We start from the raw sequence: 233989 nt of genomic DNA, 5'->3' as shown, positions 1-233989 counted from the left end.
TCTCTCTCTCTCTCTTCAATCCTGACGCCTCGTAGAGAGTGGAATGGGCATCGTGATGTCGTGTATGGTATGACTAAGAAACTGGAAATTCCAATGTTCGTTTTATTTCAATACTTCAGTCTTCAATATTACCGATAGTGACTATAGATTAAGGGTCGGCAACTAATTTTGGGTAAGGACAGGACAAAATTGGCGAAACTTCGTTATACGCCTCCATCGAGTGAATCAAACTAGCGCGTTAAATTTGATTCACTCGACGGAGGCGTATCACGAAGTTTTCTTTGTGAAAACAATGTTTCACAAAAAAATGTGGAACCAAACATAGTACATGTTTGTTCAAAATTCTTAGGTGGGTGCAGTTTTATGCATTTGCAACAAAATGTCTTCTTGCAAGTCTGCATTCTCCATTTGGAGCAAAGGCTTTGAAATGAGAAACGAATTCGCAGCAACATCTCTCAATTCTCCTGCTGGAGGAACTTCAAAGTCGCTTTTAAGAATGCCGACAACTTTTTTACTCTACAAAGTCTTCAAATCTTCCTGCGAATTCCTTTTAAAGACTTTCAATGAAATCTTAAAATATTTCTGATTGAATAGAATGGGGAAAGAATCATGACCGTCAAAACTAAAAAGTTGGAATATCTAGGACATGTAATGAGAAATCAAGAACGTTACGGCATTCTCCAGCTGATTCTCCAAGGGAAAGTAAATGGTAAGCGAGGACCGGGAAGAAGACGCTTTTCCTGGCTTCAAAATTTACGAAAGTGGTATAACACGACTACCACTGAACTGTTCCGCGCTGCAATAAATAAAGTAAATATAGCCGTGATGATCGCCAACATCCGGAACGGATAGGCACTTTAAGAAGAAGAAGATTTCTGATCTAGAATTATTCTTGTATTTTGTAATTTTTGAAAAAAAAATTAGTTCTTGACTTGCAATATCTTTTTCAAAAATATCGAGCTTGCAACGGAACGAGGACACACTTTTTATCAGATCACATATTAATATCTCATTTTCTTGTAGTTCGGTATTGCGCACATTTAAGTATTGCAAAATGTCTTTCAGGTAAGCCACAACCAACATACTTCTTTTGCTTGCCAGGAACTCCAAATGCTTTATTGCTTCTCAGGTATTCAAGTTTTCTAATGAGGTAGTTATTTCTTGTTTTATTTGCCAAAAACGTTCATTCACTTGACCTTAAAAAACTTTGAACTGTCTGTGCTGAGGAGCAGAACGACACCTCATAAAATTAATCAACTTCATCAAGTTGTTTATTACCTCTTTTAGAGTGTCACTAAGTTTCCCACATAGGGCTGCTTGGTGAAATATGCATTGATAAGATAGTAGCCCAGCATTATGTTCTTTAATTTGCTTTACAAGCTCCCTTTTAATACGCTCCATTTTATCGTAACCAATGTTTGATTTTGTCATGAAATGATCAAATGTCTAAAATAAATATTCTCCGCGAATATGGCCTTTAAACGGCAAGACTGCAAGCAATTTTTTTTTAAATATTTTATTTTCAATATTATAAAATCTTACGAAAATAGAGATTTTTTCGTCTTCAACAATATCACATGATTTATCAAGTACTATGGCGTACAAGGTGTCTTTGGCAGAAGTTCGAGCAACCCCCTTTTATTGTCTGCAGCCAATATTTCGGTTCTTCTTGTATTGATTTATGCTGACAATGGAATACCTAGAATTGCGACAACAACAGTTTTATCTTAAAAAAAAGTGCTGCGTATGCTGATTTTTTTGCTCGCTCATACTTCGAAGTAGTCTGGATGTGCTTTTGTTGTAAGAAAGTAGATATGTCTTGAGCTTTTCTTCACGAGGTTCAGTTCCCAGAGTAATCTTTTGATAAAATTGTTAATGGGTCGTTTCATAATGTCTCTTTAAATAAGTACTTTTTAGGAATCAGCAAGCGTAAAATAATACTGTTCAGTCCATTCAGTCAAAAACTTTCTATTTTCACTATCAACTTTATGCTTTACGATCCATATCGATAAAAAATAAAAATCACAACGATCGACAATAGCAAATTAACCAAACGAACAACATAAAAGACAAACGGCGACAGTTACAAAGGCCTTTAAAAATTATATTTAAAATTTATGTGATTGAAATAAAATTTAAAATTTTTTTGGCGTGCCAGTTTCCGACCGTTGCTATAGAATATAGATACTACCTAATATTCTTGGTATTTTTGTAGCAGGTAACCGATTATAATCCCGTAATAAAAAGGTATTTCAAAAGTTTACTGCGTGGGTTATGAATAAAATTGCCTTTTGCAAATCAAAAGTGGAAATGAAAACTTAAGCAACGTCAGTCGAGCTTGTTTAATTTCTTAACTATTTTGATTTTAAAGTGCCTAAAATAACTAGTGTCGCTACTTGGATTAAACCTTACAAAGATTAAACCTATCTATGGATATGGTCAAAGTTTATTGTTCAGTTTGTGGCAAAATTGTAAGTACTAAATATTTAATACTTTTCTATATTTGATATGTTATTTAAAATATTTTAATGATTGCGTAACTTAACGTTAATAAAACGGGAATAATATAACTCAATTTTAATATAATACCAAAACCTATTTATATATATATATATATATATATATATATATATATATATATATATATATATATATATATATATATATATATATTTTATTATAAAATAAATATTTTAACTATGGTCGAAATATCACTGACTGCCATGCAATAATCATACAGTTAATTGAATGTAATTTCTTATATTGATGCCTTTAGTTTAAGATTATCAAGGAATCGGTTCTAACTGTAGTTATTTATATTAAAAAATCTATTCCAAATTGCATGCGAAAATAAATTTCAGATAGATTAATATGTCAGAACTACGTCACATTTAGCCAAAAAAAAACAAAACTAAATCTGGAGAAAATTACCAAGCTTCGGTCTCTAAGTCTTTTCGGTCAAGTTCGAAAGAAGGAAACAAACAAGATACTTTTAATGAAGACTTGTGCCGTGCATTACTCTCTTCAAATATACCGCTTTCAAAATTCTTAATGAAAATTTAACCTCGGCCACTTGATGCGGAACGAAGAAAAATATCGAATTCTTCAACTCGTTATGCAGGGTAAAGTATTTGGCAGAAGAGGACCGGGACGCCGTCGTATCTCGTGGTTGAAAAATCTCCGACAATGGTTTGGGATGACCTCAGCGGAGCTGTTTCGCAGAGCAGTCAACAAAACCATGATAGCCTTGATGATCGCCAACATCCGGACCGGATAAGGCACTGAAGAAGAAGAAGAAAATTTAACTTCTTTTTTAAAAAATATTGTAAATTGAATATTCCAAGTGAAAGGACTCTAGAGAGAAACCGTGTCAACTGTCAACCGTGTCAATTGTCAATAATAAATAATATAGCGATCAGATTTTACCAAAATCCTATTTAATTTTATTCAAGCAGTTAGAAAAAAGACCAACTCTGCAACAATACCACGTTTGGTACAAGAAGAAATATCAAAATTTTTACTTTCTGCAGCTGTTCCTGTATACAGTGTGTAAAAGCCAAATGGAATAAATTTATTATTTAGGTTACTGTACATATTTATAAAAAATCCTGACATATGTCAAATTTAAATTATAACTTGACATTCTTTAAAGTGAAGATGCAACCCCTACCCTCAACCCCCTTAGAATGACAGGTACAACCCCCAATTTTTAAAATAGGAAGTATAGGCTTGTGAAATATCGTTTCAAAGGTCTTTTCATTCTTCATTCAAAAATGTTGTCGCTTTCAAGTTTATTAAGCTTAATTAAGATAAAATAAATTAAAATCATGTGGTTACCGAAATTCGCTACAATACAATCAAAATCTAAACGTAATAAAATGTAGAACACGAAAAAGATCTATGAATGTTAATGAAGTAGATGTTCACCGCGAACGTCTTGGCAACATCCTAATCTCAAATAAAACTGTCTTCTAACATTATTTAACATAACAAGCGTGATCGACCTAATCGCAAGCGTTATTCGTTATTTTAAGTCATTTAAATCAGAAGGTTTAGTTTTGTACACATGGCTCTTCACATATCCCCATAAAAAAATCTAATAATGTAAGATCAGGTGATCGCGCTGGCCATTCAATCGATCCTCGCCTCCCTATCCACCGATTGGGAAATATTGTATCGAGGTACTGCCGGACATTAAGTTGGTAATGTGGTGGTGCTCCATCCTGCTGAAGCCATATCGTATTCGCTAGAACTTGAGGGTTTCCTGGATCAGGATATAAATTTGCCAACGTTGGAATGACATCATTTTGAAGTAGTGCCAAATAATTGTTGCCATTCAAGTTACTCTCAATGAAAAAGGGACTAATGATATTGTTTCCTACAATCCCTGCCCAAACATTAACCTTTTGAGGGTATTGAGTGTGTTCTTCTCTCATCCAGTGAGGATTTTCCGTGGCCCAGTAGCGGCAATTTTGCCGATTAGCATGACCGTTAAGTGAAAAAGTACACTTAACATAACGTCTTCTAATTGGATAATATTGTTATCCAACATGTCCATCATTTGCTCACAAAAAAAAGTTCTCCTACCAAAATCGTCTTCCATGAGCTCCTGAGTAGGTATCATCTTATAGGGATGCAATTTATTTTCTTTTAATATGTTTACTCTCGATGTATGGCTAGCATTGAATGTAGTGGATGCCTGTCTACTCGATGTATGTGGATTTTCCTTAAACTCAAGCAACACATCTAATTTGAGTTCATCACTCAGTGCATTGGTAGCTGCTTTTTTTATCTGCCTTACATGACCAAACTCGCTAAACTGCTTCTCTATTTTACTTATTGTTCTTTGGGATATAGGCTGTAAATTAGGAAATTTCTTATGAAATAGGCGAGTTACTTTCTGTTGTATTCGGGTGTTATCTCCGTAACCAATCATTTGTAAAACTGTTATTTTATGCATTTCCGTTAATCTAACCATTTTTCAGAATTGAATTGAACGAACTTTTTACTTAAATTAAAATACTGACAACTTAAATAAAACAATTTACTAATGCGTGTTAAAATAACGTTGCCACGGAAATTCTTTAAAGTTTTTTAATGGTTACCATCTAAAAACCACATTGCTATGGTTTTTGTTCACTTTCTCATTATCAAGACCTAAACGGGAAATAAGTTTTGAGTATATTTTAGCGAATTTCGGTAACCATATGATTTTAATTTATTTTATCTTAATTAATCTTAATAAACTTGAAAGCGACAACATTTTTGAATGGAGAATGAAAAGACATTTCAAACGATATATCACAAGCCTATACTTCCTATTTTAAAAATTGGGGGTTGTACCTGCCATTCTAAGGGGGTTGAAGGTAGGGGTTGCATTTTCACTTTAAAAAATGTCAAGTTATAATTTAAATTTGACGTGTTTCGGGATTTTTTATAAATATGTACAGTAACCTAAATAATAAATTTATTCCATTTGGCTTTTACACACTGTATACGATCAAGGCAGGACAGAATTTAAAAATATTTTATACAACTTAATACACGTTACTTGTTTAGCACCTGTAATGAACAGAGTTGCGCAAGAAATTTAAAAAAGTTTCCTTTTGAAAACTCCGTAATATCAAGCATAACAAAAGTATACCTCAAAACTCTTATAAGAATTCAACTTTATAAAGAAATGCTTCCAAATATTCCACTTCTACCAAAACCCGTTCTAAGACCATGGGGAACATGGTTGGAAGTCGCTTTTTTCTTTTCAGACTATTTCATAGATTTTTAAAAAATATATAATTGACACTTTAACGGATAAAAGTTCCCAATCTCTGCTAGATGCTAAACAATTTTTTTAAAAACAACGTTATTCAGCAGCAACTTTTATTCATTAAATCAAATTTTAGTTTGCTTCAAAAAACTATTACTCAATTAGAATCATCAAAGTTGTCCTTTGTAGAAATCATAGCCTTAATGAAATTAGATCAGCTTGTCAAAATGTTGAAGGTGACACTGGAAAAGATATTTTTCTAAAATTTGAAACAACAATTTAAAAAAAAAACAATGGTTTTCAGAAACTTACTGAGGTCTGACGTTCTTGTTAGTAATTTTTGCGAAGAAATAGATTTAGAACCAAATATTTTTGTGAATTTAAAATATGCTGCCATTACATCCGTTGATGTGGAAAGCAGTTTTCCAATTTACAAATATATGTACACATGTACACAGATAGAAAATTTTGAAAAACCTTTGATCATTTATTGTTTCCATAATTCTAAGGAATATTATTTTACTTTTTTACTACTTTCATTACAATTAATTAGTACATTACAATTACCCACTTACTTTTTAAATTATAAATATATAATTATTAAATGTATGTTTCTATTAACAGTATACATATTTATTAAACTAATGCATATTTTCTAAAAGAAATGCATATTTTTGGGTAAATTAGTGCACAATTATGAGCATATTTTTCACTTTTATTTGTATATTTGCCTAAGTCTAATCATGATCTTTGTCTTTGATATGTTTAGCTGCAGACCAAAGATTTTATTTTCGTTATCGACCAGTCGTATAAGATCATTTAACTCTTCTTGACTATTTACAAGAAGGGCTGTGTCTGCAAAACGTAGGCTGTTTATATTTCGGCCATTTATTGAGATGTCCTTTTTCCATCGTTCAAGCTCTCTTCTCATAATATGCTTCCCATATATATTAAATAATTGTGGAGACAGTATACAACCTTGTCTGGCACCTTGTTCTGGATGAAATTCGTTTGAGAATTTATCAAGCACTTTCATTGTTCCAGTAGTGTGTTCGTATAGTTCAGTTATAAGCGAAATTAAGTGTTGTGGTACGCCTACTTCTTTTAGTATCTGCCATAAGTGTTGCCATTTGACCATGTCGAACGCTTTGCGATAATCTATAAAACAAATGTATAGTCGGATATTCCATTCCCTAGATTTTTCTTATGTTCGGAGGATGTTCTCGAGTACCTCTACCTTTGGTAAATTTAGTTTGCTCTTGGGGTATTTCTCTTTGTAGGAAAGTGCTAGCATGTGAAATAATAGAGATGATTCTATCTTTTTCTTTTGGTGTCTATCCTCTGTGGATGTTGGCAATCACGTTGGTCCATACAACTTTGTTGATAGCTGCTCTAAATAGATGTATGGTAGTCATTCCTGCCCACTGTCTGATCTTCTTCAACCACGATGTCCTTCTGCGCCCTTGAGATCTTTTGCCTTCTATATTGCCTTGTAAAATTAGTTGAATTAATTGATACTTCTCATTGCGCATCGCATGCCCTAAGTATATAATCTTTCTGATTTTCACGATACGCATAATTTCCAGATCTTTATTCATACGTTGGATCACGGTGTTTTTTGTAACATGATGGATATAGGAAATTCTGAGCATGCGGCAGTAGCACCACATTTCGAAGGCTTCTAATCGTTTGGATGTTGCCTCCGTCAAGGTCCCGGCTTCGACTCCATATAAAAGGTTAGAAAATACATAGCATCTCAAGACTCGTGTTCTTATACCAATGTTCAGTTGCATATTACATAAAATCTTCCTGAGGCGATTGAAGACAGCTCTCGCCTTTTCTATAAGACATTCTATTTCCTGTGAGTGGTCCCATTCCTTATTTAGGCTGCATTCAAGGTATGTAATTTTGTCGATCATTTTCAAGGGTTCATTATTAGCTGTGGATTGGTGCTGTATTACGTCGTTTTTACTTACTACAAGAATTTTGGTCTTCTTACAGTTTAATTTCATGCCGTCTGTCACAGGCTTGCACTACACGGTCTATTAATATTTGCAGATCCTCCGCATTATCAGCAGTCAAAACCGTATCGTCCGCATATCTTAAATTGTTTATGATTTCACCATTGATTTTTATACCTTCTCTTAAACCATCAATAGCTTCCCTGAACAGCATTTCCGAGTAAGTATTGAACAACGTCGGTGATAAAATGCAGCCTTAACGTACTTCCCGTTTTATCGTGAATTCTTGTTTCGTTGTCTACTCGTACAGTTGCCCTTTGCTGTAAGTATAAATTTTTAATTAGACGTAAATCTTTGTCATCAATACTAGATTCTTTCAGTATCTGAAATAATTTTTGATGTTGCACCTTGTCAAATGCTTTTTCAGAGTCTATAAAGCATGCGTAGACTTCGCAATTTACGTCTTGAGCTCTTTGTATCAATACTTGTATGGAAAATAGGGCCTCTCCCGTTCCCAGTCCCCTTCTAAACCCAAACTGAACACTGCTAATATTTTCTTCAAGTTTTATATATACGAGAGTGAATAACAGAAAGAAGGATTTTGAGTACATGGCTAATTAAGCTTATAATTCTGTAATCAGAGCATCTGGTGGCATTTGCGTTTTTGGGGAGAGGGATAAAGGTGGAAACTAGCCAATCTGTAGGAAATTCTGCAGTTTCATAGATTTTGTTCAGTAGACTCGTTAGGAGTTTGAGTTGGTTGTTTTCAAATAGTTTCAATATTTCAGCTTGTATGTTATCAGGTCTAGGTGCTTTGTTGGTTTTTAGTCTTTTTATTGCATATGTTTCTTCACTAAGCGTTATTTCTGGTCCTGAACATCCAGAAACACTGACTTCTGTCTCTTGCTCTTCCTTGAATAATGATAATTCTTTAGTTGTCGCATTTATGAAAGCTGCCTTTTTTATGTATTCAAGCAGAGAAGTAAACCCAAGCCTTCAGCTAGCCCAGAGATGACAATGTTATACCTTGCCAGCTCTCTTTCAATAATTGAAAGCTTACCTGTGATTACCTTTAACTCATGTACGTTCCATATACCGACATTTGATGTCCACCTGCATACTTGCATGGAACACCTGCATGAAATGGCGCTGTTTCATGGAGATTTAAGCTATGAAACATTCAACCAATTTTTTCATAACTGAGAGACACTAGATTGCAGGCGGCAATCAGTAACAAGTTTTCTAGAGCATCAAGTGACTCCAGAAACGTATGATATCCATCTTCTACAATTGTAAAAGTGGTATAGTGTTCCAGAATTATGTAAGGGGACATGAATGAATGGAAGAAACAATAAGCCAACTGGCTGTAGTACGATCGGTGTTATGGTAGGCGGCTTCCATAAGTATATGAATAAATATTAAATAAATTTATATATATATATATATATATATATATATATATATATATATATATAGGATGATTCATTAAGAATGTCCAATCTCTGTTGTAGATTCTAGAACTCAAAATGTGATGATTCTGCCCAATATGGCTTATACAATATTGCTAGTTTCCAATGGAGTGTTTAAAGTTTATATATGTATTTTAATTTTCACAATACTTTTGTATGTTTTCACAATTTCCATTTAGAAATTAAGGATTTTACGTTTTTTGGCAAGAGGATTGCTAATTTAGGCTCTAATATAATATTGCTAATAGAGGACGCTAGTTACACTTGGTTGTGTTTAGTAAATCAAAGCAATTTTTTTTTTCGGATGAACTATGGTTAAAAACATAAAAAGAAAACAGGAAAAAGCATTAAATTGTACAAAAAGAGTTACTGTTGTTTGATTTACGTAATTCAATCGGTTTTCGAGCAATTTCCTTCTAAAAAGTGCAAAAATAAAAAACTTTAAAGTAAATATGCAAAATGTCCACCATTTACTTCAATAAGTACTTATTTTAAGGGTAATAAGTCCATTTAAATAATTTTTGTAACTTTTATTTTAAAAAGGGTTGTAGTTGAAGGAACTTAAGCCAGTAACCAATCACGAGAGTATGCAAACTTTGAACAACAATATCTTAACTATTTTTTCTCTTACAACAAAAAAATCAGAATATTCAGAAAAGCAAAACCTACATTTTTATACTCTTTGATTTTTCGTATCACTAACTATTTTTCAGTTATTTTGGAAAAAAATTTATTTTTTCAAAATTTCGATTTTCACGATACTTTTACCAAAAAAAAGGGGACCAAATTTATTTTGATCTTAACTCGCTTAGTTTTGATGCTAGAAACTTTTATAAAAAAAAAACAAAAACAAATCTGGTTTTTAAACACTTTCAAAAAGTATTGATGAGTTTTCTCCGAAAACTGCTTTATTTTTTGATTATTTCATGCTGAAATGTTCGATTTGGAATTTGACAATAATTAAGAACATACTTTTCCTGAGCTACAACTCCGTTTCTACTGGGTCTACAGACTTCATAAGTGGACTATTTTTTTGTTTTTTTTATTATAAGCTTCATTTTTGCTAACAATATTTTTTTCCATAAATACTTACTTCTTGAGTTATTTGTAAAAAACCGTCTGAAAACGTGGTTTTTATTTTGAAAAATGAACATTTTCACTCTCAAATAACTCAAAAAGTATTGACTTTTAAAAGTCTAGAGTAAAAACGACGCTTATAATTAATTAATTTATCCATCTTCTTTTTTGAACGTGTTTTTTCACCCCCGAGAAGGTGTGGCTTTCAACCCCCAAAGAAAAGCAACCCTGGCACAGCAAATTATTTAGAGCCTGGGCTCAGACCCAAAAGTGAAGTAGAGGGCAAAAGGAATCTAAGTATAAATTTTCAAGCAAATCCGTCGTAATGAGGAAAATTAATTAGCTCCAAACGGTCATTTACTGGAGTACTGGGAGATTAGTGCAAGTTCTGGTTCATCTTTACCGCGTACAATAGCAGCAAAGTATCCATAACAGTCAATAAAATGGACCGTATGCCTTTGTTGAAGAGGAACTTAATTTTTTTTCTTCAACGCTATTCGTATTCCGATTAAAATTATTATAATTTAATAAACAAAATAGATATTTAAAAATTGGTTGCAAGTTTTATCGAAGAGAGTCATCTGAACGGGTTTCTTAAAATTAATTATTTACAAAACCTTCTTAGTTCCAGTAATCTGTAACGTTCATACAGATTTCTAAAATTGTAGGGAGAAAGGGAATTGATACTCATTCAAAATGGTATTTACTGTCATCAAAATCGCATGCTTTAAATTAAGAAAAAAATTGTAGGAGTAATTTAATAAATAATATCAATTTTATAAATATCTGAGAGCAATAGTACTAGCAATGCCATCTGATGACTACAAGTCTACACTATATGTCGTCGTAAATGTATGTATATATCACCTAAACACTTCGCTCGCCTGGCCACATACGTTTCAATAATATAAAACCGTTACAATATGGTGTGGGAAAGGTAAAGTTGTATTCTTGAATATATAATACTCTGCTGCAGGCTACAACGGTCAACGTTAATTTCAGCTGAAGAAATGCCATGGGCTATACTGATCTTGTTTAACATTATCGGCAACTTTTTTATGTGCTCAAGGTAAACGCGAAACCCTTTATCTCTATGAAAATCAATAGAAATTAATAATAAATCGAGAGTCTATGGTTAGAGCAACTAACTCTCTCACCCTATTTTTTCCTTCTTTCCTACTACTGCTCCTTCCGCAAACTTGATGCTCAGATTCAGTCTGATACCGAATGAAAAAATAGAGCAAGCGACAAAGGGCAAAATCGATGAAGAATGACACTTTTTAAGGCATAGATTATGCATAGACGGCATTTAAACTCTCGAAAAACTGTTAAAAAAGATACAAGTGAAACACAAGGATAACTATGTTAGGTATATGTGGACATAAAGAAGGCTACGACTTATTATAAAATCAGAACTCTGGGAAGCAATGCACAACTTGGGAATACATCAATAATTAATAGAGGCTACAAAAATATACAGGGTGCGGATGAAGTATGTAGCCAACTAATGATCTTTAAAACAAAAGTACTTAGAACTTAAATAACTTTAAAAGACCCTATTCATGAAACTTTGTATGTAAGTACAATAACACATAACACATCTTATGACACATTTTTTTACTACTCTACTTCCGGTATCACCGGAATTACACTCAACTTATTTAATTTAAAGGGGACACCCTGTATATTTTTGCAGATTTTAAAAGAACTTGTTATTCCAAATCCATATAATCCAAGTTTGGCAGAAAAAAATTGTTAAAACGAGAAATAAATTACTTTACAGTTAAAGAATAGGTAAATTTGCTTACTAAGACCAATCAGAATATTAATTTAAAAAATGCGTTCGAATGTTCAAAATACTGGCGGTTCATCTTCTGACAATGTGCAAGCCTATTATTAAATTCGTGGGTCACTCTTTCCAAGACTTCTCTACGTATTAGTTCACATTCATCAATTATTCTTTGCTTCAAATCCTGCAAACATATTGATCGCCTAATGTAAATACTTGATTTTGGATGACCCCAAAGAAAAAAAATCTAACGGATTAAGATCCAGAGAACGAGCAGGCCACTCTATAAATCCTCTAGGTCCAATCTATCGATTTCGAAAATTTTGAAACAAAAAATTTTGTGGTAACTGGTTATTCTGTTGAATTGCAGGAATAATTTGGTTATTTAGTCAATGTAAATGGGTCTATAAGCCTATTTTGGAAAATTTAGAGTCTATTTCAATACGATCTTTTTCACTTAAATGAACCATTTTTATTCTACAACTTATAACTGTTAATTGGTTTGTCGCTTATGAAACGCACCTGGCTGATCATAAGGGTCTTCACATTTTATTCTTTTTCAGCTTGTCTTTAATCTTTTCTATCAGTCTCTCTTGGCTAATTCTTCTTTCTTCTGACCCCGAATGGCTATTGGGTTTCCGAGGGTAGACGGGTTACTATATTTCCTTCTACTACACACTCAAAAACTCGTCAACAAGCTTGGCCAGCGCGGCGTGTGAAGGCCAACTTTCCCCTCATGATGGATACATTAAGTGTACGGCCCTCAGTCTCCAGCGGTTCCAATTTCCCTGACAAAGGTGGTGGTCAGAACAGAATTGAAGAACTAAAACAGATCAAATGGGGGTATACTTAAATGATACTTAAGTCTGGAAATATGTTCCATTTCAGAGGAAACGAAGAGTCATCTGTCGGAGGAGTTGGTTTTTTAATCCATAAAAATGGGCATAAAAATAGAGAATATTAGCATCAATTAAATGGACAATATTATTCAAACATTGAAAGAAGCTGAAAAGAAATACTGCTCTCGTACTGAAAACAAAAAATTAAGCCACAGCACAAAACATTTTTTAGATGCAAGAAGAAAACCTAGAGAAAATCAGGATCATAACAAAAATAAACTAAGAATCTTGAATGAGAAAATTAAAAATGAGGTTAGAAAGGATCTGAGACGATACAATACAATGGAAATAACTAGAGTAGTAGAAGAAAACAAAAACTTGAAAGTACTCAGACCGAACATGTCCATTAGAAAGAAAACATTCACAAATTAAGAAATGAACAGGGGCAAATCATTAAGGATCGAGATCAAATTATCAACACTATGGAGACTTTTTATAGCAATTATACAAAGAACAGCAATGTATCCGAAGTGGATCATTACCAAAGATAATTAATCAGGGATCTGCAGTTTTACTGGCTATAACACGCAATACAGTTCGAAGGCCAATGCAAGAAATGGAAAACAATAAGTCCCCCGTAGGCGATGAAATAGTGGCAGATGGCTTGATAGTGACTGGAAAAAAATTATTTATTAGATGACTACAGGAAGCAGTAACACCAACTCAGGCATAACGCATAAATTATCCTACTTCTTCATAATGCGATGCTACCGAAAGGCCCATAAGTTTATAAGTTTACTTTCCCATATTTATAAACTATTTACAAAAATAATTACAAAACGATTACAAAATAAATTTGAATTTTATCAGCCCATACAACAGGCGGGTTTTGGAAAAGGCTACGACACAAACGATCACCTACTAGCAAAAAAAATCATATAGAAAAATGTACTGACTACAATAAACCACTAGATTAAATATTTGTGGATGATGATTAGGCAAAAGGATTATTTGCGGATGATATTGTGCTAATAACTGATAGGATAGATGAAGCTAAAGAACTTTTAAATCACCTCTACCCATCCTCGCTAGAAGGGGGATTGTAAATAAATATAAAAATGATGAAAAATCTTATAGTCGGTGAAGATATATGCGTAGGAACAAGATCCATAGACCAGGTAATGTCCTATAAATACCTAGGTCACGAGAATCGCATAGAAAAGATAACCAAACGGTTGAGCTTCTCCGTCATATAAGACTGACGTAAGTAGCCTTAAGCAAGTTGAACCACATTTTCAAATCGTCGGACATACCGGTTTTCCAGTGTTAACATACGGATCGGAAACGTTGACTATGACAAGAAAAACAGTAAAAAAGATCCGTGTGGCTCAAAGGGCGATGGAGCGTGCTGTGTGATTTTGGGTTTTTCACTGCGAGACAAAATCCCAAACCGCCAGCTGCGACGAAGATCAGAAGTCGCTGATGCTGTAACGAGAATGGCAACTCTGAAGTGGAACTGGGAGGGTCATATAGTTCGAATGATAGATAACAGATGGACAAAGCGGATACTGGTATGGAGACCAAGAGAGGATGCCTACTGAAGCAGAGTTCGTCCTCCAAGACGTTGGACAGACGATCTAAAACTTTGCCATGGGAATTGGATCCAAGAGGCACAAGATCGAAATATATGGAAAATTATGAGAGGATCTATGTCCAGCAGTGGACAAGCAAAGATTGAATGATGAATTGGTTTGTCAGCAGTTACCTACCAGATAGTACTCGGTTATGTCTTACTACATTGTTTTAATATTATACCTTTCTTCTTCTTTACGTACCATATCATAATTATCCGACGTTGACGATCACCATTTCTAAAACTTCTAGATGTTTTGCCACATGGAATAATTTTCCTGCATTTGATACCTAAATCCGTTTACAAACTTTTTAACCAAGAAAAAATTTTTTTCTTCCTACACCACTATGGCCTCCTATTTTGCCTTTAGGGATCAGTTGTAGTATTCTATATCGATTTCCCCTCACTATTTATGTCCCAGATAAGAGATTTTTCGGTGTTTAACAGTCTTTGGCAATTCTCTATCTTTATAGACCCTCCTTAGTAGTTCCTCATTAGTTTTTTTGCTGTCCAAGGTATCTTCAGCATCCGTCGATGAATCCACATTTCCAATGTTTCAGTTCTGTTCATGCTTGATACTTTTAGTGTACAACTTCTGCTCTATAAAAAAGTACAGACTAAAGAGAGCACTTAACCATTGTTTTGTCTTAGTTAACTGAGATTTTTATTGCAAATAAATGTCTTCATTTTCATAAAAGCAGTTTTAGTCATTGCTATTCTGCATTTTATCTCTATATCCGGATCAAGTTTTGGTGTGTTATGACAGTTCACAAATATGTAATTTTGTGAACTTTTTCACTCCATTTAATTAACTCTGTAATGTGGATGTGGGTTACGAGTAAAACCTAAAAATTTGGTTTTGTTTGAGTTTATTTTAATGCCCATTTCGTCTAATACTTTGTGAATACGATTAAGCAGAATTTGGAGATCTTCAATTATTTCTGACCCAATTACTGTATCGTCCGAGTATCTAATCGCTTTAAGTAGCTAGGTAGTTCCCCTTGATTTTTATTCCATATCTCTCAAGTGCCTTTTTAAATAATTTGTCCGAGTAAATATTGAACAATCTTGGGGACAAAACTTTGCCTGACTCCTCGTTGTATGGAGATTTCGTCGGTGTAGTTGTTTCCAATTACATAGTAGTTTAATTCCAGAATACAGATTTTTAATGACACGAATATCTTTATCATCTATTCTTAGATTTTTTAGCATTTGCATTAATTTTACATGCTGAACTTTATCGAATGCCTTTTCGAAGTCTACGAAGCATGTAAATACATCTTTTCTTTGATCACGGCCATTATACCCTTAATACTATCTTATTAGACTACTAAATAAATTAATAGGCTTATACATTGTGAGGATGTGAACTGTTGCTAGCATTTTTAACATTTGAAGTGATTTTTTTCAATTATTATTCTCATTAGTCTTAGAAAACCAATGTACCTATTCATTAACTGTAACGTGATTTGTTTCTCGTTTTAATAAATTTGTTTTACCAAATCTTTTGAATTAAAAAAGTGTAGGGTATTTGCGGTGAAGCCGGAAGTAGAGTAGTAACAAAAATATGGTATTAGATGCGTTGCGTGTCATGGTACTCCCGTGCAAAGTTTCATGAATATCGTCTTTCTTTTTCGTTTCAAAGATATTATACCGTGGTTTTCTTGAAACACGTGGATCACGAACTCAAACTGTATTAAAAATTTATAAAATACTGAACTAACTGATATTGAGAAATTAATTAATTTGACAAACCACCTCGACCCTCAACTGTCCTCGCGTACATTCTATATAAAAATGTCATCCATGGCACTTCTGGTTTAAAGGTGAAACCACTGATGGTTTAGGGTAACAATATTGACTTTTACTATACTTAATCCCAACCCTGTATACAAAGAAGACAAAAAATTGATAAAAATGAGATCGAGAATCACAGAAAACTTCAATACAAGAAAAGTTTTTTTTGCAAATACTGTACACACATCAAAATAATCTGGAGGACAAAAACAAAATGCGAGATTACAGAAGGATTTCAAATAATTTATTTCAAAAATTTGTAATAAAAAGCTTTAAACAAGTGTCCAGAATATAAAATAAATGTTTTTTTCTTGGAATTATTGCAATAGCTCTTAAGAAAATTAAAACTCCATAAGTCAAAAAATGGTAACAAAAAAAACTAATTTGTTGCCCCTCAACTCCCAACAAAGTAGTCTTTAGAATAAGTTAGTATAGTGTATGACCTCCACGGTTGTTGATTTCTATCCTACATCTGTAAGACAAACTCATGATCAGATGGTCAACGCCTTGCTACGGTAATCTGTTCCACTCCATTGGAAGGCCCTTAAACAGTTGCTGTCTTATATTGAAAACAAAATTTTGTTGTAAAATGCGTCTGCTTAATATGTATTATACATGCTCAATTTTGTTTACATCTGGCGATTGTGCAGGCCGTGGTAAAACCTCTATTTTATTATCTTCGAAGAATGTTCGCACGACTCTGGCAGTATGCGGACGCGCATTGTCGTGCATTAATTGAAATTGGGGACCAGCTTACAATAGGTTCGAGAATAATGTCGCGATAGTCTGTTGCATTTAGAAACTGTTCCAGACAAACGAGATTAATTCTTCCACCAAGATTGATGCCATCCCATAACATTATACTGCTGTCTTGCTGTCCTGCACGGTGGCCAATCGTTCCACATTGCCAGATTGTCTTCAAATTTTTGTCTGTCTTGTATCTGGTGCAAATTGCTGCAAATCCGAATCGAGAATCATCTGTGAATAAATTAGAGGCCCATTCACGCCTAACCCAATTTACGTGTTCCTGTGTCTACTGAAATCCATGAATGCGATTTCCTATGGAAAACACAGGCACTCTCACAGGAATTCGAGCATTTAATCCTACTTCTTGCAGTCTATTTCTAATAGTTTTTCCACTTACAAACAGCTGGTGGGTCTCTTGAAGCCTCATTTGTAATTGTGATGCAGTTACAGTAACAGTTACAACCTTAAAACGGTCTTCAATATGGCTGGTTATCCTTGAACGGCCTGTATCACGTTCAGAAATAGCACCATTTTCTTGACACCTTTACCACAAACGATTAATGAAACTTATATTCGTGTGGAGCAACGTCTCTTTGACTTCTGCCAGCTTGAAGCATCCCGATAACACGCCACTGCGTTTCGCGGTTTAAATAATGTCTTTCCATTATTGGCAATTACAAATCTAAAGAAAAATCTACATGGACATAGATAATTAAGTACCAATAAATAAAAATTACTTCTTATCTTAAAGACAAAAAACGCATATTGTAGTTTTGTTAAATTTTTTATAGCTATTCTTATCAGCATTACAGTTCAAGTTGGTACAACAATCGACAAAACAACAAAAAGATTAAAAACATGAATTTATTTTTGTATTTGCAGTTAGCATTGATTTAAAGCTATTAATATAGGTGTCTCCTAGATTAATTTGATGTGTGTATGTGCAACATCTCCAGTACTATTTAAAATATATTTAGTTATTTCATAGGACCTAGTGAGAAATGAATACCTATGAATATCTGAGTTAAACGAAATTAAACAAAGATTATAAAAGCAAAGAAAGCAATTAATCGGCTAAATACCGTGTCGGTTTGAGAATATGACTCTGAGCTCTTCAGCATCCTGCGCAGAACAGACTGAGTGATAAAGTTCTCATCCCCGACACCGCGTGTCCCAATCGCTAATAATATGGATAAATAGGACAACGGAACAGATGTGACATAGATATAATCAAATAAATACCCGCGGATCTACTCAGAACATGACATAGAAGCTGAAGCTATATAATTAAATAAATGGAAGATGTACAATAAGGCAATTGGCTGAAGTAAAATGAAAGTAGACAAAGCCATGTTAAAACTGGGTATGAGAGACAAAGAATAAAGTTATCATTATCTGAGAAAATGGAAGAAGTTTAACAGCGAACTAGTAAAACCAGTAGCGGCAGTAACAGTAATCGTGTCGAAATTACGAATAATAATAAACAAGTTTTTAAAGCAGTACACTACATAAATACATATAAAACACTTAGAGCAGATGTTATACCTTAAAAATATGAAAAATGTTAGAGAAAACAAAAAGTATGTTAAATAATGAAATAGCGAACGTTTTGCTTGATCTTGAGCAAGGGTTAAATCATAAGAGTTAAGTTTTGAACACGGAGAGTATATAAAAATATTAAAAATTAAACATAATACAGAAAGTCTAGGTCTTGCAACAGTTGATGTTAAAATGGAAAAGAAATGATAATAATCACCCAATATAAAGAATGCTTAGGTTCCTGAAAGGAGTAACAGAGGCTAAAGAAGACATAAGACACAGACAAGACTGTGAACTAAATGAATATTCTTGTAATCAAGAAAAAAACGAAACATAAGAGAATCATGATCATAAAAGCAAACCCCCATAAGGATAACGATAAAGAGAATGATGATGATAGCTAAATAAAATTTTCTTCTTCTTTTTATAGTGGGCCTTAGATCTGTTCCTCTCCGATCTTAAAACTGTATTCATATGTGTGACGATAGTGTATTTACATTTGTGAAATTCAGGGCTGAAGTGTCAGCCAATAAGGTTATGACCTCAGTATTCTGAGACACACAAGGTGTATTGTTGATTAATTACTTAAAAAAATGAGATACGATAACAGGCTCCTACTATGCGCAACTAATAAAAAAATTGTGTGTAGCGATAGCAGAAATGAGATGGGAAAATTAGAAAGGTGTGCTCGTCTATTATTACAACGCGTCAGTACATAACTCCTTCCATCCATCCTATGCCTGTACAGCTTAATTCAAGCCCGGGCCTTACTCAGCAAACCTCTCCATTAGTTAGGGTGTGTAGCCATTCTACTCCACGATCTACTGCTGAGATATCTTGCGTCCTCATCCACATCATCCTCCCATCGCTTTCTCGCTCTTCCAATAGGTCTCTTCTCCTGCATTCTGGCATTCAACAATTGTTTTTGGAACCCTGTTTTTTCCATCCTAAATACATAGACTGGCCATTGCAGATGCTGTATGCGGACATACTGAGATAAAGGTGGTTCTTTATATATATTATATATTTTATTATTGTATCTGATTCTCGACCCGCTGTTCTCATTTATAGGGCTTAGTATTCATCTCATTACCTTTCTTTCAAAGATGTCTATGCGGTTCACAGATTTTTGAGTCAATACCCAATTTTCTCCTTCGTAGTTCACTATCGGTCGGAATATGGTCTTGTATATAGATTCGTATCTTAGTTTGTGTATACTCAATATTCTGTGTATGACCTCATATAATATCCTTTTCGTTATTTCCCTTCCTCCCAATTTAAACAATTCTGCGGTTATTCTCAGCACATCCCGGGGCTATGTTATTTTTCTGCAGTTTGATTGCCCTTTTAACCTCTTCTATCGTTGGCGGTTTTGTTATCTCATTCTTTTCATTTTCTACCTCTTCCAACAGCTCATTTTCTGTATGCTCTACATCATCATTGTGGGAATTTTCGGTCAGCAGTTTTTCAAAATATGTTTTCCAAGTTTCTTTAGTGGTGCTGGTTATTTCGCCGTTTTAATTTCGGCACGGATTAGTTATTTGTTTATATCCTTGTTTTATTTGTTTGATAAATTTATATGCATTTTGTGTTTTTCTTCTCTTAAGTTTAATTCCATCTTTATTAATTGTTTGTTTATGTGTTTCCTTTTTTTGTCTACACTGTTTATCAGCTATTCGCTTTTTGTTTTCAAATACCATTTTTCTTTCTCTAGTTTGTCTAGTCAAATCAAACCATTGGTCAATTTTTTTTCTTTAGTTTCTAGCATCAATTTTACTGCCCTTAATGTGGTTTTACTTATTAGGTTCCACTTGTTTTCTAATGATCTCTCTTCAGTCTTTTCTTTATATTCAGTCAGTTTCCTTTTTATTTCATCAAATTTCTTCTAAGTTTCGTGTTGTTTCAGTTTTCCCAGATCTAGAATTTTGTTTCTTGTTTGATTCTCGTTTAACTCTTCACTGATCCTACATCTGAAGTGTAGCTGAACTTATAGGTGGTCTGGGCCGCAGCATGTACCTCGTCTACTATTTACGTCCATAATGCTTGTTGCTGATCGCCTTTCTATCTAGACGTGTTCTATTTGGTTCACAACATCTCCTTCGGGGAATATCAAGTTGCCTTTGTGTATGCTTTGTGCAGAAATATGGTAGAACTGAGAATCATGTTTTTACCAGCTGCTAAGTCAATAAGATATTGGCCGTTTTCATTCGTGTCTTTATCTAGGCTATATCTCCCAATTATTCTGCCAAGACAATAAATGCCACCCTAAATTCCTTATTTCCTGTTTCTAAGCCACTTGACAAGATGGTAAGTATTTTTGTGTCCCGGGTGCCCTTCCCTAGCCATCTTGTTTGCCTAGTTGCCGCCAAACCAATCAAACTCAATTCACTGAGCAGGGCGTTTTTTGCTCTGGGTATATTCAAGGTTCTAACGTACTAACTCGCAAAAGATAAATCCATGTTCGGTTGCCAATATCGTTGCCTTAATATCCGTCCATTACGAGGCTTGTTTGAGTGTTTAGTAGTAATGGTTTTTTCCGGGAGTAGGTTACTAGCCTGTCGGCCAACCCTCGTCCTTTATCCGGGCTTGAGACCAGCACCGGTATTTATTGAATTGCTTAATGCACCCAGCACTTGACAGAGGCGGAGTTCAAAGAAGACATTTGGAGAAAAAAAATTCGACCAATGATGAAGTAATGTTTGCCGTAAATGGGTGGTTTGATACTATCGAAGCTACCGAAATATTGGTGCGCCGATAGGAAAATGTGTTGATCTGAGGAAAAAACTATATTGGAAAAAAAAGCATCAAAATTTTCTTGTATTATTTCTAGGTCAATACCGATCAGACACCAGAAATTTTTCAATTTCTAATTTAACTGAGCCGCCACCCTGCTTCAGAGGGCACGTAAAGCTGTCTGTCCCGGCTAGGTGGATCGAGTAGTTTAACAGCAGGACAGTCGGTCCTAAACCCGCATAAAAGAGGAGGGTTCAAAGGTTGGGCCAGAAACCTGTCCCGGAAAAAATGAAACACGCTCATAGAACTGATTACTATATATATATACAAAAATGGACTAAACAACTAGAAAATAATTAAAATATGCTGGCAATAATTTTAACAACAAAAAATCTAACAAAAACTATAACTTAAATTGCTGTTGAATTAAGTTTATTTAATAAGTATTAATACATCGATTTCTACCAATAGAATTGACATGCGTGTATTACGTTACTGAAATAGTAACTGGACTAACAACAGATTAATTTTACTGGCTTTTCGACTGAGTTTTATAGTATGTAATTTGTTTCATAAAAGATTATCGATAATTACTTTAAATAATCAATGAATGAAATCTTTTAAATAAATGAACTGCACTGCGTAGGTGTGTTGAGGATGAGCTGCAGAAACGCAAGAAATGCGGGGGGTCGATGACCATCATGTCAAGGCCAGGGCCTCGATGTGGATGAATCAAGATAACCGTGCAGTACCAGTGCGGGTACCAGCAAAACTGACACTGGTGCTGGTACTCCTACACATATTCTGTTAGTAAGTATTATTAACAACAAGAAGCAATTACTTGAAAAGTTTGAAAGCAACGGTAAATTCCGGAAGTAAATTCCGTATTGCACCTCAGTTAATTAGTTGTGCAATGGAGTAGTGTGAACAATGAGCGTTTGTTGATAGTGTAGATAGTGTGTCATTCGGTCGTTTATACAAAAATGTTGTATAGGACCCGGGGAATTCTCATTCTCGTTTTCTTCCTAGGGGTTCATGCCCAAGATGACTCGCTGGCGGGAAGTTTTCTTTCTGGTAAGATAAATATATTTATTTTTCATTTAACTCCACTTTAGTTTGTGCCCAATCTGATTTTAAATCGCGTACGGTGACCAACGGTGCTCTATTATTTACTGTTATATGGCATGACGACTTTCTTTCAACAAGTTTTCGTTCATAAAATGGTTTATTGGAGTATTATTTTAACTAGATAATTATTTGATTTTACGTTTTTTTGTACTTTGTTAGTTCATCATTATTTTAAAAACGGTTTTAACGAACTATTAAATGGGAAAGTTAAAGTAGGTGAAGCTGTGTTCTGAATAAATTATTTTTGCAATAATTATTTGCTTCAATTCAATCATTCTTAATATATTTTGTTCTCATTGAGTTGCACATTTTTTCTAATGATCTAATTAATCGATGTATTATAATAATTAGAGGAAAACTGAAAACCTGTATTGGGTATACGTACTACATACAAATGAATGCAAATTTTATAAAAAGGAATCAGTTGTAATATTTTCTTCCATGTACTTCCCTAAGGGAAAAAGTATCTATTGCGTCTCTTTTTGCCATGATGTATTACTAATAATAAAGTGTGATTAAAGTTATCTGCTACCTCTAACTTCTCAAGCAAATTATTTATTCTTCTTCAATTTTTTAAGTTTTTATTCTCCGTCTTTATCTGGGAAATCAATTAAATCGATTAGAACTAATTTCTTTGTTTTTTACTCTTGTTATCATTTTGGTGTTTATTCTGTCAAATAAGGTTCGTTAACATTATTGATTTTAATTTTTTTTTTATAATTCGGGGTTGTTTTTAGTCAACTTCACCGCAAAAGTTTTGCACCACCAAAAATTATGCTCATTTCAATAGTCGATTTTTTCGCAAACGGATTCCCCTAATTTTTTTTATTATTTTAGTCTTCTCTTTTGGACTTATACCGGGTGGAAAAAAATGTTTTTCTTATGTTAAGTTTAAGACAACCTGTAGAGATAACAAGGTACAAGGGTGAGTTTGCAATGAAACCATGTTGTAGTCTCATACTTTTTGAACATTTCTTTTTAATTTCTCTGATATCTGTAGAAGCAAAGAAAATAAACGGTTTTATTTTTTAACATGTGTTTTAACTTAAACAATACTTAATTAACAATAAAAAATAATATCACGTGTTTCTCCCTCTACTTCTAATAACGGTTCTGGTCAACCAGGTGAGCGGTATGCACTGGCAACATAAGAGAGACGAGATTGATTAATGGAGGCTCTGATGTTTTGGGTTGGAATTTCTTTGGCAGCAAGAAAGAATTTGGTGTCTTAACGTGGAGGTTCTTTAAAGATTGAAAGGTACATTACAGAAATTTCGTTTTTTTGAACACATTGTTCCTTTCGCACCTTACATAGGAAATAATTTCATCTTAACGCATGATAACGCAAGGCCTCACGTATCGCGTGTCGTTACTGAATATTTAAGTGAGGTGAATAAATTCAGTCATTGAACTGGCCCTCTTACAGTCCCGACATGAATCCTATTGAACACTTATGGAATATTGTCGGTAGAAAATTGAGACTTAGTCAGCCACGTCCTGCTTCCCTGCAAAATATATAAACTATGGTTATCAATATCTGAAAATCCATAAACTAAAATCAATACAAAATCAAATAGCACGCTTGATATCCAGCATGCCTAGGCGATGTGAAGCTGTTTTTAAAAGCAAAGGGGAAAACACGCGATATTAATTTAGGTTGTTTCTTTCCGCTTTTAAAGTTTTGTTAACTGTTGTTATTTTTTACTGATAATTTAGTATGGTAATCGTAGTTATTGTTAAAACTCATGTTAAAGAATAAAACCGTATATTTTCTTTATTTTTAAAGGTATTAGGGAAATTATAAAAACATGAGACAATGTTTCTAAAGAACAAGTATAAAATAATAAAAAAAATTAACGGAATCCGTTTATCCGTTGACGAGAAAATCAACTATCAAAATAAGCATAATTTTTAGTAGTGCAAAACTTTTGCGCTTAAGTTTATATTTATTTAAGATACTAGTTAATTTTTTTGAAAATCTATTTTTTTTTCTTAACTTGATTTTGTTGGGCGTTGTAAAATTTTATTAAGGATTTATTCACCATTATATGATCATCATATTTTTATTTATTTTTATCTCTTACAAGGTGTGATTCCCTAATTATCACATTGTTTCTATCTTAGGTTATACCAGTAATAATTTCCTTCTTAAATTGTCTTTTATTCAATCTTGAATTTTGTAATAGAAGTTAATATGGGGACTTTCAACTTGAGGGGATCAATATATGCACAGTTAGCCAAGCCGTCATGGGGATTTTCAGGAGCCCTGACTTTAGGCTAGTGGAGGAGAAGAACTCGTAGGCATGGATAATTTGTCAGAAGAGGATCAGCTACAAAACTTCCGTATGCTGCCGGAAAAAGCTCAGCTCAGAATCTATTGAAAACGAATGAACTGTTTCATGGAGACTTAAGCTGCAGACTCTGTAGAGAGAACATGAAACAGTCAACTATTTTACAGGGCAGCCAGGAATCGCAGGCGATAAATACTTTTGGAGACTGGCAAGGGACTTCAAAAACTGATGTTACTCATCTACTACAACTATAGGAACTGGTACAGGGTTACATAATTCTAAAATGGGTATCATATCGCAGGCAGCTTCCGAGAAAAAAATGTCTTTCACATTGTATTCCTTCTAGAAATTTGACAATCCGCGATTTTTCGGAGAGCTTGATATTTATGTTTACTTTGAACGTAAACAAACCAACTGTTTTTGTTACTCAACTCTATCGAAGGATTCGTATTTCGTGTTATTTTATTTGATAAAAAAGTTGATGATTTTAGTCCATAAATAACTATGTTGGCCAAAAAGATGACATGATGATCAGGTACAAACTGTGAACCCCGAAACCGTGCCTCCATTTTACAACAATAAATAAATAATTTGGATTTGCATTCGATTCGGGAAAGTGCCAGAAAAGTTTCTGAACAAAATTGCATTACAATACCATAGTGGTACAATAAAAATTGCATTTTGTGTATAAGAAAAATGCATTTCCAAAGTGCATAGAAAATGAAAAATTTGCAACTAAGAAAATATTGACAGAAATGAGTTTAATTTTGTTAGTCGGGGATTTTCGAGGTCGCTGAATACAAATATGATAACAACAATGGTCAATTAGCTATCTGGTGCCCATATTGGAACTTGTCTCCTAGACTTTTATGTTATTTTTATTCCAAATCAGTCGAAAGGCATTACTTGGTGGGTTTTCGAGGTCGCTGAACACGAATATTATGACGGTGATGGTCCTCGAACTTCCTAGTGCCCAGGGTGAATTTCGTTTACTAAAGTTTTATGTTAGTTTTAATCAAAATCAGGTAAAACTCTTATTACTCGGGAGTTTTCGAGGTCGATGGATACGAATATTATGACAGCTATGATCCTCGAGCTCCCTGATGCCTAGGGTGCCGTCTCCTAGGGTTTTATGAAATTTTTATTCGAAATCAGCCAAATTCTTTACTCGGAGGTTTTCGAGGTCGAGAATACGAATATTATAACAGCTATGTTCGTCGAGCTACCTGGTGCACAGGGTGCACCTCGTCTCCTGGTTCTTTTCATTCCAAATCAGTCGAAAGTCATTACTTAGGTGGCTTTCGAGGCAGCTGAATACGAATATTATAACAGTGATGATCTTCGATCTATCTAGTGCCCAGGGTGAAACTCGTTTTCTAAAGTTTTATGATAGTTTAGTTCAAAATCAGTTAAAAGTCATTACTCGGGGGTTTTAGAGGTCGATGACTACGAATATTATGACAACTATGATCCTTGAGCTACCTGGAACCTAATGTGGAACTCGTTTTCTGCGGTTTTATGATATTGTTATTCGAAATCAGCCAAAAGTCATTACTCGGGGGTTTTTGAGATTTGTGAACACGAAAATTACGACGAAAATAATCTCCAAGGTATCTGGTGGCCAACGTAGACCTCATCCCGTAAGGTTTTTTGTTAATTTGTTATTTAAGGTTTTTATTAACACGAAACTCAAGAAGATATGGTCACCCTGGACAACAACTCCGTCGTAATATTCGTGTTTACTGACCCCAAAAACCCTCGAGTAATGACTTTTGACTGATTTCGAATAAAATAACAAAAAACTCCAGGAGACGAGGTTCTCCCTTCACCTGGTAGCTCGAGAACTATCGCCGTCATATTATTCGTATTCAGCAACATCGAAAACCACCCTAGTAATGACTTTCGACTGATTTTGAAGAAAATTACATAAACCTCCTGGGGAAGAGGTCCACACTGGGCACCAGGTAGCTCGAAAAATATCGCCGTTATCATATTCATGTTAAGTGACCTCGAAATTCCCCGAGTAATGACTGTCCACTAATTTAGAATGAAATTAACATACTCCAGGAGTCGAGGTATATCCTGGGCACCAGGTAACTCTAGGACCATCGTCGGTATCATATTCGTATTCAGCGACCTTGAAAACGCCCGAGTAACAAAATTGAACTCATTCCTGTCGATATTTTCTGAGTCGCAAAGTTTTTATTTTCTATGCATTTTGGAAATGCATTTTCCTTATGCACAAAATGCAATTTTTATTTTACCACCATGAATTTTGTTAACAAACTTTCCCGACACTTTTCCAAATCGAATGCAAAACTTGCACAGCGATTCATCTTGCTGCGGGAAATTGGTAGGTTTAATTCTTTTAAATGCTTCATTTCCTCGCCTATTACTCTTTGCTAACGTAGTTTATTCTTTTACTTTTTTTTCTATCAAAATGTTCAAAGTTCGGTACTACTATACATAATTGATGCTCTTACGATGATCTTAGAATTTATTAAATTTCATTAGAATTTTTCTGTCACACAATACACCACTAGCTTTCTTCTCTTTTATCCAACCTCATCTAATTCTACTACACATATTTATGAAAAGTTAAGTTTTAAAAATCGTTTTTTACATTTATTAAAATATTTTAATATATATTAAATCAAACTCTTATTTTAGGACTTTTGGATACAATAACTAGTACTGCAGATTCAAAAGATTGTCCTGGTGTGTGCGTTCATGCTTTAGCGACAATAATTTGTTACGGCGTCTTACATGATGTATCATGTCCTTCACCGTCGATGAAATGTTGTATAGATTCTCCAATGCCAAATGCTACAACTATAGAATCAGTAACGAAGTCCGAAACTACATCTCTAATGACAACAATCACTACATCGACACCTACAACTCTACTACCAGCGACTACCTCTACTATGGTAATATATGTGCAAAAATGTGTACTGTTCGACTAGAAAGTTTGAAAATTGGTTAATAATGAAATATAATGAACATTTCTACAAAGTGCATGTCAGCTGCAAATACTCACATCTATTCAAGTTCTGGTCGAACAGTACACGTTAAAATACTTTCTTTCCTTAAACATGAGGATATTTTATTTATTCTCTTTTGTTTTAATAAATTTATACCTTTTCAGATAAGCGTAGAGAAAAAACATAATATCACAGAGATTAATGAGCCAGGTAAGTTTGAAAAAACTAAATGCGTTTTAGATTTAGGTACTATACTTGTTGATTTGACAGAATGATTTGGAAATGCATGTTAGAATATTTCAACACGCCTTCAGTAAAGGCCTGACGAGCATTTGTAACTTTTTTATCGTGCCAAACTTTTCTTACAAAATGTCTTTCCATGTTTCTTTCATTAATCCATGTTCCTTGCAGATAAAAAATATGTCTTCTTTTTTCAATTTTCGAATTTCTCTTAAATATCGCTTCCTACTTCCTCCTAAAGTTTTCTTTCTGTTGACGTTTTCGATGTTTCTATAATAGTTCCTTGCTTTCAACGTTTGAAAAGTCTATTAATGGTTGCTTCTCCAACTCCGGTTATGTTTGAACACTTACAAACTGTACGAGTACTCCGAACAGTCATGTACATTTAACACTGCAAGAATAAAATTAGCACAAGTTCACTTAATATTGCTTTTTAGCGATACTAGTAAAAATAACAATTCACGTTACGTTTAAAGTTCTAAACAGACAGAAATGTAAATGTTAACTGAAATAACACTGTGTTTATATGGGATTATGCCATAATTGACTAATGAAAATTATATTTTTAACTAAAAATTTGACGTTTCGATTTCCACTCCGGAAATCCTTAAAAAAAAGGAATATTTAGGAATTGTATTAAAAAGGGTGTACATATAATGGCCAAAGTTGTTGAAGAGGTTATGTCTTTTCAAAATTGAAAGTTCACTTACTTGGTCGCGGTGTATTATGAACCTTCAAATTCTGATTATTCTGTGTGTTTCTGTATTATTTTTATGTGCTTTATGTGTTTGTGTGGGGTGTGTGTGTGTGTGTGTGTGTGTGTGTGTGTGTGTGTGTGTGTGTGTGTGTGTGTGTGTGTGTGTGTGTGTGTGTGTGTGTGTGTGTGTGTGTGTGTATGTGTGTGTGTGTGTGTGTATGTGTGTGTGTTCGTGTGTGTAAACGTACATTAGGTTTGTGTACTGTGTGTTGCATATGTATTGTGTATGATTGTAGACAATGTATTTCAGACTTTATTAATCCGCTTTTGTTGGTATATTCTTTTTATTGACTTCTTTAATATTGCCAATTAAAGCCTGCTACATTCTGGTGATGGATTTGCTACACATTTTTCTTGATTAAGTAGGATATGAGCTGCTGATATTATAATTAGAATGAAAAATATAGCTGCGGTTCCATCTTATAAGCTCGCCAATATACTAATGTATAAATCGATAGGCGATACTTCTCTACTCAACTAAATCTTGATTACTTGGGAGAGGATTGGTAAATATATATTAACTTATCTTATTTATCTTATTTATTCGCTACTATTTACAACATGATAACTTATAGTGGATGACATTATTTATTTAATTAATTACTTGTTTACATCTTAAATTACTAATACCGACTACGAATGAATTACGATGATTAAGCGCACTGATTGCTCTTTGTTTATCTTTTTATAATATCAGGATTCTTCTAATATTTTTGGATCGCTGTATTTATCTCAATATTTTTAAGATGCGTCTTTTATACTAATGTTAATACTACACCACCGATTTTAAAAGTAAAAATTTCTCTTGAGTTATTGTATTATCTCTCTCTCCGTTTCTGACAAGAAAAATTTTTCATCCCTAATTAAGTATCCTCATCTGTACTTACAATACTTACATCGTCTTAATCTTAATCGTAATAATATTTATCACTTTTACGCCTATCTATATAAGTTTATTTACACCACTGTTCACTCGCGATATTGTTTGGTCTTTGACTCACTGATTGTCTTTATATTTACTTATTATTTATTACTTCTTGCTTATACGCTTATAATTATCACTTATCTTATAATTATTACTTATTTATATAAATGAATGTATTATATTTTTATGCAAAAATTCTTAATTTTTTTTTTGCTCAAATTTTGATCTGTATTTACAATGACACTTACTTTGAATAATTATTTAGTTTATAGGTCTCAATTTGACGTTTTCCATCTACAGTTTACTTTAATAATTGACTTATACAAGCTATACTTTACTACTTACGTTATTTCAAAGATTTAATATTATTAAAACTGTGATTCTTAAGTTTATTTTAATGATTACTCTCTGACTACTTTGTCACTTCATGTTTATGCTCTTTGTTCGACATTCATGACAATTTTAATGTATATTCTTACATTGTTCCATATTCTTTCTCCTAAATTTGCTTCTAGCTTTTCCTCATCTGTCATTATCTTAAGTACTGTACATAATTCTTCATTTTCTTTTATACTTTAGTACTTTCTTCCACAGTGTACTTACTAAGCATAATTCATATTCATATTGCAAATATCCTCATCATTTATTTTTTATATCATATTCATATTTCATATATCTTCATCATTTATCATTTATATATCATCATCTTCATCATTTTTATCATCATTTATATATGTATCTTGTTTATTCACTGCTATTTACAGCGAGATAACTTATAGTGGATGACGTTACTTATTTAATCAATTACGCGTTTACATCCTAAATTACAAACACCGACTACGAATGAATTAAGATTATTAAGTGACCCCGATTGCTCTCTCTTTACCTTTTTATAACATCAGGATTCTATTACAAATCGACTCGTTATTAAGCCAAATATGTTTATTATGCTGAATCTACAAGGTTAAACTTGAAGTGTAGCGAAAGTATATTAAAACAAGACACGCAAGTTATCCAATATGTGTACCCTAGTTTTCTGTTAAAAAAAAACAACTATTTATTGCAATAGAATATTTTTGATACTTCTAATATTCTTGTCTACCATAATATGTCTACGAAAGGTTCCAATAAAGTTTTTTAAAATTTTTCTTAAAAACGAAGATATATAACCCTGTCTCTTTCGACATTTTTCAATAATTGCCCTGTATCTTGCCCTGTGGGAAGCTATTGATGGTTTGATTGGGCAATCGTTACTATAACGAAAAATAAGTCATGACTACTTTTTTTCTATCTTATCTAGTTTTCGGTATACCCTGCCAAACATAGCACTTTGGGACACCCGGAACAATGAAAAGATCCATCAATAAACATGAAAGAAATAGACAACAAAAAGAGAAAAATCAAAGTAGCAGCCCTCATCCTACTCAAAGAAGAAAAATGTGTAGCAAACCCATCAGCAGAATGTAGCAGGCTTTGATTGCCAATACTAAAAGAAGAAATCAACAAAAAGAATATACCAACAATAGCGGATTAAGAAAGTATGAAACACATAAAGTACATACAAAAAATGCAGATACACACAGAAGATTCAGAATTTGAAGTTCCATAGGGCAAAAAATCCACCCTCATATCTTTTCAGCCTAAGCATGGATGTTGCCTACCACACCGCGGCCCAGCACGTCAACTTTTAATTTTGGAGAGACGTAACCTCTTCTACATTGGCGGTTATACACCCTTTTTAACACAATTTCTAAATAATCCTTTTTTTGAAAACAATTTCCGCAGTGGAAATCGAAACAACTTTAGTTAAAAATGTAATTTTCATTACAAGTATTTTGGCTTATTCCCATATAAACACAATTTTTAATAGACATGCTACAAGAAAACAGTTTCAGAATCTTGTTAACTGAAATAATTGATAATGAGAAATTTTAATTCATTATAAGAAACTTTAGTAAATTTAAACAATAATTTTCAAACGGATTGTAGACCTATACACACAAAATTATATATCGGGTAAAAGATTTTTAGTACTTTAATTGTTGTGTTTATGTTTTTAGGATCCTGCAACAGTAGTGAATTTAAAGGAGTCTGTGTAGCGGAAAATATTGCGAACTACTGCGAAGCTATTCTGAACACAAATGACCTCTGCACACCAGGGTTAAGATGCTGCGTATCAAGTGTCACCTTTGGTGATAAACTACCTTCCAACTTAATCTACCCAAACAAAACAAAAACCAACTATACAAAAATTGAAACAAGGACAACCCCTAGACCATACAGTTCTACAACTTACCCAGTGAAGAAAACAACAATCTCGCAACCAGTAACTTTAAAAGAGTGTAATGGAGAATGCGTCAGCGGATTATTTGCACTGTTTTGTGATGATATTGACTCTGAAGCAGACTGTGAAAATGGAGCTAGTTGTTGTATTACTGAACCAGTGGTAATATAATTATTTTAAATTTGTTAAGAACTAACTTTACTAACTTTTTACGGCATTTATATATCTATTGTGAATGTGTTCTCTTTGGCTTAAGGCTACTCTAGAGTTTCATCACTCTTACATTCATTAAGCCTTGTCCATTAATTATTGTCCTCTTTTCGATGAATTCTAAGATATACTCTACATTAAGGTCTACTTTAATTTGAAAACTTTTTAATAGGTCTTTTTGTCACAGCTCGAAATCGCCTCGGAGACTTCATTTCTAAATCCAAATCTTGTTTTTCTGCCTCTGGGATAATGATCATGTCTCGAATCCGTAAGTGATTTTTGGGTGGTATTTTGCTTTATGTACGTTGATCTTCGTTATCTTTGAGATTTCTGTTTTATTTATACAGTTATTGTTCATTAAGTTGATATGATCCGTGAGTCGAAGGCACCACAAACATTTTCTTGTCCTTTAGCCGCATTGTACTAGGAACTCAGAATGTATCACCTCAAAACCAGGCGCCTTGCCAGTTTTCATGTCTCGGCGGGCTGATGGGCGGAATTCGTGGAGAGTTTTGAATTATGTTTGGCGTGTTTGGCGTAAATTATTGAGTTCCTTTTTTTATATATTTTGTGTGTTATTTATCACGTGTAGCCCTAGATAGGGTCAATATTCTGCTAGCTATTTGGTCGGGAGATAGGTAGTAGGGTTTTCTAACGGGCAGAGCACTTCCCCTAGTTTTCTAAATAGGCTTCAAGATTGTCTGCTCGACCGTTTAAAGTCCATTTTTCCATTGTTTTTATCAATTTACCTTTCCGAGCTTCATTTAACGTTTTTAATAGGTCATTAGCTACGTCTGGGTCACCATTCTCTTTATACTCATTGTAAAGTTCTTCACGTTCATTATTCCAGCTCGGGATATACCCTTTGCAGTAACCTCTTGAGTTTTTTGCAGCTGATATTACCGCACCTTATTACGGGCAGGACCCATTTTATAACTCTATCAAGTTCAGTAGAGAATTTTAGTCTTCTAATGTGGGAATGGATCGGATTATCGGAATCTGGATATCAATTTCATATATTACTGGTCGATGTTGGCTGTTACTGTTTTTACTGTTACTTTTCTTGTTATATGGACAGGTTGACTTTCAAAGTTTTGGGTTGAAATACAGAGGTCTAAGTTATATACTGTGTATAGTATGGATCCCAAAACAGAATCTTGTGGCACTGATGCTTTTTACAAGAAATTTTCAAAAATGCCCTGATCGGCCCCTGGGCGAGAAGAGTGTATTCCTTGTATTGTATCTGTTGTATCTGTGTGGGTATTTACCCTAAAGCTAATAAAAAAAACCTTGTGGCACTCCTGCTGTAAAAGTGAAGGGTGTTTATAGTTGACTTCTGACTTTACCGTGATGATGCGATCTGGGACATACGAGTGGATTAATCTAACAAAAGAACTTTTGTTGTTCGTTTGTCGAACTTTTGGGTAATATGAGTTACGATTTCAGTCAACTCGATTCTGGTAGAATGACCTCCTCTAAAGCCGAATTGGACTGAAGGGATTATGTTATTTTATGTGGTCTAGAAGTCTATGAGTCTTGAGGTGGAGTAGTCTCTCGAAGACTTTAGTCAGAACATTTAGTAGAGAAATCGGCTTGTAAGAGTTAGGATTGATCCTGGGTTTGCTCTTTTTAGAGCGCAAAACTGTATTCGCTACTTTCTAAGAGGTTGGAAAGTAGCAGAGTTAAGTAAGGCTCCGACTATTTCCATAAAATAGTGGGTAACGCTCGGTAAAAGTTGTTTCATATAGTTCCAGGGAAATTTGTCAGATCTTGGAGAATTGGAGTTGCCTATTTGGTAGTAGTTCTCCAATGTTTGTTGATCCACAGAGGCCATGAGTGCGTGCTTATGGAGTATCTGTGAGTCGAAAGAGGTTCGAGCTATCATTGTGTATATCTCTCAGTGATCACACGAAAGACCTGGTCAAATCTGGGATCGTTTAGTGTGGTGAATATGTTTTGAAGATGTATTTTGAAAGCCTCAAAATACATCTTCAACAAAGTCGGGCATTTGTAGTGTTTTACGGAACACTCCGAATTGGTGTTTATTCCGACAACACTCTTTGGGCGTAGGTGGGACGGGGTTGGCATTGTAAGAGGGAGTTCGACATGGAGCCTAAGCTCGTCTAGGAAACACGTTGTGTTAGCATCTCGGTGAACTTAAGTTCGCTCGATGTGATGACAAAGGAGGTTGTGGTGTTGAATTTGGATATTATCCACCATAGTTGAACTATGGGGATATCCATCTACTGAAGGACTGTTTCAAGGTCGTTGTCGGAGTAGTTCTGGGCTTCTCTTTTCAAGGTGACCATAAAGGTAGGTGTTGAGGAACAGAGTGTAGAGGGTTGGTTTTTTTTGTGATTAGGGTTGATTGTGAATCGAGAATCTCCCAAAGTATCACGGAGCTTCTTTTGGAACTCAGTATGATTTATGGAGTGTAAGGTTTTCAGGTAGACGCTTTGGATAGGAAGGACTTTAATAGATTCCTCCGTAATGTAGTTTTGTCTATTGTTTATTTTATCGTATATATTGTAAATATATTATCTTGCGTGCTTCTGCCTTTGTGGAAGCCACATCGTTAGTCGGGCAGCTATCTTTTTGCCAAGTATTTCAGTTTATTATCTATAATTTGCTCATATAGTTTAACTCCTGTACTTAGAGCGATTCCACAATAATTTTTATTGTCGTTCTAGTCTTTCTTTTTAAAACTTGGAAGTATCATTCTCATCTTCCAGTCTTTTGTTACCATTTCTTCATTCCAAGCTTTGTTGCAATTGTATAAAAACAATTCTTCCCTGTTTTACCCATATACTAAAACATTTCGCCAGTGATTTAATCATATCCTGCTCTTTCTCAACCCAACTTAAAATTATCAAAGTACGGTTCTGTTCTTTCTTGTCGTCTGATGTTGAATTAATTTCCTTATCACACTGCGTAAAAAACCTTCGGCCAGTCGAGCCGTAGGACCTTGGGCTATTATCTGTAGATTTGGAACTGAGACTATTAAACTGATTTTATTCGATTAATTTATTAATTAGAATTATTTATTTAACTGCTCTTGGAGGCTTTATAATCTTTTTGCACTTGCTACTCACTTTTATGTAATAATTACTGTCCAGTTTCGTTTATTTTGTTTGATCGTAATTCCGCAGAAAATTATGGTTTATTACGGAGCAGAAATCACACGTTTTATGACGATAAATGCAGGACCGGATCAATGCTCTATTAAATTAAATAATATTAAATCTTGTTACTAACTGTTCATTTATGTATGAATATATTTCAAGAAAGTATATATTTATGTTAATGTTGATGATTATTTTTAGTCAAACAACGAATCTGAGCCTGAGAAGTCGGTATCTCCTACAATGAGGCCACCATTGCCAGTTACAACTACCAGGCCGATTATACGTGATCCAGGACCGATCTGCCCAGGATTTTGTCTGCTCAATATAATGGCAGCTTTTTGTGAGAGACCGTCAGTTTTAATTCCTCATACATCAAACTGCAAAAGAGGATCTGTGTGTTGCGATAACACCAGAGCAATGACTTCTGCTCCTAAGCCAAAACCGAAACCTCACTATTCAGTTTCGACCACGACAACCACTGTGGATCCCAGACCAGAGTGTCCAGGTTCTTGTATAGTCTCATACTTGAGCTTCACTTGTTTTAGTATGTATAGTTTTATATACAAGACGTAAACTATTACATATCACTTGACTTTAAATTTTATTAAACTAATACGTCATATATTATTTTTAGGAAATGCCGAAATGACAGAAATATTTAGATGCAAAAAAGCTGGAACTAAATGTTGTGCACCGAAATCGCTAATTAAAGATGCTTTAGGCCAGAAAGATGACTTACCTTTCGAGGAAAGTACTATACAATCCTTAAGCATGTCTTATACAACAATATCATCGGCAAACCCTACTCATTTTGCAAGTATGTATTCTTTTTTTAATGATTATATTGTTAATATTTTTATAGAACAAAGTTACTGATTTTCGTTTTATCTATTCGTGGATAACTGTTGTGTTTTAAAACTGTTTAGGATAAATGTTATTAATAAATACTTTTAAACTCATTTTAGCAACTGAAATGACCAGATTGCAATCTACAACTTCCAAATCTCCAGTATACAGCAAATATGTTTGCGGCGTAAAAGGTACTGCTCGTGTCGGAAGAGTGGTAGGTGGCGAAGACGGAGAACAAGGCGAATGGTGTTGGCAAGTAGCATTAATAAACTCCTTGAATCAGTACTTATGCGGAGCTGCATTGATTGGAACTCAGTGGGTTTTAACAGCCGCCCATTGTGTCACAAAGTAATACAAATACAACCAGTATATTCCATTTCTGTTATTAATTGTTTTATTTCTAGCATTGTTCGCTCGGGTGATGCAATATATGTGCGAGTGGGTGATCACGATCTAACCAGAAAATACGGTAATTCTGAGGCGCAAACCTTACGAGTGGCAACAACATACATTCACCATAATCATAATAGCCAAACTTTAGACAACGATATAGCCCTGTTGAAGCTTCATGGACAAGCCGAGTTAAAAGAAGGCGTATGTTTGGTATGCTTACCAGCTAGAGGAGTAAGCCATGCTGCTGGAAAAAGATGCACAGTTACGGGATATGGCTATATGGGAGAAGGTAAGTAATTTCCCATCCTTTTCAAACAAAAAACCGGATGTGTCACTCCGGGAAGCGACCGAGAAGGGGAAGCATAGCTTTCTTATCGTCTACGCATATAGTGATGGTCTTAAATTTAATTTATTTTATTTATTTTATTAAGAAACTCACATAGGACTGCGTTTACTGCTCCGTATAGTGTGTGGTCGCGCCTTCTGTCGTTGCATTGCGTTTCTGTTGTTTTTATTTTTTCGCATTTCTGCGCGATCCATTGCACCGATCAATGTTTATAACACACGATAAGAAAGCTATGCTTCTAAAAATAGTCAGTTGTTGATATTTCTTTTATTTGTTATTCGTTTCCTCACCATTTAGCATTATATTGTAGCGTTTTTAAATAATACGACCGGTTCGAATTTATATAAATATATTTATTTATAAGTTTACAGTTCGGTACTCTCTTATCAACTAAACTAACTCATAACATCGTTACATATATATACCAAAAGTATTATTCTAGAATAATCCAAAGTAGTCCCACCTCTAATTCGCCTACGTGACCGGTTGTTCTCTCTCGCACTCGATACATCGCGAAGGTTCTCGATGAGTTTTCGAGATGCAACCGTTACAAGGGCCATGCCGAAAGCATGTTCGTAACAATATTCTACTTTTCTCAAGACTTTTAATGTTCAGTCACTTTATTTATAATCATTTCATTTAAAAATATCTGATTCTTTCACGCACCAATTTCGTTTTTAATTCTTTATTTCCTTTTAGCTGGTCCAATTCCACTGAAAGTGAGAGAAGCAGAGATACCAATCGTCAGCGATGCAGAATGCATAAGGAAGATAAATGCTGTAACAGAGAAAATTTTTATTCTCCCGGCAAGTAGTTTTTGCGCGGGTGGTGAAGAGGGAAATGACGCGTGTCAAGGTGATGGTGGGGGCCCGTTAGTGTGTCAAGACGACGGGTTCTATGAATTAGCAGGACTCGTTTCATGGGGATTTGGTTGTGGCAGACTCGATGTTCCAGGTGTATATGTTAAAGTTTCTTCATTTATTGGTTGGGTTAATCAAATCATTAGTGTTAATAATTTATAATTGTTATTAATAGAAACTGAACCAAAAATATTCATTGAGATATATTTTGTTTTAGATATATTTCACTCGCACAGTTTGACTGACAGTATCCCTTGAAAAATATTTTCTTTGTAATTTTGAACTAATTGTGTAATTGATAAGGTCTAGTTTAAAAAAGGGGTGATGTTTGTGTATGTCACAATGCATACGATATTAAAAATATATCGAAACGAGTGGAATATTACTTGTAAATAGTAACTATAAAATTTAAAATTAATTTTAGAAATTGTTACCAAATAAGTATTGTTATAATAAATTTTTGTATGGCAATAATATATTAATTTCTTAATAATTATGATTTTTCCCTTTTCTCATATAGAGTCTCATAGACTCGAACGCTATCTAAATCAGGGCCAATATAAATAAAACCGAAAGCATTTTAAGATCAGCCGAGACGAAGCCTTTGAGCAAAATAAAGGACACGACTCTTACGGCAGGTTTAACAATATAATACCTTGTGGTTAGGAGATGAGTGGTAAAACTTAAATATACGTTTCACAATATAAGATCAACATTCAATATGATAGTCAACCTACAAAAATAGTAACCTGAAGTTGAGGTGCTGGTTTTAACCTTGATCAAGACCGTCATTATTATCAATGGCTGATAAGCAACAGCTCGTTGAGCAAAAGCCTTCTTTCCTCCCTGCCTAGTCTAACTCTTCTCCATCCTTTAATTCAGATAAATTTTATGTGATCCAGGTACCTAAGGCCCTCCTCTGCTTCGTCGTCCCACCGGTTCTCTTCGATCAAAAACATTTCTGACTGTTGCATCTTCTTTTCGCCCAATTAAAGTCAGTTTTATTTTACTGTGTAGTTTTGAAGCTATCAACACTGTATTTATAATAACATTTATTTATTTGAATTACTTGTCATTGTAGTTTCTCTATCTGTAAATCTAATGTATCAACATTTATTTGTCGTTGTCACAATATTTTAATTATCCTGCTATTTTTAATAATAAATCAAACAATTCCATATTTTACAAATATGTATTATTCAAAAGGACTAAAAACGGACACTTTGAACCTCTGTAATTCAGAAACAATTAATTTCTGACTCTTTACGTACAGATAACTTTTGATCAGCATGACCAAAACTACCTCTCTGCAAAGTTTTAGCCAATTTAACTGAAACGGCTTTTATATAATTAAAGTGCCGATGAATTTGTCTGTTTATTGTGTCATATACTTGTCGAAAATCAATAAATAAGGTGTTTATTGACAGATTGAATTCATATGAGCTAGCCAGGATCTGTTCCTGGCGGTGTAAAAATTCGCTGTATTCCTGATCTTCTCTAAACCAAGCTTGGTATTCACCCAGGTGATCTTCACTTTTGGCATTAATTCTATTTCTGATCGATATAGTTACAATTTTATACGTTATGTCTTGTAATGTTGTACCCCTGTAGTTTATACATTCCGTAACATTTCCTTTTTTGTGTCTTGGGCATAGCAAAGCTTCTTTACACTTTTGGTATTTGCTCTTTGGTCCATACTTCACGTAGCAACTCTGTGATTTCTTCCTGTAGGTTTTGACCACCTTCCTTTAGGAACTCTGCTATGATGCTATTTTCGCCGGGTGCTTTATTATTTTTAAACTCTTTATGTCTATTATTTCTCCTTTTGTTGGTATTTCGTCATTGTTATTAGGTTTATTGTTTTTTCTAGTAACTGCTGTATTTGAAGGTATTGTTCTTCATCGGTTTTTAATATACTTAAAATATCTGGCTCATCTGTCCAGTTTTTCATATATTTCTCCTACTAAATCGTTATATTTCGATGGGATTTATATTGACTTTTTTATTTCTCGATAGAAGTTCCTGACTTTGTTATTTACAAAATCTTTAATATTATTTAATACAGCCTTTTCTTTGATCTGCATATTTTATTTGCCCCCTTCTCTTTTCAGTATATTCTTTATTGTTCAAATTATTCTTCTTTGTGCTACTGATTATGGCTCTATTTCTCTCGTCCATCGCTCTATTACAATCATTATCATACCAATCTCTTTGTCTTGTTTGCGAGGGTTTTGGTAGTGCTAACTCGGCTGCTTGTGGAATCGTTTCTGATTTGTTGCCGCCTACTGCCTATGTCTTGCGTTACTTCCTGTCCCGATAGTTTTCCCTCTAGTTCTTGGAACTTTTTCCTAATCTCTTCGTTCTGCAATAGTATACCACGATATCGTTTCACCTGATGGCCATTCCTCCTAGTATGTGTGGACATCATTGGTTCCATTTTTACTTTTACCAGGAAGTGGTCTGAATTTGCATCCGCTCCTCTATAATTTCTACTGTCTTTTATGGCCTTCTTTTAATATATGGTGTATTAGATTAATTGTTTGACCCTTTGGTGATATCCAAGTACCTTTATGAATCTCCTTATGGTCAAAATATCTATTCATAATACGCTATTATTTTCAAAACCAAATTCAATCAATCTTCTGCCTTTTAGATTGCTCTCTCTGTATCTCTCCCTACCAACTTTTGCGTTAAAATCTCCTACAATTATTTTCATATCATACGATGGTATTTTATGCAACAGTTTTTCGAGTTGTTCATAAGTAGTTTTTAATATTCTCATTCTTATCTTCTGTTGGGACATGTGCGTTTATAAATATTGTTTTTCTGTACTTTCCCCTCATTCTTAACTGGCATAATCTGCTTGTTACTGGCTCAAAGTTCACCACTAGTTCTGCAATTTTCTTTTTAACAAAAAATCCTACCATAAATAGTCTTTCATTGTCTCCACTTTTGAAGAATATGTAGTTCTTAATCTCTTTGCAGAAAATTTTCTTTTGTTTGGTTTCTTGGGTATCTGCAATATCTATATCGTACTTCTCTAGGGTATCTGCTAAGTTTTTCAAATGTTCCTCTAACATTCCATTGCCCAATCAAAATCCTATTTTTCTTGTACTGTTTCATTTTTTTCTAGCTTTTCAATAACCGGATTCCATTTCCACCATTCGTTATTTACTCATAGTTTTTGGTATACCACGTCTCTTCTCTTTCCTCTCTAGCCAAATCCCTTAACTCCTGTATTTTGGCGCTCTATGAAATATTGCCTTAATTATTTATTTTTATTCTCATAATAAGTTGTTTATCCTTAATAGTATCTATTTTCACTACTGCTATTGGTGGTTTTCAATTCATTACCTTAATTTTCTGAACGTCATTAATTTTTTTCACGTTCAGCTTATCTTCATCTTCCTTAAATTCGAGCCCTTTGATTATAACATTCTGTTTTCTGATTTGCTTTTCCATTTTCTCAATCTTGTTTTCCAGAAAGTTTACTTTGTGCTCGAGTTCTAAATTTTCTTTTTTTAAATTACAAATTTCTTGAAAGTTTTGTCTCTTTTGTTATTGCTTTCATCATGTTAAGATCCATCATCATTTCTTTTAATTCTTGGTTTTCATACTTCTTCTTAATTGGACACTTTCTTACTTTTCGTAAAAGGATCCCCACCTTCGTCTTCATTTGTCCACCTTTTTCTTTTACCATATTCAGTGGATGATTCTTCAATTTCATATAGCGTTAGATTTTTCTCGTAGCCTTGCCAATTTTTTATTCTAATAATTAATTTAGACAATAAATCACGTAGTAAACTTATAAAGGAATCTTGTTTGTAATTGTTTCCTAGCGATTAATTTCATTAATTTTAAATATTTCGTTATTACTGGACAATGAATAGCTTTTAAAACACAACACGTTGGGGCAAAACAACTCAATTTTACCCCAATTTTCAAGCTAAATATTGGAGCCAATTTACACAGGTATATCTGGTTTGCAGATTGATAGCGAACCTCCTCCCCATTGGGCTTGTAATATTTTTTTAGTAGTTATCAAAACATAATTAATTTCTGACGAAACGTCAGAAAGAGATAATTCCAGACAATGACCTATAATCCTGAAGAATAATGTATTTACTCGCAGATTTTTTTGTTGATTATTAAACTTGAGGTCCAGATGTTTGCAGAGCATCACTAGTTTAACTATGATATCGATGCCCTACAATGGATTAGTGTCCATCGTATCCCTAAAACGCTTGATGGAATTTGAGAAGAGTGTGAATCTTCAATAAAACGAGATATTTTTGAACCCATTATGTATTTAACAATAAAATATTACAAAATATATATGATGAACAAATAAACAGTAACAGTAATTAAAATCGAAATTGTTGAACACTGTGTTCCTAAATAACTTTACCTCAGTTCAACAAAAATACACATTTCTAAGATTACAAGAAAATTGAAGAGGAGGCTTAGGAGCACCCTTTTCCCTCTGTATATTAATCGTAAACATAGGTCTACTTTCAATAAAAAAAACCACCGTGAACGTTGCAATTTATGAAGGGTTTCATTACTTAACCATCTATAGTACAATTCCAATGGTAATTTAACAGTTGAAAGTGAATCCAAGCCTTATCTTTTCAATTGCATAAGTTTCTTGTAGTACAAAGTGATAATAAATCCAAGTTCTCAGAACCAATTATAAAATTATAAAAATCTATTCTTTCCGAAAAACTACACCACATTTTAGGTCATATACAATTGCTTAAAATGTTTGTATATACATGTCATGAATATAAAATGCATTTAAAAGGTATCTACTGACAAACAACTTCCTTTCAGTACAGCACATATCTGTACAAAAATGCTGTATCTGAAATCAAAATGAAGTTGTCACGTTAGCAGATACCTTTTTTATGTCGCTGGTTAACTGGTAGGTTATACAAACGATCACTCGCAATAATATTTGTATCCGAAAAGTTTTGATTTGAAAACAAACTCGAAAAACAAAAAAAAAGAATTAAAAAACTAAAAAGGCTAAAAAACTAAAATGCCATCAATGGTGGAAAACATATATATATATATATATATATATATATATATATATATATATATATATATATATATACAATTAAAGAAGAATCACAGAAAGATATAATTAACACCAAATATAAATAATAGACCATTGAGATCTCCAGATTTAAACCCACGTGGTTTTTATGTTGTCATTTTGGTCTCAAAATTGAAAATGGAATCTGTAAGTCACTTTTACAAATCTATTTTGTGAGTGTCGAAATTAATGTTAATGAAAATTTATTAAAACCAAATATTACCATAAAGCTGTTAAAACGTCAATATAACATATTTCAATATTCTTAAAAAAAAAATTAAATCAAATAATTCTCCAACTGTTGCTGAATAACAAATATCTTACAAGTGAAAGTTATAATTCGGGAGAAGTCTGAGTAAATATTGCGAAGATTACATAAAAAAATGCAAAAAAACCCATATCGATGTTGATTACATGTGTGTTCTCTATATAAATGCATGTCAAATAAAGGAATGTAAAAAATAAAACATACAGTCGGTTTCAGCGAAATAAATGCACCGATAAGCGTACAACTTATTGTTAAAAGAACATTGTACACTTGTATACTACTACACATTCACTGAAACGCTGTATTATCTATAATACAAGATTGGTTTGAGACCACTGTACTCACAATATTCCAACTTTTCTTGTTAAACTCTGTTACAGAAGACGTACGCATGCGCAAATTGTCAGCGACTGACAGATGTTTAGTGTAATCTATCTAATGCAGTACCTCTCTAGAGTTTTTTTCAGTTCGGCGGAAAATGTAAAAATAGCATGAAGATTTGTTATTAAATTTTACAAACAACTTGGAAAAATCACTAATGAAACTTATCTAAAAAGTATAAGAATAACACAAATTATAATCTATATCTACAAATATTGAAAATGTTGACCAAGAAAAAAGAGAATTTGGATTCAGAAACGGTCCACATACATCATAGTACTCAAAATAAATTTTTTTTACATTCTGCGTGAATAAAAAATAAAATTCAGCGCAATTTTAACCCACCATCCCCTCCCTTCAACCTCAAAGACCGAAAAAATAATATTTTCGTTTTTTTTTTTGGTGAGTTGCAATCAATTTAAAATTTGTTAAAAAAATCACACTCATTGTTGAAGATTTTACAAAACGTATTTTTTATAGACCCGTAGGAGTCTATAAAATGGGGAAATCCCCAAGAACCCTTAAAAAGTTTTTCGGGTTTTTGAAGGTGGCTTGTGAATAGAACAAAAAAGACTAAAGTGGTATGGACATGTAAGAAGAACTAGCGACAGCAGATGGATAAAGAAAATAACCGAATGGAGCCCCATAGGAAGGAGGAAAAGAGGACGATCCCGAAAATCCTGGAGGAACGAAGTAGACGACGCCATGAGTAAGAGAGGACTGAACGATGGAGAATGGAACAACAGAGAGAGATGGAAACGGTTGAGCGAGGGAAGGCAGTGAATACTGTAGAATCCCTAAATATATATATGAAGGTGGCTTACGGAAAAATCTGGAAAAAAATCAGAAATATATTTTTTGATTAAATACACAAAATAGAAAAAAAAACATAGACTTTTTAGGTTATGTCCACTCAGCCTATGGGTCTATAAAAATGCACATGACGTTTTTGTGGGTAGAGGGACGAAGGACAGGGGTGGCGGCTTAAAATTGCGCTGCCTTATATAAGTTAAAAAAAAATGAAAAAAATTGAATTCTGGGAGTGAATGCATATTGCCTATCTTAACGGGGACACCCTTTGTGAAACAAAGCCTGTTTAGAGTTTATGACACCCTCCAGAAACATTTTTGAGCGAAACCAGTTTTAAAATTCTCCTAGCGTCAGTGGATGCCCAGAAAAATCAGCAAGAAGTTGGTACATTGTGGAGCACATAGTATATATACAGGGTGTTTCAAAAAGGTATGTCATAAATTAAATCACGCATTTCGGGGACAAAAATAAATTGATTGAATCCAACTTACCTGTACAAAAGTGAACACAAAAAAAGTTTCAGCCCTTTGAAGTTACAAAATAAAAATTGTTTTTTTTTTTGCATTATCTCCTAAACTACTTGACATTTTGTAATAAAAATAGACACGTTACTTTCTTGTTCTGAATTCATTTTTCATACAAAAGAAACAACAAAATCTAAGCGCACAGAAAAATTTTAAGGGGGTGTACAGCCCTAAATCCCCCCAAACTTTTGAGTACGTTCAAATCAAATGAATTTTGTGGCATCATTAGTTTAACACATTATTTTTTAAAAAATTTTGCTTCATCACTTTTTCGAATCAATTTTTCCTAGTTGGCCATAAAATTACAATTAGTTTCTACGGATACAATAATTACAAACAGTTCCATCAATAATAGTCAATAAATTGAAGCTATCATTTATTGTGTGAATAAGATTAATATTAAAAATTTTGATATTACAATGGCCTACACATTTCAGGAAATGGCAGATATGCATTTAACTTTGGGTAAGTTGGATCAGATTAAATTATGATTTCAATACACTATCGGGAATATCGTAGGTGAATGTCAAGGAAATAGTGCAGCAGTCGCAAGGCGTTATGCAGTAAAATACCCCAATCGAAATACACCCGATAGATGATTATTTCTGACCATTGATCGTCGTTTACGGGAAACTGGTACATTCCAACCGCAAGTTGCTGGCAATAGTGGTCGTCCAATAATGGATGCAACTGATGAAGACATTTTAGAAATCATTGAAGAAGTCCCTGGAACAAGTACAAGGGTAATAGCTGCTCAACTAAATGTTCCTCACGTAAGGGTTTGGAGGCTTTCGAAGGATCAGCTACTTAAACCCTATCACTTAACAACGGTTCAAGAGTTATTGGTTGAAGATTATCCTAAAAGGATTGGATTTTGCGATTGGTTATTAATGGAAAACACTCGAAATGTTAATTTTATTAGAAATATTTTGTTTACCGACGAGGCTACCTTCAGTAGAAATGGAATAACAAACCATCATAACGAGCACATTCGGGCCGACGAAAATCCTCACGCCAAAAAAACAACTCATCACCAAAGGACCTTCAAAGTTAATGTTTGGGCAGGAATTGTGGATAAAAATCTAATACGCCCAGTATTTCTTCCCAACAATTTAAATGGTGATAATTATTTGCAGTTCTTGGCAAACGATTTACAAGAGTATTTGGAAGAAGTGAATATTGCAATAAAGCATCATATGTGGTTTCTACAAGATGACGCTCCACCGCATTACAGTAATGAAGTCGGGGAATACCTTTGCAGGCAGTATCCTGGTCGGTGGATTGGAAGGAGTCGTGACGCACCTATTTCTTGGCCACCCAGAAGTCCAGGTCTTAACCCCATGGACTTTTGCTTTTGGGGGTTTATGAAAGAGAAAGTGTATTCTGTAACAATAGAGGATGAACACCAATTGAGGGTTAGAATAATTGAAGCTGCAAATCAATTTCGTCAGAAAAATATGATTTTTCAGGGCATTCGGTTTTCCTTAAAACGATACCGAATGTGTATTGAAGAAAATGGGAGTCATTTTGAACATTTATTGTAATATATTTATAGAGGTTATAGACATTTTTTGTACTTGTTAATTCATTTAAGCCATTTATTTAGTTACACGTAATTTTTTAAAGGTTAATGAAAAGGGCCGTAACTCAATAAAAACTGTTTTTTGAAAAAAGTGATGAGGCAAAAAAATTCTAAAAATAATGTGTTAAACTAATGATGCCACAAAATTCATTTGATTTGAACGTAATCAAAAGTTTGGAGGGATTTAGGGCTGCACACTCCCCTTAAAATTTTTCTGTGCGCTTAGATTTTGTTGTTTCTGTTTTATGAAAAATGCTTTCAGAACAAGAAAGTAACGTGTCCATTTTTATTACAAAATGTCAAGTAGTTTAGGAGATAATGCAAAAAAAAAATTTTATTTTGTAACTTCACAGGGCTGTAACTTTTTTTGTGTACACTTTTGTACTAAGGTAAGTTGGATTCAATCAATTTATTTTTGTCCCCGGAATGTGTGATGTAATTTATGACATACCTTTTTGAAACACCCTATATATATATTCTGTTGCCTAATTCGGTTAATTTAGTTTTGACCGATAAAATATGATTATCATTTTGCCTTAAAAGTATATGAAACTTTGCAATAAAAAACTGCAACATTAAAAAATGAAAAGGGCAAAATTAGGTAATTCCTATTTTGGCACAGATCTGATGTGGATTTAGATTAAAAATTATTCGTTAAGTATATAGCTCGTACTAAGGTTGTCTGAATCTAAAATTAAATATGGACGAAAGTATTAGTTGAAAGTAATATATGTATATATATATATATATATATATATATATATATATATATATATATATATATATATATATATATAGATTTTATTCCGAGGGGGCGTATGTAGAAAAATAATAACTGTATCTCAGTACATTTCTTGGAATTTTTGGCAGTAAAATTTTTTAAATGTTTAACGTTCTGATCGGTTATAAAATCAGATTTTTGTTTGATTAGTACATAGGTTAGGTTAGATCAGACATAGTATTAGTTGATACCGGAATGACGAAATAAAACAATTCTAAAAACGTATGATAGAAATAACGGAAACAAAATAATGAAATATAGAGTACTGAGAGAATTTCAGATAAAAACTAACGTTTTATTTGTTTTGAAAACCAACTCATGGTTTTAGAGAGTGGTTAACGAAACAGGTGACATATTTATGTACATATGGACGGAATTTTCAATCGATAGAGAAATAATTGACGCAACCCCTGATAATTATTACACGTTAACACGAAAAATTAAAGTATCTTCCGTTAAATGAGTAAATTGCAGTTTCTAAAATTTTAGATTTGGACAACTGTGTATTCTGTCAAAAATCAGTCTACTAAAAATTTATTCAATCCTCATATTTTTTAATCTAAACTTTTAAATGTCCCAAAAATGCAAAATACAAAACATTTTAGGAGTGCACAAAGATTACCTTTTATAAAAATAGATAAATTTATAAAAATAGTTCTCAAGCAACTAAAAAAAATTCTGTTAAATCTTTCTAAAATTCTAGTATTAACAGGAATTGTTGGAGAAAAGATCAAATTCCAATACCATTTTGCTTCTTAATCTATGTATCTACTGGTATGCTGTAAATATAATATTATATGTCTACAAAATTACTGAAAGAAGTTTTAACTGTTTTAAAACTATGTATGGAATGTATGGAAATAAAAACTATCACAAACTGTTTCAGATAATCTTGAGTTGTACCAGTAAACACACGATCTACCTTTCTCATTTATCACAGCCGAAACATCTGAAATCTGATCACTTTCTCTTTGCTAAAACAACACTGAATGCAATAGTCGGTTATCATCTGCATAATATGATTGAGAAACGCAGAATACCAGCAAATCTCATATAAAACCTTAAAGCAAAGTAACGTCTTACATATCAAATATTACTGAATAAATATAACCACATGAACTGGTCATTTTGTATCACAAATGGAAATTTTTACTAATTTTGCTTTCTAATATGTAATTGTTGTTTTGCTTAAAGCACAATAACCTGAATTTGTACTCAAAATATTCAAACAGGAATAGTTACTTTCTGAAATTACACATCAACTGTGATTTTAATAATGCCTAAAAAGTCATAATTCATGAACAATGTTTTGCGGTTGTGTTAGGTTAGGTTCCTATGGTAAAATGTTATATCAGAAGTAGATAGGTCTTTAGATGACGCAATGTCTTAAAAGAAGTACATATTCAGATTACTACAATGCGACTAAAAGTACATCCTACAGAATAAAGCAGAACAAAAATCTGTAAACAATGCACAAAAAGACAATGCTTTGCGCAAACTTCAAAGATTGAAAGTTTATTTTATACATATCACATTTTGTCAACTTTTAATTCATTATATATCATGTTCAAAGTATTAAGGCGATTTTCGTTATTCCCTTAGATCGTGAAATAGTTCTGGATGGCACAAAATGTTAAATAATACAATACACATAAAATATGACTTAACTGACCGGACGGATAATATCAAAATGGCAAATTTTAGGCTACTGAATAATCTCAAATTAAAATACTGTACACAATCAATTTTATTGGAATTAGTACATATTCTATTTCACAAAAAAAGAAACAAAATCTTTACATATATCTAAAATGTAAGTTAAATTTATAAAAAAAAAATGGTCTCACCTATAGATTAGAGACCGTATTTATAAACAAGCTTGGTAACTTTTTAAGTAGTAATCAGAAACGCGCATTACATACGTTTGAGCTTACTGTTTGTCGAACTAAAACAATACGTTAAATAAAAAGTTGAGATTCATAACAACATAAAAAAATCAGATCTATGTATCACAGTAAAGCGTATAATGAATTGAACATAAAAAGAAACAAAAAATCTTGTTCAGTTACATATTTCGTCCACATATAAAAATAAAACCTAAAACGGAGTACTTTGAACATGATATATACATAAAATAGAAGATTCCAGATACATACTCGCTATTTTCTTGAAGCAAGTGAAGTTAAGTGCCACTTTTAATTAGTTTAATACATCTACATGTCAACATTTAATATTGCTTAGATATAATATACAAAATAAAACAAATTCAGACGTTTGAACTAAAATTAAAAGAGATTCTTTAATTTCTTCTTTTACTGTTGTGTTAAACAATGATAGTTTGTGCATTAAACCTAAAAAAATTATCAAATACGATTTCCACAATTGAATTGTTCCTTCTGAAGAACAACTGGAGTGATAAGTTGGTTGTAACAACCCTGTCATGTATTTGATTACTTTTTAAGTAAATAATATTTAAAAATAAAACTAATTAAGTAACCACAAGCATTTTAAAAACGAATTTTCATAATAGCTAATTAGAAAATAAGTATTACAAATTACAACGATTTATGAAACCGCTTAAGCAAATTCATACATTGTGCTGTTCATATTTTGACTTATAACGACAAATTCTTATTCACAAACCTAACCAGATTCCCCACGTATTACATTCATAGCAAAGCATTAGTTGCTCACAACAGATGGTATAGCTTTACCTGAAGAATGAAAATGTAGGCACAAAACTATGTCACCTGAACAATTCCATGAGTATAACATGAATTAAACACACATTTGGAATTATATATACGGAACATAGGATTTTTAATACAATTGCTAAGATTCCCTGATTTGCAATTAACCAGTGTAAATTTCTATATAACGTCGCGATGTTTTACAACTAATTTATTTGTTCCACTGGATTGCCTCTCCTCTGCGGTTTGTAGTAGCGTATGTGGCACGCTGACAGTGTTGCTAAGTGTACCGATTTTTCCTGAAAGTCCAGTTTTGTGCCGATAATTAATAATGTTTTATTAACATCAATTTTGTTTGTGTTCATTAGGTATTATTTGAATTATTAAATTTATACTTAAATACATTTATTATTTCAAATATTGTTTATAATTTCAAATTAAAAAGTGTGTATTATTATTTTATTTTTGAAATTCCTTTTTATTTTTATTTTTAGAAATCTATTTTTTTTAAACCCTTTTTGGCAATAAAACATAACTATTTTTTTTAGTTAAATAACATTTTTAATTCCATATCTACATTTATAAATACGTACGTTTTCGGCGAATTGACATCCACTCTAGCTGTGTTCCGTTTTTACACTTACACTGGCAGCATCGCGGCATGAATTGAGACTCCAGTCGAACAAATGAATTAATTATAAAACATCGCGACGTTGTATTGAAATTTACACTGGTTAATGGCAAATCAGAGGATCTGAGTTATTGTATTAAAAATCCTATGTTCCGTAAAAAATTTTCCAAATCTGTATATATGCAGATATACCGTTGATTTTCAAAAAGTAGATATTTTTGAGTTTATTAAAATATAAATAAAATGTTTACTTGTTTAAAAGACAAGCTTCTATATATTTTAGGAAAACAGTGAATTATTTGGTTAGCTTGACCATCTATTTCTAAAGTATTTTTAACAAAATAATATTTTCTTAAACAGAAGTGAAAAAAAGGGCATTGTAAGATTATTATAAACAGTTGCTGACGTGTCAAAATATGATCAGCACCGTAATAACAGGCCCATCTACATATATTACATACTGTACGTTTTGCATAAAAAAGAAACATCACATGATTAGTTTGTTTGGAAGTCTTTCCTTTAAAAGTTTCTTACAAACTGAATAGAAACGTTTTAAAATCATGCTCTTAAACAACTATCAAATATTCAAGAAATAAAACTGATATATTGTGTAGAAAGAAGTCTTAGCTTATTAGTATTATCTTTTTTAATGCGGATCATACTAAATTTTAACGGAAATATTCTAAGATGATGAGGACTGTTACTGCTTGGATATAAGAACATTTAGAAATGCTTTTAAATTTGTTCCAAACATAAAACTTCTGTTTTTCCTGCTGCTTATGTACAACAGATATGAGAGAGGGAACAATTTATTCGAAAATAAGGCCCTAAACCAACATGGAGATATAATGACCCATCGTGTAGAGTAATCTATAAAAATATACATTTCCCTTCACACATTTTAGGTTCACACCCCTCATCAAGTGCCAAATATTTCGCAGATCCGTGTTTGGAATGTATATTTGGTTACACTACACTGGCAGATTTTCTCCGCACAATTCTAAATATAAAAGCTCTCATCTATTTACACTTACAAAAATAATATTTTTGAAGCAAAAATAAGCTCTGATGTAGGTATGATACATGATATTGATTAAGTACTGATATTCTAGTTAAAATATGTTCTTCCATTTTAAAGATAGCTTAGAAAACGAAGTTTATGAGCACTATTATTCAGACAATAGCCACAGTGGATGTTTCACTCGAATAAATCACAGTATAAAGTTTTTTTTACAAATATTCAGAAAATATACCATAAACAAAGCATAAGTGCAGAGAAAGTTCGAAATTATGATTTCTAATAATCGGTTATTATATGGAACAAGCATATATGACATGGACCCGACCCACGTTCCTAAAGACCAATTTCTGTATTAAATACTACATTTAATGCGAATTAACCAAATTAATCTACAAAAATTCATCAGAATAGATAATAATAAGATCTCTGTTCCAGACTATGCCAAACACGTACCTGGGAATCTTGCGAAAAGATAGAATAGATAAATTGCTCTAAAAATCAGAACTTAATAACTAACTCATAAGACACAGGAGAATTATTTATAAGAGCAAATAAAAGTTGACACCCTACAAATTCGAAATATGTAGAAAAACAGTGACTTTTCCGGTGGATATTGTCTAGGAATCTAGTTTCTTAAAAAAATTGACACTACACTATATTAGCTTCTCAACGAAACGACAGTAACTATGTACAGTGATATATATGAGTTTTAAAGGGTTTATTATGCAAAGTTAAAACAACCAATGTTATTATTAATTCAATTCAATATTATTGATTCAATTAATAAAATTGTTCAAAATGGCCTCGATGGCTGATTTTGATTTTGGACTTAAATTTCTAGTTTTTTAATTCCAGAATAAAATATTGGTTGATTTGACTTTTCATAATATGTCTTTTAAAACCCATCGTGGTGCCTTCCGGATTTGAATCGTTGTAGACATTTTTGAATTAAAGAACAACCCTATTTACTTTTTTATTTAATTAGAAGCCAATATAGATAAAAGTAGGTAAAGCTACAGATAATCTTTTACAGTTTTTTTTAGATACAAACGGCAAAGACACCTAGTGCCAAGATAATAATATCAGTTATAATGATGAATTGTTTGCAAATGTGAGTCCATTTTCAATATGTAAAAGAAAAAAAAAATACTTACAATTGGTTTTTGTTATAATATGGCCGATTGATTTCGGGGTCTGCAATTTCAGCTCATCTTCAGGTCCCCGATAAAAGTTTCCTTAACCAATAACGGTATAAAGCGATAGGTTTAAACCCAACACCTTATTTGCTTGATTTTACCAGGGCAGAGCTGGTGAAGTGTCAAATTCCTGTATATAGATATAAGGGCAGTGTATTAAGTAAATATATAGAGAGTAGAAAGTACCCGTTGCATATTTTTATGTGAGTATTGTGTATGTTCACTTAATGTTTTGTATTTTTAGAACAAGAAGATAACACCACAGATCCAAAAGTAGAACGAACAACACTCACTAAAAAGATCAGCAGAAAGAAAGAGTCATTTCTGTGTTTACATTTTGAAAAATGTTTTTATGAACAAAAAAAAACAGAACAAGAAGAGAATACCGCGGATACGCCCTTGACTGCAATACTCATTAAAACATCAGCAGAAAGGAAGAAATATTTTTCCCTGTGTACATTGTGAGCAGTGTTTTTATAAACACTTTTCAAAATGTGAACACGGAATAATACCTCTTCCTACTTTTATTAATATTTTTAGTGTGTGTTGTAGTCCCTGTATATCGGTGATGTTTTCTTCCTGTTTTTTTTTTAATACAAAAGATCGAATTATACCATTATTGGTTAAGTAACCTTTTATCATAAAAAGAAGATTACAACATTGAAAGCGTTAAAAAAGTTTTACATACTTTGGTTCAGTAGTCAAGTAGACAACAATGTCTGCGAAGAATTAAAGAGAAGGATAGATATTGCTAATAAAAATCAAATGTCTAATATACAAAATCCTGATAAGACTGTCCAGAGATATAGTAACTGTCAAAAAGCGATGAGAAACTACAATTTTAAATTATACACAGCACACAAAGAATCTGACATTTATAAAAATTTGACGTTTGCGCTGGATAGGAAATATTGAAAGGGTGTAGGAGAACGAAATACCACAGAAAATAATAAGTGGGGAGAAGGTCAAAACGAACGCGAAAATTAAGATATATGAAACAAGAAGAAAAACTAACTAGAGTACCAACTGGAAAAACAAAGCAAGGAACAGATCAGAATAGCGGAAAACCATATAACATGCTCAGTCCCACAAAGGGTTTTCGAGCTAATGATGTTGATGAACCTCTTATCAGGGACCTGAAAATGGGCTAAAAATGTGGAACCCGAAACCGGTAGCCAGGTTATAATAAACCAACTGTAAGTATTTTTCTTTTACCGATTGAATGTCAGTTATATTTCACATAATGCATTTAACATAACTGATATTGTAACAACAGCGGATTTGAATACTTACTCTACTGCCCCTTACAAATTCTGCATTTTCTTATTATCTATTTCAAAAATAGACAATAAGATGTGCTATTAAATAAAAATATTAATATACTTGGAGACCTCTACACCTACAAGTTCAGTTAGCCACTTATTTTAATGTGAGAGTTTGCAAGGGCTCAGTAAATCTAAGTATTTTTTCCACTAGGCTTTAAGAACATGACTTTAATTTTTTGAAAGCGCAGTATTAAGACGCAAGTGAACTAGTTTTTCTTAATTGTTAGCTGGATTTACTTGTCCTGGGCACCATTTAGACTTCCGCAAGGAGTTCCACCGGACTGAGATGACATGCTGCGTTGGGGGGTTGGACTTTTCCCGCCGCTACCACTACTCAAAGCCATCTTTTGCATTTGTCTTATCACCGTTGTTGCATGATAAGCTTGCTAAAATAATATAAGATACAGTTGAATGAAAATAAAGTGAGATTTTCAAGAATTAGTTAGACACACTAATCGATTTATTGATACTCAGAAATATATTGCATAAAACTTTCTTCTCTTTAGACAACAGCTTCTAGGAACAGTTTTGGTACATAATGTAGACTTTGTACTACTAAAAATGCAAGCAGTTTTAAGAAGTTACGTCACTGGTAACTTACAAGCAGTTTCAATTTGCGCCCGGACTAACAGTGGCTTAAATTATTCATTAAAACACATGTTTGTACTAATATGGCCATTTAAACTACAAATAGTTAATTGCTCACTATGCAAAGACTTACCTTCCAACGAGACTTTGCAAAATTCTTTTTAAGTTGTTCTGATACAGTTCCGTGAATGTTTTTATTACTAGCAGCGTTACCGGAAATCCTGAAAAAATTTCAAATAAAAAATACATTTAAGAGTGATATTTTAACATACCATGGATGACCTAACGCTTGACGACAAGTATATCTTTTTTCAACATTGACGCACATTAAATTCCTTATAAAATCTTTCGCAGAATCACTTATTTCGTCCCAATATGGAGAATCAAATTCGAATTCACCTAGAAATTATATACGTAAAGTTTCTGTATTTGCATAATTTTTCGCTACTAATTCCGTCGCAAAATCATTATTATTTTAGTTAAATATCTTAAATCGCAAATATACTTTTTCTTTAACTTTTGTGTTCAAAACACTAAAAATACTTTTCAAAATAATTTTTTTTTTATTAAAGTAATTATCTAACACTTATGACTAACCATATTCTGATTAGCTGTACTATTTAAGAATTCACTATTAGTGCATGTGATAAACGGTATTGATCTATTAATAGCCCAGGAAAATGAGCAAAAATAAAGTAGTGTTTTTTTAAGTCACTGTAAATACTTTCTAAAAATTGTTTTAGGTTCTATATGGCTAGAATAACAAAAGTTAAGTAAATTCATCCAAAATATTTCGTATATTTTTATTTATTAACAATTTAGTGAAAATGGCTAATTTTGGGAATTGTCGTCTATAATTTAAAACAATATTTGATCAAAAAAACTAAAAAGAAAAACTATAGGTTAGTTTATTAGAACACCTTTAAAATGGACTGTGCTGGAAGTTTTTTAGTGCATTTTTTTATTAGGGGTCTTTATCATTCGTCAATTTCTGAAAAAATATTTATTTTGGAATTTCTTGTGTGACTTTTATGGTATATAACTTCGACATTTTTTGGCTTGAAGGCCCCTCAATAAACGTTAAAAAAAAATAAAATTTTTAAAATGGAATAAATGGAAGGATTCACGGAGCCATGTGATGCATACTTGCTTCTCTTATAAGACAAGAATGAACCTATCGTAACTTATTTATTTTATACGTTAAATTCGCTAGACGAATGCACTACGTGTTACTTATTAGTTAGTTGTCGGTGGGCGACGTAGTACTGTGTGTCTTATCAGTTCTCAATATGAAAACTAGCTGAAGCGTTTGCAAAAGCTGGTGGCAGATTTTTTTCAGAGGAAGACAGTGATGATAAGTGTTCGGGATAAAAATTTTGAACTGGGTAGTGATGACGAAATAAGTAGTTATACGTCAAGTGAAGGTGTTCCGGAAAGCAAAAGACCAAAAATGCAAAGTAATTTACAAAATTTACCTTCAACATCACAAAACTCAAGAACAGTAGACGATACCATTGAAAATTTTATTTCCCAATATCGACTGCCAGATGATAAAAACTTCGTCTTCAGAAGACGATGACATTGCGAGTGATCATAACACACTCTTGATTGAAAAATATTACATTCACTGTTTAAGACTATGGTAACAAAGCTAAGTGTTTTGAGATGTATGATAAAAATCCCTTGATTACTTTTAACTATTTGTGAATGAAGATATTATTGAGTGGATTGTGCAAGAAACCAATCGATATGCACACCAGAAGTTGAATATAGGTGGTCACGGTCCCAAAGCTAGAATTCATAAGTGGGTAGATACAAATATATATACATGTATATATATATATATATATATATATATATATATATATATATATATATATATATATATATAGGTTTAGGTTTTTCATATTGTTCTTTTTAGAAGAACTGATGATGCTTTCTGAGTAGAAAGCGAAACGTCTTTAATAAATAGATGAAGTAGCTACCTTTGTCTTTTATTTCTCTACTTTGACCGAAAAACCCACCACTCGTACTCCTATATATAATACTAAACCATTTACCCTAAGGTGTCGGGTGTAACGTCTTTAGTTAGTTGCATGTACAATTTTTCTCCATTGCTTCTTATTCTTGGCTTGGTTTCTTGCTTGTTCTTTGCTGATTCCTCGTGTCTCTAGGATTGAGGTTACATTATCATCCCATGTCTTCATTGGCCTGCCCCTTGGTCTCTTGGTTTGTCTTCTGGCTTTCCATACTTTTTTAACTGGTCTTTCTTGATAGATTCTAACAATGTGTCCATACCATCTAAGTTGGGCCTCTTGAATTTTCTTAATAATTGATTGGACCTTTAGATGTTCTCTGACTGCCTTATTTCTAATCCTGTCTAACCTGGTTATACCCATTATTCTTCTAAGAAACCTGATTTCTATGCTCTGTATTTTCGATTTTAATTTATCGGTAAGCGTCCAACTTTCACTACCAAAAGTTAAAATCGGCACAAACACCGTCCTTATATATGGTCAGTTTGGCTTTACAAAAACGTACTTTTATTTGCGTGGTACATCCGAGCAGCACTTTCTATTCTGGAACTTATTTCAGTTTCTTCAGTTCCTCTGTTCTCTATTTGTACTTCCAAGTATTTCACACTCTGAGATCCACACTGCATCTAGATTTCTATGTCCGGCATATAATTTCAATGTTTCTGCTCTAGTTTCTTTAATTATGTCATCCAAGACAATGTTAAACAGTATGGGGCCTAGGACTTTTCCTTGACTTAGACCTTCACTTACTATGAACTCTTTGGATTCCATATTATCGGTTCTGATTCTGTGCCTTGTATGTCTATATATACTCATAATGGCTTGTCTGAGTTTGATCATACACATTGATTCACACCTTTCTTTTTTAAACATATGTCAATCACCTTCCTTGGAGTACTATCAAATGCCTTTTCTAAGTCTATAAAGGCTTGGTATAACTCAGTGCTTGAGTTCCGTACGTTTTGTAATAGTTTCTTGATAGTAAAAATGTGATCCTGGATACTTCTGCCTTTTCCAAATCCACTCTGTGATTGTTCCATTTTAGAATCAACTTCTTGTAAAAGACGTTTTTCTAATATTCTCTCATATACTTTGGATGAGATGCTCAGTAGTGTTATTCCTCTGTAGTTACTACATTCGCGTCTGTCTCCCTTTTTGAAAATGGGTAGAATAACTCCCACTTCCCAATCTTTTGGTATTTGGCTCTCACTCCATGCCCTGTTACTGTTAGCAGTTTAGGCAGTGGGCTCCTGAATGGAACTGCAGTTTCATCAATGCAAAGTTTTTCCCCCGGCACTACCACTATTTGAAAATTTAATAAAAGCTTCTCCAATAAGGCGAAAACAGGAAACATAAATTTGGGGTGAAGATATACAAATTCTGTTTGAATGCAGGATATACTTATGATCTACAAATTTATTGTGGTAATGATAAAACTAAAAATATGTCAGTTCCGAATAGTGTTGTGTTTCGTTTAGCTAATAACTTATTAGATGTTATACGTACCATATACACAGATACTTTTTATATTAGCGTTACATTAACATATAGATTGCTACACAAAAATACAAATTTGGAGGAAACTTTAAGGCAAAACAAAAAACTTAACCAGAAAGAAGTGACAGGTGCAAAATTAAAGAAAGGGGAGATTAATGGGATATAGGGTAACACAGGTGTAGTAGTAACTAAGTGGAAGGACAAACGCGAAGTGCTTATGCTGAGTACAAAACATACTGCTGAAATCAAATCAAATCAAATCATCAAAGGGAAGGAATAGTTGAAAAGCCAATTTCTGTTGTCGACTATCATCATCATCATGCAACCTCTTCTGTCCACAACAATTTAAAAACACTACACAATAGTTTTTGATGAACAATATTTTATCAAAAAAAAAACTAAAAAAGATCGTTTAGTTCATTAAAAAACCTTTAAAATGAGCTGTGATAACAGATTTTTGTGGATATTTTTTAAAAATAAACGTTAAAAAGAGGTAAAAATATTAAAATGAAAAAATTATTAATAAAATTTGCAAAAAAATGAATTTTGAAATGAATGAAGTCTAACTCTAAATAAGAAAAAATTCAATTTATCGTGATCACTAAATCACAACAACGACAAGAGAGCCTAATAATCCATGGAGAACAAATAAAATAACTCCAAAAATTCAAATATTTAGGATCAATAATTAACTACAACAACGACTATACTAGAGAAATCAAATCATGAATTGTACAGGTTAGATAAGCATTTACCAAAATGAAAAATTGTAATCGAATGAACTATCTTATAAGTAAAGTCGTCCCAGGAACGCAACTCAACAATATTGGCAATATCATTTTAAAGTCGTCTACTTTAAAATGTATAAGGTATGTCTGAATTGTCAATATAGATGAGTCAGATAAAATTAAATTATTAGAAGAATTTTTCACTAAGTAACAAAAAACAAAATTTGTTTAATTTACTAATGTTTGTATTTTGAGAACGATTTCCGAAGTGGAAATTGAAACGTCAATAAACGTATTTTAACCTTTAATTGTGGCTTATTCCCATTTAAATAGTAATTAATTTAAAATGCCACAAAAAATAGCTTCAGAACAATATTACAATTACGGGAACTCTAAGGGCTAACAAAAAGAGATTCCTGCCGAATTTACTCCGAATTCTGCGCGCGAAGAACGTTCCTCTATTTTTAGATTTTCTAATGATCTCACATTAGTGTCCTATGTACCTACAAAAAAGAAAGTTATTCTTTTATCGACACAGTTTCAAAGCAACGAAATATCCTCATGAAAAAGCAAAACGTAAGCCTGAAATTATTTTACACTATAATAAAACCAAAGGGTCTGTTGACACCGGAGATAAAATGACCAGAGAATATACATGTGTTCGTTGAAGTAGGAGATGGCCATTTAGGATTTTTATGGAAATTATTGATATGGCTGCACTCAATGCCTATATTATATTCACTAAAAAGTTTCCCGATTGGAAAAGTAATGACCGAAGTAGGCGAAGGATTTTTTTACAAAACTTGGCACAAGAACTTGCACTACCAAACGTTCTAAACCAGAAACAGAATAGCAATAATTTTCACAAAACTGTAAAAACCGCGATAGATTTATTTCTTTCTAACAGTAATGCCAGAGTATCAGAAAACCCTGCTAGAGGATTTATTCCTGATTATACAAATCGAAGATGCAGCTTTTGTGCTAGATCACGGGATAGAAAGACTAAAATATCATGTAGTATATGCAGAAAACCCATTTTATTTAACCCATTATTTACCCAGAATTTAAAGATTTTAGTTAAAGGTAAAAATAAAAACAATGTATATTTTTTTAATAATAAAAACAAATTATTTTAGTTACTAGTGCTTCATTGTATAACTTCCCAAACAATAATGTATAATTTAAATGAATTATTAAAGTATTTTAGTGGGGTACCATAGTTACCCCACACGGCCTGAAGCGTAAGTTTTTGTAGCATGGTTCCGGAAAGGTTAATGAACCGCGCAAGGTAGAACTGACGCTCATTTGTACAATGAGAAATCAAACCAAATACCAAATACTCAATTTGGGTTTAGGAGTGGCTTGGGTACAAGAGAAGTCTTGTTTAGTATACATGTGATAGTACAGAGATGCAGAGATATAAATCAAAATGTGTACATTTGTGCAATCAATTTTGAAAATTCTTTTGACAAAGTCCGACATAACAAATTGCTAGAAATATTGGAAACAGCTGGATTGGACGATAAAGATCTACGAATAATTACAAATCTATACTGGCATCAAGTGGCAAGAATAAAGGTTGAACAAGAACTGTCGGATGAAATAAATATAAAAAGAGGAGTGAGACAAGGCTGTATATTGTCGCCTTTACTTTTTAACTTATATTCGGAGGAAATATTTAAGGAAGCCTTAATGGAGACAACCGAAGGTATTACTGTGAATGGAGTAACCGTCAACAATATTAGATATGCCGACGATACCTTAGTGCTTGCTAATTGCGGAGAAGACCTTCAAAATCTAATGAACAAAATAAAACAGACTTGTGATCAGTATGGATTAAAACTCAACGTTAAGAAAACTAAATATACGATAGTTAGCAAACAAAATTATATACAGGATGACGGTATAAAAGTCGGAGATGCCACACTGGACAGAGTAGAGAAACTCGTGTATCTCGGCAGTAACATCAATGAGAGCTGGGATCCAAACGCAGAAATTAAAAGTCGAATATAACAAGCCCGAGCTGCCTTTGTAAAAATGAGAAACGTACTTTGCAGTCACGATCTTAGCATTGACCTTAGAGTTCGAATGACATTTTGCTACATCTTTCCTGTTCTGCTGTATGGAGTGGAAGCGTGGACTCTAACTGAGGCTATCCTTAGACGCTTGACAGCCTTTGAGATGTGGGTATACAGACGACTACTGAAAATAAGCTGGGTCGACAGAGTTAGAAATGAGGAGGTCCTTAGACGGCTGAACCAAACAACACAACTGGTCAATATAATAAAGCAACGCAAGCTGGAATACTTCGGTCACATTATGAGACACCCTGAAAAATATGATCTTTTACATCTGATCATTCAGGGAAAGATCCAAGGTAATCGTGGTCCTGGTAGAAGAAGAACATCATGGCTGAAAAATCTAAGGCAATGGTATGGAAAATCATCTACATCGTTATTTTTAGAGTTGCTGTCAATAAAGTCACGATAGCGAATATGGTAGCCAACATGATATCCAACGATCGATAACGGTCATGGAACAAGAAGAAGAAGAAATCAAACCACAAAAAATTTGTGACATAGATGTTCCTCTCTCTTATACACGCTGCAGACCGAGCGCCCGTTCTGTCATAAGCGCTTCATTAACGATTAAAAACAATGTTTTAAAATTAGATAAGCGCAAAATACTTATAGTGAAATGATAGAACAAGGTTTGTCTTTAATTTAGGTCCTTAGTGAATTCAACAAAAATATTTTCTAGTTGTGTTTTTGAGCCTTGAAAATCGTAATTTTGTTTGTTTCAGTTTCAAATTGTTTATAACTCGAAAACGATCATGTTTACAGAAAAATTACAAGAGACTTATTTTGTTCCTGGCCGAAAAAATTTCATGATTACAACTTGTTTTAAAAAAAAATGTTTAAAACAATTTGAAAAGTTTTCGCCGGGGCGGCTTCTTTAACCTTATTTTGGGGTATATCATGAAAGAGAATGTGCAAAAAAAATCTCATGGGAATATTTTTCCGAACAAACCCGAGCTTTTAGCCTTGTCTATAGTAAACATGTATGCTTCAAATATTAACGTATATTACTATTATGACATTATTATTAGGCTATTTTTTTTGCTTCCTATATTTACGACTACTTTTTTTATCAAATATCTGATTGATATACCACACAATTAAACATTCATTCTTTATTTGATATTTCCTCTACTAGATTAGAAACCGTTTTTAAAATAATATTTTTTCATTAAAGAAACTATTCTATTTTGTTACGTTGGAAAAAAATTACTAATTTTTCATTATTAAATTTTATCTTTCTCATTGAAAATTTTTCCCTGTCACGTACATTATAAACAATCAGACAAAATAGCAAATACAGTATTTGTTCTAGAATTTAGTTTCTCTGTGCTAATCGATGCTGCAGACGGATTTAGTAGGAAAAATCGCCTTTTCAAAATTGTAATGACAAAATATTGAAGATAATTACCTTTGAGAATTTGGGCAAATAAATTTGCATCGTTTTCATCATAGAATGGAGGATAGCCGCATAATAAAATGTAGGATATTACGCCTATGCTCCAGACATCTACTGCTTTACCGTATGGTTTCTGAGCAAGTACTTCTGGAGCTAAATATACCAAACATAATACATATTAGAAAAAACTGGCTAACAATTCTGATATTTCGTTAATGTTTTACTTGAATATACACGTTAATGATGGCACTGTTATTCATGGTGTCATTACTGTTGTTAATAATGATCATTTGTTACTCGAACAGGGAAGATTGAAGATTCTGATGACAAATTACGCTGATCGTAAAAGAAGTTAGGATGAGGAAGCCCCATCATTTAATGGTATGATAGTATTTTGCAGTTTGTTGCATAAATCGCTCCAAAATATCACTAGGAATGATAATTTCACTATGCGCGAGTTGTAAAATGTGGACTTAACTTTAATTAAACAAAATATGAAAAAAAATTTAAAGAATTTAAATATATATTATATTTAAATTCTTTAAATTATATTTTTCCTCCTGTTTTCGCATGAATCTCAAGAACTATTAGTTTTAGAATAATTTTGTATAGGACAAAAGTTTTGAAATTAAATTTTACAAATGACAATGGTAGTTTCAAATCTTAAGAATTATTATTATTATTGAAAAAATACTAAAGAACACGAAACAAAAAACAATGGAGAAATGGTTTTTTTTGTGAGTTTATTTTCATTTTAAAATCAAACTTAGGACCTTAATATTACGAGAAACAAAACTCTTTAACATGTTAAATCATCACACAAAATTTCATTAAAATTGATTTAATAGTTTTTGCAAAATAGTTTTGCAATCTAAATTAAAAAAAAAATAATAATTTTCAAAATTATGCAGGTCCAAAACTAAAATTTGTAGATACTCTAATTTTTTTTAATAGAAGAAGAGCATTCAACATTTCAAGCCCATTTTGAAAAATTAAAATCCGTCGATTAGAAGAACATAGGGAATGTTTTAACAAATTGTTTAAATTTTAGGCTTATAAAAAAATTGAGACACTTCATCACTTATTGATCTATTTTAATTTTTAAAACAGATATTAAAAGTGCTTCAAAAGACGCTTCAAAAGAGAGTGAAGATAAGATGATCGGTTCATTAGTTCCGGACTTACCATCGGTCATAGTTGACTGCGATTTACAATAAAACTATAAAGTTCTAAGATCTGTTTTTATACTATACAAAGCACTAATTGGGTACAAATTTACATTAGCTACAGACTACTACAAGTTGGTTAAAATGTCAATTAAAGATAGTGTGTCCGTTAAAAAATTGACGGAAGTGCAACCGCCTCGGCTAAATCCAAATTGATTTTACGCGTTCAAAATCGCGTCGCGCTTAAAAATTTCAATTATCTTTGCTTCTATTCAACCAATTTTGATGTTTTTTAAAGATCGAACTCGAGCACTCGCGAGCTAAAAAAAAATAAAATATCACATTTGCAAATACACATTAATAAAATTTATAGGTCCTTTAAACAATCAAAAATTATCTATCGTAAAACTAGCTTCCATTATTATAAATTCAAATAAATTTTTAAACTTAAATATTTTTCAGCTTTGATAAATTAAGTTTAGGTTATAAAATAAATTTAAGTTTAGTTATCTTTAATTTAATTAAAAACTCAATTTTTATCCAATCATTTCAATGTATTTCTCTTATATATGTATTTTTTTAAATTCATCGTTATGTAATTTGAGAGTATGAAATAACTGAGGATATGGCAACTCTGACATCATTTAAGCTTATATTAAATGTCAAATATAAGTTTGGTTATGTTGGGTGCCCTAAACTAATTATTGTCATATATATATATATATATATATATATATATATATATATATATATATATATATATATATATATATATATATATATATACTAAGTTTAATTAATTTTTTAATTTATAATAATGATAATTACAATATACAATAAATAATTCTATGTCCAAACCATCCTTAAAATAAGTAAATATGTACGATAAATAAAACTAATTTTACGGTAAATTATTTTTGGTTGTTTAAAAAGACCTATAAATTATATTAATTCGTATTTGCAAATGCGATGTTTATTTTTTGTTAGCTCACCTAGCTGTTTGACACCTCGATTTAAAAAAAAACATCAAAAATTTGTTGAATAAAATCTGAGATAATTGAAATTTTTAAGCGCGACGCGATTTTGAACGCGTAAAATGTTGATTAATTGACATTTTAACCAACTTGTAGTGGTCTGTAGTTATTGTAAACTTATACTCAATTAGTGCTTTGTAAAGTAAAGGTATTTATTTAAAAAAATAGATATTAGAACTTTATACTTTTTTTTGTAAATCGCAGTCAACTTTGACAGATCATAACTCCGGAACTAATGAATCGATCATCTTATTTTTCCTTGCTTTTGAAGCGTCTTTTAATATCCGATTTGAAAATTAAAATCTATCAACAACTGCTGAAGTTATTCAAATTATTTATAAGCCTAAAATTTAAACATTTTTTAAAACAATTCCCTATGATTTTCTAATCGACGGATTTTAATTTTTCAAAATAGATTTGAAATCTTAAATGCTCTTCTATGTACAAAAATTTCAAGTATCTAGAAGTAATTTTGTGTATAATGATTGAACATATTAAATAGTTTTCTTTCTCGGAATATGAAGGTTCTAAGTTTGATTTTAGTATGGAAAATAAACAAAAAGTTTTTTTTTGCGTTTTTAGTAGTTTTTCAATAAGATTTCAAACCAACATTATCTTATGTAAAATTTAATTACAAAACTTTTATGTCCGATACAGAATTACTCTAAAACCAATAGTTCTTGAGATATACGCAAAAAAGAGGAAAAATGACCGATTTTTTTTTTTTCATATTTTGTTTAATAAAAAGTTACGAGCACATTTCACAACTCACGCGTAGTAAAATTATTTGTAGTGATATTTTGGAGCGATTTATGCAAAAAACTACGTTTATATGCTTCACACCCAAAAATCGTTATTTTAAACAGATACTGCCTAGACTATGTCCAGGTAATCGAATCACTAAATCTGTAATTTGGAAGATCGTAAAACGTTTTGAAGGAATAGCTTCAGTCATTTCTCTCAAAATGATTTACCACAAACCGCACATTACGGTGAAAAGAACCTTTTGACGTTATATAAAACATTTTGTAGGAAATACTTGTAAATTAATTCGGAAACGGCATCTCTTCGTAATATTCTTAAGAAAACAATTTTTATCCTTATAATCAAGCTGGTGCAAGAATATATTTGGTTTCGGCAGAATGATGGAGCACCATACTAACAGACACTTTTGATGTTCGAAATTATTTAAATGAAGTATTGCACTAGAGCCAGTCAGAAGAGATACAATTGAAAGGCGAGCAATAACTCAATTGGACCATTACGAAATGCCGTATCGGTTTTTATAGTAGACTTAGAGGCTGCCAAATGAAATAGAATCAATCATCTAATTAAATAAAATTGATCAACTATTATTAATTTACAAAGTTAATTATTTCGGCAATAAGAACCTTTGGAAGAATAAGAAAAATATTTTCGGAAATTGAAAGATTAGTTACCGACTGCAACTGTATATAATGATAGATGACCTTTTTTTGATAACATTAATAACTGTAGGATTAACGAATACATACACCATGAAATACTGTTGGTTAATGAAACACGCTAAAATCTACTTGAAATTAAACAGACTCACCAACATAGCCTGGAGTTCCGCATGCCGTAGCCATTATGCCAGAATCCTCCATTTTAGATAACCCAAAATCACTAATCATTATTTTACTGTCTTCATCTGGGCTGTAGTAAAGCAAATTCTCCGGCTGAAATATTAATATAAATCAATAACATTACCGGAACTAACGATCCATTAATTATTTAAAGGTAATTCGTTATTTATTAATCCGTTCATAAATGTGGGGTCCAAAAATGACTATTTGTCTATGTAAGAACTGTTATCTGAATAAAACAACATTAAACGTACGAGGAAAGTTTAGCTTGTTCATTTATACAGTTAAGGAATAAATATCAAAATTGAGTGTGGGCCACAGAACAAATTCAAAAACAATAAAAACAAGATATACATCAGGGAAATAAGGTAAAAAATACCATGTTCGGGACACTGACCCAGTCAGGCTGCAAATGAGTTTTTTGGGTGCTATATACCCCCATCCATCCATCCTATGGCGCTACAGCCCAATTCAAGCCCTGGCCTCCCTCATAAAACTTCTCCATCTGTTACGGTTAGTAGCCATTCTCGTCCACGATCGACTGCTAAGAAGATTTCTAGCGTCCTCGTCCACATAATCCTGCCATCGCTTTCTCGGTCTTCCAATAGGTCTCTTCCTCTGCATTCTTGCATTCAACAGTTATTTTGGAAGACTGTTTTTGTTCTATCCTACATGGCCTGTCCATTGAAGACGCTGTAGGCGGACATACTGAGATAAAGGTGGTTCTTTATATATATTATACATATACAATGTGTCAATTTTAAAACTTACAATGGGCTATATCTCACGAATAAAAGCCGATATCGAAAAAGGCTTGAAACGCCTTCTAGGACAGTAAGTGGGAACTAAAATGACATGAAAGAGAACTCACTCCCATCAACCCCCTAGGCCCCACCCACCACAACCAAAAAAGTTTAAATTGCAAACCCCTACTTGTGATACATCATTGAAAAGACTATAAAAAATGCTATCCAATGGTATTAATAATATATACAGGGTGTTTATATCAGCCGACTTACTATGACTTTTGTATTTGTAATGCTATCTCCCGGACTATTATTTTTAATGATAAGTGCCCGTCGGAATTTTTGTTTGTTAAATAAAAACTTAACTGTAAAAAAACGGTACTGTCATTTAGCTGTAGTTGTCAGTATATAGGGTTTACAGTATACCTGAAAGCGTTGAGATCATTTTCATATTTGCCTCCCAGAACCAGTGTTATTTACGAACAGCTCAAATATTTCATGAAAGCCATATGGACAAAAATTTAAGTCACGTGTACGTCCGCTATTTAGTTGAAAAGTTTAAAGAAACGAAATCAGTGCAAAATAAAAAAAGGGATGCTCCAAGATTACTGAATGAAGCATCCCAAATTGAGGTCCTTGGAAATTTTGCAATAGAGCCTACTGCATCAACACGTCAAGTATCTGCAATAACAGGACTTCCACATGAGTCGGTTAGAAAGGTGTTGAATTAAGTTGGTATCCAACCACTGGTTGGATACTAATTATCCGAACAAATAGATTGGAGGGAGAGGTCCTATTTAGTGACCACCGAGGTCACCAACTTACCGCCACCTTTTTTCTATGGGGTTACCTCAAGTCAGTTGTTTATAAAATTCAACCTGCGTCACTTGGGGAATTGCGAGAAAGAATTACGCAAGCATGTCGCGCTATTACTAGAACAGCATTTGCCAAAGTTGGTGCAGAATTTGAAAATAGGCTGTATTATTATTTACAAAACAACGGAACCCACTTTGAACATTTACTTAATAAACATTTTTAACAAATTTGTAGTCCAACACAAAGGCAGTTTTCTAATTTTGGTCCAATTATTTTTGCAATGATATTGCTCAGAAAATAATGATAGAGCGATTCTCCGGGTACCACTTTAAAGAAAAAATTTTTTATTTTAAAATATATTTTCAATACATTTAAAAAATAAATTAATTAAAGTCATTTTAATTATTGCAAAAACATTATACAAAAGTAAGAATCATTTTTGGATTATAAACATTTTGAATAACTTTGTTAATATTGACTGTAGACTAAATCTACTTTGATATTTGAAAAGCTGGCATTCTTACACGAATTTTCAAAAAAAAAAATTCGCCTAGATCAATTAGGGTCAAACTCAGCCACTTTTTAGGTAGAGAGTAAATTATAAAATTCGTGCACTCAAAAATTGAAATTGGTTGTTCATTTTTTTTTAGGCCTCTCCTAATTCTCGGCATTCATCTCTGATATTTGCACGTTTCCACGTTAGTCCTGCAGTTCTTTAATATATCGTCGCTCCAGCGCATATGCGGTCTTCCTCGTCGTCTTTTGGCTTCATATGGTCGCCAATTCCCGATTTCTTTATTCCATCGGCCATCCTTAAGACGTTCGTTATTTCCAGCCAGTTTCCATTTCAGTTTAGCTGCATGTTCGACAGCATCTTTTACTTTTGTTCTATTACGAATGTCTTCATTGGTTTTATGGTCTTTGAGTGAGATACCCAGCATCTGTCGTTTCATAGCTCTCCGAATTTTTCTGATCTTCTCCATGTTTATTTTAGTGAATGTCCAAGTTTGAGCTCCATATGTAAGTACAGGTAGGATACAGCAATTAAACACTTTGGTTGGCGGTCTTTGAGGTATATTTTTATTTTTAAGTACGTATGAAAGTCTTCCGAATACTGCCCATCCCATTTTTACACGTCTGCTTATTTCGGTAGTCTGATTTTCTTTGCTTACCTTGACATTTTGATCCAAATATGTATATTCATGTACGTGTTCTATCTCTGTCCCTTGGACGTTTCTCATAGGTTTGTTATCTTTGTTTGTCATTAGTTTAGGTTTGCTGAAATTCATTTTCGGTCCTTTTTTTACGGATTCTGTGTGTAGCTCCTTAATCATCGGATTCAGTGCATTCCACGTGTCGGCTATTAGTACTACATCATCTGCGTATCTAAGATGTATCTTCCGTTAATAGGGATTCCCTTATTTTCCCAGTCTAATGACTTAAAGACATCTTCTAGGGCAGCTGCAAATAATTTTGAAGATATTATGAGTCCTTGTCTTACGCCTCGGTTGATTTTTACTGGTCTTGTTTCGATTCCATTACCCAATGTCACTATCATTTCAGCTTGTTCGTAAATATTATGTATTAATATTCTGTACCTGGAACTCGATCCGGTTGTAAACGGTGTTATAAGAGTAAGAAAAAAGAAGTACTTGTGACTCGTTTGGAAAAAATATATAAATGTTTTTGATGGGTTGGAGTCAATAAAAGGGGCTATTGGTTAACTATTTAATATCTCGAGCTTTCAATTTTGTTTACAATTCTTATCAAGAGCTGCCAAAAAAGATAAAATATCTTACAAAGTTGAACTATAAAGAAAAACATTTTTTGTTAACTCACCAAATAAAATTAGTTTCGTTAATAAAAATTGTTGCAAATACATGTCAAAAAGAATTAATACTACAATGCCCTTATCTAATAAATTCTTCCCTGAAATTTTAATAATTTTGAAAACATTTTCTTAACAAAAAAATAATTGAATTTATAAATAGTTTAAAGTGGCAACCAATTACAAATAAGCCTCAATGTCATAAATGCCAACTTAAAATGTTTACCTTTGACAATTATATTGTCAAAAATAAAATTTTGTTTAAAAATTCTTTTTTGTTTAGTAACAAAAAAGAAGAAGATTTATTCACCATTGATAGATGTCTGAAAAAATGTAACAGATATATGGAAAATTAAATAAAAATGTGATATTTTTCAAGTTTTATATATAAATTATAAAGAAATAATATAATTATAAATTTTGCTTAGGTTTTGAATTTCTGATCTTTTGTTTAAACTATTATCACTTTTGCTAATACAAACCATTTCCAAAAAAGTTTTCCTTTTTGGAAAAAAAATGTTTTTTTATTTGTTTAAATAAATTACATCGGTTATTTATTACTAATTGTATTAAAAAATTGCACATTTACAATGTACTCTACGAGTACATAGAATTAAAAAATAATCAAAATCCATCAACTTTTTCCAGAGATATTAAAAGCAGCATGTGTTTAAAGAATAAATTTCATTTTTTGAATGCTGGAAATTTTATAATTCCCATCCACCGGCCCGAGCTGATTTAGTTAGGACTTTCTTGGTTAGGATTTTTTTGTTCGTTTACTCAAACTTTTATACGTAAACTATAAACCTTGAACTTCAAAATGGCGCTAGTTAGGTTGCTTAATTGTTATAAACAAAGTGGCTGCGAAATAAATAAAAAGGTGGCTAACTTTGACCCTAATTGACCTAGACGAATTTTTTTTTTTGAAAACTCGTGTAAAAATTTTTAAAATAGCAAAGTGGATTTAGTCTACAGTCGATATTAACAGAGTTATTCAAATATTTATAAACCAAAAATAACTACTCTAGTAAAATGTTTTTGCAATGGTAAAAATGACTTATTGATTGAAAACTGAAAATATTATTAAAAATATAAGTCTTCCTCTTTCATGTTATTTCCGCAGAATGGCTTTATCATTATTATTTTCTGAGCAATAATAATGCAAAAAAAGCATTGTAAGATTAATAAATTGAATAAAATTTAAGCTAATTGACGAATCATCGTGAAATTTTTTGTGCATTATAAAGACTACTTGACTTTATATGCAACTTTTTATGCAATATCAAAGTCCTATATTCATTTTTGCAAAAGGTATAGCAAATTTTTGATTTTCGCAAGTGTAACCTTATTTTGCACGTTCCGAAACAATAAATGATTGGACCAAAATTTAAAAAACTGTCATTTTAAACCTTTGTCCATCTATTAAAAGACGAATACTTTAAATAATATATTAAATTACCCTGTGACGGGCACTTTTGTATTTATAATGTATTAGGTATATAGTACCCAAACAACCCATATTGCAACCTGGCTGGGTAAGTATAAATGCCACAAGAAAACAGTTTCAGAACATTAGATCCAAATTTGCGAATATTTATTTTTCGAGTCCTAAGATGACTTATGCTTAATTTTCGCACGTACCTTGTATGTAAAATATAAAATAAATGTTTTATTATTAACCTTATACAATGTCTATATTTATTGTAAAAACTTTGTTGTAGTAAACCCGCGTGTTTAACCACAATGACAAAGCGTTTCATTTATAGAACAACCATGTTGTCGGGAAAATTCCACAAATATACATAAATACGACGATAACTCCATGATTGGTGTGAATACTAATTTACATACATAATATATAACGTAGTGGACTGCGAACATACGGGTCATTTTTATCATATGGATGAAAAGTACACAACATTATAAAAAAAACTCTATTATGTCTTACTAAGACGTGAAAAATAAAAACTAGATTAAAGAAACTGTCTGAATAAGTCCAATAAAAACGTGGTAACCAAAATCTTAGTATTGCAATTCGAATTCTTTCTAAATAATGACAAATATACAAATACCTTAAGATCACGGTGTACAACTCCTTGTTCGTGCATATAGTCTACTGCTTCCAAAACTTGTCTTATTAAATCAGCCGCATCTTTTTCTGTATAGGAACCTTTCTCTACAATTCTGTCAAAGAGTTCTCCACCAGTAACCCTGTAAGTAAACTTTGTAATTATATGAAACACGGATACTTGTAGTTCTTGCATAAAATTGAACAATTAGTTAGTACATCCACATAGTAGAACAAGTTAGAGACACGAAAATAGATTAATTAATCAATATTCCCATTAACTCTATCAAGACACATGGGCTAATTAAATATTAGAAAAAGCAGAGAAATACAAAATAGTACGAGTGCAAAAAACTCAAAAATATGAATAAAACAAATAAAGTACAAATATAGTTTCTTGGTAATAATAAGTACTTAACAAGTCAATAGAGTCACAATAGAGAAATATAAATATAAGAACATAAAACTGAGTGTGTTAAAGAAGATAAGAGAAAAAGTACATACTAAAATTGGAATAGAAATACTCCTCAAATAAAAAAGGCATTTACTATAAGGTATTTCTTAATTTTTTGCTTTGAATTGATAAAAGATACGAGCTTTTATTCTAGCTGGCACTATGTTATGGCTAACTTAATGGCTAAATACTTTGAACCATTTCCGGATCTCTCAAGACGGATACATTCTGGTACAAGATTACTATTGTTTCTAGTGGGATAATTGTGAAAATCTACATGCCCATTGTATTTGCTAAGATTTTATTTAACCCTTTTGTTCACCGTGTCCTCAATTGAGGACAACTTATTCTATAATTTTTTGTATAAAGCTCCATGTGTTTTTACCTTTGTAATACATTGCCCCCGATTATGGGCATTATATTCCGTCCAATGAGTACTTGTGCTGCCGTCTATGTTGAGGAGCAGCTTACAGAACTGGAATTGCAAGAATATATTAAAGAGCAGGAAGCTGAAGCATCTGAAGCAATAGAGCTGGTTCATGAAGAAGAAATTGAAGAAGAACCGCAGCCTAGAGTTTCAAAACAACGTAAAATGAAGAGAATAAATGATTTTGCAAATAACGATCTAACGAGATATCAAGTACAGAAAGAACATGACATACTTAATCCCAGATTATGTATATATATATATATATTAATAAGATCCCCAAATTTTAAATAAAATTAAAATCAAAAGACCATTAAAAAAATCGAGAACACCCTGTATATAGAAATAGTTTAGTTAAATCATAAATCATTTACCGGGAACAACTTGAGTGCTTTCCGAATATGTGAATAAGTGATTTGGAAAGTTTTTCTCCGATAAAAAGACAATAGGGTTTGGACATTACAGCAGGTAGATTTAGTACACAACTATTTGAAATTTGCGGGAAAATTAAGCAGCCATTGTGGTAAGCCGAGACGAGTTCCAGTTATTGTAATTGAGAATTTATTAGAAGTAGTGTTTAGTGTTTGTGTGGAAAATTAAGCAGCCATTGTGGTAAGCAGAGAGGAGTTCCAGTAGAAATAGAGGCATTACTGTAGGTACAAACAGATATATTTTCGTTGTGTCTGAGAGGAAGCAGTTTGTTTGTCTTGGAGTTTGGAGCTTGTGGTAAAGACATCACGACATTTTCACATACTGTTTGTCTTTTTCTTTTATTATCAAAAGAAACAGTAGGAGGAATAGCACGCAGGGAAATTGGTAGGATCCGGGAAGTAAATAGCGATCTCTTCAGGGCACAATTCAAGCAGAATCAAGGGAAGATAGTCTGTTGGAAAACCAAAGATTTGAGTTTTAAATAAATTCTATAAAGACATTCTATCACGACCATCTATCAACATTCATGTCAATTGTTTGTAATTTGCAATATTTTTATAGTTAAGGCAAGAAGTCAAGGAACCAATAATCATTAAGGGATGTGTGATTTGATGGATGATTGATTATATTTTTGATTCTATTTATAGTGTATGGTGTAAGATTTATACTCAACGGAATTTTAAATTAATTGGATATATTTTAAAATAAAGGACAATTGTTGTAATATCAGAATTGATTGTCTATTATTTCTTTTCCTTTTGTTGATCTTTCTTAAATGGAACAAGCAGAAGATACTTTGAAGCCACGTTTTAATTAAAAAAAAAAAAATATAAAACTTGGTTCACATTGAAGAGACCATCCTCTGTTATTGATAAAATGACAAATATAGTAGACAGACCAAATTTACAGCCATATAAAAAAAGAATTAACAAATGATAAATTTTCAATATATGAAGTGAAATGAATATGTATGAAATAATACATATATCTGTCTATCAGGACTATTTTTAAATAATATAAAAAAATGAACAAATTCAGAGAGATGGAAAATCGATCGGCCAAAATGAAGATTAGAAAGAAAATCTTTGTTTCAAATAAAAAAAGAGAAAATTCATCCCACCAAGTGAATGGAACATGCAGATTGTACTCTAACTCTAGAACTCTTTTCATATAATATATTGAAAGAATGACCTAAAATTAACTGTACTTACAATTCCATAATTAGGTACACCTTTGATTTATCTTCAAAGGTCTCTAAAAGTTGCACGATATTTGGATGTTTTAACCTGCAATAGAAAAAAAAGCGTTAACAAATAATAATAAATTGTAATTTACTAACAATAGTCTACCTTAATACCATAGTACAATTTAGGAGTATAGCAGAGTAGTTCTCTATTATTGGACCTACGATATACGAGGGTTGATCCTTATGTTCATTTCTTCTTCGTTCCCGCCATTAGGCATTTTAAAGAAAATAAAAAATGGGAAAACAGCAGGACATGATAAAATCATTAGAGAAATTGTCAAGTATATGGGTAAAGGCGAAGAAATATGCTTACAAATATGCAATAAAGAATGAAGAAGTGTTACTAAAAGACTAAGCAATGAAGATGATGATAAAGAACTGCAAGAGTTGTCGTGGAATCACTTTACTAGGTATAGGAGCTAAAATATATAAGCAAATTCTAGATATGAAACTAATTGATTTGGCAGAATTGTAACAACAGGGTGATTTTGATTTACATCAAAACGCCATGGACCAATATATTTATAAGAAGACAACTGCCCAGAAGTGTTAGGTCGAAATAATTATGTTTGGTTCACACAAACTATAATTAAAAAAAATATATCGTTCTTTATCTTCCCGGTTGCAGTAGCGAAGCCACAAAAAAATTCTTCCGAAAATTTTAAGGGAACCTATTTGTAATTATTTGGGATACTTGTACCCAAGACGTAACGATAAGAAGGTCGCCATATTTGTGTTTACTTTGAAAAACATGTATACAGAACACCAACTTAGTATTTGTGGAGATTGTAAATAATATAAGAATAAACTATTCAACTCCCTAACTTGTTTTTTAATTTACTTTTGACATCCCAAATAGTATGCGTCAAATATAAGTACTTTTATATTTTGACTCACTGTATATTAGTTTAGCTTATTGTTATCTAACAATAAGTTTTCTGATTAGAAATCGAATTATTTGGTAAATTTTCTTACAAATAAGTTTATAAAAGATTCAAAATTCTTTTATTTTGAAAAATATTTTCGGACCCCACCTTATGAAAATCTTTCCACCAATCTCACTTTGTGGTTCTAGGGTTAACATACTCAGTGCAAGTAGGGCTGTGTAAGCAGTGATTTTTTGAAATGAAATGAATGAAAAGCAGCAAAACAGTTGGAATAGATGGCATAACAGTGGAACTGCTTAAATACGCTGGCAAAAAACCTGGAAAATCTTTTTCAGGTATATTTACGAATTACCTAAGATCAAGATGCATACCAGACCACTGGATACAGCAGACATACTTCTCATTCATAAGAAAGGTAGCGAAGAAGATATTAAAAACTACAAATCTATCAGTCTACTGTCAATAATAATACAAGATATTTACAAATATCATCAACAACAGATTAACAAATTCATTAGATGCTGCACATCCAAGAATAGCAAGCTGGCTTCAGAAGGTGATTCAGTATCCTGGAGTAATAGAAGCTTTGACCAACCAATGCATTGCCAATCCGTATATAGAAACTTTAGTAAATATATAGAGACAAGCAAAAGCTAAGGCAAAAATTTATGAAAACATTCAAGAATTTCCCATTACCAGAGACGTCCGACAAGGAGACGAAATGTCCCCAAAACTCTTCACTGCAACTATACAAAATATATTCAGCAAAATGAACTAGTAGAACAGAGGCCTAACCCACAATCCCATTTCGAATATCTGAAAAAAGTTAAAGATATCTTGGAAAAAAATAATTATCCACCAGAATTTTACAACCATCTAATTAAAAAAAGACGTTGCATTATCAGAAATCAATCTAATTCCGATACTAATCCAAAACAAAACCAAACCATACTTAGCAATAATAATACTACAGCCAATAAATTAAAAAACACTATATATCCTTACCATATATCAGGGGAGGCCACCCCGTCGATCGCGATCGACCAGTCGATCGCGGCCCCTACCTATTCCCGTCCTAAATATTACGAAAATTATTGGAGTGCTATAATCGATCATCGAGAGCGACTCCCATTCATTTTTTTCCAATCTAATATAGTTGGAAAAATAACTAAATAAGAATTAATACTTTTGTTTTATTTAGGTACTACTAATACACAGTTGCGAGTAATAAAGCTAATTAATCCAGAATTTTAGCGCTCAGTGCCGAATCGGTTTCAGACTAAAAATTCTTTCAGATCTCGAAAGCTGATAAAATAGTCCTTCAGAATCAGATAGAATAGAATAAACAACACATTTCTTGACCACAAAGACCAACACAAATATATATTTAATAACACCCGTGGACAAAGATATATGATAGATTATGTTGTAACCAACAGAGATATACATCCATCGAAAATAATCGACGTAAGATGCTTCAAATCAGCAGATGTAGGTAGCGACGAACTCCTAAAGTACAGAGGACCAGATCTAACCAAACAACTATTAAAACTAATCCAAAAAATAATAGAACAAAACAGAAAATTACAGAGGAATTAATTTATTAAACACAACACTAAAATTAACAACCAAAGTGATAACAAATAAACTGAATGAAATTATAACACTAGAAGCAGAACAACAAGGTTTTAAGTCGGGAAGTCGGGAATATTTATAATGAGGCAAGTGCAGGAGAAATTATTAGAATACAACAAACCGGCATATCTCTGTTTCGTGGACCTTAAGAAGGTATTTGAGGGGGTCAAATTAAAGGACGTTATCGACTTATTGTACGTAAGAGAGATACCTCTAGGAATAATCAAAACGATCGAAAATATCTACCAAAATAACACAATAAAAGTAAAAGTGGAAGAAGAACTAACCGACCCTATTGAAGCTGGCAATGGGATAAGACAGGAGATTTCCTGAGTCCTCTATTGTTCAGCCAGATACCAAATGGGAGAAAAACAACTTAAAATAATCTCAATTTTTTATAACCGCCAGAAAATTTAACATGTTAATTTTCCAAAAAAGACAAAATACATGGTTACAACAGCAAATTGACTAAGGTGTAAATTGGAGCTGGAAGGTCAGATAAGAGAGCAAGTGATGGAGTTTAAATATCTAGGCATCACATTATCTAGCTACGGAAACCTCGAAAATGAAGTTGAATAGAGCAAACAGAGCCGCAGGCTGCCGGAATGAAACAATATGGAAAAATAAAAATATCGGGAAAAAAATGAAAGGCAGAATTTACTAAACAGTCGTCAGACCAATAATGACTTACGCGGCAGAAACACGACCTGACACAGAGAGGATAAAAAGGATGTTAGAAACAGCAGATATGAAAACACTTTGATTGATGGTAAGACACTTTGGGACAGAGCTAGAAGTACAGATATACAACGTAGATGCAAGGTGGAGAACATCAAGAGCTGGGTAAGAAATGGAAGAGTAGAATGGAAAGATCATATCAGCCGAATAACTACAAATAGAGTAGTAAAGACGGCAAGAGACGGTTTCCTAATAGGAAGATGATCAGTAGGAAGACCACGAAAACGATGGTACGACAACTTACTGGAGGCAGATTGAAAAACAAACAGAGCCATATCTACATAAAAAGAAGAAGAAGAGAATCAGTGATTGATTTTCTGAGATATAGTAAGCGACTCTGAGATATTCAGCTCACTTTTAACGTTAAAATTCTGGATTAAAAGTTTTATTGCTCGCCAGTATCGTTAAAAAATTCCTAGTCGGTAGATCGCAAAGAATTAGAAAGCAGACAGTAGATCTCGAGTCCGATTACGTTGGCACCCCTGACATATATTAATGGATTCTCTGAACAAATGTCAAAAATATTGGCAAAATATGACATCAATATTGGACATAAATCGTCAAAAACACTCAGAAAATATTTTTCAAAATTTAAACTCAAAGTTTAATAAACATCAGTCGGATGTTATTTATAAAATTTATTGTAAAGACTGCAATTCAACTAATTAGGCAAACACACCAATATCTACATAGAAGGATTATTGCACGCAAACATAGTGTACAAACCAACAAATTAAAGACTACTACTACAGCCTTAGCGAAGCATTCTCTAGAAAATAGAGAAATAAAAAATTCTTTTGATTTTGAAAATGTACAGATTTTGGAAAAAAAAACAAACCTACAACAAAAGATACACACTGGAGATGATTCGCAAAAAAAATCAAATTCTTTCAATAATACGACTAATATCAAAGATCTTTCCAATATATTTGATGGATTCGACCGTTACTTGATGGAAATTCATTTTATGTAACAATGAAACACTGAAAACTTCGTTTTCAAAACTTCCACAAAATTTATTTTAAACTCTTATCACTACAGCTGTTTCGGCTGATTGCCTTTCTCAAGTGATGTATTGTTGGCATGCGTTTACACTTTATAGTCTCTAATGAAATAGGTTGAGGAGGGGAGAACTGTTTGTCTCAAGTTGGTCATTCAGAATTATATCTGTGTTTTTTAATTTGTTGATTTCCATAGATTCTAACAAAGATAGCTTAAGTCCTTTATTTTGAATGTGAAGAATTTTAAATTCGTCATTAAAAGAATGATTATGATCTAGAAGGTGAAGTGCGTAAGTAGAATCTATTTTTCTATTATTGAAAGCCCTTTTATGTTCTGCTATTCGTTTATTAAAATTTCTACCAGTTTGACCGATCGTCGCCACATTTAAGTCGCCACATTTAAGTTTGCACACACCACTGTGTAAGTGTTTTTTATTTTGGCTCTTGTTGTTTTTAATATATTTGCCTAGGTTGTTATTTGTTCTGAAAGCTGGTGTTATTCCTTTCTTTTTTATGTGTTCGGCTATTTTTGTTGATCTCTTTGCCTGTATGTAATCGAGCAGAAGGTGGTACTGGGTTTTTTCTCTAGTGGTGGAAATACTAATTTCGGGGCTTTCTTGTGTAGTTTTTGATTTGACATTTTATTAATTGTTTGTTCGTTGTATCCATTGTTTACTGCTATTTGCTTAATGATATTTAATTGTGTCTCAAAGTTGTATTTTGACATCGGAATGTCTGTTAATATGTCCAATATGTATCATATTTAATAAATATATTAATAAATAATTATATAGTTTTTTATTATATTTCTATTATAAAAGTAGTCATTGTAATAGTAAATATCTTGACTTGTAAATTATTATCTATAGTTTTTTCTAAAGATATATTAGTATAATAAATAAGCTAGTATCAGTCATTGAAACATTAAAAGTTGAAGGTTCATTTAATAACATCAATTTCACTTGTTTGTTGTATATTTTTTGTTTGTTGTTATGGTTGATTATCTCTTTATTGCTTTGATTTACATGATATGTATTTATACGTCTTTATTAATTACGTAAATAATAATTTTTAACAATTTGCGATTTTCTTCTGTATATTTATGTATTTGTAATGATGTGATAACGTTTATGTTAAGATTACTGAAATAGACACTTTTCTACACTTTAATATCTACTCCTATATGCAAAATCTCCTCGTACGGATTCAATTAATTTCCGGAAAGCGATAATGATCCTAAACGCCACATGTTCGACATAAACCAATTTTAAGAGTAAATAATGACATCGACATTTCCTAACTGTCTAATTCGACGCAAAGAATAACTGTCATTATAAATTATGATATTGGAATTTCTCAGTTTATATGTAGATGCAGTTAAAAAGCTATATAAAGACTTTTAAGCTGTTAGTAGATCCAAACAAAATCATCGAAGCGTCGTTATCACACACTTGCCTATGTAAATCGGAAAATAATGTCTACTAGAAAGTTTACACAACCAATTAAAGATAACGAGTGGATATCATTCATTGCAAATCGTACGTACACCAAGGCTCGTCCAACAAGGTTAAGATGTCAAATCCTTAGATTGAAAATACAAACAGCAATTTTATATAGTTTTTTTAATCAGTTTAAGCTTGGATAAACTCATTTATTTTGTTAACAGAGTGAGGACGAAAAAGTTTTCATGAATTATATATTTTGTTTTTAATTACAAAGATAGTTTGATAGGAATGAAGAATAGTACGTCAACACAGATGAGGAAAATTACTACGTCCCAACAAAAATGAATACCGATGAATATCGATGGCTAGTCTTTCTGATTGGGGATTGAGGCGACGGGTCAGTAATCCACCAACCATAAAAATTAAACACTTACTAATAACCATAATACAAGCATCGGAACCAAGGATAGAATAAAGAGTAAACGGGGAATAAATAGTAAAGTTCTATACCGAGAAATGAATACGTACATTAATAGATGAAGAAACACAGAAGCTTGAATGTCTGTAAAGTTAGCATATCCATTGTTGCGTAACAACAATACTTAATATTTTTAGTCTATTTTTGTATCATATTATTTAGTTTATTTTTGTATCATACTGTATATTAGTTTAGATATATAAAATTTCTTTGTACTAACTAATAATCTGTAAAGCGCCGTTATCTTGCATTTAAATAACTTTCTACACAAGTTTCTAAAACCTTCATAGAATCGTAACAATGAAAGGATTAGTATTTTCCAAATTACCCTCTGACGCATTCCAAAATTCCGCAAGTTGAGACAAATACCCTTATCAGGTAGTTTTTATCAATGATTTGAAAGTTAAAGGTATTTGAAAAATAAACATATCTTTTAATACGTCGAGGGGTCAGGGGGGAGATTTCGGAATGTTTGTGATTGAGGGGAGAGAGTGGACATCAGTATCAGTTCAAATTTCAGCACTGAAGGAGCGTCAGGCTCTACTCGCCCTAGCGGCATATTAGTGTTTTAAACCAGTCGGTATATTAATAAGTTCGTGTCAATATTGTATCATCGACAAGTGTGTATCATATGCAAGTTATCGGCGTTTAAAATACATTGTATTTGTTTAAATATATTTGTTCAAACGTTCTTTTCGAATCTTCATTTTTCCCAGTTTTCTGGGTGGTCCTTCAAAGAAATATATATATAAAGTGAACCTATTTCCTTAAGGAAAAACCTTGTTCCCCAAGGAAAAAAACCAGCGACCTATTACTGGTACGTGAAACAAAGCCATCAGGACAAAGGTGTAAGGACAAACACCTACATCCATTTTATAAGGCAGAATTCAGACCAACACTATAATTTATTGCTAATTTATTACGGAAAGGAAAAATGTATTGCTGTAGCCGTTTCCGAGAAACAGTGGGTATGCTAACTTTACGGTAAAGCTAGCATAGCCATAGCTATATCTCGGTAAAAAAAGGGATACAGGGCTAATCTTGGAGGCATATTTTATTGCTAATAAATTGTTGTTGATTGGAATATTAACCAATCACCAAAAACTATCGAAAAACCGAAATTCCGAAAAAACCGAGGTATCGGCCAAAAAGCGAACAGCAAGGAATTGAATGCTAATTTATTGCCGAAGTTTTACGCCAAGAAACATTTTATAGCTGCAACCGTTTCCCCGAAACAACGATTATGCTAACTTTTGGTATGATTATGCTATATCTCGGCAATGAATGAAGGTTACAGATCCCATCTTGGCGGCATATTTTATTGTTAATTAATTGCTATGTTATGTACATTGAACAATCTCCAAAAACTACCTCATCATCCCTTAGCGCAAAACTCATCCCCGGAAAAATCGAGATATCGGCCAAAACCTTTGAAACCAAAAAATTGAACCACTAGGAATTAATTACTAATTTATTGAAGTTATCAAGGAAGTAGAGCCGTATAAACAGAAAGTATTATTATGTTACAACTACCTACGTTTTGGTCACCTGTGAAGTCGATGTCAAAGTAAACCAAGATGTAGTAAATGTCAGGAATCCCATACTATAAAATATTGTAATAATACAGATTACATACCACGTTATTTTAGCTGTCAAGGAAATCATCTTACTACTAATTTGTCTTCTTGTCCTTGTAATATTAATTTCTTTGATACAAATAAACAGGTTCCAAGAAATACATACACAAACATAGTTGCTCATAATACCTCTGCCATGGAAAGTAGTCTAATATCCTTGACAAATTATCCCCAATCTGGGCTAAACACTTCTAGCACAATGTCGTTTCATTCCTCTCAACCCCAGTACTCGCAGACCCAGCATTTACAACCCAAATCGTATAAAAATAATTTTACTAATTACATGTTTTCTTGCCCTGCAACTTTAAAGCCAAACAAAAGGCACAGGCCAACCAGCCCTGATCCCATTGAAATTTCAAGAAAAGAAGTACTTAAACAACCAAACTCCTTATTTGTCTCTGGAGGAATTTTGAATAATCAACATTATTTAAAAACTCAGTTAAAGTAAAATCACAATCAGAGGAATTAAATTCAACAATAAGTTTAGTTTTCGAAGTAGTTCTCAATATTATAAGTAATATTCAACAAACAAACAATTTCAATGTAACAGAATTTTAAATAGTGAAATTCATTAGTAAACACGTAAATCATAAGTACCACCTTGTCTTTAAATTCGCAGACATAAACACAAATATAAATTTTCTACAATGAAACTGTCGTTCAGCAGTAGCTAATAATGTAAATCTAGAATATCTGCTATATCAAAATAAAATTTCAATAGCATTGCTCTCAGAAACCTGGTTTAAATCTATACTATACTATACTTAAAAACAAACATAAGATGTGAAGAAATCAATCTTAAAAATTTTCATCTCTCATAAATGTATTTCAAGTTTAAATTTTTCGAGGTAAAAATCCTATTAATATTTAGTTTACATTGAACCAACGACCTAGATATCTGAAACACAATGGTTAGAATTCTTTAAAGACATACCTAAACCGTTTATTATCGGTGGGGATTTTAATGCCTACAGTATTGCATGGGGCAGTAAATTGAAGAAACTATGGTAAGTATTGATCATTTTAATTTGGTATGTCTGAATGATGGATCGCCCACGTTAGCAACTAGTAAGAGTCCATCCGCTATTGACATAACCTTTTGTACTCAAGATATTTCAATTTTATTTACTTAGAAAGTCCTACAAGATTCTCATGGAACCAATCATCTTATGATTATCATAAACATGAAAACATATCATAATAACTTCATTCCCAACACATCTACTAGAAACTGAAAATTCTCACGGAAATTATCAACAATTAATAGCAAATGTTAATAAAGCAACATATTTAGCAATGACAAAGTTTTCATCCAACGTCATACATAAAAGACAAATTCCAAACCAATGGTGGTCAGAACGTTGCAAAACTGCTGCTGATAACCGAAAAATTGCCTACGGAAAATATAAACAATATCCTACAAGGAATAAATTAGTTGAATTTAAGAGACTTGATGATGTCTCAAAAAAACTTTTCAAACAAAAGAAAAAACATAATTGGGTAGAACACTGGGAAAGCCTTAATTCCAAAACACAAATTAGTGAAGTATGTAAGAAAGTAAAAGCCTGCTGGCTAGATGAATATCATAAGAAAATATCTCCTCAGTGGGTACCTTTCCAATATTTTCCAGAATATAGCGAAACTGTCAAGGGATAAGTTTGGCTTAGAAGAACCATTTAAAATGTGGGAGTTAGATCGAGTACTTACTCAACAAAATAGCAGTGCTCCAGGTAACGCCAATATTTCATATTCCATGATATACCATATACCCCTCTCCAAATGTCATTTTTATGATATTTGGAATGTCATTTTCATTAGAGCATGTGCTTCGGGGCTTCGGGCTCGATCATATATGGACTTGATAATTCCTTTTTTGATGTTTACGTTGTGGGTGGATTATAAAATCCCTATATGATAGAGCCCGAAGCACCTGCTCTAATTACAATGCAATTCACGAAGAAAAAACCTGCTACCAAAGATTTGACTAAAAATGATTACCCATTGTCATTTATAAACAAAGAAATCCACAAGATTGAAGAAAGAAAACAACACCACAACCAATACAGAAACACTCACAAAGGAACAATTTTTACGTGGAAGAAACCGCAAGACCACTAGGTGTCAGGATAAACGAGTATGAAACATACATCAAGAACAGAGACTTCGAGAAATTACAGATATGCAAACATGCCTGTGACAATGAACACACAGACCACAATGGAAATATGCATCAATAACCATGAAAGAAACAGACATAAAAAAGAGAAAATTCAAAGAAGCATCCCTCTCATACTCAGCGAAGAAAAATATGTAGCAAACCCATCAGCAGAATGTAGCAGGCTTTGGTTGCCAATACTAAAAGAAGTCCATACCAACAACAGCGGAGTAACAGGAAGTCGAAAAACATAACCTACAGTATTATACACAATACATAATATGCAACACACAATACACAACTCTACGTTTACACAATCAAAATTACGATAGTTTATACAAACATATAACACACAGAACGGTCAGAATTTGATATTCCTAGGGTAAAAACACCATACTTAAATTTTTTCTGCCATTTACATGCTGCTAATAACAAATAAATTTGGTTATAAATTTTCGCAGAATTTTTTATAATAATCTTTTTTGAGAACGATTTCCGGAGTGCAAGTCGAAACGTCAAACACTAGTTAGTTAAAAATGTGATTTTCATTACAACTAATAATTGTGGCTTAACCCCATATTATAAACATATCATTTAAATTAGACATGTCACAAGAAAGTAGTTTTAGAACCTAGTAACCATTTATCATACTTCCTAAATATTCGTATACATTACATTTTCAAGAGTTTTGTTATGAAAAATGGGAAGGTATGAGTAATAAAGAAAATTTAAATGAGCTTTGAAATTTTAAAATAAATTTTGTTTGAAAATCTGCATATTGGAAACTCCGACGGTGTACAAATAATTTACTATAATCGACGTTATAAGCTTTTCGAAGTTAAGCATAAAATATGCTTTATTATCCCTCTACAGTCTCCAATAAAAATCGATTTTGATAAAAGTATCAATTATTTTCAGAAATAGAAAGTTTTCGGAATAGTATTCAATTTTCTTAAAAATTGAAACCTACAAAGTATATCTTACTTTTTTTAGTAGCAGAAATCATAATGTAGTTCGTTTCCATCATAATGATAATAAATCCTATGAAGTACGCACGTAAATGGAGCTAGTTTTTCTCACACATTAGTGAAATGAATCTATAAAAATTTCGGCATCGGATATTCTAAACTACCTATAATTATTATCGAAGGAAATTGTGGAAACTTCTAGAAAGAAATCGCTGTAAGTTGTCATGAAGCACATTATGTGTAATTTAAATATACCAATATAAACAATTCTGTTAATATGTTATGCCTTCGAAACGCAGACCATTCGAACAGCACAAAAGAGGAGAATTGGCGCGTTTAAGATACGGTGTTACCGAAGAATGTTTTGAATATATTGGAGAGCTAGAAGGACAAACATGCCACATCAATTCTGGAGTGAAAACAACTCACGACGTCTTCTTTTCATCATATATTCATATTTACAAAAATATTAACTTTGGTCATATAGTATGGTACTAGCGGACCAACTCGACATCAAGTTTTTTAAATGAAATTTTTATTTTATTTATTTTCATCAAATGTCGACATGGATATCATTTAGCAGTTAATTTTGCATGCTGATCCCGAATCCGGTGTCAGATTTACTCTATCTTGACGTTTTATGCGCGTTTCGGGTCACTTCCGGTGTCGGATCGCAACCGGAAGTACATATTTAGATTCGTCTCGACGAGACCTTTCGATCCATATATACATTGTGGGGTCTAAAACTTAAAGTAAATTTTAACTTCCGGTCATCTCAAAACCGGAAGTGAATTTTTGTACCAAAAGTATATCTCATACGTAATACTAATACTAATACGTAATACTAATAATATTCCGAAAAAATATTTTAATTATCTAATATGGTTTTTGAGTAAAGTGGTGGACAAGAAAAGGGCTTAGCGTTTTAGTATATAAGATAATTATCCACAGACATCCATATTAAAAGTTATTTTCCAACACCAAATTGTTCTATATGGTCCATATACCTATAGCACAGTAAAAAGTTACACTATTTCGAGCGACGGGTTTGTAGCGGAGTGGGGGAGAAATCGGTAAAGTAAGAGTTTTTTACGTTATTCGCAAATATTTCGAAAACTATACGGTTTAGCGTGAAGAAGATTATATACAAATATTTTCTACGTCAAATTTAAAACAAGAAAGGGCATATGCATAATTGAAGGGGTAAGAACCATTTGAAATACATAGGGGGTTAAGGCAGGGAGATGCGCTGGCGTGTCAGCTTTTTAATGTTGCCTTAGAAAAAGTTGTACGAGACGCTAATTTAGATAGCAGGGGAACAATATTTAATAGATCAGTTCAAATTCTAGCATATGCAGACGACGTGGACATTATAACAAGAACCAGAGCGAGAACTGCGGAAATCCTAACCGAGCTAGTAGCAGCAGCAAAACCAATGGGGTTACATATAAATCAAAACAAAACCAAATTCATGGCGACTAACACAAATACAAGAGCTGGAAATGTTGACGCAGATTTAATCATCAATGACCAAAACTTCGAAACAGTCAAAGAGTTCATATATCTAGGGACATCGGTTAACCCCAATAATAACACATCTGAGGAAATAAAAAGGCGAATAATAATTGCAAACAGGTGTTGCTAACAAACGTCTGTCTCAAAAAACTCGTATAAGGCTGTATAGAACACTGATAGTCCCCGTTCTCACATATGGATCAGAGGCATGGACGATAACTAAAACAGATGAATCCGCTCTATCGATTTTTGAAAGAAAGGTGCTACGCAATATATTCAGAGCGGTCTGTGAGAACGGAATATGGAGGCGTAGATATAACTTTGAACTGCAGAATATCTACAAGCATACGTTTGGTGGTAAAGATATTACCACTATAATTAAGCGAAACCGCCTGCAGTGGGCAGGACATGTAGCCCGGACCCCTGAATCGAACATGATAAAAAAGATTCTAACAGCGCAACTCGTGGGAATGAGAAGACAGGGTAGACCAAAGCTGAGGTGGATGGACGGGGTAACACAAGATGCCGAGAAGATCGGAGTCGGCAACTGGAAAATGCAAGCAAGGGACAGAACAGAATGGCGTAGAAAGCTTGAGAATGTCGAGGCCCTCTAAGGGCTGTAGCACCAAGATGATGTAGAAGTATGCCTACATAACGCGTGGGGAGTCCTCAAAAGAAAGAACAAACAGCTAATATAGGTTTGCGCCGATAAATAGCACAGATCTATATGCGGAAATATGGAGTTCCACCTAGCCGTCCTGGCAAGCCTGCATTAAGTAGGAATAGTCTGTTCATGAATAAAGTGTCTGACAATCTACGATATGACAAAATTGATCATATTGATGTCCCATTTTCTAATGGTAAAATATGCACGTGCGCTGGAGAAGGGTGTTCATCCGTGATACGTATTCAGTGTAAAAAATGTGATTTAGGACTTTGCATTGAGTGTTTGACATTTTTCATATACAGTAGTAAATATATAATGTATATATAGGTAAGTTCCCTGTGTGACCATATGGTCACAGCGTTTTTTCTTATGTTTATAAAAAAAATCAATAAAAACATATTTTTACGTTTATTTAGATTCATTCCATTGTCATCTGTAGTACTTAATATTTATGAAAAAATATATTTATCGATATTCTGGTAGAAAATGGGTTAATATCGGCCCAAGTAAAAGATGAAGTGGCCAGACAAAATAAAACTTTTAAATTGAAGGATATCAAACAACTTTTATTAAATTCCATAAAACACTTAACGAAAGATAACCAATGCCGTAAATCACGTTAAAAAGGGGAAGAAATATTGTAGACTGTTGATAATAACATTGAAGAACGTTGTCAATCTATAATCATTCCAATCGGACCGGACAACGAATCTGACACAGAAGAAGAGGAAGAGATGCAAATTCATAATTTATAGATAAATCAATATCTATACGATGTATTCGGTTTAACAGTCATTTTATTTAACATATAAATCTGTCCCTTTTTGATTCTCCAACACTGACCCATGATTTTCATACCTGTTATAGTTCATAGGTATATAATCCATGGATTTGTATTGTTATTTCTATGTGAACATAGTGGACTCTTTGAAAAATAATATCTAAAACTACATTTCGACAGGAGAGGATATTATTTTGAGTGATGTAAGTTTGACCACATTTCCTGCTGTTTGCAGATTAGTGAAGATTTGCATTTGTAATCAGCTTACAATCGCAAACAAATAAAGTATAATAAGCGCTTCATTAAAAATTAAAAACAACGTGTTTCTCATTCAAAAATAATCCCAAAGTACTCGTATGGAACTGATAAAAAAAAGTTTAAACTTAAATTTAGGCAGTTGATGGTTTCAAAAATAATATTTCTTAATTATTGTGTTTTCGAGTCTTGAACATCGTGTCGAATGTGATTATGCAAACATATTTCACAGGAATATTTTTTCGAACGAACTCGAGCTTTTCGCCTTATATACAATGACCTTATTCGTAATTTCAATCTTCTCAAAAGAAAGACACCGATTTCCTAAATAAACGACTTTATTTATCGTAATGACTTTCCAGGTTGAATGAACTTACTCTACTCTATTGACGTCTAAAAGTGCAGTTCTTGAGCCTAAAGGCAATTTAATTGTTTCATGAAACAACTTTCTGTTCTCCTAGGCCATGCAGACAAATAAAAGAAAAAGTATGCAAAAATATTGATAAAACACTGATAAAATTAAAGTGCACGTAAAATTGCTCAAATATATTATGCACAAGACCATGTAGAAAGAACAGGGCAACTCAATTTAATGTGCAAAAACATGTTTTTCTGCAGTGTTCATTTATATTGAATAAATCCTCATACTTCGTTTAAATAACTAGCGTATCATTTATAACTTTGAACAAAAGCGATATCTTTTATTACTAAAATAAGACAGATAACTAAACTATCGTGAAGGTTATACTGAGAAATGTTTTAACAACAATTTCCCTTATAGTGTATAACTTTGTCAATCATTAACATGTGTTAACTGTGACGTCAGATAAACATTTATATCAACGATATGTTTTGATGTAGTAAATTTAAATCAAGAACTAAACTGAATGTTGTGATTTCTATATAAAAAGTACTTCTTTAAATAGTACAAACTAATCGTACAGGCGAAGAAAAACATTATTTGGAAAGGCTAATATCAGTCTTTGTAAATAAATATATTTACACAGTCCCAAAAAAATGACATACTCGCTTTTCCATTAGATCACTAGTGTTCTTGTTCAAAAAGACTGGTTTAGGTGCCTAAGCTACTTCTTCTTCTTCCTTTATATAAGCAATTTTACTTGCATTGACGGCTTGTTTCCTCTATGAAAGATTGTCACTCCATCTCTTGCTCGGTCGGCCGATACTTCTTCTACCACTTGGTGATTTGTCCCTTGCCATTTTAACGACTCTTGTATCCGACACTCTACTGATGTGATTGTTCCATTCTTTTTTTCTATTTAGTGTCCACTCGTACATTTTTTCTGATCTCGTCACTCTTTATTCGATCTTTCAGGGTGTTTCCTGAAATTCTTCGGAGTGTTCTCATTTCTGCTATTTCCAGCATTCTGTGTTTTGCTTTGTCGGGTCTTATTTCTGATGCTTATGTCATTATTGGTCTTATCGGTTATTACCAGTTATTATCATTATTATTATTTATACGTCATTATCAGTTAATGTGTCGGTTACGCCATACCGTATTATTAAGGCAGGGATAGGGAAATTACGTCCGCGAAGCGTAAAAATCCGGCCCTGCGTAGTGTGTGGATGTGATTGAGTGACCGCGCGCATCGGCTGGTCCGTGCCGTGTCGTCGCCACTGTCATTGTCCGCCTGCTACCATGCTAGCCTCATTAGGAGTTTTGTTTTAATTCAAATAACATGTTCTCCTACCATTAGCAGAAACCCAGTATTTCTCTACCTACCTCTAAGAGATACATGATTTAGCTATCTTAGATTTGACTAAAAGATACTGGTTTAAGAAAAAAATTTTTTAAGTATCCATGGTTCACACTTTCCCGTCAATTTGGGATAAGTGTGACAATGGACTTTAGCTTTTAACAGCGTGTGTTATTTTTGGGGCAAGTGTAAATAATTTAAAATTACAAGAAAAAACGAATTTTTTAGTGTTTGAAAAATTTTATTTTATTTATTTTTAAGCAAGTTACAAACTTTTTAAGATTTAAAGGTTCAACTCGACAAAATTTACGTCAAAAATAAAATGATCCCTTCTGTCTTAAACGGGTTCTGGTAAAGTTTTTACGATATCGTCTTCAACTATCATATCCGTGTCTTCTATATCAGGCGAAAAAAAGGTGCTACTACTCTTTTTATATCTTAAAAAGCAAATTTTCCATTCATTTTCAATCTTGTTATCAATTCTTCCAATAAAATGTTTAATATGTTTTTTAGATGTGTACTCTACAACAACCCAAATACCCAGCGCGATTTGTGTCTTTTCCAACTCTCCAACTATTGGCACTTCTTTCTAAATTATTTGCTCGTTGTCTTCAAATATTTCAGGATCTAAATCATCTTCAGATTCAACATATTCTACCAAATCTTCTTCCGATTCTGAGCTACTAAAAGTTTCTTCTCGTTTCTTAATCCTCTTCGGTTTTTGAATGTTTGCTTCTTTTTTCTTTCTGCGTTCTTCTTTTGTTTTTTTATCTATTTCTTTTATGTTCTTCGGTCTATTTTCTTCTGAAGTTTATTCAGAACTTCTTCGGAAGTAACGACTTCTGCCCCTGCAGCTACTTTTTTTCTTTTTGGGCCCGAAGGACTTTGCTTATTTGTCTGTTTAACAGTTTTTAATAGCAGCTCCTTAAAACTTATTTTTGAAGAACTACTATGTACTTGGAGTTGCATCAGAAATATTGGTTGTATGGTTTTCCACAATCTGGTCTTTATTTAGCGACTGATCAATATTGCCGGCGGTAATAGCATCCATATTAGTATTTGCGGTTTCAGCTACAACTATCGTTTGGTCTTCTAAACTCTTTTGTTCTTTCCATCTAGACTTTCAGGGTGGTATTTTTCCTCTGGTATGACATGACGGTTAAATGGATATATACCAGTTTTTCTAAACCCGTTTTTGATAATTTCTACGCTTACGTTTTTCCATATAGTGCCTATCGTCAGAAAAAACTCTTTTTTTGGAATTTTAAGGCCAGTATTATGTCTCTGCCAGGTTACGAGTTGTTGGTCCCAAGCGTCTTTTAAATACTTAAATACGGCTAAATCCAAAGGCTGCAGAAGGTGGCTGGTATGAAATGAGTTCTTGTTATCTGGTAGCCAGGAATCCTAGATATTTTTTCCCTTGAATACAATTAGTGGTGGTGCCTTCGTTCCTGATGCAGACGCTGCTGAAAGAACCGTAATGTTTTCTCTTCCTGGACCGGAAGTAGTTCTGGAACTTGGTTTACTTTAGCTCCCACGACTGTGGTTTTTTTTTGGGGTCGTGAGAAATGGATGTGTCGTCCATATTCCACACGAGTTGCGGCTTGTCCTCTAATTTTAGCTGTAAGTTTTTTCAGAAAATAAAAATATTCTTGGATGATGAAAGGATCTGTTATTTTTTTTCTTGAGTACTCCACAGCTTGGGGTTTTTTTATGCTAAGTTGGTGAGGTCTTTTAAAACTCCCGAAGCACTCATCCCCAGGAGTGTTATCCGTAAATGGAGTTTTTATGTCATTTTTGGTAACAAATTCGCGAACAATCTCTAGTAGTTCCAATCTGGATATTCCAAATCCCCACTGCTCCATAGTTTTTAGTCCTTGGGCCAATCTAGTCTTGGAGTGGAATCGCTGGAGCCTTCCCTTGCGATTTGCTTTTAACTCCTCGAGCACCAGTCACATGGTAGAATAATGTTGTTTTAGGAAAATTATACAATTTTTGTGCCCGGTATATCGAACAAACCCCTCTTTTTATCTGTGACACTGCGTGATTTAAATCATCTTGGGTATATTTGGTTGCTCGATCCGACTTCCATTTAGAGTTTCTCACCGTGTCAATCTAGAGTTAAAAATTAAAAGATAGTTTTGCAAGTTCACAGTTGCCCCAGTACACGTGGTCACATTTACCCCAGTAGGCAATATAAACGAGCTAAGTGTGACCTAAGACATAATTCAGTTAAAAATTAAAATTGGCAATTTTTTTAATACATACAACGTAATATAGTTGTTAAACAATCCTTAATACCATAAAATATTTACTTACCACCTAATACTCGCTTCTCACAAAATTTGTAAACAAAGTCTGCACACTAATATCAACAAGTTAATTCGTACTAACATACGCCAACGGTCAAATATCAAATTACTTGTTTTCTACAAACCGCGTATTTGCATAGATCGCTGTTTCAAGAACTAAAGTTTCTACTCACAAGTTGCAGCTGGAATCCCTAAATTGTAGAAAATGTTATATAGTATAGGCACACTTGCCCCACAATCACACTTCCCCGGGTTTACCTTACTTTAAATGCCTCACAATTATTGCCAAAACTCAAAACTAATATTTCATGCTATAAGTTTTGAAGGTAAGGCTCTAGTAATCGAAACTTCATAGTGTCCAGTCAGTGAAAGGAATAGATTGTATTGATCTCATGAGAAGCACAAAAAGAGGTAAAAATCGCGCCTCGTCTATTTATTTAACACCTTTATAAAATCTGAGTTTATTTGCGCCAAAATACAAAAATTGCATACGAAAGCTGAACTCTTTATCTTTAAAAAGCATCTTGATTTTTGTCGATAGATCACTTGAATCAAAAGATATCGAATTTTTACCGTTGAGCTGATAGAAATTTTATTGAAAATTGATTTCTCGCATGTAACTGACATTCAAAATCGACGGTCACTTCCAGCGTTGTTTGTGAGAAAACAAAAAGTCTCACAAAAAGTGCGAATAAACATTTTTGTTTAAAATTATCTCAGGTATATCTTTTATTTAAAACATTTTTTTCTACGGCGGACAGATTCTTGGTAAATCGATTTTTTTGCGTGTTTACCCCCTACGAGGGATGTTTTGGGGCAAAATTAATATTCTCGGCAAAATTCATGTATGTTCTCAATAAAAATCAATACAGAATTTCCTAAGGATGTCTAAGGTTTAATGCAGAGTTCAGAAGAAATGGCCTAATTATTATTAAAAGTTTACTGATGATTCAAAAAACGGAAATAACTCTGCATGAGCAGTATAACAACAGAATTCTGGACAACAGTGTAAATATAAGTTACCTGATGAAGCCATTATCTACACAGCTGAAATGTTGGTAATAAAGTTTGGTGTTTCTCACGTTTTGACAAAGAAAATGAAGGACTATGTAATATTTACAGATAGTAAAAGTGCAATAGAAAGATTAGGTGTAACAAATAAATCCAAGAGATTTTAAAATTTAGGAGTAGGGAGTTTTTGTAACTACCTAACGTAACGTATCTCCCTATTACGTAGAACTAACGTATCGAAGAAGATGAACGTTAAATTGAGAGTTAAAGTTCTGCACGTAACGTAACGATGGTGTTGTCCTCACCGAATTAGTGATTAACTAATAAATCGTCAGTGCCAGTCTTGTCCTTGTCATTTAACCCTATTTTTGATATTCAAAATAAATAACAAATATTTTTTTTAAACAATTTTTAATTTTTGAGATGGACGCGATATTAAATAATGTAGGTGCCTTTATTGATGATGAAGAGGACGAAGACATAGAAGATGCCCTTCTTCTCCACATCTTGCACGACTATACGGACCTAAATTTTGATACCATGTCTGATATAAAATGTAAAAATATTTTTCGGTTTTGGATTAAAATCCACCTTTCTAGATGGTCGTAAGGCTTCTTGTCTACGACTTACTTCAACAAAAACAAATCATCTTCATTGCTAAAGTGAAGTCGTTTTCTACTGCTTTCCATTATTTATAAAAATCAAAACAAATATACTTCACCACAAATGTGAAAAAACACGTACCACGTGTGCTTATGAAATGTGGATGTTGAATCTTGATATTTTGGTAATCGGGTAAGATCCCCTTGTGTATTCGGTTACCTTCGGCTCGATAGGGATGCGTATGAACGTAACGTACCAGGCCGTTACGTTAGGTAATACGTATCTAGATACGTTAGTTCAAACATTAATACGCATGCTTATATGTCAAAAAGATACGTTACGTATACGTATTTGCTTGCACAAAAACTCTCTATTAACAAAAGTAGATGCCTTGGCCAAAAATGTAATATCAAGATATCAGATATAGGTGTATGTAGTAAACATCGGCTCAGATTAAAATGGCAAGTAAATTATATATTAAATCCGAAAGAGAGTAATCCTTTAAACAGTGACAACCCAAACTACTTCAAAAAAGATGGTTTTTTTGTCCAACAACTTATAGTCCAACAGATTTTTTATAAAAACTATTAATAGAATAAGATCAAACCATGCTCTAACACTCTAAATATCTGGTTTCCATTTCACTTAAATGAATTCTTTTTCTTCGGAAATATAGAAATCTTCAATTGTATTTTTAGATTAATTAGAAAATGTACATATACGCTTTAAGCAATATTTTGTACTAACCATAAAATTAAGACGAAACTTGAGCATTTTGCGAACTACAAAATATCGTAACAAACCACATGATACAAAGAATATATATATATATATATATATATATATATATATATACAACGCAAAAGTCTAAGGATATTTTAATAATTTGACAATACCAATGACAGAAATTTCATGACCATATAAATTTGCTTGTACTATAATTGTTGATGCAGACACTCACTTCTTATCAAAAAAAATTGTAAAACTGATAGTAATACGTGTTTTAGAATATTTTTTATAAGAGACAAAAAAATCGACATTTTTATGTTTTGTTTATTTTTAATTTTAGCCACTTTATACCATTCTTGCTTAATAGGTGAGTTAAAGATATTGTCTTTTGACCATACAACGACAACATTTAACGTTGGGCGAGATGAATAGAGCCGTGCTTCGTAAGTCGTTTGTGGCGTCGGTTTAGAGACACTGGGAGTCCAGCCGAGCAACATCCAGGACGTGGTCGTTCTACAACCGTCGCTCAAGACCGATATTTAATTTTAAATGCCAGAAGGCAGCCAACAATTACAGCATCTGAGCTGGTAAATGAATTACAACTTGCACATAATGTAACAATTAGCAGCAATACTGTGAGGAATCGTCTCTATGAAGCCAATCTTTGTAGTCGGCGACCACTGAGATGTCCACCTCTATCTAGAGGCAATCGCGCTGCAAGATTAACCTGGTGTCAAGAGTTTCAGAATTGGACTGACAATGACTGGGAGTTACAGTACAATGACCGCTACCATCCAGTAAGTTCCACCACGTGGATTCCAACACGGGGCTACCGCTTGAACATTCTGGACTAAATTGCGACGTATTGAACAGCAAGATCAGCAATTAATAAATTATAAAAACACCATGTAAAAATCAATATTTTTCAGTCTGATTTAAAATATAGTCTGATTTAAATTATTATTGTTGTTACTAAAATCTTTGTCAGTCGAAATAAAAGTTTTAATTGTGAAGTTCAGTTTTTAAAAAAGTGTTTTTCCCAAGAACATTCATAATTGGCGCAGAGTCAGTACGGAAGTGGAAGAGTCTTTATAGATCCTCGTCACTTTTAAGTGTTTGTCCACTGTTCCAAGAACCAGCCCCAGGGAAACCGTCTGCAGAGTTCACCCGAGGGAATTAGAGAATTAGAATTTAGAAGAAGCCTTCAGGAGCAAAGGAATATGCACATCGGCATCGTCTTTATCCTGTAAGCGATTTTATTATTACTTAGAATTAAGAAGATTAGATTTTGAAAGAATTTTTAATAAATCAGACTCCTCTGAGTCCTTAGATTGAATCAGAGCTAAATTAGAAGATAAATAAAACAAAGATTTGAATAGATTAACACAAAGATTAAAGTAATTTAAAAAAATATCTCCTCTAAGTCCTTAGATTGACTTTAGAGTCAGATTTAGACAAAATTGAATAGCTTAATACATACTATATATTAATAAACATAGAGATTAATAGATAGAAAATAAGTAGATTAAGATTTATATATTTATATATTGATTATTGAAAATTACTATACCGATTTTTGACTATTGACTATATATTATATTGAAAATTTTTAAAATATGGCAGTTCCACAATTTGACGTTAAAAATTTATGCATTCTTCCAAATTTTGACGGAAATCCAAATGAATTACATGAATTTATTAAAGTTTCTACAATACTTCTAAACCATTATTATGACAGACTTAATGCAGCTAATATACAAAACAAATTTTTGCTTCATGGTATTATCAGTAAATTAACAGGTAGAGCCAAGGAAGTTATATCTGTATATGGATGCGAAAGTTGGGACGAAATAAAAAACGCATTAATTCAAAATTTTGGAGACCAGAGAGACGAAAATTCGCTTACAAGGGATCTAGTAAATTTAAGACAAGGCTCAACAGAATCTATTATGCATTTTTACGAAAAAATCATGGGACTTTTAAGCTGTATTAATAATTACCTAGAATTACATACCATAAATGCCGATATTAAAAGGAGCAAACAAGAATTTTTCCGTCAACAAGCTCTTACAACATTCTTAGCAGGCCTACGAGAACCAATGGGCTCTGTTATCAGAGCAATGAGACCAGGAAGTTTAGCCACGGCAATACAGTACGTACAGGAAGAAAATAATGTTCGATATCTTCAAAAAAATCAAATAAGTCAACCTTCAACATCAGGAAGAAGTGAAAATTATCAAGAACGCCGACCTCAGAGACAGCAGATGCCTGTACAGATCCAAAAACCATTGTACCAACAGACAAATTTTGCACCTCCACGATGGCAGCAACCAATGAGACAATTCTATCCGCAGAATCAATTTCAGCAACCACATCGGCAACAAAACTTCGATCAATTTAGACAAAATTCAAACCCTCCAGCATTCAGGACCCAGAACCAGTCAAATGTATGGGCACCCAAACCTGGACAGTCAAAACAGTCTAAACCAACACCTATGAGTGGAATATCAGAAACCACAACCAGAGGCCGTCCAAATTTTACACCAAATTACCGAGCACAGCCAAAATTCACCGTAGAAGAACTTTACAATATACAATGCCACGGAGATGAGCAAGAAGAGAATGCCAACTACAATGATTACTACGAACCTGAATACGACAATTTTCTACAAGATACATACGAAAATCAACCAACCGAATACGAAGAAAACGTAAATTTTCGAGAGGACCCACCAGAAGCAATCGGAACGTAATTGAACTTCATTCATTTCCCGACAAGAAGGAGCTACCCTACATCGAAATCTCTAAGCCTTCTTTACGACTTTTAATCGATACAGGATCCACAAAGTCATTTCTTAACCCAGAAATAGCTTCTTCATATTTTCCAAGTTACATAAAACATGAACCCTTTGTCGTCACATCAATTTTTCAAAACTATTCCCAAAAATATTGTGCCGAAATTCCATCATTTTCAGAATTTAATTCTGACAGCAAAATGAAATTTTACCTCTTTAAGTTTCACAAAACTTTCGATGGTCTTATTGGCCTCGACAATCTAAAACTCTTCGAAGCCCAATTAAACTTCCCTAAATCGCTTCTAGTTACAAAAGATTCTACAATCCCCATTAAATATTACGAAACAAATAAAACACAATTTTATTCCATTCATTTGGAAGCAAATTCTATCAGCCAAGTGAAAATTCCTGTCAAAGAAGAAAAAGGAACCATCATTATTCCTACCCAAAAAGTACAAGGCGTCGTAGTACGAGAAGCCCTTACTAACGCCGAGAACCACCTCGCCTGGACCGAAATTGCCAACTTCACGTCAGAACCCATTCATCTTTCTCTTATGGAACCACTCGAAAGCAATAAAATAGAAATTCAAGATTTCCATATATATTCCATGGAAACAACCTCCGGACCAGACTACAGACAAGATATCGACGACTTAATTAAAACCGAACATCTTAACGAAGAAGAAGAGGAACAAGTTCGCCACCTATGCCGAAAATTCTCCGATATATTTCACCAACCAGACACTCCTCTCAGCTTTACTAACGAAGTTAAACACCACATCAGAACCAAGGATGAAGAGCCTGTATATACGAAATCATACCGGTATCCGTATGTGCACAAGGAAGAAGTAAAGAAACAAATCTCTTCAATGTTAGAGCAAGGGATCATTCGACCAAGTCAATCGCCATGGTCCTCGCCTATTTGGGTCGTGGCAAAGAAACCAGATTCATCCGGTAAAATAAAGTGGAGAATAGTGGTAGATTATAGAAAGATCAACGAGAAGACAATTGACGACCGATACAGAATTCCTCACATTAGCGATATTTTGGACAAATTGGGAAGATGTCAATATTTTACGACCCTCGACTTAGCAAGCGGATTTCACCAAATCGAGATGGCTGAAGAAGACATTCCCAAAACAGCATTTAATGTGGAAAATGGACACTATGAATATTTAAGAATGCCATTTGGACTTAAGAACGCTCCGTCCACGTTCCAACGTATGATGGACAACGTATTGAAGGGACTTCAAGGAGAAATATGCCTCGTCTATATGGACGACGTAATAGTATATTCAACATCACTACAGGAACACATAGTAAATCTCACAAAAGTATTTCAACGACTAAGAGAAGCCCGACTAAAAATCCAAGTCGACAAATGCGAATTCTTAAAAAAGCAAGTTAATTTTCTAGGACACGTAGTCACACAAGAAGGCATAAAACCGAATCCAGCGAAAATTGAAGCAGTAGAAAAATATCCAATACCGAAAACAGCGAAAGAAATAAGAGCATTTCTTGGACTACTGGGATATTACAGGAAGTTTATTCGAGACTTCGCAAAAATCACAAAACCTCTAACAAGATGCTTAAAAAAGGATGCAAAGATCGAACATACACCCGAATTCGTAGAATGCTTTGAAACGTGCAGGAAATTATTAATGAATGAGCCATTATTGCAATATCCAGATTTTTCCAAACCGTTTAACCTCACAACAGATGCCAGTAACTTCGCTATCGGTGCAGTACTTTCCCAAGGACCAGTTGGCAGTGATAAACCAATTGCCTTTGCTTCCAGGACACTAAATGAAACCGAAACCAAGTACTCTACAATAGAAAAGGAAATGTTAGCAATGGTGTGGGCAACTAAGTATTTTCGACCTTACCTATTTGGAAGAAAATTTAAAATACTTTCAGACCACCGTCCTTTGCAATATCTATTCTCCCTAAAGGAACCCAACTCCAAACTAGTACGTTGGAGATTAAAATTAGAAGAATTTGACTACGAAGTAATTTACAAAAAAGGCAAAGCTAATACAAATGCGGACGCACTCTCTCGAATCGAAATACACACAAAGGAAACTAAGGACATCGATTCACAAATTAAGGAAGTCTTTGATGATTTAGTAGACATGGAAGACGATGGATGGTCAACGACTAATAATCCAGATGCAGATCGAATAATCGACGAGATTGTAGAAGAAAAAGCAACAGAATTAATTCCAGAAAACATCCCAGAAGATACTGTCGAAAACGAAGATCAAAACATGGACGAAGACGGAAATGAAACAATACATACAGCAGTAGAAAACCCAATTCTTGGTATACCTATTTCGGAAAAACCACTTAACTTCTACAATAACCAAATTATAGTCAAAATCGTCAACTACAATCCACGACCTCCAGCAATTATACAAACCTTTCCGAATAAAAGACGTTATCATATCCAGCTGTCGAAAGATCAGTTAAAAGCTGATACCATAAAAATTTTTAAGGAACACCTCAACCCGAAAAAGAAATATGCAATTTTATTTGAAGCAGAAGAAGAAATTTTTGCAGAAATTTGCGAAATTATCAGGAAAACTTTTAAAAACAACGCATATGACTTAGTAAAGTGCAATCTTTTATTGGAAGATGTTAACCTAGAAGAACAACAAAAAGAGATTATAAAAAACTATCATGAAGGAAAAACGAACCATAGAGGAATAGCTGAAACAGAAAGTCAAATAAGGAAACGATATTACTGGCCTAATATGAAGAAGGACATAGAAGATATCATAAACTTTTGTGATATATGTCAAGAAAATAAATACGACAGACTTCCTCCCAAACCAAAATTTATGGTTACACCAACTCCCACTAAACCACTGGAAATAGTTCACATTGATTTATTCCAGGCTGATGGACAGAAGTTTCTAACTATAATAGACGCATTTTCGAAATATGGGCAAGCCTACCCAATAAATGGAGGAAATGCAATCAATGTACTCAACGCCCTACTGATTTTTATAACACATCATGGACTCCCAACAATGATAGTAGCCGATAATGGTACGGAATTTAAAAATGGAGTAATACAAGAATTTGTAGACTCTCATAAAATCTCAATCCACTATACAACACCAGAGAATCCGCAATCCAACGGGATGATTGAGAGATTTCATTCTACGTTAATCGAACATCTTCGAATCCTAAGGAACACCAAAGCAAAGCTCTCGATTAAAGAACAAATGCTATACGCTATAATTGGGTACAATAATTCCATACATTCAGCAACGAAGTTAAGACCCATCGACATATTAAACGGACATATCGACGCAAAAGATCCCTTTGACGTTGACATACAGAAAGTAATACTGAACAATTATATCCAAAATCATAGAGAGATAACAAAGGAATTATATAAGGAAGTAAACCAACAAATACAAGAGAATAAAAATAAAGTCATTGAAAATAGAAATAAATCGAGACAAGACCCTATTACGTATAAACCAAGCACAAAAATCTATACACGAAAAACAGTTACCAGAAATAAATTACTTCCGCGATATTCCGCAAAACATATAAAAAGAAATAACGAAGTGACTGTAAAAACATCAAAAACTACAGTTCACAAGAAAAACATAAAACATCAACCTAAATCAAAAACTAATTCTAAACCGTCCGCACAGGATCAACCTGACGACGAGAGAAGAAGAGAAGATCAAGGACCTGAAAGACAACCCAGGATTAATTCCCCTCAACCTGGGACAAGCAAAGATTCATACTAGTACACACGATTTCATATACTTTTTCAAACTACTACCAATAAAAGAAGAATTTGACAGAATTGAAACCAGTACGACGCAAAGACCACAGCAGTTCAAAATGGACTTAGCCATTACCTTTTTCGTGTATTATATTTATCCTTCATTTTCTTGTCCTATCTTATTAATCTTAACTTATCCGTCCAAACTTATCTCATCAATCTTCCGCCCAGATACAAATTCAAAACCCCAATCCAGAGTTACATAAATTCAAGGACAACCATCCCAGAGCAACCGCTAATGCTTCCCAAAATAAGGACCATAGCCATAACCATTTTTGGATGACTCCTATATATATCTTTATTACAATAATCTGCCTCTATATATGTTACAGGTATAAAACAAATAACAAAAAAAAAACCTAGCGACGAAACTCCAGAAGAGGCCAACTCAACAGTTCTGTTCGTCCCTCACAAAACTTCTTCAGGGGATGGAGTAGTTACAGTACAATGACCGCTACCATCCAGTAAGTTCCACCACGTGGATTCCAACACGGGGCTACCGCTTGAACATTCTGGACTAAATTGCGACGTATTGAACAGCAAGATCAGCAATTAATAAATTATAAAAACACCATGTAAAAATCAATATTTTTCAGTCTGATTTAAAATATAGTCTGATTTAAATTATTATTGTTGTTACTAAAATCTTTGTCAGTCGAAATAAAAGTTTTAATTGTGAAGTTCAGTTTTTAAAAAAGTGTTTTTCCCAAGAACATTCATAATTTGGGCCACAGTTTTGTTTAGTGACGAGTCTAGATATGGATTTCATCCAGATTCTCGTCGGACAAGAGTTTGGAGACGACTCGGAAATGGAGAACGATTACGACTTCTTTAAAATGAGATTTTCTAAATTAAAAAATGTTTATAAAAAAATTATTGCAGATGAAACCGAAAGTAAGCATGTTTTTTAATTGTTTATAATTATTAAAAATAAACACATTTAAAACACATTTGGTAGTGTGAGTTTTTATGTATTTACTACATTTGCGAAGGAACGGCACAATCGGTCAAGTAGTTTTTAAACAATTATATTTGTTTATCCCATTTAAGAGGACAAAGGTCATTTTCAAATGGCTGTACAGGTGCTTTGTCAATGCTTAAAATATTTTTTTTTGGTCTGATTCTCTTTATAAGGTCTCAGATTTCCATGTTTTTAAAAACTAATAATTTTTAATTGTTAATCTTTTTTAATTGTTATCTTTTGTTGAGTTAAAATGTTGCAACTCAATTTTGAAGCAGATATTTTCAATGGATTAAGCTGAAATTTAGCATACTTAAGTCACCCATAATGAATATATTCATTCTGTGGAATTTCGTTTACTGTGCTCTGGAGGTTTTCGTAGAAGCTTTCTCTTGTATTTACATCTCTGTTGTTCACGGGTGCATAAATTGCTATCACATTTGACGCCTTAACGTCGAGTTTAATCTTCATCTGTCTAGTTTAAGACTTCATCGATAATAACAAAACGACTTCAGACACCACAGAATTTGGAGAAAAGGTCGTAGAAGATTTGCTACAGCTACTGTTGAGCAAAATGGTAATTTTTGGGGCAACTGTGTAATAATTTGGGCTGGTATTTCGTAAGACATAGGGGAAGGACGTGTACCTCTGGACGTTTGTACTTTTGAACAACTTAAGTATTTCGAAAATTACAAACAGTATGAAGCTAAAAAGCGTCAAATATAATTTTTTATGTAGAGTTGGCAACAGTGTGTGAACAACGTGTTTGTTACTATGTGTTTCCAGCTCCGAGTTTGTTTTGAAGATTTTTATTGATAAAAGTAAGTTTATTAGCAATATTCACCAACATTTATTTTGACAATCGCTGTAGTTATTGAAAAGCTTTTGATATCACAATAAAGAATAATAATCTAGATAATACTTATGCAGAATATTTTTAGTTGCATCTTAACCTAAAATAGATTAGCGTGTTTAAAACTTTACATCTGCGCTGGTTGTACCTGTGGACACACCGTTGCTTGTACATCTGGACGTGTCCAAAGGTACACGAGCATTTTCGGCGTGTAATTTGTTTAACGAGAATTATTTTTTACAGCACCTCGCCGTAAACTTGGTAGAAAACGGGAACCTGTACCCCAAGAGTCATTGAAGGAGGCATTAAATGAAGTTTTGACGAATAATTCATCTATACATAGTGTGGCGAACAAATGGAATATAAATAAATCCACGTTATACAATTATATGAAAAAGCAACATAATTTGGTTACTATAATAAATAATGTCAGTTTCGCCACCAAACTACTAACTACTGTTTTCATAAAGTATTTAGTGTGCAGAAGAGAACCAATTGTTTGATTATCTAGAAAAAGCTGCCCATCTTCATTTGGGACTTACTAAAACCCGAACTAGAAAATTGGCATGTAATTAAGCCACAGTCTTGGGAAAAAATACCAGATTCGTGGCAAGAAGGATATGACCGGCGTTATCTCTAAGGAAACCGGAGGCGACAAGTTTAGCTCGAGCCACTAGTTTGAATAAAAACAATGTTGAGCATTTCTTTAATAATTACACTGATGTTATGAAGACGTATCAATTTGGCCCTGAACGTATATATAACTTATATGAAACTTCAAATTTTACAGTACACAAACCATCTAATCTAAAATATTAGCGCCTTAGACTAGTAACAAACAATTTGGGAGTTAACCTCCGCAAAAAGAGGAATTAATATTACAATTATAGCTTGTATAAATACAGCAGATCAAACTATAAAGACCACATGGCAAATGGAGGTCCACTTGGATGCATTGGAGCAGCAAATCCTTCAGGATGGTCGACAGCAAAGATTTTTCTGCAATTTATGGAACACATAATGTCTTATACTAAACCTACCCAGGAAAAGCCGATAGTGATTATCACGGATAATCATGATACGCATATTTCAATAGACATACATCTTATAAAATGCAGCCCTTGGACCGAGGGGTTTTTCGTACATATAAAACTTTTTACCACAAAAATGCAGGAAAAGCTTGTCTACAAGCATTCACGCCAAAAAATATTGATAAAAGTTTTAAAGTTGCAGGTTTTTTGCCAGTTAAGTTAGTGCAATCGTATGTCACAGATCGACCGGAGACAATAATGGCTGGTAAATCTACCTCATCTAGCGCTCCTGGTGACCCAACTTTCAATTGTTTGACTTTAATCCCAGCTGAACATTTATCTACCCCGTCTACTTCCGTTTATATTCCTGTTTCATCTACTTCCGTTTCTGTTCCTGTTCCGTCTACTTCGGTTTCTATTTCTGTTCCGTCTACTTCTTTTCAAGCTGATGACCTGACTTGTAACCTGTAACCGATCTGCCTCTCAATATATCTATAGAGTTTATAGCTCCGTTTCCAAAAGCGCCAGCTAGAAAAGATTTACAAGGCAGAGGAATGCGTCAGAAAGGAAAAACTAGAATTTTAACCAGTACACCATAGAAACTTGCTATTATGTCCGAGCTGCTAAACAGAAAGAAAAAGTCAACGCCAAGAGAAAAAGAACCTAAGAAAAAAGTAAAAAAGAAGCTGATTAAACTTCCTTCCAGTTCTTCATCTGATAGTGAAGATGACGATCAAACATCCTTCTGTAACACGTCTGATGAAATGGATTATGATAATATGGTTGAAGAGCATGATTTTCCTGAGTTTCAATCAGAAATTGATATTCATATAGTAGTAGGAGACTTTATTTTGGTAAAACTCTGCTCTAAAAAGTTAGTTAAACATTATGTAGCAAAAGTACTGGAAACGATTAATAATGATACTAGTTGTATTGAAAAATTTTATGAGAAAACGCAACAAAACTTTGTTAAAACAATATGTTTTAATAAAGTATCCATTAAACAATATTTTATTATTATTTTAGTTGACTTTATTAACTTGTCTACCAGTCCAAAGGTAGACGTAGGTGCTGTCCCATTGGACAAAATGACAGTATTTTAACAAATACATGTTGATGGTACGGTACGGCGTGGATGGCGGAAGTAGCATCCCTGGATTTTAGGGATTGTATAAAATCAATAGTAGCGGCTGATCCAGAGTGGACGGCTACGAACAGCGTCTGACCCAGAGTGGGCGGCTGAATACTAGGTCCTCCAAAAGGGGGTTTTGGCGTCAGGCGTTAGCAACCTGGCACATAGAAAAAACCTCAAGGGCTGAAAAACAAAGGGCAAAATGAAAAAAACAAAGATTAATCCCCGGGTGGTGACCCACACCTCTGAAGGAGGGAGCAGTTTTGCTTTAAGTGAAAGAAGCCCAGCTTCAAAACTCAACCAAACAACAACAACAAAAAGAAAGAAAAGCCAGAGAAAACTCGCACTCGGCACATGGAACGTACAAGGATGGCGAACAAAGGACAAAGAGGTAATAGCGGAATTCGAAAGAATGAAACTAGATATAATGATAATGACTGAGACGAAAAAGAAAGGAAACGGTACCGAAAAAATGGGAGAAGTCATTCACTGCTGGAGCGGAATAGATAAGAAAGAAAGGGCAAAAGCAGGAATTGCAATTATACTGAAAAAGAAATGGGAACACGCAATCGAAAACTGGGAACCAATAAACGAAAGAATTGCCAAGCTTAACTTAAAAGTATACGGAAGACAAATTATCTTACTAGCAGTATACGGTCTAACAGAAGACAGCTCAATTGCAGAAAAAAAACAATTCACAGAACAACTGCAAGAAGAAATCGAAAAGAGAAAGAAGAACCAAGAAATAATTATCGCCGGTGACCTAAATGGAAGAACAGGAAGAAAAGAAAACGACAGAACAGTTGGTAGATTTGGAGAAGATATAATGAACGATAACGGGGAGAGATTGATTGAGCTATGCGAAATAAACAACTTAAAGATCACAAATGGCTTCTACAAACATAAAGACATACACAAATACACTTGGACACAAGAAACAAGAAAATTGAGGTCTATTATTGATTATGTTATAGTAAACCACGAAAGCTCGATAAAAATAAAAGACGTAAGAGTAAAGCGAGGCGCAGAATGCGGCACAGATCACAAACTAGTAATCGCTTGGATGGAATTCCCCTTCATATGGATCCAACAGAAACCGACCCAGGGAGAGTCTGACCAAGTTACGGCTCCGGCTACACCTGTCAATACGTGCTCAACACAAGAAAAGAAATTCAAAATCAATTTATTAGAAGAAGACTCAATAAAAGACCTATATAAGCGAAGATTGGACCAAAAGCTAGAAGAGTTTCGGTATGAATCATTAGAACAAACATACGAACACATAAAAACCTGCATGAAGACAGCAGCCCTAGAAGCTCTTGGAGAAGTGGACCAAAAATACACCCAACAAACTAAGAAATTAACCGAAGACACACTAACATGCATAAAAGAGAAAAAAGAACTTCATATAAAATACCTGAACACAAAAAACTATGAGGACTTGGAACTATACAGAAAAAAAAATAAAGAAGTGAAACGAAAAGTAGCAAATGAAAAAAATGAAAGATGGGAAAAAACATGCACAGAGATAGAACAGCACATAGGAGGAACGAGAAATTCAGAGTCATGGCGCATCTTAAAGTCGCTCCAAAGAAATAAGACAGAGAAAATCAAGATCGGTCAAATCAAAGAAAACGAATGGCAAGAATACTATAAAAAATTGCTAACCGAAGACCGCCCCGAATTCAAACAATCAGAAATAGACGGAATAGAAATCTACACACATGACGAAATCGAATTAAGCCTAGCTGAGGTAAAAAGAACGATCAAAACTTTAAAGAACAAAAAAGCAGAAGGTCCCGGCGGAATACCAAATGAATTGATAAAAAACGGATCGGAAAAGTTATTCCGTATGATACATAAAATGTTTGAGAGAGCACTGAATGGAGAGGACTTACCGGCAGAATGGACCCAAGCATATATGACATCAATATACAAGAAAGGAAATAGAAAAAACTGCGAAAACTATCGGGGAATCAGCATTATATCGTCTATAGGCAGACTGTATGGAAAGACCATAAAGGAAAAATTAGAAATATATATACAAGATAAAATCGGAGAAGACCAGGCAGGTTTCACAGCGGGGAAAGCATGCTTAGATCACATTTACACGGTCGAACAACTAATAGAAAAAAGAATGGCCAAAAATAGATCCGTCCATCTGGCTTTTGTTGATCTTAAGAAGGCATATGACTCAATACCTAGAACCAAGCTATGGGAAGCAATGGAAGACATCGAAGTTCCACGAAGATTAATAAACGCGGTAAAAGCACTCTACAAGAATAACGAAGTAGCTATCAAAACGGGCAATAGAATATGCAGGCCATTTAAGACGACAAAGGGACTACTACAGGGTTGCTCCACATCCCCCACCCTGTTCAAAATATTCCTGGAAAAAACCCTGAAACCATGGAAAAGAAAGTGCGAAGGAATGGGTATACCAGTAAGGAACGAATATCTATATACGCTAAGTTTTGCCGACGACCAAATAGTGATCGCACAAGACGAGGATGACCTCAGTTTTATGATGAGAAAACTGGAGCAGGAATATACAAAGAATGGGATGGAAATAAACCTAAAGAAAACTGAATACCTAACAACGAAGAATACAGAAATAAAACAGCTGGAAATAGACGAAGGTAAACAAATCAAAGGAACAGACAAGTATAAGTATTTAGGTTTCATAATATCAAACAAAGGAACAACGGAGGAAGAGATAAAAAATAGACTAGGACAAACAAGAGACTGCATACGAAAATTAAACCCGGTACTATGGGATAAGAACATCAGCATGAAAACAAAGAAAAAAATATATAATACCATGACAAGAAGTATCCTCACTTATGGGTGTGAAAATTGGACAATAAATAAGAAAACCAAAAACAAAATAAGAGCAACAGAGATGGAATTCCTAAGGAGAAGCTGCAGAGTAACAAGAAGAGACAGAATACATCGAACAGAAGAGATTAACATGGTACGGACATGTCAGAAGAGCAGACCAAAATCGGTGGATAAATAGAATAACAGAGTGGAGCCCGATAGGAAGAAGAAAGAGAGGCAGACCCCGAAGATCTTTCAGAGATGAGGTGGACGAAGCAATGAGTAGAAGAAACCTACAGGAAGGGGACTGGCTAAACAGGAAAAATTGGAGAAAACGGTTGAGTGAAGGAATACAGTGAAAACTGTGGAAATCCTTGTATATATATATGTTGATTTTAAAATAGTGCAACTTATAGATTATACAAAATTCACGATAATTCAAAACAGTCTGATAAACACGTTACACAAAAAGATTTTTTTCTTAGCATTATAATTTGACTAATAAAAAAATCCAAAAGTAACATTTTGTGAAATGTCCAGAGGTACACATTCTTACCCTACCGAATGTTTAGTCTACATATTTAAAATGCCGTTCTCTGAGTCCAGACTTGAATTTAATCAAGCATGGGTTAAGTAGTAATTTTGCAGTATTCTCTAATGAAGATTTTTCTGGATTACTCCATATTATAAACTGTTGCATGCACCTAATCGGTAAAAATATGTAATAATTCGCACGCTATATCGCTCGTTACTCTGATTTGCTCATAAAACCAGATTAGTTTGAGAAATACACGAAAATAGAATAAAACATTTCGTAAAAATGTGTTAACGTTTTTGAAATTCTAGTTAACAATAAAACTATTATAAACACACGGCTAGAAAATAGATATTACTCAAGGTTTGGCAAAACCGTTAAATAAAATCAACAATAATTCAACATACAAAACCCATAAAAACGATTCGGAAAACTTTGACGACAAATAACATAAAACAGTATATTCCTACCAAATATTTGCACTAGGTACGCTATTTTTTACGCCAGATATTCTAATCCAAAGAACAGATCGAAGTGAACAAAGTTGAAAAAGGAAGCGCACACACCTTAAAGATAAACGCTTTTTACACTCTTATCAGGCAACCGGATAAGAATCAATCTATGAACGATTTATTCGAGAGCTGTGAGACTTTGTCGTGGCTAAATTATTCAGGTATCAAATGTTACCCAAGAAGTACTACTATCTCTAATGTCTATAAACCTCAGGAAAAGACATGGCCAATTTACGTTCTAGAAATTCACCTTCATACTTATATGACGGCAATCGAAATGTATGGGGAATTATATAAACATATATGACGTAGTAAGATGGGCCAAAAATGAACACTTAATATCATTAAGCACATGGTAAATATGCACTGCCTGTCCAAATCCACTTTGTCTCTGACCTTGGAGTGCGCAGTGGTTTTTTATAGGCCGGTGAGGGAGACGCTGTTTTCTCTCAGGAGAGAGATAATCTTTTCTGTCTTTGTTGCCATGCTCTCTCTTCTTGATTTGCGCATATTACGGCTAAAATAAAATTATGTCGTCTGTATACTCGACGGACAGCTATAGGGTTCAAGTACACTGAAAACAAGCAAGAATCTGCTCAGAATCATAACAGGATCTTTTAGTGGACCTCCAGTCAAGGGACACCCGCATACAATGAAGCTGTTTCATGAAGACTTAAGCTGCAGACTATGTGACGCAGAACCTGAAACTGCCCATACTTTGCATTACTGCGTGGAATTATATCGCAGGCGACAAACACTTCTTGGTAGAACCAAGTGACTTTATAAAAACATATAGTACACATCCACTTGGCCTGTACAAACTTATAAAGAGTTTCAAGATTCTGAAATGCACAATGCAAGAATGCATCGATATGCTGCTTACATGGACAATGAGCATTTTTATTTGTTAAATATACTGACATGTAGTTTACTCCAGTGAGTAACCTCCTCAATCTCCTGCTTTAACTAATTATCTGAGAGCCCCACATCGTATGTTTTGAATTATAATCTCCACCGGCAATAAATTTGTTCCTTAGAGTGTTAAAATATTCCTGAAATCGTTCTTTTTTGTTGGCATGTTTAGGTGGGCAATATATGGCAGATATTGTTATAGGTCCATCTTCTTCCTCAACTGTTCCCCAATTATGGCTCTTCGTCCATGTGCTCCACCAGCTGATTGTTTTGTATGATACAACATGTAGATACATATTTAGGAGACTGCAATGCAAAATTGGAGGTATGGTTGAAAAGATGGTAGGACAGTTCAGACTAAGAAATAGAAACGAAAGAGGAGAAAGGTTGATAAAAGTCTGCCCAGAAAAGAATATGGTTATTACCAATACTTGGTTTCAGCTACCTAAGAGAAGACTATATTGATGGACGATACAGGAGAAGACGGATGGATAAGACTATATGATGGACAGAAATGTTCCAGAAATGACACTAAGGTTGTGTTAGGTGACACGAATGCAAGAATAGGACAAGAGCAATGCCCACTATAGGAAGGCATAGCCTACACATCAGTAGCGATAATAGACTACGACTGATAAACTTAGCAGCAGCAATAAATATGACAGCCGCTAGCACCTATTTTGAAAACAAGAATATACACAAGGTAACCTGTGCCTCTCCTGATGGAAGAACAACGAGTCAGATTGATCACATATTAATAGATTAAAGGCAAGGAACAGACGTAATCAACTGCAGACGTTATAGAGGCGCAAACATAGGCTCAGATCATTGCCTAGTGATCTCAACATTGAGGGCTACAATTTCAAACAGCAAAGAAAATAAAACGGATAGAAAAAAAATGGCATGTGCAAAAGATGAGAGATGCAACAATTGCAAAACGGTACTCGGAAAACATCACCAACAGGTTAAAGAATCAAGATGTTAATGAAGAAAGGCAGACAGATATAGACTCCTACTGGACCAGAATAAAGGAAGCAGCAGCAAAAGATCAAATAGGAACAGAAAATTGTGTCCGTAAAAATCATTGATAACGTTCATCACGTAAAAATCATTGTTTGAAGATGAATGCAAGAATACAACAAAAGAAAAAATGAAGCTTACAGAAATGACGAACTAGAACAACTGTAGAGAATTACCAGACAAAGAGAAGAGAAGAGAAGAGAAAGAAGCGCTGAGAGCGCTCGTTAGCACTGAAAATAATTACCACAAAGATAAACCGCAGAATTTGCACGTCAAACATCCTATTTTTTGCTAATTTTCCTTTTTAAATCCTCAATTATACCGAGAAATGCAAAAGTAAAACTCAATACCAAAAACAAAACAATAATACGCCCAGTCCTAACATATGGTTCAGAGACCTAGACTCTAACAAAAAGTAATGAAAACACGTTAGAATGTTTCGAAAGAAAAGTACTATAAAGTACGAATCTATAGAGCGGTGAATGACAATGGAGTGTGGAGAAGACGATACAACTTCGAACTTTATAGAATATACCAGGGGCCAGATATCGGAAAATACTTTAAGATAGGACGTCTGAGGTGGGTAGGACATGTAGATAATGCGTATGGAACAAAATGACCCGCTAAAAAAACGCTCCTTAATAGACCCATTGGTAGGAGGAAAAGAGAAAAACCCAAAAGCAGGTTTCTTGATAACATCGATGAAGACATGAGAAATATAGGAATACGTGCTTGGCAGAGGAAGGCGATGGATAGGGGCGACTGGAGAGAAATTCTTGAAGAGGCTAGGACCCACTTCTTCTTCTTTAGATGCAAATCCACTAATGGATGTTAGCGATCACATTTTCCATTAATTCTCTATTTCTTGCAATATGTATCAGAGATTGTATGTCGTTAATCCCTGTCCATTGCCTTATGTTTCGGAGCCAGGACATTTTCTTGCGTCCCATTCCTCTCTTGCCTTCAATTTTACCCTCGATTATAAGTTGGAGGAACTGGTATTTTTCATTTCGCATGATGTGACCTAGATACGCCGTTTTCCTTTTCTTGATGGTTTCGAAAAGTTGGCGTTCTTGGTTTATTCTTTTAAGGACATCTATATTTGTGATTTTCGCTGTCCATGGTATTTTTAGGATACATCGATAGAGCCACATTTCGAAAGCTTCTAATCTGTTTATATCCCTCGTTTTGAGTGTCCAGCCCTCTACGCCATATAGCAGCACTGACCACACGTAGCACTTAGTAAACCTTAGTCTCAGTTGAAGATCGAACTCTGAACAAGTCAGTACCTTCTTGAATTTTACGAAAGCTTGTCGAGCTTGCTCAATGCGACATTTTACTTCCCTGTCCGATGCCCAGTCTTCAAAAAGCCACGATCCCAGGTATTTAAATTTACTCACTCTTTCAATGGACTTAGTATTCAGTGTTATGGTGGAGTTTTCAAGTGCATCCAAGTTTTTGGAGATGATCATAAATTTGGTTTTTTTGGTATTAATCTCTAATCCCATTCGCTTACTGTATTCTCCGATTATAGTGACAAGTTGTTGAAGATCGACTATGTTGTCACAAATTAAGACACCATCATCAGCATATCGTATGTTGTTGATCAGTACTCCATTCACTTTGATTCCCATCTTTGCATCCTCCAGAGACTCTTGAAATATGGCTTCCGAATAAATGTTAAATAAAAGAGGGGAAAGCACACATCCCTGTCGAACGCCCCTTCTTATATGTATGGGTTTGGATATAGAATTGTCTATTTTTAACTGTGCCGTTTGATGCCAGTACAAGTTTTCAATGCATCTTATGTCTTTTTGGTCTATATCAACTTTCTTGAGGATCTGCATTAACTTGTGGTGTTGAACACGATCAAACGCTTTTTGGTAATCTAAAAAGCATAGGAACACATCCTTCTTCTGATCGTAACAATTTTGGACCAGCACCTGTGTTGCTACTATTGCTTCTCGTGTTCCTAAACCTTGCCTAAACCCGTGCCTAGGACCCACGCAGGGTTGTAAAAGCCAGAATGATGGACGCCTCTTTCACGTACACAGAGAACTTCTCAGAAATCGTGATACATGTGTTGAGATCACTTTATTATTGTACAGTCCTCGTATGTTAATATATACCTGGATATTATACCTACCTATAAAATTTCAGATATATATATTTTCTAATTAATAAACCAGTGACACAATTCTAGAATATTATCGGGAAAGTAAATAATAGAAAGTATAATTAAAAAAGACTTTATGAGTGGTTCAATTAAAAAAACGAGTGTGACACGGTATCGCTGCAACTTGTAATCGATATTTGATTTGCCATATGTTTAATGCACATCAGCACATTTTTGTATGAACTTACGGTCAATACATAATTAAGATCGTGATATCATCAAAAGTTGTTTATTTCTATACAATCAACGGGACAAATTAAAACTGTATGTTCAGAAAATAAAAAAGCTCTGAGCGACGTGGTGTTAAAATTAGTCAAAAATATATTTTTGATTTGAAATAAAATATTTTTCTAAACGGGTCTAAAACGGGGTTTTTAATAATAATAGATAGAAATATATTGTTAGATTTCGACATTCTGATGGACAGAATAGGTATATCAAATCTCATCGCAATATGGAAAAACACAAATATGTATAACAAAAAATAATAAGATCGATCTACTTTGCCTTCTTTTCCCAATGTTCAATTATGCCTCCTAAACCTAGATCATCAGAACAGCAGATATGACAATAATTATCGCACTTGAAAAAGTTAGCAACCCATAGCGTCTCTGTAGCATCTATACAAGGATATTAACATTCTTTGGTTATACCATCGGTGTCAACAATATTCGTTAATAACCTACGTAAAACAAGAGGTAAAAATATATAAAAATCAACACCAACCGGTGGAAAAACTACTAAAAATAAACTTCTAGAATGCCCTACGACGAAACAAGGATAGTGGCAACTATAGGACCAGGGTCAAATAAGCAATTAAGAACCTTGGAAGTACATCAATATTCGTCATCACTGCAAATTTCCTAAAATCTACGACTAGAAGAATATTGTTATATTTCAGAAACATTTCTCTCTAGATATCCCCACATTTGACATAAACGGCCGTTCCGACCCCAGGGTGCAGGGCACCCGGGCGGCAAGTCAAGGAGGCGACGCGGGCCCTTAATAAGGGGAAAAAATGAAATAGGGAAAAACTAATTATAAAAATTATAAAAGCATAAATATATGATTATAGTTGACCTAGTAACAAAAAGGTTGAATTTAAGAAAAAAAATTGTAATGGTCTATTTAAATTTCAATTTTTATATATTATGTTTACAGCTTCAGGTTGCACCCAGTTAGAAAATATAATCTTATATTACGTGTTTTAATACGCTCCGCGACGAGGATTTTTCAGGAACATGCTCGTCTGTGGTCAAACAATATAAATGCATGTTGCGGGATAATTTGTGCCATGTTAATCTTGTACGTGATGTAATGTACCTATAAAAGTGTAATCGTACCAAATTTAAAAAAAAATTTGCATATTGTGTTGTGGTTACAGAGAGAAGAAATTGAAGGTAAGTATAATTGATTCTATTTTGCTTTTGAGCGATTAAATAAAATTTATGTAATATTTTCTAACTTTCTACACTGTGGTAATTCATAATTTAAATAGTATGAGTAATAATAAAACATCATTATATTTTTTTTATTTGGTGAGATATAGTTTAATCGAAGTTTAGCATTTTAATATCTTTCATTTTCAAAAGTCTTAATTTATTAACTTGTTTGACAAATGAATAGTAGAATAGTCAACACGTTTCTGAAAATTTATTTGCGAAAATTAATCTTTTTCGACAAAAAGCCTGCTTCATTACACTTCTTTAAATCGTCAAAAATGACAGTTTTCGAACTCATCATAAATTAAAATTTTTGTGATAGATGTCTGATAATTGAAAAAAGGCTTTCTGGCGCCGACTATAGACGAAGAAAACAGCAAAAAGAAGAACTAGTTAAAAAGGCTAGTGGTTCACTAGAAACGCTTTTAAGTCCAACAAGATCATATGAAGCAGCATCAACTTCCCGAGCCCATGATGCAAATGTGACAGAGTCTGAATTGACAGTGGTCAATAGAAATGAACAAAAGAAGGATTTGTCGAATACCACAACTGTGATGGAATGTGTTTTACCAGGAGAACAAAGTACTGAAGACGTAAGTTTTGAAGACATTCACGTTAATAAGGATCCTGGGTATTGGCCTTGTATTTTATTGGACAAAATTAACTCTCGATTTAGAAGAATTAGGTCCTACTCAATTGAAAGAAGCTGATATCAATTTTCCTTTAAATAAATACAGCAGAGCTTTCTCATCTATTTATTGTAAAAAAATATTGTGTAATGGGGAAATAATTCAAAGAGTTTGGCTGGTGTAGTCTAAATCGAAATATCGTGCATATTGTTTTTCTTGCAAAATGTTTAAAACTTTTCCTAGTTGTTTTATTGAGGGTTATAATGATTGGAGACATTTAAGACAGTTTGGGCAAAGACACTCTGGGTAAAGCAACGATCAAAGCAAAAGTAGATGGAGGCTGTCCACAAGGAGGAGTTCTGTCCCATCTACTTTGGGCAACCTTCGTAGATGACCTCCTCAGAAATCTGTCCACAGAAGGCATTTATTGTCTAGGATATGCTGACGATATAGCAATCGTTGTTACGGGCATGTCTGCTCACGTGGTTTCTGAGAGAATGCAAGCAGCTCTAAATACAGTTGACGACTAGTGTAAACAAGAGAGACTGATAGTCAATGCTCAGAAAACACAAATCGTTAACTTCACCAAAAAACAGCACTACAAGGCCTAAAACCACCGGTGCTGGGAGGACCAGAGATTTCATTTGCCAAAGAAACAAAATACCTTGGGGTGTATTTTGATCATAGGCTTACATTGAATACTCACATTCTGAAAACCACACAGAAAGCTACTGTTTGGGGACTTAACCCCAAAATGACTCTGTGGTTATACATAAGGGTTATTAGACCAATGATAACCTATGACTCGGGGACGTGGTGGACAAAGACGCAGCCAGTAGGAGCAATAAGGCTGCTAGGTAATACACAAAGGCTAGCATGCCTGTGTATTACGGGGGCCATAAAAACAACTCCTACTGCATCATTGAAAGTCCTGCTGAATCTACCACCACTCACAAGGAAGAAAAGAACGTTCCGTTCAGTTGCGATCTCCACAGATAGGCAGCGCTAAAAGCACTCAATTCTGTAGAGGTCAATTCTAAGCTAGTATCGGATTGTGTGTGTGTGCCCTAAATAAACTAGGAGACCGTAGCAAGGTTACGGTAGCCTGGGTACCGGGGCACGAGGGTCATAAGGGCAATGAAAAAGCAGATGAAATGGCCAAACAAGGCTCATCAATGCCATTCATTGGACCAGAACCCTTCTACGGCGTTGCAAAGACAGTAACAAGAACTGCTACAAGGAAGTGGGTAGCTCACAAATCTCACCTGGAATGGAGGAGGAATTCACCAGGACAAAGACAGGCGAAACAGTTCATTACAGAACATTCGCCAAAATTTACGGCAGACCTAATAAGCAAAGACAGGAAAATAGTCAAAGCTATAGTAGGTCTTCTAAGAGGGTATTGTAAGCTGAATAGGGCACTTGAAGCTGATGGGATTATTAGATGATGACCTATGCAGATTCTCGAAGAAGAAACAGCAGAGCACATAGCTTTCCCCGAAACTTTAAATAATAAAAAAAACAAAAAAAAATCCACAGTGGGGCAAAAAAGGCTTCAGACTTATCCATCATTAGTATTGAAAAGGATATTTTTGAAAAAATATATGTCTAAAGCATTTGCCTTAAAAAAGGCTAGAAAAGCAAAGTTTAATGTATAACTAACTTATTAGTAGATATGTTAACATCCTGTCCTGTAATTATATTTATTTCTTTAATATATACAACATTACAAATAAGTAATGTTGTTGTAATAAAATCTGTCTTCTTCTTACAATTTTGTTTTTTAACGTAAAATTATTTTAACTTTTTGATTTACAAATGCTTATAAACTTTGGGAACAGTAAGTTTGGGAAGGGCGGCCAAATTACTCTCGCGCCCTAGCAGAAGATACCCTAGGAACGGCCCTGGACATATATCAAGGAAGAAATCAGCTACAACTGTTTTGTCACTCGTTAATTTATAATGTGCATGTTTTATACGAAATGTCTTATCATTTTTTTAAAAAGTTATAATTATGTGACCTTCACAATAATAACTGTTTTCAAGATATTCAATATTGCTAAATCACTACTTGTTCGGCAAAACGTTTATCCTACTAAGTTTAATACATTTCTAACAAGGAAATAAATTAACAAAAAACTTTTAAGTAAACATAGTATGTAATCTTATGTAAGTTAAACAAAATATACGGTATGTTTCATTCATTCCAGGGTTTAGCATTTGTTACTTGTTCCAACATCAAATTCCTCCTCTTTGTGCGCGCCTGGACCGCAAGCCTTTCTAAGTACTCCAGTCGTCAGAGACGAAAATGTTACTGAACCTCTAAAAATCATACGAACAAGATGAATTTTGCTGAGAATGTCAATTTTGGAACCCCAAAAAGATGCAAAAAGTTTACCACTTTTGCCCCCGGGCTTTCCCCTAAAATCCCCCTCGCAGGGGGGTAAAAACACAAAAAAGTCAATTTACCAAGAATCTGTACACCTTAGAAAAAAATGTTTCAAATAAAAAATGTAGCTGAGATCATTCAAAAGAATGAAACTGGCTTGGGCATCTTTTGGTAGAAATGCAGTCATGTTCAAATCGAAGATGTGCCACTCCACCTGAACAAAAAATAATTCGATCAGGGTATACTACCAATCATGACATAAGGCTGCGAAAATTGGATACTAAAGAAAGAGATAATAACCAAACTCAAAATCACTCAAAGATCACTCGAGCGATGCATGCTAGGAATAACAAAGAGAGATCGCAAACGAACAGAATGGATCAGACAAAAAACCAGGATAACTGATGCAATCCACAGAATTAAATCTTTAAAATAGCAGTGGGCGGGATATTAAGCAAGAAAAACTGACAATAGATTGGTCCACTAGAATTACACTGTGGTATCCAAGAGGCGTCAATAAACCAAGAAGGCGTCCAAATTTAAGAAGGACTACGACATAAGGAAACAAGCCGGTACAACATGGCACAGAAAAGCGAATATTAGACAATCGTTAGTATATATAAACCATATTATGTTATATAAAGAAGAACTAAGTAAAATTATATCGGATCTAGAAAAAGTATCACCAGTAACAAGGCAAAAGAAATTTCGGAAATTAAAATAGGTGGAACAATCAGTCAGACGTCTCGTGGCGGTCACTATTTGTTCTGAATACATTAAAAAACGTATATGTAGAAAAAAGCGTGGTTTTATATGTTATTATTTTATTTTATTTACATTCATATCATGAATGTCCTTTATACTTTAATAAAAATAAAAATTTAAGTTCAATTTTTGGCTAATAAAATTGTTATTAAAATATTAAACTAACAGATCATATCGTATTTTTTGTAGCCATCTATTATAAAGTGTTCCCACTATTTAATGATTTCGTTTCTCGATCTTGTTAATGATTTTGATGGCATTCATTAAACAAAAATATATCGTAAAGAAACTTTTATGTCCCACCACAGTCTTTCATTTAACTCTCGTAAAAGTAAATGCATCAATAAAAAGGTCAAAGTTTTATGACTGGAGTTTTCTCATACTACTTGATTATTTGTACAGTCGTTTTAACAAGCTTAGGCATATAAATGTGACAAATTTATAAGTGCCTGTTGTAAAATCATCCAGATTTTTTTCTGAAATTGCTTCTGTACACGCATAAACGGAGTTATGGGGTAAGAAGCGAATATAATAGCGTCTTTTAGTGAAATATTAAGAGCGTAGGCGCAAAATTTCGGGCCAATGCTTTTCAAATGCATTCATTTTTTTCGAATCCTGAGAAAACTAACAAATATTTTTGAAAAATTTAAACACAGAATAAGAGAATACATTATTACCGAGGGCCGAAAGTCCCTTAGAATGAACAAAAAGTTTTTTTTAATGAGATATTTAAAATTAAAAATCACACTAAATTTTCTCTTCTTTTTCACCCCTGTAACTTATTAAAATAAACATTATAGAAGTTTTCAGGGACTTTCAGCCCTCAGTAATAATGTATTCTTTCATTCTGCGTTTAAATTTTTCAAAAATACTTATTAGTTTACTCAGGATTCGAAAAAAATGAATGCATTTGAAAAGCATTGGCCCGAAATTTTGCGCCTACGCTCTTAACCTTACCATTTAGGAGGTAGTCCACGTTAGATAGTAATGTTCAAATTAAATAACGAATACGGAGTAAGTCCAGTAAACAACAATGTCCACATCATACAAGTGTATGCAACCCGTAAGTGAACATGAAGAAATTATAAATAATTTTTACATCTAAGTAACCATCCTCATCAAAAATCTCTAAAACAAACTACTTATAATAATGGACGATTTTAACACAAAAGTGGGATGAGGATGATCACAAAACCATATTGGACCTCATGGCTTTGGAGAAACAAATTCGAGTAAGAAAAATTCTGTACATTATAGTAGAAAACTACAAGCATGCTTAATCATAACAGGAGCGATGTCGACTATCCCAACCGCCTCCATGGAGTCATGATTGACCTCCCTCCATTACGTATATGGATGAAGAAGGAGGCAAAGATGGGAGCATACAGAAGGCGAATAAGATGCCAGGAAGCAGAGTTGGGAATGGTACCAGATTCACTACAACCTAAATACAATTTCGAAAAGCCGTTTACCATCCTCTTTTCATGAAGAGACGCATGGTAGTCGAATACAACAAATCTCTTAATGGCAGATCAATTCTGGTATAGAGACAGCTCTAAAACCGATAAAGGAGTTGGAGCTGGGGTATACGAAGGGAAACCAACGCTCAGCCTTAGTGATTGCCTAGGTAATCACTCCATCTTCCAAGCAAAAATCTATGCTATAGAAATGTGTCTACAGGATCTAATCCCAAGGGACTGCAGGAACAAATCTATAAAAATTATTTCTGATAGCCAGGCGGCATTAAAAGCACTGGAATCGAATCGTATTGACTCCCAAGTTAGTTTGGAACTGTCTTCAGAATCTGATTCGGAGCGGAAAAAGTAACAAAGTAAGTTAAGTCTGGGTGCCTTACCATTACCAACTCGAGCACTACGACATAGTAGAAGTGTCATCTAAGGTCATAATAGACTTTGTTAAAAAGGCTGGGCTGAAGCGACAACTTTAACCTAGGGATGAGCCACAAAATAGACCTCTTAGATCGAGTGGAAGGGTGGTTGAGCGCCCACTCATATTGAACCTAACCTATCCTATATACTTGTAAATTCCCAATAGACAGAAAAGATGGTACAAAAATTATACGAAATCAAGTAATACATAATAGTAAATTAAATATACGGAAATAATTGAAGACACAAGTGCATGAAGGGTCTATTTTTTTCAAAATATGTTTTTTTTTTGTTAGAAGTACGTTGTTCGAACCTAGAAATCTTTCAAATAAGTCAAACACGTTTTAAAATTTATATTTGCTAAGTTACTAGAGTGTAAAGGATATATGTAGACAGTAAATTTTAAAATGTAAGTGCATAAAGGACCTATGTACACAATATGTTACTTATATCCCTTATCCACTGAGATTTCAATGGATTTGTTATACATGGATCCTTTATGCCTGAATACACTGATTTTCTCCTTCTGTCATATATCACTTCGATCCTAAAAGTAAGGTTATGTAGTTTATTACCACATAACCTTACTACATATTATTTACATCTAGGCGGTGTGCACTGTTCTGCTTCTCTTGCTAATCTTATGAAAAAAATGTCTTTAAGAAGTAAATACATTGTTAGTTTAGCTCAAAAACAATATAAAGGTAAGTAAAATAGTTTATATAGTAAAAAGTATAGTAAAAAAGTAAATATAGTTTATCATTTTATACAAGCCATTTTAAAAGTGATTGGTCATTAAAGGTTATTTCTTGTTTATATGAACTTTTCTTGGTATTTTTAATTTCTTTTTAAAATTTATATTGTAAAAATATTTTTTATCTCTTATATATTTTAGATCAACCAAAAAAGCGGTCAATTAAAAAAAATGAGGTTACGGAAAATGAAACGAACCAGTATGTAAAACTGAAAGTTGCAGATGAGGAAAATATTGTTAAGAAAGGAGGACTTGATTTACCCGATAATGAAACAAGCCATTATATGGAGTTAAAAGATGGAGATGATGAACGCAAGCCAGAAGGTAAGATTAGCTTAATATTTTTGTAGATAAAAATATATTTAGTTTTCTATTTTTTTTTTAGATATTGCTGCAATTTTTACCGAAAACTCCAGATCTTTCCTCGAATGACGACACAATTTCTACATCTGATAACTCTGATGAATATAATCCGGAAAATTCTGAACTGGAGCAGTCAGATGAGTCTTTTGAGAACATTGCTAGTTTAGAGAATGGAAGTGATTTCACAAAAGCAGACGTCACCGCAAAAGAAACCTTCATGTTTCCTCCAGTCAGAATTTTAGGATTAACAAGGTAAAGAAAAAAATGTTTTTTGATGACATATTTTCTACAGCGGACACCTCTGATGAATATAATCCGCAAAATTCTGAACTGGGTGAGTCAAATTAGTCTTTTGAGGACATATCTATTGTAGCCTCAATATCTCAAAATAATAGGATTAACAAGATAAAGAAAAAATATTTGATTTACCAGAAAAAAATGTAAAAAACGAAATCGGCGCCCTGAGACAGGAAGAAAAATAAGTCTGCCATTGGTAGACAACGAGGTGAAACTTACATATCTTTAAAAACCAAAAAAGAAAATCCAAAAAAAATTCTGAGCTTGGGTCTCTATGTAAAAAGAATAAATGCCAAAAGAATTGCGACCAACAATTTGACCAAAGTGAGAGAGAGAAAATATTTCGCAAACTTTATGCTTTGGATCAAAATGCAAAAAATACTATACCTTTTAAGTATATTTCAATAAAGCCAGTTCACCGTCATAGAAAAAATGCAAACACAGAATAAATCTGCCACATTTAGTTATTCAATAACCTGTCAGAAAAGCATAAGATCTGTTTGTAAAACTGCCTTCATGTCATTGTATCAAATTTCAAACAAAAAGGTTAAACTATTTCAACAAAAACTACTACTCTGGGACTACAGCACCATCTCCTCATAGAAGAGGGCATCACAATTCCAGACCTAACTAAATTCCGCAAGAAGTGATTGATGTAATCAAACAGCACATTTTATCTTTTCCTGTATTTATCTCCCTTATTAAATATGTCATAAATGCACGAAGTATATGAACAATACATCAAAGAAAATGAACTGGATTAAGGGTTTTCCGTAAGAAAGAGTTTCTAATGTAATATTTTCATTACAGAATTTAATTTGTCATTTGGACAGCCCAAGAGTGACACTTGTTCTACCTGTGATACAGATTTGGGAAATGATGAGCATAAAGAAAACTTCCATTTTGCTTTTGACCAACAGAAAGCAGACAGGCAATATGCGCATGACAATAAAAACATATGTTATATGACCATAGACCTTAAACAGACTATGCCACTACCAAGACTTACAACTTCAAAAGCTTTTTATCTAAGACAGATGTGGTTCTACAATCTTGGAATTCACAGCATAAATGAAGGTGATACGGCCTAATTTTTTAATTGAACTGAAAATGTAGCCACAAAGGGTAGCTTAGAAGTAGGTAGTTCTCTGCACACATGTGTGCAAATGTTATCCAGTAGAAACAAGAAAATAGATCATCTTATCATAGGTCTGATTCTTGTGCTGTCCAGAACAAAAACTTTAATCTGATATGTCTATATCAATATCTTATTTTAAAAAAATATGTTAAGGTTATAGACCATAAGTTTCCGAAAGTACTTAGGACTTCCTGGATTCTAATAGAGATTTTGGAGTAATCGAGAAAAAGCTAAGAAAAATTGAGAATTTGTTCAGTCCAGATCAGTATACAGAGGTTATTCGGGAATCTAGTAAGAAAGGATCGATTGTTATCAACATGGAAAACCACTTTAAAACTATTAAAGAAATTGCAAACAATTTACATTTATTTAACAGAAAAAAATATTCTAACAAAGAAAAAATAAATATGAGCGATGAGGTAAAATGGATTCGTATTCAAAAATATGGTGAATATATATACAAAAAAACACTGGATCCATTTCACACCTTTCCTAAAAGTAGATATCCGTAAAAATACAAAAGTAGTTATAGAACCAGAATTTAATTTACCAGTAATGGCTAACAAAACAAAAACTTTGACCGATGAAAAAATTAACAATTAAAAAACAACAGTTAATTTTTGTTGATGAGGCTTATAGACATTTTTACACCAATATTATTTATGAAAAGCAACAAGATGCAGACCTTGACAGAAAACCTAAGTACTAGGCGAAGAACACGTTAAGGTTTCTTTGTAGTGAAAATCAAGTTTTTTTTTAATTTGATTTACTATCTTTGTAAAATTTGTATCAAGAAATAGTTATTGTAGATTTTATTAATAAACAAGAACAATATATTGGGTTATTTTTGTTATTGGTTACATATTATCCTTTATGCATATAAAAATTTGGTACTTCTGCTATTTACTCAGTGGATCAAGGATACAAAGTTCTAAAATTTTTTCTAATAATAAATGTTTTTTTTTTAATATTATTGACAAATATAATAGTTTGAGGACTACCTATCCTATAAATTTAGTCTATTTAGATCTTATAGTAAAAAATTCTATAGTTAGAAGCTACAATTTATTAGAAGTCTAATTTACAGAACAATGGGAGAACTTAAACCAAATCAAAGCAACTACTTGTGATAGGAAAGCCAATGATACAGAGGTAGCAACTTAAGGTATAAGGATAATATGTTTTCCGTTATAATAAAACGGTTGAAACTGCACAATTTTTGATTGCACAATAAGTACGTTTTTACGAAATTACACAGCTTCAGCTACAAATTCCACTCAATACTTCCTTCGCGGCGGATTATGCTTTTTTTAGACATAATTCAAATGCCTCATATTTGTTACCAAAACTTAAATTGGAAAATTCATGTTATTAGTTTTAAAGATTGGGCTCTAGCAATGGAAATTCCATTACGACCGGTCAACGAAAATGACAAATTTTATTGATTACCTCATAAAAAATTGCAAAAATCGCATAACTTTTATTTGTCTAACACCTTTATAAAAACCGATTTTATTTGGGTCGAAATACAAAACTTTCGTACGAAAGTTGCACTCTTAAAAGTGGTAAATTTTTTTGCATCTTTTTTAGGGTCCCAAAATTAAAATTCAGGTTGTTCGTATGATTTTTAAGGGTCAAATTTCTGAAGACTGGACTATGATTATGATTACGCCTGTCAACTCATTCTAGAAAGACCGTTACTGTCATTTTTTTTTTCTGTATACGACGTACAAGTTCTCAAAAAATTATGTAGTTTTATGTAAATCTTTAGTATTATTGGATATTTAATGATCACTTTCCCGTTTGTCTGCAGATCCAGTTATAGTGTATTTTTATGTATGAGAGAGTAATAAAACAATAAATTATGTATGCAAATCCCTAAACTGTTGATACGGGTGACTCAATGAAAAACAGATATTTGTCAACAAGTTTACAGAAGTATATAGGAAAACAATTTTAAATTGAGTATGACCACCAGGTATAAAGGTTGGAGCAGAATAGAATACAATAGTTGTGAGGTTTACTAATCCCTAAATAAGGTTGCCAGTGTCGGAGTGATGGAGGTTAACAGGTACTAATGAATTTGCAAGAAATGTAAGATGTTTATTTTATTGGTTATATATATATATATATATATATATATATATATATATATATATATAACCAATAAAAGTTTAATTAGTACCTACCTATTTGCAAAATAAAGTTTAATTCTTTGCCTATTTGCAAAATAAAGTTTAATTCTTTAGATAAAATAAAACGTTTTATTTTATCTGAAATGAGTGCATTCCACGAAGTAAGGGTTTCAACAATCAAACATTTAATTCTTTAATTCCAGGAATCTACGACAGTAATTGACTAGATAATTACCTTCTAAACTTATTCCACAGAAAATGTGATAGTGGGTTTTTCCATTTTGTATATAGGAAGGTCCAAGTGGCGTATTCAAAATTCTTAACAGTTCACTAAAAGTAGGTACTTCAGTTGCAAGGTGCAGATTATTGTGTATACTAGTGTCATGGAAAATTTGGAAGTGCCGTGTAAACGCCGAAAAATTGGTCCTCTAACAGTTAATGAAAAAACATTAATATTTAATTGTTTTAAATCATTTACAGACAAACGTTTATGTGAAAGTGTTGATGAGACCGTTAAGTTAGTTAGCAGTACACTTGGTGTTGGGAAATCTACGATTTACAGAGTTATTAAAGAAGAGAAATGTGGTAGTTTTCAAATGCCACGTAATGCTCCAGGGAAACCAAAATTTCAAATAGAATATCATTTTAAAGAAGGACTTCGACGGAAAGTGCATGAATTCTTCTTTAGACAAGAATTTCCAACATTGGATAAAGTTCTTGTCTCAGTTCGAGATGATAAGGATTACCCAGAAATGAGTCGAAGTACGTTATGGAAACTTTTAAAAGAAATAGGCTTCCGCTGGAAAAAGAATCCCAGGAAGTCTATTTTAATAAAAAGAAGCGATATTGTCATATGGAGAAGACATTTTCTAAGAACCATAAAGGAAATGAGAAACCAAAAAAGAAAAATATTTTATCTTGATGAAACATGGATCAACGAGGGTCATACACCAAATAAATTTTGGCAGGATGAAACTGTTACAAGTCAAAGGCACGCTTTTGTAAATAACTTATCTACTGGTTTAAACCCACCATCAGGAAAGGGACGCAGGCTGATAATAGTACACATTGGCAGTTCAGACGGTTTTGTTGAAGGTGGTTTATTAACTTTTGAATCAACTCGTACCGGTGACTACCATGAAGACATGAACGCTGATGTCTTTCAAGAATGGTTCGAACAAATGATAGATCTTCTTCCTAAGAACTGTGTAATAGTAATGGATAATGCAAGTTATCACTCCAGACTTATAGAAGGACTGCCCACAACCAAGTGGTTAAAAAAAGACTTGCAGAATTGGCTGAGTTCAAAAAATATTACGTACCATCCCGGATCTATAAGAAAGGAACTTTATTCGTTGTGTGCCCTTCATAAAGAAAAAATACGAAATTGATGAAATTGCCAAAAATCGTGGAATGACAGTACTTAGATCCCCACCATATCATTGTGAATTAAACCCGATTGAACTGGTATGGGCACAGATAAAGAGTGAAGTTTCAAGAAAAAATACCACTTTTAAAATTCATGATGTTAAACAGTTGTTTTTGGAGGCCGTAAATAATGTAAAACCTGAAAACTGGGAAAAGGCAGTAAATCACATTATTAAAGAAGAGGAAAAAATGTGGAAGCTGGACAATATTACTGATAAAATGATCGAGCCAGTTATTATAAATCTTGGTTCTGAAAGTTCATCTTCTGAATCTGATTTGGATTTGTAACAAGTAGCTGTAAGTTTTATATTAATATTTTTATTCATCTATTTAACATACCTTAGACGGTTTTAAAAACTCTTTTTCTCTTTTGTAATTTTTAAAAATTAAAAAAAAATGTGAATTTTTTAAAACCCTTTTTAATGTAGGCCAGTCAGTTCTAATATAGTGTGTGATAAAAGAGGTCACTTTTGTTTACATACACATAACACTTTATAACACTGAAATAATTCATTTATTTTTTACAATTATTCAAAGTAATTTTTCAATTAATCTTGAGCACGCCCATGGAGTGGTCGAAGCTACCAGTTAAAATTATGCTAATTACTCTCTCGTTCATAAAAATAAACTATAGTTTCCTATTTTGTTATTTTATTTAAGACTTTATTTACGTTCTCCATGATTTATTTTTCTATATATTCTTCTGCTGGCCTTTTATTCCTCTGTGCAATTCTATCTTGGTTGAGTCGTTAAAAAAAATATGCTAGATATATTAAAACTTCTAATTGTAATTAAATACCCGTTATTGCTTTAAACAATATATTTAAAAACATGTAAATGCAAACGACATCGATAAATAATGATATTAGTCAACATTTTGCAGTGATTTATACACCATATTTTCTACGACACTGTCCGAAATATTTTAATAAAAAAACTACGTATCCATTGACCTAGAAACTGATGATAATTTAAATATATACTTTCATAAGAAATCAGACATGCTTCCTTTACGATATAATGAATCACCTGTTAAAAAACGCGAATAAATTAAAACTATTGCCCCTATTTTTTTTAATTATTACTCAATTAACGAAATATACAAAAATAAAAATAGCTTGGAAAAAATCTCCATCGTTTATTCCAGTAAATTGAGCGTTTAGTGTTTTGTTATTACTAGGTTGTTGTAATGTGATAATAATATATGATATAATGTAATATATATGTGATATAATGTGTGTTATATGGTGTTTATAATAACATTTTTTTACACCATTACTTCTTTTGATAAAATTATAAATTAACCATTTGTGTAGTAAGGTGAACCCGTCGAAGTGTGAACTAGTTTTCAGTTAGATGATGCTTATGACATATTTTGCATGATTTAGGAGATGTTTTAAGTCATGATATTTTTTTCCTATAATGCTTACGGACTTTACTACATTATACTTAAATTTGGGCACGTTCGTAACATCAGATGTGGAAATTATGTTAAATTTTTTTTAAGTATCCATAGTTCACACTTTCCCGTCAATTTGGTGTAAGTGTGACAATGGACTTTAGCTTACAACAGCGTGTGTTATTTTTGGGGCAAGTGTAAATAATTTAAAATTTTTTACGATATCGTCTTCAACTATCATATCCGTGTCTTCTATATCAGGCCAAAAAAAGGAGTTACTACTCATTTTGTATCTTAAAAAGCAAATTTTCCATTCATTTTCTGTCTTGTTATTAAGTCTTCCAATAAAAAGTTTAATATGTTTTTTAGATGTGTACTCTACAACAACCCAAATACCCAGCGCGATTTGTGTCTTTCCCAACTCTCCAACTGTCGGCACTTCTTTCTCAATTATTTGCTCGTTTTCTTCAAATATTTCAGGATATTCATCTTCAGAGTCAACATATTCTACCAAATCTTCTTCGGATTCTGAGCTACTAAAAGTTTCTTCTCGTTTCTTAATCCTCTTCGGTTTTTGAATTTTTGCTTTTTTTTCTTTCTGCGTTTTTCTTCTTTTGTTTGTTTTTCTATTTCTTTTATGTTCTTCAATCTATTTTCTTCTGTAAGTTTATTCAGAACTTCTTCGGAAGTAATGACTTCTGCCCCTGCAGCTACTTTTTTTCTTTTTGAGCCCGAAGGACTTTGCTTATTTGTCTGTTTAACAGTGTTTAATAGCAGCTCCTCAAAACTTATTTTTGAAGAACTGCTATGTACTTGGAGTTGCATCAGAAATATTGGTTGTATGGTTTTCCACAATCTGGTCTTTATTTACCGACTGGTCAATATTGCCGGCGGTAATAGCATCCATATTAGTATTTGCGGTTTCAGCTACAACTATTGTTTGGTCTTCTAAACTCTTTTGGCTTTCCATCTTTTTAGGCTTTCAGGGTGGTATTTTTCCTCTGGTATGACATGACGGTTAAATGGATATATACCAGCTTTGCTAAACCCGTTTTTGATCATTTCTACACTTACGTTTTTCCTTGTAGTGCCTATCGTCAGAGAAAACTCTTTTTTTTTGGAATTTTAAGGCCAGTATTATGTCTCTGATAGGTTACGAGTTGTTGGTCCCTAAATATCAACCAGATAGAGCAAATAGTTTATAAGTAATTCAATTTGTTTATCCCGGAGAGCGATTATTTAAACAACTGTACTTGCCCAAACAGCCACTCTAGTGGTATTTTGTAAATCGCAATCGATTCTTTGAGACTTCGTTTTTAAGGTTTGTTATTAAAAAACAGTTTAAAAAAGGGATGACTTTTTTGCTTATAAACATTTGTAATCCTTATGTAATACACTTGTATATAGGCTCAAGGAAAATTTAGTGAAAAACACACTTTAAAAAAAAAACAGAACCTGCTATGACTAATAGGAAACCAGATAGCTTTTTTTTCTTAAAACCATATTTCCATTGTTTATTAACATTAAGAGCTGAATAAATTCTAAAAGATCTAAATTTTATAATCCAACTTATAATAGATGGCATACACAGTGAACAAATAAAAAGTTATAACCCATTAAAATGATGGTACTCATAAAACACCGTCACTGAAAAAAGGAGGGGAGAACTCTCTGCTGCAATATCTCAGCTTATTTCTTGATATTGGTTATAGAAGGTACCGTTTTTATTTGGAAAGTGTGCTTTTTTACGAGCTTTTCATTGAGCCTACTTACAACTGTGTGACATAAAAAAATATCAAAGTTATTATAAATGTTTAGAAGTCAGCCTTTTTTCCAACTGTTTTTTAATAAATGTTATAAATGGAGCCTTAAAGAATCGATTGCAATTTATAAAATACCTCTAGAGTGACTGTTTTAATTTAATTATAATAAAAAAGTTATTCACTGAGTAACTTTTTAAATTTTTCATCCTGCATCCCAGCTATGAAGTACTTCAGTTTCTTGTCAACCAACCGAGATGCGAAGGCCCAAAAGAACTAATCTGTCCGAGCTTGTGTAATGTGTGAAGTTGTTCAAAGCTACAATGCATAACACTAACTATGTTGAACTTAGTGTTATGCATTGTAGCCAAACAAGGACGTGAGCAGTTAGAGAAAAGCAGAGTCAGTGTTGTGCTGTGTAGCCACAATAAAGAAGTGGACATTTCATATCAAAAAAAAGCTAGGATGGACCAGGTGACATCTAGTTTACAAACAAACTTTGGAAAATTAGGTTAAAGAAAAAATGCTGATTGATCTTATAGATTAGAAGTATTCTTATTGTCTAAAAAAAATGTAAATGAACTTACCACAAAGCTAACAACAATGTTTGTGGAAACATCAAAGAAAATACCAGATAAGGGATAAAAAGACAAGACCAATGTTCAAACTAGGACAATGTAAATCACAATGCACACTCACCACAAACATCTGGTAGAAAAAACTATAGAAACAATCAAAACACAAATCAGGAGAAGTAGAACACAACTAAGACAATATCAAGAAAGCAAAACTGAAGAATTTTATAGAAACCTCTATAGAGAAGAGAAAATCAAATTGAGTTAAAGACAAAGAAGTACTAATCTGAATAAAAAATATGATCACAGATATCCAGAATGATTTTCCCATAATATACATATGTCCAGAACTCTGAAATATACTATAACATCACAATATCGATATTGCTTTTTCCAATTAAACCAAGTGGTTTTATGAAGTTTTTTTTCTAATAATTTACAAAGCATTGACAATCGAAAACCAAGCTTACTGTGAATGAAAAATATTCTATGTCCTCGGGTGCAATAACTTTGGAATTATTAATTATCTTTGATGCTGAATATTTCAAGAAAAATAGAATAGATTAAAAATGATTTATATTATTATAGTGGATCATATATATGTATGTATATATATATATATATATATATATATATATATATATATATATATATATATAGGGTGGCCCATCCTGTATGCCTCAGTCTCTGTATGGAAAATGACTTAATATTCAAAGCTTTTTGGAGGAAAGTGCTCCAAAAAAGAAAGTTATATTTTTTTCTTATGGAACACCCTATACCTATTTGATGATATTTTTTATTTTGTTCATAAAAAATAAGCTATACTTTTTATAAAGATTTTCTATACCTATTTGCTGGGTGTTTTAATTTATTTCAATTTTTCTAAGAATATAAGGTTTCAGAAAAAATTAAATGTCACAAATTTTGTTGTGGGCCTTAATAATACACTATTTGTCATATTTAAACAGATGTTTATTATATCAAAATTTGTTACACAGTGTTAAAAATATTATATTGTTCTATTAGTAAATTCAAGCTGTAATAACATAGTTATTTTAAATGAAACACCCTATATTTTATTAGTCTGTCGTGTGGAAAATTTAGTTAGCTTTCAATTGATATAATGATATTCTATACCTATCTCCCCTCATTTTTGAAATATTTAAGGATTCCCTAATTTCATCAAGTATGCCCTGGTACATATCACCAAATATCAGCGATATACCTAGCCTAGATACTGTTAACAATAACATTTAAATTTTATCATTTCATCCCATAGGATGTTTTATTATTTTAGTTGATGACATTAAATAATATTCTTATTAATCCACCAGTGTTAAAAACATAGTTTTTTTAAAAACTTTAATCTCTGGAACTAGTCAATCAGTTTTAATAAACCTTAACGCATTTTGCTTGCTTTGGTTTTAGTTATGATAGTTTACCACAATTTGACAAAAAAAAAGTATTAAAATTTTTGTGACTGAAAAATGTGGAAAAAATGTTCAGTTTTTGAACAATTTCTTCAAATGTCTGCCCTTTTGTTTCTTTTAAAGAATTTTCAATTTTTCTAGTAAACTATCACGAAAGGGCACTTCTTTTTTAAGACCCTTCTCAAATTTTATATTTCAGATTTACTGTTTCAGAAATTAACTGTCTGCCACGGAGCACTAATTTTTGGAAGAAAAATTTTTAGCGCCATATTAAAATCACAGAAACAATGAAAAAAAATTGTAATCTTTAAAAATTGTATAATATAAAAAAAGTTTGATTGCCATATATAATAGATAAGATAAAAAAAAATGTTGAACATGTGCCATTTGCATTCTGGGCAGTAATAATCCCTTCATATTTTTGTTAAGACGATCCTTTCCATGAAAGTAACCATTGAATTTAAGTGTATTTACAATTGTGACTGACATTCGATTTGACATTTCTATGTATTAAGTTACACAGTATGTGCAACAAAAAACAGGTTGAATGTTTTCCAGAATACAGTGTAAAATATATGGTATGCCATTTGAAATAAGAATATTATTCAAAGTCATATATGTAGGCTAAGTTCGACTAAAATAATAAAACATCTTATATGATGAAATGATAAAATTTAAATGTTATTGTTAACAGTATCTTGACTATGCATATTGCTGGTATTTGGTGATGTGTTCCACAGCATACTGGGTTATAATTGTTTAAGCTTACAAATTAGGAAATTTTTAAATATTTCAAAAATGAAGGGAGATAGGTATAGAAAACCCTTATATAAATTAAAAGCTAAGTAAATTTTCCATAAGATAGACTAATAAAATATAGGGTGTTTCATTTAAAATAAGTACTTTATTACAGCTTGAATTTGCTAATATAAGAACCCAATATTTTGAACACCCTGTAAAAAATTTTGATATAATAAACATCTGTTTAAATATGACAAATAGTATATTATTAAAGCCCAAGACAAAATTTGCCTCCAATTCTTAGATTCGTGGACATTTAATTTTTTCTAAAACATTAAATTTAAAAAAAAAATCAAAATAAATTAAAACACCCTGTATTTAGGTATAGGAAACCCTTATAAAAGTATAGCTTATTTTTTATAAAAAATTCAAAAATTTCATCAAATATAGGCTGGTTTAAAGAAAAAAATATCAGTTTGATATACCACACTTTTTTGGAGCACTCTGTATAATTCACATGGTTTTTAAATTGTAGTGTTAATGGCTGTGTATAGTTCTGTGAAGAAAAAAACTTTGGATATTAAGTAATTTTCCATAAAGAGAATGAGACATATAGGATGGGCCACCCTGTATACATAGGGCCACCCATATATAAATATGTTTCAATGAGTAAATTGTAAATTAGCCAAATATAGAAAAATAAAAAATAAGAAAAAAATCAGGGCTTGTTAGCATTTATAGGTAATAAAGGTGATTCCAATGAATCAATCAATATGGGCTTTGTTATTATATATTTGCTAAATACTTTTGAGGAAATTTTGTATTGTGGAGAAACTCCAAATGTTTAAAAGGTGGATTAAAGTTGATCTTACTGTATGTTTAATTTTGCAAATGAAAACAACTATAATGTTCACAAATAAACTTAAATGTAAGTGCAACAAAAACTTACCGACGAAGCACCTTTATTTCATTTTCTAGAGAGTCTTCCTTGCCCTTAAGCGCCTTCTTGTCAATAATTTTCACAGCATGCATAATACCAGGATTATCTTTACTTTCAGCAAGTCTTACAACAGAGAAAGCTCCCCTGAAAATATTTAAATTATAATAATCATGTTGAGAAGATGATGACAAGAATTAAAGACAAAAGTACTAAAAATAACAACAAAATACAATTGACAAAAAAACAATAATAAAGGGACCATAAAAAAGAGAAAAGAAGCATTCATAAAATAATATTGCAAATAGAACAAGATAATAAAGCATAAATTTCGAAGGAACATGACAGAAGTCAGGTAAAATATGTTGAATGTAAAAAGAACAAAAATGATAAGATACGATAAGGAAACAGAATTTTTAAAGTAATGATTTAAGAGAAACATATAAATATCTCTCAATTAACAAAAGGATGCAAATTTGTAACAAGTTCATATAGAAACTAAAAAGGTGAGATAACCAGGAAACCAAAAGATGTAAATTTGGTAGAAATATAATACCCTAGATTCTTGTTGAGGTCAAACAATGTGACTGCAAAACAACAATGTACCAGGTTTCCTTATTAAACATGCTTCAATCAGGAGATACCTGTATACAATGGGATTGATTCATTGAGACTTAAGCTGCACACTCTGTAGCAGACGATCTGAAACAGTCAACCACATCTTGCATGATTGTAAAGCATTAGATCACAGGTGGCAAACACTTTTTGGAGTCATATGTATCAAGTATCTAGAAAAACATATGGTACCCATCTTCTAGACCTCTACAAGCTGGTATAGAGTTCTAGAATGCTGGATTGGTGTCACAAATGAATGGAAGATGTACAATGAGGAAACCTCTGCAATATCAGCAGAACAACCAAGTTTGTAACAGACAGCTTAACAAAAATAAAATTATAAAAATCCAGATATAACCATAACCTCTATCAACTGTTTAAAGAAACACCTATCTCAAAACAGGCTAGAGTATAGAGACTTTAATGGATTGGTCATGTTTTAAGCATGGAGGACCACAAAATGCAGGGGACAATACCAAAGAAAAAACATTGAAAAGAAGAGAAGATAAGTAGACCTACAAAATCTGATATAACAGAATACAAGCTGCAAGATGAATGCAAGAAGAAGGCATTAGAAGAAGAAAATAAGATTAATAATAGAAGCAGCAAATACATAGCATTAGAAGTACTTATATTTGGAAAAATATTCTGTAAATATAAAATAAAATCAAAAAGTATCTTATGTTTTGCTACATACTCTAAAAATATACTCTATATAAAGAACTAGATGGAGAAAGACCAAAAGAGGCAATAGTACATACACTATGAATTTAGAACATTTAGATTACAAGATCTTAAAAAAATGCATATAGATCATACTAAAATACAAGAATAATACACAATACTTATTAAATAATATTTGAACCAAAATTAAGGGAAAAATATTGAAACAAGAGCAAAACATTTTTGAAGGAACAATTTTGTATACTGTGACTATGGGATTTTAATCACAAAATGAAGAAACAAACAAAAGGACCCTTTAGCATTCTTTATGCATGATAAAGTAGGTACCAGAAATTCTTTGATCTTAAGAAACACCATCATTATCTTTGCCTTTATCCTTAAAAATAGGATTTTTTTCTTCTGTCCATTGTACTTCTTTTAGTGAACTATTATTTTATTGTTTTCACCTTGGATAGGTACATCTAATTTGACTAAAATATTTTACTTTTTTGATGTATGCTTGGATACTTGATATTTGTTTCTGTAGCCCCCTGCATTGTTATGTTGAACATACAGGTTTTATAATCTTCTCCTTTATGTGCTACAGTAATTTTGATTTCTTTTTGTCAGCATCTAAGTATAAATATCAGTTTACTATGACTAACTACATTGTCCCAGTACTATTAAGATTGATTTTATCAGCTTTTGTATGTAAATGGTAAGTTTTCTCTATTTTGCAAAGGTTTCCTCTTTGCGGTAAAGTGGTAATATTAGTTTAAGCATATCATCTTCAGAGTCAGCTATGCTTGCAAAACCTAGTCCTCTATGTACTACTTGATATTCTGTTTTTGGATTGTCCCACATGTTCATTAAAACCATCTGACATTACCAAGTTGATCTTATAGTTATTATATAAAATATATTATCTATAATGGAATCAGAAAGCAATTAATAATACATGAGGTAATTAAATTTGGATGTCCAGTTACTGTTTTAACTATCTGCTTCTGGTCTTCTCATTAGGTATGGTTAAACAAAAATAATGCACAACTTTTATCAGGTATTGTGGTGAAAGTATTCACCACAAAAATACTTTTCTCATTTTATAAATAATAAATCTATTTCCACAACATATTTAGCTGTATAAAAAATGACTCATAATGAATATCCTAGAAATATGGGAAGAAAGGAATACTCTTAAAATGCAGAGATAGAACCAGGTCACAACAGAAGGAACATGACCGAGATTTAGAGGAAATGTGAAATATACATAGAAGAATTACAAGAAGTTCTAGTGGAGAAGAAAACATGTTACTTACGTCCCCAAGAGTTCCTTTAAGTAATATTTGTCTTCCAAAGACGGCTGCTTGTCGCTATCTCGCCCATCTTTCTTCTGTTTCTTTTCCTTACCACCAAATAAAGGCATTTTCTTTATGTTTTCCTCAATTTGTTACTTCCTAACATATATGCACTACTAATCTAAACACTTATTTGCAAGCATAACATTACTAGTAGTTAATGATTGTGATTTATACTTTTCGCGAAATTCAGCAAAACAAAAATATATTATGTTTTAACCCATACAATATCTTTTAACACTTATCACATTTACTTGCGATCGACATAGACTCGACAGATTGTTCTACCACTTCGCCAAATATTGTTCTAACTTGTTCTAAGTTGAAATACTGAAAACGACCTCCAGACTGACATCTATCAAGCAGTTGACAGTCGACACGGAACACAATGCAATAACGAGTATGTCAAGCATCCAAACTAGGAGAGAACCACAAGAGAACTTTCAACTTTTCCAACATAAACATAGATTCTAAAATCCTTTTTATAGATCAGTTTTATAGGATTATTTGATATTTGAAGCACAAACTAACCGAGTTTTTATAAGAGTGGAAATAACACGATGAAAATTTATTTTAATTTGTTTTAACAGTAAATTTCATAGCAAGAAGTAATAAGAAAAAAGAAACGAACATAAGTACGAAGCATAAACAGAAATAAATGATTACAAAATATTAAAATATAGTTAAATCACTATTAATTTAATGAGAATGTTTTTGACAATATTCATCAAATTTCTAGCGTCTAGCGCCATCTATAAGGTTTTTAGTAAATTGAGAATAGCTAACTAGTTTTGAAGTAGATAGATTTAATTACAATAGGTATCGCTATCTGGTAAATAATAAATAATTATGTGTATGCACATTAATCTAATGAAATAGATGTAATATTAGTGAACGGTAGATGGCACAGCTAGCTCTCAAGTGAGTTATTTTTCAGGAGAAGCAAAAAATTTTCTTGAATATTACGTTATTTAAATTATTTCAAGTCTATTCTGACTTGAACACAAAAAAACAAACTCTTCATACTGATTACGAAAGCCACATATTATATAATATATATAATTAGGACAATCTACGAAACCGCCAAGAAACTTATGCTTCTATACGGAGACAGGGTAGCTTTATCCATTAGACAATATAGGCAGTTGCCTAGGGCGGTAAATTATGAGAGGGCGGCAAAAATACTACACAAAAAAATATTTATATACTTATAAAAATTAAAATTGAATAACATTTAAGTACATCCATCAATATAATATAAGTGGGTATTCATTTCTAGAAAACAAATTGCATACCCTTAATACTATTCATTCAACAAGAATGGAAGTCGTAAATTTAGGAATTATTGGGCCGCCGGTAGCACCGCAAAGGCGGCGAGCCATTAAACACTTAAATGTAGACAGAAACTAAAGACTTGATTTGGTTTGATTTATACTGAAACTTGGAAGTACCATTGTAGATATGTTTATTTTTTATGCCAAAGTCTCAGTATTACTTATTCAATTTTTAAGTTTGCATGTTTTTTTTTTATTTTTGTAATTTGTACATTGGTTTTTAAATATTACCTACCTTTTATGAAGAGGAAGCCAAACAATTGTGCCCAAATAAAACATAAAGAAATAAGAAAGAGAAAAAGCAAAATTCAATTTGACGAGGGGGCCTGATGATAAACAAAACTTGTCAGCTAGTGATGAGATGAAAATCCACACATTCTATATTATAATCGACACTCTGAAAAGAGACCTGAATAGACGTCTGGATTCTTATCGACTTATTTATCAACGTTTTTGTGTTATAACAGATTTGCCAAAATTAAAAAATGAAGAAATTATTAAAGATGCTGAAAATCTGATACAAATTTATAAAGACGACCTAGATACATCATTCATACATGAATGCATTCCCTTAAAGGGCATTTGGACACCACAATACAATCACCAATTGACGTATCTAAATATTTAAAGGATTGAAAGATATTTTCTCTACTTTTGACATAGCTTTACGCATTTATTTGTGCATCCCAGTTGCGAACGTGTCCGCTAAAAGGTTATTTTCGAGAATATCAATAATTAAAAATAATTCCCGATCAATTATGACAGAAGAACGTCTTAACAATTTGTCGATTTTGTCCATAGAAAGTGACGTAACAAAGGCGATAAATTACTACGACATTATAGACGATTTTGCAAAGAAAAATCAAGGAAGAAATCTCTGATGTGATCGAACTGGAATGATAATTTTTCTGTTATATATATATATATATATATATATATATATATATATATATACATCGTAGTTTAATTCCATTTTTAATGTATTCTTATTTAAATAAAAAATTCGGCTTGCCATTTTTTTTTCGCAAAAATCGTACATTTATTGAAGGGCGGTTAGAGAGTTGCCTAAGGCGTCAATTGACCTAAATGCGGCCCTGTACGGAGACGAAATATGGGAAAACGAGCCACAGACACCAGAGTCACAAAACAACTAACGCATAAAGATCCTTTCTGCTAGCCATATCAAAAGATGATACATAAAGTAGGTATACACAAAAGACACAGACACAATAAAAGAATTACTGAAACATCAAAACACCTGATATAAAAACGTGCAATGACGCAGTGGAAGAGAAAATAGGTAATAAAACGCCAAGAATGTACGTAGAAACAGCAAACAATATCATAATAATAAAGTGCTAAGTGAACACCACAACACATATAGATAAATACATAGAAGCACTAGCACTCATGGCAGGAACGGATATAATACTACAAAACGCTAGATAATACGAAAAGAACATAAAATTCTTCACAGATTAAACAAACTAAAACAACAACTACAAAACGGAAACATTTTAGACAAAACGATTACCAAAATCAAGAAAAACTTAAAGACTATAGCTAAACATAACATTACATATGACGTAAGAAAAGTAACCTGAAACAAGACAGGACTCAAAACGCACACGACCAAGTAAAGACAGTAAAAACAAATAACAGAACAATTTACATGGAAGACAACGCAACTACTAACAGGACACTGAAACATGAATAAATCAAGCAAATACAGTGGTACCTCGACATACGAGTGTAATTCGTTCCATAATCTTGCTCGTATGTCAAATTGCTCGTATTTTAAAGCAATTTTACCCATTGAAATTAACTGAAATGTCATTAATTCGTTCCAGTCCCCAAAAAAACGAACTCTGCAAATTTCTCCCACATTCCTAGGACCTCCTTTGTATTCTGGCTCCTCTTCAAAACTAATTTTTCGTTGAACCACCGTATGCTGCTGCTAATGTAGTTCTTCTAACTCCTGGGTTGTCAGCTCCTGAGACTGTTCCTCGACAAGTTCGTTAACATCTCTTTCATCCACCTCCAGACTCATGGATTTTCCAAGAGAAACAATCTCATCTACCACTGACACTTCGGGTTCCAGTCCTTCGCAGGCCTTTTCATCTACAGCCTCGGGCCACAGCTTCTTCCATGCAGAGGTTAAGGTCCTTGTTGTAACTCCTTGTCAGGCCTGCTTAATAATTATTAGGCATATTACTATGTTAAAGTGTGGCTCGAAGGGTAAGGTTTGTGTTCTCCGTCACATCAAAGCAGCGCCAAACTCTTGGAGTAAATCATCTTCGAGATTTGGTGGGTGAGAAGGGACATTATCGAGGACAAGAAGGATTTACATGGGTAGGTAGTTTTGCTGTAGATATTTTTTAACAGAAGGGGCAAACACCAGGTTTATCCACTTCACAAAGAATTTCTTGGTGACCTATGTCTTTGGATTTGCCCTCCACATAGCTGGCAGTTTTTCTTTTAAAATCTTATGTGACTTAAAGGCCTGGGGATTTTCTGAATGGTACACTAGAAGAGGTTTGATTTTACAGTCGCCACTCGCATTGGCGCAAAGTAGTAGAGTTAATCTATCTTTCATAGGTTTGTCACCTGGCATCGTCTTCTCCTTTGCCGTTATGTAAATTCTACTCGGCATCTTTTTCCAGAAAAGCCCTGTCTCGTCACATTTGAAAACTTGCTGTATCCTTTGGCTTCTATCGGCTCGGAAAACGTTTTGATGTAAACCTGACGATGGAGTGAATGCCGGTCCTTTTTCTAAAGTTGTCAAACCAGCCCCGACTGGCTTTAAACAAGTCTTGCGATTCATCATTTGTGAAAGTGTGTGGGATCGGCTTCAGCAAATCTTCGTAAATCGCTCATGCCTTCTCACATATAATGCTTTGTGTTAAGGTTCCTCCTTGAAGCTGCTTTTCTGTCACCCACACCATTAGTAGTTTCTCCATTTTTTCATGGAGAGAAGTCCGGAGCTTAGAAATTATTGTAACGCCCTTAACTGACATTATACCATTTATCACCTCCTTCCGTTTAAGTACAGTAGGTACATATCATTGATGTGGTACGCCCGTACATCCTCGCCAAGTCAGTTACTAGTACACCTTGCTCATGTTTTTCATTGATTTCACGTTTTAGTTCAATAGACATCATCTTCTTCATCGAACCCATGGTTGTAGAAATAAATGAAATAATGTAATGTAGAAAAAGCACAAAACGCGAACCCAACTTATCAACAATACGTCGAAAATGAGGGAAACAATCAAAGCAGACAGACTGAGGTCTATAGTAAAAAATTTACACAGTGTAAATTACACCGACATCGAGAGTGCAATATGGTTAGTACTGGAATCCGAATTTTTGTCGGATTTAAGTTCCAATGACCATTTAAATTGTCGGACCAAGTAATAGTCACTTACAGACCAGTAAAATGATCTTCATGGCGGGGCCGTAAAGATCTGTTATCAGTAAAACTACCTTTGATTTACAAAGCAAATTAGAAGTAGTCAAATAAGAGGTATGAATTTGAATAAAAACCGATTCCTCGTATCTCAAATCTTGCTCTAATCTCAAAGCAAAATATCGGTCGTTTTGCGGCTCGTAACTCAAAACATTCGTATATTAGGGCGCTCGTATATCAAGATTCCACTGTACTATAAAATATTTAACATACGGACAACAAATAATGAAAATTGTGATTACTGCAATAATACAGAGGATCAATAACACATAATAAGTAGAAGACTGCACAATACAACAAAGAAAAACATTTGTACCAGACAAAAGTTAAATTTTTGTATTCGGCACCAGAATTTTTTCATTGATTGGGGCCACATGATTGTTATATCTTAAATTATTTATATATTTTTTGTTTACTTTTAGAATACGGATATTGTTATTAAGTGTTTTTCAAGCGACCTGATTTGAAAATTTTCAATTTGATGCCCCTGTTATCAAATCTTCTGTCATTAATGATTCCTTTGGTTTATGATATATATTACACGATCAAAGAAGTTCAGGTAATCAATAAAATACATAAAACATCTCCTCTTTCATCTCTACATTTTTAAAACATTAATTGTGTGTATGTGTTTAGTTTGTCAAACTGTGCAAAATAATATGTAATACGTTTATTTTGGCATTACAAATTTATCGAGATTGCCTTTGACACCGCTGAAACAAATAATTTTAAGTGTTCGTAGATGTTCCAGATTTTTGTGGGAATCTTGTTTTTGGCAAGATTCTCGTATACAAATTTGCTACAACTATTCCAGCAAAACGCAAAAATATCTCAAAAGTAACCCGATACGTTCATGGCTGATTAACTTTGCGTTAATGTATTAGTTTCGATAGATTTATCGTGGAGATTTGCTTATGATTGTACTGAATAATAAATTATTATACCTACTGAAAAATATTTCAGATTGTGCCAAAAAAACTGCAATAAATACATCCTACACTTGTCATATGATAAAAATGTATAATTAGAATTGGTCATAACACCGTAGTGTACCGCAAATTGTTTTTGGCAGACATAATACCTTCCCCTACACATTTTATCGATGATTTTACTTTTTATCACACCCATCTGTCATTTTCTAATTTTGGTTAAACATAACATAAAAATAAGCAATACCTGCTTAGTTTATCTAAGTCAAAAATAGAAAAATGATAATAAAAATAGATCAGGACCGTCTCCCAATTTATTTTATTTCATCAGATAAATATATATTAAGATGCACCTAAGCATTTGGAACGGCACGGCATCAAGAAATTATCATCATTTTCTCTAAATCTTCCAAGTCCATATAATGAGAGAACCTAAATATCACTTACTCCGGTTCATTATTCAGGGCAAAATCGAAGGAAAACGCTGGGTCGGAAGAATACAACTGTCCTAGCTGCGCAACATTAAGCAATAAACAGACAGATCGAGGAATTGTTTCATCTAGTTGCCGACCGAGAAACATTTCATCAGCTTGTTAATACGACGATAGTCAACGCTTGAAAACAAGCACTGAACACAAAGAAGAAGAAGAATCGCTGCGATCTTAACTTATACCAATATTTATTTCATTGGCAGATATGTATTGTCTATCCATTTACCATCGTTTCGTCTTCAGCTTCTCCTACTCCTTTCAATAACTTGACATTTAGCTATTTCTGGTATTGCATGATTGCGAGTCGTAAATAGCAATAGCTGACGTATAAGCAAGAAAAAATACAATAGAAACTATTTGAACAAATTAATTTAACTTTTCTATTTTCTATAATTTGATTTTTGAAAAAATGACATTTCCACTAATTTATCATTTTTTTGTAAATTCCAACAAGTGTCACAAAAGAGCATAGAGTTGCAAACAAATTTTGCCGCTACACCAGTGTTCGAATCTCGCCATCATTGAAATTTATTGAAACCATTGAAGAAACCGGTCATTGGATTCATTTGGTGATTGTTTTATAAAATTTTCTAGATTGGAATGCAAAAAATTATTTCAAGGACATTCGAATATTTAAAGTTTAAATTTTAAACGATAAAAAGCATTGATCATGTCAACAATAACTGCTTTTAGACAGTCCCTTGTCACAAGCTCCATACCAATGAGTGCATTTTGGAACCGTATTTCCTTCATAAAACGACAAATATCCGGTTAATTAAAAATTTCTGTAAAATAGATCTTGTTTTATAAAGTAAGTAAGGTCTAAAGACATTCTTGTATTTTAATTTCAGTTTATATCGAGACTTCAAACCGAGCAGACGATTAAATGGTTTTCTATTATCACGGTAAGACAGGTTTTCGAATTGAACGATTAAATGTTAATGTGAAGCAATTCTTCTTCTTTATGTGCCGTCTTCTACCGAAGGTTGGCGACCATCAAACGATAGGTTTCTCTGTTTTGTGCCGTATGTATTATGTTCGCAGCTTCTGGTATTTGAAACCATTCTCTCAAATTTCTCAGCCAGGATTTCTTTTTTCTGCCCAAACCTCTTCTACCTTCAATCTTGCCTTCCACGATAAGCTGTAGCAGACTGTACTTATCATTACGGAACACATGGCCCAGGTATGACGCTTTCCTCCTTTTAACAGTTGTTAACAATTCCACCTCTTTACCCATTCGTCTTAATACCTCTGTGTTGGTCACTCTGTCTGTCCAAGGTATTCTCAGTATGCGTCTATACAGCCACATTTCTAGAGCCGCTAACTTCTTTATAGACCTCTTCTACCTTTAATCTTGCCTTCCACGATAAGCTGTAGCAGACTGTACTTATCATTACGGAACACATGGCCCAGGTATGACGCTTTCCTCCTTTTAACAGTTGTTAACAATTCCACCTCTTTACCCATTCGTCTTAATACCTCTGTGTTGGTCACTCTGTCTGTCCAAGGTATTCTCAGTATGCGTCGATACAGCCACATTTCTAGAGCCGCTAACTTCTTTATAGTTGCTGCTGTTAACGTTCACCCTTCAACTCCGTAAAGTAGCGTAGAGAGTACGTAGCATTTCTTGGCGCGCCATCGGAGGTTAACGCTTAGGTGGCGGTTGCTTAAGAGCTTTCTCATTTTGATGAATTTGGATCTTGCTATTTCAATTCGGATCTTAATCTCTACATCTGGGTTCCACTTATCATTTACTGTATATCCCAGATATTTAAATCTGTGTACTCTTTCAATACGTTCGGCTTCAATATTCAGGTCGATATGTTGAATGTTCTTTTTACTGATCACCAGAAATTTAGTTTTCTTTCTATTGATCTTCAGTCCAAATTGGTTGCCAGTTGTATTTACTTTATTTAGCATCATCTGTAAATCTTCGATGTTATCGGCCAGTATAACAGTATCATCTTCATATCGAAAATTACTTATTGGTACGCCATTAATCTTGATGCCCTCGTTGTACTCTTCCAGTGCCTCTAGAAATATTTGTTCCGTGTACAGGTTGAAAAGCAGTGGCGAAAGAAAACAGCCCTGTCTAACCCCTCTCGAAATGGTTACGTTTTCACTCACCATATGTCCATTCTTCATGTGGGCTGTTTGATTCCAATATAGATTTTTTATAATCTGGATGTCCTTAGTGTCAAGTCCTGTAAGATGTAATAGTTCTATGAGTTTGTCATGTTTGATAGTATCGAATGCTTTCTCATAGTCGATAAAACAGGCGTAAACATCTTTCTGTTGATCCAGACATGTTTGAATCAAGACTTGTATTGCAAAGAGCGGCTCTAAATTAATTAATAATATACTTGACAACAATAAACTCATAAAATTTTTGTAAATTTGAGAACAATTCACTAAATTATTTATAATGTTTCCAACGGGGAACGGACCAGTTAACCAACAAATGCAAAATGTAAACAGTCAACCCATGCCAATCCAGTATCCATCAAACTAAATAAATTCTTACCCACTAATGCAGATTCCAAACACTACACAGGATCAACCACAAATCAACAATAAGCGGGGTTATCCACAAATCTCGTTAGAAACACCACGTATGTTCAACATACAAATAAACCAACCCACAACATCTTCCACCAATGTGATATTTCCCCCAAATCAAGAACAGTGTAAATATTAATCAACAAAACGCTCCACAACACCAATATAAATAACAGAAATACTCATCACCAAGCGATGACGAACTAGAAACTGCGAATGTGTCAATAGAAAACTCATGGTAAGTAGTTAAAGAGAAGACAAACGTAGTAGAGGAATACCACCTACACGTTGGACTGACGACATCAGGCGTATCACCAAAAATTGGCAACAAAGAGCACAAAATCGCAAAGAATGGAGGAGTTTAAGGGAGGCCTATGTCCAGCAGTGGACGTGATAAATGAAGGCTGGATGATGATGATGATGATGGATGAAGTAGTTAAAGCTACAAAAAACTCAGGAAAATCAGATCAAATGTGGTAACACACAAAGAAGATGATACCATTATTATACTATCGAACAAATACATTACCTCAACGGATACCAAAGAAAATGAAACCAATCAAAATGAAACAGCACCAAGAATACCTAAACTACCACCAACATTTGTTTACAGTGTAAGCAACTTCCCAGAAATGAGAAAAAAATTTACAGTAATAGTTGAAGCTGAACAATACGAAACCAGGACCATGACAATTGATACACTCAAAATAAATTGTAGCGACTCACAAATATAGAGAACATTATCAAGATATATGATAGAGAACAACATTAATCATTACACATATCAACTATGGAAGAAAGAGCCTACCTACAGAGTCGTAATTAAGTATCTTCACCATTAATTAATAAAATTATAAAAGACAATAAAATACCGGACGAATGGAGAACGAGCGAACTAATTCTACTATTCAAAAAATGAGATAAAAAACAGCCAGAAAACTACAGAAGTATAAACTTTTTAAATACTACCCTAAAACTTACAGCTAAAATTTTACAAGTACTAATAAATCAGAGGATAAGTTTAGCAGATGAACAACAGGGTTTTCGTAATACTAATAAACTTAGGTATACATATAATTACTCCAATTGACTTTCTCAGGATAGGGACTTCAAATCCAGCATTCAGGCATATCTTGAGTTTCCGACGATACACTTTTATAGCGTCAACTAACTTAGACAAATTACCTGATTCTATATTAATTAACCATGAGGATAACAACTATCGAATTTTCTTGCTACTTATGCAAGCAGCAAGGATATTTTGCGTCTCAGTGTTCCAATAAAAATAATCAGACTCCTTCAAACAACACCCAAAATACTGTTCATCTAAACTCTCTACAGGAAGTACACCAATCAGTTCCCCTTTCGACAATTTCTTCTACGCAATCCTCTCCTACTGAGACTGAAACTACAGTACAACAATCAGCTCATTTGTCGATAAATTCCTCTACACAATCCTCTCTTACTGAGGTTGAAACGTCTAGAAAAACCATTACCTCTCAATCAAATAAGCATACTCCGATAAACTGCGACCTACCCAATGAGACTCAAATGTATACCTTAGATCAAGATACATCTTCATCCCGGCACCCTAAACGAAACGTATCTGAAATAATATCCCCCCAATAAGAGATAACGAAAATGCCTTCGCTGAACCGAAGCCACGAAGCAAAAAACCAAAAACTCAACAAGAAAACAACAGAAACCTAGTAAAGATCTTACCAAATGCACCAGTCAAGTCTTCAAAGAAAACCCAAATTATGGATAATTAACACAGGAAGAACTTATTGACTTCTTTGAAAATGCGCATGCTCCTTCAGGTCCTCTCAGTGCCACCAGAACTTACTCGGAGGATATCGAAGGATTGATAGACTTTCTAAAGAAAATACATCCTATGTTAAGTCCAAGATATCTTAAACTTAAACAAATTTTAAGTAATATTTCTACCGATGATCCTAGCGGTTCCTCTCCGGAGACGGAAAAACGTTATATTTGGAATATAAACTTAACATAATTAAAAATTGTGGTACAAAAATTAAATTTTATGAATTAGGAAAAAACAATTGTAAAGGGCAAAGAAAAAGTTCTTCAAGCTGTGAAAAGTGCACAATCTTTAAATTCAACCATCGATCTTAAACGACACGGTATTATCACTGAGATTGAAACAATGTTAAATTCTGGTGTGATAATCAGGTAAATATGAAAAATTATCTTAGTGATCAGTTTTTGATACCTCCATGCAAATACATTTAGAAGCGGATAGTGATGACGTTCAAAAATTGTTGGATTTCCACAATCAGGAGCTGACAATTGATGAACTCATAAAAATGAATGAGGAAGAGCAAGACATTAAAGAGCTTGATTGTTTGGATCCAGACTACTGCGAAGAACGCATTTCTTCTACAATACGAGGAATAAAAAATTATGACTTTGCAATGAAGAAATTTTACGAGAGAAAAAAATCTTTGAGTAGTCAAACTATTTTGTTAGATTTCATGAACCATTCTATATCAAAATAACTTCGATCGGTAATTTTTATTTTACTAATTAAAAATAATTTATACACATACATATACGAAATTACACCCCGACATACGAAATTCGAGTTACGAATTTGCGTAAGTCCGAGCTGTATAACGTGGTTATAGCTGGTTCTCACCATTCGTGTATATTCGGAGTATTACTGTAGTTAGACAATTTGATACAATTTCACTTATTCGGATTTTGAGAAAACCACTCTACAATTCAAGGGTGTCACAGAATCTTCAATAAAATCAAAGAAAGCATGGAAAGGAAAAATGTGCGCGTTCTTAATATACAAGCTTTTTACAAAGTCTGGCAGATAGGATTGACGTACAAATTAAAACTATATTTACTGGATTAACTATAATATCTCATCTTAAAATCATATTATTTTAAGTCAAAGATAATGAATTCTGTTCACTATAAAATAGTGGCAGTAGTACAACATGTGGGTCTATAGAACAATACTACGCGTGTTCTGGTCAGAACATAGAACCAACATGTCAATTCTGGAAGAGCTTCATATAAAAAACAGGCTATTAAAAAAAGTAAACCGAGCATACTCTATTTACTTCGGCCACCGAGCTAGAAAAACGGGGACCATAGAACTACTGGTAGTAGAAGGAAAGGAATAAGGCCGAAGACCAAGAGGAAGATCTAAAACACCATGATCAGACCAAATGAATGTCTATACGGCACAGGATCGGACCCAATGGAGACAGCAAGCTAATAATATTTAGAGTGTCACCACGCTTTTACAAGGGCTCAATGAATAAGGAGGAAGAGTACAACAGGGCAGTCTACATAATGATCGAAATGTATCATAATATGTAACTGAAGTGAAAACTTAAAAGAACTATTTGATCAACCAGTAGAAAGAAAAGTTAAAAGAGCGTGACAAGAAAATTTAAGAGATTTACAGCGAAATGTTTATGAATGGTACCTGGGTCAAGCATTTCCTCTCAATTTCCTGCATTAATCAGTGAATTTTTAAAACCAGGACAAGCGTTATGAAGAACCATGCCTGGAGTAACCTCCAAGTTCGTGCAATTCCAAAATTTAGTTATAATTTTTTTATGGCACGTTAAGGTGTGAAAATGGTGTTTTTTTTATTATTTTTATTTTGATTGTATCAATTTAATATTTTAGGGTAAAATGAATAAGAAAGAATATAAAAAAAAACATTAAGAGCCAGAACTTTTTTTTTAATATAGAGATATTTTAAACGGATTGTCTTTTTGGTCGATTATATTTTTATGTAGAAATAAAAATTTTCAGCTTGCTCAACAAATTTTTCTACCCCTTATTTATTGCTAGGAAATAGGAGCGACTATTGCGTTATAAATTAATTAAGCTACAGCGCTCCCTATACATTATACATTTTTAACTTATTGATTCTTATAGCTGAAGTTAAGAGAAAGATTAAAAAAAAAGTTTTCTACGACCAGGAGAAGGGGAGTTAGCTTAATTTGTTTAAATTGTAGTAGTAGCCCAGTCTGGTTATGCAAAAATCATCGATGTCACGGCAACATTTTTCGCAGATATCTGAAGCTTTTAAGACATAGGTGGGGGTTATTAGATGACGAATAGATGAAAAAGTACTCAGTACTCGTATTTTTACCTTGCGTTTTTTTAAACAATAATTTATTGTCACAATTTGATTTTTTGTTTATAAGTTTTTTTCCCTTATATTTTACATAAACAATATTTATCATTTCTTTATATCAAGAATATCTTTATTTTCCGGTTTTTTAAATTAAAATTGATAAATAATGTACGGAGATATTGGCAAAAAAGCAGTTTTTTTGCACTAATTTATAAATTTTATTAATTTTTTTATTAACAAAATAAAATGTTATAAATACATTTGAATATCGAGGAATTAACGTATTTTAAATTTGTGCAAAATTTCCCCCCGATTGGTCAAATAGTTTAAAAGTCATTTAATTTATTTATCCCTGGGGCTAAACTAAATATTTAAACTATTGAACTTGCTTTATTAATTATGCTAGACACATTTAGCAAATTTCGTATGATTCTTTAAGACTTAAACTATCTCAGAAATTAAATGCATATTGCGTTTTCATCGAAATTATTTACAAAATAAACGTTTGAAAAAGGGGTATGTTTTTTACTTATAAACAATTGTAATAACTTCTATATTTTTAAGCTACAAACTCGTACGTACAATCATTGGATAGCTGGTTAAAAAACTCACATTTAAAAAAAACCTTCTATGACTAATAGGAACGAAGTTAGGGACTATTTTTAAAAAAATCATATCTCCCTTGTTTATAAACATTAAGAAGTAAAATTTGCACAAATTTTGAATGAAAATCTAAACTTTATATTGAAACTAGCTATAAAATTCATCCGAGATTGAATTGATTGAATTGAAGCCGAGATAATGTAAATTTTTCATATTGTTCCTGTTTCAATTTCAAGTTCCGATCTCGAAAAAAAAACGGAGCTGAAACAGTTATCCCCTCCACTTTCCTATGTCGATCTTTCGAAACTACCTTAGATTTTCATTCAAAATGTGTGCAAATTTTACTTCTTAATGTTTATAAACAATGGAGATATGATTTTTTTAAAATAGTCCCTAACTTCGTTCCTATTGTGTATAGAAGGTTTTTTTTTAAATGTAAGTTTTTTAACCAGCTATCCAATGGTTGTACGTACAAGTCTGTACCTTGAAAACTATAGAAGTTATTACAATTGTTTATATGTAAAAAACAAACCCCTTTTTCAAACGTTTATTTTGTAGATAATTTCGATGAAAACGCAATATGCATTTAACATCTAAGATAGTTTAGGCCTTAAAGAATCCTATGAAATTTGCTAAATGTGTCTAGCATCATTAATAGAGCAAGTTCAATGGTTTAAATATTTAGTTTAGCCTCAGGGATAAATAAATTAAATAACTTTTAAACTATTTGACCGATCGGGGGGAAATTTCGCACAAATTTAAAAGACGGCAATTCCTCGATGTTCAAACGTATTATTAACATTTTATTTTGTTAATAAAAGAATTAATAAAATTTATAAATTAGTGCAAAAAAACTGCTTTTTGCAAATATCTCTGTAAATTATTTATTTTTTAAATTTTAATTTAAAAAACGGAAAAATAAAGATATTCTTGATATAAAAAAATTATATAAACATTGTTCAATTAAAATATAATCTATTCGTCATCCGGTAACCCCCACCTATGTCTTAAAAGCTTCAGATATCTGCGAAACATTTTGCGACCTTTTTTTTTAACCAGACTGGGCTATAGAGGTTGCGGCGGTTGGGCTACTCTCCTTCACTAATTATCCAAGAGGAACAATTCGGATTCAGAAAAGGAAGGAACTGTGAACTTCAAGTAGCAAGAATCATCAGCGACACCAAAATAAAATTCAACAGGAACCAAAGGACAGGACTAGCCATACTGGACATAGAAAAAGCATATGACACGGTTTGGAAAAAGGCACTAATCTTCAAGATGGACAAAGCTAGACTTCCCCACTACCTCATCAACATCTGTGACACATATCTGTCCAACAGAACATTCCAAGTTTCAGCGGATCAAAAGATGTCAGCAATTCAAGATATTCAGGAAGGAATGCCTCAGGGCAGCATTTTATCTCCAATTTTATATAACATTTTTGTTGCAGACCTACCTACAGATCCAAGAACTTCAACAGCTCTTTATGCAGACGACACAGCAGTGTATGCATCCGGAAAAGACGAAGGAAGAATCATCAGGAATATGGAAAACCACTTGGACAAAATCACGAGATACACCGAAAAATTGAAGATAAAAATCAACGCCCAAAAGACGCAGTTTATAGTTTTCAGCCAGAGTTCGAGACCACCACAAACCAAATCAGAGTAGGAGGCAACAGGATCCAGGAAGAAGACTCAGTCAAGTACCTTGGAGTCCACCTTGACAGAAGACTACACTTCCGGATGCATACACAAAAAACTAAGGTAAAAGCTTATGCAGCTAAAAGACTAATTCTCCCTTTCATTTTTAGGACCAGCCCGCTGTCCAAGGCCAAGAAAATTCAGTTGTACCAGGCCTACATGAGATCGGTGATGCTGTACGCAGTCCCAGTGTGGAGTTCCATAGCAGAATCACACTGGAGAAGATTAGAAGCCACCGAAACATCATGTTACCGGATCACCGACGGAACATCATGGGAAAACAGAGTTACGAATGCAACCATCAGAGAAAGGCTCCAGTATACACCACTGAGGGAGGTGGCCGAGAAAAGGACCAGGTATTTCTTCCACCAGGCTACAAGAAGACTCCGAAAGACCATGGGCATCCTCGAGAATAACAGGATCCAGAGGATGCATAGATCTACCCATAAACTGATCGACCACCTGATCAGGGTCTAGCCGGATGGTTGCCGGAAAACAGCCACGCAGGGAAGTAGGTACGGTGCCTTAAAATAGTACCTACAGAAGAAGACGAGGATAAAACCACACAAAGAGGTCCAGGATGCCGAGAGGACAAATAATCAAGAAGCTGGCGGTGCAAGTGCGGGACGCTGAAAAAAGAAGGCTAATATGAATGAAATACTCAATGAAATGTTACTTTTTATTAGGCAATAAATGTTTTTATTTTAATTTTAATTTTTTATTTTTATTATACCCTCCTTCACTTCCACTCTGATGTTCAGCTCGAGAACGACTACTGGATCGTGACGTAGGAGGGTTCGTTGGAAAGACGATAGAAGAAGTATGGGCAAAACAGTGTTTTATTGTTATAAAAAACTAATATATTACGTTGGCAACGACAATATTTACAACTTTTTATCTAGCATATTTTTAAGATAACTTTTTCCGTTTAAAAGAGAAATAAGCGAAAAACCGATAATTTTGGTATTTGACCTTGAATATAATTTTTAATAGGAAGTAGAAACGATTAAAATTTTTAACTTTTAATTTTTAATAGTTTATTTAACACATATATCAATTTTTGACGTAACTAAAATATCTATTTTAACTGGACTAACAGTATATTCTTATGCCAAGGACCGGGAATTTTTCGATCTCATTTCACACAGATATTTGCGAGATATATTTCGACATTCGCCCAGTTTGCAAGACTTTCGTAAAGCAGATATTCTATTTTCATGATCCACTTTTTCACAAAAAAATGTCTCAAACAACATAACCCACGCCTTTTGGCGCCGTTATGTCCTTTTTTTCGAAGAGTTTTTAGTAAAATAGAGAACATGTCTGCAGATAAAGGTCACATTAACTTGAAAAATTCTTTTAAAATCATTGATGTATAGAAATCGTAATATAAAGTTTAAGTCGAACTGAATGAATAAGGGAAGTGGCAAAAGTGAAAAACATTACAGAACAAGTGATTAAACTTTAATGGAAGTTGCTGGCAAGGAAAATCAAAAATAATTTGGGATTTGCCCAAAAACACTATGGGATTCGAAATTACAACATTTATTCCGCTCAAACTACAATACAAACTTAACTTTTACTAAAAACGTCAACGTCAACTTCGCCACCATTAAAAATTAACCTTCGTAATACCATGTTGGGTCCCTATACAGTAATGATTTATATATATATATATATACAAGGATTTCCACAGTTTTCACTGTATTCCTTCACTCAACCGTTTTCTCCAATTTTTCCTGTTTAGCCAGTCCCCTTCCTGTAGGTTTCTTCTACTCATTGCTTCGTCCACCTCATCTCTGAAAGATCTTCGGGGTCTGCCTCTCTTTCTTCTTCCTATCGGGCTCCACTCTGTTATTCTATTTATCCACCGATTTTGGTCTGCTCTTCTGACATGTCCGTACCATGTTAATCTCTTCTGTTCGATGTAGTCTATTATGTCGGAGTTCATTCCCATTCTCCTCTTAATCTCCATGTTATTTATTCTGTCTCTTCTTGTTACTCTGCAGCTTCTCCTTAGGAATTCCATCTCTGTTGCTCTTATTTTGTTTTTGGTTTTCTTATTTATTGTCCAATTTTCACACCCATAAGTGAGGATACTTCTTGCCATGGTATTATATATTTTTTTCTTTGTTTTCACGCTGATGTTCTTATCCCATAGTACCGGGTTCAATTTTCGTATGCAGTCTCTTGTTTGTCCTAGTCTATTTTTTATATCTTCCTCCGTTGTTCCTTTGTTTGATATTATGAAACCTAAATACTTATACTGGTCTGTTCCTTTGATTTGTTTACCTTCGTCTATTTCCAGCTGTTTTATTTCTGTATTCTCCGTTGTTAGGTATTCAGTTTTCTTTAGGTTTATTTCCATCCCATTCTTTGTATATTCCTGCTCCAGTTTTCTCATCATAAAACTGAGGTCATCCTCGTCTTGTGCGATCACTATTTGGTCGTCGGCAAAACTTAGCGTATATAGATATTCGTTCCTTACTGGTATACCCATTCCTTCGCACTTTCTTTTCCATGGTTTCAGGGTTTTTTCCAGGAATATTTTGAACAGGGTGGGGGATGTGGAGCAACCCTGTAGTAGTCCCTTTGTCGTCTTAAATGGCCTGCATATTCTATTGCCCGTTTTGATAGCTACTTCGTTATTCTTGTAGAGTGCTTTTACCGCGTTTATTAATCTTCGTGGAACGTCGATGTCTTCCATTGCTTCCCATAGCTTGGTTCTAGGTATTGAGTCATATGCCTTCTTAAGATCAACAAAAGCCAAATGGACGGATCTATTTTTGGCCATTCTTTTTTCTATTAGTTGTTCGACCGTGTAAATGTGATCTAAGCATGCTTTCCCCGCTGTGAAACCTGCCTGGTCTTCTCCGATTTTATCTTGTATATATATATTTCTAATTTTTCCTTTATGGTCTTTCCATACAGTCTGCCTATAGACGATATAATGCTGATTCCCCGATAGTTTTCGCAGTTTTTTCTATTTCCTTTCTTGTATATTGATGCCATATATGCTTGGGTCCATTCTGCCGGTAAGTCTTCTCCATTCAGTGCTCTCTCAAACATTTTATGTATCATACGGAATAACTTTTCCGATCCGTTTTTTATCAATTCATTTGGTATTCCGCCGGGGCCTTCTGCTTTTTTGTTCTTTAAAGTTTTGATCGTTCTTTTTACCTCAGCTAGGCTTAATTCGATTTAGTATAGAATATTCTAGTAACTTCCAAATGCTTCTAGAGTCTTCTCATTATTTCTAGATACTGCGGTCTTGACGGTTTTAACGTTTTAGTTACCACGGGCACAGCGATACCAAATATTCAATATCTGTGATACAATGTAACGGTTTAGCTCAGCTTGAGGATAATAGTTATAATGCACATATCTCCATTTCTTTGATTTAATTACAAATTCTATAAGGCTTTTTCCAAGCATTTATAAAGCTTGTATTCACTATACTTTCTACCGCTACATTAAAAATAGTGGTTGAAAAAGATCCGCCTTGTCCCACGATCCGTTTCACTTAAATGAATCTATAAGAGATCGGCTAAAGAAGATTTATTGAAATTATAATTCATTGACATATCAAAATGCAAAAATAAATAAATAAAACCTATGGTTATGTTTGAAGCTAAAAGATTAAAATCAAAAAGCGTAACACCAGCGCCAAATACTTTGAGATGGCCTTTATAATTTATCTCAGAAAATAGAACGAGGACACACGTTGCTGTTACATTTAGTATAATTTATTATTTTTATGATTTATAGTTGTGGTTTTCATCTTCTGCTTAGAACCCCTAAACAAACCCTTTCGATTTTTAATAAATAATTAAAGTTTTGTGCAATTAAGCAAACAACTTATTAAAAGTATTAAGATATCATGTGACAGTTAGCATAACTAAAAAATGAAACAGATCGTCTATAATAAAGTTGGGTTTCTATTTTTTATCATTGTGTGAAAAGGTATGCTTGACGTCACTGTTGTCACTGCCAAGTTTAAGTTATGATATACCGAGGAATTATTCGAGATCACGTAACTTTATTACAACTCATGGAACTTTCAAACTAAACGAATTTTACTAAATTATCATCAACCACTTTTCAAAGGATAATTTTAGTGCAGAGAGAATATACAGTGGTCACAACAAAATTTATTGGTTATAACGTGCCATCAAAAAGAAAACGTAGTTAAAGCAGGCTTTGGAATAAGCCTTTTTTTCTTTCGTATGGTTAGTCACTCCTATACAACGAATTCATAAAAAAGTAAATAAGTTTAACAATTTATTGGGGAGAGTGATTGATTTTTAAGAACTGATTTTAAAACTATCAACTGTTGGGAAATTCCACAATTCCAACGGCGTTGTTATTTCATATTTTTTTAAGGATTGAATTATTTTACTTAAAATTAATTCCATCGTAATCAGTATGTGCCTTTGTCGATCTGTGAATTTCGTAATTAGTACCCAAGTCTTGCCTTACTATTAAAGCCTGATCAAATAAAATAAAATCAAAATGTAATATACAGGTTGTAAGAAATTGTATATCAAGGTTTAGGTGAAAAACAAATATTTTCAAGAAAGTAGGTATATCATTTAAATAACGGGACCATCGTTTAAATAATGAAAAATGGGTCATTTTTGCACACAAATTACTTTTTTAACTGCTGCGGCAATCCATGTTTTATGAAGGTTTTTACGATTTTTTTCTGCAAAGCTGGAGGGAAAAGCTTTCATTTCAGACTTGCTAAATTAAATTTGACCCTTAATTTATTTAAATAATTAGAAACAAAGCTGGTAAAATAAATTTTCAAAAAAATATTATTTGCATTAAAATAGTTTATCCGACCTTTAGTTTGTTCATAATGTTACCATTTTTTCAACTAAAAAAGGCGGTTGCTATCGATAGAGTATAAACTTTTATAAGATCTCATGTTTTTTGTTTTTATATATATTTTCGACAAATGCATCGAGAAATTAAAATTTCAATTAAACTTCCTTCCAAAATGTTTGAAAATTGTTCCAATTTGTTTATACCTAACTTGTTTTTTTATTAACGTCGCGGTGATAGAAAATTTTAACATGTGGTTTCGATATTCGTGTCTGACAATTTTTCACGTATTTAAAAAAGTTTTACAACTGCGTGAGTAGATCTATCAACCCTACTACTTAACAATGCCAAACGCGAAACAGTATTAAAACAAATTTTTATATTAAAAAATTAACAAAACAGAAGGTACTGAATTAACATTTAAAATTTATTAAAGAAACATAAAAACTTTTTTCTTTCTACAATAATATAATATATTTTACATGTAATTTTATAAGATTTATAACATATAGGTACAGTTAAAATTGTATAAGTATATTTTATAGTCAAACCTCGAAACTCCGGCGCTCCTACGTTTGACTAGTCAATCCTCAGGTCTGACTACGGTCTTAGTCAAACCCCGAAATAGATTCTATTATCGGCCTTTGACTAAAGAATTGGATCTAGGACAATTGCCCGAAAACATTTTCACGAAAGACAAATCTCCGAAAAAAATTCCCCGAATGGACAATTCCCCGAATGTACAATTCCCCGAAAGACAATTGGCAGAAAAACAATTGCCCGAAAAAAGAATTGACTGAAAAATATATTTAAATAGTTATTGCTTTACATGTATTTCCTATATACTAATACGTTAACTTACGTGGTATTATAATAGTTATTACTGCTTAGATTATATTCGACCTAGCTATCTCGTTAATTAATTTATTTTTATAATATACATATATTTGATCTTTATATGTAGTTCCTATATACTAATATGATAAATTATGTGCTATTCCCCGCAAGAATTGAGGGCAATAATCTCTTGCTAATTGCATTTTAATGTTTTCTTTAACAAAGTGATTAAACTGCTAACGACCTTTCTAAATATTTTATTATTTGTTTCCTGTTCTTTTTGATAATATCTTAAAATAAATTCTATTTAACCTGATTACCTCAAGTTGGGAAATCCCACTCTTAAATTCTTTATAAGTACACCCCATTAACAGAGATTACAATCTGTGCCATTAGTCTTAATACTAACCAAAACAACTAAATTTCATATAAATACTTGAACGAAAGTTTTCTATTGCGTTATTGCCAAAACTCTGAGCTAGGGTCACGACGCAAAATGTGTGTACTTACTGAAAGGGGTAAAAGTAAGTTATTGATTGACGGTTATCTTTACCAGAAAGAAAAGAAACACATTTATTGGAAGTGTAATTACTACAAGACGTTCAAGTGTAAAGCTCGTGTTATAACCTTTGAAGATGCAGCAGTAAAAAGAAATGGGACACACAACCATATAGAGAATGCAAAGCAAGTGGACAAAACAACATTTTTCAATGGAATACATGAAAACGCTACACAAACCCAAGATGGGCCACATCATATAATATCCACTGCATGTTCAGCTTAGTCAAGCTACAGCTCCCACGCTTCCAAAAGTAAACAGCATTAAAAGAACAATAAGGTGTGTACGAAGTAATCAGCAAGCCGCTCCCGGCTTTATCTCTTCACAAAAGAGACATTTTTTTAGAGTATAAACTAACACAAAATGGAGAACAATTTTTACTATTTGATTCAGGCCCACACGATGATCGGTTGTTAATTTTTTCAACAAGACAAAATCTGCTTCTTCGGGGAAGGTCATAATACTGGTTTGCTGACGGAACTTTCAAAACTGTACTTCACCTTTTTTATCAATTATATACAATCCACGGATTAGAGAAGAATACTGCGATTCCTTTAGTATACGCACTACTACCTAACAATACAGAAGAAACTTATGTTCGGCTACTTTCAAAATTAAAAGAACTTTTGTCTAGAGCTTCGCCTGCAACCATATTAATAGATTTTGCAAGCGGTATGACAAGTGCTATAAGACAAGAATATTATCCCGTCTCAAGACATCGTCGGTGCTTTTTCCATTTTACTCAATGTCTCTTTAGAAGAATGCCGTCAGACGGTTTAAAAAGAAGATATGAAGCTGATTCTGATTTTGCTTTAAAGCTCCGATTATTGGCGGCCTTAGCATTCGTCCCTACTGCAGACGTAGTGGAGGCATTTGAAACGGTTTGCGAGTAAGATGTGTTGCCAGCAGAAGCCCAGTCAGTAATTGATTATTTTGAAGATACCTGGATAGGGCGTTCACAAAGAGGTAGACAATGTCGTTTGGCCTTATTTTCACATGATCTGTGGAATTGTTATGATGGGGTTCAAGAAAGTTTACCAAAACCAGATCATCCAAACATTTGGAGATTTATTAAAGGTATTCAGCTGGAGCAGAGCGTACATGAACTTCAAATTGAACAGTATATAGGGGGCTTGGAAGGCCCTCTTACACGTAAAAGATACAAGATTGTGCAGAGGGGATTGCAATTCTGGTAAACAATTACGACCCTGCGAACACTTACGAATTCTTGTAGGGAATAGCACATAATTTATCGTATTAGTATATAGGAAATACATATAAAGATCATGGGCATAAATAGAAAATTATCTTCTAGAGAATTCCAATGTCATGGAAGAAGCAATTAGTGTGGATGTCCATTTGAGTCCCACCAAACCACAAATTAAAAACTATTGATAATTTTAACCACAGTGAAACCTGACGCTGTTTTGGATCAGGGGAAGTAAAATAAAAATCTATAATAATATAGATTTCATTATAGAATTTGTCGTGAACGAACTTCAACAATATGAGACTGAAAAAGATGTTTTATAACATTTTTCATGATAAATAGGATTTAGCGTCCTTTTTTCTGTGCTATTTTTGAATGTTCTGTACTCTAGCTGAATAAATTTGTTTTTAATTTGTGCATTTATTTTATAACTTAATTGCCCAGTATTACGTTTTTGCAACACCATTTTTTCATAAAATAATGGGGTTACTTGTGATACAGTCTTAATTTTTACCAATGGATTTCCGACGAAGTTCGTCTACGATTTTATCCCATATGTCTTTGAGAGTACTGTAAGATAAAATCAAGGAGAGATTTGTAAAATGATGATTTTATTTTTAAAAATTTTGGCATAAGGGCTACTGGTATCCTAAGGGTGTTAATTATGACTTAAACATGTAACGTTTTTTAGTCAATGTCCGTGATTTTCTCCTTAATTTCAAAATTTATTAGTTTTCATGATAAGGAACCTGCAAAAAAAAAATAACTTCAGGTCGTCAAAACGAAAAATTGTACCTTGGAAAAGTTAAAGAAAATTCGGAAAATTCGATTTTCAGGAAAACGAACCCTGGTTTACGAATCATGGTCAAACTTCGTGTTGAAATCTGACGGTCTATAGAGACAGGAACAAGTTGGTTAACAGGTTTCTCTAATAGAATTACATAAGTTGGACAAATACCAGGCGAATGGAGAAGCAGTATATTAGTACCTTTTTAGGGAGATGTACAACAATGTACAAACTACAACGCCATAAAAACACTTAGTCATACCATGATAATATCGGAGAAAGTAACTGATAGAGAAGAGATAGAGAATATTAAAGAAGAAGACTTGAGCAAGTCAGATCAACAACCGCAGATGTAATTTTCATTATAAGGCAGTTGATGGAAAAATACAGGAATAAAGAAACAAACGCTCATATGATATTCATTGACTTTGAGAAAGTATATAATAGAGTTGCTCGAAAGATTTTGTGGTGGGCACTCAATAAGAAAGGAGTCCCTGGTGAATATGTTAAGATTGTGAGAGACATGTATGAGGGAGTAATACCTAGTGTTAGGACAAGTGTCGGAGAGACACCTACTAGATAAATTTCATGTGAAAATAGGATTGCACCTAGGCTCGGTGCTTAGGTCTTATTTATTCTCATTAGTTTTGGATCAAATAACAGCGAAACTACAGGGTAATACTTTTAGAGCATAGATTTAGAATTGATATGAACTAAGATAGAAACTTATAAAAAAATGTAGCTAGGGAGCCGTCGCCGCATAGGGATAAAGGCAAAGTTAATGATGATCAGTCAAGAAGAGAATCACGCCTTTTGAATTAGTTCGGTGGCAATAATAGTTAAAAGTAGAGTATTGTGCGGATTTTATGTTACACGTTATCGGTAGTGTTACTATAATTATTAGACCCTAAGCTACACGAATGGGTAGGACTTTAGTTTTTAAGAACTTATGTATCCCGGTATCATCCTTATTTTTTTAGGATACCGTCTGTTATAAACTGGTCGTACTGCAGCTAATTAGTTGATTGTTCATGATAACCATTCCAGAATTCTAGATCCCTGTCTTAGCTTGTACAAGTTTATTGGGTGGGTCCCATATGTTTTAGAGTTACTTCAGAAACTTTCAAAAAGTGTATGCCACCTGCGATCTAATGCCTCGTAGTCATGCAAGAAATGGATAGTCACGTGGCTGTGTGAAGCTATCTGGAAAAAATTCGGACATAAACGTAAAAACATAAATATTTATTACGCAAGTAAAATTGATTTAAAAGAGATTCAGATCATCTCAAAACTTTTTGCTTGAAGAACTTATAGTAGAAGTATATAACAGGTACAACATTGTTCAGAAAGGCAGTGGATAAAGACCAAATGCTGATCATTGGTAACGTTTGACTGACAGAACAGGTCAGGTTAAGCAGAAAAATATTATTTAGCATTATTAAGAGTACTGCTTTTATCAAGAAGGTTTCAAATACTTTTTGATAGTGCATAAAACCAGGAATATTACACTCTGTTGTTTTTCTCAAAAGCATTTATTGCATTATAATAAATCGTCAACAACTGGAAACTAACATTAAAGTTTTTTTGAAAATATTTTCAAAGTTGGATAATAAATAGTGATCTACTGTATATAAAATCTTGGATACATAATATAAAACGTTCATATAAATTAAAAAGAAGTATTGCCAAATTAACTGAGACTTGCTCATAATTTTATCAGCTGTTACATATTCATTGAATACATTCGCCTACATAGTCCTACCTCTATTAACACTTAATATTTTCGAGCATATAAAAAATATTCTTTTTCTATTTTCGTTACAAAGCCGCTAATGTTTTAGCGTTAACGCCGTTACTGTGCCCCTGTTGTGTGTATCGTCGATTACAAATTTTGGCTGCCAAGCCAGATTGACCTAAAGATATATCCTAAAAATATTTTCTCTTGAATGCATTTGTTATTTCTAGAAAATTGTTGTTTGTTTAACAGTTGGCTTTCGTCAATTTAAAAATATTTCTGAATAAATATTCGAAAACATGCATTTGAAATTCTCTGAAGCGAATGATCTTATTATACTAGTAATTTAATATCATTATTATTAATAAAGAAGAAAAATATTTTGCAAAATTAAAATATAAGGAATTTTCGATGTTTGATCAGGGGATCGGGAATTTTTTTATTTCGCAAAAAGATCAGATTATCGTGTGAGGCAATCAGCGCTAAGCTCTGACAGCTTTGAAAGCTCGCAAAGACATTGGAAGGAGACAGAATATACTACATAAATGTCAACGCTCGTAAGTGGCGGCCAGAGCTCAGTGTTTAGGTACTGGTTTACCACAACTGTTTCCACAAGGAGGCATTTATGTTGGATGACATGGCTGTGGTGGTGGGTTCTCTCTAGTCTGGCAGGGCTCCCGGTCTAGATAGTGTTCCGCCTGAGGCGGTTGTACGTCTAGAAAGTTTGGAGTCCACGTGGTTGCTGGAGCAATGATCCCTGGAAAATCTCGAGGCTTATGCTCCTGCCTAATTTCAAGGCGAGATAATATCATCCTATATGCCTTCTTGCTGGGATCGGAAAGTTGTTTGAGAAAATGCTACGTGCACGTATCTAGGAGGTGATTATGATGTCTGGAGGCTTGTCTCCGAGACCTTATGGTTTCCGATATGCTTTGCGCAGCACGGGAAGGAAATTAAGGCTGATCACGTAGGTCATCCTGATTCTCTTTTGACGTCTGAAATGATTTCAATACATTGCAGTGGGGTTAGACAATACTACACAAGACTATTGTGTAGAATAATGTGACATTGAATATAACGGCTAGGTTCCCGTAGAGCTTTATCCTGGGCCCGACTCTGTGGAACCTGGGAAATGAGGGGTCTTAAACTGCGAATATGAGGAGGATGTTACCCCTTTCGCATTTGCGGACGACCTCACTATGCTGGTGGCGGCATGGGACAGGGAGAAACTCTTGTTTCGGATTACGAGTGCGTGTTACTCGTTAAGGATTGGATGATCGAGCATGATCTTTCTCTCGCGGAGGATAAGACGAGGGCTGTAGTACTCAAAGGCTACTAGAGCATAGTTCAATCAGTGCCTTTAAGTAGTCTGTCGGACTGTGACGCACACAATTTTGGAGTGTGAGCATCGGGCGGATGAAAGAAAAAAGTTTGAAAGAGAGTGTTTCTGCATAATTTTTGGTTCCGTGAGAGAAATGGTTGAGAATATGATGAATAATGAGTGGTGGTGGACAGAGATCTACAAATTTATCAGAGAGCTGCTCTTTTCAAAAGAACGAGAGGAGATGAAACTCGTAACAGAATTCTGAAACGAGTGAGTAGCACCTCGGTGGGTTCTGGACTGTTGTAGGCCGAAATAGGAGAGAATGAGAGAGAGGCGATGCGAGAGAGATGGCAGCCTTGTTAAGGGGTGAAAGTCTTTGGTGGTTCGTGAGGGTATGGTTTTCCCGATGAATGTGTGTGATAAAGAATGGGAATCAAGTGATAGCAGGGCATCAGGAGAGATATTTTGCCTTAACTGGCAGTTCCATTCTGACGTCTGGAGTGACAGAGGAGAGGTTTTTAATTGAGTGTGGACTGTCTCGGAGTGGTGAAGAGATGAAGTGTCAAAGGTTTTATTTCTTCGGACATCTTGTCCTGGCACAACTTCGTTAGGGTATTAGGAACCCAACACTACCTGGGTGAGTCACAGGTGTCCGTTTGCAGATTTTCCTTCTTCTCTTTAAATATGTAAAAAAAGGTACTGACCTACCAAACTGGAAGGTCCGGGTTTGATCCCGGTAGACACCAGAATTTTCAATTTCTAATTTTACCAAGCCGCCACCGTGATTTGGATAGTAAGCAAATCCGTTATTCTCGGCTACGTAAGTAGTAGTTAATACTAAAACCTAAGCCAGAAAGTTACACGAATGGTACTTATACATACAATAAGCTAAATGGCTATAGTACGACTGGTTATAACAACAAACGGCTTCCGAAAAAATCGCTTTATAAAGTCCTCTTCAAGGACCCTCAAAAAGAGCTTTTTAGAGTGTTGTTTCCTGAGTTTGAAACAAAATTGATACCACTAGACACACAGCACTGAAGACATAATTTATGGTTCTAGGGAAAATTGGCATTTGGTAAAATAATGGTAAATCAGAACAGAATCAAACGGGCAATAAACTCATGAGAGCCATATAAATCACTGGATCCGGAGGGGATTTATCCACTGCTTCTACGGAAAGGAAATTAATTTCTTTACAAAACTTTATGTATAATACCATTACTACAGACTAGCTTAGAACTGGGGTAAATACTAAAAACATGGAGACTTATAAGAGCAGCTTTTATACATAAACCTAGTAAAACCTGATAGGAAAAAGCAATGTCCCTAAAGCTGATAAAATTGATGTCCTTTAAAAGAAGACTCTACAAAAACTGCTCGATATGCGGATATGCGTATAAAGCAGGCTTCTCTACGAAAACGTCAATATATTATCTCGTACAGAGGATGGAGTACATTTTGGAAAACTAAGATGTGACGCTGAGTGCATGTCTCGATAGAGGGGCATTCGACAACACCTTCTATGAAACAATCACAAGGGCCATTAATCTAAAAGAAATAGACGAAACAAGTAAATGAATAGACTACATGCTGAAGAGCCGTGTGATATGCTTAACGTTACTGGGGGATAAACTGTGAGCACGGGTAGCCAAAGGTTGTCCGAAGGGGTCTTATCTTCTCTCTTGTGAAATTTGGTCATGGATAGGCTAAGAGCTAGACTTAGCAACGATAGACATCATGCCCTGGCTACGCGGATGACCTATTCCATGGCAAATTTCATTGCAGAGGCGGAGATAGAATGGTACAGGCTATGACTGTAGCTACAGATTTGACTTAAAATGTAGGGCTCAACATAAGCCTCCACAAGTCCAAAATCATGAAATTTACAAGAGGCAGGAAATTAGAGAAATTTGGTCCTCTAAGCCTAAGTGGTACCAATCTAGATTTGGTGAGTCAATTATAGCACCTTGAGATAGTATTGCGATGATTATCGAATATTAAGCTTGATGTCTTATGTCCTTAAAACTTTTCTTAGAATTATCCATACACGAATTTACAAGAAGTGCGAGTTTCAGATGAGTGACACTCAATTCGGATTTCGAAACGGATTGGGAACACGAGAGGCTCTTTTTGATTTAATTGTGTTAACGCAACGATGGAGAGACATGAATGTAGATGTATATGCATGTTTTATTGACTATTAAAAAGCATTTGACTGCGTTAACCATCAAAAGATGATCGAAATTCTAAGAACAACTGGAGTTGACGAACAAAACTTATTCGAATTATCTCAGAACCATACTGGCACCAAACGGCAACAATTGAAAGAGAGCACACAACATCCGAAGATATACAAATCCAACAAGGAGTGAGACAGGGTTGCGTCTTATCACCGCTACTGTTTAATTTATATTGGGGGTCTATATTCAGAGAAGCATTAGACGAGGTCCAAGGCGGAATTAAGATTAACGGAATTAGCATAGACAACATCAGATATGCTGATAATACCGTCTTAATAGCAAGCAACGCACAAGAACTACAAAATATAATAAATGTGGTAGTTCACCACAGCGAAATGAAAAACTTTAGTATTTTCAAAGACACCAATAAACGTGCATGTGTATGCCAAGGGTCAAATAATAGAACAGGTAAATTTCATAAAACATTTGGGAGCAAATATCAATAGTCAGTGTAATCCAAAAAAAGTAATCCTATCAAAAATCGAACAAGCAAGGAAAGCATTCATGAGCATGAAAACATTTTTTACAAGATCAGACCTTAGTCTGAAGCTTAGAATCCGAATGATCAGATGTTACGTTTTTTCTGTCTTACTGTATGGCTGTGAAAGTTGGACGATGGACTCTGAAATAGAAAAAGAATAGATTCCTTTGAGATGTATATATACAGACGAATGCTGAGAATTCCATGCGTACAAAGAGTTACTAATGTTGAGGTACTTCGTCGAAAGAATTACTAACAATAATCAAAGAGATAAAAATGCAATACTTGGGTCATGTGTTGAGAGGCGAAAGATACGAATTACTTCCAGTTATACTGAAAGGAAAAGTACAGTCAAAAGATCAGTAGGAAGACGCCAGAACTCGTGGCTAAAAGACCTGAGGAGATGGTTCGACCGCTCATCCGCAGAAATCTTTCGCGCAGCAGTGTCCAAAATTACAATTGCCATTTGGATCGGCAACCTTCGAAAGGAGACGGAGCCATGAGAAGAGAAGAGATAGTATTACGCTTGAGGCTTACTTGTAATCAGCTGATTTAACGAATAACCAAGAGCGGTGACTACTTTAATGGTAGCTAGATGCACTCATGGACAACGTGGGGTTTACAACCGGATATGTTGTATTGCATTTATAACTAAATAAAACCAACAATTACATTACTGGTATGGTGGCTAAATTTGCAGCAAAAAGTGCCATCCTTGAACTAAGCAAGATGCAAAGACTTGTTTGCCCTGGGATCATAGGAGCTCTGAGGGGCCCACCAACAGCAGCTATGGAGCTTCTGCTGGACCTCTCCATGCTGCACACCATTATAAGAGGAGAGGCAAGAATGCAACTTTTTGGACCTACCAAGGAACTTCTTCTTCTTCATGTGCCATGTCCGCTACAGAGGTTGGCAATCATCATAGCTATTTCAATTTTTGAGGCAGTAGCTCTAAATAGTTGTTTTGAGCTGCATCTAAACCATTCTTTTAGGTTCTTAAGCCATGAAATTCGTCTTCTTCCAATGCTTCTTCTGCCATCTATCTTTCCTTGCATAATGAGTCGCCGGATGCCACACTTCTCGCCCCGCATCTCATGTCCGAGATACTGTAGCTTTCTTACTTTAATTGTAAGTTCAACTTTTTTCTCTTTACCTATTCTTCTCAGTACTTCATTGTTCATAACTCTATCTATCCAGGAAACCCTCATAATTCTTCTATAGGTCCACATTTCAAAGGAGTTAAGTCGTCTCATTGTGTCTAGATTTAACGTCCATGATTCCACTCCATAGTATAGTACACTGTATACGTAACATTTTGTTAGGCGTACTTTAAGAGCTAATGTTAAGTCTTTGCCACATAGGACCTTTTTCATTTTCGTAAAATTAGAACGTTCTTTTTCGATTTTGACTTTGATTTCTGCAGTGTAGTCATTATTTTCTGTTATAAGTGTTCCTAGGTAAGTGTACTTTTTACTCTTTCGATCTGCTGGCCCTCTACTATCAAGATTTTGTTAGTATTATGGTTGTTTTTACAAATTTTCATAAACTTCGTCTTTTTGATATTGAGCGAGAGTCCGTACTCCCTACTACACATTACTATTTTACTTAAGAGTCTTTCCAGGTCTTGTCCTGGGACCAAGGGATTACAGAAATATATAGTAGCGATTCACTTGACCTGTACGAGCTGGTCCAGAGTTCCAGAATTCTGGAATGAGTATCAGTAGTAAATCGAGCATGTTCAATAAGACAATTGTTGCAGTACGACCGATTTATAACTGATTTCGATAAAATGGTGAAGGGAAGGTTAAGTAAACGTTGTAAAATGTGCTCTACACAAAAATGTTGTTTTTATTGTAAAAAAAAGAGTTGTAGAAGCTGTGATTTGTAGCATTTGCGTGAGAAATACCACGATAATTGTGCTAGAAAATCTGGTGTACTGAAAACAAATACAGTCAAATGTGGTCAATGTGCAAAAAGTGGAGTTAAGTCAGGAGAAATTGAAATTTTATCATAGAGACACAATAAAATCATCTATGGCTTTCTTAAGTAGTAAATTTTATTCTCTCATGTTGGAAAACACAAATGCACTACAAGAACTGCGAGATATGAAGAAAAATATCCGATTAAAAACTAAAGGCATACAGCTAGAGAAAAAAATCTGCGAATTAGAAATTAAGGACTGTTCCTTTTATCTGAAGATTTATGGAACTCAAATTACAAATGAATGAAGATCCTAAAGAGGTTCTAATGGAAATCGCTAAATATCCTTTTATCGTGTAATTTGACTAATCAGGATGTGTTAGACTGTTACAACCTGGAAACTAAAATTGGATTAGTAATTGTGGCAAAATTGAGGTCTCGAGGTAATAAAACAAGAATTATTAAAGCAAGGAAAACTCGTAAGGTAGAAAGATAGACTCAAATATGCTTATATTGTACTAAAGATAATGCAATGTTTTAAACATTGAGTATGAAACATACATAAATGAGCAACTAACTTTTTTTAAACAAAAGCTTATTTATAAAACATTCTTAATAAATTAAGAAAGGAAAAAAATTCAAATATTGCTGGACAAAAAATGTCTATTTGAGAACGTCTGAGGATTTGGAGCCAATTTATATCCATAATGAAGACGTTATATATATATATATATATATATATATATATATATATATATATATACCGGTTTTAAACGTTTTCCTATGAATTCCGATACCCAATCGCCATTTTTCTCGGTCCTTCCATAGGTTTTCCTCTATTTATATTTCTCTCATTTCCGAATTTAAGCCTTCTCCCCAACTAAGGCCAGGTTTTCTTCTTTTCCTTCTGCAATGAGGTAGCCATGTTAAAATTTGTTTTGGAAATCGATCCTCGGGTATTCTTTGAACATTACCATACCATCTTAGTTGTTCGGTACCAATATCTTCTACTATCGTACGATTTACTTTCACGATTTCTCTTAATTTACCGTTAGTAACTCTCTAAAATCTCGATTTCCCTGCCGAACGTATCAAGAAATCCTTTTCCGTTGCCTCAAGTTTTCTTTTGTATCATTCCTTTTTCTGCCATACTTCAATACAGTAGGTCATTATACTTTTAATAAATGTTTTATATATCCCACATTTGTTACTGTTTGTTATTGATTAGTCTCAAAGTATATTATTTAGAAGCGATATTGCTTTTCGTCCCTGGTTGTTTTTTTCATCTATCGTGTCGTGTCGTCTGCATTCCCTTCTTTTGTAATGATCATACCCAGGTACTTACATGTGTCGCAATGTCTGATAATTTCTCCATCTTCCAATGCGAGATCCTGCTGTATCCCATTGACACATATATTCTGTCTTTTTTATGTATATGTCAAGTCAAAATTTTTTATATTTCAAAGTTTAGTTTTCCAAATAGCTCCAGCAGCGGGCATGCCAGGAAGAAATGCTAAATTTATAAGTCTCCCTTCTCGTAGAATAGTGTATTAGTTTCTAGTAAACTCATCTTTGTCTAACAGAAGATCTGTAATGTCCAAGAAGAATACTCAATATCGAATCAATGTATACTATGCAAGGTTGTGTATTAATTCATAAATGTAAAGCTTTCTCAACTACTTACAAATATTGCGAACTTCTGGTCTGCAAAGAAGCATATACTCAAATGGACTGATCTTGTATAAAAAGCTGCCCACTGATATGAAAGAACGTCAACTAAGAAGATTTAAATTTGAACTAAAACAATTACTTTTTAATTACTACTTTCAGACGAACTAGATTTGAATCTTTAAACTTCTTATTGTATATTTTGAATTTGTGGAAAAAAACCTTTCTCTATTAACATAAATTATTTAATTAATATATGGTCGAAAATTCCTCTGCAAGTGCTGTGAGACCCTGTGATAGAAAGACTCTATACACATGGTGATGGAGGAAAATATTTAGCGAGCTAGTATGAGCACTCTGAGTTTGGGCGTTGGGAGGTTTATAATTGTGTAGGATTTCACTTAGGGTAGATTGTGTAGTAATTTCACGATGGCTAATAGTGAACGTCCTAGGGATATATAGGACAATAGGACACGTGTGAATAAGATATAACTAAATAAACATTCGCGGACCAACTAAAAAAATAACTTGGAGGCAGCAGCTTTGTCATTAACAATATATTTGTTGTTTAAATATGAAACACATTCGCAAACAAACCCAAAATACACATAAACACATGTACAGCTACACCATGCTCAATAAACAAATCATCAGATAGCCGCATCATAACTGTCTTATTATACTGTGAGATTTTTGCTAAAACTACTCTCTCAAATCTCGAGGTGTACTACCATCATGCCCATAGGATGATGGCGCCGGAGTAAAAGTACTACCTAAGCGATCCCCAGAAATCTAACGAACTTTGGGTTGTTACTATCTTAGTGCGGTATGTCCGCAGTACTAAGCTTGACAGCATTGTGCCCAAACTCTTCTTTTTCTTCTTCTTCTTCGTCAGCTTCGGTACAAGTTGCTGCTGCTACTAAAGCCTACTGGAAACCTACAATCATATATTTAAGATGTACACAAAAGATCTGTTAGGTCACAGTATAGAAAGGACAAAGAGGCGAAACTACTCCTTTATCTACAGTCAATAAAATGTGTTCCAATGCGTTCAAAGTATTTAAGATGTGCAGAAAATTTCGACAAGAAAGATAATCTAATAATAATTTGATCCATATTTAATCATTACGTTTTGCTGTATTAAATTATATATATATATATATATATATATATATATATATATATATATATATATATATATATATATATATGAAATATAGGCAATGTTGAAAATATGTTGTATAGTTAAACTGCTTCAGGTGCACCTGTTCGTTCTTCACGCGATTAGATCACTGTTCATATTCCATTTATTAATGCTTTTGAAGTTTTTGAAGTCACTTGGTGGTCTCCAAAAAGTGTTTGCCGCCTGCGATCTAATATCTTACAGCCATGCAAAATATAGATTTATTGAGCTGGCTTTTGGTCTATTCCATTGCGACTCTTTCAGATATATTATGGTCTTCTAATCTTAGATTACATTCTCTAGCCTGGATCTTTTTTAAAGTTCTAATAGCTTCGAGACCGAACCTTGCATTTAGCTCTTTTCCGGTGGCTTTTCTTCGCCTAATGGAAGGAACCGCACATTTGCCAGGTATGCTGTAAATTTTGGCAAATGTTTTATAATGAACTGTTTAGCTTATCTTTGTCCTGGTGAATTTCTTCACCACTTTAGAGATTTGTGTGCTACCCTCTTTCTTATAGCCGTTCTTGTTACTGCCTTTGCAAAACCATAGAAGGGTTACGGTCCAATAAATGGCGTTAATGGTGATTAATGCAAAACATGGTTGACTCTTTTAATTTATCTTATAGCGTATAGCGTATTTCAGCAGTATTAGCACATGACCGTCTAATATATATTTTGCCATGTGCTTGATCGGGTAAACTTTTTCAGTGGGAGTTATATGGTGTTCGGATAAAGGTTTGTTTTCTATCGCGGACGGTGTTTATTGACACTCCTACCGCCGGCTCTGGGCCAAAGTATTTTATAGCGGGTCCTCTTCTGGAAAGTTTATCAGCTCTTTCATTGCCACTTGATCCCTCTCCTATCCCACTCCCCGATGATATGGTACCAATACCAGAGTGGCACTGTTATTTTCCGCCAGTATATCCAGTTCTTTTCGGCATTCCCGCACTAGCCTAAAGTCTATCTCAGCGATTCACAGTGGTTCATATAGCCACTTGAGTATCTGTAGATATATTGATTCGCTTAAGTTCGAAAACCCTCATTAATATATCTTGTACATTACAAGATTGCTTAAATTTCTGCCTGGACTAGTTTTTTCGACTGAAAAGAAATGTCCACTTAAATCCTCCTATTATACTACACTTGCATTTTTGTTGAAATAGAGATAGTTGAAATCTAAACAATATAAGACTTTTTTGAATAATTTAAATAAATTATCAGTTGCTATAAGCTAGTAACTTTTATATTCTTCAAAATGTAAGGACGCAAGGATGCAAACCAAAACTTGTTTATAACTTGCAAGCTAATAACAATTTTAATTTTTCTGTTTAATTTTAATTTCTAATTTGGAATTAAATAATATATGACTCACACACTACTTTCCTGAAATTTTTAAATAAACAAACTTCTGTAGGCATTTTTTCTAATGTGTAGTTTTCCAAAAATTTGGAGAAGAGACTTATGTAAAGGATAGCGATGCAGGTTCAGGAGCAACGGACGTGGCTTGGTGTTCGTCGTCGTTTCTCCAACGGGAACAGTGAGGCCAGCGCCGAACGAAGCCAGCGCTGTGCCGCCCTATAAGGCTTGGCATGATTCTATCCCGTGGATAAAATTACATCGCTTTTGCTTTGGTGTCTGCTAAATATAGCCCAACTCACGGTTATTTTTGTACAATTGTATACAGTTTTTTAATTAGATATTTATAATAATTTCCTCTATTTATGTAATCGGTAACTGTTTTATGGCTCTATACACCGTTTGGGTTTTTGATGGTGTATATATATGCTGCATTTCAGTGCCTCCTTGAAATACCCGAAAATAGGTTAGTTACATTATATTCCTCTTAATGTTCACGAAAGTCGAGGTTGAGTATAACGTATACAGAATCACCAACTCATATTTTGGATAAGGAAAAAACCACACATGAATGACTAATTAACAAATCACTATAAATCTTTTAAATACTAATCACAGCTGTTTTCTTTGATTTTAGATACTGCATTTAAGGGTTATTTACAAAAATGAAAAAACAACATAAAAGCATTTTGTTTGATACACAATAATATGATTGGGTGCATATTCTTTAGTTTTTTTTACTGTCTGGGTCTTTCAAAACTATTTATGGGTCTTTTCATTGCAATTTATGTACATTTTCCACGCTTCGTTGTATATTCAATACTAGTTTTAACTTAAGATTCGTTTTCTTTTATTTTAACATTTAGAGGTCTTAAGGTTTCGTCAAAATACAAATTTGCTCATTCACAAGGTATTTTTAGACATAATTCATTGTTGTTTTTATTCCTTATCCATTGTTTTCTATGGTCATCCAACCATTATCAAAGGTTTTTGATAAACATTTTACGTAGGCTATCTTTATATTTCAGAAATAATTATTTTCAGCTTTTAGAGGCTGATTGAACTAGAGCTTTCAAAGGGTTGAATCACGATCAGCTTAATAACGAAAACGCCAAATATAGATTTTACGAACAAAAAGACCAACACCTTTAACAAAGACAAAGTTTGTTTTATTATTGAAGAATTTAATACTTACAGCACTTTGTCAGGCTACCTTGAAGGTGACGAAAATGGAGAAGCTGTCACAGGGTTAGAGCATTCTACGTATAACATATCAGTTCTCAAAAGACCTGGGACCTTCGATACCAAACACTCAACATAAACCAAACCATACATGTGCTTGATTAGGAACGCCCCAGTGCAACAAGAAGTTAAATTTCGAAGTAGGTAAACCTCCCAAAAAGTAGATTGGGAGGAACTTCAGAGCCTACTGGATAAAAAGGTAGTTAAGATAGTTGCAGAGGTACTAAAGGGTGATTCATTTAGAGGTACTTTTTTTGGTGGGGACTTGATTGGAGATCGTGCATGAATAGTGTCAAACTGGCATTTCGCTTTTGTTCAGTATTGTTTGACATTTCATGAGGAAAGACTTAGCCCGGCACAGCGTCTGGAAATTCTTAAGTTGTATTTTGAAAATGGGAGTTCCGTGAGGAATGTGTTTCGTGCGCTTAAAGCAATTTATGGTCCACATAATCGGCCTACCGAACGTACAATTCGCTTTACGATTAGTAAGTTTGAAACCTAGTTTCAATATTGGATAACACGCGACCAAATAGACCACATTCAGCACGTACTAAAGAAAATATAGCGGCGCTAACGGATAGTGTACTCGAAAATAATGAAGAATCGATTCGTCGCCGTTCTCAACAGCTTGGCTTGTCATATGCAACAACTTGGCGTATTTTACGTAAGGATCTTGGTTTAAAAGCATACAAAATTCAATTAGTGCAAGAGCTGAAGCCGACCGACCTTCCGAGTCGTCACCGTTTACGTCGATAGGCTCTTGATAAGGTTTCTGAAGATTCACTGTTTTCGAGAAAAATTTTGTTTTCAGATAGGACCCATTTTTGGCTTAATGGGTAGGTTAATAAACAAAATGCCCGTATTTGGGGTGATGAAGAACCCAAAGAGGTTCAAGAGTTGTCATTACACCCTGAAAAAACAACTGTTTGGTGTGGTTTATGGGCTGGTGGAATCTTTGGTCCATATTTTTTTAAAACAGAGGCCGGCCAGAATGTTACTGTGAATGGAGACCGTTATCGTGCCATGATAACGGACTATTTGGTACCTCAAATTGCAGCTCGTGGTCTCGGCGACATTTGGTTCCAACAAGATGGCGCCACTTGCCATACAGCCCGTGAAAGCATGGCTTTACTGCGAGAACGATTCGGTGAACAAATTATTTTACGCTTTGGACCAGTGAATTGGCCGCCTAGATCCTGTGACATCTTACCTCTAGAGTCTTTCTTTTGGGACTACCCAAAGTCCAAAGTCTACATGAATAAACCAGATACGATTGAGGCATTGGAGGCCAATATTACTCGAGTCATTGGTGAAATACCCATCGAAATGCTGGAACGAGTCATCGAGAATTGGAACTTTAGAACGAACCAACTTAATCGTAGTCATGGCCAACATTTAAAAGAAATTATCTTTAAGAGGTAATTGTAAAGAATGGTTCTTTTGTATGATAATACATATTTTCAAATAAAATTTATTTTTTCCATTGTTTTTTCTTGTTGAAAAAAGTACCTTTAAATGAATCACCCTTTACAACAGCTTTTTTGAAATTGTAAAATGGAGTTCCAGACAAACCATTCGTAGAAGGTATAGGTACAAATATATCAAAGGTCTTACATGATAGTATGGACAGGAGTTAAGGAAATAAAAGAACACGATTGGGACCGGTCAAAAACTAATTAGTTTAATATCCGCTGTCAAAAGAAAAAACTTGCTGAAGACATTTGACAATTTAGATACGATCAGAAGTAGCCATAAATCATGGAGACTTCGGGGAGCTTTCAACCGCGATCTTACATAACACCCAATCAAATAGACCGCCAGGTCCTACAAAACGACCGGCCTAAACAGAAACCTTCGAAAATAAGTACCAAAATAATTATTGAAGAAGCAGAAACTACCAATATTGCCAGCCCCTTATACATACAAAAGTTAAAAGTAGAGCAATAGCCAAAGATAACATAATAAAATCTGCAGGTCTTGACAACATTCTTGTAGACCTAATTAAATGTTTTGGTGTAAAAAAATAATAAAAAAGTAAGAACGAAAAAAGGATACTTAATGGGAGAAAAACAACTTAAAATAATCTGCTATACCGACAACGCAATACTAATATCTCAAAGTAAAGATGATTTGCAACGTATGCTTCACTAGTTTAATGTAATAAAAAAGATAAAATGCGTGATCATAACAGCAAATCTACTACGATGTAAATTGGGATGGACGGTCAAATAATAGAACAAGTAATACAGTTTAAATATCTATGCATCATAGTGTTTAGCTGGGGAAAGCTCGAAACAGAAGTGGAAGATCAAGTGAATAGAGCAGCCAATAATGACATGACATATGCGGCAGAAACACGACCCTACAAAGAGCGCATAAAAAGGATGCTAGAAACCGCAGATATGAAAATACAGCAGAAAAAAATTGATGGTAAGACACTACTGAGCTAGAAGTACAGATATACCACGGAAATGCAAAGTGGAGAATATCAAGGATAGGGTAAGAAAGATAAGAGTAGAATGTAGCGATCTTATAAGAAGAATGACAAAAAATAGAGAAGTAAAGACGACGAGAGACGATTCCCCAATAGAAAAACGATCAATGGGAAGACCACTGAAGGCACATTGAAAAATAGAGTCATGTCTACACAAAAAAAAGAAGAAGAAGGGGTTTAAAAATAAATGGTTACTGGCACTCTTTAATAACTGCTCAGTAACTAGCCATCTGCCTAGCATCTGGAGAAAAGCCAAATTTATTGCTATTTTAAAATCAGAGAAACAATCAAATTTTCCGAAGAAGTTCTGCCCCATATCTCTCCTCTTTGAATCTTTAAAATCTGTGAGAATTTGATTTGACATGCCTATCAGCTGCAATAGAGCTACTTCTCATCTCGTAACATGCCAGTATTCGTAGGGGAAATATTAAACCCAATTAAGTATATTAAAATGGTTACAAAAATCTTCGGATGTTCTTTGTTGAATTCTAAGATGGTAGAAGTACCAATACAAATACAGAAAAACGACCTACCACAAGGCAGTACACTGGCCTAAACTCCTTTCAATAATCATACCAACGACCAGCCACTACCAAAGGGTAAGCATAGTACGAACTTGTCAGAGCTATGATCATCCAAGAAAGATAATGAAGTGGCTATCACAACAGCCTTAAAGAGGATAGAACAATATTAAGGCGAGAACTAACTCAAGCCGAACCTAACAAAGACACAAGTATGTGCCTTCTTTCTCCACAACAAGTATGCGTTTAGAAGACTATAGATTATCTAAAGAGAAATGCTGCTGGAACACTGCCACTATCCCAAATATTCGACCGTTACTTTGGATGGAGCATTGCCGTATAAATGACACTTTACAGAACACCAAAATGGAAGTATGTAAAATTACAGGCTCGAACTGGGGTGCTACACACAAATACTGAGGACAACGATATTGGCAGTTTTTTTTTTCTACAGGCCGCCTACAAAGAAAAAATAAAGTTGATGAAGCCCGAACGCCCTCTATATGGTATCACAATATAGTTTTCTCATAGCTACTAAGGACTACACCCATAGAACTACATCTAAATCAGAGAGATTAATAACATCAAAAGATCATTACTGAATGATACCATTAGCAGAACTAGCTCCTGGTCACTATTAGTAATGTAAAATATAGAAATCCTTCAACAGACTAAGGATTGGGACTACCAGATGTAAAGACAATCTTAAGAGATGGGGATACCCCGTAGCATCAAACCTGTATAATTGTGGGGAGGCCCAGTCGACAATATATACATATTACATAATACATACTATGTATTTATGTCCAGTGTGTCTCAGCCAATGCAGCATCAAAGGCCTAATGTATGCAACCCGTATGTCATGGCAATCTGTATTTTGCAAACTGCTGCTCTGAAAAGATTTGTGGTTGTTGTGCTAAACCACGTATGTAGATTTTTCAGCCAGGAAATCCTTCGCCTTCCTAGTCCCCATTTTCCTTCTACTTTTCCTTGTAGAATTAATTACAGCAACCTATATCTTTCGCTGTTCCTCATATTATATTTAATGTGTACATATTTTATTCTATTTTATTCTATTATTCTATGTTTCCGTATAATATTATGTAATATTGTATTGTTAGTTTAATGTAATTTGATGCTTTGACATAAATTAACAAAACTTTTTGGGGTATTCGTTACTTCAGTGTTGTTCTTTGTTATATTTTGTAAAATTTCTTATTTTTAAATATATATTACTGAAATACTTACTGAAATATATTGTAATGACTTTATTCTAAAAAAGTATTTTCGTACGAGCTTACCAAAATGTTACTGAGCGACTAGTGTTTGCTTTTCTAGAAAATATTGTTTGAATTTCATAAAGTTTTTTTTGAAACATTTTGATTTTTATTTTTCCTGGAGGCCGTCTGTTATACAACAGGCATACTGCAATCATTTGGCTAATTGTATATCTTTCATTTATCTGTTATACTTACTTAAGAGTCTGAAGCCCTATACTAAATTGTACAGGGTACAGGTCTAGTGGATGGGTACCATATGTTTGTGGATTCAATTAATAGTCTCCGAAAAGTGTTTGCCGCCTGCGATCTAATGGCTTGAATTCATGTAAGGTGTTGTTGACTGATTCAGGTTCTTTGCTACAGTCTTCAGACCAGTATAAAACCGCTCCAATGTATGCAGGTGTCCCTTTACCGGCGTAGATCCAGTAAGGAAGCCTGTAATGATTCTGAGTTCCTGCTTGTTTTTTAGCTCTATTAGCCCATGTTCATCTAATATACATTTTCTCAGATGATTGACAGAATATATTTTTCCAGTGGAAGTTATTATTATTTATTATAATACAATGATATCGAACGCTGTTCGATATACTGTTACGATAAATATTATGGCGCATAAAACTGTAAATATATTATTTCTAATTCTTTTCTATTCTAGTAATTTCGGAGTTCAGTTGAAAGACTTGTTTGCCAACCTGAATTCTGATGAGTCACCCACGATTCGAAATTTCCAGAAGAAGACCAAATAAAACCAGCATGAGTGACCTTCTCGGCTCTTCGATGGGGAATCGCCGTAATTCTCGAATAACGGCATTTTATATTTAAAGAGGAATTTTGTTGTAAAGAGTTGGTTAGTTTTTGAATATCGAGTTAGTTTGAGTCCCAAAAAATATAATTGTACGCGGAAATAAATATAAATAAATATTGTGAAATTAATTAGTAATAAAGACAATAAATTCGATTATTAAAAATATTACAGTACAAAATTTTTGTAGTTACTAAACTAAATAATATATAAATCAAATTTTCTAACAAAGTAAAAATAATATGCACAACAAATAGTTCTTAGAAAAAAAGTTCTTGCAATAATAGCAATTTACAAAAATTACAAATATTACAAAGTATGCAAAATTTACTCTAACAAAAAGAAAGAATATAAAGTATATCATTACATTTTTCAGTTTTTAAGTTTTAAGAAAAAAATTACAAACATCAAACAAAGTTAACATAAGACTAGGTACGATATTCAGTTTTTATCAAACTTGTTTTATAAAACTATTTACACTAGTAGCTTTTAGTATGTCATCATTTAAACTATTCCATTTATCAAAAACTCGATTAATCAAAAAGTTTTGTCTTACAGTAATTTTAACAGACTTCTTTTTCAATTTGTAGTATGACCTCTTAGTCTAGCATCTTCGCTGACATTAAAAAAGTTTTATGTTCCCCAAAAATTCCCTCTAAGAATTCTATAATAGATATAACATCGCTACTTTCTTGTCTATGAGTTAATGGGGACAACTTGAGCTTTCTTAGTCAGGTATCAAATTTTAATCTTCCATAATTAAAAAGTAGCTTGGTAGCTCTTCGTTGTACTCCTTCCAATAAATTAATGTCCCCTTGCAAAAGGACTGACCATACTGACACTACAAATTCTAGATGAGGTCTGACATAACTTTTGTAGAGTTTCAAAAACAAGTCTAGAAACATTCTGTGGAAAGCTTTTGATATAAAGTATAAAGTAGAGTTCGTTTTACTAACTATACTTTTGCTATTTGAGTAGACCGACTTAATGTGTGGTTGACCGTAACACCAAGATCATTAACTTTCTGTACCGATTTCAGAGGAACTCAACGACATAATAGTTACGTGTATTTATTGAAATAGCCCATTTCATGCTTCAGTCTGGTAGCTGATTAAGGTCACTCTGAAAAGTATTGAAATCGTCGGCAAATGAAACCGATTTTTGCTGCCATCCACACGTTAAATCAGACACGTACAGGAAAAACAGAATAGACTCTAATATTGATCCCTGAGGGACAGTACTGATTACTTCACGTGGAATACTGCAGTTATTTTCCACGTTGACCGAAAAAGTTCTTTCAGAGAGGAAGTTTTCTAGCTACAACAACAACTCACCACGCACGCCGTAATGTTCTAGCTTCAGCATTAATTTTTTTTATAGGTACCTTATCAAATACACGTGAAAAATCCATATAAATAATATCACTCAGCTCATGTCGGATCGAAGATTAAGTCTATTTATTAAGAGCGAGAAGGAGGTTGCTAGTTACAGACTAATTCGACAAAAGTTTGTGTTGAAAGACTGGAATAACATTGTGCTCTAACCAAAAGGATTACTAATTTATCAGTTATTAATTTTTCCATTATTTTAATTGATGTTGGTGGAACTGTTACCGGTCGATAATTAGTCGAAAGGAGTTTATTTCCATTTTTATATATCGGTGGTACTATACTAGATTTCCATGAAGTTGGAATTGAATTTGTTTGCGAAGATTTGGCCAATACAGATGCTGTTGGAGCTGCTAAACTTTCTGCACAATGATGATATAATAATGGTGAAATATTTTCCAATCCAGGAGAGACAGTAGTCTTTAAAGAACTTAATACCTCTTTAACCAATTTAGTAGAGAGGTCACTTGTTGATAAACTTTCCATTATTCTGCCAGTAGGAGAGACATCTGAAAATGTAGCATCCGTGTCAACTATAAATGCATTGGAAAATGTTTCGGCAAATAATTTACAAACCTCTTTTTTTAAACATATTTCACCATTAGATTTTCTAATAACAGTATAATGAATCCAGATATGCTCTCCTTCAAGTCATCCTGCAAGGGAAAATATTTGGAAAACGAGGTCCAGGAAGAAAAGAACGTCTTGGTTAAAGAACCTTAGAATCTGGTTCAATACAACATATGTGCAGCTTTTCCGAGCTGCTGCAGATAAGATAAAGATTGCCATGATGATCGCCAACATTCGTAACAGATAGGCACATCAAGAAGAAGAATAATGGTGTACCAGTTTTTGCACAGAATTTTGATCTCATGTATTTGTAAAACGCTTTAGGACCTCTGGAACTAGCTCTGTTTTCATAGTTATTCTCGACAATCTTAACTTTTTTGTTAGTATATTGAAAAATTGAAAAATCCATCTCAGATGAATTTTTCCTTATCATTTTCCATAAAATGGTTTTTTCTTTACTCATTGCGATCAGTCGATTACCGATCCAAGGGTTTCTGGGATTTGTCCTATAGTTGTACTTTGAAGAACATGTATCCATTCCTTTATATTTATTCCAAGATTCATTATACGAATAACCATCTAAATCCGGCCAAATTACTTCTCTAAAATACTGATATGATTTAATATAATCTATTTTCTATCAATTGAGCTTGTGTCTCAAGAACTACATGGTACGAAATACCTACTTCTGAAAGATAATAAATTTTACTGATAAGTTTTTCCTCATTAGTGATTATCAGGTCTAAAACTGAAGGTATATTATCTTAACGATATCTAGTAGGTTGTGTTACAAATTGGTTCAGATTAGTTTGAAAAAAGAAATTCTAAAATGGAACACTGTGATTATCTCCAATGAGCGGAGTTTGAACTGGCTATTTTAAATCCTTAAAATTGAAATCTCCACAAATGATTACATTTTCTCTTTCATTACTACATTTTTCAAGAAAATCTCACACTGATTTGGTAAGCGTAAAAGTAATGTTTGGTTTATAGATGACAAGAAGGTGCATAACAACTTTATTAGGAAAGATAATTTTCAACTTAAAAGATTCAATACCTTCCAGATTATGGCCTACAGTACTTATCTTAAATTAAAAAAAAAAACAATATGAAAGTAAACAGCTACTCCACTTCCTGGTTGATCTAAATGATCTTTACGATAAGTCATCTTTCAACTGAACTGTGGAAAATTTGGTTCCGGACATCCTCCTCTTATTGCGCAACATAAATAATGGACTATCATTATCTGCAAATTTAACCTTTATTGGCCTAGGTCTAGACCAAAAATGAGAAAAAATTCAACATGCCCTTGTGTCATTTAGAAAAGAAGCCCTCAAACCACTTGGGGAAAACACAAAACCTTGGATGATAGTAGAAATTCTTGAACTTATGGAAGAACGAAAAAAACATAAAGCAAAAGACATGAATATATACAAAGAAATTCAAAAAAATATCAGAAAGAAAATTGGAGAGGCAAAAGAGCGGTGGCACTCCGACAGATGCAAAGAAATAGAAGATCTGGATAAAAAATATGATAGCTTTAATTAAAAAAAAAGACAAAGAAATGACAGGTTCTAGAAAAAGCACAAGAACGAATATTTTTAAAAATGATTTAAAAAAAAAGCTATTTAATGATGAAAGAGAAGAACTATCATTAAAAACTACAGATGATACCGAACCATCAATATTACGGAAAGAAGTCATTTATGCCATCAAAAACATAAAAGAGGGCAAAGTTACCGGAACAGATGATGTGTTCATCAAATTATTAAAACTCATTGATGAAGATGTTATTGATGTAATAGTTGAACTTTTTAATCTAATATATTAGACTGCCACAATCCCCAGACAATGGCTGCAATCGACTTTTGTGGCAATATCCAAAAAGTCAAGTAATAGTTAACAACTAGAACACTCAAGATATCAAATTACAGATAGGAGTCCGCCAGGGTTGCGTGCTATTACCACTACTCTACAATGTCTACAGTGAAGCGGTATTTAAAGAAGCGCTCTCAGATTCAATAGAAGATATATTTATCAATGGAGAAGTTTTGAATAACTTGTGTTTTGCAGACAATACAGTAATAATGACGGATAACAACAATAATTTACAGAACGTAATGCAACGACTTAACGAATGCTGTCATGAATACGGACTAAGGATGAATTTGAAAAAGAAACTAAATGCATGATCATGACTAAATCAGCAGATGCAAACATACAATTAATTGTTGAGGATACTGTAATTGAGAGTGTGAATACCTACAAATACTAAGGAACATGAATAACATCAAATGTAGACTAAACCAAAGAAATTAAGACACGTATTGAAATAGCACGTGCATTATTCGTTAAACCTAAACAGTTTCATTGTTATCGGGATATAAGGTTAGGATTACGCCTAAGAATGCTTCGGTGTTACATGTTCACTACTCTTCTTTATGGCTTGGAAGCATGGACATTAAAACAAGTGCATCTAAATAAGTTGGCCGCCTTTGAACTTTGGTGTTACAGAAGAATCCTACGAATATCATGGACTCAAAGAATGTCAAACGCAGAAGTTACTTGAAGAATAGGAAATGAAGCTGAAATATTTTCTATCAAAAGAAGTAAACTCAAGTACTTGAGCCATATTATGAGAGGGCAAAGATACTCATTATTGTAGCTTATTATGCAAGGCAAAATTCAAGGAAAGCGAAATGTGGAAAGACGAAGAATATTGTGGCTTAAGAACTTGAGGGAATGGTTTGAATGCAATAGTCAGCATAGCCATGATGATTTCCAACCTAAGATAAAGATGGAACTTAAAGAAGAAGACTTAGACGTATTACTATTGTTAACATTTCCAGTACATCGTAGATAGTATTTTTGTATCTACAATCGTGGAAACCTTAGATTTATTCTCTGCCTCTTTATCGCCATCGATTTATTCTGATTCTGATAAATGATACAAAATTAGGTTTAAACGATTTTTGATAACAAATATTTGCTTCTTCTACACAGTTCTCGAAATTCTTTAAGCTAGATTGAGAAGATTGTTTAAAGGTCTCGAGACGATCCTCAATCGATGCGAATATATCTGTCAACTTAGAAATTAAATCAGTTAATTTATTGAATTTATTTTTGAATATACAGCAACTATTACAGATGATTCTTAGTGACTTCGATTTTGTCCTAGTTATTCTTATAATCTCTTCGTTATGCGTAACATACAATTAAGTGTATATATATATATATATATATATATATATATATATATATATACACTTAATTGTATGTTATACTTTATTGCTGCTAATGACTTATCAAATTCCGGTTCTATAAGCTCTAGGTACAAGGTACGATTAAAGCCAGCCGGCATCACACAACTCGTGGAAAGGCGCTCTTCGCTGATTCACGTCGGCAAAGAATATATACAGTGGAAAGGAAAGTGAGCATGGTTGGCACCCCGTGTTGTGTGAAATTGCTAAATATTTAGTTTTTGATAACTAACCCAATGAAACGTTTCCCCTCGAGATCAGTGTTTAGACCCCCAGTGTTGCCGGTAAAAATTTTAGTAAGTTGGGTAATTTATACAATGATAAAAATTTCAAGTTTCGTTAGACCACTCTATAGTAAAATTAGCACGACACTGGCTGTGCTTGTCTTTGGTCACGTCGGAAAATTTGATAGGGTAAATACGTGCTATAAATCGCTTCCAATTTCCTTTGAACTGTGTTAATTTACCGACAAAAGGCGAAACTTACCGCACTGGTCATAAATAGACAGTTTTCACCTATCCCAGAGATCGTAAACTACATATATTTACGGTAAAAATGGTATTCCATGTTGGGTTCCCGTTTTTATATACTTTTCTATTATAAATTTTCTATTTCTCTTCGCCGAAGAAGAAGTTTACTCTTTAAATGTAGTAAGAGCTTATTTAATTCTACCTAAATACTGTGCCAGTAAGTGTGCATGGGTTTAGATAACCAAGTAATCCAAGAAATGATGTCTGTCGTTACTGAATCTAACTATCAACCCATCCATGAACAGATTCCACAATAAAGGAGATAAAAGTTCACCTGCTGACAGCCTTAGACTAAATTTGATGTCTTCAAATTATTTCTCTGTATCGAGAAATGCACTCAGCATCACCTTTTGGTTTTCCAGAACGTACTGCATCCTTTATACGAGATGATATAGTGCCGCTTCCATGGTAGATCCTGCTCTATACGAGTATTGTCCATGATGTGTCGGATTTTTAACCAATACACCACCTCTAATGTCCTATCGAGCAATTTTGCTAAAGTACAAATGAACGATCTTAGACACTTAACTCATTTCTATCCCATTTTGCGTTGGTTTAGCAACCAACGGTTATAGGTTATAAGCATCAAATAATTGATACAAACATTTTGCTTAATCCTCAGATATATGCAAAAATTCAATCCCCAACAACAAATAAAAGAAGTTATGTAGCTTAGTGTTATTAATGTTAAGAATCTTAAGTAGGATGCGTAACTCGCAAATATCACCGCTAAAGCAACAAGGGTTATCTGAGCATGCTGTAGGGTTTATGGCACACATAGTCTAAAACGCTAGAGGTATGTACTTGTACATACACACCCTTACTTTTGCACTTTTTTTAGCAGAGAAACCTGTTTTCGTCCTAAACCTCTCCTACCTTGTATTTTGCCTTTAAGAATTAGTTTTAGTATTCTATATCGATTTCCCCTCAATATATGTCACCGATAAGACATTTTCCAGTATTTAACAATATTCAGTAATTCTCTATCTTTATTGAGCCCCCTTAGTACTCCCTCGTTAGTTTTCCTTATCGTCCAAGGGTATCTTCAACATTTTTTATTGCTTCAATTTGGTTCATGCTTAATACTTTTAAGGTCCACATTTCAGCTCCTAACAGGAATACAGGAAAACATAGCACTTAATCATTCTTTGTCTTAGATCCGAACCGAGATGTTTAGTGTAAAGAAATGTTTTTATTTTCAGAAAAGTAGTACTATTTGGTTCGTTATGACGGTTCCTAAATATGCAATTTTGTGAACTTTTTCATATTGGGCTCCATTTAATTAAAGCTCTGCTCTCTGCTCTCTCTCTCTCTCTCTTTCTCTCTCTATATATATATATATATATATATATATATATATATATATATATATATATATATATATATATATATATTTTTTGTTATGTCTATATATATATATATATATATATATATATATATATATATATATATATATATATATACATATATACAGTGAACGGCTAAATTATGGAATATTATCATTATTTCGAGAACCGTCGAGTTTTGAGGAAAATCCCGAAACAGGTCGATTTTTGTTATAAAATACCTATCTTATAACGTACATGGAGTAGGGATGACGTCACCGGTGTGGGTGTAGTGACCTAACCGTTAATTTTTTTAAATAGTAATTGGTATATTGCGACACCTCATTTGAAGGAGAATTTAATTCTCTATTACATTCTACATTACATTTTGAACTAAAATATTTTTTTAAGGGTACAAAGACACTTTTTTTTAATTTAAATTCAACTAAATTACAACTAATGATTTAATTCATAATGTAATTTAAAGTAACCAAATTATGCATAACAATTATTTTAAATTAAATGTTCGAAATGCCATCCATCGGTTCCTGCCATGACTTTCTGAAGTAAATACTTAAAAAAGCAGAAATAAGTAAAAATAATAATGGACACAAAAAGTTATCTCATAAACACTGAAACTTTTTGTCAAATGTTAATTCAAGCAAGTGATAGTGGCATAGTCACTGTAATATTTATTGACGTAAATGTTTTGATTTTATAAAGAACACAGAACGAGGTATGCAATTTATTCAACGCAAAATATCCAGACAGACCCATCAGCCAATCAACAGTAAGTATAATAGTCCGAAAATTTGGAGAAACCGGGCACGTTAAACATATTCCAAACGCTGGGCGTCCTAAAATTGAAGACAATGTAAAACTTGATATTTTATTAAATGTACATGACAATCCTCACAGTAGTTCAACACAAATGGGTGAATATGCTGGAGTTTCCCAACGATCGGTATTACGTATTTAAAAAAAAATACCATCCCTACAAAATTTAACTACATCAGGAATTAAACGAAGACGATATGCGATATGCGATATGATATGCAGGATTTATGTATCCGCAATCCACATTACAGCAATCAAATCCTTTTTCCAATGAAGCCACATTTTTTATACATGGTACCGTAAATCGTCAAAATTGCAGATATTGAAGTCAAGAAAACCCACATTGGATGACTGAGTCACACACGCAATATCCTCAGAGAGTAAATGTATGGGCATGGTTCATTAATGACAGAATCATTGGCCGTTTTTTCTTTGAAGAAAATCTAACAGGAGAACGTTATTTAACTTTTTTGAGAAATCAACTTATACCTGTCCTTGCTAACAGGTATCCAAATGCCAATAATCCAAATTTACCTAGTGAAAATATCTGGTTTCAACAAGATGGAGCCCCTTCGCACTCCGCACGTGAAGTACGTCAATTTTTAAATCATTGCTTTCCCAGGAGATGGATCGGAAGACGAGGTTTTATAGAGTGGCCAGCAAGATCGCCAGATCTAACACCTCTAGACTTTTTTCCATGGGGTTACATAAAATCAAAAGTTTATGTCAATAGACCCCCAAAACTTACAGGACTTGAGAATTGATAAGATTAGAGAAAGCTAGAATTGATAGGCATGAAATAAGTCAAATACTCCAGAAGTCATCCGCAATGTACTTGATTAATGTGTCCGTAGATTCGCATATTGTCAAGAAATCGATACATTATTAATTAAATCATTAGTTGTAATTTAGTTGAATATAAATTGAAAAATTATTGTTGTTGTACCCTTAAAAAAGTATTTTAGTTAAAAATGTAATGTCGTTAAATAGAGAATTAGATTCTCATCGCATGAGGTGTCGCATTATACCGATTTCTATTTAAAAAAATTAACGATTACGTCACTACACCTACACCGGTGACATCATCCCTACTCCATGTACGTTATAACTTGGGTATTTTATAACAAAAATCCACCTGTTTCGGGATTTTCCTCAAAACTCGACAGTTTTCGAAATAATGATAATATTGCATAATTTAGCCGTTCACTATATATATATATATATATATATATATATATATATATATATAAGAATTTCCACAGTTTTCGCTGTATTCCTTCACTCAACCGTTTTCTCCAATTTTTCCTGTTTAGCCAGTCCCCTTCCTGTAGGTTTCTTCTACTCATTGCTTCGTCCACTTTATCTCTGAAAGATCTTCGGGGTCTGCCTCTCTTTCTTCTTCCTATCGGGCTCCACTCTATTATTCTATTTATCCACCGATTTTGGTCTGCTCTTCTGACATGTCCTTACCAGGTTAACCTCTTCTGTTCGATGTAGTCTATTATGTCGGAGTTCATTCCTATTCTCCTCTTAATCTCCATGTTATGTATTCTATCTCTTCTTGTTACTCTGCAGCTTCTCCTTAGGAATTCCATCTCTGTTGCTCTTATTTTGTTTTTGGTTTTCTTATTTATTGTCCAATTTTCCCACCCATAAGTGAGGATACTTCTTGTTATGGTATTATATATTTTTTTCTTTGTTTTCATGCTGATGTTCTTATCCCATAGTACCGGGTTCAATTTTCGTATGCAGTCTCTTGTTTGTCCAGGTATATTTTTTGTATCTTCCTCCGTTGTTCCTTTGTTTGATATTATGAAGCCTAAATACTTATACTTGTCTGTTCCTTTGATTTGTTTACCTTCGTCTATTTCCAGCTGTTTTATTTCTGTATTCTCCGTTGTTAGGTATTCAGTTTTCTTTAGGTTTATTTCCATCCCATTCTTTGTATATTCCTGCTCCAGTTTTCTCATCATAAAACTGAGATCATCCTCGTCTTGTGCGGTCACTATTTGGTCGTCGGCAAAACTTAGCGTATCGTTCCTTACTGGTATACCCATTCCTTCGCACTTTCTTTTCCATGGTTTCAGGGTTTTTTCCAGGAATATTTTGAACAGGGTGGGGGATGTGGAGCAACCCTGTAGTAGTCCCTTTGTCGTCTTAAATGGACTGCCTATTCTATTGCCCGTTTTGATAGCTACTTCGTTATTCTTGTAGAGTGCTTTTACCGCGTTTATTAATCTTCGTGGAACTTCGATGTCTTCCATTGCTTCCCATAGTTTGGTTCTAGGTATTGAGTCATATGCCTTCTTAAGATCAACAAAAGCCAGATGGACGGATCTATTTTTGGCCATTCTTTTTTCTATTAGTTGTTCGACCGTGTAAATGTGATCTAAGCATGCTTTCCCCGCTGTGAAACCTGCCTGGTCTTCTCCGATTTTATCTTGTATATATATATTTCTAATTTTTCCTTTATGGTCTTTCCATACAGTCTGAATATAGACTTTCTTGTATATTGATGTCATATATGCTTGGGTCCATTCTGCCTCCGCCGGGACCTTCTGCTTTTTTGTTCTTTAGAGTTTTGATCGTTCTTTTTACCTCAGCTGGGCTTAATTCGATTTCTTCATGTATATATATATATATATATATATATATATATATATATATATATAAATAAACGGTATAAATGACCCGTCCTCTATTCCCAGAACCAGTAATGCGTTAATTAGTTATCAGTGTAGTAGTGTCTCGCAGTAGGGACTCAGGAGACTGAGATCTCGGAAGCCCTGAAGAAGACCTCGAAGAGGATGTCGAAAGCTCGGCACAATGATAATCGATAGACGCGTTTCAACCCGGAAGATACATATATATATATATATATATATATATATATATATATATATATATATATATGTATATACATATATCTATATATATATATATATATATATATATATATATATATATATATATATATATATATAAAGCAACAAGAAGTCACGAGAGACTGTTTATCGATAGCGAATTAGGTGAACTGCGAATTTTAGCTTACTAGAAGCGATTGGACTATGTTAGGAATAACTTTTTATTTCGACAATATACATATTAAGTTTACTATTGCAAAAAAAAACACCATCTGTTCCATACAATACATAGAGAAAAGACGTAGAATTGGAAAGAAATGCAATCCTCTACTTTCATGCTATATATATTTATATATATATATATATATATATATATATATATATATATATATATTTTATATATTATTTAAATAAATAATTTGTACGTAAACTTGTTTATGATTCTATTTAAATTGAATTAGAAAAACCGAAATAATTAAATTGAAAGCTCACTTTAAATTGGGCAAATAATTGGCAACTAATAATAGAGTAGAAATAGATGAATGACACAATACAAATACAAAAACAAACAGATCAACGATACCAATACCTATTCATAATATAGGCCAATAAAAAGTTGTTTGTAACAGCTTTTTAAACAAACACATCTTAGTCACATGTATTTTTGTGTGATGAATCCGTATTTGGTGCCAGTTTTTATGTATCATGCACGGTTCTTTTACGATAGTCATCGATAATATTTATAAGCGTGAAATGACTTTCCTGTAATACTTCTAAAATTGTCTAGGAGCCAGAGGGGAGGTTAGGTATGCACTTTTATTTCCCCTCGGTACCTTTAGACAAGAGAACTAATGATTTTCCCGTGACATTAGTTAATACAAGTAATTAACAACTGATTTTGATAAATTTGACTATAACAATATGCAATAAAAAAAATATGCCAAAAATTGAACTTCATTTTTTACTTATAAACAATATACTTTAAATAACTTAGTATTTCCACCACCAGAGAAAAAACCCAGTACCTTCTGCTCGATTACATATACAGGCAAAATATCAACAAAAATAGCCAAACACATAAAAAAGAAAGGAATAACACCAGCTTTCAGAACAAATAACAACCTAGGCAAATATATTAAAAAAAACAAGAGCCAACATAAAAAACACTTACACAGTGGTGTGTATAAACTTAAATGTGGCGACTGCCCAAAAACTTACATTGGTCAAACAGGTAGAAATTTTAATAAACGAATAGCAGAACATAAAAGGGCTTTCAATAATAGAAAAACAGATTCTACATACGCACTTCACCTTCTAGATCATAATCATTCTTTTAATGACGAATTTAAAATTCTAGACATTCAAAATAAAGGCCTTAAGCTATCTTTGTTAGAATATATTGAAATCAACAAATTAAAAAACACAGATATAATTCTGAATGACCAGCTTGAGACAAACAGTTCTCCCCTCCTCAACCTATTTCATTAGAGACTATAAAGTGTAAACCCATGCCAAAAACAGATCACTTGAGAAAGGCAATTAGCCGAAACAGCTGTAGTGATAAGAATTTAAAATAAATTTTGTGGAAGTTTTGAAAACAAAGTTTTCAGTGTTTTATTGTTACATACAATAAATTTCCATCAGGTAACGGTCGAATCCATCAATTACCTATGTTTCCTTCTTTACTTTGCACAAATACATAATATGGACCTTGGTGCGTTGAACTATACTTATTTTTTTGTTTTATTATTTTTTCAATGCCACCTGTTTCCACGCTTTTTCCATTTCCACTAAATTCCATATTCACTTCATCTATAATAATACTTTTTCCCCCTATCAGGAGGTTCATATCTTCCGTCCGAATCCCCGGTCATCACAATCAAAAAACAAATAAACAAACACTTAATGAAGACTCGTTCACGCACTGATAAGAACTTTACCTAACCACTGTCCTAAATTAGAATAGAATATAAATAAATATCATTTGTGTAACAATAAAACACTGAAAACTTTGTTTTCAAACTTCCACAAAATTTATTTTAAATTCTTATCACTACAGCTGTTTCGGCTGATTGCCTTTCTCAAGTGATCTGTTTTTGGTATGGGTTTACACTTTATAGTCTCTAATGAAATAGGTTGAGGAGGGGAGAACTGTTTGTCTCAAGCTGGTCATTCAGAATTATATCTGTGTTTTTTAATTTGTTGATTTCCATTGATTCTAAAAAGATAGCTTAAGGCCTTTAAGAATCTAATTATTAATTTTTTTTAGAATCTATTTAAATCAACAAATTAAAAAACATAGGTATAATTCTGAATGACCAGCTTGAGACAAACAGTTCTCCCCTTCTCAACCTATTTCATTAGAGACTATAAAGTGTAAACCCATACCAAAAACAGATCACTTGAGAAAGGCAATCAGCCGAAACAGCTGTAGCGATAAGAATTTAAAATAAATTTTGTGGAAGTTTGAAAACAAAGTTTTCAGTGTTTTATTGTTACATAAAATGAATTTCCATCAAGTAACGGTCGAATCCATCAATTAAATATCATTTGATAATAAATTTAATTATTATATAAAATAAATAATATGTTTAAAAATAAGTGTATTTATATGAAATTATCTTTAAAAGAGAAATGTTTTAAAAATTTAAACATTTTGATTCAATTTTGTTAATAATCGGAGGACATTTATGACTTTTCAACTTTGAGAATCGTTGCGAATCGAATCTTTTATTGACAAATATTCTTTTGTAGTAATTTTTTACTTCTAATTTAATGTCTGTATTTTATTAGTCATTTTTATGTCATTATTCACTGTGTATAAATTTATAAATTTTATTTTGGTATAGTCAGTTTTTTGATAAAATTTTATATTTGCCGCTTATTGTGCGGGTTTATCGTAACTTTGAAACCTCCTGTGAAATAATTCAGTTTGCGAATTTTTGTAAAACCTTATTTTACGATTGCAACCAAGTCTCCTAAGCATTGTGTTTTTTGTTTCATATCAGAATATGCTTTGGTTCATTTTTAAGAGCCAAATGAATTTGCCATCCACAATTTAGGACTTTTTTAATTATGATTATTTTGAGTTATTTTATAATACGACGAGGTTGCTTTGGTGACCGTTATCATTATGTCATATTGACGCTTACATTTTGTTTACTTATGACTGAACATAGTGTCGAAGATTGCGCGAAAGCCGTTGCTCTGGTTAAAGGTGGGCGAAATTATAAATATGTGGCTAGAATACTACACACTTATCGCTCTACCATCCAAGTGGAACGTTTTATACGAAACGAAAGAAACAAGCATAAAGCGGGAAGTGGCAGGAAGTGCAAAACTACCGCTTTAGATGATCGTTTTATACGAGTCAACGCTTTGTGGGATCGTCATTTAACAACAGCGCAAACAAGAAATCAGCTTCAAGAAGTTCGAGGTAACAATGTAAGTGTTTTTACAGTTCGTCGAAGATTACATGAATTTGGTTTGCAAAGTTGCGGAGCAGTAACTGGGCCCAAATTATTCCCACGGCACAGAGTGGACTACAATTTTCCAGGGAACATTTACATTGGAATTCAGGACAATTAAGTAATGTTCTTTTTACGGATGAGTCGAGATACTCTCTTCACTCATCAGATGGGAGAGAACGAGTATGGCGTCGAACTGGAGAGAGTCAGAGAGGTATTTTCGGAGTGCGCTTTCAGTCCCCGCGTTAGCCATGGAGGGGGTTCGGTGATGGTATGGGCAGGAATATCCCGAGAGGCGCACGCTGAATTGGTATTTATCGAGGATTCGTTGACTGCACATCGGTATATTGAGGAAATTTTAGCGAATCACGTAGTACTGTTTTCTCAATATATCGGCGATGATTTTCTATTAATGCAAGATAATGCGCGACCCCACTCTGCAATGTATGTCACGCAATATTTATAGAGGAAGTTGGTATTAATAAAATAAACTGGCCAGCATGTTCGCCAGATCTGAACCCAATAGAGCACGTTTGGGACAGCCTCAATTAACGAACTTCGCTTGGCTCTAAAAGAGGAATGGCAAAACATCCAGCAAGATGATATTTGCAACCTCATAGACAGCATGAGCCGACGTGTACAGGCAGTTATAGAAGCTAGGGGAGGCAATACAAAGTTATTTTTTAGTAGTTTTTGTTTGTTATTTGCGTACTTAGGTTAAGTTACATTTAAGTTGTTTTTTTATGTTTTGTTATTGTTATCATTGTTCGTTAAAACCAAAATCATGTCGTTGCTTTTAATCATTATTTAAATACAGTGCTTCTGAGATGTCGATAAGACATTCCTTCGATATCAGTCACCAAATCCCCCATCGTCGTATTACAAATTAAAACAAAAGATAATGGTAATAATAGGAAAAGTCGTAAATTGTGGGTGGCAAAGTCATTTCGCTCCTAAAAATGAAAAAATCCATATTTTCACATGAAACAAAAAACATAATACTCAGAAGACATGGTTGCAACCAAAAAACAAGGTTTTACAAAAATCCGCTAACGAAATTATTCCACAGGATGTATCAAACTTAGGATAAAAAACCACCTTTAGATTAACCCCCTATAATAAGTCAAATTTGGCCAATCTGGCTAATGGATGTTATAGACCAACTCAAAACGAATAGTGTAATACGGGCTTTACACAAACAATAAATTCATGAAGTCACTTCAAGGTCAAATTTGACGTGTGTAAAGCACAATTTGACATCCAATTTTGCCGTGAATAACTTCATGAATAAATTCGTGAAGAAATTGACGAAACAGAACATGTTCTATTTTTCACATTTATTGGACGTGAATTCAGTGTCGCCAACCTGTGTAGATTTGGCGCAAAGTAGGGATAATAATTATTTTGTTTTTGATTATTGAACCAAATTGAACTTTGCATTTTTAAGTCGTGTGTCAAGTAATAGTTATGGAAAAGAGGTAAGTTTATTATTCTATAATAAAAGACAGAAAATATTATTACATATTTTTTTTTAGGAAAAACATACAATTTCGAGAAAGAAAACGCTAGTTTTATTAAAAAATTGTTTACTTTTCCCTTTCTTACATCTTTTTTTACATATTATTTATTTAATGCTTTAAGAATATATTATAGTACCTAAATATTTGTTAATAAAAGATTATATAATTCTACCTTTTTCTTCACTCCTATCTTTTACTTTTCTAGTCATTAGGTAAATGTTTTTATCACCTTGAAAGTTTAAAAATTGATTAAACAACGTTTTCCAAGAGATATAGGTGTTATTGATTTCTGAAACACGAAAGGAGGGTTTTCTTTGAAATGCCAAGTATTATAAGATTGCGAAATGAAAAGTATGAAGACAGTAGCTAGGTTTTCATATTCCTCTCATGATTCTCAAAAACAGCAACTTGTAAAAAAGGGTTATAAATCATTAATTATCCAAATAATATCAAGGATGTATCATGGAATTCTCAAAATTTACAATAAAAATGCTCTAAATACATGAAAGATTGATTTTAAATTCTGATAATTTTGTGATACTCGCTGGATATATTTTCTTTTTGAACCAGATAAGGATAATTCTGTATTATTGATAGGATTTTTAAACTAACTTTGCATCGAGTCCGTTGATCTATTTTTTTGAACCAGGTATGGATAATTCTATATTATTGATAAGATTTTAAATTCACATTTAGAAGTTCACTAAAACAATTCACTAAGACATCCTGAAATTTTGTATAATGAATTTCAGATATGTAACAGAATGTGTATGGAAGAAGAAAGTTTCCCATTTTAGTCAATGGAAGTAGCTGTACAGTTGAAATAATTCAATTGAAAAATCAAAGTGGAGACAATTTTGAAGATGAATTGCTAAATAGACATTATTGAACTTAAGTTGAAGATGTTTGAGAGTCCTATAAAATATTTTTGTTATGGGAAAACCTCAGAAGGATCATTAATATACATATATTTTTTTTTTAAATTGTTATTAAATTTTTCTTTGCATAATCGAATTTTTAAACATAATAAATCTATTTCTTTTCAATTCATTTCTTCTGCCAGTTCCACTTCTCTGACATGTTGTCCCGTTACTGAGGCTTAAAATATGGTAATACCTCCGAATTTTTTATAACTGCATCGATTTCTTTGAAAATTTCAAATTAAGCTTATCTTACCCTCCACTTCAAAAGTTATATACGCTCTGGGTGCGCTTTTTGTTTTTAAGGGGTGAAAAGCAGCCCTTATTGAAGAAACTGGGAAAAACACGGATTTAATTATTTTATGCACTTAAATCTTTTTTATTCGCATAAGGTAAATATTGTAATGTGTTCTCTAATATGAAAATTAATTATTCACAATTTTCAACCCTTAAAATCATTTAAAAACCCTTAAAAGCTAATACTTTTTATAAAAATAATATGAAAAAAAGTCGTAGCAGCTTGAGACATTTCAATTATGTATTTAAATACAAATAAAAATTAATATCCTAGCTATACAATAATATTTTATTTATTGGAAATTTTCAACCCTTACAACCACCCTTATGATAAAAATAAATTAAAAATGAATTAAAAAATATTTTTATCGGTTTAAAACATTTCTTGAGTGCATTTTATTTAACGAAAATTAATTTTTTGCATATAAAATAACTTTTTATTATAATTTCAACATTTCAACCCTCACAAACAACCCCTTTTTTTAAAAATAATTTAATATATTTTTATTATAATAAAAATGAATTAAAAAATATTTTTAACGATTTGAAACATTTTTAGAGTGCATTGTTTGTAGACAACAATTAATTTTTTACTTATAAAATAAGCCTACTTTTTTTAACCCTTACAAGCACGCCTTTTGATGTAAATAAAATCCTTAAATCCTTAACTTAGATATGGATATAAATAGAAAAAATTTAGTTTATAATATATTACAATTTTTTTATTTTCCAAAAAACTAAAAATAAATAATATTTATATAAAACGAGGTATAAAATAAATGAATATCTATTCATCATCGGAATCATACTTTTCACCGTCCAATTGGTCTTCGTTTACTGGAGGACAATTTTGGCAATTGTCACCACAGCATGTTCCGCATGTTGCATTGCAAAATAATCCCAGCCTCCGACAGCCACACGCTGATCCGCAACCTTTTGTACAATTGCAAAAAATCATTTTCAGCAGTTCTTCTGGAGCTGGAACTTTGCATTTTAATTGGTTCCAAAGAATCTCCACTTTTAGTCCAATCCCAATCCAAAATATTTAAGCTGTTATTTTCCAACCATATCTGGATTTGTAAATAAACTCTTTTGGTATGTTCATCCAGAGCTATACTGACGAAAAAGTACATACACACATAGAAAAAAAGCCGGTTTAGTTACAGCAGATGTTCCAAATAGAAAGATCCCTACCTGTTTCCAAAACTTGTTTATATATATATATATATATATATATATATATATATATATATATATATATATATAGAGAGAGAGAGAGAGAGAGAGATACATAGATGCATATGTATATATTAAATGTCTATTAGTTCCATCGAAATGCTCCAATGCTCCAAATTTTAAAATTTCTCCATGCTCCAAAATTTATTCTAAAAAGTGCTATTGGTTTTTTTACAATAACTCGGTTAATTTTGATGCTACAACATGCATAAAAAACGATTTTACAGGTAATTTAACGGGCTATAAGTATAGGAATGTTAAAACATTCTAAAGTCCTTCATGTTTAAAAGGTGAAGGGTCAAAGGTCGGCGACCAGTGGTTCATGCGCTATAAAGCAATATTCAACCAACTATATCTCCGTTATTTTTTAAGCTACAAAAAAAATTAAAAAATGAAAATTTTTATTAAAAAAAAGCCTATTTTTTGTATTGTGTCATCTTTTACGTATCTTTTATAGTTTTGAAGTTATTATAAAAAAAAGATTTTTTTTAATATTTACAAAAAAAAATGTAATCATACTTATTTCAAAAACTGGATATTCTAAAGTAGCTAAACTTTTGGATCATACAAAAAACACTAAAATAAAGTAAATTCTATAAGGAAAACAATTTATTTTAATCCTAGTGAACGTGACGTTAGTTTTATTGCTTTTTTTTACACAAATTTGAGAAACCCATCGTTTTTTGATCGTATCTCACGTACAGTTAGTGCAAAGGACTTTTACCACCACTCATTTTAAAGGTCTTTTCAAGCTCTTTTAAAAATATTATATGAGTTTTTGTCGAAAAATGTACCCATTTTCCGTTATTTAACGTTAAATACTCGTATTGAAAGACAAAAACAAAAACAAACCTTCTTTGAACAGCCATAACTCAGGGAATATTCAACTAAAAATATTCATTAAAAAGCCAATCTTTTTGTTTTTTTATGTGCTTTAATTTTAGTTGTTACATTTTTTTTGATTAAACTCTTAGTTTCAGAGCTATTCTTAAAAAACCTTTGAAAAACATGTTTTTTTTTAACGAAAAATGACCCTTTTCAACAGCGAATAACTCAAAAAGTATTGATCTAGCGAAAAAATTGTTTACTATATTTTTTGTTTGTAATTTGTCCTTATATCGAACAGTGTGATTATTTGAGTGAAAAGATTTCCACCCTCGAAAAGGGGTTGCAAACACCCCCAGGGTGGAAGCGCACATTGGCACTATATAACTTTTGTTCCTTGAGTAATTATTTACCAACACAGAAAATTTCAAATGAATCGATTCAGTTATAAAGAATTCGGAGGTAAAAACCCTCAGTAACTGATCTAATGTTTTATTGTGCTCTCTTCTCTTTTTCTACATGAAGCCTTTGGCCTGCTACTAATTTTGTTCTCTCCTATTAATTCTTCTTATTCTTATACTTTATTATTCATAGTTTCCTTCCTAAGTTGACTATCTTTCTTTAAAAATGCAGGATTCTATATCCTACAAATAAAATCTGTAAATACGATTTTTTATTTAGAAATAATAGTTGTTTGTGTATAACAAATATTAAAACTAGCTTTTATTCCTGTTATTATGATTCTTCATTTACCATTTAAATAATATTATATTTAAAAATTATTGTATTTTTATATATTTAGTTTGGTCCTACCCTACCCTACTATTCAATAAAGCAAATTGTAAAATGTTAGACAAATCATTAAAATTATAAAGAATCAGCTCACAAACTAGTTGTAAAGTATTACTGGTTATTTCCATTTTTTATTTGTTTTTAAGCGTATTCATTTCTTTACAACTTCTCTTTTTGATAATAATTGTACACATCTCAATATTCTAACAATAAACATACCTATTTATTTTTATTAGGTATCTCTTGAGAATATATTATGAATAGTGGTTAAAAGATTATAAAAAGTATTGTACCTTTCTTTCTTCTTTACTTCGACTTGGTGCAGGCAGGTATTGTATTTAAATAAAGGCTTTCATCCTTCTAAAAGTCAATGAATTGATTATAATTTCTGCTAACTACAGTTAATTTTTAGTATGTAATGAATGCTAGATTTTCTTGTTCTATCATATAAAAAAAAATTAACGCTTTTTCTGTTTCTTTAGCTATGTTGTCCTTATTAAAGTTATTTGAAATTATCTTTTGTGTCTAAAATCAACAGTTTTCACTAATTACATGTAATTTCTACTAATGTTTACCTCTTGTTCAAGCTCTCACTCTTTACCAAATTCAGCATAATTTTTTGTTTCTTTATTCAAAATATCTTTATTCAAATATACAACAATAAATAACATCCAATAATAAAACCATTGGTACTACTAAAATAATGACACTTGATTCAAAGAAACTTTTACATCCAAGAAATTCACGAATTTATTGACACAGAAATTGATGAATACATTCATGAATTTCTTCGTGAATTTATTATTGGTGTAAAGCCCGTATAAGATTTTGTAAACGTTTGAAGGGGTGAGTGGATGAAGGGAGTAAGTGACATTTTTTAAGAAAATGAGTTATCCGCATGGATGAAGGTGGTAAGTGCTATATTAAATTTTCCACTTATCCCCAGCGTTCTATGATTTAAAATAACTGAGATAGCCAGCGTATGAAGGAGGTAATTGACCATACTACTTTAAATATCTAGTGAATGAAGGAGGTAAGTAACAAGATAAAGTACTTACTTCCTTCATCCATACCACAAAGAATAAAAAGTTTTGAACTACAAGTAAATTCCATATGATGAGATCGTTGCTCTTCCTGAAAATGGAAATGAAGAGGCTCTTAATTGGCTCACTAAAACCAAGAAAAAAATATTTCCACTAAAAGTAAAAGTAACTAGAAAAAGACAGAAAAAGATTAAAGAATGGAAAGCACGAAAATGTGCCAAGTGCAGAGAAAGTGGTTTGGCTTACATTTCTAAAATAGGCCAAGTAAAACCCGCTAAAACCGTTAACTTGGGGATTTTGTGCAATGAAAATTGCCGTTACAAGTGTTCTCAGTCAATAACTGTAGAAGAAAGGGAATCAATATTTTCTTCCTACTACAAACTAGATGTAAATGCAAAAAACTGCCTTCTTATTAAGAGCATTAAAAAAAGGGAACCAATGAGAAAGAAAACTGGAGCATTAAAGCATAAAACTGCCACCTACCAATACAATGTAACTTGTAGTGGCCGGCAAACTACCGTATGCAAACGGGCTTTCATTTCCTTGTTTGAAATCAGCTTGAAAAAGGTTGACCTAATCCAAACTTCAATAAAATCAGGGAAAAATGCTCCTGAACCGGACAGAAGGGGAAAACACGCAGTCAGACCTAAGAAGACCCCTGCTGAAGTTGCTGCTTACGTCATTGAGCATATTTAAAGTTTCCCAGCAGAAGAGTCGCACTACTCCAGGCATTGTAATATTCACAAAAAATATCTTTCACCGCAACTTTCGATCCCTAGAATGCATAAACTTTACCTAGACAAATGCCGAACTGACGGAAGAAATGAAAAATTTCAAATAAAAGAGGCTACATACCGATTCATTTTTAATAATGAATTTAATCTGTCTTTTGGTTATCCCAAAAGCGATACATGTAGCACATGCGATTCTGGCAAAAGTAATGAAGAGCACGCTGAAAATTACAAATCAGCGTTTGAATCTCAACCAAAAAGCAGATAGAGAATTTGCTAGCAAATCAGAGAACACTGTGTATGTAACATTGGATCTAAAACAAACTATTCCCCTACCTAGGCTTAGTACCTCGAAAGCTTTTTATCTTAGACAAATGTGGTTTTACAACTTAGAAATCCACATAATAACCAAAAATGTGGAAAAAACCGTTTTCTGCACATGGACTGAAAATCAAGCTTCCAGAGATAGCTCGGAAACTTTTAGTTGTTTTCTACGAACAATCGAAAATATCATCTAGTTTTGTGGACGGACTCGTGTGCCGGGCAAAATAAAAATTTTTTGATGGTATATTTGTTTCAGTATCTTGTGGGCAAAGGCATCTTTAAAACGATTGAGCACAAGTTTCCAGAGGTAGGACACTCGTACTTAGACTCGGATAGATCATTTGGACATATTGAGAAACGACTAAAGCAACATCAAAACATTTACATCCCTGATTAATATCGTGATGTGATTGTTTCTTCAACCAAGAAAAATATGGTGATAGACATGCAACATCACTTTAGAGACACGGAAAATATTATGAAAACCATGAAACTAATGAATAGAAAAAAAGATCTTCTTAATGAAAAGGTTAATTTCAAAACTGGAATACAGTGGATTCGCGTAGATATCTTTGGATCATACCTTTTCAAGAAGTCTTACGATTACTACACACCTTTCAAAATGTTATATATCCTCAAGCAGAAAAATTTCTCATCCCTTCTACCTGAAGAATTCAACATTCCAAGTCATATCCAAAATACTGGATCCTTAAGCAAAGAAAAGGTAGACAATCTAAAAGAACAGTTTTGCTTCATTCCAGAAAGGGATAAGTGGTATTATGAAGCCATCATAGAGCAACAAAAATTTTAAGAAGGTGGTACAATATCCTTAGACTGATTCAAAAGCTGCTTAGAAATTCAGTGTTTGTCAGTCTTTTGTAAAACTAAAAATATAAGTGTTTACTTGACATCCATGTTATTTTTTTCCTGGTTATAGCTCTTATTCAAAAGAAAATGCAAATATTTATCCTAGATAAAGGAGGTAAGTCCACATACCCCCCTCATTTTGGCATAGACATAATTTCTAACACAAAAAAGTTTTTGGATAAAAGAGGTAAGTACAAATATATATTTTTCAAATAAGTTTTTAAAAATCGGGGGGATTTTTGTTTTTACAATAAAATTTATACATATCCTACCTGTGAGAATAAAAAAAATCGGTTTAAAAAATCGATTAATAAAAAAGTTCCAGCAATAAAACTTTGGAGTTAAATTTCTCAAAAACTTACTTTTGTTACTTACTTCCTTCATCCACTCACCCCTTCGTTTCTTTGTTAATTTTTGACCAAGATATGGAACTTTTAATAATGCGCTCTGGGACGGATCGGATGGTCAGCTTGCGACGAATGAGGGCACGGGTAAACCGCTCCATAAATCAATTTTCAATATTTCGGCAAAAAATTAATATAGAAACATTTACCAAAGCTTAAAATGTTAGTTTTGAATTTTTCTATAACTTCCATTAACCAAAATGTCAACGTTTATATCTCAATTTTGATTAAAACTCTTATAAACAAATTAATTCACCGCTTTTTAACGAAAATTTAATTATAAACTGCTATAACTTTTTTATTTATAATGATAAAGTAATACGCATCTCTGAATCTACATGAAAGTACACATCTCTGAATCTACATCGAAATACGCATCTCTGAATCTACATGGATTTTACGTATGCATTGATTTTTATTCGCTATGAGCTGTGCGCGTCAGGGCGTTATTTTAACTTCCATATCTTTGTCAAAAATTAGCATAGAAATATTTACCAAAGCTTAAAATGTTCGTTTTGAGCATTTCTATAACTTTCATGGGCCAGATTTTCAGAGTTTATAGCTTAATTTTGTTTAAATCTCTTATAAACATACAAGAACTAATACCACACTCTACTCGGCATTATATGCCTTCTAATCAAAATCTCTCTAATTTTGTTAGTCTTGTTTTATCACCGGCACAATCGTTGCAATTTTCACCAAACTGACATTTTCTTATCGTGGAGCTCGTCGAAATATCATTACTTCCCGGCTGTCATTGAAGACTTTCTTCTGAAATGCGACACCACGTCGAGATTTCGACGCTGTTCTTCTTCTTGTTTTTCGCACCCCACGAAATTCTTATAGAAAAATGGGCCAATGATAATGTGTTTGACACAGTCTTTCTAGTTTATTAGGTCGAAAAATTCTACTGATTCGACACTATTCTTTTCTAATTGATGGCATTGTACGCGTTGTCAATCTGAGCATGGTTTCAGATGACATCCAACAATGTCCTGTGGTCAAAACATGACCGCCGCTTATTTGTCAATTCATATTTTATTTTTACTTAATTCTTTGTTAGTATATCGGTCTTTTAATGTCTATTCTTTATACTTATACTTTCAGCTGTACTTAAAAACATTCGTTTTTGGAGCGGGAGAATGTTTGGGAAAGTATGTGGTATTTATTTTCATAATTTTAATGGAAATAAGCCACAATTAAAGGTTAAAGTACGTTTATTGACGTTTCAATTTCCACTTCGGAAATCGTTCTCAAAATACAAACATTAGTAAATTAAACAAATTTTGTTATTTTTTTTCTTGTCAATATTGTTGAGTTGCATTCCTGGGACGACTTTACTTGTAAGATAGTTCATTCGAGTACATGAAATCAACTTTAACTTGAGAATATCCTTCAGAAAAAATCATAGCATGTAATTCGCCTTTAAAAAGACAAACACATGCCATGATGACAGTAAATATCTCCTGTTAGTGATTCTATAGTAAATTATGAGGGAAAAACAAGGAAAAAAACCTCATAATACTATCCCGACATGGTAATTATTTGGTCGTGCATTTAGTTTACTTTCAATAAACACCAAATTCTGATTTTATATGTTTGTTATTTAAAAAAATATAAATGATGTATCCTCTATATGTTATCGACTTACTAATACTGGTATTTTCCTTTTAATAACTTCCTCTTTTAATATGGGTAACCAGATCCTACTACATTCTGCCGAGGAATTTGCAACACAATTGGTCTCATTTAGCATAATTAGAGCGGGTTCTTTGATTTTTCTTAAAATTAAATTAAATTAATTAAAAAATGACGACTCCATAATCATCCTACCAGCAGACAAGGGGAATGCAACTGTGATAATGGATAAAATTCAATATGAAAACAAAATTAAAGATCTAATAATAAACGGACCTTATACAAAATTAACAAAGGATCCAACAAAGCCTTTGGAAAGCAGAATATATAGAACTTTATTCAAGTTTAAAGATTGTTTAACAAGTTATCAGAGAAGACCGTTCATTTTTATGGAGTACCAAAAGTTCAGAAAACGAATATACCACTTAGACCCATTTGTAGTACCATGAATTCTCCTTGTAGTAAACTATCAAAATTTTTATTAAATATTATACAACCATTTGCATATAAAAATGATACATTTATAAAAAATACGTAACATTTTTTAAATAAATTATCCAATATTGACTTTAATTCAAATAATACTTTGGTAAGTTTTGACATAAATAGTTTATTTACGAATGTACCATTAGATAAGACTTTAAATATAGTTAAGACAAAATTAGAGAGTGACGACATTGGCAGCTTTATAGAACAAGACCAAACATATCAGCTATAATGAAGTTATTAACATTATGTACTGATAATACATATTTTCAACTAAATAATGAATTTTGATCAACAAAATTTTGGTCTAGCAATGGGCTCTAGTTTCTCTCCATTATTAGCCGATATATTTATGGAAGATTTTGAAACAAATATTATTTCTAAACAAAATTTAAAACCCACAGTATGGTGGAGATATGTAGATGATGTATTCTCAATATGGCCTCATGGATCAGAGCTGTTGAACGCATTCCTGAATGATATAAACGATAAAGAAGAGACAATAACATTTACCATTAAACAGGAATATAATGACACACTACCTTTCCTGGATGTTTTAATCTCTAAGAACAATACTGAATATGAGACTTAGGTATATAGAAAACTAACACACACCAACAGATATTTAAGTTTCAAATCAAATTAGAATATTAATATTAAAAAGGGAATCATTAAATCCTTATATGATAGAGCCAAAGTTACTTGTTCTAACGAAAATTCGTTCTTGGAGGAAAAACATTTGTTAACATCTGTTTTATTAAAAAATGATTATCCTTTATCGTTTATGAATAAGGTATTTTCAACAATCGACTGAATAGAACAGACCAACATAGAAGGAGATCCTACATCATACACAAGGAATAATAGAAAAATCATAGAAAAATTAAAAAAGCGGCTCTAATTATGCTAAATGAGACCAATTGTGTTGCAAATTCCTCGGCAGAATGTAGTAGGATCTGGTTACCCATATTAAAAGAGGAAGTTATTAAAAGGAAAATACCAGTATTAGTAAGTCGGTAACATAGAGGATACATCATTTATATTTTTTTAAATAACAAACATATAAAATCAGAATTTGGTGTTTATTGAAAGTAAACTAAATGCACGACCAAATACTTACCATGTCGGGATAGTATTATGAGGTTTTTTTCCTTGTTTTTCCCTCATAATTTACTATAGAATCACTAACAGGAGATTTTTACTATCATCATGGCATGTGTTTGTCTTTTTAAAGGCGAATTACATGCTATGATTTTTTCTGACGGATATTCTCAAGTTAAAGTTGATTTCATCTACTCGAATGAACTATCTTACAAGTAAAGTCGTCCCAGGAACGCAACTCAACAATATTGGCAATATCATTTTAAAGTCGTCTGCTTTAAAATGTATAATGTATGTCTGAATTGTCAATATAAATGAGTCAGATAAAATTAAATTATTTGAAGAATTTTTCACCAAGTAACAAAAAAACAAAATTTGTTTAATTTACTAATGTTTGTATTTTGAGAACGATTTCCGAAGTGGAAATTGAAACTTCAATAATCGTACTTTAACCTTTAATTGTGGCTTATTATGTGATCTACTTCAATGGCATATTCTAACTTATTTGCTTTAAAACATATTGTTTCCGGTTATTTCTTAAAATCTCGAAAAATTGGTCAACTGGTTATCTCATTTAATATGTTTTAAGTACGGAGAATTTTACTTCTATTGTTATTTTGTGTCGCCAATATACACAAAACATGTGAAATATCATATTACTGTTACCATTGAATCGGATTGTCGCTATTCAGAAGCGCCCTATAATAGGGTTGATTTATGAGATGCACTTGTCCATAAACCACTTAACGGTTAAAGGGTTCTGTCTGACCATCCCAATCTCAAGTCTCAAGACGAGACACACACTTCGACTTCATCACCGAAACAGCGAACAGTAAGCAAGGTTTCTTCTGTGCCTCGGATGGCGTCGTGACGCACCGTGACCAATTCTTCTGCCTGCTACGAATACATCGATATAGCAAAAGGTAAGTCTACATTCTTTGTACAGACAACAATAATGAGTAAGGGTAGTTAATTTCCTAATTTTTCACAGTTGTATTTGCTATTTTTCGCTAATTTATTTACAGTCAAAATATTACATTTTTCTCCATTATTATTTTTTAAATTCATTTAACCAGCGACCTCTAAGCTTTATACAAAACATACATGATAAACAATGAATATTTTTTTGACTTTTATATTATGATATTTGTTTAATAATCTGCAATTCTGCACACAATTTTATTATTACTCACTACGGTTGTGAAATTTATAATGTTTTGTTTCTAAAAAATAATATAGATAAGTAATTCTCTACATAGCTACTCCACTAAACTAAAGCCTCTTTTTTTAATTTTTAAGCGTTATTATTTCCTTCTAATTAAATCCCTATACACACAAAGAGAACATGTTTTATCTGGTTAGATCATTATTTTAGCAATACCCTCGCTTGTTTTAATAATGAGGTTGTTTCTGTTTTCTGAACATAAAAAATATGTCATACATAAAATAAAGATGATTAAGAGTATTTTAAAAAGAAATGTTAATATTCAATTAAGTTTTATTCGCGAAAAAAAAAAAAATATCACCAATGTACACAGAATTGTTCGCTACCCCAGATAAAAAAAGAGCGAAATTGGTCATAAATTCACAATTCTTTCCATTTATTCCATTAGACTGTTCCACTATATATATATATATATATATATATATATATATATATATGTATGTATATATATAATATATATATATATATATATATATATATATATATATATATATGTATGTATATATATAATTATATATATATATATATATATATATATATATATATGTATATATATAATTATATATATATATATATATATATATATATATATATATATATATATATATATATATATATATATATATATATATATATATATATATATATATATGCAAGCGAGGGACAGAATAGAATGGCGTAGAAAGCTTGAGAAGGTCGAGGCCTGTAGCACCAAGATGATGATGATGATACAATGATGATATATAATTATATATATATATATATAATTATATATATAAATATATATATATATATATATATATATATATATATATATATATATATATATATATATATATATATATATATATATATATATATATATATATATATATATGTACTGAGAATCTAGAATCAATAAAAAAAATTTTATTTGCACTATAATTTACCTTTACAAGTTTTTATGATATCTGTATGACACAAATTTCACAAATTCTTAATTAAAAATTTCGTTCCTACTCAGCTCTTCTAACTTTTCACGTAAGACGTCTTCAGCTTGCTTAACATTCCTAATGAGTGTACGGACAGGTACATGTAAACTCTGCAGTTTTGTGTACACCATTGTTTAGTACTGTAGAAGCGTAGATACAAAAGTGAGGATATTTAGATGAGAATGGTAAAAACGGATGGAAAAGTGGAAATGAAAGGATTCGCATGGATTTGTGGTAAAATGTATATGGCTGGACTGGGATGCACAAACAGTTAGAGGAAAAAGAGATTAATTACTTATGTAATTATCTACCATATAATCGGCCATTTTCATAAAGGCAGGCAGGTTAGGGATATCTGCATGAAATCGTTGACAAAACAATCGTCCACTCGTTCTGGGTCCAAAAATGGTAAATAATTGCAAGAAAAATTTTAGAGCATATTGAAATATAGCATACCATCCATGTAATATGCCTCTGCTTTCGCCACGTAATTTAAATTCTTAAGAATGCCAAAAATAATAATATTTTGTTGCGAATCGTTATGCAACACAAAACATTTATTGCGGTCCATCTTGGCTAAAACGATAGTTGTTCATATTCTTTCTAATACAAGAGATGCCCGTTGTTGTCAGGTGTTTTTTAAAAAAAGGAGTTTTTAAAAAAAAACGATTTTTGATGGCCTCTCTGATAAGTCCTATTGAACTTTCATCTTTCAACTAGTTTTCGAAGGTCGCTTACATGGTTGTGTCCCAAGTCGCAGTGCAGAATATTTTCCGCAACTAAAATAATTATAGAAATATAAACACATACTGGTCATTTTCGGACAACTGGACTTTATTCCATAAAATAAAATCTTCTTTAGTTTCAAATTTTTAAAAGTTCTTTGCATATTTTTATGTTTCATGTGAAAAATTACTTTATTAAATTATAAAAAATGATCTATTTATGGTTTAGTCAAAAATTATTTGGATCTTCAGCTAGTATTACAAAACTTATTGTAATAGTACAATTGCAACTCTACACAGAAATTTCGTAAATGGAAACATGGAAAAAGAAAGACGCTACGAATCGAATACTATTGCCTCGGAATAGACACGGAACACGGATTAGACCCAAGCTACGAAATAAGGACATTCTCTTAGGCACATGGAACGTGTTAAGCTGATTCAGGTCCGGAATTGCAACACATGCCATAAAACAGCTTCAAACATATAAGATGGACGTAACAGTGATTCAGGAAATGAGATGGATAGGATCGGGAAGCCTGCAAATGCCTGGTTTTCTGGTCATGAGAAGAAGAAAGGCATGAATTTGGATGTGGGTTTGTAGTTAACGGAAAACTCAAGTCTGCCATAATTGATTTCAAACCAATCAACAAGCGCATGTGCTTTCTATGACTCAAAGGAAAATGATTTAAGCTAACCCTCCTCTCAATCCACGCATTAACGGAAGAAGCAAATGAAGACGACAAGGAGGAATTTTATGAAATTTTAGAACAACAGTACACAACGGCACCCAGATACGACGTCGAAATCATACTGGGAGACTTCAATGCCAAACTAGATAAAGAGGACCATCTTAGAGCGGTGATCGGCACATATAGCTTTCATGATAACACAAATGATAACGGATCAAGACTGGCAGAATTCACTGTAGCCAACAATATGGTAGTAAAACTACACAATTCCAAAGAAAAGATATACATAAAGTAACCTGGGTGTCAAATGACGGAATCACACGAAACCAGATAGACCATGTGCTTATCGATGGAAGACATTCTAGCAATATCATCAGCGTCTGAGGGGAGCAGAAAGTGACTCTGACCACTTACTGGTCAGAACAAAAATGAGAACAAGGTTAAAGACGAGAGTTATATATATATATATATATATATATATATATATATATATATATATATATATATATATATATATATTGTTATGATATGTAAAATCGAGAAAAATATTGGGTTGATTAAAATATTTCAAAGTTCAAAAACATTAAAATAATTCAGATAAGTAGGATAATAACCAACAAACATTTCGAAGAAGGAAAGTTATTAAATTCTTGGATTACCTGTACTAAACAAAATGTAAGCTATACATGAATTATTTCTTTGTTATACTTGAGTGACCCGCATAAGTTTAAGTGAAAGCCAAAGACAATTGAACAGGGTTTTTCAAAATACATTAATGCAGTTATTAAAGACAATAGAAGGGATTATAGAAAGAGGTTTTTGTTAGTTTTTAAGAATTATAGAAAAATATTATTTGTAAATAAGTTTTAGGAAATTTATAATTATAGGTAAAAATTTGTTTGTTATCGAAATGAAAAAATGGGGGAATTGTGACGAGTTTTGATTGGCGGAGATTGAAAAAGGTGGGTTAGGTATGTAAAAAGGAAAGTTTAGCTAGATTTAGGAGAGAGAAAAGATAATCAGTTGGTTTCCAAGTCTGTAAGACGAACAGTGATTGTTCTCTGGCTGTTCCCGAGATGTAGCAAGCAGTAGTGTTGAATGTTAGTGAGTTTTTGTGGAGTTAGTGTATCTGACAGAAGCTGAAGCAGCAAAATATTGTAAGTCATATTTTCCTACTTATATTCCAAGAGTCACTGTTCAGGCCAACGAGAGATTCAGTTTATCGTAAAGAGAAGATATTCCAAGAGTCAATTTTTCACTCGGGCCAACGAGAGATTCAGTTTATCGAGAGGAGAAAGGCTATCATAATTTGAATGATTGTTGCTTTTGAAGGAGATCATTAAGGACGATATACTTGCAACAATCTGTTGTAAGATTGCTGATTACATAGGGAGCGGTTGAGAGGAGATAATACAGTCTACAAGGAACAAGGATTTGGACCACTCATCATCAGAGAGAGATATTTTTGTTTTCTGCAGTTTTTTTTCTTTTATTGATAACACAATTTTACACGTAATTTAGAAAGGATATAAATATTTTGATTAGGAGAGTTAGAATAGTTTGGGATTTTGAGTTTTCAATGAATATTGTTTGTACCATTAATTTTGATTGTTCACGTACGGAGAACAAAATTTTGAGAATCCTTATATGAGATTTGTTTATAGAAAACTTTTGAGTGTGAATTATTTCATTATTTTTATTTCAATATATAGTGTTAGATCATATGTGTTTTTTATTATTCCGGTATTCTCTGGACCTTACCTTTCACATGTAATAGCATAGATATTGAAGCACGAATTTAACCCTGAGATAAAAGAATTAAAAATTGTGATAGAGTCATAATCATATCATTTAAATAATTTTAATTAATCAAAAAAATTAATTAGCTAATTATTGCTTGGCGCACCAAGACTTTAAATATCACAATAATATATATATATATATATATATATATATATATATATATATATATATATATATAGGCATTTTCTTACACTGAATACAATTAGACTAAGAAATAATAACTAAAAATTTCTGTATGAACCGGTATTAACAAATCGGTCCCTTCACAAAAAAATTTAAAGACAAAACTTTATTTTTACAAAAAATAGAAAAGATAAAACATTGCTATTGTTATAATAGCATGTTTTAAATATAGTAATTCTGTTGCCAAAAAATTAAGTTCAAGAAATTATTCCTTCTGGGTGTAACACTTCTAATGTCACTGAGTATATAAAAGATGAGCAAGGCAATGAATGTAGAATAAGTTAGAAGTTCATAAATAACACTAATTTGCCAGTAACTATCAGGGATCATAATTTTTATGAGGATTTGTATTTAAATACAGAGAAAAATGATTCTCCCAATCATCACATAATACCTGATAGTAGATTTATGGTGTTGATACAAAAAACAAATTTAAAAAATCATAAATTTTAAACGTTAGGAAAAAAAATTGGTAACATAAAATCAAGACGTAATAAAAACAATCGTTCAACGGAGATAGATTTAGAGCATTAATACCTTTATATTTATGATAAAAGTTGTGGAAGGAGGATTTGTTTGCAGACCAGTGATGTTGCGAGGTTAGTACTGTTATTATATATTAGGAAATAACCTTTAAGGATATGTTTAAAGTTTAAAGCAAAATTGGAGCAAAACGATGGGTGCTACAACTTCTGTATTTTATATTTCGGAATCAGCATACCCAAAAGCATGTAAATTAAGTCATACCATTAAAAAAATTATCTTTGTAATAACGGGTTACAACCTAAATATAATTGAGTATAGATACGATAATTTCAGAGATGACTTATGCGATGCAATAAATCTCCTTAATATATTTTGAGTAACACTCTACATCAACAGGTATCAAATAAAAATAAAACTAGTGTAAAAACACATGTTGTAGTAGTTAAATTTATTTGGTAAGAGATAAAGCAACCTTAAGGATTGATTATATCTCTGGAAATGTATACAAGTTTATACGAAAAAGTGTTTAGTGCTGTACTCTTAAATAGAATCTTCCCCCGACGTATTCTATTTTTACTTAAGATGCTTAAGTTTGGAAGAACGTTGGAATAATTACAATAAATGTTAAAATTGCAAAGAAACAAACATTTATTAAAATGTAAATGCTCAAAAAATATTACAGATTGCAAATAAATGAATAGGAAAGTGACGAATAACAGAGAGCAAGTGATAAATCTTAAAGAGCATGATTTATGCCATCAAAGGCCTTATTGAAATAAATATAAATAGAATCCATTTGACTGCCACTCTCTATTGAATTAATTATATCATTTTGGAATAACAAGAGAGTAGTTACTGTAGACCTAACCTAACACTGACAAAACCATATTTATAATATATTCGTATGAACTTTACACATTGCAGTTTTACATTAAAAAAATAATGATAATAACAATAATAAATAAGAAAACACAAACAGAACATATAAAATAAAAATTATTAAAGTCGAAGGTTACAGCCTCGAAGCCAATCTCTTACCTTGGCAGTGAGTTGGTGGATTTCTTGAAGACTGTCAACGAACTTGGTGGCTGAGCACTCGAAGACGACGTGGTTAATTGTTTGTTCAACAGAGCTGCATTTGTCACATCCCGGACTGGCATTTATACCACACTGGTTCAGAGACTTGTTACAAACTCCATGAACAACTCGTATTCTATTAAGGTTGCACCATTCAGGACGAGGAAGAGAAAAGCCGTCTGGTTTAATTCTAGGGTTTTCTATGAGATTAGCATTTCTGATATCTGGATTCCATTCGCCCATCCAGTGCTCCTCAGTAGTGAAATCAGCCAATCCTGTAGCAGTTCTAGTAGGTGGATGTCTGGATTTCAGTCTTAACTCTCTTTGGTCTAGCTAAGCGATGTCTGTATTTATCGGTAGTGCTGGGTTTTGTTGGCATTTTTGAACTAGGGTGTTGAGTGCAGCTAGTCGTCTTATTCCTGGTGGAACGATGTTACTTAAAACTAGAAGCCATTGGGTTGGTGTGGGCTTTATAGTTCCCGTTATGTACCTCATTGTTTGGTTTAACTGGGTATCTATGACGTTTGTGTGATGACTGTTTAGCCAGAGAGGAGCGCAATATTCTGTAGTAGGATATACTAAGGACAGCGCGCTCGTTCTGAGGACCTCTGCATTAGACACCCATGATGTAATTGCTAATTTCTGAATTATGTTATTGCGGGTCTTTATTTTTGCTGAAGTGTTTTCCAAATGTTGTTTAAATGTTAGGGTACGATCTAGAATTACACCAAGGTATTTTGGGTTCGAACTGTGCTTTAGAATGGTTCCATCGCCTTCTATGTTTAGTCTGTAATTTGCCTTGCGGTTGTTAAGATGGAAAGCTGCTACTTCAGTCTTCGATGGGTTTGGTTGTAGGCCCCATTTCTTAAAGTATCTGTTGACAGTGTTGAGATCTGCTTCTATGGTGGTTTCGGCGATTTTTATATCTTCTGTTGAACGAACAGCATGGTACCATCTGGTATATTTTAAATAAAAGACCCTCCTTCCACACTGTATCGTAGGCGCACGTCAAGTCTATGAAAGCTGCTACTGTTTTAAGTTTCTTCTGAAAACCGTTCTCAATAAATGTTGTTAAGGAGAGGATTTGATCGCCACATCTTCTTCCCGGCATGAATCCAGCTTGTTCTTGAGGAATATTTGGCTTTACATGGTAAAATAATCTCGTTTGGATTATCCTCTCAAATATCTTATAGCAGACGCTTAAAAGAGCGATTGGTCTGTAGCTCTCAGGTAGTGCAGAGTCTTTCCCAGTTTTAGATATTGCGATGATCTTACTTTTTTTGAAGGATTTTGGAAACTTTTGCTTAGTCAATATTTGATTGTAAAATTCAAGAAGCCACTTACTGGTATTTGGACCAATGTGTTTTATAAATTCAGGATAAATGTTGTCAACTCCTGCGGCTTTGCGGCATTTAATTAATTTTAGAGCTTCTGCAAGTTCTTCTGGCTCGATAGACTTCATTATTATTAGGCTTTGTTGTTGAGCAATTTTGGTTTCTTTCAAATGAAATCTAACTTCTCTTTTATGATTTTTTTCTATTACTGGTTTTGAAAAGTTGGCTATGCGTTCGCCTATGTCTTCCGGTTTTGGAACTGTAGAGTTTGCTGTAGCGTTGTTTGTGCCAGAGTCTAGTTTCCTTAGAAGGTTCCATGCGGTGCGGCTACTCTGTGTGAAATTGAGATTTTCTAAAGTTTCCCTCCACCTTGTGGTTCTCGCGGAATTTAGGGTTTCTAAGAGTTGTTCACCAACTTCAGGATCTCCAGATTTCTCATACTGATCAAGTAGTTCTTTACACTCGTCGTTCCAGCATAAGATGTAGGATTTGGTAACTCCACGTGCTATGTACTTTTTTGCACAGCTAATCATTAGTGATGCAAATCTTTCATAATTTGGGACCTCTGGTTTGATATGTCTTATATCACTTTCAAGTTGGAATTTAAAATCTTCCCACCTTGCCTTCCGGAAATTCCATCTTGGCAAAGGGATTGAATTTATAATAGGGATGGTGGTGCCCAATGTTGTAATTATTGGTCTATGTTGGGATCTAGGAAAGTTATCGAGAATTTCCCTTGTGGCGTTCTTAAAGTCGTTTTTTTGAGCCCCTTTCGCTGGAAGATATAAACGTGAGATCGGGATTGTAAAACTTTTGCCATCTTGCAGAATGGAAGGTGGGTTTCTGTTTTGCATCGTATAAAAGTCTAAGATAGTTACACTCAGCCCATTCGGCGATTTGTTCTCCCTTGTTGGTTACATTGGTTATATCCTCATGTGGTATGGTGGCTGTTAAAGTCTCCAGTGTATATTGTCGGGTAAGAAAATGTAGAAAGTACGTTTTGTGGCCATTTAGCATTGGGTGGTTTGTATATATTGACTGTAGTTATTTCGTCTACTTCCACAGCAAGTATAAAAATCTCTTGTGTCGAGTAAGAGTGACGTATGTGCTGTAATGTTGGATATCTGCTCTACAATAAATCGCGATACCGTACTGAGCGTGGTTGATTGAAGCTATTAATGTGTATCCAGGGATTTGTCCACGGTTTTTTAATTGTAGGTCGTCTGCAGTATGTCTTTCTTGAACAGTAACCACGTCAATTTTATTTTTTGCCAGTAGCTTGTTAAGATATTGGCTCTTGCTTCGGCTGATGCCTTCAATATTTATTTGGCATACTCAAATTGTTGGTACGATTGTCAACTGGCTCTGACAAGAGCCATCATTTGTTTGTTGTGTGCTGTTGTTCATTTCAATGTGTTCGCCAGAAGATCTACGAGAGGCAGGTCTGGCGGTTCTATTGTTGCTAGTTCATTTAGCGTTACCCAGGGTGCACGTGCAGTATTCTACTACGGACGCGAACTAGCTTTACACCCCATACTGCTCATAAATGATAATATTCTTACAATGCCAAGAAAGAAATTTTTAAATAAGTAGGTCTACATCTGAGTTATTCAACAATTTCATATATTTGTGTAACGTATTGTTACAATCATATGCGGGGATATTAAAAGTAGTTATATGGCGCAAACTTAAATATGGAACATTAAATCTGATTTCGTTCAGTAGGTAAGGGCAATCAATGACTATTTATAATTTTATAAATAAAATCAGTTCAAACAACTTGGTAATCACACTTAGCTTGCTGATAGGACGGTAGTTTTTACCATTAGACTTGTCACCTGATTTATGTACTGGCGTGGCAAAACTGTTTTTCCATTCGTTTGGAAACATTTCAGTTACAAGTGACTGATTAAACTACATGCAAATGATTTTAGTCAAAGTAAAAACGCACATGAGAAAATAGGGCGGGATCTTATCAGGGCCGGAACTCAAGTTATCCTTTAAACTTTTAACACCTGAGAATACTTCTTCAAGAGTTTGATTATAGACAGAAATCTTAACAGCAGCTAAACGATCAGAATCACAAAGGATACCAACATTCAGGTCTTATTAGTGTTAACTGAAGAAAAATGAAATACAAAATGGTTAGCTATTTCAGATCCTATTATCTAGGACAGAGACCGGTAGTCATAGCCGGTGACCTAAACGCGGAGAATCGTCCATGGAACCCACGAGTATAAGATGGGAGAGGGAAGTACCTATCAGAATGGATCCATGCCATGGGGCTTACCGTGCTAAATGACGGTAAGGCACCTACATTCGTGAGAGGTAACTGTGAATCCTTTCTGGACATATCACTGGTTTCAACGCCTCTTCTAAACAGGGTCGTAAGCTAGACTGTTTTGGAAACAAAATCGCTCAGCTTACACAAGTATGTGAGTTTTGAGCTAGCGAGCAAAAGGTAGAAACGGAAAGATGGGGATATCGATCTAAATAAATGCTTAAATGAGAAGGTTTTTGTAGATGCTTTTGGGTTGATTTGTCCGGGATGAGAGGATGTGAGTGAGTTGATTGAGGGTCTGAGTGCGGCACAGGAGTTGGCTTGTGTAGGATCAAATGGAAAGTATGACAGTAAAGAACCATACTTTTGGAATGAGCAGCTTGAACATCTGAGGACAAATTGCATGAGAGTAAAAAGGGAGTGTAAGTGGTTAAGAAGAGTGCTAGGAGAAGATTTAGAAGAGAGAATGACTTAATTAAAGCGAATGCAAAATGAATACAGAAATGAGATGAGGAGATCTAAGAGAGAAAGATGGAGAGAAAGAAACCTGCTTCAGGATCTCGAAAGGTATATCTGGGGCCAGGGCTTTAAAATTGTGTGTACCAAATTGAAGGGGAAAAAGATACCCTACCTTCTGCCTGATGAGGAGAAATTCCGTTTAATAGCTCTTTCCTCAGGTAGTGAAGAGGTGTGAAAGGTTTACCGGTTTCGTAGAGGAAACTCCTTACTGAGTTTAAACTCAGCGGGGCTGTTGATCGGATGAAGATCCGAAAGGCACCTGGCATAGATGGAGTCATCCGTAGACAGTAAGTCTCACCACACTAAGATACCCACAGGTCTTCCTAAGATTGCTAAATGAACTGCTTGAACAACAGCAGTTTCCAATTCGGTTGAATCACGCTAAGGTTGTCCTAATCCAGAAATGTGGAGTGACGAGAAAGAGGTGCGCTTTTGGCTAATTTGCTTCTAAGCTAAATTGTACGAACAACTTGTCATGTACGAACATCTTGTGAAACAGTATGGTTTTAGGACCAAAAGGTCCACCATAGATGTGGTCACAGAAGTGACCGCTTTGTTCACGCAGAATACAAAGAGATGGTTGGCTCTCATTCTGCTTGACGTCAAGAATGCCTTTAACACAGCATAATGGGGAAAAAGCATGTCCAGCATAAGGGAAAAAGATACCAGCATCAGGTTGTTGCAGGATGTATCGTAAGATTTGGTACTGGGTCCCATCCTGTGAAATGTCCTGTACGGGGTTCTGAAGCTACATATGCCAAGGGGATGCACTCTTGTAGTTTATACCGATGATATCGCACTGGTTTCGAAGGTGAGTCAGAAAACAACTAACTACAGTAGAGCTGATAAGACTCCGTCATGAGAAAAACCTTTTTTCATATATTGTATTGGTTGACCTATCTGGTCTTGGTAGATGGTTAATTATATTCCTAGTAGTGAATCTGAATCGCCAATGAGGTGTTATCACATGCCCTCTCTATGCTTGTAAAATACTTATTGACACAAGACATAACAAGACAATGCAAGACATCTATGGTGGATTTGCTTTGTTGAAAGGCATAGCTTGATTTGAGACAAGTATTTAGTTCTTATATGTGTTTATTTTTTTTGTCATACTTTTTAGAGAAAAGGTGGTTAGGCTAATAGGTCTATACGATTTTTAGGAATAAAGCAGACCAGCACCTGTAGCCATTCTTTTGGAATATCACCAAAGATTGACCTATATATATATATATATATATATATATATATATATATATATATATATATATATATATATATATATTGCAGGATCCAACTTAATTACTATTTAACTGGGAATAAGCCACAATTAAAGGTTAAAATACGTTTATTGACGTTTCAATTTCCACTTCGGAAATCGTTCTCAAAATACAACAAAGACAAAACTCTCTCATCGTCTTATCGACCCATTTCTCTATTGTCTTGTATAACAAAAACTTTCGAAAGAATTATCAAAAATCGTCTTAACTGGACAGTCGAACACTATAATCTTTTGCCAAGCACTCAATACGGATTTCGATCTGGTCTGGGAACACTAGATGCAATAAGTCACTTAACAACAGATATCCAACTAAATTTTTCAAAAAATAAATATTTAGCATGTTTCTTTCTAGACCTTAAAGGCGCTTACGACTGTGTTAATTTAACAGTAATGCATTCAAAGTTATGCAAACTGGGGTTTTCCACAAATTTATCCGCTAATATAGTTAATCTTTTTAGCAACCGAACTATCAGAGACCATAGTAATCATAATAATAGGTTTGTATTTTGAGAACGATTTCCGAAGTGGAAATTGAAACGTCAATAAACGTATTTTAACCTTTAATTGTGGCTTATTCCCAGTTAAATAGTAATTAATTTAAAATGCCACAAGAAAATAGCTTCGGATCCAACTTGTAAATACAATACATTTTGGAGACGGCTGTCACCGTATTCTCATTCTCCTCCGCCAATCCTACCGGCCCAAGGCATGCTCCTCCTCCAAACCTCTAGATTCCATCGCTCCTCTAATTCCTTCATTCAATGAGCGTCGAGGTCTACCACTTTTTCTTCTTCCACGGGGCTTCCATCTGTGAAGTTTCTGGGGCCAACGTTCGTCAGGCATTCTCAATAGGTGTCCAAACCATTTTAAACCTCTTCTTTCTATTCTGTCAATAACCGTTTCTGTAGCATTCATGTTATTTCTTATAGATTCGTTGGTCTTCCTTTCCAGCGTTGACGTTCTAGCACTTCTTCTCAAATAATCCATTTCAACTGCCAACAATCTTTTCTTCAGGTCTGCATTAATTGTCCATAATTCAGAGCTATAACAAAGAACTGATTCAACCATGGTTTGATTCAACACTTCAAAACTTGCATCTGAATTGAAAACTAAATATTCTGCTTTCTTCATGCTGACTTGTAACCCCCATTTTATATATTCTCTGTATAGACGCTTTATCATAAATTCTAGATTTTTTTTTATAATTATGTTTATTTACAATCTACATCATTACAGAGTATTAAGTAAATGTGTTACAGGTTTTGCGCGTGAAGGAGAGACATCCAATGATGTCTCACCTTATTTTTTTTGGTTTAGTTTTGAAGTAGGTCTTGGGGCCAGGTTCTATCTAGTCTTCTTGTGGCTGGACCATTGTTGAATAATGTTGATGAAAGGAAGCTTTAAGTCGTAGTAAAGTGTGCTTACTTACGTACTATCTTAGCACTATAGACTGAAATCTTTGGATAATATTCAGCGACGTTGGCTTTGCACAACCCCATAGGTGTAGTCCGTAGAACCAGGTAGGTTTGAGTATGGCTTTGTATAGAATAATTTTGTTTTGGATGTTAAGTTTTGTCGTCCAAGAAGCCAATACATTTGCCAGAATTTTAAGTCGAGCTGCCTTCTTTTGGTCTATGTTTCACTTGGATATGTTTCTTCCAAGTGAGACGTTGGTCAAGATGGAGATGGACAATCACTGAGTGTGTTCAGATGATGTTGCAGATTTTGTGAGACTTGTATGGGATCTTCATTTACAGCTAGTATTGCTATGTCGTTAGCAAAGGAAGCGATTGTAGTATTATTAGTCCCTGGTATATCGGCTGCGCAGAGTAAGAAAAGCAGCGTGCCAGACTTTGTCAAACGCTTGTGAGTTGTCTAGAAATACAGAGTTGCAGTATTTCTTTTCTTCAAGATTTTTTGATATTTCATTTATGATTCGATGAACTTGTTGGGTAGTGGAGTGATTTTCCCGAAAACCATACTGATGTTTTGGAAGTAATGTTAGGAATTCATGATCTGCGTATATCCTTTGTAGCAGCAATCTTTCAAAAACTTTGCTTACGGTTGGGTGTAGGTTTGTTCGGGCTGTTAGGCCGTTGTCTTTTGAGATTTTCTGAGACATAAGAATTCTAGGTTAAATATGTCTTTGTTGTTACTGCTGGGTTCCAGGTCTATAAAAAATAAAGATAATGGTTCCTTTCATTGTCTGTGTCGAATGTTAGTTATATTACGAACTTTATGGCCGGCTTTTTGTAGTTCCTTTGTTATATCTGTTGTCGGTATAGAGTGATGGATATGTCTTATTATCACTCTATAGGCACGTTCTTCCTTTATTGGGTAAGTGTGGTGAATAATTTCTTCTTCTCGTAAATGTCTTATCAGTTTACGGTATGTATCTATTGTATATGTTGTAGTCTTGACACTGTCGTTTGGTAGAGTTCTGGTATAGAAGGTTTCTTCCTCCACAAAGTGGAGGTTTCTTGTGCGAAGTTATCGATCACATCTTTAAAGTTTTTGACGCCATATACAAATATTGGAGGTGGTTTTAGTATTTTCTGTTTCAGTCTGTTCAGAGCTCTCGGCGTTTGATAATGCACTGTATCAATTTTGTATTTTTGTTGGTGGTGAGCTTGGAGAATTGGGATCGTTATTTTGTTTTGAAAATTTACGTTTTTTGACTACTTGCCATGAGTTTTTATTTTGCGTTTCTTGATCGTCATCTTCGCTAGACTCCATATCCGAGTTTTCTGAATGTGTAATTGCAAGTTTTAGCTTTGTATTTGAGGTTTGCCTACAGTAAATGGGTTGCTTGGGTTGTAGTAAGTTAGTTGGGGTTGAGGTGGAAATTGTTGTGGTTGTGGTGGAAGAGCGAATTGATTTTGAGAAATGTTGTATTGGAGTATTTGTGGGTTGCCAGTATATGTGGTTTGGTGCATGTTCGGTTGTGTATTCTAAAGGAGAATATTGTTGAGGAGTTGGGTACATGTTCCTGAATGTTTGTTGATAGTGGACCTGCTGCTTACCTGCAATTTCTGCTGATACTACAATAGACACTGATTGTTCGTGTTCCGTGTGTGTGAATTATTCATTGTAGAAAACAGAATTTGGTACGCCACTGCCACTTTACTGTTTATTTTAATAACTAGAATTTTAATAATTAGATTTTAATTGTTCTTATCGGTGGCCACTTTTTGCCATCGCACTCGGTGGAATACGTCCTTACTCTACGATATTCAAGTGAACACTATAAATTCTCTCTTATAAAAATAGGAAGACTAAGATGGGCAGGACATCTGGCAAGATCACAGCAGAACAACCCTCCTAGAAGAATCCTTATGTCACAACCTGTGGGAAGTAGAAAAAGGGGTAGACCAAAACTCAGATGGAGGGATGGTGTAGATGAGGATGGTAGACAAATAGGCGCAGCAAACTGGCAACAGTTGGCAATGGATAGAACTGACTGGCGTAATAGACTTGGGAAGGTCGAGGCTCTTTTATAGGGCTGTAACACCAATGATGATGATGACTATAAATTCTAGATCATAAGAATCTCGTGCCAGGACGACTTGGTCATCTGCAATGCAAAGTTCAGGGAGAAAGATAAGAAGGGTGACAAAAAGCAAACGAGCTCAGGCAGGAGTAGGCCTCTTAATGCACAATAAATATAGTAACAATATTCCAGAAATAAGATACATCAACGAACAAATGATGCCGGTTTGCCTTAAACTTCACCAGACGATACTTAATATTACCCCCGTATATGCACCGGATAACAGCAAAAACAAGGAAGACAAAGATGCTTTTTATTGACAGCTCCAAGATCTACTGGACACCACATTACCCGGTAGTAAAACAATAATTCTCGGTGACCTAAACGCCAGAGTAGGCAACATACCTGTGGCTGGAGTTACACAAAAATTTAACGAAGAAACGCTCAACGACAACGCATAAAGACTTCTAGAACTTTGTTTAATAAATAACCTCCGAATTAAAAACACATACTTTGACCACTCAATACAACATAAGATCACCTGGTCAGATACAATAGGACATAACTCTATGATTGACTACATTATAACAAACAGACAAATGTACCCCAAGAATATAATAGATGTGCGCACTCTATCTTCCGCCAATGTAGGATCCGACCATGGCCTGGTACTAGGAAAAATAAATATAGCAATCACCACATAAGGCAAGCGAAATACAAATATAGAAGAAAAGGTTAAACATAGAAAACTTAGAGGAAGAAGGGACACAAAACTTGTATAGAAACAGACTAACAGAAAAGCTAAACAGCTATAACCTAGAGACTAAAAAGAATATAGAAGAAACCTGGAAAATTATTAAAAAATGTATCCCACAAGCAGTGGAAGAAGCTTTAGGTAAAAGAAAAGTTAACAGAAATAAACGGGAATACAAAACACCATGGTACGACGAAAGGGTAAAAGCACTAGCCAATGAAAAGAAACAAGCTTTCCTAACATACAAAGGAGTGAAGACACCGGAGGCACAAGAAGACTACGTGAGAATCAGGAATAGAGTAAATCAAAAAATATATAACATCAAAAAAGAACACTGGGAGAAATTTACAAAAGATATGGAATACGACCTCTATGGATCCCAGAAAAAGGTGTGGAAGATGATAAGGAGACAAAAAACAGAAATGAATAAATTTGTACGCATAGATAACATTACGGAGGAATAATGGACTGAGCATTTCACTAAATTATATGGAGAAGGAGAAGAAGAGAACAGAGAAAAAAACATTAACGAAACTCAAGATAGAGTACTAATATCAGAAGAAGAGCTACAAGAACGAATAAAAAAATTAAAAAACAGAAAAGCACCTGGTCCTGACAAGATAAACAATGAACTGCTAAAATATGGAGGAACAACCCTACGCAAATGGCTCCTAAAATTATCCGTCGATATAATAAATACCGGAGTAGGACCAGCGGAAATAAAGGAAAGTCGCCTGCTACCGATACTTAAAAAGGGAGACTCGAGAAATCCTGAAAATTATAGAGGCATTAGTCTGATGAATAGTACATTAAAATTGTTAACGGCAGTTATAAAAGATAAAATCGAGAAAAAAGCGAACATGGCAGATGAACAACAAGGCTTCCGGAGGAGCCGCAGCACAATAGACGCAATTTTTATTATCAGACAAATAATAGAGAAGCCTATTGAATATGGAAAACCAACATACATGTGCTTTGTAGATTTAAAAAGAGCTTTTGACAGAGTGAAGCGAAATGACATTTTAAATTTATTACAAGCTGAACAAATAGACCATCAGATAATAAGGACAATTAATGAAATTAACAAGAACAATAAGACCAGAGTTATAATGCCAATAGGGGAAACAGAACGCATAGAACTAAAAGGAGGAATCCGCCAAGAACACTCGCTCAGCCCATTCTTATTCAATATGGTGATGAATCAAATAATTCACGAAGTAAGAAAACGACACGGATACCACATGGGAGCGCATAAAATCACGATACTATGCTATGCCGATGATGCAGTACTAATTGCTGATAACGAAGATAACCTACAAAGGCAGCTCCACACCTTCAATATCACAGCAAACAAACTTGATATGAGAATATCAGTAGAAAAAACTAAATGTATAGTGATCAGTAAAGAACCGCGTAGATGCAAACTAGAAATAGACGGCAAAATTGTAGAACAAGTAATGAAATTCAATTACCTAGGAGTAGAGATCACTAGTGACAGGGATATAAGAACAGAGACCACAAGGCAAGCATCAAAAGAGGCAAGAGTAAGTGGTTGCCTTCGAGAAACCATATGGAGAAACAAATATCTGACCACGGAAAGCAAAATGAAAGTATACAAGACAACAGTAAGACCAATCCTAACATATGCAGCAGAGACAAGGACCGATACAAGAAAGACGAAACAACAAATCAACAATATCGAAATGAAAGTATTAAGATCAATAGCGGGCATATCATTAAGAGACAGACAAACCAACAGAAGTATACGCGAACAATGCAAAATTATGTAAACCAGAATGGGACCAGATAGATTAGCGAACATCTGTAAAAACAACAAGCCGTATAGCAGAAGACCCGTTGGAAGATCGCCAAAAAGGTGGAAAGATAATGTACAGTCAACAACGACTGAAACAGAATAAGAGGCAGACAAACAGGAGTAATCCTAGTCGCGCGAAGAAGAAGAAGTAAGGGTGACATATTGCATCATTGTCTTAGTCCTTTAGTTACTTTTATTGTCTCTGATAGTCCCTGTCTATATTATCCCTGTATACTTCTGTGATTATTCCTAAAAGGTATGAACTAATGCCAAGTTGTTGTAAAGCTTGCCACAATTTAAGTCTTGGAACTGTATCATACGCCTTTTCTAGGTCGATGAAGGCTAGATTTAATTCGGTACCAACCGCTATTCTTTTTTCTATTAATTGTTGGAGCATAAACAAGTTATCAGTGCAAGATCTACTAGGCGTAAATCCACTTTGGTCTTCGCTAATTAGATATCCTACATCATCTTGTATTTTTCCATTTATTATCTTTCCAAACAATCTTCCGAAAGTAGGTAGGACACTTAATCCTTTGTAGCAGTTAGAATCTTTTCAATTACCCTTTTTAAAGATGGACACTTGGCGAGCGGTTTTCCATTCAGATGGTACTTTAATTTGTTGGCAACATTAATTCATTAGAAAAGTTATTCGTTCTATTAGGAGTGAACCTCCTGCTTTAAGCAACTCTACAGCTATATTACCAGGTTCTGGAGATCGCCCGTTTTTTATTTTAATTAACGCAGTACGGACCTCATTGTTAGTAGTATTAATGTTACTATTTGTTTGTCTCTCCATATATTCCAATAGTCCTTTCCCATAGTCCTTTCCCATATATTCCAATCTGGACTCTTAGAGTAAATTTTTATAGTGATTTTCCCACTTTTCTATAGGAATTAAGTTGCTTAAGGAGTTTTTCTAAAGAAAAACACCAGTTTTTCTTTAGATTAGTGATAGTTCTCCATGCTTCCGTAGTCTGAGAACCACCAATTAAATTTTCAACTTGGACACATTTTTGTGAGAAATTGTTTTTTGCTTTTTTTTTGTTTGATTGCGTACTTCTCCGTTTTTCCTTTGATATGTTACTCTATTGCTAGATGTTTTATTTGTTAGCCATTTCTTATATATTTTGTTTTTTTCTTGTATCACTTCTTTTACGTTTTCTGTCATCCATGGTGGTTCGGGGTGTTTTTTGTCGTTGTTCTCTGTTCCTAATACTTCATAAGCATTTTTTTTTATTATCGTTTTGAGGTTTTTGTATTCTTGTTCTACATCCATATTTCTTTCCATCTCATTTAGTTCCTTTTCTAATCTAGATTAAAAAATATTGGTGCAATTTATATCTCTCCGTTTTGTACTGTGTAGTATTGTTTCTCTCACTTTCGGTGTTCTGTTTGTAGTATTGTTTAAAGGGGCTCAAAAGATTAGCTAAAAGAAAGTAGTGATAAATCCCAAAGTTAGATTCTTTTTACTCTGCAGTCTTGGCACTTAAATTTTGATTTCTCTCTCATTATTATATAGTCTATGATCAACTTCTGTTGGAGTGAATGTCGTTCCCAAGTATATTTATGAATATCTTTATGTTGGAATTCCAACATAAAGATTAATTTCATATTACTTATTTTTGTTAGATAATATAGTAGGATTCAAACAATATTATACCATGTATACTTACGGATCGATTACAACGGATGGACAATTACCACACGACATGAAGAGTTGCTACGAATCTTTGAATAAAAAATATTAAGGATCATATATCTATATGAAGGAGTTGTCTATGAAGTAGGTACGTGATATAATTTTGAATTTTATACACTTTTTAGTGATACAAACACCGTTAAAACCACCAATTTAAACCAGAAGATTTTATATCCAGAAGAAGTGGATGATATAAGTTTAGATATCTGGAAGATGTGAAGGAAAATTTACAAGAGATTGGAGTGAAACGATAAAGACGATAGCCACTTGACAAGGAATGATGTTTTAAAAGAGGTGAAGGCCCAAGAAGGGGTGCAGTGGTATCTCATAATAATGATGACGAAGATGATGATGATGAGGTAATGAATACTCTGCTGTAGCAGGGCTGGAAAGAAAGTAATATATCGTCCGAGAAACTAAGTATGTTTCAATATTTTCAATAATTTTCATTTTTAAGGAATAACAGGGGTGACAATGACCAAGAGAGTGTTGAGTAGTTAACTGAAGACAAGATAGTCGAAAGCAATTTGAGTCAAGAAGATTTAAGTACAAAGGAAAAACAAAAAATACATTAAAAAAGGTTAAAAAGGTTAAGAGACTTTTGAATTGATTCATTGAAAAAAAAAACAAAAAATGCAAAAAACATTACCCTTCAAAATCCCTTGAATATCCCTTCATTATCCCTTCATTACTTTCATTACCATTTAATAATATCTTAAAATAAAAATATAGATCAATTTAAAATAATAGCCTGGTATTTATTTCCTCGTTTATCGGGAATGTTCGCAGTGAACGTGCAATATCGAATTTTATTTCTAAAACAATGGGTTCTAGGAACAATTGTTAAAGCGTGAAACCATAAAAATTTACTACAAAGTAAATTGTACTTAGAGATTTTATATGCAATAAAAATTTCCTTTATGGACGAGTTATGACTTTTGATTATAGCTTAAATGTATTTATACAGGGAGAAAAAATTAAGATATTGAGTTTAATAAATATTTTTAAAGAATAAACACAGACCTAGTCAATAAAATTGGTTTTTAGGTAAATAAGATAAGTTAGGGGAAAGTGATTTTTTTTTATTTGAAACTGCTTCAACCACAAGGGTTATTAGCAAAGGTCGATTTTACAGATATAAATATAATAGATATAATATAAAAAAAAAATTAAGAATACAATTAGATTTTGTTAATTAGTCCTGAGGAAACCAAGAAAAGAATGGTCTGATTGCGGTCACTATGTTCACTTAGAATGAAGAAAAGGTAAAATGGGCCATATTGTGCTTCACCCCTTTCAAATCACCAGGGCCTGACGGCATATATCCAGCCCTACTACGGTGGGGACTGGATATCCTTCTGCCGCACCTCGTGGAAATATTCAGAGTCTCTTTGCTTCTGAGATATATTCCTAGGAAGTGGAGAGAGGTACGTGTGGTCTTTATATCAAAACCAGGTAGGGTGGACTACACCCTACCAAAGGCTTTCCGACCAATTAGCGTAACATCCTTTCTGTTGAAAACGATGGAAAGGCTATGCGAGAGGTACATAAGGGATGAAGTTCTGGTCCATAACCCACTTCACCCAAATCAACATGCATATACTTTGGGAAGATCTACCGATTCTGCACTGCATCATGTAGTGGGAAGAATTGAAAGATCGCTGGATAATAAAAAATCCACCCTAGATATATTCATAGACATTGAGGGAGCGTTTGATAAAACCACATTCCCAACTATCACCCAATAGCTCAACGTCAGGAATGTTCCCCTGGCCGTAAGCGAATGGATATTTAGTATGCTCTCTAATAGAGCAATAAGCATAAATGTAGAAGACATTTGTGTTAGAGGTATGGTTACGAGGGGGTATCCACAGGGAGGGGACCCTATCACCACTACTCTGGAATATAGTTCTAGATACCCTGGTTGACCAACTCAGCAGCAACGGTTTCTACACAATAGCCTATTCAGACGACATTGCTGCCCTGCAAAGCGGTAAGTTTGAGAACACACTATGTGAGGGATTACAAGTTGCTCTCCGACTAATAGAAACATGGTGCAAGGAACACTCAATATCTATAAATCCTAAGAAAAGAGAGATGGTCCTCTTTACCAGAAAAAGCAGAATCACGGGCTTAATACCCCCAAGGATTCTAAACTACAGTCTAAATTTTCCTGACGAGGTGGAGTACCTTGGTATTATCTTTGACAGGAAGTTAACATGGAACTCACAATTAGATGGTAGAGCTAAAAGAGGTGAACTAGGGCCTTACGCCCAGGGTGATTGCCTGGGTCTACACTGCTGTCATTAGGCCAATGCCAACTTACGGAGCTATTGCTTGGGTACCAAAAGTGCTACAGGCAACAGCGATTAACAAACTAAACCATATTCAGCGGATGGCTTGCATAAATATGACAGTTGTCATGAAAACAACACCAACTGCTGCAATGGAGTTGATCATTGGCATCACGCCTCTAGATATATATGTCAAAGAGGTGGCGCTAGTGACAATGATGCGACTGCGCTCAGCTGGTGCAAACCTTGATGTAGGAATGGGACAATTGGGAACTCGTTTCTGGCGGGGAGAGCTGGATGCGCTACCACTGCTACAGGCAGGCTGCAACTCAATTGATCCAAAGTTTGTCTTTAACAAACCCTACAAAATTGAAACAAGACAGTATATGGAGGCAAACGTGGCAAATGCCTATTGCATATACACCGATGGCTCCAAAATGAAAGAAGGCTCAGGATGCGGGATATACTCCAGATCACTGAACCTAAGAATAAAGTGGGGTGTGGGCAAAAATACCAGCGTAGTTCAGACAGAACTGACTGGTATCTCCATAGCCGCAAAAGAGGTAACCCAAAAAGGTATAGCAAGGAAAAATATAATGATCTGCACAGATAGAAAGCGCTGCTAACCTTGAATAGACCACGTGTTACATCAGGTTTAGTAATGGAGTGTAACGAGTCACTAACTCAAGCTTCGGATGGTAATACCATCATCCTGAGCTGGGTTAAAGGACACAATAGGAATAAAGGCAATCGCATTGCTGACCAATTATCTAGGAAGGCGGCAGGCCTAAGACTCTTAGGACCTGGGGATCTTTGTGGTTGGTCAACTACAACAATCGCGGAAATTGTCAAATGTCACTCCCATACGCAAACCGTAAAAAGATGAGAAGAATGGCAAGGATGTAAACTTGCCAGGGTAACACTATATAACCTTGAAGAGTCAACATCAAAGAAGTACTTGGGAATGACCGGGAAAAACCTACGTTTGACAGTTGGTTTTTTAACTGGTCATTGTCAACTAAGCAAACACCTCCACACACTGGGGCTAGCAGACACACCTCTATGTAGGAAGTGTGAACGAGAAGACAAAACTGTAGAGCATGTCCTATGTTAATGCCCGTAGTTATCGTTAATACGAGAGTACGCGTTCGGCGAGTCCTGGCCCACACCTGCCCACATAAGAGAGATGTCTCCTGGTAACTTGTCAACCTTCCTAGAAATGGCAAGATGGACAATGAGCTAAGGGTGACAGCTCCCTGGGAGGATGCACAATGGGTCAATTGTGGCCTAAGTGCTGTGAAACTTAACTCGCCCTCCCTACTCTACAGATACAGAAGTTAAGTGCGTGCGCTAGTTCGTCATACTACATGAGCTACAGAATTGGTAGGCTTTGTACAACCTTGCCTTCTTTTAATTAATACGGAAGTTTTATCTTATTGTTTTTTTTTCTATGACAGGTTTTGAGAGACTGACTATGCGTTTCGCCATTCCTCTTCGCCATATGCTCTTCCGATGTGGAGGCTGTAGAATTTATGCAAATGAGTTTTTTGTCATAAACCAACATATTACTGGCTATGAAAACAGTGTCGTCCGCGTATATGACATGTCTTAAAAGTAGCCATCGATGTTCGTTTCTTTATCATCCCATTTTAGTTGATTAATTACGTCTTCGAGGTCTAATGAACAAAATAGGACTAGCAGAAAGTGCGAATTTCATATTCTATCAGGTTGATGACAAGACGACGGAACACTACCCAGAGCTGGATAGGAAAAGCCTCAATACATTTGAGCATTACCAACTCGAACCCTACAACATTGTAGAAGTGTCACCTAAGGTCATAATAGACGAGGCCCTAGAACTGGTAAGACAATGAACTTATACAGAGGGGCTAAATATAAGTCGTCACAAAAACTATAGGGATTAGGCCTCTAAAGTTGCAAGGACAAGTAACTCAGTCAAAGGGCGAGATAAAATATTTTGAGGCTATACTCAAAACTTACATGGAACCGGCAATTAGAAAAAATAACAAGCAGTGCAGTTACTTACTTAACACTTAAGAGGGTCAGGCGAATGGTGCACTGGGTGTACAACATGGTGATCAAACCCTCAATTACCTATACAGCTTGCGTGTATGGGGATAACTGATGCCATGCGTACTACTCCAACAGCAGCTATGGAGGCTCTACTAGGCCTGCCTTCTTTGCATTTAATAATACAAGATTGGAAGTTCTTGACTATGAGTTATGAGTTCTGTGTTCAAGAGTCATGACCTCACCCTAGAAACAAAAATAAGGCTCCTTAAATGTTATGTGTACTCAGTGCTTCTATACGGAGTAGAAACGTGAACATTGAAGGCGGAAACTCTATCAAAATTTCAGGCTTTTGAGCTATGGTCATACAGAAGGATCCTGAAGATCCCAAAGCCATGGACAGACATATAATGAGAAATCAAGGCAGATACGAGCTACTTCAATGCATTTTGCAATGTAAAATTGAAGGAAAAAGTGTCCCAGGACGAAGAAGAATATCCTGGCTTGCTAATCTGAGAGCATGGTATAGAAATACCTCAACACAGCTATGTCGTATAGCAACCAACAAAGTCATCATAGCCAGAATGATCGCCAACGTTCGGAACGGACAGGCGCCCTAAGAAGAAGGAAGTCTACAGACTAAAACAATCACTCAAACTTTACAATGAAGGGACAGGGCATATAAGTTTCAGAAAGACTGTGACGGAGAATGTTTTTAATGAGAACCCAGATCACATGACAAAAAAATACAATTTCAGGAATTCATATAAGGTGTCACACAGGAATATATGATGTAATATACCCAATAATCCAAGAATTAGCGAAAGCTTTGCCTTGGAGAGGAACTGCACCGTTTTCAACCAGAGATTTATTCGACACTGCAATATGCACAAGGAAATAATGAGAGAGTTCTTGAAAAAGAGCAGATCCATATATTTTCTGACAGTCAAGCAGCACTGAAGGCGCTGACTTGTCAGGAAGTTACGTCTAGACTGGTGTGGAACTGCATCAAAGAACTGAATAAACTGAGAGACCGGAACAAGATTAAGCTTGTCAGACTACAAGGACATCGGGGCATCGAAGGCAACGAAAAATCAGATCAACTTGCAAATAGAGGATTGAACGAATGAAACGAACCGGCTGTAACTCTGGGAATACCAAAGGCTACAGTTCGTAGGGCTGAGGAGGTCTGTATCAAAGAGAGTCATGAGCAATATTGGGAGAGACTCTCAAAACAAACACATAGAAAAATTTTCATTGGTGCAACATGAAAAAAAAAAGAGGATCTGCTTCATATAGGCAGGAACAAACTGGGAACATTAACAGAAATGTTGACCGGACACGCACTAGTAAGAAAATTCCTGAATAAAATAGGTATTTATAATGGAGACGTTAACTGCAGACTCTGTGATAAGGAACTAAAAACCGTAAAACATGTATTATGCGACTGTTAGAGTCAAAACAAGAGAAGTTATAGAAAAGACAAAAACTGCATGGGCAACCAAGCATATTTGGGACATACCAAGCACAACACCTGTACAAGCTTCTGCAGGGTACAAAAATTCTAGATTGGGTATAAAAAAATGGACAGCAAACACAATAAACTTTAGTTTTAGTGATAACAGAGATCAGATTTTGATCAGACGTGCCCAGGGAGAAAAACAAATAGGGATTGCTACTGTCTTGCTTGTTTTCAAGAGCTCGGCAATTATACCGTCGTGTCCTATATTTGGTAGTACCTCTGATCCCACGTTTTTTATTTTGCGTTTGACGTTCTTCTTTCTTGATTTATTTAGCTGGTTTTGAAGAAATCTTTATTATTTTTCATTTGTCCTTCTCTTCCTTATTATTGGTGTCGTTCCATTTTTTTATGACGCGTTTTATGTTAGTTATTTTCTAATTGTTTTATTAAGTTCTACGTATGCTTGAGTATGGCGTTTGTCTTCCTCTAGTAGTTGTCTTCTTTCCTTCATTATTTGTTTTGTTTCGTTGCTTATTTTGTCTTCTTTAGTTCTTGTTTTCTTTGCGACCTGTAGTAATCCGGCTTGAAGAAGGTTTTTATTTATGTTTTTGTTAATGTCATCAATTTGGTCTTGCTTACGTAAAGGATTTGATTCGAATTTTTGTTCTCTCTATTTGCTCTTACTTTGAAGACATCTATCCGCGTTGTGTTTTCAAGATTCTTTTCCTCTCTTCTTTCATTACCAGTTGCTGCGTTGTTTATTGTTGTGTTGCCTTAGAAACAATTTAGTCTTATTTACCTTTTTCGCCAAGAACTTCCTTAGATTCTGTCTGCTTCTCTTCTGGTGTTATTCTTTTTTTAGAATAGATATCTTTGTTGAATTATTTATTGTAAATTTATAGTGTATTCTGCTTTTTTATTTATATCATATATGTGTTTTCATTATGATTTTACACAGTATCAGTTTGTGATCACTTCTTATCCATGCTGATGTTAGTGCTTTAACGTTTAAAATTTGAGAAGGGTGTAATTTTTTGTTCGATTATATATAGTCTATTATAGATCTTTATCCCCTACTATGCTCAAAGGTACATTTGCATTATTGTTTATAAAGGAAACAGTATTATTAATACGTACTTCATTTGTACATTTGTAAAAAGTAGAAACTGTTTCTTCTGTAATCTCGACATCGTTTGACTTCAATTTAGAGAACTGTAATTAGAGATGACCACCCCGTAAGGCAATAAAGTCAAAGGGAAGGATGATGAAGAGTTCGTTATTATTTATAGATTATCTAGTTTTCTATACATTTAATACAGAAATTGCAGCAAATTTGTACTCTTGCCAATATTTTATGAGTATTTATGGTTATGATACATAATTTTATGCAAATTTGATAAAATTGTGAATACTTTTATGTAAATAGAGCATATTTATGAATTGTTATTTGCTTATGTGTCGAAGTCTGGTAATGACTGATATGGTTAGCTATAATTAGGATGAGAGTGTACAAGATATATACACAAAATAATGAGTATTTAAATGACTAGAAATAGAACTCGTTCAAATGTCCACAACCCACAACCACCTCAAAAATTTTCTTCCTATTAGTCATAATGACAAGTGTAGACGACGACTATGGATTGCGCACATGGGTGGGGGTGGAATTTTTTCCGAACATATGAATAACAATTTTTTTAAAATATACGAATTGATAAAGAGTGGGGATTACTCGGGATGGCGGGGTATGCGTCACACTCTAGATTAGATTGAAGAGTGCACCTGGGACATCTTTAGTCAGTGCTTTAGAGGCCACGAAGCAATTTCTAGGATAGACGAACGACGCTCGCGACGACGCGCTGCGACGCACACGACAAAAAAATACACAATACGACACCACGCGCCATTTTGCCATTTTCTGTGTGTGCAGTGAAGTGAAGTGCTACTAAAATCTTCAAAATTTAACCCTTCTAAGAAGTAAGTGCATGTGCGTGCCTTTAGTGCAGTTCACTTGTGCTCTCGCGAAACTACCCTCTGGATACCAGCGGACTGAGGATGTCCTACTAAAACCACCGATTTGACGTATCTGGATTGCACTACAGTAGTTTTACCCTACAATTGACATTATAAAACTTCATGCAACATTTTTCCAAAGTAAGAACTAACATTTTGGCCATCAGTTAACCAATATTGAAATATTGTCTACAGCTGATGGGCCTGCGTTCGGATGATTTATCATTTAGTAACATTTTAAGTTGCATGAAAGGTTATAAAGTCCTTGCAAGTCTTTTACTTCAAAAAATCGATTTCAGTCACATTTTAGTAGTCCTCATTTTTCAATCGTTTCAGTTTTTCAAAATCTAACTGCTGTGTTTTTGTGACATTTCTTAAAAAATAATTTTAATTTGAGTACTAAGTATTACATTTTTTATCCAATTGTCATAAAAATGATCAAGTCTAAATTTATAATGAAAATGTGTTCCAAATTTTTGTTCATTTATTAATAATAAAATTATCAGAGTGTTAAACTTGCTGGCAGTGACAATGGCTTAGAATAAACTTGCGGTATTTTAATTTTGAAAACTGTGGAAATTTGATATGCAATTGATAAGGTTGACATGCGCATTTCAAGCACAGTATGCCTGTAGGATCAACTTGAACCAATCAACTGAACGGTTTTTGTAGGACATCCAGTACGTTCTAAAAGTGAACTAACGTACGTTACATTAACCTCTTTAGCGCTTTTGACGCGGTCAAATGGATTTCGTATAACTCTACTAATAGTACGAAAAACAATCCGATTAACTGCTATTGGTTTGTTACTAACCATCATACAGTGAACATCTAAGAGGTATTTCTGTTTTCCATTGTTTTAACAAAAACTATATCCACTTAAAAAAGTTCAGCAAGCACTAAATAATTACATTTTAGCTTTTATTTTGAAATGTATGCATTAGGTGTTTATTAATATATCTTAAATTACAATAACATAACCCACAATTGCCTTGTTTAGGTCGAAGTGGGTTTTAGCTGTCAAAACTATTGGACCTCATCCATATCAACAACGTATATAAAACATAATATCTTGTTCAACTAATACAAATAATTATAAAATACAAATCAATTTTTGATATAATTTACAAACATTAAAGAAATATTTCTATCTATTTATCGATTTTCTAAATATTTTTGCTAAACGTAATAAATGTTTAGCAAAAATCGAGATTTACTCATTTTGAAATTGAAAATATCTAAATTGTGAAGATTTAGATTAGCTAATCTTATTATTTTATATATGGGATGGCCAACTTATATTTCGAAGTTCAAGAATATATATATATATATATATATATATATATATATATATATATATATATATATATATATATATACGAAATATGAAGATTTGTTTTTTACTCTTTTATACAGCGTCATTTCGAAGATACCGCTGTTATTACGATCCTATTTTAAAAAATTAAAAGCTCTATATAATTAAACAAAAACCATTGAAAGTTACCCATTCATTGGCAAAGTGTTTGATATACAGGGTGACACAAATGTCGCACCGACAATTTTCTTTCTTTAATTGAACATGCCATAAGTACGACATTTTAAAATTCCTTCAATTTTACCTGAATATACTTTCAAAAAACAAAATTTAGCTCACTTACGTCCAGTTTCATCAATTGGCAAATATTTTTGCTCAAGCTAATCAAGCTGTATATTAAAAATTTGTATATTATAATTCTATTTC

The 233989-nt window shown here is 33.4% G+C and overlaps 3 protein-coding genes and 1 long non-coding RNA gene across 19 annotated transcripts in view; 3 read left to right on the top strand and 1 right to left on the bottom strand.

The window, feature by feature from the left end:
* The first annotated feature begins 22085 nt into the window (after positions 1-22085).
* On the top strand, positions 22086-38233 carry mas (trypsin-like serine protease domain-containing protein masquerade). Its single transcript, XM_072546599.1, has 9 exons — positions 22086-22422; positions 27438-27697; positions 27916-27961; positions 31734-32119; positions 35491-35836; positions 35927-36109; positions 36258-36489; positions 36546-36823; positions 37580-38233. The coding sequence occupies exons 1-9, from the start codon at positions 22332-22334 to the stop codon at positions 37900-37902; spliced, it is 2145 nt and encodes a 714-aa protein (XP_072402700.1). The 5' UTR covers positions 22086-22331; the 3' UTR covers positions 37903-38233.
* Positions 38234-42035: 3802 nt separating this feature from the next.
* On the top strand, positions 42036-49008 carry LOC140452358 (uncharacterized). The gene is made up of 2 exons (XR_011952175.1): positions 42036-44037; positions 44306-49008. It is a non-coding gene; the product is annotated as an uncharacterized lncRNA (long non-coding RNA).
* CaMKI (Calcium/calmodulin-dependent protein kinase I) lies at positions 44540-136335 on the bottom strand. Its single transcript, XM_072546564.1, has 9 exons — positions 135959-136335; positions 133374-133508; positions 74166-74240; positions 71646-71784; positions 66153-66276; positions 62389-62529; positions 54911-55037; positions 54772-54859; positions 44540-54436 (listed from the first exon to the last, which is right to left on the bottom strand). The coding sequence occupies exons 1-9, from the start codon at positions 136063-136065 to the stop codon at positions 54284-54286; spliced, it is 1089 nt and encodes a 362-aa protein (XP_072402665.1). The 5' UTR covers positions 136066-136335; the 3' UTR covers positions 44540-54283.
* A 95675-nt stretch (positions 136336-232010) lies between these two features.
* Positions 232011-233989, top strand: part of bt (projectin protein bent) — a 105983-nt gene continuing 104004 nt past the window's right edge. For 14 of the 16 annotated variants that reach the window (XM_072545705.1, XM_072545695.1, XM_072545702.1 and 11 more), the window contains exon 1: positions 232011-232212. The gene's annotated coding sequence lies outside the window, so the exon portion shown is untranslated. Of the gene's footprint in view, positions 232213-233067; positions 233087-233989 lie in introns of those variants that run through there. The other 2 variants (XM_072545703.1, XM_072545689.1) reach the window with 2 other exon arrangements.

The sequence above is a fragment of the Diabrotica undecimpunctata genome, chromosome 10, assembly GCF_040954645.1.
Source record: "Diabrotica undecimpunctata isolate CICGRU chromosome 10, icDiaUnde3, whole genome shotgun sequence".
NCBI classification, from domain to species: Eukaryota; Metazoa; Arthropoda; class Insecta; order Coleoptera; family Chrysomelidae; genus Diabrotica; species Diabrotica undecimpunctata.
This window is presented reverse-complemented; position numbering and strand designations above follow the sequence as displayed.

Excerpts from the sequence above, each read along its gene's own strand:
- mas (XM_072546599.1), top strand. The coding sequence starts at position 22,332 with ATGTTGTATAGGACCCGGGGAATTCTCATTCTCGTTTTCTTCCTAGGG. Across the intron at positions 22,423-27,437 it reads GGCGGGAAGTTTTCTTTCTG|GACTTTTGGATACAATAACT; the intron begins GTAAGATAAATA and ends CTCTTATTTTAG. Across the intron at positions 27,698-27,915 it reads CAGCGACTACCTCTACTATG|ATAAGCGTAGAGAAAAAACA; the intron begins GTAATATATGTG and ends ATACCTTTTCAG.
- CaMKI (XM_072546564.1), bottom strand. The coding sequence starts at position 136,065 with ATGCCTTTATTTGGTGGTAAGGAAAAGAAACAGAAGAAAGATGGGCGA. Across the intron at positions 74,241-133,373 it reads GAAATAAAGGTGCTTCGTCG|GTTAAAACATCCAAATATCG; the intron begins GTAAGTTTTTGT and ends TTTCTATTGCAG. Across the intron at positions 55,038-62,388 it reads ATTTGCCCAAATTCTCAAAG|GTGAATTCGAATTTGATTCT; the intron begins GTAATTATCTTC and ends TATAATTTCTAG.